The following is a 276,766-nucleotide window of genomic DNA, read 5'->3' as shown; positions in this document are numbered from 1 at the left end:
GTATAAGAAATGATTATTATTATTACTTGTTTGTTATTTAATTATTAAATTTTTATTTTGTGTTTTTAATCTTAAATGATTAAAAGACATGTTTCCTCGTTGAGAAATGATGAGGAACTTTTTAAGGAATCAACTGTAAAGTCCACAGGACCAAAACGGATTTCTGGCTTTTTTTTTCCTCCCCTAAACATCGATGTTCAGGAAGAATCATTTCCTTAAAGCCGCAACCTAAAAGTTCAGGTACTTTTAAGTTGGGGCACTTACAGTTCTCTTATCTCAGCCCGTGCATCTCAGTCATCTACAACGAAAAAATATTGTTGAGAATAAAGTAGTAATTCTGTTTTTAGAAAAACGTAGGCGGAGATTACAGAGGTTTCAAGACAAACTGAAAGTGTAGATGAGATGGTGGAATCGTACTTCAGAATAAGTGTTAGTTACAATGTGAAATATTTCAACAATGTGTTGACAAGTACATTTATGCTCAAAGGATGACGCAGAAAGCCAGATCTGGTCAGAAGGAAAGAAAAACCACACAAACTTGGAAGGGCTGGTCAGACTTTTACAAAATGAAATAATCCAAAATGCTGCACCAAGAGTCCTGACAGAGACTAGAAAGAGAGAGCATATTTCTCCTGTTTTGGCTTCCCTTCATTGGCTTCCTGTTAAATCCAGAATTGAATTCAAAATCCTGCTCCTCACATACAAGGTCTTAAATAATCAGGCCCCATCTTATCTTAATGACCTTGTAGTACCATATCACCCTATTAGAGCACTTCGCTCTCACTCTGCAGGCCTACTTGTTGTTCCTAGAGTATTTAAAAGTAGAATGGGAGGGAGAGCCTTCAGTTTTCAGGCCCCTCTTCTGTGGAACCAGCTTCCAGTTTGGATTCGGGAGACAGACACTATCTCTACTTTTAAGATTAGGCTTCAAACTTTCCTTTTTGCTAAAGCATATAGTTAGGGCTGGACCAGGTGACCCTGAATCCTCCCTTAGTTATGCTGCAATAGACGTAGGCTGCCCGGGATTCCCATGATGCATTGAGTTTTTCCTTTCCAGTCACCTTTCTCACTCACTATGTGTTAATAGACCTCTCTGCATTGAATTATATTTGTTATTAATCTCTGTCTCTCTTCCACAGCATGTCTTTATCCTGTTTTCCTTCTCTCACCCCAACCGGTCACAGCAGATCGCCGCCCCTCCCTGAGCCTGGTTCTGCTGGAGGTTTCTTCCTGTTAAAAGGGAGTTTTTCCTTCCCACTGTCGCAAAAGTGCTTGCTCATAGAGGGTCATATGATTGTTGGGTTTTTCTCTGTATCTACTGTACAATATAAAGCGCCTTGAGGCGACTTTTGTTGTGATTTGGCGCTATATAAATAAAATTGAATTGAATTGAAAATAGCTGGCAGTGGACAGATGTGCAGATATCAGTGCAGTAAAGAGGATGTATGCTGAATCACGAGACACGATAAGACGGCTGATTAATTTGTTTCGTGACTCATCTACACAGGGCATTTTGTAGGGGATATAGCATGGGTATAGTTTCTCTCATATTTTGAGTTTTTTCTCAGAATGATCAGCAATATTTTCTTTCTTAATGTGACCCTAATAATCATATAATCATAATTATCTCATAGTCAATATAAGTCATCTATTTTCTTACTTTAATTCTAAAATTTGGGATGTTTTGAATTTCCTTGGACTGCTGGTGGTCTCTGGTCCAACATCAAAAATAAAAACTGAAATATCATGCTGTGATGTTACGGGGATTTTAAAAACTGTTTGGGAATCCACCCTTTGCTAAAATAAACCCAACCTCTTAATTTTGATGCTTTCTGTAACTTACCTGCTGTGATGAAGGCACCCAGGACAATTGCCGCTTTCCAAAAATTATTCATCATTCACACAGGTCGTCTTAAAATAATTAGGTTAGGTCCGAGTTATGTGTGCGTGTGTCAGGTGAATTTAAAGAAAAGAATGGCAACATTTAAACAATGGCTTGACTTAAAAGGAATATGCAGGAATGTAGTTTATCAGGTTTTTTTGTTCCAACAGCACCTCTCCAGCCAATTATCTAAAACGTCACAAGCATTCACAGGAAATAATTAAAGTCATTTTCTCAATAGGTAATTCGGAGCATAAACAGCTTTTAGTATTTGTTCACCAGATTTCATGGACTTTAAAATGCTAACTGTTAATACTAATTACATCTTTTCTATTGTGTATTCACTCATTTCCTGCGCTACATCATAGGTGCAGTAAAACAGATATTCTACACAGAATACAGAAGTTTAGTCAATGAACAAAGTAAAGAAACAAAACAAAACCCTGCATTAAAAACAAAGAAGAAGTTATGTCTTGATGCATGCTCAATCATCCAGGTAAGTAAATCCCAAAAGGTTGACTGTTCATCTGGACGTAGCCATTCCCCAACTCTCTGTGAATGGTACTCATGGCCATTGATCAGTGGTTGTTGATCAATGGCCATGGGAATTTGCATATGAATGATCAATGAATCGACCTCACAGCACATTGTTCATTCAGTGGTGACAGTTTCAGTCATTGTGCAAAGGTACTGTTTATAAGACTGGGGAAACATGCAGTCAGCTTAGACTGAAGAAGTCACTTGAATGAGTGACGCAAAGTTTCTCCCACTGAAAATGCTACTTCCAGATGAACACAATCAATCTTTTGGGAAAGAAGAAAACAGTTTTTATTTTTGCTGCTTGTTTTTGGCTTCAGAAGGCCCACGGGCTCCAGACGGCTGCCAGGCATGCGCCCAATGCAGCAGCGAGAGGAAGGTGGGCAGATGAAGCTCCATTACATTGGTCGGTGGTGCAGCAGTTCCTAGTGAGGGTGTAGGTGATTCCCAGCAGGGATCCTTTTTCTGTTTGGTTGCAGAGAGACGAAGACACGCAGCCCTGATTTTGTAAAGTCATCCACTTACTGATGTTAAAGTCTAAAAAGAGGAAAAACAAGCATGATTTTTACAGATTATACTCAGATTCTACTTTATTCCACTGAAGTCTAAGTTGTGTAAGGTAAAATTGCAGGCTTGAGTGCAGCTGGAAGCATAAATCCCATATACGGTTGGCTCAGAAAGCCGATCATATCTTAAACTCTGTAGGAAACCTGCTTGGTGACCTCTGACGTGAGAGCAGCTGCGACCTTATTTAATGTTTTCATTGTGAAATATTTAGGCTCAAATAAAAGTAAGAAATTATGAACAATTACCTTGAAATTGTAAGATATTGGAGCTGTATGTAAGAAAAAACAAAGATTTTGAGACAAAATCTCAGTGAATCACCACCTTATCGTGTGAGAGGGCTTTGTGCGTTCCAGTGATTTCAGGAGGTTTGTTGTCAGGGCTAATTTACCCCTGGTAGGGTCTCCTAAGGCAAATTGGTCCTGACAATAAACTATTGAGAAAACACCCATGGGTCCCACTCCAAGTCAATGTCGGGGTAGGGGATAGAGGGCAAGTGTCTGTTGGCCTGGCTTTAGCCTGTGGGCCCCATAACAGCTACATGGGTTCACCTTCTTGTCCGTTCATCACCTGTCGAAGGGACCTTAGGTTCTGATGGGCTTGTCTGATCTATGTTCTGCATAATAGTACTGCAGCTTCAAAGTTATTGGTGCCGGTCATGGAGGTAGTGCCTGAGCCTGTCAAGCTGTCAGGCTTGGTTAACCTGTGGGACTCTGGAGGCAGCTCACGGTTACCGGCAGGCGAAGCAGAGCACAGCTCTGGCAGTTTCAGAAGCAAAAACTCAGGTGTCGGAGGAGTTTGACTAGGACATGGAGCAAGACTTTCAGTTGGCCTCAAATTGATTTTGGCAAACCATCAGGTGACTCAGGAGGAAGCGATACTCTTTCACACTGTGTGCAATGGGGGTGATGTGCTGCTGACTTCAGGTGGTAGAAATAACACTGTCAGGATCTCCTGAATCCCCCTGACATGCTTCCCATACTGAAAGCAAAGTCTCGGGATGATGCATAGGACTTGAAATAAAGCACCAGTTATTCTGCACCGCCAAATTCTTGTTCCATTAAACTGTGAACACTGCAGTATTGGAAGGCTGTAGCTGAAGGTGGAGTTAGTAACAACACAGCCTGGAGCAGACTTTAATCTTTGTGGGACACTCTGCTGTTGTTGGTGTGGCACATTTAAGCGTTGTGTAACTAAATCCAAACTGCTTGTTTCACAACCAGTCAGAACATCTTCTGGAATGACTCAAGGTTTCATGCAAACTGCAATTTCTGATGGGGTTGTCAGACGTACAGGATGAAGTAATTATTCTTTGTGCCAGCCACACCCTGATCTGTGCTTCCAGTACAGGTTTTTCACGCTCCACAGCCTTACACAGGTCTAGGAAACAGTTAACAACTCAGTAGGAGAAAGCTACAGGTAAGTAACACTGTCATTGCAGACGCACAAAAACCCAGTGTCCTCACTCATGTCCCTATTGTTTTTGCCTAAAGAAGTCTAAAGATGGAGGTCAGATTTGTTTCTGAAATCAGATCTCTATGACTGGTTCTCTGTTTTGTTATTCGCTGGTCTGCTAATGTTGTGATATGGTTTATTAGAACCCAAACTTGTGTTGTAGGGTGTTTGTCTTACAATATTCAATGCCCTGAGGTGAGTGTTGTGATTTTCGGCTATATAAATAAAACTGAATTGAACTGAGTTGAATTCAAGCCACATTTTGTGGTAAAGCTTACCAGGTTGTGTTGTCTAAGCCTAATCAAGGGGCAAATAACAATTTTATTTAAAAGCAGTACTTACAGTTGGTTTAACAGAGGACTCAAACATCTACCTCATGTTTTTAATCATTTCTTCAACCAAAACCTCCTGTTTCTGCTTTATACACATCTTCACCTGACTTCTTAAAGCATTTCTGTCACGAAATCCTGAAAGTGAATTTCTCCCACTACCCGTGGATTCTCTTCATAGTTTTACATCATGCAGACGTGGCTATGTGCAGCCTCACAACCACACTCCTAAGTTAACCTTAACTTAACCCGTACCCTGCATATAACCTCTTGACCCGGTTGTTCAAACAGGTGTAATCAGATACAAATGATCCAATAATCCAGCTCACTTTTGTCCTGGTTGTTCAGAAAGAACTGAATAGGAACTTTTTGATTGTGATACAGAGATTGCCAGTGCTTTAACAAGGAGCACCAAAATCCATACAAAATAAAATATCCTTAATTAATTATAGTAATTTCAATAGAAACACCTATTTCATGGAATATTTCATTAGTAATGAATTCATTATTTTATACACACCCAGTTTACCTCACCCACGTTGATACAGATGCACTGTACTGCATGAAATAAACAAATGCAGCCATGAGTAAGACACAAAAACATGGTTACTGCTGTTCCTGTTAGCTAGCAAAGCAGGTATGACCAGCTGTGATGCATGAACATTTCTCCTTTTTCTCTGCAGGAACACACTTTCTTCACTGTTTTCTTCATGCTTTTACTCCACTTAGGCTGAAACTAAAACTTGCTTCACTGAGCGAGAAACTAAAAACTGACCAGCGGATGGCAGCAAACCTTAAGAAAATAGACTGAAAATGAAGTTTCACCTTTAAAAGTCTTAATTCATTACTTTTTATCATCTATTTTTAGATTAATGCTTTGACTTCCACCACACAGCTCACGGTTTATTTGAAATATTTTCTGTCTTTTGATTAGATTAGATTCAATTTATTGTCATTAAATGTCACTCGTCATTATTTATTTATTATTTTTCTATGCTTACAGTTAAGTTCCATCCATCCATCCATCCATCCATCTTCTTTCACTTTATCCGGGCCAGGTCGCGGGGGCAGCAGCCTAAGCAGAGAACCCCAGACCTCCCTCTCCCCAGCTACCTCCTCTAGCTTATCTGGGGGAACACCAAGGTGTTCCCAGGCCAGCCAAGAGATATAATCTCTCCAGCGTGTCCTGGGTCTGCCCCGGGGCCTTCTCCCGGTGGGACATGCCTGGAACACCTCACCCAGGAGGCGCCCAGGAGGCAGGAGGCATCCTTGTCAGATGCCCGAACCACCTCAGCTGGCTCCTTTCGATGTGGAGGAGCAGCAGCTCTACTCTGAGCCCTTCAGAGTACTCAGAGTACCCACAGCTCATGGCCATAGGTGAGGGTAGGGACGTAGATTGACCGGAAAATTGAGAGCTTCACCTTTACACTCAGTTCTCTCTTCACCATGACGGACCGGTGCAGCGTCTGGATCACTGCGGCCACAGCACCAAGGGAACAGGAACCATTTTTGTTTTGCGGTGTATATGACAATAAACTTCTTGAATGTTGAATCTTAAAAAAGAATACAACTCACATTTGGCATCTAATATGTATACAAAATGTACACACATATGTACACAAACCATTTATGATTTTAATAAACAAAAACCCAAGTCCTGCATATATATTGTATGTTTGAAATATAATTTAACCCTTTAAGACCTACCATAGAACCAAGTCCGCCAGAGCTTATATTATATTTTTACATGCTGTAGTGCCAATTTTGGGAGCATTTCAAGTTGATATACATCAATACAACCATTATAGCCCAAATTTTAATAATATGTATGCATTAAGTGCATAGTAATTACATAAATTGCAAAAAAGTGCAATAAACTACAAAAAAATTGAAAATCGTTTTTGTTTTTTTAACATATATTTCTAGTTAGAGAAATTTAAGAGGCTTATCCCTCAAAACTGTAAATACAAAAAAGTTGCACAAAATAGTTTCCCACCACAGGAAATTTATTTTGAGTGTCTTCATAGTTTTATTTTTGAAATACACCAATTTTTATATACTGCAGGAAAAATGAAAATAAATATTATAGTGCAAATTTGCAAAAAAGCAGCATATGCATCAAAATAAACTATTTCCAGCAGTGCAATTTGAGTTCTAAGCATCCCAGAAATGACACAGAAAGTCATAAAGTCAAAGATAACTTTTAAAAACACCAGTATAGGCTCTGAGGCCCTGATAGTAAAAAAACTACATTTCCGCGAAAATGACATCACTTCCGGTTTCGGGCAGGTGATGGCGGACATGCGAAAGTTCGCGCTGACGTCTATTCCAGCGTAGGAAGTGTTATGAACAGCTGATCGGATCGGCAAAGCGTGTTTCTGGAATATTATGTTTTTGTTGCTGCAAGCGCTTTTTATGCAGTTTTTGCAAAGCTATATGTGGAAGGAAACCGTGACCTAGGACAAGCTGGCATAAGATGTAAGTACAACTCCTCCGGTTTCATATGCAAAAAAAATTATTGCTCTAGCTTACGTGGTTGCAGAGCTACCGGGATTTAAAAATAGTTACGCAAAACGGAGCATGCCCGCTCCGACCAGTTTTAAAGGGTTAATAGACTTTTATTGCACTAAATATATAGGACAATATATAAATATACTACTTAAAGCATAAAAACACAGACTATCATTCTTTTAATTCTATTTATCAGTTCTAGTTTTCTTGCACTCTAGAGTTTTTATTTCAGTTTTCATTTGTGATCTGTCTCCAGCCCTTTGCTGTAATCTGGGTAATGGTGATGTTTTGAATCAAAACTTATCAAAACACAATCTGCATGGCTGATCCAGTTAAAAAACTGGATTGGATTACCTGATCTTATCCTGATTTGTCTTTGAAAAACTAGATTTCAGGATTTGATGCTGTCTGATTTGATTATTCCTGGCAGATAACTTTTAAACAACCATGGATCTGAAACGTGGAGTCAGTATGGAACCTTAGATCTGAAATTCTTGCTAATGGCCCTAGTTTGGTGGTAATTTCAAATCATAGTAAATACAGCAGGCAGTTTATAAATTATGATCCCTGTTTGGAAAGAGGATATTGGGTGATTTCCAGGTGGCATTGGCCATCTTTTATATACAGTCTATGTTAACACCAGACATCATGCCTTCACCTTAACTCTGGAATGTATCTGTGGCAATGTGGTTGATGTGCAGACAGAATTCTTCATGTCCTTTTATTCCAGGTCAGAATTCACAAAATCAACCTGCTGATTCCTGTTACTCACCCACTTTTCCCCTGTAGCAGCTGAACTGGGTGTTGTTGCAGGTCTCAGTAGAGCTGAGCAAGCAGTTAGGTCCAAAACCTGCTCTGCATGTGTTACAGGTCAGAGATTCGCCTGTGAACCAAGGAGGAAGAGAAATCCACTGTTATACAATCTGTTTATCTGACTTCCAGTAGTCTTCCAGGAAGCACTTGTCAGCCACCTGTGAAATACACAATTTCTCCAAGCAACCGCTGGTTGCCAGGGGTTACTGACCAGTGTCTGGACATGTGTGACTGTAGTTTGTAGTATTAAAAGCAAAAGTACTTTTCCTTTTTACAGGTTATTTTATCATTATTTTTAAATCATTAGATGCGAGCATTTTATTGTTAAAACTACGTATCAAAGTTTATGTATATGTGTCATAGGTGGGTCATAAGAAAAAGCTGGAGAGTCACGAGATTGTTTTTTTTGTTTTGTTTTGAAATATCCAAATTAAATTAATGAATAAACAAACAAATAAATACATAAAAATAATTAAAAAAAATAGTGAAACATGCAAATATTTAAGTAAAAGCACTTTAAAACTACATTGAGCAATATTTGATATTCCAACACTGCAGATGTAGGGTACACGCTGGACAGGTGGCCAGTCTGTCACAGAGTAAACACAGACAACATTCATACTCATATTTACACCAGTAGCCAAGATAGAATCAGTAACTAACCTAACCCCACAAACTCCTTGTCTCTGGATTGTGGATCACCCAGAGAGAAGCTCCACACAGGAAGAGCAGACGGTGGATTCGAAACCAGAACCGTCTTACTGTTTCATAACACTTATGCTGAAATGTTGCTAATTTTAATTAAAAGTGTGATAAAATTGTTTGTAACCTGAGAAGTTCAAAGTTGTGACCACTTGTGAAAGTAAATTTGTGCTCAAAACAGTTTTTTGTGAAGACATTTTTATTTTCTTAAAAAGACTAAAAATTTACAATTACACCAGCATCTGGTCCATCTTACCTGTAACAACCAGGGCCATCAGTGCTGCACAGATCCACAGAAGATTTTTCATCTTGCTTTTACACAGTTGAGTGTTTTATTGAGAAATTGCAGATAACAAGACCAAAAACAAGTTTCCAGATGAGCGCTGGAGATGGTTTCAGATGAGGTTCTTAACTCTGCTCAGCTGCTTATGTGTGGAAAGGCGTATCATCAGGTCCTGAATACAAACAATAATGTCGGAATATTGTCTGAATGCAGACAATAGATTAATGTTGACACTGATTTCTATTCATCTGCCGATATATTACCTCGCAGCCAACTGAGATCTGTTTGAAAAGGATGAAGCCTATTGAAAAAGGAACACACACAAAAGAGAGAAAAAAGATCACTGGAGTCTCACTGTGTTTGAACCTTTGCAAACTGGAAAATATTTAAAACCCGTATCATCATTTTCCTATAATGCATTTGGTTTTAATAAAGAACAATGCCCAGTGCACTCCTTTCATTCTCATGATATAGAGCTGCCACATAATGACAGTAGTTGCATCATCTCTCGATCTCGTCACGATCAGCGCAGCCCACAGATAGACTTTTATGAGCTGTACTTTCTAGATGATGAGATATTCAAAGTTTTTACAATTTTCACCACAATTGCAGATTTTGCTGACGAACTTCTGCCCCTCTATGATACTCCATTTACCCAATCATGACCCTGAGCTAAAACTATGTTTTAGGATTCTTATTATTATTGTACCTGAAAGCCATGTTTCATTTCCATTAGGTTTTTCCATCATTGTTCACAGGCTTGGTCACCAAGCATGGATTCAAACATGCATCCCTAAGATGCATGCTCTTGAGCTATCTAGGATGATCTCTGCCAAAATGTCACTAAATGTTAACAGAAGGCATCAATTCATTTACTCCTCATACTCTAGACCAGAGGTTGGAAACAGTTAGGATTAGGGTTAACATTTAACCCAATTAAGACATATATTACATGTATCCCCCTCCAGTTACATCCATCCATCTCTACAAATCTAAAATCTAAAATTTAAATCTAAAGAGAAATGGTTTGTGTTAGTTGTGGGATTTGAACCTACAATTTTATTTAGAAAACAAAAGAGACTTTGGTCTGTTTTGATCAAGGGCATTTCTCAATGTCAGCCAAAGGCTCTTGGGAAACAAGGGTCCATTCTTGAGTCAAGTATTGTAGACCACCTCCGACCAGCCAAAAGCAAACCATAAAGTTATTTTAGATCTTACAAATGCATGTGAAGAAGTTTAGATTCATTTGTCATTTGTGGGCGATACCTGCATTGAGATCCAATCCAATTTTGGCAATTCAAGTTGCCTTCAACTCAACTGCTTAAGTATTCTTGGAGCTGCATGAGCTGTCCTACACAGACATTTGTGACATATGCAATTCCATTCTTTGAAATCACTCCTGATCTTACTCAGGTGGTTTGTTGTTAAATTACATGAAACTGTTGAGCTTCTTTTCAAGGGTGATAGGATGGTCGAGTACACAAAGATACCTGGCTCAAGGATGGACTCTTTATTAACTAAAAGGCAGCTGATTTTGAAAAGCTACAGTGGTTTCAAAGCTTACACCTTCCAGGGTTTCATCCTCAAAGGAGTGTAGTTCTTGTGTCTGCTACAATAATTTGGCTGAGACCGTGCTGTCCATTCCAGTTGATCTTTCTTAGTGGTTAGTTTAATTTTTTTTCCCTTTTTTTCTTCATTTTCTTTCTTCACAAGTTTTATTGCCACACGGCTACTGGTCAGTCAGTATTTCCAAAGAAACAAGAAAAATTTCAGGCAATTGTGGACATCTGGTGACAACCAAAATAATCATTAAGAGGCTGTTGGTACAACATTTTTGTTGCAACTGATTTTACTCAGCAAGAGGCAGAAAACTCCAGGAACGACTGCCAACCAGTCAGAAAATACACATTACTCCCATTCAACCAAATTATTTATCACATCCAGTATGGCAGAAAGCTCTTGAGCACTCATGAACAATGTATGGAACATCAAGAAATCACAAGATTCAAAACCACATTCTATTTCAGTGTATCAGCTCAGCTGGAGCACAAGACTCTTAGGGTGTTTTTAGACCTGTAGTTCACTGCTCTGGTTTGAATCAGTTGATGAGTTTGTAAACTTGTAGCTTTTATCTGTAGTTTGGTTTCTTTTCACGTTTCAAGTGAACTCCAAGTCATATATAATCAGAAGTAGTTAAAGCTGGAGTGACTTTGGACCAGCTTGACGAGTTCTTTCCATCAAACTAATTCAAATACACTTTTGTATTCCAGGTGAAGGTATAGGTTCAATTCCCACTCATAATATCATGCTTTTCTTATATGTACTTATATGTACTTCAGTGGCCTTGTTTCACATGTCCAGTAGACTTTATCATATAGGTGCAACAGTGATAATTCAAAACACAAGTAAGTGGAAAACAACATTTTTGCTATTGAGTGCTCAAACCTCTAACTGCTATGCTCTTGAAAATCCTTGGTGGCATCCATATATCAAATCCTTGACATCTCTATGGTTCTTAGTCACATACTCTTTGTAAGCAAATGTACTCTATATGAAAGTCACATATGATGCTAAAGGTGTTCACAAGTGGAGGGACTGGTGCTGTGGCTGCAGTGATGTGAACGCAATCAGGTTGAAAAGAGAGCTGAGCATGAAAGCAAAACTCTCGATTTAACTCTCGCCACTCCCGTACCCTCATCTATGGTCTTGAGCTCTGGGTAGTGACCAAAAGAATGAGACTGACGATACAAGCAGTAGAAATGAGCTTTCTTCAGAGGGTGGGTGGCCTCTTCCTTAAAGAGGCCCTGGGAAGATCGGCCATCTGGGAGTGGCTCACAGTAGAGCTGCTACTCCTCCACATTGAAAGGAGCCAATTGAGGTGGTCCGGGCATCTGACAAGGATGCCTTTTGGGCAGCTCCTGGGTGAGGTGTTCCGGGCATGTCCCACCGAGAGGAAACCCTGGGGCAGACCCAAGACATGCTGGAGAGATTATATCTCTCAGCTGACCTGGGAATGCCTTGATCTTTCCTGGAAAAACTAGAGAATGTGGCTAGGGAGAGTCTTGGCTTCTCTACTTAGGATGAGTGGAAAAAATTGGATGAATATGATGATGTCACTAAGTTTTCACCCAAAACTCAGTGACATCAGGAACCAAAGACAAATCAGACCTTCAATTTTGGGTTTTAGTGCGAACCCAACCCCTACCAAAGATTTTGTCTTCAGATTTCATTCAAGTTGTTTGGTGAAAATTTATGTTCAGAACTGAATTTCCACTCATAAAAATGGTTTCATTTTTCTTGTGCGACATCCACAACTGAAATATTAAGCTAGATCACCCAACGAAACACTAGACACCAGGCTCATTCTTTAGACATGGTTGGAACATCCAAAGTGAATTTATTCTTGGCATTCAGATAGTCAGAAGTGGTCTAAGACAGAGGTCCCAAACCCCCGGGCCACGGATCAGTTCAGGTCCACAAGTCATTTGGTACTGGGCCGCGAGACTTGAGGCCCGGGTGTGAATATTATGGTTGTTATCGTTAACTCGGTTTCTCTGGGTCTTTTCCTTTGTGTTATGAATAAATCTTCTTCTTTTTTTAAATTTGCATTTTTATTGAAAAAAGACTTGTTACAATAAAACGCATTGGTATTATTTAGCCAAAAATGTCTTTTTCCTAGTCCTTTGTTTTTCAGTCAAATAACAAAGTATGAACTCGGTGGCTTAACAATGTGTTCATAATGAGCATATTTAACTTACTTAGATAAGGTACATTCGATACCTGTTGTGAAGTATATCTTCTTTTTTATGGTACCGGTGCTGGTTTTATTTTGTTGTATTTATCCACGACACCTTAAAGGCCAGTTTGTGAAAATATTGTTTGTGAAAATATTGTCAGACATAAACCGGTCCGTGGTGCAAAAAAGGTTGGAGACCACTGGTCTAAGAAACTAGACTGAAGCTGGGACAAGCAAGTGACTTTGGTTCACTTTGATGCGCAGTTTCCGTTAAAGTACTCCAGCGTCACTTTTGCATTCCACATCTGGCTGTAGGTTCAAGACCCACGCCTGACAAATGCTTTTTCTTACATGTAGTACACTTGCATTCATTCATACGTTCAGTAGACTGTATAGCATATGTGTAGCTGTAATAATTCTTTAAGTAAAACAACAAAACACAAGTACAGTCAGGAACAGGGTGCACATGAAAGTCTTTCTAAACAACTGTAATGTTTGAATGAACTTTTATGAGCACTGCACTCCGCTTGCCAGTATGGCTTAGTGGGCTAAAACACTGAAAACAGCAGGTTTTCTGGTATCTGGTCTCCAAGTGGATGTTTCAAACCTAAATCCTAGCAAAGATTTATTCTTAGTTTTCACTCAAGTGGAAAATTTATGTTCAAAACTAAAATGCCACTAATAAAGGTTTTGACTTTCATGTGCCAACTTGGTCCCCAAACTTAGCAAAATCCTTTGGAGTTCATTTGGAATTAGCTCTATCATCCAGCTGTTTGCCTTAGACTGTCAGTACACCTCTTATATATGGGGCTTGAAACTTCATCCTGATATTAAGAGTCTCATCCTCTGGTGGGGCTGTAACTCTATAAACTAGAAGGTTGGTGGTTTGAGTCCTGGCTGCTCTAGCCTACATGCTGAAGTAGCATAGGGCAAAATCCCCAAAGCCACCCTGCTTTTTAACTCCAGCCGATAAGACCATTTCCCACACCCATAAACATAAACTACTCTATAATCTTTTGGGGATAAATAAAGTCTTTCTGATTCTGATTCTGAGCGTCAATGTTAGAGGTGATAGACTTGGAGTTTTATGTTTTTTTCTTTTCTTTCTACTTATGTTGGAAAAGTTCTCGTATAAATGGATGAATGAGACATGTTGTAAAAAGCACTTCGAGTGCTCCAGTAGAGTAAACTGCTATATAGGAACCAGTCAATTAACCACTTACCATGCTTTGCCAACTTAACAAGCTGGGCTGGAAATCAGAGGAAGGCCCAACGTATTGCTGTCTCGTCTTTTGCCAACTGGGCTTGCTGGGCTATAGTAGCAGTAGCAAATGGTCTTATCCCAGTTGTTTGTGAAGTGGTCTAAGATACTAGACTCAAGAATGAACAAAAGCACTTCAAGTAACATTGGGTCACTTTGATGGCCTCCTTCCATCAGAGCGCTCTAATGTTACTTATAGCCTTCAAATTCAGGTGAAGGTTCAAATCTCACTTCTAAAAAAGAGCTTTTCTTACATGTACTATAGCTGCCTTACTTCTTTTGTCCAACAGACTATGCATTATACTCTAATGGTTTAAAACACATATAAGTGTTAAAGCAGATTTCTTTCAATAACAAGTACTCATAGCTTTATTTAAAAACAGCAGTGAAAGATGACTCTAAAACAAATGACACATGCCACCAAGCAATCATCCTGTGTGATTGCTGGAGTGGCCCTCACAGTTCATCCCTGGCTTATGTTCACCATTTCCCAGGGTTACAGACTGCAGTTTGCAGTGAAGCCATGAAGATTCCTTGGGGTAGTTGCTAATATCAACTGCCAAGCCAGTAATTGTTCCCTGCAGCTGCATAGGCTGACAAGGGAAATAACTGTGTGAAGCAGACTGTAAAATTTCATCAAACAGCTTGGATAAAATCTGAAGACAAAAACTTTGGTTGGGGTTGAACCAGTGTCTCCATTTGGATGTGAGATGTCACCTTAATCAGGAAGAAAAACATTGGTGGTGCCTTAAACCACTTAGCTATCTGGACAAGCAGAATGCAAAGCTCATACAACTCCATATGAACCTTAAATTTGTTTAGAAAGCTGCTTACACGTGATCTATTTATGAATATACTTGTGTTTTGTACTTTAACAGAGACATCACAGCTAAACCTGTGCTAAACGGTCTATTGGACATATGAATGAATGAATGCAAGTGTACAACATGTAAGAAAAGCTATTTGTCAGGTGTGGGATTTGAACCTATACTCATAAAATTTAGAACGCAAAAGTGGCTGAGGATAACACTTTGTTAGAAACAGCACATCAAAGTGAACCAAAGCCACTTGGGGAGCCAAACTTCAGTCTAGGTTCTAATACCACTTCTGATTAGCAGAAAACAAAAGACAATGTCACTGTACATGCAACCAAATGTGAAGAACAAGTCTATAAGTGTCTCAGTGAGAGATAGTTCATCAACATGAACTATAGTTACTTGCACTGAAGCGGTTTGGTGTCTTAGACCACTTCTGACTTGCAGCATGTTGTACAGAGCAAAGAGGAAGGTGAAATTACAGCTAGAGAAAGATATTTGGTGGGTGAACGTCTCGTCTGGTTACTATACTGAAGAAGTCCTCACCATCAGAGCTCAATGAACAGTAACCTCATATACATGTGATGAAGTTGCTGAAGACTAGTCTTTACCCTCTTAAGAGCACAAGTGTCAAGACTTTCAATTGTATGCTCTTAGCATACATAATGTGAGGTCTGTGGATAATAGGACGGCCAAGTTCTAACTGCTGATTAAGACCCTCAGGGAACAGATTAAATTTATCAGCGAATGACACAAACACCTCTATGCTACAAAAAGCTTACTCCCATCTAGATAGTAGCAGCTTCACATTTTTGATATATGCCTCCCATTAAAACTAGCCAAAGAAACATATGTGCTCTTGAGGTGTGGTTTTAAATCCTACTCTCCCCAAAAATGTTATCAACAATTGTATCTAACCAGCTCTTATATGGTGTAATTACAATTTTACATTGCCGGTAGCTTGGCTAACCCAGGTGGCATAGCAGGAATTCTTTAAGGCCTGTTTTTGTTGTGGGCTCATCTGGGAGATTTTTGATGAAAGTCTTGGGATCTCTAAATTGGTTTTTAAACTATGATCTTAAAATTAAGTTCTAAATTGGAGTAACTCTGAGATCTGCAACTCTGAGTTTTCTGTTCCCCAACAGCTGATCAGAGTTACTTAAAACAACTTTCAACATACAACAGCATGATCAACATGAGAGAAGCATTTGCATAAGTGGAGAAAGAAAGCTATCATCATAGCTATGAGTAAATATATGCCTTCCATCAAAACTAGCCAAAGTAATAATAAAAAGTAGATCCTCCATTTTAATCTAGTTGACCAAGGAACATGAATATGCATCAATGTGAACCATGACATTTATCTTAAAATGGGGGCTCATCCAGGATATTTCTGCTGAAAGTATTGCAATGTTTTTGTTTGGTGTTTCTGATAGAAAGCCACTATTCCAGGAAAAATGTTCAACAAACTACGAGCTTCAAAATAAATTCTAAGTTAGAGTAACTCTGTGATTTGCAAATCTTTTTGTTCTGTTCCACGCCAGCTGATAAGGATTAGTTCGAGTCTGAGCAACTTTGTATGATTTTCTCAAGTTTCACTACCAACCACTTTGTGGTTTTTGAACAAGTTCTTGGAGACAAGTTGGCATCTTCCATGCAAATTCCATGAAATTCTTGTGAGGGGTCAGATTTGAAGCTACACTGTTTTTATAGTCAGATGTCCTTTAGTTAGTAATGAATCTGCCCTTGAGTCTGGCACCTTTGTGCCACTTGGTAATGATTTTTATAACCTGCTTTCTTTTGACCTTTATGATTTTAACTTTGAAAACCTGTTTTAGAATACAGGATTGCATATGGCACAAATGTTTATGAAAGATCTCACCTATGAAAGACTTAAGCACTTGAGTTGATGTCAACTGGATTGAATCTTGAACCAGGTATCATCCACAGATGAAAAATGGGTCTAAACTTGCCAACAGGCATTTGTAACATCTACAAGGACTTTTGATGTTTTTTTAGATGGGACTTTGTCATGGTTAGCTTTCTGGTAGTCAGATGTGCTCTAAGATACTAGACTATAAAATGTACCTCTGCTTCCCAAGTGACTTTGGTTGTCTTTGGTAAATGCCTGTCATCAGAACACACCACTGTCGCTTTTATATTCTAAGTAAAGGTGTGGGTTCAAATCCCCCTCTTGATAAAGCTTTTGTCTTTAGACTTCATTCAGCAGGTCTTCCTGTGAAGAACCCTGAGGGTCTTAATCAGCAGTTAGAACTTGTCCATCCTATTATCCACAGACCTCACATTATATATGCAAAGAGCATACAATTGAAAGTCTTGAAACTTGTGCTCTTAAGTGGGTAAAGACTAGTCTTCAGCAACTTCATCACATGTATATGAGGTTACTGTTCATTGAGCTCTGATGGTGAGGACTTCTTCAGTATAGTAACCAGACGAGACGTTCACCCACCAAATATCTTTCTCTAGCTGTAGTTTCACCTTCCTCTTTGCTCTGTACAACATGCTGCAAGTCAGAAGTGGTCTAAGACACCAAACTACAGTTCATGTTGATGAACTATGAACTGAGACACTTATAGACTTGTTCTTCACATTTGGTTGCATGTACAGTGACATTGTCTTTTGTTTTCTGCTAATCAGAAGTGGTATTAGAACCTAGACTGAAGCTTGGCTCCCCAAGTGGCTTTGGTTCACTTTGATGTGCTGTTTCTAACAAAGTGTTATCCTCAGCCACTTTTGCGTTCTAAATTTTATAAGTATAGGTTCAAATCCCACACCTGACAAATAGCTTTTCTTACATGTTGTACACTTGCATTCATTCATTCATATGTCCAATAGACTGTTTAGCACAGGTTTAGCACAGGTTTAGCTGTGATGTCTCTTTAAATTAAAGTACAAAACACAAGTATATTCAGAAACACATCACTTGTAAACAGCTTTCTAAGCAAATTTAAGGTTCATATGGAGTTATATGAGCTTTAACGTTGGTTGGTCTGGATAGTAAGTAGTTTAAGGCACCAAGAATCTCTTTTTTTCTGACCAAAGTGACATCTAGCATCCAAATAGAGACACTGGTTCAACCCCAACCCCTGCCAAAGATTTTATCCAAGCTGTTTCATGAAACTTTACCGTCTGCTCAACACAAAACATAATGAGTTACATTTAATTTCGATTACTTTTAATTTCATGGGCTCAAGAGTTCATTGCAACTTTAAATCTGGAGACAAAAGCTTGCCAGGCATGGGAGTTGAACACAGCATTTTATTAGAAGTCTGAAGGACTTTTAACAGGAAGGACTAAAGCCTTGGTTTGGGCTACTTAGAATACTCACGCATCATGCCAATCTGAAAACAATGTTATCTGTCTGGACCTTACAGTCACATAGAAAGCAATGACTCCTTGACGTTGCTAACTGTGGACGAGGTTTATAAGCTCCTGCCGGTCAGCATTATATATTCCTTATCTTTTGCATATTTCAGACAAGGGTGTTTTCTGCCTATATCATTTAGTTAGTTATTGTTAAGTAAGTCCTTGATGTCAGGAGGTTAAGACTTCCACATGGTGGATGACTGAGAAACCTTACACCTATAAAGGTGTAAGATACTGGACTCAAGAACGGGCCTTTGTTTTCCAAGTGGTTTTGGCTGACTTTGATAAATGTCATCCATCAATTCTAGCTAGTGGCACTTACATGTTTGGGTGGAGGTTCAATTCCTCTGGACGAAGTTTCTTTATTGAGATTTCATGTCTAGAGTTCCACACAAGAACAAAAAGAATCAGAACCAAATAATTTCATTTCAAGTGTTTATTGCCACGTGCATTATAAACTCCTTGCACATAAATGATTAGTAAGTATTTGCAGACAAGCTGGCCTCCATGCAATTGCTTATAACCAATTAAAAGAAGATTTTCGGTGCAGCACTCACTCATTCAAAGGCAGTCCACAGATGAAAAAAAGGTGTAAACTTTTTCATCTAAACATCTAAAGTGTATTTGTGGCTTCTGAGCTGTTAGTCAAAGGTAGTCAAAGATACTGGACTGAAAAATGGACCTTTCCTTCCCAAGTGACTTTGGCTAACTTTGAAAAATGCTTTCCTTCAAGTCTAGCCACTGGAACTTATGCCTTTCAAATACAGGAGATGTTTCAAATCTTACTCCGGACAAAGCTGTAGTCTTTAGATTTCATTCAAACTGCTTGATTAAAGTTTGTTTTAAACTCTTGACATGAACTTTGCGCTGAAATCATACTTCTTATAAAGATTTACACGCGCTACATGTAAATCTTTAGACTGCCTAGACCATAGACTAGGCAGCCTACTGTCTAGAATTAGGGTAGTGAACTAATTCAAGGCTTTAAATTGTAGGGATATTTGTATTGTGTGTTGTGAGAAGCATGGCACCTGGCTTGTTCAGCTGGAGGACCATGCACCTCACAGATGTCGGTTCAAGCCCTTTGGTGAGTGAAGGTTTGTTATTTAACGGAAAGATTTAGTGCAGGGGTCTCCAAGTTCACTCCTCGACAGCTACTGTCCTGCAGCTTTTAGGTGCATCCCTACTCCAACACAGAATGGTTGAATTACCTCTTCATTATGCCATCACGTTTGGCAAAGGCCTGGTAACAAGCCACTCATTAGATTCAGATGTGCTGGAACAATGATGCATCTAAAAGCAGCAGGATATTAGCCCTCCAGGATTGGAGTGGAGACCCCTGATTTAGTGGAAAAGAAAACTGGCTTTCAATTGCGATAAGGACTCTTACACTCTTAACACAAATAGTACTAGATCAGTGACATGATTGGGTAATAAGAGCATCTTAGAGAAGCAGAGCTTCTGAGAAGATGACCATGCAGTATTTTAGAGGAATCCAGTGAAACTGCAGAAAGACTGGAATCATTTTTTCTATGGAAGAGATTCTGGCAATGACATGAGCCTCTGCACTGTAAACCAGGTGAAGTACATGGATATGTTGTTCATAAGTCAGAGGTGGACTACGGTACTTCATTACACAATGAACCCCAGGTTTCCAAGTGGCTTTGGTCAGCTTTGGTAAATGCACCAGAACTGACAAAGGTCACTTTTATGTTTTAAAGAAAGGTGTGGGTTCAAATCCCACTTTTGACAAAGATTTTGTCTTTAGATTTCATTAAAGTTTCCTGATGAAAGTTTGAAACTCATAACATGAAGTGCAGTTTGAAATCCTACATTTTAAGGGTTCATCTTGCATGTGCTACTGTCTTATAGCTCCATCATGGCCTAGAATAAAGGGAGTAAAATAATTTTTGTTGAAAGTGTTGCAACTTCCTGTTTGATGGTATGGGTTCAAGCCCCATGTTGGGCTCTTAACGTTTTGAACAATAATGTAAAGTCTTAGTACAGCTGTCAAAAAACTATATACATATATTAATCATACCTAAAATTAATACCAAATTAAGATAATCACTTGAAACAGTATCGATACCAACTGTGTCATTGTTGCCTCTTCAAGCAGATACACAATTGCACATTGCATGGCTGCCGAATGAAAAGCACATAGCTCCTCCACTTGCTAACAGCTGAAGTAGTGGACATTTATAACACCAAACAGCACTTTGGAAGGCATTTCAGAGGTCAGTGAAGCTTGTGCTTCAGCAACACGGGAGTATTAAACATCCTAAATTGAATCTGACTGGTGCACATGTTAGCGTTTAACTGTTAGCAATTACCCAATAGGCACATTAGCCATCCATTTATTAATGTAGCAGCCAGCAAACTAGAGCGTTTTTTTTTTTGTTACTTTTGTTACTAAACTAGAGTATACTATATAAATGAGATTAAAAAGCCCCCTCTGTCTTCATAAGACTGTACCTTACGAGAGTGCTACCCAGAAGCCTAGCCAGCTCAGTCGGCAGAGCGAATCTCAGAGTTTTCATTTGAGCCCCATGTTTAGGGATAGAGCTGACTCGGAACTCTAAAGAAAAGGAGCCACTGCAGAACTGTCATGGTATTTCTGTAGGTTGTATGCCTTAGAGTCTGAGTTGAACAGGAATGGAGACAGCAAAGTCCCTTGACAAATTCCTGTACAGCCCATCACCAACTCAAAGAACTGCCTAATTACATATACTACAGTAGTCAGTATGATTGCCTTGCTCAAAGGCTTTCCCTAAAAAAGAATATGCCTTGATGGCAACATATGTTTCTTTAATACCTTGCAGCGCTCATGGTAACTTTTCGATGGGCAAACTGCCAGATCCACAGGCATAGATGAACCCACTAAACATCAGAGATGGACTTTTCTGAACACTAATTAAAATTCAGAGGGTCCCTCATCTTTAGTCCAGAAATATTTCAAGGCTGAGGTAAATTTTTCCACTCATTTTATTTTTGATGAGCTTTGCACCAAGAAGAAGGGAATATTTCTCGATCACATTCATGTTGTTCTGTACTTTGGATAACGGGATATCATGAGATATCGCCACAACACGTCTTCCAACAGTGCTATAAGGCAGTCGCACATGCAAGATGAAACCTTTGTCAGGAATAGAATTTCAAATCACACTTCATCTCATGGATTTGAATTTGAACTTGAATAAAATCTAAATAAAAAAGCTTTGTGAGCAGTGGGATTTGAACCCACACTTTATTTTACAACACAAAAGTGCCTTTGAGTAGATTTGGTTGCCTGTTCTTACCGAATCCAACCAAAGCCACTTGGAAAAGACTGGTCCACTCTTGAATCCAGTATCTTGGACCATCTGTATAGGGTCCCAGTGACCCAGCACATGAAAGTCTTGACATCTTTGCATCAATGGGTTACTTAATGATAACTAACTCCAAGATATAGGTGGAAAAGACCCTTGTCTGAAATATATATTCACTATAACTGTAAGATCCAGATAGACTTTTATGAGGAGCACTTTCAGATTGTACAACTGGGTGAGTAGTCTAGGATGTCATACTCAGTCTTTCCTCTCTAAATGATCTGCTGGACTCTGGATGGTTGTGTGTGTTGAACTCCTGCCAAAGTTTTGTCTCCAGATTTCATTCAAGTTGTTAGATAAAAATTTATATTTAGATCTTATGTTCATGGCCAAGGGGCCATGTGAGAAACCTTAAATGTTGTGGATTGCCTAACCCTAAACACAGGGCTACTAAAGCCGAACAAGTACACTTTCTCAAAATCACATACTTTAAAATAACTCCTGTCAATGTTGAAACAGGCAAGTAATAAACTTTGTTACATTAAATTGTAACATCCGGATTGACTACCACTTTACCTGACTGTCACAATGGCCAAGTGCGCAATAACGCCTTAAGGATGGGCTTGAAAATGATGGAGAGGCTTCAAATCACTTTTCCTGTTAGAGTTCTGGCTACAGTAGTGGGTAATTTCCTTTTGTAGGACACATTGGATACTTTTAAGACTTTTCTTCCCCCAAATACAATCTGGCTAGCTCAGACAGCATAGCAACCACCTCCTGTAATCACCTCCTCTTGCCTGATGCCAAACATTTAAAGAACTTAATCAAAAACTTTTTTAAATGACAGTGAGAGACTTTTATGTGGAGGACTTTTAGATGGTCCCTGACCAAAGGGACTTCTGCTCTGCTAATGGTCTTCAAATTTTATTCAAGTTCTGTAAATTTATTTTGTAAGTTAATGATATGAGGTCTATGTCCAGATGAACAGAATCAACTTTTTGGAATTTAAAACATGCTTATTTCTTTATTTTGATTGTTTGACTTGGATTTTATCTTGACTTAGATATCGTCCACAAATTACAAATACAGCTAAACTTGTGAACAGGCATTACTTTGTGATTGATGTTCTGCTAGTCAGAGGTGGTCTAAGATACTGGACTCAAGTATGGATTTGCACTTCCCAAGTGACTTTGGCTGGCTTTGGAAAATCACTTAGCTTAGACCTGCTGATGTCACTTATGCTTTTTAAATAGAGTAGTGAGTTCAAATCCCATTCCTGACAACCATTTTATATTTTGATTTAGTTCAAGTTGCTTAATGAAAATTTGTTTGAAATTCATGACATGAAGTGTGGGTTTAATGATAAAGGCTTGATCTTTTACATGCTGCTGTCTTACAGCTCTAAACTGGTCAGCAGTAAGGGAAGTAAAATAATTGGATGCTTTGTTGAAAGTCTTGGAATTTTCCTGTTTTGTGGTTGAGTGTTTACAGAGGTGCAAAGCTCTACTTTGAAACGCTCCCGAGTAATTGATCTCCTCATCCTATACTAAGCAGAGCCCAGTTCTGCAATGACTAAAAAGCTTGAGTGCTTTTCCTGCTTTTTCATTCTATCATCCAACAGGGTGTTATGTGATAGAAACCCACATTCAGAGATTGACTGGCTCATGCTCTGCTGCCTGAGAGGCTACAAGGGAGGATTAGACGCTGTCATATGAAAACAGACACAACCTAGACCTGGATGTCAGAATTGGTACCACATTGCCAAAGTTGCCTATAGTTTTTACCCCTAAGGTTGAGAGGGTGTTGCTGTTACCCTTAGAGACACCCTTGGCAAAGCATCCAATTATTTTACTTCCCTTACTGCTGACCAGTTTAGAGCTGTAAGACAGCAGCATGTAAAAGATCAAGCCTTTATCATTAAACCCACACTTCATGTCATGAATTTCAAACAAATTTTCATTAAGCAACTTGAACTAAATCAAAATATAAAATGGTTGTCAGGAATGGGATTTGAACTCACTACTCTATTTAAAAAGCATAAGTGACGTCAGCAGATCTTAGCTAAGTGATTTTCCGAAGCCAGCCAAAGTCACTTGGGAAGTGCAAATCCATACTTGAGTCCAGTATCTTAGACCACCTCTGACTAGCAGAACATCAATCACAAAGTAATGCCTGTTTACAAGTTTAGCTGTATTTGTAATTTGTGGACGATATCTAAGTCAAGATAAAATCCAAGTCAAACAATCAAAGTAAAGAAATAACAATGTTTTACATCCCAAAAAGTTGATTCTGTTCATCTGGACATAGACCTCATATCATTAACTTACAAAATAAATTTACAGAATTTGAATAAAATTTGAAGACCATTAGCAGAGCAGAAGTCCCTTTGGTCAGGGACCATCTAAAAGTCCTCCACATAAAAGTCTCTCACTGTCATTTAAAAAAGTTTTTGATTAAGTTCTTTAAATGTTTGGCATCAGGCAAGAGGAGGTGATTACAGGAGGTGGTTGCTATGCTGTCTGAGCTAGCCAGATTGTATTTGGGGGAAGAAAAGTCTTAAAAGTATCCAATGTGTCCTACAAAAGGAAATTACCCACTACTGTAGCCAGAACTCTAACAGGAAAAGTGATTTGAAGCCTCTCCATCATTTTCAAGTCCATCCTTAAGTCATTATTGCGCACTTGGCCATTGTGACAGTCAGGTAAAGTGGTAGTCAATTCGGATGTTACAATTTAATATAACAAAGTTTATTACTTGCCTGTTTCAACATTGACAGGAGTTATTTTAAAGTATGTGATTTTGAGAAAACTTGTTCGGCTTTAGTAGCCCTGTGGTTAGGGTTAGGCAATCCACAACATTTCAAGTTTCTCACATGGCCCCCTAGCCATGAACATAAGATCTAAATATAAATTTTTATCTAACAACTTGAATGAAATCTGGAGACAAAACCTATATCTTGGAGTTAGTTATCATTAAGTAACCCATTGATGCAAAGATGTCAAGACTTTCATGTGCTGGGCCACTGAGACCCTATACAGATGGTCCAAGATACTGGATTCAAGAGTGGACCAGTCTTTTCCAAGTGGCTTTGGTTGGATTCGGTAAGAACAGGCAACCAAATCTACTCAAAGGCACTTTTGTGTTGTAAAATAAAGTGTGGGTTCAAATCCCACCCCTAACAAAGCTTTTTTATTTAGATTTTATTCAAGTTCAAATTCAAATCCATGAGATGAAGTGTGATTTGAAATTCTATTCCTGACAAAGGTTTCATCTTACATGTGCAACTGCCTTATAGCACTGTTGGACGATATGTTGTGGCGATATCTCATGATATCCCGTTATCCACAGTACAGAACATGAATGTGATCGAGAAATATTCCCTTCTTCTTGGTGCAAAGCTCATCAAAAATAAAATGAGTGGAAAAATTTACCTCAGCCTTGAAATATTTCTGGACTAAAGATGAGGGACCCTCTGAATTTTAATTAGTGTTCAGAAAAGTCCATCTCTGATGTTTAGTGGGTTCATCTATGCCTGTGGATCTGGCAGTTTGCCCATCGAAAAGTTACCATGAGCGCTGCAAGGTATTAAAGAAACATATGTTGCCATCAAGGCATATTCTTTTTTTAGGGAAAGCCTTTGAGCAAGGCAATCATACTGACTACTGTAGTATATGTAATTGGGCAGTTCTTTGAGTTGGTGATGGGCTGTACAGGAATTTGTCAAGGGACTTTGCTGTCTCCATTCCTGTTCAACTCAGACTCTAAGGCATACAACCTACAGAAATACTATGACAGTTCTGCAGTGGCTCCTTTTCTTTAGAGTTCTGAGTCAGCTGTTCAACAGCTCTATCCCTAAACATGGGGCTCAAATGAAAACTCTCAGATTCGCTCTGCCGACTGAGCTGGCTAGGCTTCTGGGTAGCACTCTCGTAAGGTACAGTCTTATGAAGACAGAGGCGGCTTTTAATTTCATTTATATATATAGTAAGTATATATAAATACATATATATTTATATAGTATACTCTAGTTTAGTAACAAAAGTATAAAAAACGCTCTAGTTTGCTGGCTGCTACATTAATAAATGGATGGCTAATGTGCCTATTGGGTAATTGCTAACAGTTAAACGCTAACATGTGCACCAGTCAGATTCAATTTAGGATGTTTAATACTCCCGTGTTGCTGAAGCACAAGCTTCACTGACCTCTGAAATGCCTTCCAAAGTGCTGTTTGGTGTTATAAATGTCCACTACTTCAGCTGTTAGCAAGTGGAGGAGCTATGTGCTTTTCATTCGGCAGCCATGCAATGTGCAATTGTGTATCTGCTTGAAGAGGCAACAATCACACAGTTGGTATCGATACTGTTTCAAGTGATTATCTTAATTGGTATTAATTTTAGGTATGATTAATATATGTATATAGTTTTTTGACAGCTGTACTAAGACTTTACATTATTGTTCAAAACGTTAAGAGCCCAACATGGGGCTTGAACCTATACCATCAAACAGGAAGTTGCAACGCTTTCAACAAAAACCCTCAATTATTTTACTCCCTTTATTCTAGGCCATGATGGAGCTATAAGACAGTAGCACATGCAAGATGAACCCTTAAAATGTAGGATTTCAAACTGCACTTCATGTTATGAGTTTCAAACTTCCATCAGGAAACTTTAATGAAATCTAAAGACAAAATCATTGTCAAAAGTGGGATTTGAACCCACACCTTTCTTTAAAACACATAAGTGACCTTTGTCAGTTCTGGTGCATTTACCAAAGCTGACCAAAGCCACTTGGAAACCTGGGGTTCATTGTGTAATAAAGTACCGTAGTCCACCTCTGACTTATGAACAACATATCCATGTACCTCATCTGGTTTACAATGCAGAGGCTCATGTCATTGCCAGAATCTCTTCCATAGAACAAATGATTCCAGTCTTTCTGCAGTTTCACTGGATTCCTCTAAAATACTGCATGGTCATCTTCTCAGAAGCTCTGCTTCTCTAAGATGCTCTTATTACCCAATCATGTCACTGATCTAGTACTATTTGTGTTAAGTGTGTGAGAGTCCTTATCGCAATTGAAAGCCAGTTTTCTTTTCCACTAAATCAGGGGTCTCCACTCCAATCCTGGAGGGCTAATATCCTGCTGCTTTTAGATGCATCATTGTTCCAGCACATCTGAATCTAATGAGTGGCTTGTTACCAGGCCTTTGCCAAACATGATGGCATAATGAAGAGGTAATTCAACCATTCTGTGTTGGAGTAGGGATGCACCTAAAAGCTACAGGACAGTAGCTGTCGAGGAATGAATTTGGAGACCCCTGCACTAAATCTTTCCGTTAAATGACAAACCTTCACTCACCAAAGGGGCTTGAACACACATCCATGAGATGCATGGTCGTCCAACTGAACAAGCCAGGTGCCATTCTTCTCACAACACACAATCACAAAGCACCAATATTCCTACAATTTAAAGCCTTGAATTAGTTCACTACCCTAATTCTAGACAGTAGGCTGCCTAGTCTATGGTCTAGGCAGTCTAAAGATTTACATGTAGTGCATGTAAATCTTTATAAGAAGTATGATTTCAGCGCAAAGTTCATGTCAAGAGTTTAAAACAAACTTTAATCAAGCAGTTTGAATGAAATCTAAAGACTACAGCTTTGTCCGGAGTAAGATTTGAAACATCTCCTGTATTTGAAAGGCATAAGTTCCAGTGGCTAGACTTGAAGGAAAGCATTTTTCAAAGTTAGCCAAAGTCACTTGGGAAGGAAAGGTCCATTTTTCAGTCCAGTATCTTTGACTACCTTTGACTAACAGCTCAGAAGCCACAAATACACTTTAGATGTTTAGATGAAAAAGTTTACACCTTTTTTTCATCTGTGGACTGCCTTTGAATGAGTGAGTGCTGCACCGAAAATCTTCTTTTAATTGGTTATAAGCAGATTGCATGGAGGCCAGCTTGTCTGCAAATACTTACTAATCATTTATGTGCAAGGAGTTTATAATGCACGTGGCAATAAACACTTGAAATGAAATTATTTGGTTGTGATTCTTTTTTTTTGTGTGTGGAACTCTAGACATGAAATCTCAATAAAGAAACTTCGTCCAGAGGATTTGAACCTCCACCCAAACATGTAAGTGCCACTAGCTAGAATTGATGGATGACATTTATCAAAGTCAGCCAAAACCACTTGGAAAACAAAGGCCCGTTCTTGAGTCCAGTATCTTACACCTTTATAGGTGTAAGGTCTCTGTAATGCTGTTAACTGGGTTAGTAGGTGTCTTCCCCTTTGTTGTAAACAAAGCTATTCCAAGATAAGATGACCCCATTAAATGTGAAGTCTCCTCAAATCAATTACAAAAGCTTGTGAGAAGTGACTTTTGAATGCCTCCCTTTGGCGACTTGAATCCCCTTAGAGAAGGCAGGGATAGGGAACTAAAAAAAATTACATACAGTTTAAACCTTTCTTGATTCTTGTGATGTTTACTTGTGTTTTTTTGACATCTGAACCCATACTAACAAAAGTAGCAACAAAAAAAACTTTAAGAATTGGGATTTCAGTATATAATGAGGCGCTGGACAAAAATGCCCTACCGCCGACTCTATATCAAGCAAGCATTTCTTTGATCTATAAAAAAGAAAAAGATCCTTTAGACCCGGCTTCATATAGACCGATCAGCTTAATTAATGTAGATAATAAGATACTTGCAAAGATTTTAGCAACACGCCTGGAAACGGTCATGCCAACAATTATATCTCAGGACCAAACAGGATTTATTAAAGACAGGCAGCTGTTTTTTAATATTATAAGACTTTTAAACATTATCTATACGCAAGACAAGCATGATCCTAATCCTGAAATTTTGCTTTCTTTGGACGCGGAGAAGGCCTTCGACAGGGTCGAGTGGGATTATCTCTTCTTGACCCTGTCGAGGTTCGGATTTGGCCCTAAATTTATCTCTCTGGTTAAACTACTATACATCCAACCGAAAGTGTCGGTACAAACAAACAATGTCCACTCCGACTATTTCGACCTGAATCGCTCAACAAGACAAGGCTGTCCTCTTTCACCTCTGCTTTTTGCATTAGCTCTTGAACCTTTAGCTCTTCTACTGTGCTCAACAGACGAATATACAGGGATCAGAAGGGGAAAAGCAGAACATAAAGTCTCGCTTTATGCAGATGATTTACTACTGTATATTTCTAACCCTGCAAAATCAGTCCCGGTCATCATGGAAATTTTGCAGAATTTTGGAGAAGTGTCAGGATACAAATTGAATTTATCTAAAAGTGTGCTGTTCCCAGTCAACTCTAAAGCAATAGGCTACCCAAGTAGTTTCAATGCCTTACCATTTCGGGTTTCTAATCAGTTCCAATATCTTGGAATAAATATCACTCAGGATTATTATGGTTTATTCAAACATAATCTCTCTAAATTATATGATGAAACAAAAAATAACATAGACAAATGGATTAATCTACCAATTTCACTAGCAGGGAGGATAAACATTGTTAGAATGGTAAATGGCCTGTATTTGTATAGCGCCTTACTAGTCCCTAAGGACCCCAAAGCGCTTTACACATCCAGTCATCCACCCATTCACACACACATTCACACACTGAATAGAATGTGTGAATAGAATGAATATTCTTCCCAAATTCTTGTTTTTATTTCAGTGTATCCCTATTGTGATTAATAAAGCCTTTTTTAATAAATTAGACTCTTTAATATCCTATTTCATATGGAACAGAAAGAATCCAAGAATCAAGAAAGGCTACCTGCAGAGACCGACATGTCAGGGAGGGATGGGATTACCATGCTTCCGTCTGTATTATTGGTCATGTAATGTTCGTTCCATGTCGTTTTGGTTGCGCACTGAGGGGGCCGACTGGACAACAATGGAGAATGAAAGCTGTTACCCCTCCTCATTAGAAGCTATGATCTATTCAGCTCTCCCTATCCCTAAACATGACTTTAAAAATCCTGTAGTCTCTCATACAATTAAAATCTGGACACAGATAAGGAAACATTTCGGGTGGAAGGAAGCCTCCATATTAACTCCACTCACGAATAACGCAACATTCACACCATCACTTTCAAACATTTCATTTCTCCAATGGAACCACAAGGGGCTGCACTCAATAAAGGATTTATTCATCAACAAGGTTTTTCCCACATTTCGGCAACTGCAAGAAAAATTTGACTTACACAGTAATGACTTTTTCAAATACTTACAGATCAGAAGTTTTGTAAGGAGGCTTTTTCCATCTTTTCCAGATCGGCCCCCAGACTCTGCCTTAGATAACTTATTTCAGTTTGATCCACTCAAGAAAGGACTGATAACAAAAATTCACAATGCACTGTCACAACTGGATGGAACTGTCACACTTGACTATCTGAGAGAGGCCTGGCAGTGTGACCTTGGTACAAGAATCACAGACAGTCAATGGACAAAAGCCCAAGAAAATGTACACTCTTCCTCTGTCTGTATTCGTCATGGACTCTTACATCTTAAAGTGTTACATAGACTTCATTTATCAAAGTTGAAACTGTCAAAGATGTTCCCCAATGTAAACTCGTCCTGCGAAAGATGTAAACAGCAACCTGCTTCACTGGCGCATATGTTTTGGAATTGTCCCCGTATAGCATAGGTGTCAAACTCTGGCCCGCGGGCCAAATTTGGCCCGCAGCCTAATTACATTTGGCCCGCGAAGCCATACCAAATTACTATTAGAGCTGGCCTACTGGTATTATACAGCTAATATATATATTGTTTAGTATTAAGCTTTGCTTGTTCCAAATTCAGTTTTTCAGCAAAACTTGTTTGAGTCCATAAGAAAAGATTCATTCTTATATCTGGAGGAAGATTTTTTTTTAAAATAAATATTAATGTTAGCCCGCGACTTTGTTCCAGTTTTGAATTTTGGCCCACTGTGTATTTGAGTTTGACACCCCTGCCGTATAGCAACATATTGGAAAAATGTCTTCCATATACTGTCTACAATTCTTAAAAAAACACTTAAGCCAGACCCAATCTGTGCTTTATTTGGAGTGAAGCCGGTTGTTGTAGACCTATCAGCCACCCAACATAATGTGATACGTTTTGTGACACTGCTGGCACGCCATTTAATTCTACTAAATTGGAAACAAAAGATGCCTCCTACCACATCAGCGTTAATACAAGATGTATTGAGACACTTGCAGCTGGAAAGAATTAAACTCCTATTAAGGGGGAGGTTGGAGGAATTCCATTCAACCGGGCAACCTTTTATAGATCTCTTCAATACTGTACAGATACAGTGGCTTGCAAAAGTATTCGGCCCCCTTGAACTTTTCCACATTTTGTCACATTACAGCCACAAACATGAATCAATTTTATTGGGATTCCACGTGAAAGACCAATACAAAGTTGTGTACACGTGAGAAGTGGAACGAAAATCATACATGATTCCAAACATTTTTTTACAAATAAATAACTGCAAAGTGGGGTGTGCATAATTATTCAGCCCCCTTTGGTCTGAGTGCAGTCAGTTGCCCATAGACATTGCCTGATGAGTGCTAATGACTAAATAGAGTGCACCTGTGTGTAATCTAATGTCAGTACAAATACAGCTGCTCTGTGAAGGCCTCAGAGGTTCTCTAAGAGAATATTGGGAGCAACAACACCATGAAGTCCAAAGAACACACCAGACAGGTCAGGGATAAAGTTATTGAGAAATTTAAAGCAGGCTTAGGCTACAAAAAGATTTCCCAAGCCTTGAACATCCCACGGAGCACTGTTCAAGCGATCATTCAGAAATGGAAGGAGTATGGCACAACTGTAAACCTACCAAGACAAGGCCGTCCACCTAAACTCACAGGCCGAACAAGGAGAGCGCTGATCAGAAATGCAGCCAAGAGGCCCATGGTGACTCTGGACGAGCTGCAGAGATCTACAGCTCAGGTGGGGGAAGCTGTCCATAGGGCAACTATTAGTCGTGCACTGCACAAAGTTGGCCTTTATGGAAGAGTGGCAAGAAGTAAGCCATTGTTAACAGAAAACCATAAGAAGTCCCATTTGCAGTTTGCCACAAGCCATGTGGGGGACACAGCAAACATGTGGAAGAAGGTGCTCTGGTCAGATGAGACCAAAATGGAACTTTTTGGCCAAAATGCAAAACGCTATGTGTGGCGGAAAACTAACACTGCACATCACTCTGAACACACCATCCCCATTGTCAAATATGGTGGTGGCAGCATCATGCTCTGGGGGTGCTTCTCTTCAGCAGGGACAGGGAAGCTGGTCAGAGTTGATGGGAAGATGGATGGAGCCAAATACAGGGCAATCTTGGAAGAAAACCTCTTGGAGTCTGCAAAAGACTTGAGACTGGGGCAGAGGTTCACCTTCCAGGAGAACAACGACCCTAAACATAAAGCCAGGGCAACAATGGAATGGTTTAAAACAAAACATATCCATGTGTTAGAATGGCCCAGTCAAAGTCCAGATCTAAATCCAATCGAGAATCTGTGGAAAGATCTGAAAACTGCTGTTCACAAACGCTGTCCATCTAATCTGACTGAGCTGGAGCTGTTTTGCAAAGAAGAATGGGCAAGGATTTCAGTCTCTAGATGTGCAAAGCTGGTAGAGACATACCCTAAAAGACTGGCAGCTGTACTTGCAGCAAAAGGTGGTTCTACGAAGTATTGACTCAGGGGGCTGAATAATTATGCACACCCCACTTTGCAGTTATTTATTTGTAAAAAATGTTTGGAATCATGTATGATTTTCGTTCCACTTCTCACGTGTACACCACTTTGTATTGGTCTTTCACGTGGAATTCCAATAAAATTGATTCATGTTTGTGGCTGTAATGTGACAAAATGTGGAAAAGTTCAAGGGGGCCGAATACTTTTGCAAGCCACTGTATAAATGATCACTGAGCCTCATTGGTAGTTCGATTAATAGCATCCTCTGTCTAACGTTCTTTCGTTGTTTGTTGTTGCTTTTTTTGTTTTGTTTTGTTTTGACTTTGTTTAATTTTTATTGTATATATGTAACCATTTATATTTGAATCTTAGTTGCCTTTATGATAAAGAAAACTGGAAAACCAAATAAAGAGATTTGAAAAAAAAAGAAAAGAATTGGGATTTCAACTCAGGCAACCTTTTGCAGCTTATAAATATAGGAATATAGGAATTACCTAGCTAATTTCATTGATGATTTCAGTGACTGAATTATTGCTGGTCATTCGTACACATTTACTATATTATATACAATATATAAACTAAATCTCTTTGAAACTTAAAGAATCTTTTTTTTAAACACATAACACTTCATCAAACTGTTGTCTGCTACAGATTTACATGTATTATACTAGTAGTAATATAGCATCCACCATCTCCTGCTTGCATATTTCTGAAAACATCTTAGTGGTGTGGCAGCCGTCGACTGAGCCAGCCCTGCAAAACCTGTGCATGGATGATGCAGTGGACAGTGGGAGGAAGCAACCTAAAGCTCTCTTTGCAGACCACCCTGTGTGATTCTCCACTCGCCAACCAGAAAAGACAAACTGCAGGTCTCAGTTGCAGCGCCCCTTCCACGTCTGATCTTGCTTCGGCAGATTCAGCAACATTGCCAGAGACTTCCTGTAATCTATTACAGTTCTTAAAGAAATGGTCAAGGAACAGGTCACTCAGGTTAATCCTGTGTGAACAACTGTAAATATTGTTTTTTCCTTCTTTAAATATTGTTGGTGTACTAGAAATATTCTTGTTGAATTGTTATTGTCATTTACTACATCAAATAAACATCTTTAAAATTCAAAGTAAGCATTATGTTCATACATGTTACAAATACCTGTAAATAAAATGAGTTCAGTGACAATTACTGTTTGTTGTAATCAATTTATTAACAACATAAAACCTAAAAACATAACAATGTAACAATTATATTCAAATACATTTCTTAATGCAGAACTCATTTTGGAACCAATCTTTCAAGAATTGAAAACAGTCTGTCCATCCTTTCCCTGCTCTCCTGCGCTCTCCTCTCCTCAGCCTCAGCCTCTCCATTAGGGCAAAGCAGTGCCAAGAAGCAGCAGTGTGCTTCCCACTGACTCCCTCTCATGACCCTGGATACTTGCAATCCTAAAAGCAGAGGAAATCAAAAATGACAGTAGACAAATAAAAACAACACAACTCCTCTTAGTAATTGCACATTTGTGAACTTGTGTTCTTAAGAATTATCGTCTTGATAACACACATACATACTTTGTATTTTTTTTTAAGTTATCCCATTTCTTCTGGCGTGCACGGGGGTGACCTTCCTCTGCAGGCCCATCTTTTCCAGAATTGTCCTGATGGCACACAACAAATAACAGAAGAGAGAAAACCATGGCAACTATGTTAATCCCTAAATCCAAAAGTTTTCACAGCAGAACACAAGAGGAATATCGTCTGGACTTCACAGGTTCTGTACTGCATGAGGGTTAATAAAACCGTACTTATATGAATATGATGTATAAATTGATTTATTCCTGTACCTCCATGCCACAGTGGCCAAATTCTGCAACCCAGTGAAGAGGTGATTGTTTTCTCCTCATTTTAATAAATTGAGCCGTTTGGTCTTTGTTCCCTAAAACATATAACAAAAAAGTTAACCTTGAAAAATATAAATTGGCTGTATGTAGGCGGCAGTACATGAAAAAAAACCGCGGGACCCACCATACAAGCTAGTTTACGATTATTTTAATAAAAGACAGAAAAAAAAGTCTATGCAGATGTCTAAAGCTTAACAATATAACTACTATAAAAATTTAACTTTTGTACCACCACATTTTCGTATACTTACATTTGAAAGTGTTTTCCTTTCCGGTGTTGTGCCAAAAAGTGATTGTCTGCCAAAAACTGATTGCTCGTATTTAAACTGCTATAAGTAACTTGTTGGGCTATAATATGTGAAACATATGTCAAATGCATCCCTCATGGATGACACAGAGTCATATTGAGCCACAAACAACATTCGGTTTTTAAATCCAGATTGAAAACGCAGTTTTATTCACTGGCTTTTGACTCAGTGGTTGACTGACTTGTATTTACTTATATTTTATTGTTTTCGCTATGTTTATTATTTTATCGTATTTATTATTCTTATGGTATCTATTATGTTTCTTTTGTTCAGCACTTTGGTCAGCCTTGTGTGTTTTTAAAGTGCTATAAATAAACGATGATGATGATGATGATGATTCGTGTAACAAGGTAGAAGGCGCAATCAGTTTTTGGCAGTGACTTTTACATAACCTTTATTTATGCAGTTAAAAAAATCTCATTAACATTAAAAATGTCTTTTGTAAGAGTAAGTTGGCCAAGAGGACAGCAGGAATGGCAGCAAATATTACAATAGTTCTGTAAAAATATTTTAAGTGGGGATAAAGGACCGGATAACACAGAATTGTAAAGATACTTGAAAAAACAGATAATTTTTTAATTCTCTGTATAACCCCTTTGTAAACGCTGTTGTAAACGGAAACATTGGATATCAGTTTTTGGAAGGCAATCACTTTTTGGCACAACACTGCCATCGTTATCAGAAAAAAATCTCCTGTATGGCCCGCAATAAATCCTGGGATATGGTAGGACACAAAGGATACACCCCACCCATCCTTCAAATTCGGGGAAATGAAGGATGCATTTGTCACCATATTTGGAGGACTCTTTGGAACAGCCTTCGTCATGTCACTGTAACGTCATTGCCTACAAATACGCCATTTGAAGCATCCTTCCCCTGAATTTGGACACAGCCTAAATACACACAGGGGGTGAGTAGGAGAAGTAGAAACACATGGGGAAACTGCTAGAAAGTGAAACTAAACACAATGAACATAGAAACACTAGACCTCTTCAAAATAAAACAGGAAACATAACGGGATGCAGACATGGCCACGTGAGCCTGACACATAGAACATGCAGACATGAAAAACATGACAAACTAACACAGAAGAGTTGGCATGAAGTGACGAGGAACATGCACACTATAAGCACACAGAGAATAAAAGGTAACTGAAGATGAGACATCAACATAACCAAAACAGAACATGATGGCTGTGGCAAAACCCACAAACCATTCTTTCTAAGTGTTCAACACTTAAAAAGAAACAAGCCTGGCTGGAGTATTTTGGATAGTATTATTGATGGTGTTAAAATCAGAAGATAACGCATCATATCATCAGTCAGAAACCAGTGATAATGTATACTTTATTAAGCTCCGTAGGGAATTTACTCCTCTGCATTTAACCCATTCACGCAGTTTCTCCTCTAAATGTTCAACAGGTGAGGCTCCTGACTCTCAGCATTCAGAAACAAAAAGAAGTACAAACGTGACCTTGGTCCTGCTGGTTTTGTGTGTTCCTGGCAGCTGTTCTTATTCTTATTTTCTGATGATACAAAACATTTTCTGCTCTGGTGATGATCTGCAGCATTTATTGGATGAGATGACTAATAAAATAATTAAACTGACTTATTGGCTTGATAAAATGATAAAATGTAAATAAAACCCAAATTATGCAATTTTGAAATAGCAGTTTAAGTACAAATGTTAAGATACAAATAAATGTTATTGATATTAAAAGAGTCAGTGAAAGTACATGTTCATTCAAAGTATCAAGAAGTATTGCAATACCAAACAAGGCAAAGCAGGTATTAGATGGGACATCCCTTCATATTCTCTATTGTTTACTGGTTTCACCTTGCTTAAGCTTTTGTGCAGAGGTCTGGGGAAATAACTACTATATAAAAGTAAATTACATTCACTTTTTACCATTAAAAAAAGCAGTTTGCATCATCTACAATGCAGGTTATAGAAACTCATTATTCTTGCAGTCAGGAATATTGAAATTTGCAGATCTAGTGAAATTCCAAGCAGCACAAATTCTGTTCAAAGCAAAAAATAATGAACTACCAGATAATATTCAGAGTATGTTTTTAGAGAGAATGAATTTATAATTTAAGCAGCCTTTCTAAAGCTGTGAATGTACGTACTACCTGAAAACGTTTTTGTTTCTGTGCGTGGAGTGAAGCTGTGGAACAGTTTGAGTATGGAGTTGAAGCAATGTCCAAACACAAAGCAGTTATAAAGAAAGAAAAAAAGAATTATAAAGATATGATCTTCATGCGTTATAGAGGAAGGGAAAAGGATGAAGTTTTATTCATGCTTTTTGGATTGTGCAATTGGCTATTGAGGCCTGGAGGTGTTGGGTTTGTTGTGTGGAGGCAGGGTTATGGAATCACAAAGACATAATGACATGATAATAATTTGTACTTTATGTGATGTATGTATTAGATTAGAAATATGTTCATCATTATTACTTCAGATTATATTATGTATGGCGAAGGGGTGGGATTAAATAAGTGTGTACTTCTTCCCACTCCTTTTCAATATGTAACTGAATCATAACAGGTGAAGCAATGTTGAAATGTATTTTTCTTGCTTTTGTTTAGCATTTTTTCTTTTCTTTGCTAAATGGACTTCTGTGTACATGCATACATATGTATACATGGTCAAAATAAAAGTGCAGCCTATATGTCAACAACTATACATAAACGAGTAAGTTCTGAACTTTGACTTTAAAACATTCACATCCTCTGATGATTAAAAACAAACTGATGGCCTGACTGATGGTAGCTACAGGACAGAAGGAGCCTCCTGTTGTTTCCAAATCCCAGCAATCACAACAGTGATTTTTTTCCCTGTACCTGACTGCAGACTTTGCTGCTATCTCTTCAAAGATAAACGATGTTATACATGTGAAGAAGGCTGGGAGCAACGTGCTATTACGTGCTATTATTTGTCCACCAGTAAATCATCCTGAGAAGAGAGCAGAAGACAATGTAGGATAAAAGGAGGAGACCTGGTGAAAATAGACAGCAGAGAGGAGCAGGTATTTAAAAAAAACTTTTGCAGGTTGTTCTCACATCTTTTGTCAAATCTTTACAATAAGTGTTCTCAAAACAATTTTTTTTTCAGCAACTTTTACTGTTCAGAGTTTCCTGCAGAGAACTGTTCAATCAAAATCGAAAGAAGCTGAAGACCTTTTCTGGATCGGACTTTCAGACTTAGCAGAATGCTTTGACAAGCAGTCAGGGTGCTTTTACCTACCCGCAGAGCCGCTTTCGTGTGAATTGTTGCTTGTCAGATACCCATCGCCCAACATGGGGCTGAAACCCATGACAGTGAGCGCATAAGATGCTTAATCTCACTAAGCATCTTATGCGCTTCCGACTGAGCTAGGTGGACTATGGGACACAAATGGACAAATATAACACTAAAGCTATAGGAAAATATGGAATATGGCATTCTAAATGATGAGAATGACAGGAAGGATTAAGATTTATGTTCACAATAAAAAACAAAATAAAACGCTGGTTTCACATAATCTCTGTCTGTTGTTTGTAATGTATTAGCAACAATCTGCAGAGGATGCCAGTGGCATCAATTTGCAACAACTTATTCACAATTAGCCCCAGTAGTTAGCCGTTTTATAACTCAATATATCTTTTCAACTTACTTAAAGACAGTATCGTGATAAAACTGCAGGCATGACACTGGAGGGCAACAGAGTGCAGTCACCCTCCTTTGTACAGTTCTATAACCTTAGTAAGGTTTGGCAGAGTATGTCACATGCTGAACACTTAAAAAAATAAGCAATATAAAATGCAACAAAAGACGCTCCCAGCCCGACAGTACAAGGTTTGGCTTCATTTGATTGCTTTCACTAAAGAACTTGTTTTGCAGACCTTACGGTTAGTTATGCTTATTAAAAACAATAAATAATGCAGTGGCCTTTCTAAGGCTGACTTTACAAAGCACAAAGGCTTTGTGATGCGACTGTGTCTTAAGATCAGTGACTCAGTTGTTATGGAATGTAGATGCTTATAATACTGGCGGCATCATTCTCGGAACATTTCTGGAACTATCCCCTATCTTCCAGTGCATTTAACTGAACTAAATTTAATTAAGAAAATTAAAATGAGCTAATGAAGACTATTATATATTACAATTTTGAAACAGAAGGAACCAGAGCTAGACAATGGACTTGGGATCAATGTGAGTCCTGTGATATGATACAGCTTTTTCCCACTGGATTATCAGAAACCAGATAAAAAAAAATCCACGTTTGTTTCTGTACATCAATGACATCACAACTGACACGCTGTTCTCACTGAATTTATATACCATGATATCGATGCTTAAAGTTTGTTATAGAAACTAGAACATCAGTAATGTAGTAGCTCTTCATGCTAATATGTGAAGTACAGAAGGAAAATGTCAAACCTGTTACCACTGATGGCTGTACTGTACAAACTAAAGATAATTAAAATCAACTGAGAACTTATGGAGGCTTGTGAACTGTCATATATGGGAAATTAATGTAGCTCACATGTTGAGTTCAGCAGTATTGTAGTTAGTAGTAACCATGGAAATAAAAAGCATGAAAATATGTGGACACACCCCATGTCATAGGATTAACTGGACTACTGACCAGCTGTTTGACACTCCCTCCAGCACTTGTTGATCATGACTAATGATGTCATGATCAACAAGTGATATGCAGCATTTGTGGTAAAGGGATATTTCAAGTTATCACATCATTCAGTGTTTCGTGAAATTCTGTCTTTATCATTTTTTGCATACCAAATTTATCAACATGGAGAATTTTTTGTTAAAGACTTCAGGAGTGAGAAATTGATTTTAATAGCTAAAATCTTTGACTCTGTTTTTCAGCACTTTATTGTACTTAAGAAGTCATGAATTTTTAATCCAAATTAAAAAGAAACTAAATTTGACCCATGTCATGTTCTTTTTCTACAACAAAACTGTTTATTCTAAGAAAGTCAGACCCTGAATTGGACAAGTGGAAGCAAATAGATGGGTAATCAGCATAAGAATTTATTTTCCTTTAAATCAGCTTTAAAAAGTAATTAAAAAGCAATTCAAGTAATATAATGCATCTGGTTGTTATATTTTGGCTTGAAACTATATCAAACTGTAGAATTGCATAGAAAAACCTATAGTTTAGATTATTAAGCACATTACATCATCACACTGACACTTACATGTTAGAGATATTGTTTGACTCATTTTTTTAAATTGAAGGTTTTGAAAGTGAATTATTATGAAATGGAAACTCAAAGCAACACTCTGTTGTGTCTTCTCGTCATCTTTAATAACCCCACTGGCTCCAAACTGCTACCAGGGCAGCACACAGAGCTGCAGTGAAGCCAGGCTGGATGAAGGTGGCCCCATTGCACAGGTCGGTGCTGCAGCAGGTCCTGGTGACGGTGTAGTTCACATACAAGATGGAGCCCGTCTCGTTTCTGCACTCGGCTGGTTCTATACAGCCTCGTTCATAGATGTTCAACAGGCTGATCGTAAACTCTGAGAGAGGAGAGGAGAGTCCATGTTTGACTTGTTTATCTCGTTTTGGCTCGTTTTAGGTTATTCAATGTTTTTAAGATGTATTCTTTTTAATACTTTAACATAAAATATTTTGAAGCTTGTAAAGCAAATTTTTTGGGTCACATGTTAAAATTTGTTTTTTGTAGCACATGTTAAAGAAATGAAATATTCAAAATAAGTAAAAGCCTTAAATAAGCTTACAGTATAAAAAGATTTATGTCCCTACGCTGGAAACTTTGACAAAAAGTCTGAACTCTTCACTCTAAACTGCTTTTTGACACAGTGAACAAATTCAGTGGAAAGTCTTATCGCTGTTGTGAGAAATCAAAATGTAATTTTCTTCATAGTTCCTCTGTAGCTGTGCCACAGAAAGTTCTGGGTGTTTCTCTTACTTGCAACTCCAGTGAAGCAGTTAGTCTGAGATCCTGTGCAATTTACAGGATCAGTATGCATGCAGTAGCCAAGGATCTTAAAATCACACGTCTCACAGGTGAGAGATTCAACTGTGGGAAAGAAAACAATAACCAAAAAAAGCAACTGTAAATAAAAAAGGTGCTGGAAAGTATCAGAAAGTGTTTTAATCAACTGTGTCAAATATCTGACTCCATTTAATTACACTTTTATCAAAATAGGAACCTCCTTTATCACAAAGTACACAAGCAGAAGTTTTTTTTTAACCTGCCAAGGTTAACAGGCTGTTTATGTAAGAAAACAATTCAAGCTATATACCATGTTTTTCGGACCATAAGGCGCACCGGATTATAAGGCGCACTAAGCGAAACAAAACAGTCTGAGAAGTCAAATTTTACTCAACTCATTCCTCTTGCTTCCGTACCATTGATTCATTAATGTTGAATTCTCTCGCAGCTGCTCTATTCCCATGTTGGCTTGTTTATCTTGTTTTGGCTTGTTTTAGGTTACTCGTATTGTGGATAGATTATCCCAGTTGTTCTCATGACTGAAGTTTAACCCTTGATGAGTGAAAAAAGTTAGCTGTGTAACATAGCTGTGTGGCTAGCAATCACGTAGCGCATCATTATACACAGCTAGCTAGTCCAAGCTAGCAGCTAGTCCAACTTAAGTAATCCCACAAATGTCACTGCTGTTTAGTTTTCTGTCTTCATTTATGTTGGAAGTGATGGCAGAGCTGGAGCTGTACATTTTAATTTTTTTCAGAAATCCCATGTTTAGGAGGAAACTTGCAAGCTAACTTCCTGCTAACTTAACCCAGTTTATTTAATAAGTTGTGTTTTCATGGATGCCTGGATGTTAAAGGTAATTGCTACACCTGGAAAAGCAGCAATGCTGATCAATTTATTAAAGATGAAAGAATTTAGACAGTTTTTAACTCTCAGTGATGCCGCAGTGTTTTGGACCTGAAGCGGACGGAGTTTTGGACCCAGATTACTTTGCGAGGCTCCCGACTATGGTAGCCATAATGCTCCGACAAGCCATCAAGCGGTGCGGCTTCGAAGCTTACCAAAGTCGTACTAAAACATTTTTTGACAGATTTTTGAGCGCCGCGTACCACATAAAATCGGTTTGAAGTCAGTAAGCACAATAATACATAAGGCGCACTGTCGATTTTTGAGAAAATTAAAGGATTTTAAGTGCAACTTATAGTGCGGAAAATACGGTGTATATATATATATGTGTGTGTGTGTATATATATGGTTTGTGTGTCTCTCTCTGCATTAGCCCTGCTAACACTTGCGACCTGTGACATCCTCTGACATCCTTTCTGCAGTGGAATTAGGGAGGTCCATTCCAACTCTGTTTCATAAGTAGATTTCTTTGCTTTCACCTTTGTCACAAATTCGTCTAAATCCAGCCTGACAGGGTTTAAGCTTGGCGACTATTCATCATCTGCAATCTACCTCCTAGATCTTTTTTTCCCCAAATGTTTTGCCTTTCATCTTTCTGACAAACTCTTAACAAACCAGTCTTTCTACCTGCATTTTCTCATTATTCAGAATGACTTCGAGCAGCACTAAATACCCTTATTATGATTCTGGGGAAACATTTACATGGTTTTAACAACACTGCAATTGTTGTGAATAGTTTTCATTACAAACAGGTGACAGACATCATGAGAAAACGACAAACCTTATCTTATGGGAGGTGCTGGACCATTACATCATGCTAGAACAGCTTTGGTATTTTGAGGCATTGATTCTTGATTCTAAGAGCTCTATGCATGCTTTGTTATCTTAAAAGAAAGTGGCTGTATTAGAATAGAAATGTTTTATGATAGGATAAAGGTGATCACTTTTAACATGTCTGTATGAATTTTTAGTGGCCCTTTACTTTAAGGGAGCAGTCCCTGACCTATGGTTGAATCAAAGGCATGGAAAAAAGGGCAAATACATAGCATAGAGTTTGCTGATGCTATCGTGCTGACCTTCATTTAACTTTAGCTACAACTCCAGTCAATTCTTTTTAAAAAATTGTTAATAACTGATAAAAAATTGTTGTAGGTTGCGGAAGGGGTGAACTTCTTCAGCTTATAAAATTGGGCATCTCATGAAACATTTGAGAAATACAAGTGGCTCCACACCATAATAGAGCCACTGGATCACCCACTGTAAGATCCAAACCCTTTTTCCATGGCTTCATGGAAGCTGCAGGTTAATCCATTTCTTGACCCATAAAAAAGTTTATTTTCCATCAAACTCATCGGTCGTTTTACTACAATTCACAGATTACTGCCTGTGAATTCTACAATTTCGGTGAAGACCATATCAGATGTAAGTCTGAACAAAGTAGTAGCAGTGATCCTTAGGCATTATGAATGGAGGGTTGTGGCATGAGCTTAATGGTCCTTTAGCCATTTCTGCTCAAGTTTAAAATACACTTTTGTTTATCAGATGGTCAGAAACAACAGGAAACTGCACAGGCTTCTATTAAATAGGAATATGCAGACTCTTTGCCTTACCTATACATGGGTCAGTACTGCTTAGGGGCCTAGACACCCTCCAAAAAGCCCAAGATGAGCCAGATAAAACCCTATTATTGCTTAGCTTGGTTCTTTTAAGGATATTCTAATAACAATTTGGAAAAACAGCAGTGTAAAACTTTTTAACAGTCGAGTAAAAACGTTTTGAGGTTATGAAATCAGACCCATCAGAAACACTGAACAATATCCTCGATTGCTGATTTGAAGCCGTAAAAAAATAAATCACTTGATCAAGGTATTTATATTTATATATATTTTCAGTTTTTCCCAAGACAGGATATACACATTTTAAAGTATCTCTGAAAATAACCAGTAGTCCAGTAGTATTTGAGTCCAAGCAGAAAGAAAAACATGCAAAAAACCTCCTACCTGTAACAAACAGAGTCATTACTGCTGCACAACTCCACAGTAAATTTTTCATCTTGATGTTTCCAGAAGTGCAGGTGAAAATACCAGAAAGATAACTTTTATTTTATTTTTCTATGAATTCACTGTTACAGCAACTGTGGGAAATCTGCTTTGAGGAACAATGCAGTCATATCTTTATTCATTGGGGGAGTTGTATCAGAAATACACGTCAACTGGACTGATAAAGTTTGCAAGGAGTGACATGAGTGTTGCTAGATGAATATGTATAAGAGAAAGTAAGATGAAAGTAAACCTACTATAAACTGTAGGGTTTATGTATCAGCCCATAATAAAAAAAAAGTTATCTGATCCTTATCGGGTCTTGATTTAAATATATTAAATGATTTTCAAATCTGAGATGAAGAACAACACATGACATATTACGCCATGTCATTATTTATAGATTATAAACTAAGGCAAATTTCAGAAGCAGTGCACGAGCATGAGGTGTTCAGTACTGTGGCTGCAAAACAAGCCCAAGTCATCACTCCTCCAATGCCGTGCTTTACAGTTGGCATGAGTTGATTGTACTTATTCACCAAACGTGGAGCTTGCATTGTGTTAGCACAGACCTGAAAGCTCCAGACCAGCAAACTGCCAAAATGTCTACATTTTTATTACACTTCCTGGGGATCAGTTAATCGAGTGCATTTGATTAGCAGCACCTGGCTAGATCTGTTTAATTCAAATGGAAGCAGTGAGGGTGTACTTAATTTCTCACCCACTGCTTCTGCACAACCAGCTAAAGGAGCAAAGGATGATCATTGAGTACATTTTCTCATTATTTTTACACATTTAAGGACCATTTCCAGCTCCATCTTTTTCATCTTTGACTCTCCTAGAGTAGCTTTGCATAATTCACAATTTACAGAAAAATGTGGTTTGGTGTGGCTACTTTGTGACGTGTGATCTGTTCATGTTCACAGAACCATGAATGAACAGTCTGAAATCAGTACTTAGACTAGTGTGGAGGAATTATTTGCATATATTTTTGAAGCTTTGGCAACATTTAATGTGAAAATCTACCAAAAGATATGACAGAAAGCGTGACAGAAATTAGGAGAAAGCAGCGTAGGTTCACCACTTTTGCTGGGTAAATGACCCGCATATACCATTCACGCTCTGGATCTAATTCGTGTATATGCATTTTTTCAAATATTTTCTTTAGTTTTTTGTGTTTGTGGTCAGAACAGGAATACTCTGAGGCTAAAGATTCTTTTTAAAATGTTTCTTTATTTTCATAACATAGTCATTAAAAGGATAAATACAAAAAATCAAAGTAACAACATGGAAAACTTACAAACTCAATGTTTCCCTGAAACATCTCATCGATTAACTTTCATGATGTTTGCACTCGAGGTTTGTGTTTTATGTGAAAAACAGAGCATTGCTGCATGACTATGCATATAAGTTTACTTAATAACTCCCGAGATCCAAAGACTTCATTTTAGATAGAGTGTAAAGAACCCGTTTTTTCTTAGTTTATTGGTACGATTGGATTTAACTAGCACTGTGTGAAGTTTTATCACAACATGCTTCCCCAAGCGGAGGCCAGGACGGCTGCAGCAATGGCGGCAGAAAGGGTGATCTTGGCAGATGGGGCACCGCTTGTGGTGATGGGGTTGCAATTGTCCGTGGAGCAGCACGAGATTGCGAGGGTGTAGCTGACTCCCAGCAGGGTGCTGTTAGTCGACGTGTTGCAAGTTGTATTGACATCTAGGCAGCCCTGGCTGTTGAAGCCTGAGAAGCTGGAGACTGATGGGAAAGCTGGAGAGAGAAAAGTTACGTTAGGCTATTGAGACTTACAGAGGTGAAGAATGACATTAAAAATATACAGTATGAAGTTACTTGTATTTAATCTCTTTTTTTCAGTGCTATTTTAATACTGCACTTTTGTTTGTATAACCATAATCCAGTTTAACTGACTTTTCTTTGAAGCACAGCACCTGTAAACTAGTAATTTTCCACTGTCACCCAGCTACCACCACACCCTACTTTGGCACCCTACTTTGTTTTGGCAGCTGAGGACATCGGGTATAGAATAGAATAGAATAGAATAGAATAGAATAGAATAATCCTTTAATTGTCCCACAAGGGGAAATTTGGTATGTCTTCAGATACATTTGTGAAAGTAGATAGGTGTGATTTATGTGATTCATTCCTGTGCTCACTTGCTGTGATGTTTAAGACAATCAAGAGGTGACTTACTTGCTTTTCCAGTATAGCAAACGCTGCTGTTGGTCGAGCAGGTCTCTTTATTGCCGGTCAAGCAGAACCCAACAATGCCAAAGTTGCACTTGTTGCATGACAGGGAATCCACTGAAACACACAAGGGAAAGCAGAAAGGTCAACATCATTTTGACAGGTGATCAGAAGTGATTAAACACACTTGGCAAGCAAACAGTCACAGGTTACTTTCCCGCCGGAGACACATCCCATGTTGGCACTACCCAATGTAGTGCCAATGGAGTGGCCAAAAGTATTTTTATCAGTGGAAAGGAAATCAAGTTCATTAAGCAGTCAAGCTTTCTTTTGGGTTTTTTTCCCCTGTCCAGTCAGTTTTGCCCTGCGCTAGGTTATTACAGCTCAAGGCTCACACACTGCAATGGAAAAAGTCTGGTCTGCCACACCCTGTACAGAGGTGCGAGGAACAGCTGTCAGTCAATCAGGTGTATATGTTAAAAAGCTATCATCTCAATTTGGTACCGAAACACGCTGTTAACAAAAAATCAACTTGTACTAAATGGGTTCTCAAAGTAGGTTTGATTGATTTGGAAGATTGAAAAAGAGTCAGTCTGATATTGTTAGTCAGCCCTCACCCTAAGCAGCAGCTCAGTCAGTTTGGGTATTAATTATTCAGATTCAAAAAATAGCGCAGGCAAATATCCACATATCATATAACGTATGAATTCTGCTTTCTGCATGGGCCTCCCAGGTGTCGCCGCTTGGCAACACGCACAATTTTTATTATTTTTTTTTAAATCTGCATTTCCAGAATCTTAGAAATAGCATCTTTGGGCAAAGCTGGAGCAGATTCTCCTGACATCGTGTGGTACTCATGTCAGTTGGCCCAAATAACACAAAGTAGACACACTGTATGCCTCTGAGACAGCTAAAGAAGTCTTACTTAGATATTACTGTAAAGAGAATTTGACAAGTTTTTTTTTCCAAAAATCAACAACATCCCATCACTCTGGATAGTCCCTTAACCAGCTGTCTTCAACTGTTTTTTGTGCCCTGTGAAGTGAATGATTAATCTCAGCGCAAAGAAAAACAAGATTAATCTTTTTTCTATGTTGAGATCATGGCAGACGTGATTTCTGAAATTATGGATAAATAAATAAAAACCACCGCATGAAGTTTGCCAGAGTCCTAAATTATTTTTACTTTTTTAAAAAAAAAAAAAAACCCTGTTATCAAAATAATTTACTAAAAACAATGATTTTTATCACCAAAAAGGAACTTAGCAGTGATAATTATCTAAAGCATTTTTTTAAAAGAGAGAGATCATTTTGCACTTTTTTTTTAGCTCTTCTGATTTCCTTGTATTATATAATATATATAATATTTATCTTATTTTTGTAATCATATTTCATTATTAACCAATGCAGAGAACTGATTGGATAACCTTACCCAGCATGAAGGATGCAACAACTGCGATGATTGCAAGCACGATCTTTGCCATCTTGTGTTGATTTGGTCGTTGGCTTCGGGTAAAAGTCCTCAGAAAGTCCTTCCACAGAGAGGCTGCTGGCTCTTGTCACTTTTCGATAAACTGATGAGCTTGTTTTGTGGGGACAGATTTATATGTTTGACAGGTGAAGGGAGTGGACAACAGTTAGCCTTTTGTCTTCTTTGTCACCTCAGGTGGAGGGAGTGCGAATGAGGAAAGGAATGCCATGAATGATGACAGCACTGAGGCTGGAAAATGTAAAAAAAAAAAAAAAAAAAAAAAAAAAAACCCACAAACCCAGAACTACCAACTAAGTAGGGCTTTTTTTCCAAGTAAAATTTACTTTTATTACAGAATATAATTTTCTCTAGAAATGACATCAAAACCCCAGAATAATCAGTTTAATCTCACATCCGACACAAAAGATTTTTTCCTCCAACTTCAAAAACTAAAACCAAGATAACTGAAATTAATTCTGTTCATAAAACCCTTTTTAGTTCCTCTGCTGAAAGATAGAAAAACTGCTTTAAAAAAAATAAATAATAATAATAATAACCTGATTAAGGAAATATTTAAGAGGGGATGTCTACTGCATTCATCTTCGAAATATTTCCTGAACTACAAAGTCTAAAAGGTTAAAAGATACAAATTGAGAAAGTCTCCTTGTGCAATGGGACTGTGAAACCTGGTTAACCAGTAAATCTTGCAGTTTCACAAAAAGAAAGATTTGTTTCATCAGCAGGAAGCAGAAATCACACCCAATGTACACTTCACTCCCGTTTCAATAGTTTTATTTAAAGACTTGGAAGCGTCAAAATATACATTTTTACCCCCCCTACCTACAAAAAAAGCAAAAAAAAAAAAAAAAAAAAGTTTTTGCAAAGGGGAAAATATGTATATGAAGAGAAACTGATCAAGACGTCTTATTTCAGTATGACAAAGCAGTCTATACATCCCCATTAGCCAACATATACAAACAAACAAACACAAAGCTTTTACCTCACAGCTTGTGAGCAGAGTGAATGTGACAAACGGAGAAAAAAACAAAACAAAAAAGAACCAACTGAGATTCTTTAAAGGGGACTGGACAAAAACCGTTAAAAACAAACAAAAAACCAATATACTTAGAAAACTACAAGACTATTTGAGTTTGTTAGCATATGAATATTATGAGTCTAAAATTACAGTACAGTGGGCCAAAAATCAGAGTAAAGGGACAGTGTGGGAAATTTAAAGTTATATTTAGACTTGGCATGGAGGGGGGGTGGACATGCCAAACTGGTGCCAGCGTTAAGCTCCATAACACGTTCATAAACACCCTTTATGCTGTAGTATGTTTCACAGTTAGTAATAAAGGGTATACACAAGCTCTACAGCTAGGCTCTACTTACTTCCCTCTTTTTCTTTTTTCAGTATTACACTCAATTAATATACATTGACTTATTCAACATCTGTTACAGTGAAATGCAGGCTGACACATTTACAAATATAGAATGAACTTTAAAAGATTGAATTAATGAAAAACCATCTGAAACCAAAACTGCAACTACCTCAAGGACAGTAAACACAAGACCCATAAGGAGGGGGGGAAAAGAAAAAAAAAAAAAAAAAAAAAAAAGCTCCATGATTACAAAAAGCTCACGTGTAAGGATATTTTATTGAATGTGTGTGTGTGTGTGTGTGTGTGTGTGTGTGTTTCATTCATGTTTGCATTTTAAACTGGTGGCATCTTCTGTCAAGCCAGGAGGTTTCCCACAAACACAGCAGAGATGGTGGCGAGGGCCAGGGTCAGCGTGGGGGTGCCGGGCACACCAGGTGCTGTGTTGCATAGGTCTGTGTTACAGCATGTCTTGGTCATCTTGTAGACGGTCTTGTTTGTGCCAAAGTCCACATCTTCAGTCTTGTTGCAGTTCGCTACTGCTAGGCAACCCTTCATCTTGACGTCCACAAATCCAACTGTGGAATAACACAAACAGCATCAGCGTTTACCACCCAGGGTGCTCGCAATGAGTTTTAACATGCAAATTCTGGAAAGTGAGCAAAGTTCAGTCTGCAGAATTGGTAGTTCATTTTCCAGGGCAAGACTCCTCACATGAAGAAGCAGCGCATTTTGGCAGAATACATTTAGTGAGTAATGTAGATCGTCCTCAACGTAACCAGCCAATTCCACTCCATTACTTTTCAGGCAACTAATTCAAACATTATCCTTGAACTTCTCAGTTTCGGCTCGTTATCAATGACTCAGCCATGCACATTATAAAAGACCGATCCTGCTACAGTTTATGAAGTCCAGTCATGAAGCATTTTTGCCGTCGCAAAACTAATGCGTGAAAGGTGGACTGGACTGAAACCACATGCTCTTTGTCACCAGTAAATAATCAATGATCTTATCCTGGATAAGCCTCACAAGATAACATGGCTACATGTTACAGGCAGAAATTCCCCAACTGAGAAGGATCAACTTGAATAGAAAAACAAACAAAGTAAATTTGAAATCAGTGACAGGGCAATCAAAAGTTTGTTCCTGCAGCACAAACATCACATTTAGAAAAATCATCAGTTCACATGCAGGAGTATGTCTGAAAACTCTCCCTTTGTGTCCGCATTTTAAGAATGCAGGGGTTTCACCTGAGAGCTGACGACAAGCTTTACAAGAATGCCGTGTGTTCACATTTGTAGCCACTGGTGTGCTTACTTGCTTTCCCAACTCCACTGTAGCACTGTTCGCCGCTTGAACATGTCGTTTGAGACGTCACACACAGGCTTCCAATCCCAATGGTGCATTGGTAGCATACAAGAGCTTGGCCTGATATCAGATTTGGAGAAAAAGGGAGAAGAAAAGAGGAAACAGTTTAGTTTGGTAACAGGCAATAAATAGGAGTTCAAACATTTGCATTGTTCACGTTCGTTTGAAATAGAGGCTGAGAAAAAGAGGCCTTTCAGTGTTTGTCCTCCATTAGGGTATTGACGTCTGGCATTTAACAGATAAGGACAAAGTCTGAGATAAAGAAAAATATGACCTTCAGCCTGAAGCACAGGGGAGGTTCTCTTTAGGCCCTACATGTGTTAAAAGGAACCCTCTGGAGCGGTTCTTCTGAGCAGATTATAAAATAACGTAGTCCCAGTCTTCTCATGAAAGCACTTCCTCTTATTCAATTTTTTAAGACTATAAATGTTAGCTCATGTATGCAGAAACCCTTAGAGACCAATTCAGCTTTTTCAATAGAACCTGTGATACAGCTGTAATCTGCTTTAAGACAAAAACAAGAAGCATGACTGGTCTCTGATAACACCATCCTGGTACAAGCCGTGATTTCACAACCTGTTATTTGTGCTCAGGTTGGGCGAAGGGGTAACTACACTTTCCCTCAGTGCACAGAGTGTGTTGACAAACCTTGCAAAAAACACCTCAGGATAAGTGTCACCCAAGGAATTTCTAAGCTACCTTTGAGTGCGTCACTAGAAAGAACTGGGCACAAACTGTACAACATTGAGCAGTAACCAATGAGACAGGGAAATTAAAGCATTGTAATACTGTGGCTTATTAGAAATCAAACTGCTTATACTGGGACTGCAGCATTAAACAAATAAAAACTGTTTAAAATGTTCAAAGCTTACAACTTTTGGGCTACAGCTAAAGTTGTTCCTCAAGTCTACAACTTTTAATCATTGTCTTAAATGTGACAGTTCAAATTCAAATTACAGACAATTTACAATTACTGCCACTTCTGACAAGCTGAAAAAAACAAAACAAAAACAAAACAAAAAAAAACACATTTAGCTGCAGACAAAATCTTCCAGATTATTAAGAAGCTCATAAAACATCTCATGATGAGTAACCAACCACAATTAGAGTGCCCACCTAAAAAGTAATTGCATAACTAGCGTGATGACTAAGCATCATCTGCCTTGCTGCATTGACTCACGCCCATTTTTCCCCTTCCTCAACTCACTAGTTCCCTCCTTTTCGTTGTCCAATACGTCTCATGCTAAACAGGTATGCATCATCACAGGCTACATAACTGAACTGATAACCACCTTAAAAATGTATCCTCCATTTAGACTGGAGGATTTAATTAGCATGTACAACATGAATAAAATGGATTCTTGTGTGGTGGCGTGAGCACTGTTCTGATGTTTCAGTTTAATTTAAAAGAGGGGAAAAAAAAAAAAAAAAAAAAAAAAAAAAAAAAAAAAAAAACACCCACACCTTTGTACAGAGAAAACAACCCCACACCCTCCCCAGCTGGTTTCGGTTACACCCCTGAGCTCATGTCATGAGGCATTTTGTATTTGTAATGGAGGTAAATATTAGCTTTAAAATGTTATGCAGACCTTAAAAATAATCTGTATTAGGATACAACCAAGATTTGAATTACCGTATCAAAAAGCTTTCATAAAAGGACAACTAATCATAAAAATGTGCATGTAGTCAAACCTGGAGGTCCTGTTAACAGTGGGAGGAAAGAAACGTCAAGTTACCAAATACAGCACCTTCAGTAAAAAGTAGCTATAGCACAACATTTTTATTTTTCTTGCATCAAATTTGGTAGAGCTACATTTGAGAACTTTCTTATGGCAGGTTTGTTTAGTGATGGTGACATTAGGATATAACCAAGAGTGCTGAGAGATGTGTTGCAAGATTTCCTCTCCAATCCAACCAGTTCCTCCACCTTCACGGCGCCAACTCATGCACATACGTCACATGTTTATAGAAAACAAACCTGAGGTAAGGCGTGTTATTTTTAGTGTTTCAGGGTTAAAGGGTGCCCAGTTACAGCAGCACATTTGTTCACTTGAGGTGATGAATCACTTGAGGTGATGAATCACCTCAAGGTGGTCTTCACTGCCAGCTGGAGAACATCACACAGTTTAAAGATCAGCCTCTGGGCACAACAACAGTACACATGCACAAAAGCATTTATGTCACAACTTCTGACAGAAACCTTGAAGAAGAACAAGCTGTAAGCGTGTAGTGCTTTAGATTAGCAGTGTCAAACACAAGGTCGGGGGGGGGGGGGGAGCCAAGAAGTGGAAACCAGTTCTTCCCACTGGACAGCTTTAGAAAATTTGAAGGCGGACATTTGTTATCTTTATGGCCACTGATGCCACAGAGTTATTAAGTAATGTAATAATTAAATAACAAGGAAGTTCCTGGGTTTTTTTGTAACCACTATACAAGTGCTTTGAACACAATGGCTGGATGTTTCAAAGGACATTTACTCTGAATTAACAAAAATTAGCTGCCTGAATTTCAAGCCCAGAAACTATTTAGCATTGAACTGTAATCTCTTTATTCTCAACTATTAAATATATCACATCGAGTCCTCCTTTTTAACATTTTAATGACTTTATAAATCTATATCCGAGCTACAATACTTTTAGGAAACAAGGCACAATTCTGAAATTCCTCTTTGGTCCAGCATAATTCAGCTACTTCCCTGTATGATACCTATGAACAGTATTAATTAATTTAAGAAATGTGAAGAACGTTAGGGAAACAAACACCTATATTTACTTTGAACATTTATTGATAACATGTTAATGTGATCATTTCTGAGGGATTTCCAGACTCAGATGAGCATAAGCACCCTGTACAGGCTGTTCTTTAATAATGAAGGAACACTCTTGAGTAGTAAGACGCGCCACATTACTAATGAAGTTAAGCCTCAGTCCTACACTGCCCTCTATTGCTCACAGACTAAAGCTGCAGACTGTGAACCTGTGATTTTCCACTCCAAGGTCTAAGTACGTACTAGTTCAGGGGTGGGCAATCTCAGTCCACGAGGGCCGGTGTCCCTGCAGGTTTTAGATCTCACCTTGGGTCAACACACCTGAATCACATGATTAGTTCGTTACCAGGCTTCTGGAGAACTTCAGGACATGTTGAGGAGCTAATTTAGCCATTTAAATCAGCTGTGTTGGTTCGAGGACACATCTAAAACCTGCAGGGACACTGGCCCTCGTGGACTGAGATTGCCCACCCCTGTACTAGTTGGACAAAGTGTATTGAAAGGTGTTGTGTCTATGGTAATGAATGCAGAGCTAAATGAGGATGTTTCTTTTGTTGTTGCAAAAGAGGCAGTGGGGTGGGGGTGGGCACCGCTTACAGTGCCAACATGTCAACTGCACAGGACTGGAGGGGCAGGACAATTTGGGGAACAAAAAACAAAAACTCACAAGGCTCAGATTTAGAACTGTGGGAATCTGCTGGAAAAGGACGAAGGGAGGAGGCACTGACTAAATACCAGCAGCCAAACAATGAGTCATGCGCTGCAATATGGAAAGAAATTAAACCAAGTCGGGAAACATGCAAACAAGCTCATGAAATCTGTTATGAGGGCGACTGTGTATTTAAAGGCTTCTTTCAAGGAGGGATGATGGTCCTCACCCTGTAACTGCTCATAAAAACTAAAGATTAATGTGCCTGGGCAGCTCACACGAGTTTGCGTTTGGATTTAAAGCTTAAAACTTGCCATGGGGACACCACGAATAGGAGCAGCTGGTTTGTGGTGAGAAGTGTCAGATATTCACATTTTTAGAAAGGGAATCAAATCCTCTCACCTGAACAGTTATCCCAAAATCAAAAGGCAGCGAGCCAAATAAAACACCTTAGGAATACATAATTCAGAAGTTAAAGCTAAGTTAAGCTTTAAAATGTTTTCTTACCAATAGCTATGATTCATTTCTCCTTCAACTGTTTAAACAAGTAGTTACCATCAACTGATCATGGCAAACAAATACACTTACATTACCTGGGGCAGAACAGGGTTTACTGTGTGCAGGGTGGAGCCAATGGCCCATCTTTACTCGCTTTGTATTCCCATCCTGTTTACTTTAGTCTCCATTTAGTCTAATTGTTATAATTGCTTTTCTTTTTGGGGAGTCTCATTTACCTACCACATTGTTTTTGTGAAGTGGCTACTGTTAAATTTAGTTTCCCCCTCTGGGATTAACAAAGTATGTCATCCATGCCTGCATGTCTGATTTGGGCACAGATTCACTCCAAATTCGCTTCCTGGTGCAACTCTCCCATGTATCCAGGCATGTGCCTTCCCTCCCAGTGTGAGTTTGTGTCTCGAGAAAGGAATCTTTTGCATGCAAGGAAAAAATAAATGTAAACCACTACAGTCACTTCCACAGCACATCTCAAGCATATTGAAAATGTCTCTTTGGCAGTGAACACTGTAGATTACTTAGATTTATTGACTAAAGAATTTAAAGCAGCTGAACAGTAGCTGAACAGAGGTGAAGATTTGTCTATTTTTATGTGAGCTGGTGTTTTGGGAAACATTTCACTGGCCTGTAACAAGTTTCCTTCAGAAATGAACCAGTCCACTGTCTGAATCATTCACTTCAGACACACCCAAACACCTTTATGCAATTATCACCATATGGGGATCACTTTTTGGTCACACAAGTGAAAAGGTCAGCATTATCACCTGAAGGTATAGCAAGCAGCCAGGATGACAATACAGATCCCAGAAAGGTGTGGTTTGAAATGGAATACGAAACACATCAGTTGAAATCTCAACTACTACAATGACAGAAATCTCATGTAATGGCTGGCAATGTTTTACTTGACTTTGTGTTCAACAGCCTGGGGGTGGATTTAAAAAAAAAAAAAAAAAAAAAAAAAAAAAAGCACTTATCCACATATTACAAACAAGCTGCCTCACCCTGGAACCTGCAATAAACTGCATTAAAATAAAGCCCAGGATGTGCACAGACAGCAAACACGCTAAAGCCGAAGTCTTAGTCACTCAGGTGAATCATACAATACACATCATTTAACATGCTAACAAAATAATTTAATCCTCTAAAAATGTTAAGAAATTTGATTTCACCTCTATCTAAAAATTTTCACAATATTCAGTTTACTTTGAAGTACAAAAGAAAACTGTAAACCCAATTGTTAAGGTAAACACAAGAAGACCAATTAAAAATATGAATAATTTTTGCAAGTTAACAAAACACAGACCTGACGATTTCACATAAAACTTCTTTGAGCCACTTAAACTGTTTGAAGACTTAGCAAACTGTTAGCGCTACTACTTCTAGCTAAATCAGGTAATACTGATCATTTCTAGGCATTTGCCTCAATGATTTCTGGAGATTTTAATGATTTGTACATGAACCTCGATACAAGTTTGATTCTTTGAGAAAATAGTCATTTAACCACTCTTTAGCAAACCAATTCCTCAACTTCAATGGCAAACTCCGAAAATCAAAACGACTGTAGCAGTTTATACGTTTTGTTTTGGTATATTTTAGCAAAATGGTTCAATGGTTTACTTTTTCAGTCAAATAAAAGTCAGTTATCTACCCATCACCTTTAGCTAGAGGTTTAATCACTGCTGTTAATACTTTCAAAAAGAATTTGTTAATTTAAGTTAACTATGAAGCTTTAGTTTCACCAGATCATTTAGCCGCCATCTTTAGCTAGTTTTAGCCAACGCCTTTGGTAGCTTAATCTCTTTTCTGATTATTTTAAGCAGTTATTCACACTTTTGGCTAGCTTTAGCCAACCAATTTAAATAAAACTCTCCATACCATTTCACTTACCAGTAATGCATTTAAGTCACAATGCCAGATAATGTATGGAAGCCAAATTTAAATATTTTTAGAACTTTTGCAAATGGGCCTTTGCTCATTCAGCTATAAAGAATTTTTTTAAATAAATTATTAGCCCAATTTCCCATGTGTGACTTGAAATCTGCACTTAAGCTTGTCAATATAAATGTTTCACAGGACAACTTAAGTTATTAGCTACTTTTAGCAATAGGGCACCATCATATATAACACATTGGACCTGATACCACCATTGGTTGCGAGGGGAAAGGGAGGCTATCCCTCAACTAGTTGCTGAAAACCACCTTGCGATTGTTTTGATCACGAGCAGATTGCCACAAAATCTGAAATAAAATTGAGTGAAGCTGACATTTAACACATGTTAGCCATAGTGCTCAGGCAACACCTCTAAATATTTCTGCTTTGTGAGTAGCTGTGAATGCTTACTGAAAATGTCATCTTCCGTGCAAGCCCTGAGCAACCACAAAATCTAATAATGATCAGATGAATTGCATGCAATCATGAAGACACATTTTTCCCCTAGCAACCTCCAACCGGCTGCCTACAAAACCAGCACAAGTTTATTAAGGGTCAAACTAACAAAACTCATTTGAGATAAATGTCAGCTTTGTATGCAGATTGCCTCAAGCATTTATTTTCTGTGCAACTGTCTTTATTTTTTATATTTTTGGAGTGGAGTGTCTCCATTTTATCAAAGCTACACTTAGAAGCAGTCCATTTCCATATACATTTATAGTTTACAGCATAAATAAATCAGAGCTGCATTTCATATGAGTGGTTAAATAGGCATTACTATTCCCAAACTTTGATATGTGGCTGGGGTTTTAAATGTTTCATATCTTATCTGCAACAGTCAAAAGATCTCTACCCAGATTATCAGATAAACTAGAACATACCATTTAAAACCACAGAGAGATAACCAACATTATGGGGAAAAAACAAAACAAACAAACTGATATTTGATTTGGTTTACGCCCAAAAGGGAAGGTTTCCCTCATTTTTACATTCGTCTAGGTGGTGTTTATACCTTCTTTTGCGCACACACCCAGCAAAAACAGCCCTGCACCCTCCAACAAGAACACACCCATCCAAAAAAAGGGACACATTTTCCAAAGAAAGTGGAAAAATAATGGTAAAGCTTCCAGGACAAAAAAAGATACACATATAAAACGGTATTAGAACATATAAAAGCTCAGTTTAGAACGAAAATAAAGATCTTAAACATAATTTAGTCATAAAACTTGTACAAAAAAGTAAGGCGTTAATTAGGAACACACATGATTGTGCAGGTGATAGTTACCGACCACAGCAAAGTTCAACTTAAACATTTATTGCTAAAATTCAAACTTAAGTCTTTAAAGGTAGCAGTTCACTTTAAAAGTATTTTTATTGAATAATTCGAATAACGGGTAACCTGCAATTAAATCGAATATTTACTTGTTTTTTTAACTTACCGATTGCAAAGCACAATCCGACTGCAAAAAGCTGGAGGATAACTCTGTTCATCTTGGGTTAAAAGAAGAGAGGGAGAGAAACAAATGAAGAAAGTGCGTTTTAGAAGGAGCTGGCTGCCTGTGAGCTCTCAGACCGTTATAATCGCGACCAAACGACAAATTTTTCCGCCATCGCTGCATTTATAATCCTCCCCTCCTTACCAAACGTCACCGTTACCCAATCAGAGGAGCTCATTCTGAACATCCACCATGATTACCTGAAAGCAGGAAGTTATAAATACGGGAAAGCTGGGAAATGTTGAGTTTGTTTGGCTCGTAGCTCATTTGTTGGTGACGATATTGACCAGGTTTTCCACTTTCCCAGTCATATAAACACACAAAGTGAGGATTTTTGGATACTTCCCCATTAATACCACAGATGATTATCAGACACAAAATCAATGAAATGACAGTTTTAACAGTTTTTTGTGGTATAAAAGATGCACAAAAGTGTACAAAGACTATCACACGAGAACACTGGAAAACATACACTTCAAGTTTTTATTATCCTTTATTTATCCAGGTAAAACGTCTCATTGAGCTTTAAATCTCATTTCCAAGAGAGATGTGACCAACAAGGTAGAAAAAGTTATAACAAATATAACACATAACAAGTAAAAAAACAAATGCAATATTCCGTACAGACAAGTGTTCACAAGGCAGAGTGATGTACATGATTTCCACAGCCAGTAATAAAACATAGAGCACAATGTTAGATAGTATCCAACATCTTTAGGTACTGGGCACGTGCATTCATAAAAAGCAGATCATGGTAATCCAGTAAAGGTATAAAAAAAAAAACAGTTGCATAAAGCAAATGTTTCCTCACTTGGAAAAAGAAACCAGATGGATTAAAAGTGAGTTTATTTTCAGCTTGGACACAAACCTTTAAATGTGAGTTTCTTGTAAAGATGTTGGAAAATATTATTTGTATAAAATACAGAATAATTGTTCCTCATGTGATCAATGCCAAACCTTTCACTCGAATAACTGTTCTTAAAGTTCTATATCTTATATCATTTCAGACCTCGATATAGTTCCACAGAAACAAACAGTCGGACCCACATGTAGCTTGTTGGGCTCTGGTTACCCTATTTGCTTATATTTTGATATATTACAGTGTTTCTACCTGGGTTTATAATGTTTCTGTGATGCTCATTAGTTGCCAGTTGTGTAGATACAATGTATCAACATAAGTGGTAATAGATCTGCTGATCTGTGGCTACTGAAACCTAGACACACTGTGTCTCCATGTGTTTATAACATCTAAGCTATTTATGTCTACACAGGTGATTTATTGTCGCTACATTTGCAACATTTATGCCATTTTTAGTCCAATAAATTACTAAATGTCACCAAAAACCACCAAAAATACATAAGTGGACACATTATGTATTTTTGGTCATTTTATGAGTTTAAGTGGCCTCATCTTTAGACACTTATTATATGTTACAGTTAACAAAGTTGAGGGAAATCAAAAGATGTTTGCTTTATTATTCCTAAAAATTAAATTTAAAAAGTCACTGGATGAGTGAGACCTGGTAGTAAAATAAAGTTGTGATGTTCATATTCAAAAGGACACTGCCCTGTATTTTGAGGAGTTTACAAAAGTCCCAACACAAAGACTACCATATAGGATCATTAAAATCATACTTTCCCTAATAACTAAGAATAAATAAACTCAGTTCTGCTCAGTATTAATTTTCATCTCTTTATAATCTTATTGGTTCAGTTTCTGTTGGTCCGTCACAACAATCCTAGTTTCTCATGTTGCGTCATGGGAAAATGAATTGCCCGTCCCTGGTTTAGAGGGATCTCAGGTGTTGTGACACAGCAGATTTTTTCGGTTTTTCTTTGTTACTGAAATACAAAATCACTGAATGAGAGTGGATTTCTGCTCTCTCGTGCGGTGTTATAAGATACAGTACTGACGTTCGTAAGGAGGACACGGTATAATGTTACATGTCTGTGTCAGCTTCTCATTGAAATATTACTTTCCTTCTAATGAGCAGACCTGTTATTTCACAATTACTTCATAATCTTACGTGTTCAAATTCCAGAAAATAATTAACATAACAATCTCTGGGAGGGCAAAATCCCTTTGAGCTGGCTGACACCTTAAAAGAACTTAATGAGAGGTCTTCTGGTGAAGGCCCAGTTAAAGCGTCAACATCTCTCTAGTAATATGACACTGTTATTTCCCACAACCGGATGAGGGTTACACTTTAGTGACACACAACAAACTGAGGGATATTTAGCCTCACCTGACAAACAGGTGGGAGCAAAAAGAAAAAGAACTGATACTTGATTTTTTTAAGGGTTTATTTCAGCTTTCCCATGTAATGGAGAAAGGGACACAGAGCTACTTTTCATGCTTTGATTAAGATCTCTCATATCCATTGCTGAAAACATAAGTATACGTCTCTGTTAACAACTTGTTGGGGAGCTTTTAGCTATTTTTCAACAGGTAGGTGATGGCAAGCAGCAACCTCCAGAGCCAATGCAGAAGTGCAAAAAAACTGATGTTCCTTCTTGAAGAGAGCAAACTTCCCCAAGAAGTCCCCACAGACCCTCATGTTAAAATGTTGAAAAAGTTGAAGTAAAACTGTTTTCTAGCTTTCAGCTTCCACTTTTCTGCCAGGCTTTATCAGTAGTCAGTACATAAACATTGGTAAATAGGCTTGCAGAATTTTCTCCTATAATGACCCACGCCATGCAACCATTTTTTTAGGCAAGTCTGATGTGCACTGGATGGCTGCTCTGGCTTGTTTCCAATAAGTGCTAGTCCTCGAAAATCCCTCAGAGCTCAGTTATGATGTGGCACTTCATGGACCTTGGTTTGGGTTTCTGCACTAAACTGGTTTGTGGGGATACCTGGGCAGGTGTAAGCTATTAGCAGTGATTGAATGGTTCTCTAGTGTGGTGGGTTTTGTCTTATGGAGACTCTCTTACTCTCTCTAAGTATAGCAATGTGAACTTTTGTTGTTTGCTAACTGCCAACAAAATTAATAATAATAAAGTTGTATGGCATGTGGTTCGTTTGAGCTTGTGGGTTGTGTGTGTTTATTTATCGTGTTTTTTTTGTTTTGTTTTTTGTGTGTGTGCTGTTTGGTTAGAGCGTTTGACTTGGGGACATTTCCCAGGAGAGAGAGAACCAGCCTAACTGGGTTACATGGGTTATAGCCCACAGCTAATCTGCATGAAGATTGGGGTTTTATGTCTACACACACATAAGATGATGTTCTCAGAGCTAATATCGAAACTACGGAGCCTTTCGTTCATGGGGGCGATCGTGGCTCAAGAGTTGGCAGTTTGTCTTGTAACCGCAAGGTTGCCAGTTCGAGCCCCGGCTCCGACAGTCTCGGTCGTTGTGTCCTTGGGCAAGACACTTCACCCATACTGGTGGTGGTCAGAGGACCCGGTGGCGCCAGTGTCCGGCAGCCTCGCCTCTGTCAGTGCACCCCTGGGCACCTGTGGCTACAATGTAGCTTGCCATCACCAGTGTGTGGATGAGTGAATGTAGTGTAAAGTGCTTTGGGGTCCATAGGGACTAAGTAAAGCGCTATACAAATACAGGCCGTTTACCATCACAGCAGAGATAGTTAGCATAAATATATACTCACTGGGCAACTGATCAGGTACAACTTGCTATTACCAGGTTGGACCCATTTTTGCCTTCAGAGCTGCTTCTGTTCTACATGGCACAGATTCAACGCAGCCCTGGAAATATTAGTCAGAGATTTTAGTCCATTTTCACATGACATCATCACGCAGTTGCTGCAGATTTGCTTTTTGCATATCCATGATGTGAATCTCCTGTTGCTGCACATCCCAAAGGTGCTCTATTGGCTTAAAATTGTGGAAATCATTTGTGTGCAGGGAACTTATTGTCATGTTCAGGAAACCAGTTTAAAAAAAAAAAATCCTGTACAGCATTACACCACCGTCAGTCTGATAGTATGGATGTCAAATTCTGTTCCTTACATTCCGAGTGTTACAATAGAAATCAAGACTCATCAGATCGTGTTGTTCTAATCTTCTGTTGTCCACTTTTATATCGATACATCTTTGTTGTGCTTACGTATAAAGGATACTGTCTATTATTGAGCACCAAGATTTATTACAAACCTTAAAGCTCTTACCCACAATAGCATGCTGCATGCTCGGGTCTGAGTTGACTAAGTCACTGGTTCATTCTGATTTATAAGGCCATTCTTGCTTTGCTCCCATCTTACTTACTGACTTACATGCATAAAAAAGCAAGAGAAGTTATTGTCCTCAGTCTCAAGACTTTCTTTGGTCTGTACTGAAAGTTTGCAGTGAAATTAGAAATAAGGGCAGCTTTGTCTTCCTGAAATTAACAAAATCTTAACTGACCTGTCTCACTGAATCACCTGAAGGAAGTTACTTCAGGCCAGCCTGAATAATAGTACCTCTGTTTTGACACAGAAATAATATATTTGTATTTTACTCCTTATTTCACACACACTGGCATGCTTCTCATGCTGCTGGCATGGACGCGGTGATGAAACAACTTGACTGTAGTTCAAACTTTGAATGGTTGTGTTATTCAAGCAGGTCTCGTCTTGCCCAGAATTTTTCTCCAACATATTTCTGTTTGCTTGTTTGCAAACATGCAGTAAAGTGACAGATGAGCAGTCTTGGGTGGAGGAAGTTCCTAACAGTTTTTTAACATCGCTCACAACATATTTGTTGGGTTTTGTTTTCTTGTTTGGTCTGTGTGGTTGTTTGGGTTTGTTCTGCAGAGGAAATAGAGGAAAATTTGCCTTCTCGCTGCGGGGAGAAAGAGTTATGAAACAGCATCTTTAGAGTCATGGTTTTGAAATGCTTTGGTGTGAGGGAGGTTGTTTGAGCCCGGTGAAATGCCTCTATTGTTTTGCCCACAGTTTCTCAATTCCTGCAATTTGGAAAGCGGGCATGTGGTAGAAACCAGCCAGAGAAATAACAGAGGAAATGGAACGTCCAAGAGTGTGGGATAGAAGCCAACCAGGAACAAAAAGCAGAAGCAGCAAGAGACATTTAGAAGACAAAATATCCAGTTTAAAAAGAACAAAAATAAATAAGTATGTTTCAGATAATCAAAAATGCCTTTAGTACTCCCTTTACATCTAGAATCATGTGTAACTACACAAATGGAAACTACCTGTGTGTAGTCATGGGGCTTCACTTCATTGTATGTATAAATACACCTTTGTCTGGGTGTTTCAGGTGAATGAGCACTGAAGGGAACAAACAAAGAAACACTCCAAGCAGCAGTTCATTGAAGAGCACAGCTAAATAGGGTGTAACATGAGTGTCTCTCAGTTACCCGGAGGATACATGGTACAGCCTTGAATCTGTGACAGATCACTTTTCAAAGCAGAGTATCTAAGCATCTGTGTGAAGAAAGACTTGATGTTTAGAGTACCACATTTTAAGCAAGCTGATTTTCTCAAAATAATGCATCTTTGTGTTTTTACAGGTCTTAGAAAAGGTAGTTACACAGCAGCCGTTTGCCACGCTGGACGGATTTACCATACCTTGATAAGCTCTCCTCACGGTTTGTTTTTTAATATTGCTTATGTGGACGGTTTGTTGAGACACTATAAAATGACTCAACTGAACTGAGCTGAAGCAATGCAGCGGGTGTGCAAGGTTCATGTCATACCTCACTCATAGAGGTTTCTTAGTTGCCACATGTGATTCATTTCATTTTATGTCACTTCTGATGGGAAGCGGTTTTTGGATTTGTATTTTAAGGGTCTGAGTTGTTTTTGTATTCATCAGCTGAGAAATATTAGTAAACTGTGTCCTATTATTTCTAAATATTTTATAGAGATTGTTCTTCATGCTTTTCTCTTATGTCACCTGGGCTATTTTGATTCACTCTTTACCTGCCTCAGTAAAACTTGCATTGGATCATCTATAGATTGTACAGAATGCAGAAGGTTCCTTACCTTCCCCCAAACGTTCTCGTATCACAATTCATTTTAAAGTTCTGGTTTTCACCAATGGGATTCTGCATGGTTAAACACCTACAGTGAACTCTTGCAGGCATGTGCCCCAGTAGGACTATGATGTGGTCTAATCAGGGTTTATTGTCCATCTCCAAATCTAGACTGAAAACTAAAGATGACACCAAAGATGAGACCTATCACACAAAAGCACAAATGAAACTGTTCTTGATACACATTTAGGTGGTTTTAACATCTTTTTGTACATGGTGTTATATAAATAACTATTACATGATGCAATTCCTATTGAGGCTACAGGTAATTCCAAAAGTGTTGGAAAGGCAAGGCCAGTCAGTTTGTTCCTGCTGTGTACTGAAGACATGTTGTTTGTGTATGAGATTACAAGATGATTATGAGGAGAGACATCCAAGTATCAGCTTGAATTCCCTGGTATTTATTTCTTCATACAGTTACTGGAAAAATAAAGCACGCCCTCTGTCAGTTCTCTTGTCTTACATATCAGGACCCGAGGCCAAACAGTTACCAAGGGAAATAAATCTGATCCACAAATTCCAGAATCAGACTATAACAGACAGAGGACTGCTAAATGTGTTCCAACAGTTAGTCTAAACACATTAACTCCACCTTCCACATACCTGCAAAAACACCACCATCTGCAACCAGAATGAGACCCAAAAACCAGGCCTGCAGGTGCCCTTTATAGTCAAGCTTTGACTTTCTTTTTTTTGTACTTCTCTTTTCCTCTCATACTGCTGATTTGTCTACACTAGCAGTCTCTTCCTAACCTCTGTTGCCAGTATGCTTATCCATAACTGTGACTGGCTGCCAATGTCACCCTTTCATGTGAACATGAGGGGGGAAGTCTGTGTTAACAAAGCGAGTTGATAAGATGAGTTAATCCAGGTGAAAGACAACATGGGTATGTTGAACTCATTATCTAGGCCTGTTATTGAAAGGATGTTCAACAAACCCTATTTCAGGAAGCTAACCCTGCTTCCTGAAATAGGGTTCTGGTGTGCTGGAATCATTGTCCCATTACATGATCCAGTTTCATCCAAGCTTTAGCTGTCAGGCAGATGGCCTCACAATTGACTCTAGAATACTTTGCTATACAGAGGACTTCATGGTGACTTATTCTTAGTTTATCTTATTTCTGTATAGTTGTATATGTGTATATTTGAATTTTTTCATTTTTATTTTTACAGTTTGCACGTTTGATCCAGGAGGACGATATTTCGTCCCACTGTATACTTGAGCGTATATTGTTGGCTCTTGGTATATTCACAGCTCTTGGTTTCTCTGAGCATTGCACAGTCTGACTGAACTGACTGGAGCATGGTCCACTCCTGGTAAATCACTGAGGCATTTTGTTAACACACCTGGATGCTACAAACCAGCAAACTGCCAAAACTTCTGCTTTTGTGGTGGTGGTCATACTTGGCTTAAATCCCAATAAGTAATGTGCACTGTCTGGAGAGTTCATGGGGATTATTGCAGTGTTTTGAACAGTGCAGATGACAATGTAACAGCAATTATGCGGAAAATAAAACAAAGAAAAATCTGATGTTTTTTTCAGCTTAACGTGCGTACAGCCATAGAGGAGTGACATATAATGTAAATAAAAACAAATCCCTGCCTGAAGTAGCTTTGAATTTCCCCCAGAAAAGAAAAAAAAAAACATAAATAAAAGGGTACACGGACTGAAAGGTGTCAAGACATTTTTGCAAAGTACAGCAAGCAATGGAGCTCCAGAGTGAATCCTCTAACAAAGGAAGATCATTTTTAATGTGTAACAGATTTAGACTGGGTTTTGTTTGTTTTGTTAAAATGCATGTGTCCTCAGTGTCTGCGGTGAACATTTTTTCTTAACAGCTCGATCTGCTTTAGAGTGACATCAAGAAACAAATTTAAAAAAAAAAAAAAAAAAAAACCTCAGATGAAAATGGTGCAATGTTGACTCTGGGTGTGGCAGCGCAAAGGGCTTGATATTTCACATCACTACAGTATTAGGAGCTAAACTAACCAGATTATTCCTGTGGAGACAGTCTCAGGGCTGCTTTTGGCTCCCGGGGAAACAAACTACTGTTACAGAAAAATCTGTTTTTCCCCCAGGGTCTGTACGTCTCAGCGCATTTCAAAACAAAGTAGGAGATTCCTTTTCACTGGGCTGAGTTGTAAGAGGAGGAGGAGACGAAGGGCAGGTCCCAGGATGTGGTTTGAGGTTATCCTGAGTCATGAAGGAACCTCCTCTGGAAAATCTTACATGCTATGGTCAAATGAAGACAGCTCAGCCCTGCCACTGATTTAGCCAGACGGCTGCTGTGCAGAGGGGAAAAACACTGAGTCACACATAAATACGACCATATCATGGTGGCTCAAGGTGTCCTGGGTGTCTTTTCAACTTACCCCGAGTGTGCATGCTGCATGTTTTATAACTAAAAGATGTGTTTTACTCACTTCTAACTCCAAATACGATTTTTCCGTGTCCCTAAAAGTTAATTTAAGAATAACCACAGAAGCATGACTGAGATCTTATGACTTTTTCCATGAAATAATTGTTTTCTGCTTGTGTTAGACCACTGCCGCTGTTGTTCAGTCATGTGAAATGGCACTGTAACCACACCCAGAAGCAAGACAGCCAGCCCTACCTCCATCACTGAGGGAAAACATCTCATTAGCTCCAATATCAAGCACAATTCAGTTAGTTTACAGTCACTCTGCATAATTGTATAATTTCATCTGGCTGCTTTAAGTGGATGAAAAGATGAAGAAGAGGACTCTCTACTGACTCCGAGTGGCCAGAAAACTTTGGTGCTAAATAATAATAAAAAGGAGGACAGAAGAATATGAAAAGAAAATAGAAGTTTATTGAGAATTCTGAATCCTGCTCACCCGTCCACAGTAGCAGAAAGAATACAACAACACAGACAAACAATTAGTTAAAATCTGGACACATAAATACGTTTCTCTTGTATCATGAAATCCAAAAGCAAAAATCTATCGCAGTCATACGAACATAAGACGGGAGTGGAGGGAGCGCCGCCGAGTGTGTGCCCCCACTGTTTCGGAGACGCCACCTGCCTCCGAGCCCAAACATAAACAAGAAAAGAAAGACGGTGCTGTGGTGGAGTGAGCTGAACTTCTGAGGCCCAGGCAGTTTGAGATGAGAAGACTGATATCTCATGTTCATGTTAAATCTAAAGCTACAGACAGGAGGAGACGACTAGCTAAGCTCTTCCGAGACTACGAATCCCTAGCTTGGCTCTGTTTGGCAGTAACAAATCCACCTATGGGCATCTAGTTTGTTAATGTAAACAGAATTTGGCCTTTTTAAACCTCTCATCAGCACCTTGTGATACACCAGCTCTGCATGAAAAAAAAAAAAAAAAAAACCAAACATCCTTTAGCATTATTACCACTCTCTCTGTGGCAAAATGTGTTCAAAAAGTGCGCCGTTGTTCACTGATTTAGTTGTGTGTAAATCTAATAGATGTACATGAGGCTTATTCAGACTTTATGAAATGAGCGTAACATTATAATTCAATGCCAGTACAGGTGAGCAGTCTGAAGAGGAATTACGTGAAACCTGCAAACTGAAAAATATATACCATCTAAATACTGTTGTGTCTTTTACTTGACCCTTTTGAAAGCCTGAATAAGAGCTCATTTAAAGTAACACACCGGTATCAGCACACTGGAGGTCACACTTCACACTGCTAGTCATTATTCTTCTGGTTTTTGTTCTGATTGAAACAAACTTAAGCTCGCACAGTAACGTCTGTTTATTAAGGTGCAAACTGCTCGTCGTGGTGAAAACCTGGAACTCCATGGACTTTACATGGGTTGAAACTGGCACACAACCGCACACTTAATGAGGATTTATATAATCTGAGCGGACTCAGCTTTGTTGCTGATCTGTAACCACTAGAACAGAGCCAGGATACCTGCTTCCTTATTGAGAGTTTAAGCTAACCGTCTGCCAGTATTTGCTTCATATTTACCATAAAAGCATGAGCGATATCGATCTTCTCATCTAATCGCTGCCAGAAAGCAAATTTCCACACTATCCAGAATATTCGGCTGTTTCTGTATCAGAGATGAAGCTACACAGAAGGGAGGGGTGGGTGACAGTACAAACCTACTTCTGCAGGACGCGATGGGTAGAGGAGGGTGTTGTTGTTTGACACACGCACAGACAGCTGGAGAAAAGACACCGACTTGTTACAATTATCTGATGATTCATAAATTCTCTCATTTGACCTATTTCATCTCCTCTAACCATGGAAAGAAAGAGAAAAATCAGACACTCGAAAGGACAGAAACAGCTCGGGTGTTTCTTTACTTTAAGGCAAATTTAACGACGATGGGCCAAATTTTACAAATCAAAAAAGGGAGGGGGAAATAAAACTGTCTGAGTGCCAGCCTCCATCGGGGTTAGGTGGGACAAATGGAGACGAGGCATCGAATGACGGAAGGTTTCACCACCACCTTTACCAAACTGTGCCAAATACACAAAGACACTGATCGTACTCTGGTGTCACCCACCGACGACATAACTCCCTCCTCTGTGCTCACAATGCGATTGAACAGAGCCCCCGCCCCCCCGCCATGTTCGGCTTCCTCTTAGCTCGCCTTCAGTTTTTGGCACGGAGGAGTTTGGTAAGGAACGTCCGGAAAACCAAATGTGTGTGTTTGTCTTTAAGATCATGGCTGTGCATTTTTTCTCTCGCTCACACTCAAAGGAAAAAAAAAAAAAGGAAAAGATCTTTTCATTTGCCCTAATCTAAACCAAAATAATACAGTCTTCTTCAGGGTGAGGAGGGGGCACATGAAGAGCTTTGAAAAATGCAGGTGACCCCTCTCCATCCTATAATAACTCTTTCCTCTCTGGCTTCTCTCTCTCCCCCCTCAGTCCTGGGCGCTCTAGCGGATAGCCTTGACGGGGCTCTTGAAGCTTGAGGCGGCTTGCAGCTGCAGCTGGTAGGCCATCGGGTGGATCTTGAACCCATAAAGCCTGAAGAGGAAGAAGAAGAAAAAGATGATGACGATGTTTAGACTGATCAGTCATGCATTTGCTTTAAGGGAGATGGCGCTGACATTTGATGACAAACATCACACCACCCTGACTGTGTTCTATGTAATACAAACAGACATCACAGCGTATTGACACAGGATCCAGGAAAGGATGTGCAATCCTTGCCAATATAGTCAGCCTGTGCATGTAAGTACATTTGAAATTAAAAATATATATATATTTATACTTTTCTCCTGTGCAAATATTAACTTTGTGACTAATGACCAACAGCAGGGAGAACAAGAACTAACGTCAGAAGGCGACAGTGGAGGCGCATCATCGGCCACCAGGGTTATAAACACTCCTAATTCAGTTATATATGCATAGACTGCAAAGCTGGCCTGGAAGCAACTCACTGCTTCAGATATCATGACTGCAGCTACACGGAGGGCTGGATTCTTTGTGGGGGGGTTTTGTTTGTTTTGGGGGATTTTTGATAAATCAAATGAAATGTATGTCCAGTTTCGAGCACTAGGGGCTAGCTCAGGAGTGTCAAACTTATTTTACATCGTGGGCCACATACAGCCCACTCTGAACTTAAATGGACATTTAAATATTTAATCCCTGACATTTCTTTAAAATAAGAAAAAAATGCAACTTTAATAATGCCATGTTTAATGCAATGCAATTTTGAAAAACAAAAGTAATTTCTACAGTAAAGTAAAGTAAAATTCTATGCACTTGTTTTAAAGCTGTCCAGTGGGCCGGATTGGAATCTTTGCTAGGCCAATTCTGTCCCACAGGTCTTATTTTTGACACCGCTAGGCTAGCTGGTTAGAGGAACTGATGGATTTAAACAAAACAACTCAATATGAGAGCCCTGAAGTCAGGCTGTGTGACGTTCACAGCAAGTCGGGCGGCAGAGCAGAGGACCGTAACACAAATAGGAAGAGTAAGCAAACATGTCAAAGTCAAAGTTACCGCCTGACTTCATAGCTCAAATAACCAGCTGTGTGTGTGTGTGTGTGTGTGTGTGTATATATACAGTATGTGGTTTAACCAACAGGTTAAACAGTTAACAAATGGGCTTAAATGTCAAAGAGAATGACATCAGAGTAAATATAAATAAATAAATATCACAAAAAGCAGCACGAGAACATAGAAACGGGCTGCAGTCTCCACAGCAGCCGAAGGGACAACATATTCTTCTTAACACTGCACCCTGGTTACGGTAAACAGTACAACATGCAGACAATGGTCTCCAAGGGCAGGCACAGGATTAGTGGACAACCACGCTAATCTGCTGCTAATCTACCAAGAGATGCAGCAGGTATTCACAAACACAGAGAGACTAAAATTTTTCTGCATTAACCACACACACACACACACACACACACACACACACACACACACACACACACACACACATGTCTGGTTTGCTATCCTCGTGGGGACATCCCATTGACATAATGCTTTCCCTAGCCCCTTACCCTAACCCTAACCATTAAAAATGAATGCCTAACCCTAACCCTTACCCTAAACCTAACCATAACCTAATTGTAACCCTGACAGTAAAACCGCATTTTGAGTGTGAAAATTGCTTTCAACCCCAAGGGGACCTGGATTTTGGTCCCCACGGTGCAGAAAGTCCCCACCAGGATAGTAAAAGTCAGATTTTGGTCCCCACCAGGATAGTACGAACCCGTACACACACACACACACACACACACACACACACACACACCTAATTTCTATAGAAACAAACAGGAACATACATTTCCAGTGTTGTCCGTCTGGGACGGCATCCCATACGACCGATAACGAGCTGCTGTGTTTTATGCATGCACAGGCTAGATAATATGTTGTTAGCATGGAAGTGAGTGAAGGCAAAAGCTCAGTAATGTAAACCATGAGGGAAATCAAACCAAAGAAACAGTTGGAACAACAAGCCTAATGAGCCAACGACAGAAAAACAGCTAAAGCTAAAGCTAATGAGAGACACAAGGCAGCAGGCTCAGTACGAGCCTCAGTATGAGCAAAGAATCAAAGCAGTTACTGAAAAAATTATGAAAAAGAAAAAAGGGTGGATGCTGTCTTATCTGGTGAAGTTATAAACATGAAAGAAGTAACAGATATTTGTTTTGTTCAGTAAATCTGGTGCACTGTTATTGTTCTTTGAAAGAAAATCTTAATCAGCTGCTCACACTGAGAAAAATCTGAAGTGAATAATGATAATAATAATAAAGCATGTATTTAAAACACTAAAAACTGAAAGAAGCTAAGCCAATATCACTGTGGAAACTAAGAAAAAGCAGAACTAAAATGAAAACAAAATCAAAATAATCAGTTACAAATTTACAACAAATCTGCCTACAACCATCAGCAGGAGGTGGATTTAGTGCTCAGAGTCTTTACAGCTGAATATCAATGCTAACCTTGGAACAAACTGGTTGGCAGGCCTCTTGGGCCTGTACTCGGGATGAACCATGAACAGCATGTGGGGGAACCCGGTGCCAAAATAAGCTCCATCTGTGTGGTGATGCCTGGAGGACTTGGGTGTGTAGACATCCATACATTTGGGGCAGTACAGCTTCACCATGGCCTCTCCTGGGATGTCTGACAGGCCTGTGAGAAGTGTGGAAGAGGAAGAAACCCATTTAAGTATGAGATCAAGACACCCGAGATAATTGGCAAACAATCCCTTGTGGATCAAAATGATCCTCACCTGCAGGAAAATCTAGATTCAATAAAAACAAACAGCACTTGTTTTGTACTGATTGGCACAGCCAGCCAGATACAGCTGCTGTGCCTTTTAATCACAGATTTAAAAACAAACAAGCAAACAAAAACAAATTTCCCAAAAACTAAATATCACATGCATGAAGAGTTCCTGACTAACTTCACTGCATCGAGGAGAGACATGCAAAGCAGGGAAGAGCAAACTTTTAGTCACTCATGAAAGCTGTCTGCCACCTTGTGGTAATCCTTGGGTAACTGTTTAACGCATGCATGAGGGCATTCACATCAGTTTACTCACCAATAGGAAGCATAGGCTGATTCTCACAATAGACCCGGGGGCAGTAGCCAAAGTCTCCCTGCTGATACTTCTCCAGCTGAGCAAGCAGAAATGAGCCCAATAAAGAGTTAATATATGAACAGAAGGCAGCTCCACATCTCATTTTAAACTGAACTTTTAAAGGCTGCGCTGCAATCCTGGGTTAATTCATATCCTGCTGTGTGGAAAACAACATTTAAAACCTGAGGAAATTTTAACATGACTGAGATTAATGGGTGACTGTGCTAAAGATTAAAAAAAGCAAGCAAACAATATTGAATGGACTCTTGTTTGCCATTTTGGATGCGTTGCATTATAGGATCAGGTGATTCAGGCTTCGTCACAGAAACTAGAGACCGATCGTGAGTGGAAAAATTAGTATTCTCCGACCTTTTGTGGTTAGCTGATTGCAGTTGCTTAAGTCCCAGAGACGCAAATCTGTCACTAAAGAAAAACATCCATTCCCCATCTATTTGGTAAAAACTTTCCACGCTAGCATGCTGCTACAGTTCGAGTTGTACGGAAACAGTGAAAATCGTGACGCAAACTGGAAAAGGAGAAGGGTTGCCTTCAAAGTAAAAGCTGCACTTTATTCTATATGTTTCAAAAAGCAAAAACTTTTACCTTAAAAACGCAAACCTTCTCCATCTCTATTTGGCTTCACACTTTTTCCAGTTTTTCTTACAGTTCAGTAAGTATTTACACACAAACATGGAAAACTACAGGTAATCGTGGCAATCACACCTCCTTTACAATGAATTTCACCCAGCTAGAGTCAGAAACCTCCAGGAACTACTGACAACCATTCAGGCAAAATGTGCACATGATACACTTTAATAAAGCAGTTTTTCCACATGAACATCTTGATGATTTCCAGAGACTCAGGCTGGAACATTTTCCACAGTTGTGCTTTTTCACATGTAGCCCACAGCAGGAAACAGTCTGCTTTAGATGCATCTGCACCACAAGGACCTGTCTGCATGGAGCACAATGGCCTCTACTAGGAAGTTAACACACTGGACTAGCAGTATTGCTGTTCTCACACTGGTGTAGCATGAAAACATGTGAACTTTGCACAGGAGAGCTGTGCAAATTTTGTGTTTTGTTTTCCTATGCACATGTTGTTGTTGTCAGTTTGTCGAACACGGTCGTAAAAGTGTAATACTGTCATTTTGCATTTTGAACACATTTAATCGTGTTTTCCTAAATAAAGTAGACGATAATGACTAATAAACAGGAAAGAATACGCTGTTATGACAGTGTGGAGGAGGAAAGGAATAAAGAAAAGAGGGTCTTTATTTTCCATATTAGCACCATAGGAAGCAGTTGAATGATTTGTTTTCAGCAGTAAAAAGCAATGGCTCTGAAAGATTTTCCATTTTATGCCGTTCCCTCGGACAGACAGCTTTTCATATCCACTTTTATCTTCTTCTCAGGGATGAACCCACCTCTGCTGCCATACTGGACATTATTTCAGTCAGGGCTTTATATATTCATAAAGCACACACACACACAAGATTATAATTTAAATACAACTATCCTGATTACCATGTATGAGACATTCACATCTCCAGTGTTAACACTTTACTCCACTACGAGTGGAGTAAAATCTGACTCAAACAACATGTAGAGACAGAACTGGTGGATTTTTGGCACCTACCATCTGTGCAATGCCTCGGTTAGTGAGGATGTAGCGTGCATGGATGAGGCCGTACAGCATCTCTGCAGCCTGCTCAATCAGGTCGCTCTGGTTGGGATTGTCCTCAAGCTCCTCATCTAAAGAAATCAGAAACAGGGAAACTACTCACGCTTTTGACAGTTGGAAAAAAAGAAATTTATCAGAGAAAACGGAAACACTGGGAATAAAACAGAGAGACTGGGACACATGATGGTTTTCTAAAGGTGCTCCAGCAATAAAAGAGCATAAAACAAAGATGTTCTGAGCAAGTTTGAAAAGAAAGAGGAAACCTGCACAAAGCACCTCAAATCAAAAGAAAGCCGAGATCAAATGTCCCCTCTCATTATTTGTTAATGACAGAAGGAACACATTAAAAGCTCAGGAGATGTCACAGACGTGAAACACTCGCAGCTCTTTTAGTCTTACTTCCTGATGTCTGCTGCAGATGGGAGGTGATAAACAGTAATACTTCTGCATACAGACAACAAACAATAAAGCGACTTTCCACTCGCCACAGCAGGCAGCTCCTCATGTTTTGTTTGGCAGATTTTTATGCCAGATTGGTGATACAACCCCAGAGGGGTTTGTGTCTCCTTCCGGGATCAAACTGGGGATCTTTCGCTTGTTTGGCAAATGTGTCACATAAGCAAACACTGACATACCTTATTTACTTAAAACTGAGAACAATGAGTCAGGAATGCAACATACAGACCTGGTTCAAGGTCCAGGATCATGTCTAGAGCCTGGCGGTAGTGTGGAACCTGCTCATTGAGCCCAGTTAGGTTGAATTTGTCCTGGATGTAGTCTTCATCCACCTGTCGTTGGAGAAACCACAAATCAGACTCATTTTGATCCACTAGGAATCAGGTAGTGAGAACAGAACTCCCTGAAAGTTGATTCTGCTCATCTGATCGTAGCGTTTTCAGCAGGAAAAATATTTCAACAATCCTCAAAATGACTTGTTCAGTTTGAAATAGATCCTCCGATTTCTTCACGAAGCTGGATGTGTGACAAAACATTTCTCCGACTGACAATGCTCCACATGAACAGAAATCACTTTCTGGGATTTCCTTACCTGGGTGATTGAGGATCCATCAAGACAGGAGTAGGAACCGTTTAACCCTTACAATGACTGACCCAGACGTTTTTTGCTAATTTATTAATATTACTGTGTTATTGATATTTTTAACTTTTTCATAGGTTTTTTTTTGTACACATTTTAGCATTTCTGCACAAAATATGCGAATTATTACACATCTACACACAAGATGTGTACTCTAAGTCCAGAAATGCACATGTAGGATGTTGCCTTTCTCCAGTTTAGAAACTGCTGGGAGGAAACCCAACTGTACACCAGGTAGCTTGATAAGCAGGAGTTTTTTTGAAGGTCTTCATCACTTTACTCTAAAGAAAACTGTGAATTTTTTCCTCTTTTGGTAACAGAAATGTTATTTCATTTTCTCATTCTGGCTGCTTTCTTTAGGTGGATCATCAGTCTGCATCTCATCCTATCCCTAACATCTTCCTCAGTCACACCATCCCTCTGCATGTCTTCCTTCAAAACATCCACGAACTTGCTCTGTGGTCTTCCTCTTTTCCTCCTGCCTGCCAGCTACATCTTCAACATCCTTTGTCCAGCATATCCACTATCCCTCCTCCGCGTATGTCTAAACCATCTCAGCATCACCTGTCTCACTTTGTTCCCACACCACTCAATCTGAGCCCTCCCTGATATACTCATACAATACAACTTTATTTATATAGCACATTTAAAACCGAAGGCACACCAATTCCACCTGTATTTATACAGTGGAACATTGGTAGAAGATAAATAACATAAGGGTAAAATATAGGGGATATGTACTAGCTAATTTCTATCCCTGTCCATCCTTGCTCTTTTTCGTGACAATCTTAGAAACTGCTACTCTGCCACTACTCTGTCTCCAAACTATGCATGGCCTTAAATCACAAATAACCCCTGACACTCATGTGTTGTAAAAATATATCCACCTTGGTTCCTCACCTCACAGAAAAACTCATTCCCCCGCAGCCCACAGAACCAGGAGATCCATGAAACCTCTTCTGAACTGCTCATCTCTGAAGACCTGAAAAACGAAACAGTAAATTATGAGTGGGGAAAAAGCCAACATTCAACAGATTCATTTTACAGTAGCTACGTCTGGTTTAACGCGGCACAAAAATAAGCTGTTCATCTGGTGTGAGCACCTGATTAGCATTGATGCTAACCCCTGGAAAAGAATGGGCTAGTTCTTGTTTTATCGATAACGCCATGAATGCAACACTAAGCGTTCACTCACTAAATAACAGATTTAACCGATACTTTCGCCCAACTGGACTGTTTGTTAGTCATTTATTAACCTTTTCTTGTGAAAAGATCATAAAAGTATATCAGTAACAGTCGCTGCTCAAGATCTGTAAAGGCTAAGCCAGCTAGCAGGTATTACCTTCTCCCTGCCGTTAGGGTAGCTTTTAAAGCTTGCTTTATCACATTTAGCGCAGATTTTCTGTCAAAAACACGTCTAATGAATAACAAATCAATGGGCTAAATCCGGCCTTACATGTATGCTGTAGTCCTGCGTGCCGGGTAACGTTAGCATGCTAAGCTAAAACCAGATGAACGTCAATATGGCGCCTGGTAAGACACCAGGCCCCGGAGCGGAGGTCTGCCGTGGCTCTTCTGCCTCTGCGCTCAAACGGCTCAACGGACTGATATGCGTAACAGTGCTAACTTACCCGGCTTTCAGCTTTAACAATCCCGAAGAAATCAACAGATCAACAATTTAGCAATCTCACGGGTGTAAATAAGATGGACACCACCTCCCAGTTCACCCCGTAGGTTACGCTCTTCCTCTTCCTCCGGTCTGCCGTCGGAAGGTTCAAGACTTATCGGTGCTGCCGCTCACTGTTCAGTCCCGATACTGCATGTTCGTGAAAAGGCTCTGTTTGGTAGCCGTCTTTTCCATCCTGTCTCGCTTTTTACAGTAACAATTTATAAAAGTTTATAAAATATGACCCGTTCAATGTTTTTTTCTGATAACCATCTACTAATGAATACATCAACTTCCATATTATTCTCATCCCTATCCTTAGAATTCTCCTTTGACATTATATCCATGAATTGCTGTTGTCTTGCTCCTCCTGCACATGTCCAAACCATCTCAGCCTTTCCTCTCTTTGTCTCCACACCTCTCCAACCTGATCGGTCTCTCTCATGTACGTACTAATTTCTGAACCTATTGTCACTCCCAATTAAGTAATGACTAAAGATTAAAATGTTTGTCATGAAACTTGGACCTAGAAATTTTTAAGAACGCACAATTAAAATTTACAAATAAATGTTTTCTTCTGGATAACCATTGTTTTGTATTATGGCTTAAAAGTGAGATTGAATCACAGTAAATCTAAAGAAAAAGAAAAAAAGCTTGAACTTCAGATGATTGTGCTTTCAAATCATTCATTAACCACCATCAAAAATAATCTAATGTCAAGATAAAAGTACAACTAACCTGCACCTTGTAGATTTATCTCAACAAGAGCCGTTCATTAGACTGAATTAAAGTGGAGCTACTGTCCTGACTTTCAGCTTATTTTATGCTGGGCCTTAGTGTAGCCCGTGAGTTCATCCTGATTGGCTGCCCCTCATAAGCAGAAATTTTAAACAGCATGTAGGTGTGACTTTTGTACTCTGAGCCAGAATTGTGGAGAGCTGTGGCTCTCTCTGACATCATACAGAACCATGAATATAACCCCCCCCCCCCCAAAAAAAACAAACAAACAAACAATTGGACATCTTGTATTTAGAATAGTCTGACTGCAGGAACAAATCGGTCACTTTTGCTCCCTCCACTAAAAGAAAAACAAAAGTTCAGGACAAAGTATCCTCATTTCACTAAAATCCTCCAGGAGGAGCAGAGAATCCTGTGAACTGTGGCCAAATGAGCTAAAAATGGACCCGACGCCACTTTTAGCGATGTGGAGGACGTGCTTCTGAGAGGCTCCGTGGCACATCTTGTGTAATTGAAAGCAGCTCTGTATGCTCCTGTGGTGGAGCCTGAGGTTTTCTCTCAGGGATTGCTTTCACATAAGCAGACCTTACGATCAGAAACCCAACATCTAACACTGTAACAGCACATACATGTCACACACAAGCACCACCACCATCAATACAATCTTTCTTCTACCACACAAGCAGGCAGAGAATAATTTTATCATCAAAGAAACAGACGCACAACTTAAATGTTTCCATTAAATCAAAAGTAGTTTATTTAACTTTGCCTTCTCTGTATAACTTTATTATAATAAGACACTTCTCTGCTTGTACATTGCTCCCTTGAACTAAAAATGGCAACATTTGTTTGTGGGAATGTAAGTTGGGGTAGACAAAAACTTAGATACATACCAATATACATACATGTGTGTATATTACGGTTCCATTAATAAAACCATAAATGCTAAAAAAAAAACCAAACAAACGGTCTGACCCACTCCAGGTACCTCGGTAATGCTGGAAACATAATACAATCTTGAGTAATTTTTTTTCTCTCTTTTATCTGGAATACACTTTTGTTTTTAACGTGGGTACATACAATAATGCGCACATCAACATTAAGAGTTAAGGAGGGATGAAGGACTCTTTGAGCCAGTGTTAAAGAGTACAGCTATCAATGAAGAAACCAGTAACAGGCAAGGCAAGCTGCACCCACGTGTGTTCATGCTCAGAAGTCATAGTGGAAAAATAAAATATGTCCAACTTCGCTTGCCTGCTGATGAACGTATGCTTAAATTACACAAAAGAAAACCAACTGGTGATGTTTCCCACCGCAGATTCTTAATCTGGATGAACATATACACACAGCTGAATGTATATATGTGGATGTATTTAAGAAACAGTAGAATTGTCTTAATAATAATTGGTTAAATCACTCGCGGGCAAACAAGGCAGAAAAGTGCTTGCCATTCATGTTATAACCCTCTGGTCCCCCCCCCGTCCCCACCCCGTCCCCACCCCCCTCCCATTATTACACAGACACCAGAAAAAAAACAAAAACAAAAAAACCAAACACACGTACATACACGCTCACGTACACGCACACATACACAAATCATCAAATGCCCTACTCACAACATCCCAGAGACAACCTTCACACTGTTGTCAGTAAACAAACGAACCCCAACTTACAGCAGTGACAGAATTGATGAAGATGAGAAAACATGTTAGTCCACCTTCGCTGTTGTCTCCAGTCTTTCTGTGTCTCTTAAGCTTGTGTTTGCGAGTGTGTAATCTTACATCGATCCCACATTTCCTCACTCCAGGTCAGCATTAATTGTTGCAAGTAAAATCTTGAAAACCGTGCAGCAAACTGCAGAAGGCGACGCTCGGTCACCCCCCCGGTTCGGCTTTAAGTCCTGAATTTTAATTTGAGCTCCCGCTTGCTGCCGCCCAACCGAAAACAGCCTTCCCGAGTAAACGCGACTGTGAAAAATACTTCATACCTCAGACAAGGAGTCCTTCTTGATGCGAGGAGCCTCCGCTACGACAAGCAGAGGGGTGTACAACACTCGGCCTTAGCTGTGTACTCTGGGCCCAGACAGAGTACCCCGTCCTGCTTTATCATGTGTAACTTGCCCAAGTCATTAACACAAAAGAAGAGGAAAAGAACCAGCAACCGTGGATGTTTGCTATACTACAAGGAGTGCTTATTAGAACATACTCGATCATCTATCGAAGCATAAACAATTTCAGGAAAAGTCAAACATCTGCTTTATTCTATCATGACCTACATTTTCATTTAATTCATTCCCCCCTACTTGAAAGGAGGGAAAAACACATTTCCATTAAAATGGAAGTCACCCAGAGAAAATAATAGATATTAAAATAAAGCCATCACGCCATCGATACAGTCTTCAGGAGGGCAAACGGAACTCAAAGAGAGGGAGCTTTAAACTACTGTCCGTGGGGGGAAACTTTAGATTTTTGCAGTGTGCAGAAATTCTGCAGGTGAAGATGCTACGACGAGGCCAAAAACCTCCTCTTTAAAGAAAAAAAGACAGATAACAAGACAAACTATAATGAAATGTCAGAGCAGATCATCCAAAAAATAAAAACAAAATTCAAACCATCTACCTGAACAAGCAGCAGAAACATTGATATAAAGACCAATCACTGAGCAGTAGTACTTTAACAGGTCTCATCACAGTAATCGGACCAAAAAGTCAGTCAGAGGAGGAATTTGGACATTTTTAGTAAAGATTTAGTTTAATGACTTGCTTTGTTGAAGACTGAAAAAGCACGCGCGCACGCACGCACGCACACACACACACACACCCCTAAAATTCATCACGAGGCTGAAAAAAATCAGAGCTGACACGAGGCCAAACAAAAGACAACAGAAACAAAACGTCTTATGGTACATTGTTCTTATTAAAAGATGTAGCTGCACCCCTTTTCCTTGTGAAGGAAGTGATGCACAACTGCAATACAGAAAACCACACGAGGCCAGAGTGTGACGGAAATATACACAGACACATAAATATAAAAGTTTGGCCGATCCAAATATTCATGCCAATTTAATCCCACATTTTCCTTCTGCGCTCAAGTGACCTCACATGCTCTTTGTGGGGATGTCACATTTGTGCTTGTATGTGTGAGTGTGTGTGGAGCTCAGTGTGACTGTCTTCTGTCAAAATGAGGTGTAACCCCCCCGCCCACCAATTGAACAATCACATGCTTGTCAAATCCAACCGGGGTGAGGAAGAGTTAAAAAAAATGAAAAAAGAAAGAAAAGAAAAAAAAGAGGGTGGGGCACAAATGAACAGAGAGCAAGATGGAACAAACTGAGAAATTTACAAGAACGGACGGCAGATACGAGGATGATGCAAAGGTGAAAGAGGTGAATTGGTGGGGAAGGAGGGGTGAATACCATCTCCATTTACTGTACAAAGCACTAATGCCAACAGATAAAATGTGAAATTACGATCAAAAGGGATTAAAGGTGTAACAAGGTGGGGGTTAATGTGGGTGGGGTTTAACTGAAATGTCGCATATTCCGTCACTTCCTATTTTTCGGTGAGGGCCAGTTGCCACGCTTCTCTCCCCGGTTGCCGCCTCCGCTGCCGGGTCCACCAGGGCCGCCGCCAGGTGGGCCGCGGGGGCCTCTCCCCCCCCCTCCGCCACCTCCAGGTCCTCCGGCGTTGACCCTCCGGTTCTGCCGCTCCATCCCAGGACGCTGACTCGAGAAGCTTCGTTTGTTAGCAGAGGGTTCTTTACCCGTCATCTCTCGCTCCACGATGCTGCCGCCTCCTCCTCCTCCGCCTCTTCCCATGTGGTGGTGATGATGAGAAGCATACGACTTCCCTCCTCCTCCTCCCTCTCTGTCTCTGAACTCTGTGAAGTCGCTGCTCTCAGAAGCTGTCTCCCACTCCTCATTGGCTTGGTCTGAGTTCTGGTTGGTGAAGTCAGGCGACTTTGCACCGTGGGGGTGCTGTGGGTGCGTGGGACCCACACTGCCCTGGTTGTAGTGGTGATGGTGGTGGCTGTTCGCATTACTGAGATGCCCGCCAGTGTTGTTACTGTTGGCCGTTAATGTGGCGTTGTGGGTAGCATTCTGGGCATTTCCTGTCATGGGAGCAGGGACTGGGGCTCCGTTACCATCTTGCACAGAATTCATGGAAGGAGACGAGGGCCTTCCTCCACCAATGACCCCCACACCGCCGTTGATACGAGCAGCATTCTCCCGCTCCTTCAGTTTCCGGAAGCGGGGCGGCTTGTCCTGCTGGTGCTGGGATCGCCCATGACGACGGCGCCTAGGTGGTCGCTCAAAGCCACGATTAGAAGGAAGAGGAAGAGCATTTGGCCCTCCAGAGTTTGACACAGGGTTTGCAGAAGTTTGCTGGGTCGCAACTCCACCATTTTCAGTGGAAACCAGAGTAGCAGAGGTTGTTGTAGCAGACAGAGACGGCTGAGGGGGGTTGGTCCCCTGACTTTGAGTTTGACTTCCATCAGCCACCTTGTCCTTCTTCTCACCAGCATTTCCTCCTCGGCCTAAGTCTTTGGGCCCAGAGCTCTGTGGCGGACCTTGCTGTTTCCGGGCTGAAGCTGAAGACTTGGAGGACCCACCATGGGAGCCTGAGCTGGGCCCAACACGGTGTCCCCCAGCTGTTGCTCCCATATTGCCACTACTCCTGTAGATGTTTCCTCCTCCACCACCGCCACCCCTGCCCCTTCTAGAGGGCACACCCCTAGGGGTGAAGACACGGGCCTGGGAGCCTCTGGGTGGAGCAGATGAAATATTTACACTGCTAGTGGTGTTATCAGAGCCATTCTTTGTGTTCGGTTTCTGGCTGTCTTCTTTGTCCGAGTGGCCGGCATCGCTTGCTCCACTCTCGCTGCCCGTCTCAGAGCCTCTCTCCCTCCTCCTCTTGGGGATTTCTTCATACTCTGAGCCCTCACTGCGGGTTTCACTGCGGTTTCTGGCCCTGGCTGGGTTATGCTGAGACCGATCTTGACCATGCCTTCCACTGGCTCCTTCACCCTTGGATTCCTGATGATGGCCACCACCGGCTGTTGAGCGGTAGTCTCTTCCACTCCTGCCACCCATTCTGCCCCGGCTTCCACCCGTGGGTCCAGCACTGGCCGTGTAGGTGCCCCGGTACCCACGGCCTCGGCCATAGAATTCTCCCCCTCTTCCTCGGCTGGCTCTGCCGCCTTTCTGGGGGACTCCATGGTGGTGAGAGGTGCTGCCTCCCTTTTCAAAGGAACGGTCTCTGTCTCTCCTGGAGGAGGATCCTGAAAAACCTGATGAAGTAGTGTCTACATCTTTTGGACCTCTACCTGACCCTCCTCCACCTGAGGATCGCTCTTTTCCACCATTTCTGGGTTTGGCTGTCTGGGGTGGCTCATCCTTAGATGAAACTGATGTGTTCTGAGAGTTGGAGGAGGCATCCTGCTTCATAGAGACAGGCTGTCCACCATCTTGCTCTTTATCTTTTCCAAATCCTGTGCCTTGTTTTTCTCCTCCATCTGCATCCACTGCCTCTCTCTTGATTTCTTTCAGCACTGGCTTCTTAATGGGCCCAGCCCTCCTGTTGGCATTGCTCCCTCCTGATTGGTTGGAGGGTTTGTGGTCCAATGGAGTGTTGGAAGAGTCCTCTCCTCCACGGGAGTTGTTCCCACCTCCTGCATTGTTACCCCTCCTTCCGTGAGAGGAACCCCCAGTAGTATTGCTGCCAGGCCGTGGACCCCAGTGTGTCTCTGTCTTATGCTCCCGCCCTCCTCTTTGGTTTGATTTAGGATGAGGATGCTGCTGCTGTGGGGGCTGACTGTGGCTGCCAAGTTGAGCCAGAGGTGGGCTAGAAGTGTTGGCTGAATGGGAAGTATATGCCGGACCTGTCTTCTCTTGTTTCACATGGCCACCACCTCCAGCGTTACCACTGCTGCCTCTTTCAGCGTGACTGTGCCCGATACTGGTTTCGCTCTCTCTCTGTGATGGGTGATGGTGCGGTGCTACTTTGACATTCCCATCCTCCCTGGCGGAAGAGGAAGAGGAGGAAGAGGAGCAGGAGGATGAGAGGGAAGGTTGGTGAAGAGGAGGAGAAGAGTCAGTCTTCTTAGCCGGGGCCTCACCACCTCTGTTCTCTGGCTTATGGGGATGGAGGGGGAAGTGAGGCTGTTGAGGGTGGTGGCTGTGAGGGTGGTGGAGGTGAGAGTTGCTTTCAACAGGGGGATGATCTGGGCGCCCGCTACGATCATAGTGAGGATGTGGGGTTCCCCATATCTGGCCCTGCTGAGCTCCTCGGGCAGGCCCTTCATCCTGGTGGGGGAACCCATGTGGCTGGGTTCCCCTTTCACCCGCCCTCTGATGCTGGTGAGGAGGCATCCTTGCGCCCTGATCGGGGAAGTTGCTGTAGTTGCCCTGTCCGCCGATGTAGTGATGAGGGTGATGGCTGCCACCCTGGTTGCCAACAGGGGGTGGGGTTTGATTAGATGTCCCAGATGCGGAGCTGGGCTGCTGAATGGGTCCCAATCCACCCTCTCGCATGCGGTGTGGAGGAGTGTCGCTCCTATGATAAAGACAGACAGAATACAAAATAGCAACTTATTCACTCAATAAATGAAAACACAGATGACGAAAAAAAACAATACAAACTTACATGGACACTTTTATAGTTGCTCTATATAGCAACAGTCTAACAGTAAAAAGAGAGGTTTTATCTTCGATCTCACTCAAATGAAACAAAACGAGTATCCATACCTGGGCCCTTTTGCCACATCATCATCCTCTGATGCCTGCTTCTGTCTCAGGGGAGAAGTTAGCCCACGGTTTTCCCCTCCTCCAGGGAACACCTCAGGCCCCCAGGCCAGCTTAGGATCCATAGGGGGAGTCCCACGGTGAGGATGCCCTGGATGCTGTTGCTGTCTGTCAAAGGGGTCTGAACCAGACCCCCCAGAATCAGACCGCTCACGCCCAATAAGCCCTAAGTAAAATTTTAAGAAAAATATCTAAGTCAACAGCCAACAGTGTGACTTCACAGTAACACAATACCACTGAACATTTTAAGCATGTAATACTGCAATATTTCCTGATTTAATTTTATTACTTGTGATTATGCATCCACTCACCAGAAGGATGCATGCCGGCCTGATAGTATTCCATGGGTGAAGGGCGACTCTGTATCATACGAGGGTCCATGTAGGGCATCATCATCCACCGAGGGTCAAAATTCATTGGTAAGGGTGGAGGTCGAACCATACCACCAGGCTGATACAAGGGTCCGCCCTGTTTAGGTCCAGGTACAGGCTGGGGAGTTGAACCTGGTGAAGGACCTTGTGGAGCCTGGGTCTGTGGGGACAGCTGGCTTTGTGATGCCTGGCTGTGTTGTTGCTGCTGTTGCTGTTGCCACTGCTGCTGTTGCTTTAGGAGTTGCTCCTACAGAGAAGTAAATGGAAAAATGCAATCACTCAGGATGTTTAAAAGCACTTCCCTTTGGGGAAAAAAAAGAAAATTACAGTAGCCCTGCTCATTCAGAATACAACAACAACTTTTAACTGAATTTCTCTCTTACGTTTGGAAAAAAAAACAGAACAAAAACAAACCTGCTGCTGCCTCTGAAATCGAGGTGGAAGAGACTTCTGATACTTTGAGTAGCCCTGGCCAGGAGGGCCACCAGCTTGACGACCGGATCCCCCTCCGATATTTTCGACCTTTACTTGGTCGATTCCTCTTTCGCCTCCACTTCCTGTACGAACGTGAGGAGTGCTCACAGCTTCTTCCTTACTCTCTCCTGGTAAAGGTACATCCAGTGTGGGCTGCTGCGGCTGTGGTGCAGCCAACTGGGGACACTGTTGGGCATCTAAATCAAGAACAAAGTTGCAGGGTTGAATCTGTAGTCATCATGATTATTATGTGGTGTATTTACTTAAAATGCTATATTAAATCAAGAATAGAAATGTTATTTACTTGAATGCTTCTTGATGATTTTTGTCAGGATAGGTCTGTGTTTCAGGCCATTTGCATCTGAGAAACTCACCTGCACCAGAGTCGTAACTGCTGTTGCTGCTGGGTCGGTGGCGGTCATTACCAGCTGGACCTGTCCCTGAAGGGACAGCTAGCACTGGAGGCTCCTCAGAGTCCACGCAGGGGGAAGGAGGCTGGCTGATATTAGGGGAGGAAGCTGAAACTGATGGACTTGGGCTGCCTGCCGTAGCAGCTGTTGAATTTCCATCAAGGCTAGGGGTTTTGCTGCCGCCACCACCACCAGCAGCACCTGTGTTGCTGCTCTGCTGCTGCTGCTTTTCATCCAACCTCTTCAGCTTTTCCGCACAGGCTGCACGTCTCTCCTCCTCCATCCTACGTTCTTCCTCCTCACGCCTGCGACGAGCTCGCTCAACAGCAGCAGAAATCTCAGAGGACGACTGCTTCCTGCGCTGACGCCACGTCTCGTCCTCATCATCCCCCTGGGCTGCATGAACCAGCAGACCAGGCTGTGTAAGAGGGTTAGGGGCTCCTGCTGCTGGTTGATGCTGGGCAGGGGCAGGTTTCCCCTGGCCAAGAGAGGCTCCCTGATTGTGGGTCCGATCCTGAGGAGTTAGAAAACACTGAATGTTTTATCATGAAGTTTTTAACCTTCTAAGTGAAATTACTGTAATCTTTTAAAAAGTAGAAATGTATGTATGAATGATAATCTCCACTGTAATAAAAACCAAAGTGAAGGGGGAAAAAAAGGGAACTTAAAACTAAAAATGACTTGGCTATAAGACCCGTAGGTGGTGGATGAGGCAATGACAGAAATGATTATTCTATGAGGCCCTGTCCTGATGTCTACCTGTCGGTAAAAGGAGTAGGGCCCTGGTCCGAGGAGCGGCCCAGGTGGGGGGGAGGGCTGCTCCTGGGGACCACCCAATCCAGGCCTGCGCCCCTGTATACAGGCAGACACAGTTAGCTAAGGTCCACCACAATAATCTACACTGATGCAAAATACAGACACTCACACATGCCTGCCCACGAAAAGTCTTGCCTTAACAGAATTAACTCTGTAACCTGTTTTCAATTTGAAAACTTCACAAGGCTTCAATGTAAGGTAAAACCTTAGGGCCTTATCCACTGCAGGAACTCAGAGCACACATTTACATCCCCAAATCAGCCCGTTTAAGCCTGCTCCCATTGCGGTGTAGGATTCACCACAAATCTTCCTGTGCCAAAAAACCCCCAAAAAATCGAGAGATTCAAGAGGACAATTCTACTTTGTTTCTCTTCTTCACCTGCAGAGTAGTTACAGGTAAGTTTTTTTTTGGTCTGAAAACACCCCTTTAAGAGGTCCTAAAGGGATGGTTCCTAAAAGAGCCCACAGGTTCCTGCAGTGAAAAATGTCTTGTTGTTACTGCTGTTCAGCACAGTACCTGATAGGTGGATGGCGCTCCCTGGCTCCCCCAACCACTACCTCCCTCCTCGGCCCATCCTGGCTTGCTGGAGGGGGGTTGGTGGCCATTGTCAACATTAGAGGGAGGGGTCCTGCGGGTCTCTCCACCGCTGTCTGAGGCTCGAGAGTTAGAGGTTGCATTGGGGGCATCCTGAGACCTCTGCTGATCACTGAGGACAAGAAGGACAAAAAATGTAAGTGAATAATATCTAGAAAAACAACAACAAAAAACCCCCCAAGAGTACTGTAATTTATCACACATTAAATGTACTTGGTCACTCACCGCGAATCATTCTTGCTCTCGTTTCTATCCTCTTCTCCCTCTTCATCTCCTTCATCATCGCTGAACTTCAGCTTGGCGGAGTAATCTATCTCCTCATGAGCTCCTGTTTCAGCAAAACAACAAAAAACAAAATGGAAGCCATCAGAACCATGTTTGTGCCAAACATCCACAGTGTAATATTATTCAGCAACCATCACTAATCCTTCTCCCTCCCTCCAGCAACTTAAACCATGCTGGACGGATCAGCATGAAATTTGATATGCACCAACAATAGCAATCCTCGAAAGCAGAAAAAGGAAGGCTCGGCAGAACACGCTCTACACAGCTGAACTAAATTAACTTGCATAAGCAAGACACACAAAAACAAGTCTTTACTTAAAACACGGAAGGTTATGATTCTTGTTCTAGGTCTGTAACAACATTAAAAGAAACCAATTATTTCAGATATTGTAAAGCCATTTGTTAAAATTTCAGTTTCTGCATGCTTTAGAGCCCTCCTCCAAACAGAAAATATTCTGTTTTTATTATAGATAGGAACAACTTGAAAAAGAAACTTCATTTAACAAAAACACTGTTTTAGTGTATATTTGGAGGTGGCTTACAAACTTAGAACCAGTTTTATGATTTTTCACCTTAGTGAATGGAATTTTATTTTATTTATTCATTTTTTTACCTGCCCAGCCTTCGTCTCCATCGTGGTCCAGCTCATCTAGCTCCTTCAAATCGTCTTGTTTTAAAATGGAGGGTCGCTTTACCACCTCTCCACCCACATCGCGTGGACCGCCCTGTGACCTGCTCTCAGGACCAACCGGCCCACGAGAGAACCTGAAATAATGGGGGAGGTTCTTTTTTAAGGGATATGATGAAAACAAAAAAAGCATGGCCCAAAAAAAAGCAGCTCTTGATTACTTATGAGTTAAACTATAGGCCATTTGATTGCACTGAAGAACATTTTCCCTCCACAGTGAAATTAAAAGTAGATGAAGTAGCATCTCAGTGAACATACCTTGGAGCTGTCCCTTCACCAGGTGGTGGGTACCTGTAGGGCCCTTGAGGCCCATAGGGGCCCGGGAAGGGCAGATAAGGAGGATACATCTAGGGAGTAAAAACAGATCCAGTTCAGACACCCATTTCTTTTGTTTTTGTTTGTTTATTTATTTGGGTGAGAAGATAAAGATAAATGCAGATAAAAGAAAACTAACACTTACGAAGGGGGGTATGATCCCTCGATATTGGGGGAACCCAGGCCCCACAGGAGGCTGGGGCAAGGGCAGGGCGGGGCTGCCTGCAGGAGGGTTCCTAGGTGGCCCATGGTTCTGTGAGTTTGGAGGGGGGACCCCAGCTGCCCCATCCATCACCAGAGCTCCACCAGTGCCACCCTCGGTTACCCCCTCCCCAGGCAGGGTGGGTGCCAGGGCTCGGCCCCCACCATCCCGCCAACTTGTAACGTCTGAGGACAGTGAACAAAGGAGAGGACGGAGTGGTTAGTATGATTTATGGACTTTTATGTAATCAGAACAAGAATGGAAAGTCATTTTTTTATGATTATGAATCTGAAGAGCAATGAACATCAATAATGTCAATTAGTAAAGTTAAAAAATAAATAAATACAAATGAAAATCCTGCCCGAGGTGTTTCTCTCCAAACTGCCATAATCAAATAAGTGGATGACAAATTATTAGAGACAAAGCTAGCATTACTCACTCTGGGGGCGGAGGCTTGGTCCGGGCCCATACCACTGATCTGCAGTGCCCTGTTCTTTGCCAGCTTTGTCCTGGTCGCCAGCCGCCTGCAGGGTGGGAAATTCCTCGCGAGAGAATGGCGACGGTAGGTTTGATCCCTTTCCACCTGCAAAAACAGATGATGAAAAGAGGGGCTGAGTTGCAAACAAACAAACCCATTGAAGGAGATGCAGCAAAAGAAAGACTCACCATCCCCTTGTGTTCCATGTGTTCCACTGGCCTGTGCCCAGGACCTTGCCCCTACGGCCTGGGTTGAAGCTGGGGCCAGAGCCTGAACACGGTGCACACACAAAGTCAAATACCATATGATACACACCAGCTAGCAGTGCTAGATGTCTTTCAGCAACCATTTAGTCAGGGTATATTCTGTTTTAATGTTATGGAGATGACGTGTACCTCTGAAGCTTGCGGGGTTCTCGGGCGGGTCGGTGCAGGTGTCTGTGAAGCCACAGGCTGCGGCGACTCCGGCTGCGGTGCTGACAATGCATCGGTACTGAGAGAGAAAAAGCAGACATACAAGTCTTCAGACCGAATGCAACAAGCAATCACACAAGAATAAAACTACTTGTTACATTAACACCCAATAACTTGAAGGTGTTGGATTACAGCTTTCTTACCTCTTTGGGTCTGCTGGTTCCTGTTTGCTTGCCCATCCTGTGCCGTCTTTGGGAACGAGCGAGACGTTAGGATCGTTGCCTTTGTTCTCTGCCTTCAGACTGGGCAGGTTGGCAGGGGGTGGCATACGCCGCGCAGAGGCAACTTTACCAAGAGACTGCAGGCCATGGCGTGGGGGAACTGATATGGAAACAAGAAAGAATAGAATAGAAATAATTCTTTAATTGTCCCACAAGGGGAAATTTGGTTGTAACAGCAGGAGGTCGTTAGCACAGATGGACCACTGAAACCCTACACTGGTGAAATCCAGAGGGAGCCTGAAAACAGGGATGGTGTTCTGATTACTTGCTGGATGTAAAATTAGGGTGCTGAATCACTGAGAAGGCTAAAAACGTGGTAGTTTTGGTCTGGTGATTCTAATGAATGTGGATTTATTTTTTTAAACAAACAAACAAAAAACTCTCTTGACGTTATTAAAAACATTCAGCAAACCCACTTCAATTACAATTTTATAGAGAAGCATTAGCACATTGATGCTTACAGAACCATGGAAAAGCCTAAAAGCGAAGCCGTTCTGAATATCAATCCCTCATTTGTTTTCCTAAGGCTCAGAGCAACCACAGCAGCTTCAGGCCTTCACTATGTAAGAGGGGGTAAGTCTGTAGTCGGGGAAAGGGGACAGCTGCTTGAATCTAGAGGGTAGCCTCTGAATAAAACATAAACTGGGGTCTCAGCATAGAAGTCAAACAGCATCCACAAGTAAGCCTCTGTCTCTGGTCAGTCTCAGTGTCTCTGGAGCTCAGCTAATACATCGAGCCTCAAGAGCCATTCACCCTCCAGGACCCCCTTTTCCCTTTGTTATTTCTTTAACACGTGAGTGCAAACACTAGTCAATAACAAACAGTATAACCCAGTTTCATCAAAAAACAGTGCTGATAGATAGATACACTTTTTGTATTAAAAAGCAGCGCCATTAAGGAGACCCTAAGCTAACACTTCAAAGTTGCATTAGTTGGTGGAAACACAGTACAGTGAGAAAATTGTAATCACACTAATGAGCAGATCCGACTGAGATCTGTTTGTTTAAGTTTCAAATGATCAGTGACAGCACAGGTTTTTACTAAACCACACCACCTGGCAGAATTTAATTAGAGCCCTTTGAAATCTGTTACAACTGCTTAGAAAGTGATGTATGTTGAGAATGTAGATAATAACAATGTTATTATCTACATGTTGTGATATGTTGTGATAGCCATAAGCTCTGACTCAGGTTTTACCAAACCAGCTAATTCAAAGAAAGCCTGGCTATGCTGAATCTGATTCATAGTACACCCCCTCTGCATGTATGCTGTGAAAGCTTGTGTGTTCTGAAGATACTCACCAACAGGCTTTTGTGTTTCAAGGCTCTTTCCTTTGTATGTATCAAACAGGTTGAGAGACGCATACTTGGTTTTGCCTTCCTTCCCCTTTGCAGTTTGCCCAGAGCGATCTGACATTGCGCTGTCCGCTCATTGAGTATGGTGAGCCCTGAGACTGTAGAAGAAAGAAGAGACAAGGAGAACAAGAATACACAGAAAGAGAATGAAAGTGCTGAATTTTAACTATATTTAACAAGGGATTACAGTTATGATACAGTTATGTTTCTTCTAGCTGACATTAGGTATAATTGCTTTCAGATTAATAGGTGTAGCAAACCTTTCTTTTAAGACAGCTATATGAAACAGGATATTCTGAAACAATGACACAGCACATAGGGAAAATACACTCAGATTAGGTTTTTTTTTTTTTTTTTTCCTACGCATCAGAACAATTGGCAATTTACAGCATTTTCTCGGGCTTTTCTGGTTTAATTTTATTTCTATGTCTGAAGCAATATTCCTCCATTTTAAATTTTTTGTCAATTCAAATGACAAAAAAGATGTCATTCTGATCGATCCAGTAAAAACCAAATAGCAGTTTACTGAAACTACAAAAATGTATATTTACACCAGGGATGCAACAAAACATTTGGCAAATATCAGCATCATCTGATACCAGACTTACTGATTTTTATACAAATTAATGAGATGCCATGTACCTACATGAGTGGCTCATATTTAACTTTTTTACATTCCTTTTGTACTGGCTAAAGGAAGACAGTCTTTGTTTCTCTGACACAGGTGGGAAATAAAAAAATACATTTAAAAACATTAAAACACAAGAACTCTCGTCTCATTATTAGCTTAAGTGTTATTGTAAACATCAATATTAGCCCACAATTTTTCAGCCTGTCCATCAGTAATTTAAACAAAGGAGTGCAACTTGATATATTTTAACATCTGCTACATTTATGAGCAATACATCTGATTTAAAAACACTTCTTTTTTATATTTTGAGGTATTCATTCAACACTTGGCAATTTAGTAAAGACCGGTGTGACTTTGGCTGACCTCTCTGTAGACTGGGGGCTTATAAAGTTAAACAACTTAACCGTTCCTTATGACAATGTGGACAACGGTCCAGGAAACCAACTTCGTAACATAAAAATTAACTGAAAACTTTTGAGCACATGTATAAGTAAGACCATAAGTTTTCTGTGATATATTGCTGAATGTCATCTAACTTGGATTTGGTGAATCAACAGCATATAAAGACAAGAATCAACACAGTTTTTGGATCAGATAATGGTCCAATCCTGACTCAAAAAGCTGGACTAATATATTGGTGACCTCTGAGTGACCTATGAGACAAATATATTCAGTTCAATTCCACTTTTCTAGCAGGAGAGCTTAACACAACATGGAAGAGGCTAACAATAAAGCAACAGTGGTTTAGAAGCGTTTTACAGCTGTGACACCAACAATTTTTCTTTGTATGTTTGCAACAGTTTTGAATTTAACCAAGAATTGCGGCCACATGACTGGAAAAGTCAGGCGACAGGAATGCCTTTACTGCCCTTTGCTTCGAAGCACTTGCAATTTTTATGTTAACATAATGCATTCTTGACAACTTGGTTAATATTATTTGAATTTCAGGTTTCTAGTCAACTCTACTCCAATATGTGTGTCAAAACGTTAAGTACTTAGCTAGAAAGGAGAGACTAGCGTGCAAAGAGCAGTAACCAGTAAAGAATAAAGTAGAATTCATGGTAGCATGTTCATTTTGGTAGGCATTTGGCTAGTCAACCTACAAAGATGTGCTTGTATGTGCTTGTATGCAGTCCCCCACAGCCAAAAAATTAATTAATAAATAAAAAAAGCATGTAGCGGTGATGATATGCATACATAGGATGCTGACTGATTAAAAAGTTGGGTCGAACATTAAAGGAGGTGATAATGCAGTTCACCACAGAGAGAGAGAAAGAAGTGTTAAAAAATAATATTAATAAAGAAAATAAGTATGAAAAGCACAGAACTGCAGTGTTCATTACTTTTAACACCTGGTTTCACATCACTACAAAGAAACATGAGTTTGTTCTCTGTGGCAATGGTTAAAACTAAAGGACAAATAACAGCGCAAACACATACCTTTTGGTCTACACATTTTTAGCTCTCCCCCCTTCTGACAATACATAGACACAACATGCAGACATTGGTCTGCAAAGCTCTGCATAGGACTAACACATAGCCACGGTCATTCCTTAATTTAATTTGTCTTAATTTGTCATCCCTCACCACGAGGTCCCATCTACAATTCAAGAGATACTATAACGTACTAACTAAGCCAGCACCTTTCATCAAGACTTAAAACTGTCTTTATCAAGAGTGTCTGCAGTTGTCCATATCCACAACTGAGTACAATCCCTAGCCAGCTATCCACTATTCAAATACATTAGATAAACTGTGCATTTCTGATTTTTAATAAAGACCTTTTGGATGCATTTATTTAACAATTTGTTTCAATATGTGTAGACTACTTTTGCCTTATTTTTATATATATATATATATATATATATATATATATAAAAAAGAGAGCGATAAGACTCCAGCTTATTAACTGAACACTGGTACTGGTTCGGTACTGTATCAACAGCAACCTGGAGCCAACATGTCAGTTCTATTTTCTATTTGTATAAAGTCAGATAAGCAGATCTCTATATGCCCATATGGATACAGTTTAATGGGAGCATATGACTGCACCATTTATAATACAGCAATAACACCAGCATAAATTTTTATGTGCTATAAAAATGTCATACTATATATAGCAACATTATACGTTTATGATCTGTAGTGCACACAACAAGACAAGCCTGTCATGTCTGATAGCAAGAGCTGCGTAGTACCTAAGACCCCCCCCCCCCCAACCCAAAGCAGTGCTTTGTAAAATATGCAAGAAAACTGTTCCTGTTGAGTGTAGAAAGAAAAAACTTGTTTCAATGCTTGAAGCAAAAACAGATGATCAAGTACAACCAGCTAATAAAGGAGGACATACTAGCAGCTGATGATGTGCGACTCAAATGTAAACAAATGGCTCCACTGAGCAACTTGCTAACTGCACTCCATGTGACAGGAAGAGCAAAGGGTGGATGGAAATTACTGATGTGGTTACAAGGTGGTGAAGCAGGGCTATGAGCAGCTGGTTAAAATGCACGATCCAAAGCACAACTGTTGTTCTAAAGTGTTAACCAGTTATTTTATACTCCTTAAACATTCCAGGAAAAACAAAACCTAGGCTATTTTTGTGCTACGTTTGACTTATACTGTGTCACTACTATTGCACCACAATGCTGCTGCTGTCATCTTGCTTCAATCGATTCAAACATCAAATCAAGAAGTGTGTCATCAAATACAGCAACTCAATGGAAAAGGATGGATAATGCCAAACTGCTAATTTTCTTAAAATATCATGACATTTTAGGGCTATACTGTTCAACCCTAGTTAGCAGACGTTCAGTGCCTATCAGATGAACATTATTTCAAAAAAAGGTGGGGAAAAAGGAAAAAGCAGAATCATGGTTTCTATGGAAACACATTATAAATGATATTCTTCATGTCTTGCCTTGAGACAGAGGGTTCGGCTCCATGGCAACTGCCAGGCCTTTAGCTTGAACTCATTTTACTGCACATCAATAAAACACAGGGCACTGACATCTGTCCAATTCACAGCGATTTGGCTGCATCCATCAGGTTAAACTGCTGCCACCACCCCCTACTCCCATTAGGCACAATGACTGCGAACACACGGGTCTCTAAGATCGTGAAGACTTTGTCACATCGTCACATCATTTCATTCACTTGGCTTCAATAAAAAGGGAATACTGACGTGAGAAAGCCAATCTAAATGGTCTGCGTTTAGAAAACAGTGATTATAGAGATATAGGTCTGTGCTACAGTGACTCAAGCATTAAATAACTGAAAGGTGGGAAGACGTCTCATTAGATGGCTGCATAACACAAACAGCAACACATTCCCAAGATATGCTTGAAGACTCAAATATGCAGCCTTCTACTGCGCACTGACAATCATCAAAGGAGCAAAATGTACGATGTTTGCTTTTACACACATCACTTTAAAAAAAAGCAAAACAAATAACCCTTCGTTAATTACTTTTTAAAAAAGATTGCACACGCTAACTGCGAAGCTGCGGCAGCCCCGCAGCGAGCCTCAATAACCAGATGAGATTAGAAAATTAGGTCGTGGGATGGCTGGTCAGCTAGATGTTGTATGGGGATTAACGGAGCCCTAAGTGCAGCAACGTATACCACAAAGAGGCCCCGTGAAGCTAAAGGCTAACCGTCAACACCCACTACGACGGGCAAAAATCAGCTACTAGCTCCAGGAATCATTGCCTTGTACATATATATGCAAAGTAGAAACATCCGGAGCGGTGATGTGTGATATTTTATTTTTCCTTCTGTGGTGCTAACCAGCTCGATGCTAACAGAGGCCCTCGGTGATCTCGTTGGGAGGGGGACTGCGTTGATGTTTCGTAATGTATTTTCAACACCTCGCAGCTATCACTTAGCTCACCGCTTGTCAGCTCCCTGCTTTGAATCACACAGTGACATTGCGACTGCTCGTCCTTACCAAACTGTTCTGCTTACTTACAGTTAGTGGGAGGCCCGGGGTAACGCAGGAAAAACAGATTTTTATTAGATGAACAAAACAAAATGGCGGTGGAGATGGGCCCTGTGCATATTAACCCAGGCCGGTTGGGTAGCATTAGAGAGCTGGCTTGTGTAGATACATACTACTTAAAATACACTACACTATACAACTTAACTGTGCTGGAAAAAACAACCACTGACAAATCATCAATACTGAGCAACGGGAGCGTCTTTTAATCGGACACCCTCCGAGCTAAAGCTGAAGCCTCGCTAACGTTTATCCGCTAGCACTAGCCACGAAAAACACATCTAATAGTAAACAGATATTTCATCAGCACACTAACTTCCCAGACACCTTTACTAAAAGGTAAATAAACGTGTGTTTACACACTAAAAAAACAAGTGGCTGAATTCAGAAGCTAGCGAATACTAGTCAACCACTTAGCCAAGCTAGGCTAATGAGCTAGGCAGCCGCCTAACGTTAGCTATGCCTTTGCAAAAATAAAAATACCCTCGATCCTTAACCAAAACACCCTCACAGATGCGCCGAGCCCTTGCCCAGAGGTAAGAGTAACAATGTCTCTTCGGTACAATGTAATTGCCCAATGTCCGCATGGAAATATGCACAATTTTTCCAACCACTGACCTGGTCTTGTCCCGACTTGTCTCGAGGTTGTATCGCAGAGTGAGGTTAGCTTATGCTATCACGTATAGCCTCTTTCCAGCAAGTGACCCAGCTAGCTAAGCAACGTTATCCTCAACGTTATAAACCAACACACTCTAGCTTTGCTCTAACTTTGATACCAGCGGCAACGTATGGATAAAGAAGATATTCGGCTTACTTGTGCTCCTTTTCTTTTTTTTGTAACTCCCAAAAATAAATGAAAAGGGGGAAAAAGAAAATGGTTAATGCTGGACTCGATCCGTCGCCTAAAGAGCCGTCAACGGCTACTGAGCCGTTTGGGACCTCTACAGTAAAATAAATAAGCCACTCTTATTTTTTTAAAGCGCAAGTGAAGCCTCTCCGAAAGAAACGTGAATATTGCAAAGTTAATACCAAAAATATCTAGCAAACTTATCCATGAAAAGTTAAACAATTAATTTTGCAATACAAATCTGAAATTTCAAGTTTTTAATATGTAGATGCTGCATTATCTTTTTTAATATATGTTCATTGTAATACATTTATAAACAGAAATCTGAAAATTTGATTACAAACATTTGACATTTTTTATATGTTACGATTTCTGTATTTATCACTTCATAAATAAATAAATAATAATAATAATAATAATAATAATAATATAAAATAAAAATGCTAAAAGACACAAAATTAAAACTTTTCCACCTCTGTGCAAAGATTTTGAGCCATGTTTCTTTATATTATCTTTGAAGGAGCCAGTCCTTAAAGTGGTCTTGAACTATACTTCTCCAGTCTTTCTGAACATCTTTCCTTTGGCCATTGGCTGCTTTTTCACTCATTTTCAGTCCAGTCTTTGTACCTGACCATTTTCAGAGGAATGTTTGTTTATTTGTTAAACCATTTAACTCTGACCTATGAGTCATTTAAGCAGAAAGGGGCACCTAACTCAAGGGATGAACCAGTGTTATGTCTACAAAAACAATTTGGTAAAGAGCCAGTTTTAAATTGTATCTTGAGGCATTTTGTTACTAGAAGCCTGTTGTAAAAGCACACCATTCATTCACATTTCCTTAACTGAATCTGAGAAATGCTAAAGAAAATGTAGTTAATCAAATTGTATTTTTACATCAAAAAGGCAATTCTCAATGAGCTACTAGTTGGAAACATGGCATATCTTGATATTTACAGTGTGTCTTTAAAAAGGTGAGGAAACTGGACAAGCGGAGGACAAAAGAAGACTTTCCTAAAAGCTATCTACATCGGATGAACAGTATCTGAAATCCATGTCCTTAACAAAAGTTGAAAATTTAGGTTCAAATCATCATCAGTATGTACAGAGGAAGTCAGGAGAGGGTTATAACGACAAGTACGTCAAATTTTGATCCACCATGCAATGCAATTTGGAAAGCCTGTCATTGGCAACAGCTTCTTTTCAGCATGGCAGTGATCCCAAAGACGCTGTCAATGAAGTAAAAGCATGCCTGGATAGAAAAACACACAATGGAGCACTTATCGGTCATGGATTGACCTCAACATTATTGATCATCTTGACAGAGAATACAATAAAAGACAGGCACTGACCTTCGAGAAGACTGGAAAGCCATTCCTGAAGACTACTTAAAGAAATGAGAAGAAATGAGGACTGGCTCCAGACTTTTGGTCGTACTATAGATGGATAGATAATTTGCAGTGTGAAATTCCGGTCATGCCTATGGAGCCACTTATTTTTTTAAAACAAAAACATAAGATTGCCAGTAAAAGTCTACAGTTGATTACTTAGATGAGACTGAGATGTCTTTTTTTGGTAAGTTTTATAAAATGTTATGATTTAATTTTCCAAATATGCACTAATTTGCATGAATATTAACTATAAGTGTATGAAATAAAGACCTATATGTGTATTTGAGCTTACTTTTTCCAAGCATTAACAAAAACATGTAAGAAAAACTGATGTTGGCATGACATTTGCAACATATTTTTTCACCTTATGACTCAATTCTGACTTTCAAAAGGTGATTCATAATTAATCTATTTTTTAACACTACATTCTATTAAAATGCAAAATATGTTAATCTGTTGATATGCCTAACAGCTGATCATTAAATATATTTTCATACTCATATCTCAACTAAATGTTCTTTCTTTTGGAAAACTCAGCACACTGATTTTCATTCTAATGTAAAGTAAGTTTCAAAATAAAAGCAGTAAATATTTTACAACTTAAAAATGAGTTTTTTCCCTTATATTAGAACCATAATTTATGAAGTTGTATCAGAAAGACATATGGAGAAAACATGAAGTGACATTTTTTGCCTTCAACTGTGGTTTAAATCAGTCCCTCCCTTTTATTTTCATTTCAGACATAAAAAGTGTGTTTTCCACAATCAAATCCATAAAAACAAGGACAATGTGACAAGAAGGAAAATCCATTACAGCACAGATTCATTTACCTGCCAAGCATCTACAGACAAAAGACATTTGGTCATAATCTGACATTTAAAATGCACAAATAAAATAACTCAGCTTCCGCTCCATAAATACAAACAAAGACATTTTGGGTTACATTAGGCACCTTTTCATTCACACATTCTTCCACACATGTATATGAAACAATTATTTAAACCTCAAAGAGGCAATTAAAAGTGAAAATATATATCTTTTAAAAAAGGTTTTGCTTTTTTAGGCCATTATTTTACACAATAAGTTTTCTAAAGGTAGAAATGATTTCAATCAGCATGAATTCACAGCAAACTTTATGATAGTAAAAGAAAAAACTGTTGCATCTATAGTGGTTCAAAAGTAATTTTCACTTTCACACACTCAAACATTAGTTTTTTTTCTGTCCCAAAAGAATTAGGTTTACAAAATACTTAACAATCAGCTTTTTGTAAACTATGTACCTCGTCTGTAAAACAATCTTCAGTATTTCCTGCTTTGACGTATTTCTCTGCCTGAATTTTGCAGCTGTGCAGTTACTTGGCAAATCAAATTAAAGGGTTACCAACATGTGATTTAAACCACCTTTGAAAACTGTAAAAGACAGAAGGATTAAATGAGCGAAAAATCATTTTTGATGGCGTAATCACAAAATGTGTGCGTGCAGATTCTTCTTTCTCCATTTTCGTGATATTCTAGCATGAGTCTGTTTATCTTCCTGAGAAAGGTGATGGATTTAAAAAAAAAACTCTTCCGGTTTTCTTTTTTCCCTTAAGTGTTTAAATCTGAGAGACAAAACAGATAAATTATTTATGTCTAGTTTGCACCATAGTTCATGTCTGACTTTGCTCGACCTACGTCCTCGTGTGCTCTTAACGACCACCATACAGGTGGATCTTGGTGAACGAGACGGTCTCGAAATAGTCTTTCTGGCCCTTCTCGTAGATGACAAAGATGTACTTGCGGTCTTCTACAGAGCCGCTGTCCAGTGATGTCATACTGGAGTAGCCGCTCGGTCCCGCCCATATCTGGACAGCTTTGTTCTCCCAAGACGTGCCGTTTGTCAGCGACCATTTCAGGGTTAGATTCACTCCTGAGGGAGATAAAGCACTCAACTTAATCAGGATCATTTCAACCTGGGTTTTTTCTCATCAGTGAGACTCTGTGTTTTGTGCTGGTTAAGCAGTTTCCACCTGTACTGCAAAGATTCAGGGAAACAAGGTCAATCTATCTGATTACAGCGTTGCATCATGGTATCATTTTCTGCCAGAAAGTTTGCCTCAAACTGGCCTGCATGGATCACTACGTAGCATCAGATTTCTGTGTTTATTTTCACTTCAAACTGAAACCGAAATAAGGTGAAAGTCACTTTATGAAGCACTTTATGAAACTTCACTTTATGAAGCTTTACTGAGCTTGTACTTTAGCTCATATGTGAATACAGTTCATAAAAAAGTGGAAAGTTGCCATGATTTATAGAGCTACAGTAAAAACAAACCAGATAATTTAGGGGAGCTGAAATAAACTTAATTATCATTGGATTCCATAAGAATATAAAGTAGTTATTGTGCCGTAAAGGAAAACACTAAACGTGGCCAAAGTAACCAAATATTAAATTAAATTTATTAGTAAATACTAAATTTACTCAGGAACTAACTGGGTGGACAGTTTTCGGGGAACAGGACATGAATATTTAATAATTATAACTAATGCAACTGATATGAGCCAAGAGTAGAAACGAGAGCAGAGATCACCATGTTTCATATTAGCATTTCTCACTAGAACGGCATCCAGAATACATAAAGAGTAACATTCTTAATACACAAAACTAATTTTTTGCTAGTCTTATACAGAGATGAAAAAGCTTAGTGCTCGTGTTTCTTACTCTTTTGCTCATTGGAGGGGTTGGTGAAGTAGATCACGCCCTCTTTTTGCAGAGCTCCGGCTGCCACTACAGGATCCACCAGTGCCTCGTCAAAAATCAGGCCTTCTAAGGGCAGGGTCAGCCCTCCATCATAGCTGTGCACCACAATGCGGCACCGGCAGTGGTAGTTGTTCTGGTTCCGGACATTTATGGCAATGGTCCCATCAGTCAACTCAATTGGCTGCAGAAGGACAGACGGAGAAATAAGTGTATTAAAGGTGACTGATTATAATTATGATTGTAAAACGGATGCCTTCATATAACTGCACTGAATAAAATAAATGGGAGAATCTACACTGAAGTTAAAGACAAAAACAACAACTTTCTGTCCACTAGAGGGCAGAACCACACTTCACAACAGTGCACTCTGAGCATTCACGCTTCTTAATGTCACTAAATAAACTAATGCTAACTCCCCTTTAACTTAATAACCACCAAACTTTCTTTTTGCTGCTACAAGTGTGACTTTTTCCCAAGAACCACTTGCTAATTTTCTGTAGTGCAAGCAAAACAAAGTCATTTTAAAACTCCACATAAACATTTCCAAAGACTAAAAGAAAAACAAGAGAGAAGTTGCTGTTTAACGTAGGTCTATCAGAAGATTCAAATCATTAGTTACACTCAAGAACAAGAAGACCAAATTATACTTTTCCATAAAAACAACTAATAGAGCCTCCACAGGTTTGGAATATATTGGTTTGAAGAAATTAAACCAAGATTAACTGATACCAGAATGATGGGAAGATACAGAATGGAGAAAGAAAGGAACTGTTCATGATCCAAAGCAAACCACATCATGTGTCAAACATGATGGAAACAATGTTATGACATGGAAATTTACCGCTGCCAATGAAACAGAGTCACCAGTGTTTATTGATGATGTGACTGCTGACAGAAGCAAACTGCAAACCACACTCAAGAATTTCACAAGAAACTGGATTTCCCTCATAGGCCAAGCGAGTCACCTGATCCAACCCAACACAGCACGCGTTTCAGTTATTAAATAGAAAAGTGAATGTAGAAAGAGCCTCAAACAAGCTGCAAGGAAGGAAACCATCTGCAGTAAAGGCCTGACAGAGCATATTAAAGGAGGAAATGCAACATTCGGTGATGTCCTTGACTTCAAGGAGTCATTATTAAAAGCATTAAAAACAATCCTTATGTTAATTTTTCCTATCGTGTTTGAGCGTCTGAAATGGGGGACTGTGCATAAAAAGGGCCATAATTTATAAACAGTTAATCGTTTTGTAATCGTGAATTAAGCTAAAAATCTGCACTTTTAAATCCATTGTAGTAGTGTAGTGAAACTCTGGTATTATTTATCCTGTACCACTTTATTTATAAAGCAAGTAAGTGAAGGAGATCACCTGATGTGTGATGATAAATCCTTCCACAATTCTGGAGCTGAGAAAGCTCTATCACCTCAGAGTTTGCATTACGTCTTTGGAACGAGTAAAAGCACGTGGCCTTCTGACCTGACCTGCTGACCTGTACACAAACATGTGCTAGAGCAGGTATGAAAACAGCACTGTGCTAAAGTATGCAGATGACTCTGTTATTGTTAGTCAGCTGCAGGAGGCCAGCCTCATGATTTTGTTAAATAGATGTTAATCATTGAGTGGTCTGATTTTAGGAAATGTGCTCACACACAACAGGTCACAGCTATAAAGGGCCAGGTGGTGTCACGTCTTGAGTCTGATAAACATCTTGGAACCATTATTGATTCAAAACTGAACTTTGAGGCAAACAAACTGTGAAGCTGTGAGCACAGAAGGCACCAACAACTGTCCTGCTTGAGGAAACGTTCTTACTTCCACAAAACCACGATGACTTTATCCCGCTTTCACCAAGTCTGTTTTGTCCTTTTCCTTGGTGGTCTGGATATTTATGTGTAAAAAACAGAAGCTCACTCAGGCACAATGTTAAATTACAGGCTGACTGGTGAGCCACAGCTGAACCCAGCTTCTCTGTATGTCAGACAGTTACAGCGGTTGGCTAGTTAACTTTCACTTGATGACTCACAGCCGTTGCATAGCGAGTTTCAATCTACTAAGGATACAAACAGAGTAATCTACAGCTGAATCATGTTTGATCACCACTGTTATGTTTATATAAATGATATGCAAATACAGGATAGGGAATGTGAAAATGTGAAACATTTGCTGATGTTATGGCTGTTTGTTGGTTTCTTTAATGGGAATTTTAAGTCTGATTATTTTGCTCAGGTATGTAGATTTGAGGATTGGTGTAAATCTTGTTATTTGCTGATTAATACTGACAAAGGGAAACAGCTTGTCTTGAATTACACAGGCTCAAAAAACAGGTTTTTCCACTTTCTGGTCAGTCTGTGGAAGTCAGTAAAAGCTTCAAGCATCTGAGAACACGTTACTGACGACAAGATGACAAGATTTATGGAAAGTATGATTTATGGAAAATATGGAAAAGATGTCATCGACAAGAAAGCTAGTCAGAGATTATTTTTTTTATTAGGCAGTTAAGAAGTTTTGGCGTTAACAAAAACATTTTTATTTTTTGGTGTATGTCAGCATCAATATCTCCATCTGGGATGGTAACCTGAGTGTGGCAGATAGAAACAAACTGGGCAGCATTGTCAGAACTCCTGTTGGTTAACAACCAACCTCATTAGATAATCTGTATCACACTGGCGTCTTAAAAACGCCCATTCTGTTGTTGCTGTCTGAGAACGTCCTCTTTATTCTGATGCCACTAGGTAGAAAAAAGGGCGTTTTTTCTACTGGTAATTATTGTATGAATAATTATAATTATTTTTATTACGGATTGATTATGAATTGATCTGCAGCGTGGTGAACCAAAGACAATTTTCCGCTAATGTCGACAATAAAGTTAATTTAATTGTGGAAATGACAAAAAACTGTGTAACTGTTCAAATACTAATGGCTCTAACTGTAAACTCTAACTGACGGACGGCACCAGCAAACATACCTGGCACTCATCAGGGTTGAAGTCCTGCGCTTTCTTCTTCTGGTTGTAGGGGATGCTTTTCAGCGCCGCACCGTTGTACCAGGTTTGTCCGTGGTCGTCGCTCAGGATGCAGAAAACACCGTCGCCCTCCAGCGTCCCGTGACCGCAAACCACCAACCTCCCCTTTGCGGGATTGAAGCGCTTCTATAGTCCAAAAGACACAAACAAAAAACAGTTCAGGGATGCAGCTGTTGGTTATCATCATTTAGTATTTTTTTTAATGTTTAAACACGGTTGGTGAGCTGAGAAGTCAGAGAGAAAACAAAGAGAAGAGGAATTTAATGAGTGAGCTGTGTGCAAATAATTTTTTTTTTACAGATACTGTTTCCTGTCATGATTAAAAAGGTGTAATATCCATAAACATAACAGCTCTTAAAGACTGATATAGACTGTGGAGAGAAACAAGCAGCTGATCAGAACGATTCTGTAACTGCAGACATTACAGTCTGGATTAAATGCATTCAAAGCGGAAAATAAAGCTCTGCATCTGGTTAATTTCAATTGAATAAAGTCCATATTAGAAAGGCAAGTATAAATATAGCTCACACAAAAACAAAGAGGTTCATTTACTGAATATCAGTGCTGTTACACTTGCAGTGCTTTACATTATGCTCCTACTTTTTCTTTTATAAACCAGCTTTCATATTCCTGTGTGTGAGCACCTCTATGCAAGCAGAGGTTTGGGCAGTTTGCTTGTCTGGAGCATTCACGTGTGTGTTAACACCAGCGATGATCTCAGAGGAGCAACTGCTGCTGCCCATCAGTCTGGGTTTCCAAACAATTTGAAGTTGATTCAAAAGTGGAAAACATTCAGGACAGCTGCTGATCTTCCCAGGACTGGACGTCCCAGCGAATTCACCCCAAGGTCAGATGGTTAAATGCTGGGAGAAGCTGGAAAAAATCCCTGAGAGCTACATCTCAGACTCAGCAGGCCTCAGCTAGCAAATTAAATGTTACAGTTAATGTTCATTTAGAAAAAGACTGAACAAGCACAGCTTGTTTGGAAGGGTTGCAAGGAGAAAGCCTGTCTTCTCTAAAAAGAACATGGCAGCACGGCTTAGGTTTGCGGAGTCGCGCTGCTCAAATCACAAGACTCCTGGAACAATGTCCTTTGGACAGACGAGGCCAAACCGGAGCTGTTTGTTCATCGTGCACAGCACCACCTGACAACCAAACACAGCATATCAGCACAAACACCTCATACCAGCTGTTAGGCACGGCGCTGGAGCACCCAGCCACAGGACCTGAGCACCTTACAGTCATTGAGTCATAAAGTCAAACAGTGGTGCTACGAGCTACTGAATCACAGAGTGTACTTAGTTTTTCACATGACTGTAGCTCATAATAAAAAATAAAAAAAATGAATCTGCATGTTCTAGGGAAGGCAACAACATCATAAGAAGCAGATTTTATAGTTTATAGTTCACCTCGCACTTAACATAATGTTTCAGTGAAGTTTCAAAACATATCAGCAGGTTACGGCATTAATTGGGATTCTATTATCTATTTTTATTTCATAAAAGGTAGACCAGTGTATCCTCTGCTTAACAAAATAATACTTCAGCACTTCCAGCTCGCTTCACTTACACAGTTAGGACCCTTTCATCATCGACAGCCTTACTCTGACCTCTCAGAGGCATGCAAGGGAAAAAAGTGACATTGCAACTGAACATTTTTTTATACTTGTCATTGTTCTGGAAACCCCATTATAGTTTTAGGGAGCATTCATGGTTACGAATTTATGCTACACGTTCGGGTTTCACACTTAGGATCCCAAATGCTCAGCCACTGAGATGATCCGTAGTATATTTAGACATTTAGTAAAGACACAAACATCCCAACATGTACACTTTGTCTGCCACTGATGCCTTTCTTATTTATGTCTGATTTAAGTATTGCTTCCCTGTTTAGAATTAAAGAAAGTATTTAAGGAAGTCATGTCAGTGTGAGGTATTTTGATTACAATTACAGTTAACTGAAAAATACTCAAGTACAATCGTTAGACCACAACTAAGACATACTGTGCATCAAATGCAACAACAGGAAGCTCCGTTTGCATCTGATTCTGAGTCCATTTTAATAAACTAACACTCCATGAGAGGTTTATATACTTTCAGCTGCTACCCCTGACCACTTTTTGTCTGAACTGAAACAAGAACAAAGCCAGGTGTCGTTTCTCTAATCTGGACAGAATAATAAAAGAGACAGCAATCACAAACGAGTGCAATCCACCGTAATCCTTTATCTTCCGAGCTCATGACTTTTTTTTCCTTTTTATTAAAGCTGGCCTGTTTTTATGACAGCTGCACATTGCAAAACTCTGATGTCAAACTCAAACCAGTGCAGCTTTTGTACCCAAGTCACATGAAAGCCTTTTGTCTCCTCTGCAGTGTTCAGACTTTGAGATGATAAAGCTGGTCAAGGCAAATACAGAAAACTGATAGGGAGTCAGATTGATAAAGAATGTAGTCTAAGTAGAATCAATAAAAGGCTTGTGGCTTCTAATGCATGAACACACAATCACTCTTTTTGCTAAGCATCAAAAGAATATTCTTACTGCTAATTTAATGCAAATTAGTTTTTGCACATTACACCTAAACCTCTTCAGAGCATAATTACAGAGGTGGAAAACAGATGCATGAAGCAAGATTTCAGAAAAAAGGAACCAAATTTACATTATAGCCACAGAGAAATCTACCTGGAAAATCTCACTTTAACATCTTGAATCGTGACTCTGTGATGGGAATGACTGAGCACCCTGGAGCTCATGATCACAATAAAAATAAATCCAGCTTAAAGGTCGTTTCACTTACATTTTAGCTCATTTTACAGCTTGAAAAGTTCTCTCACTTCAGTGTCACATCTCTTGTTCTCTCACCTGGAGGCCGAGGCCCGGCCCGGGAGCGAAGTTCTTCACGCCGAGCGTAACCGAGAGGTTTCTGGGCGGGGTCCAGCTGAGGCCGTCATCCCGGCTCTCCACCATCATGATGCTGGCCGGGCTACAGTGGTAGAGGTGGAAGCACACTGAGTAGATCAGAATCACTGAGCCCACTTCCTCGTCCACCACAACAGAGCCCAGGTTTATGCCATCCGGCGCCAGCCCGTCATCGATAATAAAGGTGGTCGGGGACCAGGTGGCTCCTAGAGAGATGACAGAGGAAGAGGAGATGAAGCAGAGAAAACGTGACCTGTTTTTTGTGCTTTCGTGATTTTTACTTTTATTTCAAGGCTCAGTCAGCAGAATTTATATCATCAGTCTGTTCTGAACACTGCGTAGAACTCGTTGATCCAGTTTCAAGGTATGTTAAAAAAAATTTGGTAAATATAAATAAAACCAAACATCTACTCAAAATATCAATTATGGTTGATGCTAACGATGACATACACTCCCAGACATTCATTCAGAATCGATAAAACTCTCCTCATTTGCGCCCATGTGACTGCTGACTGTTTTCTGACACACTGTGTAAGTTTTGTGTGACTGTCTATCTGTTGCGGTGGTCTTGCCTTTGTCTGTGGAGCGCCGCAAAGCAAAGAATTTCGCTCCAATGTCAGAAGAAGAAGATTTCCTGGCTTCTGCAAACGCCAGCAGGCTTCCTTTGGGGGTGAAGGTGAGCAGCGGGATCCTGTAAGTGTTCACCTGGCCCTGGGATCCGCTCACCCACAGCAGCTGCTCCTCAAACACCAGGGGGTCGATCTGAACAGCGGGGAGAAGGGCAGGTAAAAGAGAGGGAAGAGATATCTGTGAATTATCTGTAGGCAGGAGCATCTTCAGCATGCTTCAGGTGTCATGTAACACACAAACATGTGATCACTCAAAATATGCAAGTGCTTTACCTTTATGGCTCTTTAAAATTATTTTCACTTCTAACCAGCCTCTGCCTCTGTTCTGAGGTTTTAGAGAGACTGTTGTCCTTCAGCCACTAGAAACCATTATCAAGGGTTTAAAGTGGCATCCTGGCACCTAAAATAAATGAATAATTCAACCTGATAGGTAATCTGGTACAGAATAGTCTAAATCAGTTCATTTTTCATGTGGTGCAGCCTGACAGTCCTTTCAGCTATGACTATGAAGGCAATTAAAGTCATCACATGGCCCTGTCGTGCACCAACTCCACTGAAGCAAGGAGCTTCCTCCTTCTGTTTTTTAATGTGTCAAGTAAGTTAAATTCAACATTTCAAACATCTCAACTTCTTCAAAAACACAAACTGTTTCTGTGCAGTTTGAATATTAATACATCTGTTAGCTGTTAAGGGTAGAGCTGCGGTATTTTCCAGGAGCACAAAAGTGAATGTGATGATTTCACACTGATAGACAGGTCAGGAGAAGATGAGAGATTATTTTGAAGGGTAAAGACTGTAACAGATAAACTGGAAATTTAAAGCTTACATATCACGTCCTCATGCATGCCAGATTTTTAAATCAGGCAGTGGATCTGTACAGGATGTGCAGCTGAAATTATCTGATTATTTAATATCTGAAGACTATCCTCTGATAGCTATAACATGTTATTAAAAGTGTATACGGTGTTGTATGGTTTACAGCTGCATGTTGCACTAATGCAGGTCAGCAAAGCCATAAGACAGATAGACAGCAGACATTTACGTGGGAATTATGGTTTTAAAACCTCGACTGAAGGCACAATCAGCAAACCTTTAAGTTTTTTCATAGGATTCAACATTCAACAAGTTCTGACCATGCAATAATATACTCAGCTGAAATTAGAGTTAATTTTGATAATGCATTAAAATAAATGTCCATATGCATATGACTAAGTGACACATGTTGCTTCTAGAAGGGTTTTGGTAGGAACAATCAATATGAATGTAAGCCTTTCTTTAGTAACACTTACCAAATTCCACCTTTACCCTAGCTTTAAGGTTTAAAAGCAGCAATGATGGTTCATGTAACATCAGTACTGTAGAAACTTCTTCTTCCAGGGGTCACAGCAGCTCAGCATTTCATATCTGCCTCCATCTCACCCTATCCTTAGCAACTCCCTCTGCCACACCAACCCTTTGCATGTCCTGCTTCACCTCATCTGTGAACCTGCTCTGTGGGCTCCCTCGTCGACGTCCTGGTTTGGCAGGTCTCTAAACCTGAGCTCTCCCTCTGATGTGCTCATTTCTAATCCTGGTCATTTCGAACAAAAATCTTAACATCTTCAGCTGCACCGCCTGTCTTTTTGTCAGCACATATGTCTTCAAACCATACGTCATAGCAGGTCTAGTGACAGTTTAATTCTTCTCTCCAGAGCATGCCTGCACCTCTCCAGAGTCTCTTCCACATGCTTAGTACTCTCACTACAGATCACAATGTCATCTGTAATCATAGTCCACGGAGACTCCTGCAGACTCCCAATGCATGTGAAGGTTATCCTGTCTAACGCTATGCCCATCAGTCAAAGTTACAACTCACCACTAAGACAAAAAGGCTTTTAAATATGATGGAAACTACCATAGAGAAAATGAAGCAACAGTATATTTTGAGCAACAGAGTTACTGTCTTTTTTTTTTGTGTGACTTTAAAGTGTCACACAAGAGGAAATGGTTCAAAGTGATACAGTACGTGTGTGTGTCATAACTGGCTAAAAATGGTCTGTTACCAGAGAGAGCAGCAGCTCAAATAACAGTGAAATAACAGAGAATACAGAAGTATATACAGACTATCTCATGAGGCCACAAGAACAAACTTCTTATGGTGTTTACTTAGCAAGAGAGTTGGGAAAGTTTCATTCAAATGTAATATATCTGTTTTAATCCCAGCATTGTTAACGTGTCCCACTTTGTCCCACACAAACAATCTGTTTATCCCACATTTAGTTTGTTAGTTGCAGTTTGTATTCAGCAGCAGGCTGGATCCGCGAAGAGCAATAAACCTAAGAAATGCGGGGCAATAGGCCACAAAGAAACTAAACTACTGCACAAACACAGAAAACTTCAAGTTCCCCCAACTGCCAAATCCCACTTTAACCCCTGGTTATATCCACTGTTGGGTTGCTTGCCTTTAGATTACTCTCCACCCAGAAAACAACCGCGCTAAAATGGATAAGTGATGCATGATGATTTTACTACAGTCATTGAACATCTTTGCACCGTTTTATCTCTGAAGCAGGAAATATATAATATTATTTTTCTTTTATATATTCTTATTGTTATATGGTTGCGCGTTATATGACCTGAATGAAAGTAAAGTGCGTGTTTGTAGTCCATCTTCTAAAGTTGTAGTTTCAGCACAGACATCCGCTGTCACATTATTGCTCAGAAATTCATGCCGAGCACTTAGCATGCTGTTATAAAGAGATACTAAGCAGATAATTGCGGGCTACTGTACCTGCTGAGGGCTGACGTTACAAACACAGCAAGACACCACAACAAAGAGCTGTAGCCAAAGAGCAGCGAGCCGGCTTCCTGCTGCCATGTTGGCTCTTTCTCGTAACTTCTTCTTCTTCTCCACTCCGGCAGACACAAAGAAGCGAGTGAGGAAAGAAAGTGTCGAAATAAGTCCGCAAAAACAGAAACAAAAAGAGTAGTAGGGATGAAACTCTCTCCTCTACTTCACATACCGAAAGGCCTGCCCCTGTGAGTCATATGACCCAAGGTGGGAGTCACATGACCAACGTCACTCGTTGCCTACTTCGGATTTTATGTAATTTTTAATCGTATTTAACCTGATATATTTTCTGCAGCCCTTTATTAACTATTAGAAATGTATTATTATAATTATTATTTTTTATTTTGACTATTTTGCAAATATTACTTTTCACTTAAATTGCTATATTTTATTGAGTCTACAAGAAAGTCTGTATGCAAGTGGTGTAAATATATGTATAAAATTACAAATACATAATATTACACGTGTTGTGACATTTTTAATTAATTATTAATGTAGCTGATGGATCAGCAGGACTTACATCTATACCGTCTTGGCTCAGTTTTTTCTCGGATATACATCCGGAAATACCGTCCGTACGTAAATATGTGCATCTAATTCTAATTTACTTAAGCACTAAATTATCATGTCTCTATTCACAATACAGCAGAATGGATGCACTTACTACTTTTATCCAAACTGTGGCAGAATATCATGAAAATAGCACAGACATCAGCCAATCTAAAGTGTGCTGTACAGAGATAATCATGAAATCGTGCACATACACACCACAGAACCACAGACCAAAAAATTCAAATCAGCTGCAGAAAACAATCCTTTACATTTAACTAGTGAAGCTGCAAACCTCAGCTCAGTGGGCACTAATGACCCACCTTCCACTCAATATGTGCTTTGCTGATTGTTAGCTGGATGTTTGATGATCCATGTATAGAAACGTGAGAGCTGGGGCTTTTAAAATAAATTGTTATTTAACACAATCAATTATACAAATGTTGACATCATTACACTTTTCACACTTTGTCCATTTGCATTCACACTTTGTTACTTGGCTGGAGGCTTTGTAAATGTGACTTTACTTACAGTTTACTTAGACAGAATACTGCAGTATTTAGGAGATATATGGGCTTCACGCGTGGACAGAAAGCCACATGAAGCAGCAGGTCAAACTGTTCTTTAGATTTTATTCAAAGAGTGTATGCATAAAGATTTAGATACATATAAAACATAAAGTTTATATATTCTGCATAATACAATGTCATATGGATGCATTTCCCTGTGTGGTTGGCCAATAAACAGCATATTTTAAGGGTTAAATTGTACATCTATGACTTTATTTCTGTGCTTGCAACGATCAGGCTCGTTTATTTATTCTATAAATAGTAGCCATCCTTAACCCAACTGGACATTTACAATAGATAACTAAAACAACAACATATTCTCCTTACATACAAAAACTGTTTTATTACGTCATTCACACACAAACGCACACAGGTAAATGTAAACCACTCAGATTAAAAACTCACTTTGCAAAAATGATGCTGAAAAATGTAGAAAGTAAAAAGAAGATTTTCTTTAAAATAATATTTAAAAAAATCCAACTTCACATGCACAACTTCATGAAACAGTTTATTTGTTGATTTGCTGTACAGCTGATTAGTGAAGATCCTCTGCAAAAATCCCCCTGTTTTCACATCCCAACTAAATCCCTGGATAAACAATAAAAACAGAAGTACGTTCCAAAATAAAAGTAATAAACATTTTACAATTTAAAACTGTGAAAAAAGGAAATTCTTTCCTACTTTAGAGCCATATTTATATCAAACAGGCACCCAGAGAAAAACATAAAGTGACATTTTTCCATCATAGAAACAGAAACAAGAACAATTTCATTACAAAGAAGAAAATCAGCTACAGCACATTTAATGTACCCGACTTGTAGTTTAAAGTGCTCTGAGTGGTCAGTAAGATCAGAAAAGTGTTGCATAAATGCAATTACAGTACACAAGGAAACTATTATTATTATTATTATTACAGCAGATCTAATGGACTCAACTGGACATTTAAAACCCACAGGTAAAAAAAAATGCAGCATTTTCTACAGAAATCTAAATATAGTTCCTTTGGTTACATTAAGCACCTTGTTTTTTTTCACACATTCGATCACATAGGTACCTGAATTTATTATTTTACATCAGTTTTCTAAAAGCAGAACTGATTTCAGTCAGCATGAATTTGAGGCATCTTGTATATTTAAGAAGTTCACTTATGTGACTACACCAGGGGTGTCAAACATAAGGCCTGGGGGCTAGAATCAGACTGGCACAGACTCCATCTGGCCCGCTGAGCAGCTTTGGAAAACGTGAAGGTGCGCATAAATTGTGGACTTTTAACTGCATTTTCACAACTTTTACTACTAGTAAAGACCTCCCCGATGGCCAATCAACTTTCTGTTTAAAAATTACATGACAGTCTGGCCAATGAGCAACCAGAACCTTTTCTATTATTTACATACTGTTGAAATTGGTCTTCTTCCTTTTCTTATATTAGGAGATCTCAGGAATTAAATGTGCAGTTAAAATTCTTTACAGCGACAGAAAAGGGGGTTTCACTGGTCAGGCCCACAATTTAAATGAGTTTGACGTCTCTATGCAGCTCTAGATTTTGGCCACACTGTGCACGCGTCGTGGCCTGGTTGAAGCCAGATGTCTATGACGGTGTCAGTTTTACCGTCATTTCAATGATATATCAGTAAGGTAGCTCAGAAAAGAAAGTAGTGGTAGTTTTTTCAGCATCTCTTGCTTCATCATTCCTGTGTGAGGTCAGGAGTCTGTCAGAATATTGTGGCTCTGCAGCTATTTACCAAAACACACATAAGAGTTGTGACATAAATCAGCTTTGGAAAATGTAAAGGATAGAAAAAAATAGAAAAAAGATTTTTAATCAAAAATAGCGTGACATTCATTGTGCAGATCCTTGTCTCTCCATTTTTTTGACATCATAAAATTAGTTTAAAAGTCTCTTTGCGTTCCTGAGAAATTTGATGGATTAAAAAACCCTCTTAGTTTTCTTGCAGTGTTTCAATCTGAGAAAGAAAACAGGTGTAAATATTATTAGACAGTTCACACTGTTCTGCATAAGACAACAAATGAACAGACATAAATCCGGCTTCTCATCCACAACTTTGTCTCTGCGTGTTGGGGTGATACAGTTTAAATGGATGCTTCTTCTTCCACCCGAAGCGTCTTGATTTTGATCATCGCAGCGTGCTGCCATGTATCAAGCGTAATTTTCTTTTCTTACTAATTTTTGCACAGTGCATCTTACATGAAAAGTCGCACGATCCTCCTCAGTTAACAGAAGAGAGCAGCATTTATGTTTATTTCGAGGGTTCTCCTGCAAACGCTGCCTGCTTACCTCTGTTCTTTGATTACATTTAAACACAGTAATTACAACAACAGGTCACAGGACATTTTAACATCAGCTGTTCCTCTTGTTCACACTGAACTTTAAATACTCAAAGTGCGCTCTCTGATTTCACTGGAATATTTTAAAAGGTTATATTTATTTTTGTGCAAATAGCCATGTACGTGCTTTTCTTATCTAAGTGCAAGGACACATTAGATGTACTTCATGAACTTTTGGATGTTTAAGTAAAGCATTTAATAATATTATCTGACCTTTTCTACCTACCTTCTCGTCTGCTTTAATGGCCACTATACAGGTGGATCTTGGCGAACGAGACGGTCTCGAAATACTGATTGTGGCCTTTCTCGTAGATAACAAAGATGTACTTGCGGTCATCTGCAGAACCGCTGTCCAGTGAAGTGATGCAGGAGTAGCCGCTCGGTCCCGACCATATCTGCATGGCTTTCTTCTCCCAAGATTTGCCGTTTGTCAGCGACCATTTCAAGGTTAGGTTCACTCCTGAGGGAGATTATGAGGTTATTTACTCGATCACCCAACTTTATAACATAAATCTTAAAGAGAGTTTTCAGTTTAATTTAAAAAAGCACGAAGGGAATCCTCGATCATCGTATATCAATCTCTCCACTTAGGGAGCATAAACCATCGTGAATCTATTTCGGCTGCTTTGGTGCAAATTAAAGTGACAACATGAGATGCAACGAGGAGACAAACTACCAAAAAAGGGAATACTTTTGCAAAGACCATTGCTCTCGCCTTATCCGTCCTTTCTGATTTTTCTGTAGTGTTGCTCTGTGTTAGTGTCCTTCTCACTATTGGTACTCTGGTTGCACAGATAGTTCAGTGACACATCCATATGTGCCACAAGAAGGTTTGCTGTGCCCCCCAGTACAGTCTCAAGAGTGTGGAGGAGATACCAGGAGACAGGGGAGGTTACATGAGGAGCTAGGCAGGGACGTAGAAGGGCATCACCCCAGCAGCAGAACCAGTCTCTGCTCCTTTGTGCAACTGCCAGAGCACTACAAAATGAGTCTACTGACATTCTTCAAGATTGTGCTCCATTAGTGTTTTTGAACAGTGTATGTTCACTGGAAGGGGACTTATCCTCATTATCCTCATTACAGGCTCCATATTTTGATTATTAAACTCTGGAAGAGATTTACTCATCAAAACAATCGTTCTTTATTTTTTGGGGGCCTTTGTGCAGCCCTTCAATTCATCTACTATTAGAAACAAGACATTTTACCTCCCTTTCTGTCCTTTGAGCTAACTTGAGCTAACTGCTCTCTTTGACATCATACAGAGACAAGAGTATAAAAAACTGTGTGAAAGCTGAACATTTCGTATGAGGAGAGATCAGTGTAACTATATCTTTACTTAAAATAAACAAAAGTACTGCGTACAAAACTAGAAACTGTGCTTCTACAGAATTAAAGTGCTTTGTTTACTAGAGTTTAGCGCTTCTCACTCTTTTCCTCGTTGCAGGGGTTGGTGAAGTAGATCACGCCCTCTTTTTGCAGAGTTCCGGCTGCCACTACAGGATCCACCAGTGCCTCGTCAAAGATCAGGCCCTCCAAAGGCAGGGTCAACCCTCCATCATAGCTGTGCACCACAATGCGACACTGACAGTGGTATTTGTTCTGGTTCCGCACGTTGATGGCAATGGTGCCGTCAGTCAACTCAATCGGCTGGAGAAGAAGAGACGGGAGAGAAAAGACTAAAACTGAAACGAGTAAAAAGAAGCTGTTAATGCTTGTGTGTGTCACTGCACAGACCTAGCTTTAATGATATCATATTTTATGAACTTCTCTTTTACTATGATGCCAGTTCATAGAATCTACAGAAGGAACTGAAACTGGCAAAGCAGGTAACTATGTGGAAGTTTAATCCAGTTTTATAGGAATGTGAAAATACTGCTTTGGTAAATGTGATTTCTCTTAAAGTCACACTGAAATCAATTTAAAACTTTACCTTTTTTATTCTTTATATGTTATTTTACATCATCATAGTGTTTACTTGTTTGTGCTGTGTGGTAGCTGTGTGTCTGTTGGATCATTGTCAAAAAAAGACATTTTTAATCCCAGTGACACATTTTCCTGGATACCTCTTACCTGGCACTCATCAGGGTTAAAGTCTTGTGCTTTCTTCTTCTGGTTGTAGGGGATACTTTTCAGCGCCGCACCGTTGTACCAGGTTTCCCCGTGGTCGTCGCTCAGGATGCAGAAAACACCGTCGCCCTCCAGCGTCCCGTGACCGCAAACCACCAACCTCCCCTTTGCGGGATTGAAGCGTTTCTGTAGTCCAAAGCAGACAAAACAGGAAGAAAGATGGTGATCAGAGTCAGCATCGTGACCTCTGTTATAATTCTTATCAGTGCATAGTATTACATCTGAGTAGATCACTAAACACCTAAAGGTTTTTATTTAAAAAGCAAACCTTTTGGGTTTACCGAGGCTTTAAACTGCAAAGTAATGACTGAATGAATCTGGGTTTTTTTGTTATGCATGTTGTTGTTTTTGTGCTCTCCTGCAACCTCAAGTATTGGTTCCTTGTTTAGGTTCTTGTTTCAGTTTTAAAGTCTTTTTTTATTATGCTTTAACTGTGAAAATTGTTTAAAGTCATCAAAATCTATTCCAAATCTATCTGCTTTAGAGATACAGGTCACTTACATTTTAAGTAGAGCAAAAAAGCAGTAAACCAAGAAGTAGATTTTTTTTATTCCCTCTGAATTGGAGCAATAAAAACACTCGAGTTCAAACTGGGCGCTGGTACAGCAGGTAAACCATATGCCATAAGGTTATTCCTGAGGCCCAGGTTTGAATTTTTCCCATAGCTTTCCTGGTTTCTTTCTTCTGTCCTTTCTAGAATAAAAACTAAAAAGCCACAAAATATATCTTAAAAAGTATAAACACCAAATATAGTTGGTTTTTTTTTACAATAACAGCAGTAACACCTGTTGATCACCTGCGAACTATTAAACCTTTACCAGAAATTTTTTTTTTTTTTAAAGAAAAAGTATCAGTTTGCATATATGAGTTTAAATTTGCATCATTCTTGTCATGGCTAACCGTGTGGGGAAATAAATGAGGTCCCAAGAGCAGGCACTCGCTGAGATACGAAGGAGGTTTATTGTAAAATAAAACACAAGGAGAGAATGGCAAAAAGGAACAAAAGATAATCTAAACTGGGAGGAATAAACTTTACACAGACGTAAAACTGAAAACACTCATATGAGACAGAGACCTTCAGAATAAAACAGGAAACTCACACATGCGAAGACACAAACCAAGAAACATGGACTTTACACAGAGGGAACACACGGGCAGAGAAAACTAAACACAGAACAGAGGGGGCACAGAGAAACATGAGGGGCAAGGGATCAAAACAGCGGAACCATAGAAATAAATCACAAATGAACTCGACATAATACAAAAATCTCAAAGAACTGAAAACGCTGGGTCAAAATGAACCAGAACCGTGACAATTCTTGCAACATCAGGCATTCTTGTGTAACTGATTCTGCATTTTCAGAAAAATCTCTCAATGACAATGTTGAGGTCTCAGAAACTGAGAATAGCTTGTATGGAATATGATACACGTGACATCACGAGTTCAGGCGTGCACATGGTCAGTGAGTTTCAGCTTGTGACGCCGAGGCTGAATACATGTCGGCACTTTTACATGGTGGATCATTTGACCTCAACAAGAAAAGACAAACAACGCGCCTGAGAGAGGCTGTGATATGGCATCAAAAGCAAAACCAGGCAGCTCAGTTTATAACACTAAGTTCATTTTAATGAACTGGTGCTCCATGAGGGATTTAAACCCTGTTGTGCCAAACTGTTGCACTTTCAGGTGCTATACTGACCATTTTCTGTCTGAGCTTGAAGCTATGAGGATCTCTGCTCTCACTTCTTTAATTTGGACAGAATGAAAAAAAGAGACAGGAATCGAGAACCAGCTCCAAACTCTTCTATCACTTAACCTCCAGGCTCATCATTTCCTTTTGTTAAAGCTAGCTGCTAAATTCACAGCAATGCAGCTTTTTGCACACATGAAAGTGTTTCTACACAGAGATAATAAAGCAGTGCAGGACAGCTCTCCTTCCACACAGAAAACTGATCAAGATCAACGATCTGATCCATCAGCAGATTCAATAAGGGCCTCGGTGCTTCTAATGCACAAAAAACACTCTTTTCACTGACAATAAAAGATTCATACTGCCAAACTAGTGCACTAAGTTTGCACACACGTGCAAAATTATGCATAATTACAGAGGTGGAAAGCCACGCAGTAAAATCTTACTTTATGACTTTCATGGGAATACTGACCTGTCAGGATTCACATGATCCAAATAAAAATGAATCCGGCTTAAAGGTCATTGAAATCATTTTACAGCTTGAGAAGTTCACTCACTTCAGTGTCACATGACTCTCTCTCACCTGGAGGCCGAGGCCCGGCCCGGGAATGAAATTCTTCACCCCGAGCGTAACTGAGAGGTTTCTGGGCGGGGTCCAGCTGAGGCCGTCATCCCGGCTCTCCACCATCATGATGCTGGGTGGGCTGCAGTGGTCGAGGTAGAAGCACACGTCGTAGATCAGAATCACTGAGCCCACTTCCTCGTCCACCACAACGGAGCCTAAGTTCAGGCCGTCCGGCTTCATCCCGTCATCGACGATGAAGCTGGTCGGGGACCAGGTGGCTCCTGGAAGACGATAAATTGTTCAATTTGACTTCGGAGTTGATGTTTTATGATTTAACTTTCTACTCACGGAACAGTTGTGTTATAACTCTGGATTTTTTTTTTGTCCATGTTTTCCACTAATTTTGTGCATTTTCTCCTTTTAAAACCAAGATTTCAGTTTTATGTTTGGGGCTCAATCACGAGAATTTATGCAATCAAGCTGTTGTATTGCTGTTTTTTTCTACAAACCAGGGCTAAAACTGTGACATGTGTGACATAATTTTGAAAATATTTGTAAAACCAAATATCTGCTGCAAAAACTGACTGATGCTAATGATAATGGCACATCTCTCTTAACTGAACTGGTCTCCACAGAGAGGGCAAACATCAGAGACAGGTGTGTGAGTCTCTGCATTGCGCTGCACCGTAATTGTTTTAATCGCACATGAGGTTAACACAGGGACAGTTTTCAGAGTTTTCAGGGGGATGGACAAATGGATCATGACTGTGCTGCTCTTCTACAAATCCTTCTTAACGTTTTAAGCTATCGTGTCTACAGACAGAGCAATGACGCTACCAAAAACACAACCTCTTGGGCAGAGGTAAAAAATAAATGCTGTCATGGCTCACGACAGGTATTAGCTGATTGCTTATTTCCAGTGTATTGTATTTGATACCTCTTTTATGTTAGTTTTTGAGACTTCTACATCATCAGCGTGATTTTTTCCCCCAGAAAAAAAACCTAAACAATTTGCACAAAAGTTACAGATGTAGCAAAAATGATGCAAAAGTGTTTTAACACCTTTATCTGTTTATTTATTTATTATTTTTTGCATTTGGCTTTGACATCTGCCTTTTTTTTTGCAGCGCTTCCCAGCGCTTCCACTTCCCAGTCTTGCTTAAAAGTGAAGTTTTGCACGTTTTGACCCTCTGTGTTGCTCTGACTTGTGATCGAATGCACGTATACAGGCTGTTAGTTTGACTCAGCTGAGTCTTGCCTTTGTCTGTGGAGCGCCGCATTGCAATGAACTTCGCTCCACGGTCAGCAGAAGAAGTCTTCCTGGCTTCTGCAAACGCCAGCAGGCTTCCTTTGGGGGTGAAGGTGAGCAGCGGGATCCTGTAGGTATTCACCTGGCCCTGGGATCCACTCACCCACAGGAGCTGCTCCTCAAACACCAGGGGGTCAATCTGAACAGCAGGGAGGAGGGCAGATAAAAGAGAGTCAGGGATGACTGAGAAGTATCTACAGGCAAAACCAGTTTGGCCAAGAGCATCTTCAGCATGCTTTAGGTGTCATGTAACACATGTGATCATGCTTCGAGTTCTGGAAATTATTTTTATTTTATTCAACAGCAACATTTACCTAAAAATAATTTATACCTTAGAAATCCCCAAATCATGGAAGTTCTAGAGAAAAAGAAACAAAAAGCCTAACATTTAACCTTTAATGAATCGGTTTCACTCTAACCAACCTTAGCTAACACGTCACCAGCTCCACCGCACACACTGCAGGGCTTCAGCATGCTGCTATAACCCGGTAATAAGCAGGTAATAACAGGTACTGTACCTGGGAAGGGTTGACGGTGAGGACACACGAAGACGCCAAAGCACAGACTAGTAACCACAGTGCAGAGAGCCGCCATGCTGCCATGTTTGACTTCCTCCTCGGATTTCTTCTTCTTCAGAACAGAAACACACAGCAAAGATCGCGCGAAAGCCTCTCCTCTTTTATCTTGCGTTACATCTTTAACCAACACATCTTCCCAATAAGTCATATGACAAAGACGGTCACATGACTAAAGCAAATCAAAATAAAAGAGGAAACTTTACTTGATTTCATTTTTAATCCTAACGACTGATTATAGAGTATCGTTATTTACATTACATAAGTAAATAATGCAGTTACTTTTATCATGTCTTTTTTTTTTTTAAAGGCAATACGTATTCAAGGTTGTATTGTGCATGTTGTACAGTTTTACACATCCTTGCACATCCTTCCTTAATAATTAAAGGAAAAGTTTCATAATTTATTATTTATTTTTCTGAGTTAAACTAATATTATAGATGTTTCACAGAGAAGCTTCTATACACCAATTATTCGTGTATATTTATATACTATACCTACGGTGGCTGGGAAGTGCAAATCACATGTACAACATCAACAACAAAATAACATTTCCGAAAGCACTTTTACATTAAAAAAAAAACAAATAAAAAAAACTGACAACAAACTAACATTTAGGAAAACACTTTAACAAGTCCGCAACAAATTAGCAAGTCCGCAACACATTAACAAGTGGCTCTTGACGGAAAGGGATTGTCTAAAATACCGGAAGTGACTCGCGATTAGGCTTACTCCATTATTTGTAGTACAGAAAAGTGATTTGTAGTCAGCTAAACGAGGGCTTTTCAGAGAAGTAGTGTTCAGTCAATGTTTGAAGAGATTTTACAAAAGAGTATGGGTGAGATAATGATGTTCAGATTTTTAAATGCCACGGGGATTTTCTTAAGAAAATATCCAGGCCTTAAAACTGTCACGGTCCACACTCCAGCCCAGCAGGTGGCGGTAACGCGCCTTTAAATTAGCGGCAGAAGAAGAAGCAGCTAAACACGGGATTTCAACAAACGGACTTGTTGCGGACTTGCTAATTTGTTAAGTGTTTTCTTAAATGTTATTTTGTTGTCATTTTTTTGTTTTTGTTTTTTTATGTAAAAGTGTTTTCGGAAATTTTATTTTGTTGTTGATGTTGTAAATGTGATTTGCACTTCCCAGCCACCGTTTTATACAGTATTAAACATGTTTTTGTTTGTTTGTTTGTTTGTTTGTTTGTTTGTTTGTTTTTATTTTTGGAATAAATGTCATTGGTGTGTAAATTTTGAGCATGTAATTCTAATTTTCTTAAATTTCAGACGTCCATTCAAAAGATAAGAACATGGAAAAGGTTTCATGCACTTACCACTTTTATCCACATGGGGGCAGAAACAGCACGGGCGCCTGTCATGCACACACACACACACACACACACACACACACACACACACACACACACACACACACACACACACACACGACCAAAAAACAAAACAAAAGCAAAGTTAGAACAGAAAATGGTTTTTGTGCTATTTACTGAAGCTCCCAATCTCAAATCAGTTTCACTGTGACATTTACAGTAAAAAAAGTTTAAACTTTAAACCTTTACAGTGAGGAAGGACTCTTATTGGTGCAATATAACCTTTTCTTGAAAAGATACAAAACATTTTCAAAAACTGTGTGTGCCTAGAGGTGTTTTTCAGTAGGAGGGAAGGAGGGAAATCCGGTGGTTAAGATATAAATCAGTAAACTAGCATACCCACTTAAGTGTCAGTGCACATTATACGTCTCTCTTTATATTCTATCATATTCTGCAGCAGAGCAGCTGCTGATTGCACTTTTAATTATTAAAACTGCCAAAAACATGAATGCCATGACACTTCTGTGTGGATGTGGAAGGTGCTGTTTGTCTTTTAAGGGAGCTGGTGCCACATGTAAAGGTAAAATGTGAAAAAATTACTAATACACAGGGTGCTGTGGCTGTAGATGTCTGATTTATTGTCTAAATTTTTTATTTCTTTTTGGACTGTGTTAAGATCTGACCTTTCTCTGGGGATATTATATTTAGATCTTCACATTCGTGTGAATCCATATTGACCCGCAGTGGCGTCCTTGGACCTTATGAGTTAATGTGTAAAAGTCGTTCTGAAGATGTAGCTTCTTGCAAGAGAAAACTAACCTTAAATAGTCATAAAACTGGATAAAACTTTGTGTTATTCTGTGTCACAAATATATATATATATATATATATATATATATATATATATATATATATATATATATATATATATATATCAAAATGAAGCCAGTTTTTCTCAACAGGTCCCTGCATGAAGGCCATGAGCCTATTTCTAGTGCTGACATGTTGAGCTGAACACCACACAAACCACATTCCTGCAGTCATGAGTTTGTGCTGAGCTTAGTCACGAGAGAGAGAAACAGAGCGAGAGAGAGAAAGCGAGAGAGAGAGAGGCTGAGACACATTCGTGTGTGATAGAGGCATACGCTTCAATTCTGTGTGTGTCTGTAGGACCATCATGTGGTAATTCTCTCGATTAACAAGAGTTATGGTAGGAAGGACAAAGGGAATACAAAGATGACAGCTTTGGTGAACAGATGGAGTTTCATCTGAAGTTCAGGTAGGACATGTTTAGTCTTGATTTGGAGCTCTCACGTGTACAGGTGTCAGGGGAAACAAAACAACTTACAGATGAACTTTTGCGCACAAAGAAATGCGTAGGAGCAAAAATATTCAACCATTGTCATCGTCGAGGCTTCAGTTTAACTTCAGGGATACACAGTTTAGTTTACGAGCAGGCAAAAAGGATGTGCAGTTTGCAACACCGGACATGAAAAAATGATGCATTGTAAAGATAACAGCTGGGTGTTTACTGATAAAGCCCTCTGAGTGGTAAAAATATGCAGTGAGTGCAAAGATACAGCCTGCCTGCACATGTGTAAAGTGTGTAGTTCTTTTTCTTCCCCATCCTCATCTGCAGGTGCAGTGTAAGCAGGCAGTGATAAACTGTCTCCATGCCAGCTAGACCTTATTAACAATCAAGGAAGTGAAAATGAAAGTAAATAAAGTCAGAATGAGAGCAGTGAGGAAGAGGAGGTTAGACACTGACAGTTTAAATGTCACACTTAACTGCAAAACTTTGTTTCCAGTGACAGGCAGAGAGAGCTGGTTAAAAAACATTTACGTTCATTTTTTTTTTTTTATTTGACGCTCAGTTTCGGTGCTGGAGAGGGTTCTGGTTCAGGTGTAGTGTCCACAAGAAACCTGTGTCTCCTCTTCTTTTATGAGGCAGCTTCTCTGCTATGGCATTTTTGCACGTTTGTGTGCAACGACAATACTGGTAAAACTCCAAAATAATCACAAAAATGTAATTTGTCAACAGTTCAGCCCATTTGTTCTGCCTCTGTAAGCAGATATTGTATCAGTATTGCACAGCAGTCACGGCCCACAGCCCCGAAAGCAGAAGTCAAAGTTTCCTGCAAGGTTGCAGACTTCTCACAGTTAACCGTAAATGTGTTTATTAGCGATAAAGGCCTCTTTAAGGGTTTTTTTTGTCCCCGTTATCAGCTGTGGTTTCTTTAACATATTTAGCTTTTAGCTTTAGCTTTTTAAATTACTGGTCTCGACTCTGGGTTTAGTTTCTTTTAGTTTACTTACAGAATACTGCAGTTTAGGGGAAACATGAGCTATACATGTGCACCTAAAGCTCTTATAGAGTTTATTCAAGTGGTGCAAAGATGTAGGGATCCATGGACTGCTGAAATGAACATGAAATGGAATGAGAACCTTACCTTATAGGCTACATAGTCACCCTATAAAGGCCTCAGCCTCCTGTCAGATCAGCAAGTAACACCTTACTAGTGCTTAGCTGGGCTCACTTTTTATCTTCAGCGCTGCCATTCTGAGTTCTGCGAAATGGTCCATTATCCAACCATTAAGTGATGGGTACACTGTGACTGTTAAAAGGATGGACATGGTCAGCAACAATAGTCTGGTAGGCTGTGGTGTTTAAACTGTGCTCACTTAGTACTAAGGGGCAAAGTGTGTAAAAAGAAATGACACATCCACCATGCATCCTTGATGCGAGATTGGATGGAGCCACGCTTTTTATGCCAAATTTAGATCCTACTGTCTGTATGTGGCAGCAAAAATCGAGATTCATCAGACCAGGAAACATTTTCCAGTCTTTTTACATCCAATGCTGGGAAACCTGTGAACAATGTAGCCTCGGTTTCCTGTTCTTAGCTGACAGGACAAGTATTCTGCTGCTGTAGTCCATCTGCTTCAAGGTTTGACGTGTTACATTTTCAAATGCTCTTCTGCTTACCTGTTATACCCACTGGTGATTTGAGTTACTGTTGCCATTCTCGTCTGACCTTTGACATCAACAAGGCATTTTCACCACCAGAAGTACTGCTCACTGGATTTTTTTCTATTTTTCAGGCATATAGAGACTAATATACATGCTTTTCTCTGTGTTGGAGGACTATGTGCTGCATTTGTAACATTTGACTGATGTAACTGATCATCAAGGTGATGTAAGATGGTAAATGGCCTGTATTTGTAAAGTGCTTTACTAGTCCCTATGGACCCCAAAGCGCTTTACACATTCAGTCATCCACCCATTCACACACACATTCACACACTGGTGATGGCAAGCTACATTGTAGTCACAGCCACCCTGGGGCGCACTGACAGAGGCGAGGCTGCTGGACACTGGCGCCACCGGGCCCTCTGACCACCACCAGTGGTGGAGTAAAAAAGTTCAAACATGCATCTAATATACAACATGCATAAAACCATGCATGTTGTATATATATGATATTTATGTAAAACAGTACAGCTACACTTTTTTCAGGTGCTTGTCAAGTTACTTCTAGTATGTAATCAATGCAAAAGTGATTTTAACTTTTCCAGTAATTTCTCTCTAATTTATTGAAAAGCCACAGAGCAGCTTTCATGCCCATGACTCAGCTCTCTGCGCAGTTCAGTACTGATAGTCGCTAAATATTTTACTTCCCTTGGTTTTGTGTGTACCATCTTGAAGTTCCCCTTTGTTGGGAATCATACACTAGAAAAAGAATAAGTGAATGCATTCCTCTTTACTTTATCTCTTATCATGACGTGCTTCCTCACAAATGTGTTCTCCAGGCTTACCAAACAGTTTCCCAATGCTATTCATACTGGCAGTGACAACCTCTTACACACAAATGATTTTCTTTGTGACTGTCTTCTTGTGATTCTTGCAAAATCGTGCATGACTCTGCCATCACATGAGCCAGAGGAACTTTTAAGCTTAACAGTTTAGATTTTTTTTAATTTAATTCTTTTGTTCTTAAGGAAACAATGACCCCCGAGATGATGGAGGACAGCAACGGAGTTTGCCACATAGTGGAGGAGAGGGAGGGGGACGTTCAAATTCAGTACTCCAGACCTCATGCGCGGGACAGCGTCAACAGCATCAACAGCAGACCTGACTGGTCGAACGGTAACTGCATTTTTTATTGTATGTATTTGGTAAACAGCTCTTCATTCATCCTTAGTTCAGTTTTTGTGCATCAAAGATCAGCTGCTGATGGTAGATGAATTTATGGCATATAGCTTTTTATGCTGATTTACTGGCAGTATTGTTTTGCAAGTTGACATTTGTAGCTTGTTAACTAAATGAATTGCCTTTTTACTGCGTCTGTTTGAAGGAACAAGGCTTCTGGTCTCAGTATGAATCAGGATGTTTAGCTGTTAGATGTAAAACAGGAAGTAGGATATATAAATAACAAAATCTTTGTGCCTAACCCTGGCCAAAATGTAGCCTACTAAGGCCCATGGCAGCTGTAGAGAAATAATTGAATCAATTCATTTGGATTACTTTGATGTTTCTGCTTCTTTTTGCTGATACAAAACAGTCATGAGAGCATTCTTAACAGTGTAGGAAACCCTTCATCCTCTGCAGCTTATGTTACCTGTGGTGCAATTTTATTTTCTATTTATTCGCTTCCCGAACCTCTCTTTTCATTCCTACGCCTGGGACAAGCAGATATACCTTCTAATGAGACCTAAAAGCCGAGCTGCTCTTTTAAACCACCTCAGTGAGGTTAAATGTTGGCCGTCACAGCAGTTTCTGAAACAAAGTACCACAAATGCTATTGTTCAATCCCACAAACTGAGAGCTTCTCTTGGTCATTTGAAAGCTGCCAGAAACATGAGTGTTCACTTCAATTCAGGCCTTATGTTTGAGTCTCACGTTAAAAAAAGTTCTCCTGGTTAGAACCATCTATAGAATTAAAGCTACACTTTCACACTCAGATCTGCAGAAAGTTGTCTATGTACTTTTTAAACCTGGATTATTGCACTTTCCTGCTGACTGGCAGGTGCTTGGCATCTTACTGGATACTTCAGACAGCATCACATCACCCCCATCCTGGCTTCTCTCTGTCGACAAACTGATTTAAGAGTTTACTGATCAATTCTTAAAGCTTGTTTGGGTCTGCCTCCGAGCGAGGCAGCAGAATAATTGACCTCGTATGAGCCTGCTCAAGGCTTCAGGTGGGGCTTTTTTGGTGGTTCAAAAGGTGAAACTGAAATCTAGAGACAACCCTCAGCTGTGACATGACCTCTCTGAGGAGACCAGCCTTCAGAATTGACAGCTTTTTTTAAATAGCTTCTAAAAATTCATTTCTATAGATTTGCTTAGATGTGATGCCTTTTATCATCCTTTAGCTGTCTCCCTAACTGCCTGCCTCCAGTCTCTTTGAAATATGTTAATATTTTTTATTCTTTTTGTGTGTGTTTGTGTGACCTTAATCTTTGGAATTCATTTTAGTAGATTAGATTTCCAGTTCTGTCAAAGCACTGGATTATTATCAAAGCTGTGTGTTTTCTACCAACTGATCTGTTGAATTGGTTGTAAATAACATGAACAAGCTGATAAAGCATATTTAATAAAAGCCAAATTGGGTAATTCATCTCGCATACTATATGGAGAAAAGTATTGGGTTTGAATTCAGGTGTTTTCAGTCCCGTTGCCACAGGTGAATAAGCACCAAACATGCAGTCTGCCTTTAAAAGCATTTGAGAAAGAATGGGTCATTGACTAAATCAGAGCGTGGTGCTGTAATAGGACGCCACCCCTGCAACAACTCAGTTACTGAAATTTCCTCCCTCTTAGATATTCCACATTCATCTGTAATTTGTGATATGTGATGTGATAAGAAGTGGAAGCTTTTAGAGATCACAGCAACTCAGGCATAAAAAGTTACAGAGCTCGGTCGCTGCTGAAGTGGACAGTGTGGAAAAGCAGCCAACTCTGTGTTGGCTCAATGACTGCAGAGCTACAAGCCTCTGCTAGCATTAGCATCAGCACAAAGACCGGGTGCTGGGAGCTTCATAGCACAGGTTTCCATGGTCCAGAAGCACCTGTAGATGTAATGTGTAGGCAGTTTTACCCACATAGTGCTTCAGTCAGACCTACACTACCTTCCACTATGATTACAGTGCCTGTTTCAGTTCAGAGAAAATATTAATGCAACAGTTGTGTAAAGGTTGAAAAAGCGAGTTAAAATCTCGTTCTTACTCAAAGACTGCTTGTGTCAATCTAAACAATAATTCAAGAACTCTCTGGATGGATTGTTTGCAAGTTGTTTCTGACTCCGGCCTGTTTCAGTCTGTGTTCCACACGCGTGTGTTTGGATGTCTTAATACATTTTTAAGCTTTTTAGCACTAAAACATAAATCACGGTACCACACTGAGTGCCCTTGTGCAGGCTTTTTAAATACAGAGTGAAGGATTTTGGGTATGCAACCCATGCTTACATGCAGTCCAAGAATTCAACAGCCCAATAGCAATAACATTATTTGTAGGTGCAGTGCTGATTGGTTATAAAGTGGGCTTGAAAAGGAAAAAAACTGCATCGGAGATTTTAAAAAGCAGCACAGATCTGACTGCAGTGGGCAGTTTTCATTGTTTTTAGCACTGAGTTTCACTTCACTAGAAGTTCTTTTGACTGCACGACTTCTGTAGACTCCTCAGAAGCTAAAGATCCAAAAACAGCACAAACCAGAGTAGCCCACAGGCAAACTGACACTGCCCCCATGTGACAGTACACAGCGACACACACAACCATGCAGGTTCTTTCAGTGCAATAGCAGTGATCATCATCCTTCAACCTAACGTCATTCCTTATTTTTCCCCTCACTGTCCACGCCCCATCTGGAGTGGCTCCACACCCAAAGAGACTTTTGAAGCAGTATGTGGTAGGCATTATGATCCCAAAATAGTTTTCACACAGACACCTTGATGACATGTCATTATTTTATTTTCTTCTATTCTTGGTTTCCTGTGACAAGTGATTGAGTCACACATGCCACATTTTAAACCAACACAATCAGCCAGCGCATTCTTACAGCTAACAGAGACGTTCTTTGAAAAGAGGACAAAAAAACCCCCAAAAACCTGGATTATGCTCTCGTAGAACTGCTTCCGCAGTCGCCTATTCAAACCTGAAGTGTGAAATTCCTCCTGCGCCTTATAATGAACCACATACCAGTGCTGGGACTGTTGTGCCAGGAATGCTTCAGGCCTGCACGCTTTACCAGAAACACATAAAGGCAATTTTCACCTCTGAGCACAGTTTCCTCATCTCATTTCCTTGTAAGTTACACAGTGTTAGATTTTATTTATGTTTTGTAAAGGCCTCGGATTAAAAAGTCTGCTCTAAATCTGTGGTGCATATTTTAACCCCACAGCTCATCCTGCGGCTACTTTTCTTAAAGTTGTTTGTGATGACTAACATACCAGAGGTGGAGTGAGGTTTTAATGACCTACATTAAAAAAGGTCCACTATTGAAATCAGTTGATCTTTACGATTACTTTTTAGTCTTCCTTATTCTCATTGCACGCACACTGTCAAGGTGTTGGTCTGTAATGTTTTTTGGTTTATGTATTGGAATCAAATAAAATGAATCAATCAATCGATTCAAAGGTTTTGTTTCCATACTCTGTCTCTCTCTCAGGTCAGTGTGTAGCGTCAGTGCCGAGCTGCTCGATGCTGTACCCCAGCTTTGATCTGCCTCGGTGCCGTGCCAAACTGGAGAAGGAAGGCTTCCAGGTTAACACGCGCACACACCGAACAGCAGCACGTTAGAGATCTTTACCAAATTAATTTGTTTGTTTCACGATTTTAGATTCCATGTGAAGACATGGAGACTCCACTGAAAACAGCTCTGGACGTCCCCTCGGTCAGGAGATACATGGTTTTCAACTCGGCTCAGTTTCATTTTATAATGGCGCCGGTATGATGATCTTTCTGTTCTCCATTATCACTTCCTGTGTTTATTTTGTTTGTTTTCAATATTTTTCTTTCGGTTTTCATTCTTTCTTTGAAATGTTTTTCTTGTGTTGTGAAATGTTTTTCTTGTGCGGGCTGTTTCTGACAGTCAGAGTGAAAAGAGAAGAGAGAGCGAAAGAGACAAAGATCTCCATCAATCAGTTTGAGTAACTTACAGAAATTCTGCACTTTCATCAAACCTCCTAGATAGGAAGTTTTCACAGGCTCATTGTTCAGAGGAATTCCCCTTAAAGGCTGCTACAACATCTTACAAAGAAATGTGGAAAAGTTACACAGATTTCAGGTTTTATAGACAGTGTAAGTACTCTCAAACAATCCTGAAAAAAACAAAACAACAATATTTATATATTTTTTCAGGTGAAACTTAAATTGTTTAACTAAATGATTTACTGATTTTATTGTATTTATCTATGCACTGTGACTATAATATCCATTAAAAGTATCATTTAAACTTTACCACGCTTACTTTAGTTCTAGCATACAAGTCAATTGACTTTACACTAGTTCAGTATTAAAAAGCATTGTTCTTTATTAAATATTCAATACAAATAAATCTTTTTGTTTAGATCCAACTTTGCAAACCAAAGCTGTGCTTAGAAGAGGCCGTCTCCCAGCTACCCTTCCAACCAAACTATACTTGTTCAGTCTTTTTCTGTAACATTTAGACTTTTAGATGATTTCTTTTTTTTTTTTTTTTTTTTGCAATTTCTCTGGCCATTGCATGTTTGAATTTGCTGGGTCATTAGTTTTTCACAGGACTGCACGGAGTTGTGTGAAACTGTTAATGTGTAGTTTAGGTGACATATGGCAGAGAAAACAGGAAGTCCTTTCATTTGAGAGTCATGAATGGAGTAATTGCCATGATTTTCAGTGTTTTTGCTCTGGCTGTAAGTATTTAGTGAAAAACTGTAGTTACAAATTCTTTTATGTTTATCTAGTAATTAATAAACAGACTAATAAGTTTGGAATTCCAATCAAAACAAGCATAATTAACACATCTCTGTGGGTTCTGGGTAAATTTGAGGTTTTTCATAAGAAAACCTTTATTAATAACTCTGAACAAACATCAACAACAGCAGTAAAAATCACCCTTTTAATGTTCCATTAGCAATCACACAGAGGCAGAGTGAAATCCAGCTAGACTTTAATCCGAGCAGAGCTCATGCTCAGCGAAGATGCAAAAGCATCAACGTTCTTATTCGCTTAGTTTCACTCAGTATTTTCACAAGTGGGTCCGCCCTACAGTTTTGAGGACCAGAATATTTAATGGTTTAGCTTCACAGCTGACACTCCTAAAGCCTCCTCCCCTCTGCTTCCACCAGGTGCTGTATGTGGTGTTGTGGTGTGCCGTGTTTTCCACCCTCCACCTCTACATCACCGTTAGCGACTACTGGGTCCTCTGTCTCTCTGTCAGCCTGATCTCCATCGTCCTCACCACTGCCGTCATCCTCATCCTTCACTGCAGTAACAAGCAGGTAAGTCAGCTGTCACGACGTGCCAGTGAAGCCAGTTTTGACACAAGTCGGACCCTGAACTGATTCTCAAACCATTTCTGTGTCAGATCAACGTGAATTTAGATATTCGGTTGGTCCAGGTCAACGAGATGCTGGTGAGACACAAGCTGCTGGTGGGCGTGGCTGACTGGGTGCGAAACTGCACCGGAAACATGAAGGTTAGTTTGATAACATCAGTTCAAACTGGCAGAGTATGAAGCTGAGTATGGGCTGTTTCATACAGTTCAGACTACCAACTTCCACTTCATTCATTTTCCCCTTTTTTTTTACAACCTGCCAAAGATAAATACACAAATATAGAGATGACTGACGATTCAGCACCAATGACAGCGAACAGTCAGACAGAAGGGAAACGGCCAATGAGAGGAAGTAAAACCTTTAATTGACCTCAGTGGAAAACATCGTGATGTGGAGGAAAAGTGTGCAGAATAACGATAAAGGTTTAGGAAAAGAGAAGCACACAGACTAGTCTCCTTAACAACATCATGCTGTCCAAGAATAAAAAAGACAAAAACAGTTTTCATATCTTTATTTCCTGACTGCCAAAACTAGAAAAAAACAATTTAAGGACTTATCACCTATTGAATCATATTTAATAAATGAGTTTTTGATCGCCCACACCTGAAAAGCCTAAGAAAATGTCAGATGTCGCATGTCGGATATAGCAAATATGATACAAATTAAAACTCAAGAGTATGAGTCATTCAAAACTCCAACACCAACTAATCCAACAGCAAAGGCAGTGATGCAAGATTGCTTTTAAGGTAAATATAAAATAAATCCTGAAGTGCTCACAGGAGTAATAATATAGCATGTTGTGGTGCAGGGCATCTTCCATGCTTTAAACAGATCTATTAAAATGAAATAATTTGGTGATTAATAGGCATCAGTGGTCCACTGAAGCTCAAGTCTGCTGTCCCCTCTCTGTGTCTCTCTGTAGCTGTACTTCGTGTATTGGGACATGTCCCCCTGTTTGAGGGCGCTGACTGAAACTTTAGAGGAGCTCAGCTTTGCGACGACTGACACTCAGGTGAGAGAGTCGAGTACATCTGTCACCCGGTTTGTTCTGCTGCTGCTGCTGCATCGATTTTTCTGGAGCTCCGCTGTTTGCCCTCCTTCCAGATCGATAGAAATATAACTCCAGGTTGCCGCAGGGAACAAACGCAGACATTTGGTCTTTAAAATGATAAAATCAATGTCTAACTCCCATCAGAAAAAACTGAAGAGCAAGATGTCTCACTTCGTCCTGGTGACCAAAGTGTCGGCCGGAGACTCAGATGCGGAGGAGCAGGACTCCGATGAGCAGACGCCTCTGCTGGGGAATGGCAGCGCAGCCAGCGGCCGATCATCCAACCAGCAGAAGGACGCCACAGCCACCAAAAACTACAGCCTCGTCCCCAATGCAGCTTTACCTTCTCAGGTGAGAGACATGATGGTCTGGGCCATAGTAGACCCACGCTAGCCATATCAGCAACAGATCTATCACATCTGGCTGATCACAGATGTGTGCAGCTTCACGGGGCACTAAAATCAGAGCTGTTACCAAACCTCACAAGCTCATTTTATATCGTGGGTCACATTCAGCTCACTTTGATCTTAAGTGGGCCGGACCAGTGAAAAAGCTCTTTCTCTCAGTGCAAAGAAGTTTAACTACACATGTAATCCCTCAGATATCAAAGAAGTGTGGTTTCTACAGGACGTGTCAGTTTTTCTCTTTGACAAAGACATGCTGCTTTTGAAATCTGTCAGCACGACTACTTGGGCTTAAATTCTAAGAAATGAATGCGTAAAACAGCTCAGTAGTGGCTCATTACCCAAACTGTGTTTTTCCCCCCTCTGGTTCTTTCTTGGTTCTTGCCAGATTCTAAAAATAGGTAGAGCCTCAGCTGAACAATACACAATATACTGTATTACACCATGTCATTATTTATTCAGCGGAAACTAAGGCAAAAGCAGTGAGTGAAAAACTGAGTATGTGCCATGATTCAGTAGCTTGTACAGCCATCTCCACCACAAGTGCAGCTAGCCAATTGGATGTGGGTTGAGCACCTCCTTCTTATATCAAATAGTCACTGAAAAATGTGCCACCCAAAAGAAGAGGAGGGCAAAAACGTTTATTTAGATTTGTTTTTAAAGTTGTTTTTTTCATGTAAAGGTTTAGGAAATATTAGTGTTTGTGCCTTACATTCTTTGCCCCACTTACCCACCACCTCAAAGATTTTTACCGCCAGCCACCACAGGTGCTCAGACTCGCTGATGATCAGTCAGTCGAGTGCATTTGAGCAGCAGTGCCCGTCTGCTGATTACTGTTGCACTAGAGATTGCACTAGTATTTTCAGTTAATGAGTATCTGATCGTTTTTATGGCTATGTTTATATGACTGAGACCTTAATAAGCCCCTTGTTTCAAAGTGTAGCCTGCAGAAAAGGCTTAACTAATCATTTCAAAGCACATTTAAGATTGCATTTTGATAGTTTCAATCCCACCTCACATTTTCTCTCAAACACATCTGATATCTGCTTATGTCCTTGTTTTTATCCTTGCAGGCTAAAGCCTACCAGCTCCTCATGACCTACAGTGCGGCTTATGTGAAGCTCCTCGTGTCTGAGAGGCTCTCAGGATCGTCACACCACAGAGGTCAGAGGAGCCACTGCACCACGGCCCCCATCTGCCTCTGTCAGTACATCAAAACGAAGATCCTTCAATAACAACCAAAAGCAAACCAGAAACACAGAGAGCTGCTGGAAACTACACAAACTGACATATGGGAGCATTTTTCTCAGGAGGCATTATGGATTAAGAACATTTTGATTCCCAGAAGGATTCGTTTGGAGCCTCAAATTCTTCATTTCCTTAGTTTTAAGGTTATCGCTCTCTTGCTGTATGTCAGCTGCTGTTTTCTTGCCCGCTCTGTTTGCACCAGCTGGATGTTTACTCATTTGCACGTTGCCAAACGCTGTCACTGCAGAGCACAGGTCCGTCCAGCTGCTGTAAAACAATGTTTGTCCTCCCGTGTGCATGGCAGTCAGCCGTGGCCACTGCTTACTACTGTTTAAATTATTTGTACATATATTAAATACAGGTTATTATGACTTGACACACAGTATATGTATATATGGGTTTTTCTCAAGTAGAGTTTTGAGGCACTTGTGCTATTTCCATATTATGTTACTGCTCTGTCTCACTACATTACTCCAACCCTAGGCAATCACACTTTGTAATTTTAGTAATTGTTAAATTGTTCTTGCAAGTCCAGGCAATCACATATTCCACACGTATTAAAACCTATCCATACTTTTATCAAAAAGGCTCATTTTGCCGTTTTTTATTATTTTATTTTTTTAAGAGTTTTGCGGGATTGAGTTTTGCATCTTTGATAGCTTAGACCTTAGAGGGTTAATATTTATATTGTGATACAAAAAACCCAGTTTTGAATAAAAACACAGAAACAATCACTGGTATGTTGCATGTTTTTTTTTTTTGGTTTTTTTAGGTGTTTTCTGGTAATTCACTGCAGAAAAACTTGAAAAAGTGCATTTGGGGTAAATTTAAGGGTCATAAAACAAGCGGGATCGATGGCTGCCTGTGACAGGTGTCCTTCTGACTGATGAGCAGTAAATGAAAATGATCAAGCAATATGTACATATGTTTGCCTTTAAAATGCATTCAAGCGCAGTATTCGATTGAATAAACTTATTGTGTCGTTGTAGACAAGGAGACTAAGCCTGTCGAGTGATTTGCAGACAAAGACACAATGTGTGAAGGGAAAGTGATGTCAGTGTGTAATGAGCTTTGTTTTTTTCATCCTGGCAAAAAATGTTGTTTTGTGCTTCTATACCTGCGGTTTCACTTCCCAGAATCCATCCTGAAATATTTCCAGACGTCGCCCATCAGTCCTGATGTTGGGGCCGAGATGACAGCCCAGCGAGGGAGCAGCAAGATGTAACAAACACAAACAGCAAGACAGCCAGCGTGGCCGACACGGGGGGGAAGCTGGGACCGTGTGATAGAGGAGAGAGGCGTGCAGCGTGAGGCCAAGTTAAACGATCTCAGAGACACCGGCTCTCCTCAGGAGGCTAAACGACCATCTGTGATCCTGCACACACGGGCTGGCTCGACTCCCACCTTTTCCCTCCAACCTCTTTTCTGTTGGACAGAGACCTCGCACCATTTAAAGAGGCAATACCACAGATTTTAATGATTACTATATGCAAAAAAGCATTATAGAAGAGGTTTCTCTGTACAGTTAAACTCAGCATTGTTTCGCTGTGCACACCAAAAGTTATAATAGGGAGACTTTCAGAGTTTTACATCAGCTGTGAACAAAGAGAAGAATTTAGGAGTAAACAAGCCACTTATTTCTCTCAGGAGAGGTGAAGTAAAACTAGAACTGAAAAAGGATGATTGTCTCAAAAGTTTCATATGTATGAAAAAAGAAAAACATTTAAGGAAACTTCAACAAATGCAAAGTGACAAACCTGTAATAAAAGATCACTAAAAGAAATAAAGTATACCAAACTTTGGGTAATAAATTGCACAAAAATGCTAGCTCTAACAAAAATGATACTAATTAAAACTCATATATGAAAACTGATATTTAATTCCTTATTTTAAATTCATGAGAGACTTTAATAAACCCTCCAAGGCTTTCAGGCTTTACATGAATAATTTTCATAAAATGTGAAATCAGTGCAAGATTCTCAGAATAGATTAATCGCATGGAGGGAAGATGTAAGGTCTGGAATTAGAATAGCCTGTGCTGAGGTCAATAAACAAACAATAAATACACATTTTTAAACTGGTGCAATATCAATACCTATGCACACAATTAATTATAGTAGTGTTATTAAAGAAAACAAACGGACCAGTGAACAAATAAAAAGGCATGAAAACTACCACCGGAAAAAAATTACCTGTTTTCTAAAATGTAGGTAAGAAATCTTCAAATGGGGACTATTTATGGACTTTATGTGAGGGGGGCCTGACAGACATATGTACATAAAAGCAGTTCATGAACACAGAAACTGACGGGAAAGAAAGCACAAGTCTGGGAAGGAAGGTTTTTTATTTTCTTTGTTTCTTTTTTTATGTTGCTCATTGTTTATTGGCCTCATTATCACTATGGGATATTAGTAATTGTTAAACTGTATTCCAGTTGCATGTTCTTGTATTGAAATGGGAAAAATCCAATAAAATTTTTAGTAAAATTAACAAAAAAAAAAAAAGACAGTGAATATCACACTTTTATTACCTCTCTAGCCACAACTCCAATCTAGTGGATTGATGGGACTTTTCAGGCACAGCATGGAACCCAAAAATTCATATTCAAAAAAGTGTGCAGCAATATAAACAGAGAAAATCATAATCAAACAAGGAGAGAAGCAGCCCAACAAAAGGGGGGGTGATAAAATATTTGGGTGACTTACGTCACTTTCTGGTCTCAAGAGAAAGGAACTAATTGAATAAGTCACCACTAGATAATGAGGGCATGCAATGTACTGATTTTCTTGGGTAAATTGTTCATTCTATTCAGTTCATTTTAAATGTTAGCTTACTTCAGATCCATTCACTAACTCATCTAAGTCTTTATTTTATACCAGCAGATGGTGCGTTTCAGTCACAGCCCTCCTTTTCACCCACTCATTCACCAAGTCTGTAACTCTTTTGGTTCTTGCTGTCAGGTTAGTGAAATGAAGGAGCTGAAATGTGCTTTGAGATCTGCACTATTCAGGTTGAAAGTAAAGTCGGGGGAAACCCAGAAGCATACTGGTTCAGACAGCGACTAAGGGGTACCACAGGACTGTATATACACTGAGAGCTCATGGGTCCCCAAAACTCACATACAGACACCGCTTTCACTTTTTTCGTGCTTTTACTTTTATTTACAACAACAGTTGTTGCTTGTTTGGAACCTAAAGTGACCATAATTGTCTTTAGCTTACAATATAAAGCACCTTGAGGCAACCATTATTGTGATTTGGTGCTATATAAATAAAACTGAATTGAATTGAGAGGGTGGATCACCTAATGCTAACAAGCTTGGTCAGTAATGCTTTAATGCTAAATATTTTTATTTGTAAGTCACTTGAACTCAGGTCTCGCCTGGCCTCTAAACTGTTTGTCAGTCATTTGTCCATTTACTTTTGAACATATGAAAATAGCTCAGTTAAACCCTTTGACCTAAAGCTGAAAGTCTGCACTTCAATCACATCTTGATTCTAGGATTTAACGTCCACTGTGGTGGCAAAACGACAAAATACTGTCCAAAGACTTAATGGTGTGGAAAGGGAGTGAAATCAACCTTGTGGTGGTTCCAGGGGGGAAAAGATCCATTTATAATTATTAATCATGTTTTCGATAACTGTGGGTTTGATAATGAGTCTTTTTTCATCCATTCCGGACCAAAGAGGCAAAAAAAAAAGATGGTCAGGAAACAACATGAAAGTGACCGATGTGATATGATTTTACATGTTTATACAGTAAAACAGTTAAGGAAGGTTTATTAATTTTAATGTGCAGAGCCCAAAACCTGCAGCACATCCTGCGATTAAACAGAAGATAGCAAAAGACACTGTAGTCCATGTTCTGACAGAGGAAGGAAAAAAGAGACAGAGAGAGGCAGAAAACCGGGGCAACTATAAATAGCATCCTAGTGATGAGGGAGAGAGGAGATGCCATAGAGACCGAGAGGATGGAGAGGTGAAAAACAGACCCAAAGAATGAGACGCTGTCTTCGTCGATTTCTTGTTCACAGCTCAAAATTATTGTTTTATTCATTACTCAAACAACTGAAGTCAGAAACAACCAATGCATGTGCAGCACAGCCATGAACATAATTAGAATAATAAACCCCAAGAGAACCACATGTACACAGTAATTTTTGGCTCTTTGAACAAGCAACCCGCTGCATTTACAAGCCGAAAAACAAAACAGAGAAATGAAAAGGAAATGAGGAACACACCTCCCAGCTGTAGCGCCAACAGCTGCAGTTCATCCCATCAGAAAGGATTGCATACGAAGATGCAGCCGAGCACCAGACAAACTAGGAGTGACTCCATTCAGTCAGCACACTCACTGCCAGAGCCTTCTGTGCAATTATAATACTAAACAGCCCTGTGTTTCATTTAACACTGATTTTAATTCAGTGTCACCATACTGACTGGCCTTGTATTTGCACTGGGAAAAGGAAAATGTGGGTCTTAAGAGGAAAATTTTATTTTTATTCCTGCTTTGACATTTTGGGAGACACATTTATTTAGCTCTCCTGCAGAGAATGAGACAAGATGAGATGAGAATACTAACGCTCATATTTTAGCACTGAGGGGGAGCTAATTTAGCTAAGTCCAAAATATAATAAAAAATACACTTATAAGCATCTCTAAAGCTTAATACTTAGAACATTACATCTATTTACTATATATAATACAAGAAGAAAGTGTAAAAATAAATTTAGAGATGCTTAAAGGCAGATTTTGAAACATTTGGACATAGCCAGGCTAGCAGTTTCCCGCTCTTTTCCAGGTTTTGTGCTAAGCTAGCTAAGCTAATATCTCAAGGCCACAGGTAGTGAAACTCTCTGCAGGAAAGATATTTCATTCTCTAAAATGCTGATCCATTTTTAAATGCTGAAACACAACTCCTCTAACATGTTTGGGAGTCACATATCATTTTTAATCTTAACTTGTTAAAGCAGTTTCAAAACAATGACAGAGTTAGCGATTAGCAGCCTGTTTAGGTTTAGTGTTCTTTTTTGTTCCAGCTTCAAATTGTTATTGTTTCATTCCTGTTACTTACATTTTACATGCAACAGAATAAATAAAATGTACCTAAAAGGATTGAATAACATGGGATTTGTAAAATAAGTAATTATTGTGGGTTAAATCCCTGTCTCAGATTAAAAATATCAGTATAGATGTTTTTCAATGTATTAAACAATATATAAATAATAATATTAAAACTGTTAGGTAATTATCAAATTATAAGCCTTCCCTATTTGTGTTAATATCTTTATAAAACTTTTTTTTTTTTTTGGAATATTGTCATCCTAGGGATCAACAGAGATATGTTAATAGGTCCAATAACTCCTAAGAGGAGAAAGAGAGTATGAGAGAGTCATCTAAGGTAATATGATAGAGCTGAAAGTGCTACAATAGAACACAGGCATTCATTTTTCCTCTCTCTCACACTAGAAACATTCATTTTACCACCCCGGAAACCTGACTTTATAGTTTACACAGTAACGGTGGAGCCACAGAATTGCATGAAAACAAACTCTGTAGATAAAATTAAAGGAGCCACACTTCTAGCCTTAGTATTTAAGACAAATGGAAGCAAACTGAGGATGACATGCAGGATTATGTTGCCTCATTCTTCTAATTTTGCACTAAGTCTCATAAAAAGTGTTTTAAAGATTAAATAGCAAGAGATGTGCAACACAAAAAAGGCTAACACACTTCTAAAATGCTATATTCGCAAACCTAATATTTAAAGACTTATTATCTAAGTTGTCTCCTTTTCTTGTTTTGACAGTAGCTTCTTTGACATCTTGAAAAATACTGCAGCACACATTTATTTCAGGGAAATGTTCCCAAGAGCAGCAGCATTTTTTTTTTGCACTAAAAGCCCATTAGCTTAGATTTATATTCATGCACTGTAAAAACTATAAATGTAAGCAGCTGCATCATCTCGTCTGGTTACTACAAAGTGCAATATCATAGTGGTAAGATATCAAATTCAGGCCAATTCAATCAGTCTGACAAATTCAATAAAACAGCGATATACTGCAAATTATAGCAGACAAAGTCGATGCATGGGTAAATACTGGATAAATGAATAAATTTCAGATTATAAATAAATAACACATAGTTCATATAGTATCGTTTTAAACAGATAAGTGTCAATATAATACATAAACAGAAATATATACTCTGATTGGTCAGTCCAGTCTGCATTTGGCATGTTATAAATGTACATCGACTATCCCCTCTGACACTTCTACATTGCAAATCAACACTGCTTCCACATGGCACGCATAAAGAAGAGAACACATGTATATCTGCACCAGCGAGACTTAAATATGCTAAATAAACCTTTTTTTTTTTTTTTTTTTTAAATGCGGTGTCTGAAATTTCATCAACCGCGGGGGTCGCCACTTGGTCAATTTTGCTGCTAAAATATGTAACACACACACAGCGGCCTATCCTCTCATCCAAACACATCAGTGAAGGACGTATGAATTAATCAGCGTCACATGAATTGTTAATGCAAGGAGCTTTGTTTCCCTCCTGCAGCTCATATCTGGGTGTAAATATTAAGCGGCTGCTGTGATAACAGCAAAGCTGGGCCTCGTTTGACAGCTGCTTGCATTTGGACGACAGCTGTGGTTGGTTGTGAGTGTGTGATGGCGGCAGGTTAGGTCAGAGCTGTGTGTGTGTGTGTGTGTGTGTGTGTGTGTGTGTGTGTGTGGCTGTATGCAGAGGGCCAGCAGCAGTTTTGAGTGCAGTGCATTTTTTTAATGCTTCTACATCCTCATAATGATTGAGAGTTAGCTAGCTAATACAGGCCATGATTTCCCAGCAGGACTTAATAGTGGAGTTACGGCTCCCAGTCGTCATCGTGGTGCTGCGATGCTATGATGACTACCACGGTGAGGATGGTGCACAACACAATGGAGGCAATGCCAACCGCCAGGCTGATGAAGGAGAAGTTGCGCGCCTCGCGGGAGGCTATTTCCGCCGTCACCATGTCCCCTCTGGCTATCGCCGTACGCACCTAAGTGAGAAGGAGGGAGGAGAAATTCGAAAATGTGTTATGCAACAAGCAGATACACGAGTGGGAGCAGGAGAGAGTCTGAAACAGCATGAATGGATCGATTTCACTGCAGCACAGGCTGAATGTGCAGTAACACCCTATAACATCATATAGAGCTCAGACCGGTGGGTCCATGCCTTGTCAGATCAGCTCAGCGCACAGCCAGCTGAGCAGGCCCAGAGGAAAAAATCCATTCTGTCCCGTTGCACTGACAATGGCGCAGTTACGTAATGATGTGGTCTGTTGAGTGCGTGTTGGTCAGCACAGTCTGCCATTAGATAAACAACAGAGCAACATAAAAGTATGAAAGTCACCAGACGGAGCTCTAACTTTACATCACCTGCACGGAAAAACAGCATTTAAAAGAAAAATAAACTGCGCCTGCTGATGCAGATGATGTAGAGGTGACATCAGTGAATCCACGCAGTAACATTTTCCATCTGCTTTTTTTGTTGTTGTTGTATGATTATGAATCACAAAATACTGGCTCCTGTTTTCCAGTTGGTAAATTCATAGCCACAACATTTTCTGCATTTCAGATCCTATCTTGGCAGGAAGAAAGCGCCACAGCCTGTTTTGACACAAACAGTCAAGGGATGAATGATCTTTCCTGACACTCACATGCAGCTGGAAGGCTTTTTTTTTTTTTTTTTAAATTCACAACCCATTAAAAAGATAAAGATAAAATAATTTTGCCTGAAAACTTTTATATATGTGCCATTTTACAAGAGTTGCTTTCCACATGCCTAATATGTACTTATTAAAATTATATTAAAATATACATCAAAGCTTGAGATAATCTAGTTTTCTCATTTGTAGTGTCACAAAGTGTGAAGTATCTCATTCTTCTGCGACTAAGGGCTCCAGTGTTGCCCCAAAAACTACTGAAAATACACAAGAGAGCAACAAGTGACACACCCCCTACAGACTGTAGATAAAAGATGGAAGTAGGCACCCTTTTGCTTAATTGCCTTTGGAAACCTGCAGTGACATATTTCAGTAGTAGCGAGTCGGTAAAAGTGAAATCCAGGTTTTTTTTGGTTGTCCTTAAAATTAATCGCATAAAGGTACAAGTCAATTTTTAAAACTACCGTAAACACAGTTGAGAGGTCCAATTCAGTGACGTGAATAAGGTGAAGCGAAGCTCAACAAACAGCTAGCGTCATAATCGACACCTACTTGACAATTACTTTCCACAGGACCACCGCAGTAGATGTACCACAGATTTTTCACACAATGATGTAGTTCTGCTGTAAATTTGGACATTTTGACATGGAGGTCTGAGGAAAACTGTAGTTTCTGTCATATTCACTAACCTACACATGTCAAAGCCATAGATACGCAGTTCTACTGTTGCCGTTACTGAGCTGTTCGCTCATCAACAAATGTGTATTCTTTCAGAGCTTAAAATAGTTACACAAAATGCAATATTTACAGTGCAGTGAAAAAGTATTTGGCTCCTTCCTAAATACCTAGTTTTTTGCATATTTGTCCCACTTACATGTGTCAGACCATCAAACAACTTTGAAAATTAGACAAAGATACCTTGAGTAAATATAAAATTAAATTTCTGATTTCATTTATTAAGGGAAAAGGTTAGCTAAACCTACCTGGCCCTGTGTGAGAAAATAACTGTACCCTATACCTAATAACTGGTTTTGGTAGCAGGAACTTTAATCAAGTGTGTGTGATGCTTGGTGTGAGACTTTCAGATCACTGTGGAGGAATCTTGTCCCGCTTTTCTTCACAAAATTGCTTTTATTTAGCCAGATCGAAGCGTTTTCCACCACAAACAGCCCGTTTAAGGCATGTCAATCGTTTTAAATCCAGACTTTGACTCAGCCACTCCAAAACCTTCATTTTGTTTATTTCTGAGCTATTCAGAGGTGAACTTTCTGGGTTGTTTTGGCTCATGCTGCATAACCGAAGTAAACTTGAGCTTCAGGGTGTAAACTGATGATTTTCAAGATTTTCTGGTAGACAGCAGTTCCATCAATTACAGCAAGCCCAGAGTCCAGAAGAGGCAACCCAGCCCCAGACCATCACCCTACCACCAACATGTTGTTGTGATTTTTCTTTTAATTAAATTCTTTTTGGTCAGCAATGGTTTTCTCCTTGTAACTCTCCCATGGGTCCCATTTTTGTCCAGTCTCTTTCTTACTGTTGAACTCTGACCTTAACTGAGAAAAGTGAGGCCTGCAGCTCTTTAGATGTTGTTCTGGTTCTTTTGTGACCTCCTGGATGATTCGTCGATTCGCTTTTGGAGTAATTTAGGTAGGCTGGACACTACTGTTACTCCATTTGTATACAATGGCTCTCACCGTGATTCACTGGAGTCCCAAAGCATTTGAAATGGCTTTGTAACCCATTCCAGACTGATAGATGTCAGTGACTTTGTTTCTCAGGTGTTTCTTCAGATTGTGGCATGATGTGTTACTTTTTGAGATCTTTTATCCTTCTTCAGGAAGGCTAGTTAAAATTTAACTCAACTTTCAAAAAATGTAGAGCATGTAAATACATTTGGATAGCTTTTTATCCCTCAATCAATAAAATCATAATTTAAAAACGTCATTTTGTATTTGCTCCGCTTATCAAATATTAAAATTTGTATGATGATATGAAACATTTAAATGTAAGAAAGATACCTGTTCTGTTTACTGAGAACCACACTGCTCGGCTGTTTCTAGAAATTAATGAGCAATTACTGGAAGTAAAATATTCTCTTAAATATTGATTTTATAGAGTCTTGTTCTAACGTGCAAAGAAAGAGCTTTAAGTCACTGAAAGCTTTTGTCTTATTTTACAGGACAACAAGAAAAACTGCAGGATTTCTATCATTTATCATTTTAAATGGGAGCATCTGCGTCTGCAAATAAAATGGCTTTAAAGTGAAAATTCATTGCAAAGTCATCTGTAAAGGTGATATTATATCGATATGAAAGCCACAGATGAAAAGGAGACTATGAAGCAGCATTAACCTGCACTGCTTTGATGATCGCAATGATGCCTGTTGGCCAGAAGCAGCAGACGGTGGTGAGCACGGCGATGGGCAGGTAGTCGTGCGGCGGTCGGCGGTCCATTAGGGTGATGCTCGGTGGCATTTGCATGGGGTGAATCTGGCCCGGTGGGATCCCTGGGTGAGTTCCTCCAGCCGGCATGTAGGGCTGACCCTGAACAGAGAGAGAAAGAGGAGGAGAAGATGGAGAGCGATGCTTTTAAAACAGTCCAGCAGCTTGCAAAGCTCTTTCCACACCAAAACACAGAGGAACACGCTAATGTGAGTGAAGAAGGGCACAGCAGCCGGGCAGCAGGAAGCAGAGCCTGCAGGGATCGCTGGTGTCAGAGGGGGTATTCGGATTTTTGATTGTCTCATTTTTAATTTAAATGAATTTCTCACAGTTAGACGAGACGTTGGAGGCGACCTAATCGTGGTGCGGAGGCACTGAACATCAGCTCTCTATGCCAAGTGGACAATTTTAGCTTTATTTTAAACCACCTGCAGAGCTGAGACGTGACTGCCTCCTGCACCGTACAGTCATATCTGTAATTACCATTAGCTGTGAGACGAGATATCAGAGTGCAGTGCCGCTTTCAGCCTGTCGGGATTAAAAATTATGTTCAGCACTTGGGTTTTTTTCAATTAGCTGCACGAAACGCATCACAATTCGCTCTGCTTGAGCTGTGCATGTTTATCAGCTCAGCAGCCCAGACAGAAATACATTTTTAAAAAAAGGAAAAAAAGAAAAAAGGATTTTGTGATTTTGAGCTGCAGTGCAGATTTTGCTCTTGATATTATTCTCCTCGCATTCAAACCCACGCTGCTTTTAAGAAATTACCGACGGGAAGCTGGACAGCTGCACTTTCAGATGTTTGATGATTCACAGTCTCTTTCCGAGGCCTCGTTTTACGACTTTGATGTTAGTTCAGGGTAAAATATAAATTGTTTGATCTATTAACGTGGACGAACATGTGGCTGTAGTTCAAAAATCCACTGTGTTCTTCAGCAACAATGAATGGGCAAAGAGTACAGATTGGTCCTTATAATACATGATGTTGAAGCTTAATAGTTCAACCAAGGACTTATGTCATATCTGCTCAAATGGTCTCATTCCTGTCATTATTGTTATTAATATATTAGAGTACTCCGAAGCTCCCAGGACAGTGAGATGAGACCTGGAGAGGTAAAACTCTGCTGCAGAATTAGAAAATAAGGAAAAGATTTCATATTTATCATCCTCTGACCCCCTCAAATATCCCCATCTGTCAGAGATGCTAAATTTATCAAACCACGGCGCTTGTTTTATTTTAAAAAACTGAGCCTCAGAAAAACAGTAGAAACTGAACAATACAGAGAGAAGCAGCTCTACTTGTCCTTCACCCCTCCTCCACCTGCAAGTACTGGCCTTTAACTTCAGTTTAAACTTATTTAGTGCTGCACATGTTTTAGTTCCTCCCTGCAGCCATCAACTATATTGTTAGTTTACGGTTTTACTGCACTTCCTTTGTTTAACATACAAATTCCTCTTCGATCTGCAGAGCCCCTGATGTCCCATGAATTTTTAATTTCATGCACGCAAATTATTGTGTTGGTAATTTGGAATAATACTCCTCTAATGATTTCGCAGTATTTTGCAACCCAGATCCGAGCTTGGGTGTCATAAGATGCTCTTACGCATCGGCATCGTCTGCTGTGAAGGACATCTCCTGTGCAGCCAGTTATTCCTGTTGATAATCGCGTGTCTGTGCAAAAGCAGCAGCAAAGCCCAAAGAAAAAATATGGATTTCTTTATACAAAATTAGCTTCTCTTAAAATCTAATTGTCTTGTTTATAAAGGATTTGTGCACAAATTTGAAAAAGAAAAAAAGCTTTACAATGACGTTCAGGAACAAAAGATTTGCTTTCTTTTTTGTTGTTGTTGTTTTGTATATGAGCTGAATTAAAATCTGCCAAATCAGTTAATTTTAGTGGTTTGAACTGCTGCTCTGTGACTCATTTTTCAAACTTATGGCTCCTCTAATGTACAAATATTGTATTGGCATTTATATTCCCCCTCAGTGACGCACTCACTTATGTATCAGAGTGTAAAAAAAAGCAGTATAATTTATGTAATGTGGGTTAACTGATTACATTGATATTAATTAACTGAAAAGTCAGCTTTCATGTATTATAATTTATGTTTGGCTTCCAGACGATCTTTCACTTTAAGCACACTTTACCACGAAGTACCGATTTCACCCGTCAGGCTCAAAGCTCAGAGAAATATCTCGATTGTTATGAGAATCAAACAAACACAGTCAGCCTGTTTTTGCTGGAAAGCTGCACACAAAAATGAAACCACATGTCCTCTAGCCTGAAAAAAGTCCTACGCTTTTATATAAGTACAAGGACAATCAATGCAAATTACTTCAGCCTATTAATGCAACACCGTGCAGAATTAGCCTGCATGTTTACGTCCCTGTCTGACCCTGCAAAATTAATGAAATAAAAGCAGCACCAAAGAGCTTATTTGAAACACTGCTGTGTGCATCATTAATCATTAAAAATGATCATTCATCATCATTAAAAATATTTAAAATCATACGAGAGGCTCTTTGTGCTGCTGGTGGGACACGAGCCTGATAAATAAAGACATGCTCACTGGAACAAATCAGAAGGTTTGTAATTTTCCTTTTTCTGACTGAGCTTTCTGGACATTTATTGCTGATTATGTGGGAAAAAAAGAGACATCGTTTGATTAATAAATGTCCAGCTAATTGACAGAACAGCAGGTGCCACAAATGAAGCAGAAAATGAGCAAATTACTTCACAAAATGCGCATTTTCTCTGAAGATAGAGACAAGCCCCTGAGATAACAGAAGAATGTTTGATTCCCTGCATAATAAGCATCAAATGACATTTAGTGGATCTTACTGAGGAGTGAATTATGGACAATTTTAAACGAGCCGCAAAGAAGTGTGGAGGTTTAATTCTGCTGCAGCCTGATGTCAGAGCTGTGAAATCTTTCAAGGCTGTGTCTCACTCACCGATGCCATGGGGTAGACGGGAACGTAAGCTGTGCACGGCTGCAGCTGAAGCGGGTAGCCCGGGTGAAGGTATCCCACAGGAGGGTGCGCCATGGTGCCTCCCGGAGCCTGGGTCTGGACAGTGTAGCCCTGCGGGGCTCCCGGAGGCCCCATCGGGGCACACTGGAACTGAGTTTCTTGGAGGTATCCCTCTGAACCCGGAGGAGGAGGCGGAGGAGGGTAGTTGGGCTGGGTGCCTGGCGCGGGAGGCATGTTGGGGTGCTGGGGCATGTTGGGGTCCTGTGGGCCGGGCAGGTACGGAGGAGGCTGCATAGTCTGACGGCCAGAGTCATCCAGCCCTGAGAGTGGAAGAGGGAGGAAAGATGAGGAAAGGTAGGTGAGCAGTCAGAAATAGACAAGGCAGAGGAAGAACAATAAAAGAAACAGATGTAAGAGCAAGAGCGTGTTATCTAACTCGAGCACGGCTACACGTGTGTTTGCATGTTGGCTCTAATATGTCTTATTTCACTGCCGAGGAGGAGAAAAAACAATTACACGGAGCACAGCTCTTCAGCAAGACTTAAAAAAGCAGCTACAAAGCCTGACATTTCCAACCTGCGCAGGCTAATGATGACAGTGATTGGCATTTTCACTGCCGGCAAAGGAAAAGAAGAAAGGCCTTTTTCTCTGCTTATCCTTCACAAAGAAGTTTATTAGCAGCAGAAATGTGGCATTTCAGGTGTCGAGAAACACGTCCCGAAGCATCCGTCTGCTTCTGGACGTCTGAACACTTTAATGCTCACACCTCTGCTCCCTTTGTGTTTGCTTAACACTGAAAACAACTGAGAGGGTGTTGCGTTGTCGAAGCGGGGAGGTGGCTGAGATAATCCAAGTTGACAGGGACATGAGGAGGAAGAAAAGGAGAAAAAAAAGAATGGAGATGGATGGAGGAATAGAAGAGGGAGGATTTGATGAGACATGAAGAAGGAGAGCAGGAGGCAGTGTCAGCGAGCGGGAGAGAAGCTGGGTGATGAGGGATGACGACTTGTGCGCTCGGGGGACCGGTTTTACGTAAGAGGCCCCAACCCTGTCACAAGCAGGAAGTGGACCAGAAAGAAACAGAGGGGAAAGGAGCGAGCGCGAGGAGAAAGACACCTTTGAAAGGTCATCATGTGACGAGCAGAAAATATATCTGTGTGCGTGTGTGTGTGCGCAGCATCTTTGGCAATTATAACTTGAATTCCATATAAAGTAACATGAGACGTCACATTATTTTCTTCTTTATGATAAAGACCTTAATAGCGCTGAGTAGCTAATTTAGTCATTACTCAGCAAAATGCAATCACACGCAGTGTTTTGTCATCACTTCAACAACAGATTTCAGCTAAAATACACATTTTCTTCAGTTATTTCACTGAATAAATAATGATAATGTTTCTTTTGAATCAAATCTCTTCCATTTTCTGCCTTAATGTTTGAATTCTGTGCAGGAATAGATCACTGTCTTAAGCAAGTTGTCTGCTACTGATCCAATTCTAGCCATCATTATAGATGATATATTGTTATAGATCAATAGTTTTTTATTCAAATATATATTGATTTTTTTCCCGTTTCCATTAAACTGTAATGCTTAAATATTAAAGGGACAGCTCACCTCAAAATCAAATGTAAATCTAATTTATCCATCTGGGTTGTTTTGGCACGTGCTGCCCAGTTTTTTGAGGGATGAGGTGCAGAAATGCTCCTCTTCTCTTGGATATAATGGAAGTAAAGTACTGCCTTGTGGTGCTCAACATGCTAGAAAATAGCCTAGATTGGGAAAAACCCAGCAGCAGCACCTCTTCTCAGAAATAATGACCAGGTTACTCAAAAAGAAAATCTTGATGTGAGCAGTTTCATGCAGAAACTCCCAAACTACCCCAGCCAGCTGCATGAAAGTGTCAGCCTGTCCAGGCGAGGCTCGTGACAGAGTGACGGCATTTAAACATTCATGCCTTCCTCTCTCAGATCAGCTGTAATGTCTCACAGCTCAGCAGCCATCTTGAAACATCCCTAGACTCTTGTTTGGCCAGTAAAGTTTAAATTTGCCTTAATCTCAGTGATCACTGGGACATAAAACTGCAAAGTTGAATCTGTAGCATCCATCTATCTTCCATTTGGTTGCATTTTATTCCAAGTAAAGTGAGCATTTCTGAGCTGGTTTGGTGCCGATATCATAAAAAGTCACACTAAAAACAGCTGAGATCAATAAACAGCAGGTTAAGGCCCGAGGTAGGATATGTCTGATTTGGGGTAAAGTGTCCCTTTAAGGTTGCAGTCGTTTTAAGTTGATCTGCAGTGCCCACAGCTGCAGATTTTACTGACCAGAAGCCGTCAAACACACCTAATCAGAAATATTGATTTTCTCTGTTGAGTAACAACTACAACCTGAGACATTTTGAGCTGTGGGAAAAGCTCAGGTGTGACTGGCCACGTTAATGTTTGATGATTCACCCAGAAGCATGCACAGAGCTGTGGCAGTGGCACACCTGAATGTGATGCTGCCCTCGAGTTAGAACTAAAACCGAGTCTGTCTGTCATCAGCAAAATGCCTGTAATACTCTCTTCTTGATGCATTTGCTACTTAGAAGCTTGGAACAGTTAACCAATACCTGTACACCCATTTAGCTGAACACATTAACATCCCTGCTGTGTTTTAATGGTTTTGCATTCCCATGTGTGTCTTCTGAGCATCAGCAGATGTCCATCCATTGTTTAATTATAGCCTCTCAGATCTGATTAAAGCACAAGACAGCGGTCACGTTTACAGCCTGCTCCACATTATGCTCTTCACACCTCCTGAGCCAAGATCAGGTGTCATCATCTGCTTTGTTTTACTGTTTATTTGAATATTTTTAAGAGGAAAGATGCAGTTCACCAGCAACATCAGTAACTGGTGCTTCAAATTCTAAAATATTAGAAAGTGGAAGGATTAAAGTGTGTGTGTGTCTGTGGAAGAGAGGCTCAGGTTCACGAGCAATAAATGGTTGTTAAAGGCGTGCACGCGCAAAGGACACCCACATCCTGTCTATAGTCAGGAGAGATGTACGTAGGCCCGTGCGTAATGATGTGAGACATATATAACAGAGGAGAGGAAAAAAAGGGAACAGGGAGTCCAGGAAGGATGTGAAAGCTCACTTCAGTGAAGAAAATCTGAACATGATAATAAACTAAATGTAAAAGAAATAAATTCAGCAGATACACACAGAAAGTCTGATGATATTAGTTTAAAGTCTCCACGGCCCTGCGGTTATTTTTTCCAACCCCCACCAAAGCTGCACCCACACAGCGGTGCATCATCTTGTAGACACAGCAGAAGCAAAAGCGGATGGAGAGGTTGACAAGGGGGCAGCTGGGAAAAGCGCAGATGACAGCACACTAGAAAAAACCAAAACACACACACACATATATAGGCCGATGCCCTGGATCTTCAGACAATTAAAACGCCTCACCGTGCTTTTCTGACGACATGCTTTCAGATCTTCTGTCCGCCTCCTTTGATCGGATCTATTTTTTTCCTTTACTCCAGTTGGTGGTGAAAATCCTCCAAGTGCGCGATGATGCAGACTTTTAATCCAAACGTGTGCAGCCCATCCTCAGGATGTTTTCATCTTTATTCCTTTAGCGGCAGTAACAACTTGAGGTGTTTTTTCTTCTTCCTTTGTTGCTTTAAACCCGGCTCTGTCACCGCGCACAGCTCCGTTCAGCTCCCCCTCCTCTCCTCTCTGTGCGCGCAGGGCAGTCTAATAATGTTTCTCCGCTAACGCGTCGCTGTACATTGAATTAATGAGACACAAAGCTATCGCTGTCTTAAAGCGACAGCTCGGACTCGGGCAGCGCGCACAGGCAGCAGGCTGGAACATCCCATTACAGCTCAACAAACGAGGCAGTCTCTGAATTGGATGGCTCTCTCTCACCGCCCTCCCTCACACATCTTGTCCTCAGATGATGACAGATTTGTAGTTAAGAAACCCAGAAGAATAGACCCATGCAAACAAACAAACAAAGGCAGGCTTTGAATAGAGATTTTTTTTTTTATTACTGTACAATAAATTACAATGCAGCCCCCCAACCCCCACCTCACAGTCTGCACTTTGGTCTGTTTGATTAAAACAAGTCCCTCCATCGTGCTAAGAATTTATATGTAAACATCAACATGTTTTGTAGGCACATTCAGCTCCAAACATGTGAAGACACTCTTGCCTCAGTTATCTCCTCCCTGTACATCTCCATTGCCCTCACCCCTCCAGCTCAAAGAAAGCACTTGGCTTCAGGCACTCCTCCTGCCACCTTTCAGTGGGTGTACAGGGAGGCAGTGAAGACAATGTCCCTGCGGATGGCCAAGGAGGCCTTCTCCATCTTGCTCCCCAGGACGGAGTCTCCCACGATGCGGGCGGCCTGCCTCACCTCCTTCAGCACCTCATCCAGGCGCTGGATGCAGCGGACCACCGTGCCCTCCTGGACGTCCGTGAGCTGGGCGATCTCGGCGAAGGGCTGGGACGGGACAGAGGAGGTGGTGAGTGATGAAGAGGAAACTTTAACAGCATGAATCACATCTTAAGTTTATCCATTCATAAAGTAAAGAAAGGAGACAGTTTCTATGGTAACATTCTGGTACTCCAGGACACTCTGAGGTGACATAAAGTGATAAACTCATTATATTCTGTAACATTAAATTGCACATGATGAATAAAAAAGTGATTAGATTTGCAGGCAGTTTTTTAAAAAAAGAGCTTTTTAAGAACCACAAATCCTGATACCTGAAGCCAAAACTGAGAAGTTAGTGTTTAAATTCTGATGATTGTTCACAACATGCAGTTTGAGTAATCACACCATTTGTCTTCTAATCTTTGTCTTTGTTTGCAACTGAATGATCAGGCTTGTTTTTGAGCTTTACTTTTCCTTTGGCGAGTACAAAGACCTGCAAAAATGTAAGAATATTTCTGAGGTTGCGTACGTGGAGAAGACAACAGTTAATTCCATAGGATTTGATAACACTTATTGTCAACACCCAGAATTAAGAGTAAGTCTGAATCTGCAAACAGCCATGTTGGAGTAAATGTAAATGTCTTTTGGCTCTAACCTGGAATTGCACATTTCAGAGAGTGTATTAATTTGGTAACTGTCAAATAACTGGGTCATGTATTGTTGCTATATTTACATAATATGGAAGGAAATATTGTATCAAGACAAAATGGATATTTGTTTAAAATGTTGTTAGTAGTCTGTAAGAAATCCATCACAAAGAAATGACAAAATGTGGATCCACCAACGCAAGATGAATGGCAGTTATGAAACTGGGTCACATGATAAGGACTTCAGGAGGAACAGTGTTGAGAAAAATGGAAGAAATAGACCAAATCCAGGTGTCAATGACAGGGTGAAGACTGAAATGTTGATGTAATAGGAACAAATGACAGTATTTTTTTCTCTTTTTTACTTTAAAGTATTAAAAATAAATAAATAATCTCATAAATTTCACCAGTCCCAGTAACAGCAGGGATTAAAGTGTAATCTCCTTCATCTGGCATTGAGTGTTGTCTTAATCTGGATTCTTCCCTCCTTGTTTGGGGCTAAATATGCACATCAGGTAGGCAGAGCTGGTGGATTAGTATTAATATGCGTTACACTTTCTCGTCTCAGCAGAGGAACGGCACATCTGCGTCTGGTGACCCGATGACTTGTTAGGTGGATTTAAGAGGATCACGCTCACCTCTGCTCCGAGAGCCCCAGCAGACTGAAAACTGCTTTTACTTCCTCTGTTCTCAGTGAAATCATTCACACACATTCTCAGACACACTTCCTCTCACCAAAAGGTGTGACTGGGGTCAAAATAAAGCCAACAAAGTGTTAAACCTCACCATTCCCCTGGCCCAGCAGTAAACCACCTCTGTGAGGCCAAACTTGAACTGGCCTACAAACTCCTCGGCCGTCTGCGGTATCCCACACTCCCGCTGCAGCTCTCCGATGCGCTGAGCCACCGACTTCACCTGCTCGATGCCCTGGTAGAGAAAAAGGACAAGATCGGGATGCTGAGTTTAGCGGGTGGCCGGATTTGATCATGTAGGTACAAGTGACTCGCTCTCCCGCCTGTCAGTGTGGACATTATGAACCTGCTTTACAAATCGCGCCGCTGAATTTCTGCTCTTCCAGTGTCTGCACTGCTACTTAAGTCATCACTAATTCAGGCTGCCATAAAGCTCCTTCGTGTTTGAGCAAAAGACTCGGCGAGTGATTTAAAAGTGAGGGAGTGACTGGGGTGAGTCAGGTGACGTGCCCTCGCCGTCCTTCCTGTGGGACGTTGTTCATCAAATGTGCACAGTGTCACGTGATGTGAGTGTTTGTGTGTGCATGAGTCACAAGGAAAAAAAACTCCTCTGCCTCCTCACCTCCTGCAGCGTGTTGGTGATGTGCGGCTCCACCTGGGTGTTCTGAGTGAAGACCAGACAGGACAGCAGGGCGGCGCTCTCCTCGGGCGCCAGCGGGCTCAGGACGTTCTCGAACAGAAGCTCTGTCAGCAGCAGCTCGTGGCTGCTGATCTGACAGGCTACGCGGCCTTTCAGCTGCACTGCCCCGCCGCTGTCGATGTACTGGAGGGACTGAAGGACCTGAGGGAGGCCGGCGAAGAAAATAAACCTCTGAGTTTGTTTATTTTTGTGGAGTTTTGAAGGAAAAAGTGCTCCTCAAACCTGGGAAACTATGCTAGCAGATAGAAAATGTCAAGCATTCAACAACTTCAGTTCAGACTGAAAAAATCTCAGTGAAATTGAGAGTAGTATGAAATTTGAGGAGTAAGAAGAAATGTGGAGGGATTGCACTAGCTGTGACTGAAAGGTGGTGCAATCCCAGACATTCTACTGCAAAAGAAGCCTGAGGGAGTTCCTCATTGGTTCAATGTCCTGATGAGGATGATTGGATCCTTCATCAGCTGACAAAGAGCTCATGCAAATGGCCGAGTGTGATAATGAATGACCACCTTCTGCACCATTACTAAATGTGCAGCTGAACACTTTGAGCATGTTTACTGCCTCATACCAGCTCTTTATTATATAATATTTAGGGCTGTCCCACATTTCTTTGGCAAGCAAAAGGTTGCTGGTTCAATTCCAGCTGTGGAGCCAAAAGTAGCATTGTATAACATTTGTACTTTGATTTACTGATTCAACTTTTGGGATAAATAAAGAATGAAGTATTTCTCCTTCTTCCTCTTCTGTGATGAGGCGGTGAATCTTTGTCACTTTTAAAGAATTTTTTTCCTCAAGCGCCACCTGGAGGATGAATTTTGCTTCTCTTGTGAAATGTAAACAGCACAGCGGGTAGAGTCTGCTTTAAGTGCTGAATAGCAAACATATGCATGTTAATACTAAATTCTATAATGGCAAAAATAAACAGCTTGTTAGCATCACTGTTAGCATAACAGACAGAATTCGATCAGTTGATTAAGGTCATTTCTTAATATTAGCTCCTTTCTTTGTCTCTAAATTAAATATTTTTAGATTTTTTTCACCTATTTTGATGCTTTTATTAGAGACATAATCAGCAGAGAAAGACAAATGCAGCACAGATCCCATCTGGACTCAAATCGAGGACAATGTAGCAAACTTCTGATGTCTTGGGAATTATTGAGATTATCAAAAACCTCATTTAAGCAAACTCTAACTTTTGGGAAGTTGTGACGGGAACTTTTTATGTCTAAAGGTATTATAAATTCAAGAATTCATAGACCTACGATCACACAGGAAGAAGACGAAGAGGAAAATATTCCAATCTGAGAAGCAACCGAGAGGTCTTTACACTTTTTTTCTTACTCAGTAAATGACTGACTTATAAAAATAGCCGGTGATTCATTTTTCTGCCAACGGACAGAAACACGTCAGGATAAAGACTCTCATCCAAACCTTGATCCTCTGGTGGTATTCTGGCAGCAGAGTCAGAGACTGGTCCGACACAAGGAAGAGGAGCTGGTCCAGCTCTTCCTGCAGGCTCATCCTCTCCTTAATCCGAGCAAACTGACACACACAGACACACAGGATACTCAATTTGAGAAATGAAACAGCAAAACTTGGCCTAAATCCAGTGAATTCAGCAGAGAAGAAGAAAATAAAAAACTTCTGTACTCTCATTAACGCATCTTTAGCTAACACAGCTTTAAACCACTGAGGACGATCACCGCACCGCCAATTTTTATTACCCACAAGGTTGAATAAAGACATAAGGAAGTGTGAATGTGCAGTGATAACAGGAGACACTGATACTGCAAGTAAGAGCTTGTTATCTTGCAGAGTAACGAGAGAGTGTGTGTGTGTGTGTGTGTGTGTGTGTGTGTGTGTGTGTGTGTGTACTGGTGGCTCAAATGACACGCTGTGCCTGTGAGACAGTGATGAGCTGCAGCTATGAGCCTATATGGGTAATTATAGAAGCAGTCAGCTCAGATTCTTGCATCTTATCTCCCCAATGAAGCTGCCAGGAAGACAGGAGAGACGGCACAGAAGCAGAGATCTGGTTTTTGAGTTTGATGTTATTATTGTGAAATTAGAAGAGGGGGGAAAAAATTGGAAGGATAAAAAGAAACTGGCGGTGATGTGAGAAGGGAGAAACGAGAGACGCTATCAAAGAGGGGGGTCGGTCTTATGTAAGGATGCGATGCTAATTAGCTGCATAAATGTGTAACTGCTGCACAAAATAAATGTGATTTTCTTTCTTTCTGAGCAAACACTCGGGCTGAGACACTTTTCTCATTGCAGCATATTTTAAAAACTGTCGCGCGCACACGCATACACACAGACACACACCTGCTCTGCGAACATGGGTGAGTGGATGCAGTTGAAATCTCTGAGGCTGTCTTGCAGCACACGGAGCCTCATGTTGGCCTCCACCACATCAACGCTCTTCAGCTGGAGGTCATTGACGGGGTCAAGGGTTGCTATGCCGCTGGGGTTAGCCTCTGCCAATCGAAGCAGCTCCTGTGTCGCCGTGGAGATGGCTTGACCAGGAGGGTCAAGCCTAAAGGACAAAGGAAGTGATGAAGATTTTTAGCTTGACAGTGTAGGCTGATCTGAGAAATGCAAGAAAATGACAACAACAACAACAACAAAAAAGGCCAGATATTTTTAAACTATAGCAGTGACAAAAAAGAAACGGTGGTAATCCGTCTGGTAAAGTGATGAGGCCCTTTTCATTTCTCCCTGTAAACCCTGTCAATATCTGTACTGTCACTTTCATAAGAGAACAAAAAACACAGTAAAATCCAGCTAAAAATAAAAAAATACAAAAGAAAATCAATAAAGATATGTAATTATGAAGCACAACCAGCAACAGAATCAGACAAATGTATATATTTTCACCTGCTACTTCATTAGGTACACCTATTCAGCTAGATATTACATGCCAACATCTGATCAGCCAATCACATGGCAGACATTCAGTGGAATTAGGTATGTAGACATGGTCAAGACAACCTGCTGAAGTTCAAACTAAGCATCAGAATGAGGAAGAAATGTGATTAAAGTGATTTTGAATGTGACATGGTTGTTGGTTGAAGTATTTCAGAACTGTTGGTCTCCCAGGATTTTCCCACACAACCATCTGTAGGCGGATAGAAAGGCAACAGTAACTAAAATAACCACTAATTACAACCAAAGTATGCAGAAGAGCACCTATGAATTGGCAACTTATTAAAACCTTGGAGCAGGTGCCAAACTGAGGTTACAATTCAACCAGGAAAAATGTTGCCTGGTATAATGTGTCTTGATTTCTCCTGCAACATTCACATAGTAGGGTCATAATTTGGGGTATATAACATGAAAGCATGTGAGAGATATTTTCTTGGCACATTTTTGGCTTCTTAGCACCAACTAAACATTGTTGCTGATCATGGTGATCCCCTTATGACCCATCTTCTGATGGCAGTATAACACGCTGTTTCACAAAGCTCAGATCATCTCAAACTAGTTTCTACAACATGAGCATGAGTCCGCTGTACTCAAATGGCCTCCACAGTCACCAGATCTCAATCTAACAGAGCACCTTTGGGATGTGGTGGAACGGGAGACGCACATTATGGATGTGCACCAAATAAATCTGCAACAGCTGTGTGATGCTGTCATCTATTGGTCAGCGAGTTCCTGAGAGGTCACAAGGGTGCCCTGCTATAATATGCAAACCCTGCTTTACCATCTATTTTACTCTAAATAGGATCCTCATTAGAATTATAAATAAAGTTCTTAAATCACGGCAAAGACAACAAATGCATACTTGAATCGTGGCTGTTGCCTCTTGTTGTAATTATCGATGATCCTTTCTGGAATCACTTTGAGGGTTTTCACCGTGATGGCTGAGATGTCCTGAAGCTTCAACTTCTGCACCGTGTGGCTGCAGGGGCCTGATGAACGTTAAAGGCAAAACAGGAAATTAATTACATCAAATAATTGAAAAGTGGTTCGTGAAAGCGATCACACAGAGCTGGCTAGCATCTGCAGCTAACCCCACCGCCCCACCTTCAGGTATGAAGAGAGACGTGTTGTGGAGGTGAGGCAGAGCGGCGTTGTCGTTGCCTTTTCCTTCCTCATTGCCCTTCTCGCAGATGATGAGGGCTGTGAAGGTGCGGTTCACAGAGTCACTGGACACCTGACGCACAGAGAAAAGTCAGAGAACGATACGGGAGCAAGGACACTGTACACTGTTCACACATGAGGGAGATCAGTGGCAATCCGAACACATGCAGGTTGGATGACGTAGAAACTCTACACCACCCTCTGCTGTGAATGAGCGTCTGGATGTATTTCCTCTTTTACTGGTGACCCGTTCAGCTTATATGTCACCTGTCTCTCCAGTGAGACCAGAGACCGGGCACAGAGCTGAGATGGAGACTTGTTAAACAGCTCATCATCGCTGACATTATTATTTAAGAAAGAATTCTTCTTTGTGACTCTGTATCACTTTCTGATTGTCTCACTGTCCGTAACATTTTCCCATTTTCCTTTTGCCACGATGTTCATCAACTATTTCCTCCACTTTAGCCCAGAGTTGATATAATAGGCAGTAGCCACTGTCAACAGAGAGCAAACTCAGCACATAGGATAAGGTCTGCACAAAAACACGGGTATTTCAAAGAACAGACCCTCAGCCTTAATTTGAGCAGATAAAACAAAAGTAATGTACTGACTTTGAACATCTGAGCACCAAAACAACCTATAAATAACACAAACTTCATTAGAAAAAAAAAACAACAGAGCTGAAGAGCCTGATTAATTTTTTTTAGGCAAAAAACGTCTTTGGTACCAATTTTTTTTATTTTATTTGTGTGAGCAAAGAATTTGAAACAGGGTGATTTTAGGTTATTGTTTACTTTCTGTGTATTCATCTCAGTGGAGGAATTAACGATACTGAAACATGCATCAAACTAGCAACTTTCACTTTTCGCTCAATAATCAGCCATTTTTTAATCCTAGTTTGCATTTTTATACAAAATCTGATTATTTATTTCACTTGTTAGTTGCCACTGTTACATAATTCTACACAAATAAGCTATTCTTTTCTTTATGAAATAAGTCCTATGTAAGATTTAGCCCCTCTTTAGGTTTTTATCTTTTGCACAGCACAATCAGGTAAGTGTCTGATTGCTCATGCATCCACAGTCACACAAAACCGTCTTCATCCACAAGTAGTATCTGCTCTGAAACAGGTAATATGACCCCAAATAGTTCTGATCTCACAGAATAGCTGTGGTTGGGTGTCACACTGAATATACACCTACCTGTAGGATAACTCCTAAGGCGTTGAGATGCTGTTTGTTGTTAACCACAATGACTCGACCCACTGAGAGAGCCTTGAGTCCATTCACAGACTCCAGAATAGCGTGCTGAGATTGAGACAGGGAGGAAATGATAAAGGTAAACAAGCAGCTGATTAAAGCTGTATGAATGTAATCATGATTCTGAATATGTGCGAGTTTACCTGGACTGCTTCTGTGGTTTTCTTCAGCTCGGTGACCGTGTGGTAGTAAGGCAACAGGTCAGAGAGCTGGCCCTCTGTGTCCACGGAGGGCATAGCGGACAACATCTGCTTCAGCTGGCTGATCCTCTTCTCATGGGTCTGCAGCAGCAGCAAGAAAAGATGAAAAAGAGACATTTCTCAGCTGCTCTTAGACAGGAAAAATGTTACAGAGCAACAATTCAATGAAGCTGTAAATGTTACCTGAGTATCTCTGTGGCTTTCAGAGAAGCTCCTCCTCATCATGTCGGTCACACGGAGGGCTTCGACTCGCAGCAGGTTGAGGATCATGGTGTAAGTCAGTCTGAACTGGGACTGGAGAAGGGTGGGCTTACCCTGAGGGAGACACACAGGAAGAAGAGTCAGCACAGAAATGGGATGCAAACCATTTTCTAAAGCTAGAAAACCAAAACTGCTCTGATTCCAATTCATCTACTGACGCCACTGATTTCTTTTTTAAAGCGTACCACTTTGTAACTGCTTACAGCCACACCACCCAGCGTATACCTGATCTCACCCCAGCAGATTTTGTATTTACTTGGGTTATCTTTGCCTAATATTAGGATTTGTTTGATAATATGAAACATATGCAAAAAAGAAACTAACAAACCAAGAAATATAGGAAGGGGGAAAATACTTTTTCACAGCACTGTACATCTCAAAAATTAATATCAGCCTCGAAAGTCCAGAAATATTGTGGAAAAAGACCACAGCATATTTAATTTTGCACCATCTGTAGAAGAGGAGGCTCTGGCTTTCTACATTTACAAAAGAAAGTAAAGCGTCCATGAAAGAAAAAAGGATAAAAAATATAATTTGTGTTTGAGTTCCACACTGAACCCAAAGCAGTGCTTTTCAAACTGGCACAGAGGGAGACTGTGTTAAAATAGCCCACTCAACTGTGTAATTAAATGTTAAATGAATAACGGAGCGTGCAACACCTTCCTTGAATCAGAGCCAAAATAAACAAGTGGTGCAGCTTTGCTTTAGATGTGGAGAGATGGGTACCGGGAGACTTGAGTGGAACGATGTATAAACCCACGCGGCAGGTAGATGTTATGAAATGAAACCCTGCTGCGGCCCTCACCAGCATCATGGCGTGCAGATCCGCCATCTCGTGAACGCCGGCTTTACACAGAATGATCACAGTGCCCGTGGCGTCCAAACCTCTCCGGCCCGCTCTGCCCGCCATCTGAATATATTCACCTAAAAATATGGTTCATGGCATGAACACAGGTGTCAAAATACTTGTTTTTCCTCAGCTACAATTTGTCCTCAAGGACTAGCGAGCATTAGTGATGGCGGTCGAGATGGAAAGTATCAAACCTGGCAGCAGATTTCTGAAGCCGGTTCCATCATGTTTCCTGATGCTGTCAAACACCACGGTCCTGGCGGGCATGTTCACTCCCATCGCAAAGGTCTCGGTGGCAAACAGCACCTGGGAGAGGAAGGGAAGACGCAGACAGCTGGTAGAGCTATTTTTATTTGCAAATGAAGGTGAGTGTAGCAAATAGGTGGGTTTGCAGCACAAAATTGTCTCTTTTTCCTCTGATCTCATTCTTCCAGAGCAAACAAGCCCTGTAGCTACATCTCATCCAAGATTCAGCCTGCAGGCTCACTCACCATCATCCACTTTTCTGACCACAGCTATTATAGAGAAATTCCAAGTCATTTCCATCAAATACTTCCCCACCTGATCATCACAGATTTGCTTGAGAAAACAAATTCCAAGAAAAAGATGCACTTGATATTAAGATACGGAAAGATATTTTTCTACCACCATATTTGTTTTCACAGAATTCTCTGATTCGCTAATTGTGCATAACTTTAGTTTTTTCCTCACTGCAGCAGTTACTGACGATATTAGTGCAGGTGGTTACACCACAGATTAACATCTGCACCCCCATGAGACTATTAATACTTATGTATTAAGTGTGGTGCATTGCTCCCTCTGGCACAATAATCTCAATAACATCCTGTAGTGTGTGTTGCACCAATATTTTCAAAAGTCGTTGAGCATGCAAGTTTAAAATTAGAGTTTGTCCTCATGCTCCTAATGCAAGCATGATTTCAAACACAGCTGTGGTCCAAGCCACAATAGCATCATAGCTTTGCTTCAACTTCCAGTCACGCTCACCTTTACGAGACCTCTGGAAAAAAGCATCTCAATGACCTCCTTCAGGATTGGCAGGATCCCGCTGTGATGGACTGCGATTCCTCTCTTCAACAGGTCTCTCATGACCAAGATCTAAAAGAAGACCCCAATGACAAGTTTAATGTTACATTAACATGTTCTATTGTGGGCAAAACACCATAAATCTTTGACTGGAAGTCAGTTTAAGTGTGCTGCAAATTAAGCCGCTGTTTAAGAAAAGTCTAAAATCCTAAAATGCACAAAGATTCAGTCATTTTCAAATTAAAATTTCTTGTATTTACGGAAATAAATTAATTGTGCATATTCTTTCACATCCATGTTGAGTGTATGTAAACTAACCACGTCTGTGCATATGCTGCAGTGAAACTTCACACCAAAATAGCAAATCTTTCTATATGCCTTCATTATTATGATGAATATATTGTACCTAGGGGAGCTTTTTGTTCCAGATGATTATTAAATACTCATATAAAAGAAGAAATTATCATTCATCACAATTCAGAAAGCAGCCTGTATTAATAGTCTTGGGGAGAGGAAAAGCAGGGCCCCTGCTGACTGCTCGTTACCTGAGGCAGCTGCCGGTCTCCTCCTCGGAGGCGAGTGAGACTTTTCTGGAAGAAAGAGTGAATTTCCGCCTTCTCTATGGAGGTGGTTAGGTCCATGGAGTCTAGCGAGCGGGCGTTCTCGTCACAGCGCGTTCGAGAGAAGGTGAACGCAACCACCGGGGTCTGCTGCCGCTGGGACAGGAAGTGCAGGAGGGTGAGCCACACTGATCGGTCCTGTGGGGTGAACCAAATAATAAAAAAATAGGGAGATGGATGAAAACAGGAAATAAGAGGATGACCTGGAGAGAACTCAAAAGGCAAAATAGTGACAAAAGAGAATTACCTGACTAGCGGTGGTGTTTTGAGAGGTGTTTTTTGTGCCAAATGACTGAGCATGTTTGCTGGTGCGCTCCTTCTTAGCATCGACGGCTGTGTAGTATCTGAACAAGAAACACAACTTCCTCTTTGAGAAACAACTTCAAGAAATGATTAACTAGTGAAGCACCACACGGCGAAGCTGTACCCTTTAGTGAGGAAGTTTCCTGTAGCATCCACCAGCAGGAACATCTCTTTCTGAGTCTTGGTGCTGTTCCCAGTGTACAGATAATGCTCCAAGGGCACGGGTCTCTTTAGTGTGCTGATCACGTAAATGTGCCTCTTCTTAATACGACTGGAGTAAAAAAAACAAAACAATAATAATAAGGGCGAGACAGAGAAATGCAATTAATGGCAGAAGCTGAAGTCTTGCTTTGAATAGTTTTGTGCGAGAGCAGATTTCTAAAGGAGAATTACCGACTGCAGCCACTGTCACCACTCCACAATTAGCTCTCTAATGCTCAGTGGCTGCTGTCAGCGTGGTGCACCTACCCGATCCACTCACTGAACTCCAGAGCGTTTGGCACTGTGGCGCTGAGGAGAATGATACTGACGTGATCGGGAAGCATAATCAGAACCTCCTCCCACACAACCCCTCTCTGAGGAAAGCAAACACGAGAGGAAAGTCAATTAACCTCGAAAATCAGCTGGAAAAAATGAATCTGTGGGAGCGCTCCCTGACCTCAGCGTCGTTGATGTAGTGAACCTCATCGAAGATCACCCACTCCAAGTCCCTGATGACCTCTGAACCGTTGTAAAGCATAGACCTGAGAGAGGAGAGGACGGAGCAATCTAGAAACTTTACTCTACTGAAAAACGTTGCTTCTAATATTTACAACAAACAGTCCGAGCACCTGAGGATCTCAGTGGTCATGATGAGGCAGGACGACTCAGGACTGAGCTGGACGTCACCCGTAAGAAGTCCAACGTCCCCAAATGTGTTTTTAAAGTCTCTGAACTTCTGATTGGACAGAGCCTTGATAGGAGATGTGTAGATGGTCCTTTAAAAACACAAGAAAGAGAGAGAGAGGAAAATAAACCTCTGCAAAGAAAAAACACTTTAATCTGGAAGTTATACGTCTAATTATGTATTAAATATATATATTACAAGACTACAGACTCTGAAGTGAGAATAATGCCAAACAAGAACAATGACATTAAAAACTTTATGTTCAACCACAACACCAAACAGCTGTTTACCTGTTATACAACACCTGTTACTTGCTGCACTGTCAGGTAACAGATGACGGCACCAAGCAGTAACAGCTTCGGTCTTAAAGGGTTACATATGTTAAATGTATTGATTCCTGCATACACTTTAAGTATAGAAAAATTATAAAACAAACACACCAGCTGATAAATATAAGTCACCAAGTATCATCCATCCATTGTTTTATCATTTATCATTCATTCAGATCTTTTAGGAAGGAAAACAGTGTAAATGTTTGGAAACACAAAGTATTTGACTTTTGTGCCACCCAGTGGTTGTGTCAGAATTACAAAGACTGTGAAAATGCCAACAAAAGCTGCTTTTATTCTGGGGTGTAATATTTATTTATTTGAATCTAAGTTGTGTTATCCATCTGCCACAGAACAGTTTGAAGTAAACCTTAAATAAGAAACTTAGCCATAATATAACATAACACATAACATAATATAACCACTCTGTCATTACCTAATTGTGAGACTCCTGCTATTAAAATATTAAAAGTAACTTTTTACTATTTATTTTATGATTTAGTTATCTCACTTTAATCTGTCTGTGTTTGTTTACTCCTCTGTCCTCAAAGCTACATGATCAGGAGTCAAAGGTCAGCAGTGGCTCAGGTGACAGAGTGAATCGTCGGGATTTATGTACTTTCATTTTAAGTACATTAATTAAGTTCATCTTGTCTTCTTTCTTCCTGGTGTAGCGATATCAGTGGTTTTGTAACGTATTCATTTGTATTCGTATTTAAAAAATATTTATATAGAGCTTTTTTATTCCTACGAACCACATGTTTTACACATGTAGAACTTTCATCAGGAGTAATTTGGGGTTCAGTATCTGGCCCAATGATAATGTGACATGTGGAGCTGGGGATCAAACCACCTTCAGCAGACAACTATGTGAGCTGTGAGTCACAGCTGTCTCGTTTCATTAGTGTTTCTTGCTTCTTTTCCAGCCTTGAAGACAAGAACAACCTCTGTCTTACAGCTTGTACTGAAAAGGGGCTTAACTCGTTGCCAAATACACACCTCGTCATGTGTTTCTGTGAGAGAGCGATGGCGTACTCGGCCACCACTGTTTTTCCAGCAGACGTGTGCGCGGCCACAAACACGGAGTCGTGAGCTTCCAGCCTCAGCACGGCCTGCTTCTGGAAAACATCGAGCTCAAAAGGCCACTGCAGCAGAGAAACAGGAAAAAACAGAAAAAGGTTTTCACTTAACAGCTCACCACATGCCGTGTTCAGAGAAGCAACAGAGAGAGGTGAAAATATCAAAATGGATTTTATATTTTGTTATGTTGAACCCAAACCTTGAAAGCTGGGTTTGGGATCCGTTTGTAAAAGTCATCGCAGGGTGATGTTATATTCACAGGAATGGCCCATTTCTTGTTTTCCTCTGTGTTCTCTTTTAGCTTTGATTTCTCTTCTTTTCCTTTCTCTGGAGGAGACGAGGATGACGCAGCATCCTGCAGGCAGAGGAGAAGGAAACAAAGCTTCAGAGCAGTTCATATTTAGCCACAGTCGACAGTTAACCCACATCAATTTCCTTTGATTTGGGTGTCTGTCTGTTTCCTGCTACGTGAATACCAGCATTTATTCTGCAAATTCTGCACTGGAAAAAAGACTGAATTAAAATCAGAACTAAATACTGAAAACAGCTTGTAGAAATTTATCAACATCACAATTAAAGGATGAATGCAGGAGAGAAGGATGAGAAGTAATTTCCCTAAACTTGTTCTCAGTGGTTTTACAGATTTTACCTCTCGTCTTTTCTTTCTGCATCTATGACAACAAAGAACCGCAACTCACTGAGCACCACATGCTCATGTACATTAGCCTCTGGGCTAAATCTAGTTGGACAGTCATGGTCTTTAAAATTAATTTCTAGGGAGAGAAATGTGGTGGTGGGCAGTAGTGTTAGGTAAATCTAATGTTGGAATATTATACTGTACTAAACAACCTTGCGCCTGACTATCTCACCGACCTCCTCAGTCTCTATACTCCCAGCCGTTCTTTACGATCATCTGGTCAGTTACTTCTGGCCCAGCCCAGGCACCGTGTGAAGACTAGGAGTGATCGTGCCTTTGCCTCAGTAGCACCAAACCTCTGGAATACTCTTTCTGCTATCATTCGTGCCTCTGACTCCATTCAATCCTTTAAAGCACGCTTGAAAACCTGGCTTTTCCGACATGCTGATTCTCATCGCTCATTAATTGCTGTATCGTTACTCATTTCTCTGGATTACCATGAATTCTCCCTATCCCTACTTACTAATGCCTTTGTTTGTTTTTGCTATTTTACCTTGTTTTAATGACTTACTGTTCAGTGTAATCATTTTACTGTTTATTCCTTACTGTGAAGCACTTTGGTGTACCCCCTGGTTTTAAATGTGCTATATAAATAAAATTGTATTGTATTGTACTCGGAACAATTCAAAGAAAGAATAAAAGAACGCATTCATGCCTGATACCAAACTTGCTTCCCATATTTCAAATTTTTAATTCATTTTCAAATGGTCTGTGTTTGAATTAATCTTCAGGGTTTCTCCTTGTTTAAAACAGGCTTTTGAGGGTTGGTGCTACACATGTAAGAGTATGTTACTCAACAGATCTCCATGTGTTTGAATCCATTTCAAGTTAATTGAGTAAATGGCACCTCTGTTACAGTTTAGGTGAATCTCCTTTGGTGGAGAACTAAATTATGCTCAATGCATAAAAAACCCGACCTGTACATCAAAACCTTGTTTAAAGGTTGTCAGACGTCCATGTGACACCAGGCAGTATGTTTTTAAAAAAAACGCAAATATGACATTCGTTTGATTGTGTAATGACTGTGGTCAAGAAACATATTTGCCCTTTACATGCATCTACATGTAAATGACATCTCTAAAAGTGTTACTGTGGTAGAAGTTATGTTTGGTAGTACTGCTGCCTTGAGGAAGAAGGTTCTGGGTTCAGGTCTACTGGTTGGCTAAGAGGCAACCACATTTTTTTTTTCAATGTTTGTTCAAGATCTGAGTTTTCACTTTCGAACCAAACCTGAGCATTAAGACGCCGGGCAAAACTCCCTTTTCACTGAGTGTTTGCTGGGTGGGAATCATCTCAATACACAACACAGGCGAATTCGACCACATGTAAAACTTCTCCCATCATATTAACCCTCACATTTTTAATCGAGCTGTTTTTTCTATATTTACTTAAAGATATTGCGCTAATATTTATCATTCACAGTCATTCATTTCAGGGAGTATAATCTGAAGAAAAGCATTTTACCAGATATCTGAAATAAAAGATGTACCTTGATGCCCAGGTCTTCAAGACTGTTTGTTCTTGGTAGTTTGGGGGCATCTTCACTTTCTTTGTCTTTCTCCTTCTCCTCCGCCTCAAGCTGCAAACCACTAATGCCTTCCACGGTAGACAGGAGCGACATGAGGTTGACCTCTGGCTTCGCTATTTTGGCATCTTCAGGATACAATTTTAAAAAGACAAAATCATTAATTCATCTACTTTTAGACCATGTAGTATTTTTTTTTTTTTTTTTTGGTGGGACAGTCTGAGTTCTAACCTTTGTCAGTAAAGTCCATCCCAGCTTTCAGTCCAGGGGCCACCTTCAGTAAATCTACAAAAGAATAATGACAAACTCAAACTCTAAGAGGTGAAATAATAAAATATGTTTGACTTTATTTTACGTTGATCCTGCTTAAAAGAGGGAAAAAAATCACCACTCTCAAAGTCGATTTCCTCCTCCAGCTCAGATTTCTTCTTGATTTGTTCAAGCGTCAGTTCCTCCATTCCTCCTGTGACAATAACAACAAGAATATTAATAGATAACAAAACTCCTCAGTTTCGACATCTGAACTAAAGAAAGAATACAGAAAATCACTAAGAAAAAATGCTTTGAATGAATGAAAGAATCTCACCGGGGAGGAATGGGTAGTTGGTGTTGCTTCCTCGAAGGCTTTCAGAAGGAGGCCCAGGCTGGCGCTGCAATGACAGCGAGTTCTTTGCAGACAGACCGGTGTTCTCCAGTAACACCTACAGGTGAAAAAAAAAAAGAATATAGACCCAAAATGAAATGAATCAAGCCAACCTTTGATTACAGTGATAATGCGCAGGACCATAATGATAACCTGCTGCTAGACTCTGACTCTTCAATATGAACAAACAGATCTGAAGATAAAAGCAAAAGTGAAAAATAGTGACAACTTGACTGTGAAAATTTTGTTTTTGTTTTTTAAATTAAATCTAGGTGGCCCTAAAATCTAAAAGATCCATTTTTTCCAAAATGGATAAAAGCAGTCTTGAAAAATATGTATAAAAATATGCATGTAAAGTTTTGGACAATGACACAGTTGCTGTACACAACCACAGTGAATTTCAAATCAAACAATCAAGATTTGATTGAAAAGCAAACTTGGCTTAATTCAAGGGGTTTAACAAAAGTTTTAACTGTTAAGGAATTACAGCCATTTAATACACAGTCCTCTAATTTCATAGGCTCAAAAGAAACTGGATAATTGATTGACAAGCAGTTTTATGACTAGGTGAGGCCTGTTCCTTCATTCTTCCATGACACATTAAACAAGAGAAAAGCTCTGGGGTTGATTCTAAGCGCTGGGCTTGCATTTGGTAGCTGTTCACTGGATCACTAAAAAGCCTAAAGAGATGCTGAAGAATGTGAAGGAGGCCATTTTTAGGCTGAAAAAGCCAAATTAAACTTCTCAGAGAGTAAGGCCCGCCAGGGCATCTCCAGGCAGTCACTGACTGCAAAAAAAGAAGTTGATCCAAGTATTAAAATGAACCATATATTTAAAATGACCACACATATTTAAAGCTGAAACAGCAAAACACTTTTTATAAACAATAAGATACTCTTTGTCAGGTTCAATAATGATTTGACAATAATGATTTTATTTTAATAAGGAAAACGTTGCCACGTTACCTCAGTGAAGTCCAGCAGCATTCCTGTGGTTGGATCTCTGACAACAGACAGTCCCGAGTGAAGCGGAGATGGACAACAGTTGAGCAGAGAGTCAACGTCAACCTTCCTCTGGGTCACCCTGATGAGAACAGCAACACACACACACACACACACAAAAATCACATCTTTAAACATACGTTGATTTTAACCCAATAATAATTACAATATCAGATTTGACTTTCCCCCCGTAGACACGTTAGATTTCAGGAAGCAGTGATTTTAAGAAACTCTCTTAATTATTTAGTGAAATCAGTAAATATGCCTATTAGTGTTTTTTTTTTTTTAAATTAGCAATGTAACAAATATAAATACTTGAGAAACTTCTGGAAGGCAAAGTCTTTGTCGTGTATAGGAAGCCATGCAGGGTCTCTTAAAAACTGTTTCTCTACTTCTGTCTCCAGGTTCAGGTTTGTGGGAGGAAGCCCGTGAGGGAGCTGTGGATGGAAAAAAAAAGAGATCAGAGAGACATCCTGAAGAGCCACATAAACAAAACAAGTCAAATAATTCCCCTATATTTACACAAGTTATAAATGAACACCGTCAACTATCCCCCAAAGATAAAACACAATCAAATCTTATTTAATATAAGCAATCAGCTCAGGTGAAACTAAACCATAATGTTAAGTCACTTAGATAATATGAAATTTTAATAAGCATCACTTTGAATAAGTTCTGAAGAAGCTAAATGTGCTAGATTAGGTGACTTGAAAACAAAAACGTATGGGTAAAGCAATTGTACAAGGATTGGTTTTATTTGTTTTTGTTTTTATTTTGTTTCTTGTATCTAAAGTAATTCTCATTAGGAAACAAATCAATTAAATATTTTAAAGTCTTTGAGTCAACCCCTTGCAAATTCATGCCATGAAAGAACTGAGGCAGCTCTCAAGGTAAAAGGGGGTCCAATCCAGTACTAATAATGTGTACCTAATGTAGTGCACAGTTTTGACACTGTGACTATGCATGTATAGATAATCGATTCTGTATCTACTCCCTTGTTTATTTCAGAGTGGGGGAAAAGTAGGTCTACATAGGTTTTCACTCACAGTGCATAATCATACTACAAGGGAACAGGGCTTTAGTCTTGAAAAGCTCCACTGCAATGGCATCAGTGATTTCCAATCACAAGCCCGGAAGCATGCCATTATCCTTGAGTTGAAGAATTCTTAATCCTTTACATTAGGTTGTAACACAGACCAAATCATTTTATTGGACTACAACTTAGCTAAAATAGTATGAGTAAACAGTATCTTACTCCTTACTGACCGTGCTATGTGGAGGTAAAGGCTGGCCGGGCACGGGGTGTGTGATAAGCTCAAACCTGCCAGAGCATCCCATCTCCAGCAGGGACATGGGCAGATCCATGGGGCCCGGAGGGGGCACATCTGCAGAGAGACAACATAAAGAGTCTGAATGGATGAGCAAGCACACATTCACGCAGGCTGTATTAAAAAGAGGAAGAAAAAGACTGTCAGGTTAAATTAACCATTTATCTGGTCGTATTTATTCCGTAAATGCTTAACGGATATTACCACACTCACTTACTGATTAGCTCAATATTAAATCTGTGCTTTATGAGGGTGCAGAAAGAAGCTACTTTGTTAGCCATAGCACCATAAGCTACATCAATGGAGCTAGTTAATAAAAAATAAACAGAATACAGTTAGATATTTATAATTATTTAAGGAGCGGGCTTGACAAATTACAACCCACAACGTACTTAGTCTATCCATGCCCCCACAGTCGTTAACGAAAGCTAAAAGTTGCCACAAAGTAGTTGCTGCAGTGGCCACGGAAGTTGCCAAAATTGACAAGCGGAAGTGGCTAGCAAAAAACTGCTCGACTGAAACGCAAAGACATAAAAACCTTTTTAAAAAATTCTTACAAAAACTTTTATAAGATAAAATGTTTTGTAAGTTAGAAATATCGTTTTCTGTGCTTTTAAAAATAATATTATAAACTTTTTTGCAAAAACAAAACAAAACAAAACATAAAGAGAACAACGTCACATTTACGCGTCGGCATTATTCTTCCTATTAGCCGTTGCAACTGTTTGAAGCTGGTAAGCGATTAAAACAGATTCAAATAATGGGCATTTGTTTTTTTTATAGCTCCTGTAGGACTTCACTGGTATCTTGATATCGAGGTAGACGTCGGATTTACACACTGTCTGGATTGAGTGAACAGTTTTTGTATTTGATCTGAAAGAAGTCGTGTTGTGGTTTCTGGCTAATTAGCTTGTGGCCAGCTGGTCGTGGTAAATCAATAGGGGAATCCGTTATTTTTTGTTTACCTCTCTTAAAATAGTATTTTTTTTTCTTTCATTAAAACATGTTTTCTGCATTTTAGTGATTGTCATCATGGTGGTGTTTCCGAGCTCGCTGACGGAGGAAGAGGAGGCTTTACAAAAGAAATATGCTAAACTCAAGAAAAAGGTATGTAAGGTGAAACTCAATGCTCTTTTTGGTCTGTACTAAATTGTGGAACATTCCAAACAGGAAAACATCACTTTTTCATAATATAAGCTTCCTCTTTGCTACACTGTACAGAGATTTAACATTTCATCCCGCTTCCAACCTCGAAGACACACGTGAATATGTAAAATAGCTACACTGAAGACTAAAATAAAGCTTTGTATGTTCACTTTTTACCTCTCTGTTCAGAAAAAGGCACTGGTTGCCTTGAAAAAGCAGAGTTCAACCAACCAGACAAACCAGAGTGGCTTGAAACGGAGTAAGTGCATGTAATTTACATCAACATTATAATCTGAAGCACCAGCAACTAACTGGAAAAATCTGACTTGTCATATATGGGACTCATAGGTTTATACTGTAAAATTTAAACATAACACCAGTAGAATATTTGATCTAATCTAAGATGTGTATTTTTTATTATTGTTCATTGGAGTGGCTTGTTTTAAACACTGGTTGTACTGTTATTTACTTTTTTTGTGTGTTTCTTTTCTTTGTCAAAGCACTGTCAGACCAGCCCGTTGTTGACACTGCAACAGCAACAGAACAAGCAAAGATGCTCATCAAGTCAGGGGCCATCAGTGCTATTAAATCTGAGAATAAAAACTCTGGATTTAAAAGGTCTCGAATGCTGGAAATTAAGCTCAAGGTGGGATGTCAGTAAATATATTGCATGACCTGTAATTCTTATTTCTGGCATTTACGAGCAGTTGTGAAATTGTTATTAAACTCTCCTCCTCACATGTGGTTGATTTTTGCTCTTCATGTCTCACAGGACCCCGAAAAAGGCCCAGTTCCTGCTTTCTTACCATTCCAAAGGAGTGTCTCGACAGATGAAGACCAGCCTGAGGTAAAATACACGACATTAAGCATTGCTTTACCACTTTGTTTCTGTTAAATTTAATATTATCATATTTTTTTGGTTTCTTCTAGTCTGGAAAAAGAGCCCACAGGAAGTCTCTATATGAGAGGTAATTTCCAAATCCATAATGAACAGCATGTTTAATATGCCAAAATTCTGTATCTGTGGGTCTAACTTGGTTTCTTTGTTTTCTGCTGCAGCTTTGTTAGTTCAAGCGACCGATACCGGGATGAGGACGAAGGAGGCAGCATGTCATCCAGCCGGGACATGGAGAGAGACAGAGAGCGCGAGCGGGACCGTGACCGAGATCTGGATAGAGAGCGGGAAAGGGAGAGAGACAGAGAACGGGACAGAGATCGAGACCGAGGCAGGGAAAGAGACAGGGAACGGGAACGGGAACGAGACAGAGACCGAAGCCGAGACAGGGATCGAGACCGGGAAAGGGACAGAGACAGAGATGGACCCTTCAGACGTAAGTAACCATTTTCTGTTATGTGAACTTTAGACCTAATGTTTGTCTCTTTGCATTTTTATTTCCCCATCTTCAGAAAAAAATCAGATGGGGAAATAAAAAGATGGGGCAACTGTGGTTCAAGGGGTTGGGAAGCTCATCTTGTAACCGGAAGGTTGCCGATTTGATCCCCAGCTCTGTCTGTCTTGGTCGTTGTGTCCTTGGGCAAGACACTTCATCTACCGCCTACTGGTGATGGACAGAGGGGCCGATGGCGCGATATGGCAGCCTCGCTTCTGTCAGTTTGCCCCAGGGCAGCTGTGGCTACAACTGTAGCTTGCCTCCACCAGTGTGTGAATGTGAGGGTGAATGAATAGTGGAATTGTAAAGCACTTTGAGGGTCTCGAAAAGTGCTGTATAAATGCAATCCATTATTATTTAGATGTGGTTGGCCAAGGCTTGCTTATCTTTTGTAATGTACAATGTCAAGAGTTTACAAATTCATCCTTGACCTAGTCTACTTATTTCTAATCTTATTGATAGGTGTCAAAATCAAATTAGGGGTTAAGAAATTTTAAGGCTGATTGCCTTACGGACGAAACACTAACCAGTTCTAACCAAAGATTATGAACATGCTGTCAGAGAAACCTGTTGGAAGATACAAGAAGAGAAAAGATGTGTTAATATAATAGTTAAGGAGAGGGTAGGTGCTCAGTTCATCGTGGGAGGTCCCCAAGTAGCCTTGGGCTTTAAAGACTGAGGGATTGTTCAAAATACCTGATCCAGACCTGAGCACAAACTAATCTAGTCTGCATTTTCTCGAGCCAGTGAAGAGAAGCTAACTGGAGAGTAATATGATCTCTCTCGGATTCTTGTCACTGCTCTTGCTGCAGTGTTTTGGATCATCATTCTTTTCAAAGTGGTTATTTGATGCTCTTAAAGAGGTTTCCACTGTGATACTCTTAAAAGATCCAAAAATAGCCCTGGTTTGTGTACTTCTAGAAAGCTTTGTGGGAACAGCTTTGCTACAAATCCAATTATTGGCAGTTATAAAGTGGAATTAGTTTGTGGAAACGTGTTGACCAAAAAGTACATGTTAATACAATGAAGTCACTTATTCTGTACACAGTGCTGCTTCCATACTTCTCCAGTAATTTTTATCTTATTTTTTTAGTTAATTTTTTTGTAATACTTATGGAAGAATAAAATTGTGACAAAACAAGCTACATTAAAACATTGCTGGTTTATGATTTGTCCCTGTCTGCTTTTTTCACTCTCAGGGTCAGACTCGTACCCAGAGCGCAGAGGAGTGCGAAAGGGGAATACCGTTTACGTTTATGGCTCTGGGCTCGGCGAGGACAGCCTGCGCTCGGCTTTCTCTCAACACGGAAACATCATCGATCTCTCGATGGACAACCCACGCAAGTAAGGAGGCTTTAAACAAAACTGTGTGCTCATAAGTGTAATTTCTGCCTGCATTTTCATGCAGTAATATAAGTAGTGTGACGATGATTTATTCTTCCTTTTCGGTTTTGTTCTTCTGTCCAGTTGTGCATTTATCACTTTTGAGAAGATGGAGTCTGCAGACCAGGCTGTTGCTGAGGTTGGTGCAATCTTTCTTTCTGCCACCCAGCTGTTATGTCTATTGTGTTTGTTTTGTTTTTTTCAGGTATTGATTTGGTGAATGTCTAAATTGCAATACAGGCAAAGCTGTACCACAATAAGACTTTACATCTTCTTTGATTAGGTGCATGGTCAGCATGGTCCCTCGAGTTGGCATAACGTTATCATCCTATGGCCCAGACAGTGGTTAAAACGATTAAAGAATTTGGAAACTCCTTCAAAGGACAGTTATCTTATTCAGTTAAATACAAGCAGCTCAGGGAGGACAGTATATCTTCCAGCTAACTGGGTGGTCTCAATACTGATTACTGCTTGGCTTCAAAAATGAGCAACTTCAGTCTAAGAAATCATCCAAAAAATCCAATTATTAATTTAAAGGGGGAAAAAAAGTAAATATGACTCTTTGGTATGTCCACAAACACGCAGGCGCTTTGCCCTTGTGGCCTTCATCAGAGCACAATAATGACTTAATGATAAAGACTTGCTGTAGTTTTACAGGCGCCTGGTTTATTTCTACACAGCAGACCAAAGGGCTGAACTGGCTTTGCTGTTTTTTGTTTCACAGTTGAATGGAACCACGGTGGGAGACGTTCACATCAAAGTCAGCATCGCCAGGAAGCAGCCGATGCTGGACGCTGCCACTGGCAAATCTGTGTGGGCTTCACTGGGTAAATACAGCACTCGTATTGTGCGTTTAGACACTGATCAAACAGCTTGTGTGTCTGCACAGCGTGGATTAACCGTCACCCCTATCTTTCTTTTACAGCCGTGCAGAACAGCACTAAAGGCTCCTACCGGGACAAAAGGAACCAAGTGGTGTACAGTGAAGATCTTTTCCTGGGATGAAAAGTCCATGTTTTTGTTGCTCTGTTTCTGAGCTGCTAACCTGCTGCATGTGCTTTGTAGAAGACATAAAAGATTATCAGTAGCCTTTTTGATCAGAGCATTGTAGTTACTCTAGGCTGGATGTAATGCTACATATGCAGCTTTGCATGTGAAACTACACATCTCAGCTCAAAATGTAAAAGAATTGTATTTGTGAATGTTTTCTTTTGTGTAGGTCACTCATTCATATTAAAAAACATATGACTTCTGATTTATATATTAAATGACTCAGTTTTGACTCTAAAAATACCTTCTAGAAAGAAACATCTTGTCTTCTGAGATGTGCCCTGCTATCTGTTGTCATGGAAAAAAGTAGACTCATTATCCTCATTGTCAGCTGCATGTTTTTTATTCTTGGACTCTTCTGGAGTAGAATTGTATGAATCTAACCCTTACTTATCAACCATTCAGCTCATGCTCTACAATAAGCCAGTTTAGCTCCTGTCCTTCAAATCGACCTTCTTCTGATTGGCTACTCCTTGCAAAAAGAAGGTGTTGGTGGGGCTTTAGTGGAGTAACAGTTACTCGAAACAGAGAGGTTTCTCTCTAGCTGTTTTATTTACACTCATTCACAGAGTCTTTGACTTGCAGTCAGTCACTGCGCTGACTCCACGTACAACATATTCAAGTTGAAGACTGCAGCTCTGAGTCAAAAACAATGTTAAAACGAACACTTTACACAGTAGGAAAAGCACAAGTGTGAATAATAAAAAATATGGACGGTTAAAATTTCCTCTGCTTTGGCTTCGGGGTCCTGGTATTGTTCATGCAGACTCACTGTCACAAACTAAACAGAGCCATCAGATATTTTTATACCAGTGTTTTACTATAATGTCAAGTAACATTTTTCTTCCTTTTTACTAAAAAAAAAAAGCTATATGTGAAAGGTCTTTTATTTGGCAGCCAGAATGTAAAGGCATTTATTTTTTTAGCACACACTTAATTTCCACATTGTGTTGACACTGATCACATGAAGTTCAAATGTAACTGCAACAAGCCGTCAAGCCTGAAGTCTGTAACAAGACTTATTACTCAGTAACCAGACATTCTTGCTCCTCCTCTCGTATTCTCCCAGCTGCTCCTCTTGCTCTCTCCCTCTCCTCCTGCTCGTGTAGGGAGTTCTGCCCCGTGGTTTTGCCGTGCTGCTCCTTCAGGTGCCGACGTAAGGCGGGCTTGTGGGCAAAGTGGGCGTGGCAGTAAGCGCAGCGATGAGGCCGCTCGCCACTGTGGAGGTTCATGTGGTCTATCAGAGTGGATTTTTGGGTGAACGTCTTGTAGCACAGGGGGCACTGGTGCGTTTTGCCGGCCCCTCTGTGCACGGCCATGTGCCGGGTGAGGTTCGTAGAGTGGTGGAAGTGCTTCCCGCAGCAGGGGCAGGCATAGAGCAGGTGAGTGGAGCGGGAGTGGATTGCGAGGGAATGGGCTGAAGGGAAAGTCATGTTGCAGTGCTCGCAGATTACAGGGCCAGCCACGCTGGAAGTAGACCCCACCACGGCAACCGACTCATCGCTGCCTTCGTTTGTTCCAACAGTCGTCAACCCTGAACTCCCTTCACCAGCACCACAAGCAGACTCTTCCAGGGAGAACTGGTTAAGACTGTTAGCGGGTATCGGTGAAACCTTTTCCCCCTGTGTGCTGCCCATGCTGAAGTCCAACTCTGGGATCTCAACTGTGACAATATTTCTTGATGCCCTGAGTCCTTCTTGGCTGTAGTCCAGGCCGAAGCCCCCTCCGGCAGATGTAAGATACCAGAGATCCTGGTGTTGGGTGATGCCTGAAGGTCTTTTCTCCTGAGATGACACCCACCTTTTTCTTTTTAAACCCCTCCCCCTTCCCCTTCCTCTGCTGTGGCCAAAATTAGTCTCGGAGATTCTTCGACTTAGAGCGCGGAGACTTTCTACTGAAAACTCTCCAGAACTGAGACCTGCTGGATTCAAGTCATACTCGCCGCTTTCTCCAATCACAACTTCTTCTGTCTCTGAGAAGTTGGCGCCTTGAGGTACCTCAGAGGGAGCTCCTTTTTCCTCCTCCCTGTCTCTGTCAGTGTGCTCATTTTCAGAAATATACACTCTTAACATATTGTAGTTCACCTGTCTGGCCTCTTCATCCTCATCTGATGCATTGACCTGTAAGAGAAGTGCAGACTTAGTGAGGTGTCTAAGGCTACAACTAAAGATGCCTGGAAACTACCAGAAAACAGGAAAAAAAGAATACCCATCAAAATACCCATGTGTGCTTCAAACTGCTTACTCCAACCAAGAGCCAGTATATGAAGATTTTTCCTCTTTCCTGTTAACACTATTCCCATAAAGGTGACATCTGATGACCTGCCCAGTACGCTTAATGATGAGTTTTTTCAGGATTTTTCTTGTTATTTCAAAAGCGTATTCTTTGCTTGAATAAATTAAATACCACTTTAGAAAAATAGGACACATGAGCAAAGGCTTCGGTAAATTATGAGGATTTTTTTTTTATCATTATCCTTGAGGTCTTTTCCAGCTCTATTCATTAGGATGGACACCTCTGCAACCTTCATCTCCTTAATTGGACCACATGGCTCCAAGTAGCTTTAAGAGAAGCTGTTAAGACTGAAGTTCACTGACTGTTTCCAGGCTGCACCATGAGTGATTAATCAGGGGGTTAACAGTGTAGCAGATACCAGAGGTCAAAACAGCTCCATCTCACAGGCTAACATTCCCCATGCTTGGCCTAAACCCGACCTCTGACCCTAAACCATAAAAGTGACAAACTAAACATTAAACATGTGCAAGAAGAACCTTTTCGTCTCCTTACAGAGCGATCTGTCGGGGTGATTTATGGCAGATTTTGGCAGGACTGTGCAGAACCAACAGGATAAGAAAGTTCAACCAAAGGATCATTTGTACAATTGAAAAATCAGAAACTACAACATGTTCTTTAGGATACAGAAATGACCACAAATATCATTTTTATTCTATTTTGAGTAAAAAAAAATGGACTGCCATCCTATTCCAATCTAATTTCCTATACCCCCTCCTCACGGAGACATTTCTTCTGAGACTGCATCCCCTCTGAGGAGACATCTCCCCATGTCTCCACCATAAATCAGTATGCACACCAGAAGCAGAGCAAAACTGTATTGTCCTAACTGAAAAAGAACAGCGTTCAAATATATATAGTGTTTCTAACCCAAATTATTTTTCAGAAAATGCTACAGTCAGGATAATTGACAGTATGATCTTTAATCTGTTAACCAACACTAGAATAAGAACTACATTTTTTGAATTACAAATAAACTACACTTTATTTTACTTTGTACAAAAATGAACTAAAATAAAAAAAATACAGGAAATGTGTAAACCAGCCCAGAGGCTTTGGTACATGACAGCAACATCCCGAGTGCAAGTCTTTGTTGTCATGTCTCCCATGCAGTCTGTCGCCGACAGCATTCAGAAGCAGAGCTCTTCTTAGCCGGCAAGGCGTCTTATTTTGAAAATTGGCTGTGTTCTCTATGCAGTTTCTCTGTCTGACTTCCTGTCCACAAAAGGCCCCTGTATGACAATTCAAATTCCCTAAAAGAAACACTGAAAGCAATAAAAACTAAACTGAAATGCACAAACCTAACCAGGAAGTGAACTGAAACCAAACTCAACTGAAAAATAAATAAATTAAAAAGAATGATAAATGTAAAACTAATGGGCTGCATATATCCTCTTCATTGAGTAATAATGTTAGAAATTGTGTTATGATCAACTTTAAATTATCCTTAAAATTAATCTTGTTCCTTACTCACAGAAAAGTCAGTTAGTCTAAATTATTTTCCCAGACGTCAAAACAACATCCTATGCACAAGTGCAAATGATCTAAAATGTTATTAGAAAAAGAAATACCTTAATGAAGCCCTCATCCAGTGCAGCATTGTCATCATGCAGCTGACTGCTTCCCTGAGCAGACAATTCGCCGTTGCTCTCCTCCACCGAGCGCACTACGGGGCTGTGGGAGTGTACAGGGGAAGGCTGCCTAGGTGGAGGTGATGCGACTGAATGGACACTGCCACTGACGATCACCGGCCTGGTCTCAGTTTCCTCTGTGGGCGTCTAGAAAAAGGATAAGATTTGGATGTTTTACGCTGATGTCAGCATTGTTAATATGGAAATCTCCTGTAGCATATTTTATATCCTACAGTAGGTTATATATATACTATAGGACATTTACATTTTTTGTGTCATTGTCAAATTGGTTTCTTGATGTAAAATTCACTGTTGCAAACAGGGGCAGCACTAATGGGATCCCCTTAAACTGATTTTTAGTTTTAGTGTCCTTATTTTCCTCTAAGTTAACGATTCTGTCACTAGTAAGCTAACAAACTAATGTAAGTCTATTAGCCCCATCCAACCAACCAACCACATGACGTCATGTTTCGTACTGACAGAAGATGGCGCTAAACGTGTTTTTAAAATTTTTACATCTATGTCGCATTTTGAGACCAGCGCCTGTAAATTAGCCTTTATATGTGTAACATTTCATGTCCCCTTTAAAATAAGCAGTGTGTGATTTGGCGAAAATGTATGGCATCACTGTGCTGACATAGGGCGTTGTGTTGAAAAAATAAAAAGTGTGTTGTACAGCTCTCTCTGTGCCCTTTCACGTGATATACTACTCAATATAGTTGCTTGGAATTTAACCTTAGGTGCTTACAATGACACTCAAGGTTAAATGTTAACCCAATCTAGGTACTCAAAATTGTGGGTAATATAAAGTTTTTACTGATTTTCACATTTGGTGTGACCTTGACCTTGATATTGGTAGGCAGCTATAACAGCTGAACTTGATTTTCACCTAAATTAACCGCTCGAGCTGTTATTGGTATCTACCATCTCACAAAATTTGAAAATTATATCTTGAAAACTGTGGATGCTAGACTGCCAAAAAACAGAGATAAATAAACTGAACCGAGTACATACTCTCTCCCTTCAGGTGCACAAAAAAGGAAAACAGGATTACAGAAAATCTAGTAAAACTTTATCAAAATAAGTTTTGCAAGTGCTGAGAATGTGCACACAGCTTAGGGTGAAAAATGTGCAAGATTTCCAGTTGAAAAACCTGTAATCAGAAAATAAAAAAATTATAGTTGGACTGCTTTATGTGCTAAATTACTAAATAAATGTTAATAATTAAACTCCAGGTAAGAAAGCAGGAAGAAATATAATTTAATGTAAGTAAGTAAGTAAAATTATATTTGTATAGCACCTTTCAAGACAAAAATCACAAAGTGCTTCACAGAAAAACTAGAACATAAAAACAGAAATCAACCAAAAGCAAGTTTAAAAAGATGGGTTTTTAGCTGTTTTTTAAATAAAACCACTGAGTCCACAGATCTCAGGCTTAAAGGAAGGGAGTTCCAGAGTCTGGGGGCCACAGATACAAACGCTCTATTGCCTTTTGTTTTCAGCCTTGTATGTTGGACGACCAGCAAGCCCTGATCACATGACTGATCACATGAATGTCTACTGACTGACCTTCGATTGACTGGGGTTCTTCAGCTGCACATATTTCTCCAGAGCTCCTCTGCAGCGCTCTACGATGTGCTCCATCTGAAGGTAGCTGGCAGCCGTCAGGTAGTTTACGATCTCCTCTGGGTTGAACTGCAGGATACCAGTGTAGCAAGACTGAAGCAGATCACACACCACTGTGGAGCTGTACAGCATCGACACCTGGAGAAAAATCAGGAACACAGAAGAGTTTAATTTACTCTGAATAGGAGCCATAATGGCACGGTGTGCTGACGGCGGCCTACCTGAAGCCTGGACGATGGGTTGAGGAGGAACTGATCTCTCAGGAAGGGTGAGCAGGCAGCCAGCACCACCTTATGTCCCCTGAACGTCTGGTTGTTACTGGCCACGATAGTGATGTCGCAGAAATGCTGGCGGGATCTCAGTGAATTCATGTGCTTCAGGGTCATGTTCCCATGTCCCGGGAGCCGGAAAAACACCAACTCCATCTTCTGAGGAGAAACAAGAATCTGTAGGTGATTTCACTTCGTTAAATACGTACAGGTGAGCCTTTCATAAAAGATTAACAACACAAATCACTTATTAGACTCCCACAGTGTAATGTGATGAGGGTTTAAGAAAGGATATCATATCACAGGTTTGTATTATGTTTATACTCAAGTGTCCACACGACAAGGTCAATGCTGGGAGCAAAGATTTGGAAACCGAAATCCCAGCAGAGGATTGGAAATCAGCTTGTGCTGGAGTTCTCACTCTGCCAGCAAACACATGCCTCAGATTACTCCTATTATTTGTTAATGTGAGCATGTGCGATCGATCGATCGATAGATAGATACTAAATGCACAGAGGTTAAAAGGATGATGTTTCAATGGATATCACAGAAAGATTAAAACTTTTTTACTTATCTAATCTGCCAATCACATAGCAGAAACTCAACAGATTTAGACATGTAGAAATGGTCAACACACTTTAGTAAAGTTCAAATTGAGCATCAGAATGGGAAGAAAGGTGATTTAAGTGACTTTGAATGTGGCATGGCTGTGGGTGCCAGACAGGCTGGTTTTGGGAAAATCCCAGTAGATCAGCAACAAGCTCACAGGAAGGCAACAGTAAATCAAATAATGTTACAACCAAGGTATGCAGAAGAGCACCTGTGAACAAACATGCCAAACCTCGAAGCAGCAGACCACACTGAGTGCCAAAAATGGAAAACAGAAGATTTGAAAAATGCTGGTCCGAACAGGTCTCACCTGAGAGACATGAAAAACATTATTAGATCGCATGTTACGAGGCAGGCTCAACCGAACTGTCACAGGGTTCAACACAGCTTGGATGGAAAAAGGCCCAATGAACCAGGGAGCAAGCTTCTTTGATTCAGTTCTGAGTGGAATGTGTTTGGTCGAGAGCCATACCTGCTGGCCCACCTGGTAGTCCGGATTCGGGGTGCGGCTACGATCGGCCAGTCTCTTGTTTTGGTCCGCCGTTCTCAGGAGGGCCGCTATGGAGGCACGCCACACCCTCCGGCAGCGCCGCATGTGGAGCTGGACAGATGGAACAGCCAATTCTCCCTCAGTGATGGAAAGTAGTGGGGGTTGATAGCCCAAGGAGGCCTCGAACGGGGATACTCCGGTGGCTGCTGACGTGCTGGAATTGTAGGCATATTCCACCCATGCAAGCTGCTCGCTCCAAATCGACTGATTGGATGAGACGACACAACGCAGCATAGCCTCCAACGGCTGATTAGCCCGTTCAGTCTGACCGTTGGTTTGAGGATGGAAGCCTGATGACAAACTAACCTGGGCCCCTAGCTCAGCACAGAACTCCCTCCACACCTGGGAAGTGAACTGGGGACCCCGATCAGAAATGATGTCCCGAGGGATGCCGTGGAGCCGGAACACGTGCTGCGTGAGCAGTCGGGCCGTCTCCAGGGCAGAAGGAAGCCGTGGTAGGGCTATAAAGTGGGCAGCCTTGGAAAACCGGTCAACGATCGTGAGTATAACAGTGTTACCTGAGGACGGAGGCAGTCCCATGACAAAGTCCAGAGCAATATGTGACCAGGGACGCTTGGGCACAGGCAATGGGCGTAGGAGGCCAGCGGGCGGAGAGTTCGGCATCTTATTTTTAGCACACACAGGACAAGCCGCCACGTACTCTCCCGCATCCTGCAACAGAGTGGGCCACCAAAACAACCGTCGTAGGAAAAAAATAGTGCGGTTCTTACCCGGATGGCAGGCAAAACGTGCGGTGTGGGCCCACTGGAGCACCTTACTGTGGACCGACACAGGAACAAACAGCCTGCCCTCCGGGCCCGTACCGGGGTTGGCCTCCTGCCGCTGAGCGTCTCGCACGATCCTCTCAATCTCCCAGGTCAAAGCACCAACACAACACGAGGGAGGCAGGATGGGCATGTCCTTCTCATCCGCCTTGGCATTGCGAGATCCAAGTCTGTATGTGATGGTGAGGTTAAAGCGTGTGAAGAACAGGGCCCACCTGGCTTGTCGAGCGTTGCGGCGCTTCACAGCCTGGAGGTACGCCAAGTTCTTATGGTCAGTCCACACCACCACCGGGTACTCCCTTCCAGCCAATGTCACCACTCCTCCAGGGCCACTTTCACCGCGAGTAGCTCCTGGTCTCCAACGTCATAATTCTGTTCTGCGGATGACAACCGGTGAGAGAAAAAGGCGCATGGGTGCATTTTACCTTCCACCTGCTGCGAGAGGACGGCCCCCACCCCGGAATCCGAAGCGTCAACTTCCACGAAGAACAGACGGTCGAGGTCAGCCTGCACCAACACCGGTGCTGATGAAAATAGGTCTTTAAGTCGTGTGAAGGCCTGCTGGGCGTCTGGAGACCACTGAAACTGCAACTTGGGAGATGTGAGGTTAGTCAGTGGTAAGGCTATCTTGCTGAAGTTGCGAATGAAACACCTGTAAAAGTTAGCAAACCGCTGGAACTTTTGTAACTCTCTGCGGCTCTTAGGTTCTGGCCACTCAACCACCGCCTTGACCTTAGCTGGATCCGCGCGCAGCCGCCCCTGCTCCACAATAAAGCCAAGGAACGACACAGTCGGAACATGGAACTCACATTTCTCAGCCTTCACAAACAGACAATTCTCCAACAGGCGCTGCAGCACGAGCCTCACATGCTCCACATGTTCTGCCTGTTTCCGGGAAAACACGAGAATGTCGTCTAGGTAGACAAAAACACAGTGGTTAATGAGATCCCACAACACATCATTAATCATGGCCTGGAAGACGGCAGGGGCATTGGTGAGCCCAAAAGGCATCACCAGGTATTCAAAGTGCCCAAGGTGAGTGTTAAATGCCGTCTTCCATTCATCCCCCTCACGAATCGGCACCAGGTGATAAGCATTGCGGAGGTCCAGTTTGGAAAAGACCGTGGCGCCTTGAAGGAGCTCAAAGGCGGACGCAAGCAGAGGCAAGGGGTACTTGTTCTTAATGGTGATCTTATTCAATCCCTGGAAGTCAATGCATGGCTGGAGCATCTTGTCTTTTTTCTCCACAAAAAAAAAATCCCGCACCTAAGGGTGACGTGGAGGGTCGAATTATACCGGCCGCCAAGGAATCATTAATGTACCGTTCCATTGACTCCCGCTCGGGCTTGGAGATGTTATAAAGCCGACTGGTGGGTAAGGGAGCGCCGGGAATCAAATCAATTCCACAATCGTACGGCTGGTGGGGCGGAAGCGAGGAGGCTTTGTCCTTACTGAAAACCTGGGCCAAGTCGTGGTACTCAGGCGGGACTCCTGACAAATCAAGAGAGTCAACGGGCTCCGCAGAGTTAGCAACTGCCGCACCCAGCAGCTGGTGAAGAATCGATTGCAGGTGAGGCAGCTCAGGGCGACAGCACTTCCGGGTCAGAGGTCCCTTGTTGCTAGGCGACCTCTGTAAACACCGCAGCGGAGCGGGAGGGAAAACAGAGCGAGAGAGGAAAACACACACATGCATATACACACAGGCAGGTCGACTGGTCGGGCACTGTCCGACCCTGACAGCCTGGCCTTTTGAGTCTTGATCTCTGGATTTGGATGGTAGGTCACAATTTTGTATAAACATGAAGGCATGGATCTATACTGCTTGTATCAATGGATCAGACTAGTTGTGATGGTGTAAGGGTATGAGAGATATTTTCTGGGCACATTATAGGCCCCTTAGTACCAACTCACCAACCTATCTTTTATACTTCTCATTGTTTTTAACGCTGCAGCTCTCTGTGTGTGATAACTTCACTCTGTTAACAAAGCTGTTGTGAATGACGGACCCACAACAGGGCAACAAGAACAGGTTGCACCACATACTTTGTACACTGTGCCTGTCTGACAAGATACTTTCAGCAGGTAGACTGGTGACCCCCCGCTGAAGCTTCATTTCATCTTAATGAAGTGGCAAGGGAGTGTATAGATAAATAGAAGATGCATGGATGTCCTTTTCCTGTCCATTATTCTTTTTGATTTTCTCTGTTTTATTCGGGGGGGTTATATATTAATAAAGATATTGTTACAAAAATTTAACAATATGTATGAGTCTCGACAAACTCAAGAAAACTTCAGATCCATGAGAAACAACCCAAAGAGTACAAAGAGCTACTGAGATCTGCTCAACACCTGATATATGAGGTGTGATCAAAATGTCCAGAAACCTGCCCGTAATAACCCTAAACCTGGCTGATCTGCCCTTCGGGGTTATCGTCTCCTGCACCTCTGGATCTGGCCTCAGCCCAGCTGCTTTTTATGATAACTTCCTGACAGACACATTGCTCGCTCTTTCAACCTAACTGGATATCCCTAACTGGATATCCTTCAATACTTTTAAGTAATCAGGTAAAGTCTATGATTTTTTAAAATGTGCCTGTTCCCGGAAACTTTTCTCTGACTTCAAAGACACACTCATTAAAGAAACTCTTTTATATTGCTGGCTTTATTATTGGATAGCTGAAATGTGGTCCAATTATAGGAGTATTTTATGTATCATTTTTTTCTAAATAAAATATAGACTGGCTTTTTCTGCAAATATTTTGTTTATAGAGAACTGACAGTGACAAAAAGCACTTCCTTCAGCTGCACATTTCATAAAAATCACACACACCTTCTGGTCTCAAAGTGTGTAACAAATGTGGAATGTGTTACAGATAATGAGATCAAACAAGGACAATGCAATACTGCCTATTGCCTAATAAAGGACGCTTCCTAAAAAGAACAAAGCGCTGCAGAACAGGAATCAGCTGATGGTTTGTTTGAATAACAAATCTTTAAAGGGGAAATGAAACGAAGAGGTCAAAGTGATGATTGTTAATCATCTGCTCCACTGACACTAGGATTAATTATTAATCTGTTATCAAAATAATTTGTTTCATTGATTGTTTTTTGCCTAACAAAAGGCCAAACATTCTCCAATACTGATCAGCCAGTATTTTTTCTATACATCTTAGGGTTTTAGATATTTAAGGTGGAAAAAAAAAGTTCTGATACTTACTGGCCAATATTCTTTCTATTGTTGTGTAACTTTTTCATGTTTAGATCTGTGATTATTGGTGTGAGAGACAAAAATTAAAATGCCACATGACCATTAAAACCATTAATTTGGCAAATAATTGTCTGATTAATACCTTCTTATCTTCACAAAATCTAACTAAAGTGAGTAAACTCCTTTTCTGTAAGACAGAGCTAACAGTTGTCAAAATGATTTATAAAATATAGTATTGTACGAAAGTCTTGAGTCTCCCCTGATTTCTTTATATTTTGCTAGGAAAATGGGAAATGGGTGCAGCGATTTATTAAAATGTATGCAAACTTCCATGGCAATGCAATAAAAAAGGGAAAAACAGAGCTTGTACATTCTAACAAGCTTGAAAGTCAACATTTGGTAAGATCAGGCTGAACTCTCTTAAGCAGGTTTTCTTGTACTTTATTTAAGTAGTCTTCAGGAATACTTCATGCTTACTAATGGCTCTTTGACAGCCACCTTTCCACTGATATAATTTCTGAACAGTAGATGAATCAACTGGGGGGTCAAATGCATCTCTCGGGTCCACTGTCGGGTCTTTGTCGGACTTTCAGATACTGTCCAACAGCTGCAGATTGTTGTTGTTGTTTTTTTCTTTGGACCTCTGTGTCTAACTTAATCAATTTTTAAGGACATACTGCACACCAAGCCAAGCTATGCCAAGTGTTCAGCTAGTAACTCTTTAGGAATCACCTAGTTCATGCAAAAATACTATTTTATATCTTTGAAAGTGTTATTTTTGGTACTTTTCATAGAGTCAGCTAAAAAGAAATGGGAATAAATTATGTGTTAAAGCAACAGGCACTGGTAACAAACTGCCTCAAGATGAAATTTTAAATTGGTTCTTTGTTAAGTTGTCTGTTATGTGTAGACACAACAATGGTTCATCCCTTAAGTTAGGAGCCTTTTTTAAATGCTCGAATGAGTCATAGGTCAGTCTTGAGTGGCTTAACAAACACCCGCAAAAAAGTCTGTCGGCAGACAGAGAGTAGCAGATAACAACAGACTCAATAAACTGAAGTCAGTAATGTTGTGGGTGTAGAGTCTCTGACAGAGGTTTCAGAAAGGAGGATACTGTCCCAGTTATGGTCAGTATTGGCAAATCATTCACACCCTCTCCATCTTGTGCTGGACAGCCACAGGAGCTTTTTCACTCCACCATGATGGACCTCATAAACATTCCTACCTAGAGCCAACAAATATCTCTTCTTTATCACACCTCACCTATTTTCACTTGTAATACCTTGTCTATACTGTACATAATGGGGATAAAAAAATATTGAAATGTAATATTGCACTTTGGGTGCCTTTTTTAATATACAGTTTACATTTTCTATGTTTCATGTTCATATTGTAAGTTAGCGATTCAGATTCTTCCGAAAATTTAGCCTGTCTGTCTCTCAAAATGTTCAGATACAAGGACTGGACTGAAAGTGAGTGAAAAAACAGAAGACAACATCCAAAGAAATATTTTAAAGAGCATTTCAGAAAGCCTGGAGTACTATTGCTAAAGGACGAGAAAGCTTGGTTCCTAAAAAGAAATAACGGGTGGCTCAAGACTTTTGCATAGTACTGTCTCTCAAGATAATGACGACAAAATAAAGGATGAAAACTGGTCAATTAGCACAATAAATATGCAGATTAAACATGCTTCTAGTGGCCAACAAAAAATAAGATCCATGGTAGGCGCAAATCAAACTGACAAAGACAATTTAAAAAATCAGTGTTTTTCAATAGTGGTATAACACCAACTAAGGTTAAGAGGACCTATGGGAGGAAATTATATAATGCTAGCTCACTTTAGCGACATGTTATATTAACGTAATCCACTAACTGATGTGACATAAACAGACTAATTATATCCATGCTTATCCATGTCATGTTTAGGACTTACAGACGCTGAAAAGTTAGACTGGCTAACATTTGAGCTTGAAAAGCGGATATTAAAAAAGCTTACCGTTTCGTGTGTTTCAACAGTAGTCAACAGTATAATAAACTAGTAAAGGTGATTATAAGCTGACTATAACACACGTTTTTCTCCTCTTTTCATTCCACTCCAGCTAGCTAACGTTAGCCACTAACAGCTCGCTTTTCGTGTCGTCCCTTCTTCTATCCAGCAGCAGCCAAACGAACAAAACCCCCTCAGTTATTGTCAAACTTTGTCGCCTGCTCACCTTCGCCTCTCCTCTCCTTGAATGCCTTGCGGGCTCTCCAGAAAGCAAATCGGAGTTTCTTTAAATGAAGCGACCGTTAAATGAGGAGATGCTAGCCGAACGGGAGCGCTGTCTGTTCATTCCTCCAGACGACACCAGCTTCTGCCTCGGTTTCTGTTTACTTTTCGGCCCCTTTATTTTTTTCGGAGGGGGGTGTAGGAAGCATACCTCGTGACAACAAACACAAACCGCCCCGTATTTCGCCGCTAAGCTGACTTTGAGTCTGTTTTCGCAAGCGACTTCGCCTCGCGGTCAGCCGTAACACCACAGCACGTACGCTGATTTCTGATCAGCGAGTTTTAAAAAAATTAATGGGCACCACCCCCCTCCCACCACCCATCGAGGGGGCGGGGCTCCGGCCGTGACGCAGCACGCTCACATACGTTGACGGTCACTGGGAAACATGTCGGCATCTGAGACAACGACAAAGGTAGCTAACGTACTGCAGCTGAAAACTGCATGCGAAAGGAATTTACGTCTATTCGTCTACCTTTAAACTCCCCAGCTTACCGATACTGCATACTGCCAAGCTCCTCTTGACTTTACATGTCGATTAAAATAGCTTTTTTTTATTGAAACCTAGGCTGCACTGCTAGCAGTGTTAGCCTGTAACAGTTTTGTGTTACCTGCAGGGTTACTCTCATCCAGATGATGTTTTGCTGCTGTTTTATATTTATTGACCAGTAACCTTTGTAGCAATCCTCTGTATAGCAAGTATCGCACATCGTTCTGTTTTTAGGATATGTTTTTATTCGTAGTTGCTAGTTAGGAGCTTTTTTAAGTAAATGTTGCACCAACGAGACATGCACAGAAAGAAAGAAATTAGGATTTTAAGCAGTCGCAGTTTAAAATCCCGTTTTAAATTCACTTTTCTATTTGGTGTACTGTTGGAGTAAGGGGTTTTTCTCGGGTCGTGTAAAAAGCATGAATGGAATTACTGACTCATGGCGGCAGTTGATGTAACATAACAGAAAATTTCACCTATTGGCCGACAGGTTTACTTTTGGAGAAGTGAAGGCCGAAAGTAGTGGGTTTTATTTTTTTTTACCTAAAATAACTTTAGAATTACATTTGTGACAGTTTTGATTGTACTGTCAAATGAACAGACACAACACTTTTGAGATGAGTGATGCTGTGATGCTCACAGTATCCTCATATCCTTGTCCTGCTGCCCCTGGTTGAGGTCCTGTGTTGTTCGTCAGTAGGAAGCGTTTCTATCAAGAGAACTTGCTGGGCCCAAAAATATTACCAGGTCAGAGATAGAATGAGTGTAGTGGATACACATTTATACCTCTAGAGTGCATGCTTTTACATGTACACTGTGTGAAAAAGGTTGTCAAAGTCTTGTAGCTGAATCCAATTGAGATGCTGTGTCAAGACATTAAAAAGGGGGTTCGTTGTGGCTGAATTTCAACAAAGCCACAAAGATGAGTGGGCTAAAATTCCTTCAGAGCACTACAAGGAGTTATTAGGTTTAGGGGCCAATACCTTTTTCACACAGGGCCATTTGGGTTTTGATTTTTTTCCTCTTAATAATAAACAGTTTCATTTAGAAACTGCATTTTGTGTTTGCTCGTGTTATCTTTGTCTTATTATTAAATTTGTTTGATCTGAAACATTTAAGTGTGACAGACATACAAAAATAATGGAAGGGGGCCAATACGTTTTTCAAGCAACTGTATATTTTGCATGCATGCAAATATACAATATAATTTCTTTGTGTATTTATTTTACCATCTTCGAGGTGGTTGAACTGCAATAATTTCATTAAATCATTGAAATAAGAGCCTGTTCTATTATCAGTTTTACTCGTTTCACTTGTTTCTTGTTTTGTCCACCAGGAGCACCATGAAAATGACGAGTCAAAAACATCAGAGGAGTCATTAGCTGGGTCAAGTCAAACAAAGGAAGGTAATTCACCAGCTGGTTTATGCAGATTATGTTAATATTTGAAATATATTGAAAGACATTGTATTGGTTTGCAATTAAATGGCCTGTGAATGCCATTTGATCTCATATGAGTACAGTGAATTGTCATATTAAAGAAATTAGACTGAGATGTTTTGAGATTTATGATATGCTGCACATCATTACACTACCATCAAGCGGCAGATTGTAGCATTATGCCCAAGAAATTATTTCTCCTTGATAAACTTTAAAATTCTTGCACTCCGGATATTCCTCAGATAATGCAGCCTCCACCTCATCTGCTGCTGCCACCAAGACGGAGCCCATGGGTGTTATGTCATCACTGTTGTCGTCCCAGCAGCCCGGGATGGATGCTTCCACAGTCAGAGAGGAAGGAGAACAATGGTCCCCTGCCGCCTCCCCCCAGAACAAACCTGCTGCTACAGGTGAGCTCAGATTGCGTTATTCTTTGCAAATTCTCTGAGTTGATTTCGTTGATTTAATTGGACTTAGTTTACAAACTGAGGAGATAATCCCTTTTGCTTTAATTTGTCAGGTCACACATCTAATTCCCTTCTTTCGACGACCTTGTTGTCATTGTCGTCGTCTCCTTCCACGTCCTCGACTTTGTCTCCTGGCCGAGCAAAGATGAGCGTTTCAGGGCCTGGTAGCAGTAAATCTGTCCTTCCACCTGGTCCTCCATCCTCCTCCTCTTCTTCCTCTACAACAGCTGCTTCTTCTCCATCTGTCTCCCCTGCACCACCCAAGATCCATCGGGCACGAAAGACCATGAACAGGCCTCCACCAGGGCAGGTGAGAGAGGAGCTACTCCTGTTTGGTATGAATCATATTTAGTAAATTTCTTTTGATTCTTGAGTTTTCGTGATTTATTATCTGGATTTCTACCAGTTGTTAAAGGTGCTTATTGTAAATTATTGTGTTTTTAAAATGGCTTTAAACCTTTCAAAATGACCTAAAGCTGTCAAGAATTTAAATGCCTGTGGAGAAATCCCTGCTGTGTGTCGAACGGGGTTTAAAACTTGAGGAAATTGGATATCATTTAGGAAAACAATGATATTTTTGTTCCTTTCCAGATTGATAAGCATATCTGGACAGTGTTCCTAAACTCGGAAAGGATCAAAAGGATATTTGTATTTTCAGTTTCTGCTTCCATCACAAGTTTGGTCTTAAATTGCATTTAAAATGATATTAATATACCTGCAAACACTCTGACTAATTTTTCTCCTCAGATCAGTCAAATTGAAGGACATGTTGCATCTGTGACTCCTTCAGGATCCTCAGCCAGCCTTTCTTCTCACTCTGAACCTGGTCAGTAGGTCTAAACTCACGGTAAAAGAGTTAAATGAGCATTAACTACTGCTTTACTTTAAAACTAAGCCTTGTCATGGTTTGCATCACATTGTTTTGCTTCTAAAGTTGCAAAGAGGAGGAGGCTGGATCCTTTATCAGACGGCACACCTGAGAGATCTGAAAATGTTTCAGATAACGCTCATACTGAGGTGAGACACTTGTTTTGTTTTTTTGCAGATGTTTAAATAACAGTTGTTTGTGGTCCATTTTATATCTGTCTCTCATCTTGCTTTCAGGAAGGAAGGTCATTCCATAAAAAAGCAGAGTCTGAAACTGCACCCGGAAAGAGCATCAGCTCTGTGGGAAACTCCGAGGAGGAAGTAGGCGAGAGAATTCAGATTTCTAGTCCGTCTAGGCGAGATTCTGAAAAGGTTTGAAACCATCAAATGTAAACCCACATTACACTGCTACAGTGTGTTTATGAGCCGAACTTTAAATTAAAGTAAACTAAGCTTTTTTCTTTTTGCTTTACAGTTTGAAGATGGTGAAGGAGAAACAAGACAGCAAGCTGAAGACACAGAGAGACCAGTAAACACCTCGGATTACGTGAGTAGCTTCTTGGCTTGATATTTGCTTTCTTGTTAGATACTTCTTTCCTCATTTTTCTATTAACTTCCTGTTTTATTACTCTGTTTACACCTGTACATGTGACTCCAGCCAGCATGGCCATGCATGTACTCTAGATATGCAGGGTTATCTACGTGTCGTGACAAATGTCTTTAGCTCAAATAAGCCATCAGTAAGTTGCAGCGGGATCATTATTAAGGAGTTGGACCATGAAGATGCTGACACACTCATTATGTGTCATTAGACTAAGACACAACTTCATATTTAAAGTTGCTGTCTTGTCAGTAAACTGAGGAATTTGTACTTTTAAGGTAGACGTATTGTGCTTATTTTCAATCCCGTATACAGTGGCTTGCAAAAGTATTCAGCCCCCTTGAACTTTTCCACATTTTGTCACATTACAGCCACAAACATGAATCAATTTGATTGGAATTCCACATGAAAGACCAATACAAAGTGGTGTACACGTGAGAAGTGGAACGAAAATCATACATGATTCCAAACATTTTTTACAAATAAATAACTGAAAAGTGGGGTGTGCGTAATTATTCAGCCCCCTTTGGTCTGAGTGCAGTCAGTTGATGAAGTCCAAAGAACACACCAGACAGGTCAGGGATAAAGTTATTGAGAAATTTAAAGCAGGCTTAGGCTACAAAAAGATTTCCCAAGCCTTGAACATCCCACGGAGCACTGTTCAAGCTATCATTCAGAAATGGAAGGAGTATGGCACAACTGTAAACTTACCAAGACAAGGCCGTCCACCTAAACTCACAGGCCGAACAAGGAGAGCGCTGATCAGAAATGCAGCCAAGAGGCCCATGGTGACTCTGGACGAGCTGCAGAGACCTACAGCTCAGGTGGGGGAATCTGTCCATAGGACAAGTATTAGTCGTGCACTGCAAAAAGTTGGCCTTTATGGAAGAGTGGCAAGAAGAAAGCCATTGTTAACAGAAAACCATAAGAAGTCCCGTTTGCAGTTTGCCACAAGCCATGTGGGGGACACAGCAAACATGTGGAAGAAGGTGCTCTGGTCAGATGAGACCAAAATGGAACTTTTTGGCCAAAATGCAAAACGCTATGTGTGGCGGAAAACTAACACTGCACATCACTCTGAACACACCATCCCCACTGTCAAATATGGTGGTGGCAGCATCATGCTCTGGGGGTGCTTCTCTTCAGCAGGGACAGGGAAGCTGGTCAGAGTTGATGGGAAGATGGATGGAGCCAAATACAGGGCAATCTTGGAAGAAAACCTCTTGGAGTCTGCATAAGACTTGAGACTGGGGCAGAGGTTCACCTTCCAGCAGGACAACGACCCTAAACATAAAGCCACAATGGAATGGGTTAAAACAAAACATATCCATGTGTTAGAATGGCCCAGTCAAATTCCAGATCTAAATCCAATCGAGAATCTGTGGCAAGATCTGAAAACTGCTGTTCACAAACGCTGTCCATCTAATCTGACTGAGCTGGAGCTGTTTTGCAAAGAAGAATGGGCAAGGATTTCAGTCTGTAGATGTGCAAAGCTGGTAGAGACATACCCTAAAAGACTGGCAGCTGTAATTGCAGCAAAAGGTGGTTCTACAAAGTATTGACTCAGGGGGCTGAATAATTACGCACACCCCACTTTTCAGTTATTTATTTGTAAAAAATGTTTGGACTCATGTATGATTTTCGTTCCACTTCTCACGTGTACACCACTTTGTGTTGGTCTTTCACGTGGAATTCCAATCAAATTGATTCATGTTTGTGGCTGTAATGTGACAAAATGTGGAAAAGTTCAAGGGGGTCGAATACTTTTGCAAGCCACTGTATTTGTTCTTGGACTCTATAAAAGTCATTTTGCACACTATAAGAGAATCCATGGATGCAGCTCTTCATTTTATCCACCAGCAAGGTGTTTTAGCTCCTATTAAGTCAGCTTTCTTCTGATTAGCTGCTTTTCGTTTAAACTGGAGTCTTTTAGCTTGAAACTTTAACAACCTCAAAAATGCAAACTTTGGTTGGAGTTTTAAAATAATCACCCACTACTTAAAAACCACATTATTTTACAAATGTTATATTTTTATATTTAGACATTTATTTTTTATTTATTTTTTACTTGCAGAGTTCAGAGTCTAAAACACAGAGAGTGGTCAGAGAGAGCGAGGAGTCTTCGTGGCCACTGTCCGATCAGGACAAAGGGAGAAACGCGGCTGACGTCGTGGAGACAGAGGGAGGTGAGTGATGTCATCTACTTCCTACTTTCTGAACCACACTTATCTGTCAAAGAGATTGGTAACCGGAAACATTTGCAATAAGAATTTTTTTAACAGTAAATTTTGAAAAATCCAAGCTCTTAAAAAAAGCAAATTATTCACAATTAAAAACAATGTGCTGCACACATTCATACATCACTTTTGTATGCATAAAGGGCTTTACTCCTTTATAATACACATTGATGCATGTATGTGGATGGATTTAGAGTCAGTATCTTGCCCAAGGACATTTGCATACTGGAAAAGTTGTGACGCAAACCAAACCACCAACCTGTCGATTAGTGGAAATGAACGTGAAGCAAGAAGCCAGAGAAACATTTTGTGTTGCATATTTGTTACACATGGGCATTAAGGGAAAAGTTAAACAGATCATAGAAATGATCTAAGGCAGCTGTCAGATAATGCATAGAGTAGGCCGTCATCACAAACAGGACATGTATGCAAAGAAAAGCTCTAAAGGACACCACTGCCACCTCAACCAGAACCTAAACACTCATGTGAAGAGGAATCCTGTGTCCAGACTTGCAAAGATGCCACCCACAGACTCAGAGCTGTAACTAGAACCAAAGGTGTCTCTGAACATATTTGTTTTCTGCTGATCTATGAGAAAAGGCCTAAATGGCTTTTTAAAATTTCAGTGTTGTAAAGCATTAAAAGCTGTGTAGTATGAATGAAGAGGATCATGTTTCAGTTCCCTTCAGTGCTTAGTTTTTTTTGTTTGGTTTGACCTCGGCAGGAAGGTCTGCAGAGTACACAGAGGTTCCCTTGGGTGCTCTGGACATTGCTGCTGCTGACAGTCTGACACTTTCTCCTCATCCGGGTAGGTGTAAGATGGATGTGTCGCTCTAAAGTAGATTATACAGGGGCAATAAAGTGGTGTTTACCTTTAATGATGCAATCTGCTGCTTTGGTTGTACTGAGCAGTTCAATTAGAGCAGTAGAACAGTTAGTTAACAGAGTGGAATTCATTTACTTTAAAAAAGATTTATATTGGATAACACCAGAATCACCCAATTATATTTTTCAAACCTAAGTATTGTCTTCTGTAACAGTTGAGGTTTAGATGACTTTAATGTTAACTGTTAAATCACAAGTCAAACCCTGCCCCTCCACTTTTGCAGATGGAAGCGATGCAGGAGACACGGAGCGGCTGGAAGAGCTCCCCCTGTGCAGCTGCAGGATGGAGGCTCCTCGGGTGGACAGCACCAGCCACCGTGTCAGCAGACAGTGCATGGCCACTGAGAGCATCGATGGAGAGGTTTGTCCCTGTGTTTGCTCTCTGTGTTTACCCTGCAGGTGGTTACTTTTCGTTTTATAACATACAGTATTAATTGATTTCTTTAGCTCTGTGTGAGGTAAAGTATTCAACATTGGAAGACTTTTTATTTTTTTTAATTCTCAGTTTACTACATGTACAGATGCATTCAGGAGAATCAAAAGTCTTTTTCTCTCTCACCTTAGTATAAAGAAGAATTTAGAAAAAATCTGAGCATTTCAGGGAATGTATAAAACTCAAACCTATGTACACTATGATAGCAGTGCGAGATATATATCAATAGAGCTGTGTACAAGGACAGTACTGAAAATGCACGCGTAATGTGTGTAGGGGTAAAAGAAAAGCTGATGAAATCTGGATTTAAGATCAAGGGTAACTTTGATGTGGGAAAAAATTTGGAGGATCAAATATATGCCTTTCATCTGGATCCAGCTCAGACATTACTTTCTCTTTAGCAGTTATTATTATACAGCTGGGAAGTGCAAACAAAAGTATGACCTAATAATTGTTCATAGAGTTTTTTTCTCTCTCATTCTCTGCCTGTAAAACTGTGTAAAATGCAGTAGATGTCATTTTTTTATGGCAATAACATCTTAAAAATATTTAATCTAACTCAGTAAAGGTTTCAGAAATCCTGGAGTTCGTTTAAGTTCATTTTTTCTCTCCTGTTGTGTTTGTCAGCTGCGAGCTTGCACCAATCGGACTATTAAGGGGGAGACCATGAGGCCGTCCAGTCGGGTTCCCCTGATGGTGCTTTGTGACGTCCATCGCTCACACATGGTCAAACACCACTGCTGTCCTGGCTGTGGATATTTCTGTATAGCGGTAAGTGTTAAAACCACCTGCTTTCATATTTGAAGACTCTAGAGTGTCTATCGAATGTGGTTTTGGCATCTTCTTACACAACAACCTGCGAGAATGTGGCTCAAGTTTGTTCCTGTAGAGTTTTACACGTGAACTGAAACCAAAGGAAGTTGTTTACAGAACTTTAGGCTTTAGATATTTCCTTAGTTCTTATTTCTCCTTCTCAGTTCTCCTGTATATCGTCTCTGATAATGGTCTTTGTCCTCTTTTTCTCCCTTCTCTCTTCTTGTTTATGCTTTTCTTCATCTGCCTCAGTATATTCTGTGCAGTAGACTTGTTTTTCCTCTTTGATATCTTTTTTTTTTATCCATTAAATCTTTTTTTTTTTTTTTTTTTTTACATATCTGGTTTTATTCTTCTGCTTTATGCTCCTCTTTCAGGGCACATTTCTTGAGTGCTGCCCGGACCAGCGCATAGCTCACCGTTTCCACCGGGGGTGTGTGACGGTGCTGGGCGGCGGGCGCAGCAGAGCAAATGGCGGAGGCATGCTTTTCTGTCCCCATTGTGGCGAAGATGCCTCCGAGGCGCAGGAGGTCACTATCCCGTCGTTCAGCACGGCCTCCGCAACTACGGTCGTCACCATGTCTGCTTCCTCCACCACCACACCGTCTCTCCCACCATCTGTCCCCACGGGACCCTCTCTCACAGCCTCCACAGGTGGGATGAAGGATGGGAAGATGCCCGAAAGACCTGTCAGGTAAGGCTAAATGACATGGGAAATGTCAGAATTTAAAATGTGGGGTTTTTTTTTTCTTTTTTTGCTTCCATCCTTTCCTGTCTTTTCAGTGCTCGTATGCGTAGTCACGGCTTGGTAACACCTGCAGTAGAGCAGCAGCAGCCTCCTCAACCTGTAGCCTCAGCTGCAACTGCAACCACCGTCCCCCCAGCAGAGGAGGGCGTGGACAGCGTAGGACCTTCGCTCTGCATGCCAAATGGGAAGCCAGTCAGCCCAAGTGCACTTCCACCTGGGCCCAGTAGGGCGGCGCTGCAGAAAGCCATTCTCACACAGGACACAGAGAGGTTGGAGACTTGATTTAAGTTGAATTATTTTCAGCTCCATCTGGTTAAAGAGCTGAATACCAGGCTGAAGCAGGTTTAGTTTCAGCTTTTGAGCTTCATTTGTTTCCTTAAAATATACACACAGCTCTCTTTTTATATTTTTTCCCCAAGCAGAGCATTCCTGTCATCTTCTGAAATCTCTTAATCTGTTTTCACAAGTGAACTTGGGGTTGGGCTTTATTCCACAGAGGTGCAAACTCAAATGTAGTATTCGCTAACGATAAATGCACCACTCTGTTATCTGCTCTGTTCACACATTGGTGTTCAGGGCTGTAGTGTGTGTAAAACTGCTTTAAACTTGCACAGAAAGATGACACATTGCTGTAAATGCAGGCATAAACATCTTCCATCGCTGTTTGCTCAAAATCTTTCATGAAGGTGGCTAATTACAAATGGCTTTCTCTGAAAAACTAAATCGCTGGTTGTTTTGAGGCCAAATTGGTAAATTACTGCTTTTCATTCGCCAGGAGGAAGAAACTGAGGTTCCACCCTCGTCAGCTCTACCCTGCCGCCAAGCAAGGAGAGGTGCAGAGAGTCCTGCTCATGCTCAGTGAGTGGCGAAAACTGCAGTGCTTCCACTGTGCTCCTTTATATTTTGACTTGTATACTTTGACAAAAATGGTTGTTGCCTGTTCTTTTAATAGGTATTCATCATGATGGAGTTCATTATGTATTCAGCTTACAATCAGTTTAAATTCCACAATCAAAGAAAATGTTACATATGAACACACTAAAGAAAATAAACAGGCACGGAAGGGCTGTTACTCCATCACATCACATGTAAACTATTGCCCTGAAATCTTCAGAGTGAAAAGAAAGCAAACACATGACCACTAGTTATCTATTAAGAGTGTGTGTGTGTGTGTGTGTGTGTGTGTGTGTGTGTGTGTGTGCATGTGCGTGTGTGCGCGTGTGTGTGTGTGTCCCAGTGGAGGGTATCGATCCAACGTACCAGCCGGACTCTCAGAACAGGCGCTCCGCTCTTCACGCTGCAGCTCAGAGAGGTCTGCTGGAAGTCTGCTACATGCTGATACAGGTGAGAAATGAATCGCCTGGTTACACTTGTCTTTGCTTCTTTCATCTGTGGATGTGAGTTTACTCGTTTTCTATGAGGCTGCAAATAGAGCTTACTTTTGAAATTTCAAAATTAGTTTGCAATTTTTTTGGCTTTATCTTTATTCAATTTAATCTTTGTATAGTTTAGCAATGGAAAGAAAAATCTGGCATGCTTTTTAAGAATCCCAGATGAGTCATAGAGATGGTTGCTTTTTCTGATTAATGGCCCAAAACATAAAGATAACTCTTGCACTGAACAGCCTTTTTTATTTTATGATGCTGTTTGCATCTGATCCTTTCAGCTCTGCATTTTCACAAACAATTAACCATTTAAAAATGGGCACACATCATTGCTTTTAGGATGTGCCGAAATTAAAGTATTTCATTTAAATATTACACTTGATTCCACACTGACAGGCTGGTGCTCAAGTTGAAGCCCAGGACAAGGACCTGAGGACTCCTCTGTTGGAGGCTATCATCAACAATCACGTTGAGGTGGCTCGCTACCTGGTCCAGAATGGCGCCTGCGTCTATCACGTTGTAAGTGTCTCCAAAAAAATAACTGTGAACCATAAGAGGTTTGCTGGATATGAATTTTTAAAAATAAACGAATATTTTTATTTATTTATTTTTTTTATCATTGTTCATCAGGAGGAGGATGGATATACTGGCCTCCACCATGCTGCCAAGCTGGGAAACCTTGAGATTGTCAACATGCTTCTGGAGACGGGGCAGGTTGATGTGAATGCACAGGTAAAGCAAGATCCTGGATGTCTATTTTAAAGGAGCAAGATAGCATTTTTGTCTGCCATCACTTACTTTCTCCCTATTCAATGAAAATTTCAGCCTTTTCCTGACAAGGAAATGATTTGATTAGACTTTGTAAAATAGCCACAGATTGAACCACCAACCTTCTACATGGCATATGATTCGCTCTGTTGTCCACTCCCGACTCTTCCTGTGGGCTTGTTTCAGGACAGCGGGGGCTGGACGCCGATCATCTGGGCCGCAGAGCACAAACACGTCAATGTGATCAAAGCACTGCTGAACAGAGGAGCTGACGTCACCATCAATGATAAGGTAGATTTCTACCATAAACTCTGCAAAAGTACACGATACAACTTCTTTGTGCAAGCAGGTGGAGTCGCTCCCTGCTTGGCTTTAGCAAGAATGCAAATTTTAGACATTAGCCTCACTTTTAAGCCATATTAAATGTTATTGGATTTTCCTAAATTCAGATTAGGACTTTGGAGGGAGGAGTGCATCCACAGTTTAGATAATGGAAACATGTTTAAGCATTATGAAGTGGTTAAACAATTTCCTAGCTCATTGGTGTGAGAGACCACATGGATGCAGTTGTATGAACATATTTCAGGTTTTTACTTTAAACAGTCACGTCTTTCCCATCAGGAGCTGAATGTGTGTCTCCACTGGGCGGCGTATGCAGGAAATGTGGATATAGCAGAGCTGGTGTTGAATGCCGGCTGCTCCCTCTCCTCTGTTAACGTACACGGAGACACACCACTCCACATCGCTGCCAGAGAGGGTTACTTGGAATGTGTTACGTGAGTTTATATACATCTGCTTTTATCCATCAACACATTTAAGGAAGTTGGAGACATTTTTCTACAGTTGGCTGGACATGAACTTGTTTTCTCTGGGTTTTTGTTTTGTGCAGGTTGTTCCTGTCCAGAGGTGCAGACATAGACATCATGAACAGGGAGGGAGACACACCTCTTACATTGGCGCGGGCTGACACGCCAGTGTGGGTGTCACTCCAAATCAACAGGAAACTGCGAAGGGGAATAACCAATCGCATGCTTCGGACAGAAAGAATCATCTGCAGGTAGGTGTTTTGGCACGATAATGTGTTGTTTACATGAAAATAACCAGCAGTGCAAATTCAAGGATACAATTTCTTGCCAAGATGGATGTAAGAGCTAGTACTTGGTACTACAAAGAAGTGGAACCCCAAATACAGCGATGAAAGGTCCACTTGTATTTGGTTTTCTAAAATTTTAAACAGAATCATGAAAAAAAATCCCTCCTTAAGTCTGCCCCAAAATAAAAATACATGACTCAGATTGCATAATGAGGTATGTTGTCACATTGGTTCTGTATGTTGCAATATATTTTTAATAGATGCAACTTTGAGAATTGGACTCTATTTAACCCTTTCATGCATGAATTATGATAACATCAATCCAGATTTTTTTCTTAAGTATTTTTATTCCTCTTTAGTGTGGCCTCTGAGGAATCAAAAGAACTCGGTGAAGTGTTGATATTTACATTAGGCATGTAAAAAATATACATGTACTTTTCAAGTAGTTTTTTACACGTCCACTTACACATGTCCACTGGCTGACCAGTGGGTAGCAGGGTATCGACTGACATATCAGTGTCCAATGTAGTGGTTTATGTGCAAATATACCATCAACTAGGGCTGTGCGATATGACCAGAATCTCATATCCCGATATAAGACATTTATCGTCCTGACAACGATATAAATCACAAAAATGTAATATTTTCTGTAAATTCTGTGAATCTCGGGCAACTTGACTTGCGTGAAGTTTTTCCAGCTGGGCGTCCTTTACCTGGAGTTGAGTGTTTTAACCGATACATGAAACTATACATTTTTAGACATAAGTTGTAACGGCCGACATTTTCTTTCAAAGTTTGAGTCTAAGGTTTATTTTTTAGCGCCTGACGGCTCTTTTTTGCTTCTCATCCGTAAACTCTCTGCATACTCTTTCACGTGATTCAGTTTATTTTGAAAAGTCTCAACAGGATCTTGAGCTTTATTGTGAAAGGTTTACGTGGAAAACAAACAAGCGGACAGCGGAGCCACGCGATGGTTTTACCGTCGTTGTTGCTAACGACAACACGTAAAAGCAGGCGCTTGTCCGTCCGTAGTGTGGTTATATTAAATATGAGAGAACTTTAAGAAATTAATATAGCCACTACAGTGACCATCAAAACGATGAAAAAAAATATTGCTGTAAACAGTTTATTTTACGGCACCACGAAACAAACGATAGACGTTTTTATATCGTCATCCGATTTATATATCGTTATATCGAACAGCCCTACCATCAACACTGACACAAATACAAGAAAACAGCCGTTGAATAGCTGTCCACTGTAGTGACCACTATGCGTGAAAGGGTTAATACCTTAAGCTGCTAAGTTGAAACCTATCACAGTGTGTACTTAAGTCTCTGCTAGACACACCCACCATTTATCTGGCAGCTCAATTCCAGGCTCACGCCCCAAAACCATTTTATTTTTGGTATCAAGAGCCATGAGTGCATCGTGTATGCTAGATGATGTGATTTATGATTAGGTCCAGGGTACTTCCCATGGTCGATCAGTGGGGAAACATGCAGATTAAGCTTTGTGCTTTGTGTGTCAGTGACATCGCACAGGGCTACGAGAACGTACCAATCCCCTGCGTGAATTCGGTGGATGATGAAGGATGTCCATCGGATTACAAATACGTTTCAGAAAACTGTGAAACTTCAGCAATGAACATAGACCGTAATATCACACACTTACAGGTAACTTCATTGTGTCTCCACACAACAGAACTTTTATTTTGAAAAATGTATTTTTCATTTTTCCTTGGGTTTTTTTCTGCGCCTTCAGCACTGTAGTTGCACTGATGACTGCTCATCTAGCAACTGCCTCTGTGGACAGCTCAGCATCCGCTGCTGGTATGACAAGGTAACAAACTGTCTGGGGGAAAAAATACTGACATAATCATTAGCAGCAGATTTCATATCAAGTTAAACTGGCCGAGTTATTCTTATTCTATCATTTTTTTCACCTCTTTTGCTTTACAAGGATCAGCGGCTGCTTCAGGAGTTCAACAAAATCGAACCTCCACTAATTTTTGAATGCAACATGGCTTGCTCTTGTTATCGAACGTGCAAGAACAGGGTGGTCCAGGCAGGGATCAAGTGAGTATCAGCAACTAAAGAAATGCATAAATCTCTGCCAGATTACACGTCAGACTGCAAACCGACACCGAATAATCTTAACCTCATATCATCTGGAAAGATTTCTAACAAATAAACTCAACTGCTAAAGTTTTGATTGGGGGGGAAAAATGATTCTTCTCTTGTGCAGTAATCAACAACCTGCTGTCCATCTTTCTACATCTTGCTGAGGGCAGCAATGGTAAAGCAATAATTATTAATCACTCCGCAGCTGAGTCAGTCACAGATGATTAACAGTGCAGAGGCAGCCATGTGTTGCAAATAGCCGTCACTGACTTTTTTTTTCCCCCCCCGGTTGATGAGTGTCTGCTTGATACTTCACTCTTAACCCTATTTTTTTTTTTCCTTTTTCCTCCTCAGAGTTCGTTTGCAGCTGTACAGGACAGAGAAAATGGGCTGGGGAGTTCGAGCTCTGCAGGACATTCCACAGGGAAGCTTCATCTGCGAGTAAGAGAAAAAAACCCTCTGCTGGCACACACTAGTCTGCTTTTCTGTGAAAAGCTAGAGGTTAAAAAATGAAGCTTGCCTTCCTCTTTCTGCACAGATATGTTGGAGAGCTGATCTCGGATGCAGAAGCAGATGTTAGAGAGGACGACTCCTACCTGTTTGACCTGGACAACAAGGTGAACCTTCTTAAATTGTGGATTTCAAGACATGGACATCATGTGTAATGTATAATTATTAATCAAAAACTATGAAGTAAATAATTGACCAAGTCTTAATCTTGTGTTTCGAGGGTTAGGGTTTAACCCCCTTTCTTGTGTTGACAGTGATTCTAAAAACATGAAGATACTTTTATCGTGGTACTTTAAACTGATGATTGTGTTGTTTCTGCAGTATTTTAAATTGTATTTATTAATTTAATATGAATAAATATGCCTATAGCAGAAATAAATGTCTGCTATGATTTCCTCAACTGTCTTAACGGTCTTTTTTTCTGTATAGGATGGGGAGGTGTATTGCATCGATGCCCGGTATTACGGCAACATCAGCCGCTTCATCAACCACCTGTGTGACCCAAACCTCATCCCAGTACGGGTGTTCATGCTCCATCAGGACCTGCGATTCCCTCGCATCGCCTTCTTTAGCTCCAGAGACATCCTCAGTGGGCAGGAGCTGGGGTAAGAAGTCATAAGTGCCTGGTTGGACCTTAAAGTTGTGGTCAGGAGTTTACATGCACTCATCATGGGCATGAATGTGATGGTAATTTGGGGCTTTTGCTGACTGATTGTGCAGCATACACATTTAATAACTTTGAAAAACAAGAATTTGGTGCAAAGGTTTATTTTTTTCTAATCCACAGAGTATCAGAAGTATATTCATACACACACATAAATCTTTTAATAAGTGGTGCTGAAAGTTCTACTGTCTTTCAAATTTGACACGCCAAGGCTTATTAACTTCTCGTAAGTGATCATGAGTGATTTTAGGTGGTAGTTTCTCTTTGGCAGCCTAAAGATTTATTGGATTGACCAATGCTCAGAGCGCTGGGAAAGTCAAAGGAACTCAGTGATAATCTGAGAAGAAGAATTGTAGATTTACATGAGCTGGGAATGGCTGTCATAGCCATTTCTAAACAATTGCAGGTTACAAGATCATCTTTTCAAACAACTGTGCTGTACGTAAGTACAGTGGATCTCTCTCTCTCAACCTCACGTAAGAAAAAATTCTTAGGATGTTTGGAATAACCCAGGAATCACCGAGGCTCAAGCCTGCCATGAACTAGATACTGCTGGAATCCGGTCTTTAGTTCACATCACATCACATATGAGCTTCCGGGTCCAAACTACTCTGTTTATTAAAGCTGTTGTGTTTTTAATATGTTTTAATGCTTTGTATCTTGTTCTCTTTAATCTCAACAAGCCCCTGAAAACAGTCAGTGATCACTGTCGGCCTCTCTCGGTTTTTATTACACTAATCATTTTAAAGCTCAGTTTTTAAAGCTTTATGATGTAACTAAAGCCCAGCCCATGCAGCAGTATTTTAATACCTAACCTCGTATTGTGGATGGATGATCTCAGTTGTTTTCCTGACTGAAGTTTTGTCGGTTTACAGCATCCTGCCATGCTGTTGCATTTGTCCCTAACCATCGGAAACCCCTCGCATTAACTTTTATCGAATGGAAAAAAGTTAGCGTTCATCCTATAGCTTCACTGTTTTTCCATTATGAAAAGAAAACCTTAAATTACCATAACCATACACTTGCCCATGAAAAGTGTATGTGAACTAAATTGAACACAACTGTGTGTAATTTATTTCCTGCTTAGTTGAGCCCTCTTTTCTTTCTGTTATCTGGAAATCTATTCTAATGTCTTCTGATTGGTCCTTAGGTTTGACTACGGAGATCGGTTTTGGGACATTAAGAGCAAATATTTCACCTGTCAGTGCGGCTCAGAGAAATGCAAACATTCAGCCGAAGCCATCGCCCTGGAGCAGAGCCGGCTAGCTCGGCTGGAGGCCGGCCCAGAATCAGGAGCTGACTGTGGGCTGACCATGCTAGGGAACTCTTAAACAAAAACAAAAAAAGACACTTACCCATGGGGCCTTTGGATTAACCCCTTCTGTTGCGCACACTAGTAATGGAAATACATCATAGCGGGGGTATATCTTCATTCATCATTCGGTTTTATATCTAAGGTGCTGTGTGTTTTTCTACTTGAACTGCAATTTCATTTCCTGAAGCTGTCAGCAGCCACTTTATCTTGTCGAGGATTTGGGCCGGAAGATTTTTTACCATGTAGGAGTTTGGAGAAAGAAATGACAGAGGTCTTGTAATTCTTTACGCACAGTATTTTAACTGTAAATCATAATGTACTCATGCCTTGACACTTTGCGTGTTAGCAGTCTGCCATCATGTACCAGTCATGTATACAAACATGTATTTTATACTTTTTTTTTCTTTCTTTTTTTCTTTTTCTTTTTTTTGTTTCTCTTGTGCCAACAAGTCATGCGTTTTGATACAGAGCAGTAATGGTTCAGGTGTTTACCCATGCTGGACCGAGTAAGGTTGTTTTTGATTACCATGTTAGCTTTGTTTTCTTTATTTTTTTTATACCTGCTGTTTACTGTCACATGTAGTGTAATAAAATAACTCGTGAGTTGACTTTTGCGCTGTGGCTTTATTAAAATTAAGAATCATGGCCTACACATGTTTAAAGTCACTTGTTAAGCTGATTAATTTGTTTTATTCGTGCTCAGCCTTGAGCTTGTCGGGTTTTGTGGTTTCCTAGCTTCTGTTTTAACAACAGACGCCCTTTAGACAATAATGCAAAGCAAGAGGAGTGGGAAGCAGGACTGGGTATCATCAGATATGAAGATTAAAGGTGGAAGTCTCACTCCGATCAAATTCAAGTGTCAACACAGAAGAGACTCCACACTAATGTCTACAAGTCCAATTTTAAATCACCAGTTAATCTAAGAGGCAAGACACACAGACACATAAACACAATGGCTGCAGACCTTTGCTGCCCACTAACAAAAATGTAGGATAATAGGTCACACACACACACACACATAAGTGATTAGTTTGTCATTTATTTATTTATTAGGCAAAGCACAGCTCTGGCTTAGTGAAGGAAACACTTTTACGCATTTTAATAACCCAACAAATGTAAACATTTTTACTAGGACTATGCACGCAAGGACAAGGCTAAAAAAATGAAGATTTTTTGAAAAACTTCATATCGCCTGAATTATTTCTCTTTATATTGTGATTTTAGTATTACCATAGACCTCTACAATTACACAAGTTCCTATTAATAGTAACCAACAAACAGATTTTATGACGGTTCTTCTTCAACCTTGCCTATATGGAATATTACCATTTAGAAAAACAGCATTATTATACACTAAAGTATTACTTAGATCCATAATTCATACTGACCAAGAGAAAGCAGAGTTAAAGTTATTTATTTTAACAACAAAAATCCAAGAACCTATTTAATGTGGACATTCGAGTCTCAGCAATGATCTCCTGAGGCTCGTTGGGCTGGCAAATTTGACCCCACTGACCAAGATTTACTTTGTTTGGTAGCCCCATCATATATAAGGTAGACTTTTGAAAAAGCAGGAACTATTTTTAATAAATTTTTGTATTTTATGTTTAAATTTATTTCTGTTACTTACGATTTTCACACGTATTTTTAAAGTATCAAGCACAGGCATATATTTTAATTTCTTCCTAAGCTACTCTCTTTCCGTCTCTGTTACTATGAGCTATGCAGAGCGAGTCCTCTTGTTAATAAACAATCTTTGGTCCACCGCGCAGGTGCGCATCCCTCAGCAGGTGCGCGTGCCGCGTCATTCCCTGGTTACAGCTGCCAGGAAGAAAAAGATTTCTTCAGTCATTAGTTGCAATGTCCGCGCTAACGCGGCGAGGCTCACTCGGAAAAAGTCGGTTTTAGCTTCTTGTTTGTTTAGTTTTAAGCTCGCAGTGTGTAGAAGAAGTTGCGTTTTATGAGTAAAGGAGGAACAGGTGGCGGTCCAGGCGGAACATGGCTAAAAAAACACAAGAAGAGGAAAATCCGAACTCCGAATATGGTGAGCTGACGTCGGCCGTTGGTGTTCTCAGAGGATCTGCTTTCAGCGTTAAAGTAAAAATTTCCAAAGGCAGCTGAGAAAACTCTGAAATGAACGAGTTTAGAGTTAAATGCTTTGTGAGAGCTGTGTTCATTTTTTGTGTCACGCCATTTTTTTTTAGAGTTTTAAGTTAAAGTTTCTTACTTTTTTTTTAAATGAAGTGATTATTAGCATAAACCCACTGTTTCTAACGTGGATTTTTTTTAATGACTGTTAGGTCGTTAAAGTTCAGTGATATCTTAATTATCTTCCTGTTTAACAGTAGGCCGTGTGTTTTTACCCGTGTGCCAATATTAGTCTAATCAAACTGTTTTATTGTTTTACAGATAACCTAGTTTTAAAATGTTGTGACAGTTTTATTACTGACAAATCAGGACACCTCAGAAACCTGACTGTAAGAAAAAAGACAAAATATCCAATGGGAGAAAAAAGAAGGCTAAAATAGTTTTAAATAATTGCATCCTGTCCTTTAAATTTTCTTCCATTATTAATGTCATGCTTAGATTTAATCACAGTGTCAGCTGAGCATGGCCTTATGGTCAAATGTGTTAACTATGTAGTGTTGGGGATAGAAGGATTAGATACTAACTAACTAAATACTTAATTATCTCTCATATAAATACCAGTTTGTTCTCCCTGATGAGAATCCTCAGTTATTTAGGCTTGAAAGTTACCTAAATCAATGTTTTATCATGAAAATATGTGCAGATTATTTCTATAATGATCAGTTAACATTGTTTCATATTAGGGTGAATGTACATGTAAGCACTATTGGTCTGCATAGTGTAAAAGCAGGGAGTCTGTGTTGCATTAGTTAACAGATTGTGGCCTTTTGATAAATAAAAATATGATTTAAACCTACTTATGATAAAAAATGGTTAATATTTTTATCAGAGCTGATGAGTTTCCTTTGGTGGAAAGTGAAAGCTTCCTTTGTGGGTGCCGTTAATATGCAGGGAAAACTCTGGAAGACAACACTGCTATTTTCATGAGGTCTGAACCAACCAGGCGCTCCAACTGTGAAAGAAAACATTATGGTGAACTTATTAGTGTGGGTATTGCACACAAACTCTAAAACTGGAGAAGCTTCAATTCTTAAAAGACAAATTCTGTTGCTGCTGATGAAAACGTTTTGGCCAGTTCACCTTGTGCATCGGAGTCTGCTATGTTGGAGTAAGTCATGAGTCTGTTGACACTCTGGCAGGTTTGATAAGGCTACAATAAACAAACCCTCCCTGGAGGTAAACATACATGGATGGATGGATTTCATGTCTTTCCATATAACTTGTAAAAACCAGGCGACCACAGCATCACTGACAGCTGAACCTCTGTTTTTTAAAAATTCGTGTGTGTGTGTGAGAGAGAGAGAGTGTGTGAGAGTGTCAATTCAGATGAGTGGTCTAATTATGATTCAGCTTTAAAGCTACTCTTTGTTGCTCTGATTGGCTTCATAAGGAAGTAGAAATCATTTTCAGGGCTGGGGACACTTCCTGATTCATTAGTGAGAGATTTGTTTGCGCCCTTTTTGGAGCTGTTGCACTTTTGTCTCGGTTAAGAAAGTTTAGACAGTGTTGAGAAAGATGTGCCTTATTGCAAATCATTGACCACAAAACTTGTTAAGCCTGCCTGGTTCAACAGGGGAACTAATGTTAGAACATAACTCCGTTAATAAAGCTAATGTAGGAGACAGGAGAATTGCACATAGGCTTTATTTTACATTCTTAACACATTTATAAAATGACTGAGTTAAATAAAATGATTTTGCTCTCAGCTGTCTGATAGTGAGTGGATTTACTAGATAACTTTTTGTAGTGCAATGACCCTGTTAAAGTCCTTCCATTTTTAGACATTCTGTTGTAGATTTGTTGCTGTTCTTGGGATCATTGTCCTGTTGCATGACACAGCAACACACAGCCAAGCTTTACCTGTCAGACAGGTTTGGCATTTCACTCTACGACATTTGACAATTTTCCCAGTACCCTTAATAATGGGTTTTGACACCTCTAGTATATATCAATAAAAACATGGTTTGATGGTCATTAGAATAGGTTCCTATTTTTTTCAAGGGTAGCTACACAGGCAAAGACAACTCTTATTACCTTTGGATGCAAACACATTTTGTTCTATAAGATCTGAAATGTGACAGAAAACACTAAGTTCAGAAAAGAGCTTCAAGGGTTACTGGTAGTAGGTTTTTAAGGGGGTAAAAAGCTAGAGCTGCGTATATTGCATTTTTATTTATTTTTGGCTTTATTAGACAGTTACAGTGAAGAGTGACAGGAAAACAGAGTGAGAGGGGAACACATGTGGCAAAGGGCCACAAGTTGGATTTGAACCAAACCATACAGTACAGTATATGGTCGCCTGCTCATCCCAGTGAGCTAAACTGGCTCCTGTTCATGGTTGACTTAACACAGTTGGTATGGGGTGTTTGTGCTGACATGGTTGTCTGTCCAAAGGACACTGTCCTAGAACTCTCGTGATTTGTTTACATACAACTTTGCAAACTTAAATCCTGCAGCCATGTTCTTTCGGGGGAGAATAAGCTTGTTTTTTCTTTTTCATTATTTTGCAAATTGATGTTCTAATAAGAAAACCTTTCTCCGGTTATTGTAGCCATTGGAATATTTGATCACAAGATATCCAGCAGTCGCATAACATTTGAATATTAAAAAAACAAAAACGTTGTAAATCAGTCTCTGCCGGTTGCAATTAACCGAGCCATAATTTCTTTTTACAGACAAACCAAAGAATTTATGCAACATCTTCGTTTTTCTTTGTGTCAGAGTCTCTGTGTGCCACTTCCCGAAAATGTTCAGTCATTGCTTTAACTGGTTGCATTGCTGTGGGTTTAAAGGTCTGGGTCTGTTCTGTCATCTGCCTCATTCATCTTAAGACAGGGTCATGTGATAACTTTCGTATTCATGGTCATTTGTAATTTTGCAAATTCAAGCTGTAAAATACCAGCCTGTACGAGGTTCAAAGTTTAAAGGTTTAAGGCTTTGCATCAGTTTTTTACGAGGGAAGAACTGAAAAGTTGTGTGTGTGTGTGTGTGTGTGTGTGTGTCTTTGTCATCTAAAGTTACAATGTGCTATAATCCAGACTGTCATTTACTCTAAACACACAACAGCATCCTAGCAGATGAAATCTGACACTCACGGAAAAAACAAACCAGTGAAAAGCCGTCTGTGTTGTCAGCATTTTGTATCTCTGACGTTTTTTCTAATTATTTCTCGAGTGGAGATTTGGAGGACGTGAATGTAGTCTTTTCAATGAATTATTTTTGTTTGACACACCTGATATTTTAGTGACTGAACAATACTGAGATGAAAAACCTTCTGATCTTATGTGTTGCAGTAATTAAAATTTTATTAACCCTTCCTGTTTTGAAGGATTACACTATAATGTACAATTAGCTTTTTGTTATGGCCACTTATTGCCAGCTTTGAATCACATGATTGGCCATGAAGTTCATACATCCTGTTGTAATATTTGCATCCTTCTCGGAAAGCCTGAGTGACTATGTGCAATGTTGACACAGTGTCCTTTCAGCCCTATTCAAATTACTCAGTGGAGACAACTTTTAAATGTTGTAACTTTTGAGCTTCCTTATGCTATTAGTTTGTATAAAGTGAGGAGTGCAGCTTCTTCTTATTATCAAATAGGAAGTACACGTGGATTACAAAGCCATAAATCGTTTAGTCATTGTATTTAATGCCGTATGAGGGTGGCTTGTCCTATCGGGTTATTCCTGCTCGACAGGATAATGCAGATCTGACTTTGGTGGATGGAATTTTTTTTTTTTTTCAGCTGAAAGTCTCTCAAAGAAGTTTCCTGAGTTTCATTGTTTGCAATTAAACTAGTACACTTTGCTTTGTAGAGGCAGGTCAGTCTCATTGTTTCAATTCAAATTCCATTAAGAAAAAACAACTATGTCGACAAATAATTATCCTGAGAGCTGCTGCTGTCAGTGCTGTGCCTCACTCAGTAATTTTTTTTTTACTCCCTATGGTATGATTAAACATATTTTCTAACATAAAATATGCATTTTATTTTATATTCAGAGCCGCTTTATTTGTGAGTCCACTGGATTCATTGTTTGTTCCTGCTAACTGTCCTTCTCTCTGTTCCAGGAAACAACAATGACATATTTCTTCCTAGTAATTCAATTCCTGTCATAGTGATTATACAGCAACACATCTATGAACAATCAGTCCATAAAATATGAATGCAAGTCTCTGAAAGTTTTCTTTATTCACTTAGAAGTAATTCATTAACTTTAAAAAGAGGGCACCTGTTAAACAAATCGAACTATAAGAATATTTCAGGAACTGGCTAAAAAAAAAGTATAACCAGGTTGAAAGACAGTAATGGTAAAAATGTCTTTATCCAAAAAGGCCTGTTTTAATAACTGCACCTTGTCCATTGTTGCATAGTTATACATTAAATCAGCAGTTCAAAAATGTGTAAGAAACTGCTAATGTGTCCTTGGTCATCTGTTCACAAATAAGGAAGTTGTTGATTAATGGCGAATGTTTGCCTTTCCCAGGACAACCAGCGCAGTTTGACCATAATTTCAAAGGACCTGTAAAGAATAGGTAAGTCTGACTCAACGCTCACTGGATAGTTGGTGAAATTCTTACATTTTAACCCCCCCGTCCTCTGTCCAGCTGTGTGGTTCCTGGTGTAGTGTGTGTGTGTGTGTGTGTGTGTGTGTGTGTGTGTGTGTGTGTGTATTTTCTGTTGGCCTGGGAAGACGCATTTATCACCACAAAATCAAAAACCCATGCAAAGCTTACCCTGTCCACTTTACTTAATGCTATCTCACTTTCTTTTTCTTTTCTTTTTTTACACAGAGGGTGTACAGATATAATCTGCTGTATTCTCTTCCTGCTGGTCATCATCGGCTACATAGTAGTTGGAGTTTTAGGTAAGAGAAACCCAACCCTGCCAGCACAGGCATTATGTGCCCCATTGTGTTTTCATATGTCCTTATGTTTTTCACTTCATACTCACTGCTGCACTTCAGCAAACATACCTATTTTTTTAATAAGCAAAGTGTGATAGAAAGATCGACATTAGTCATGTGTCCGTCTTTTCAGTATGAAGCTATTATGTAGTTGATATAAAGAACTAGGTAGGGTGGAAGAGCAAGCCTGCCTCTATCCAGCAGGCTATAACAATATGTAACCCATCAAGTCACTAGTTAACTTTCTGACTTCACAGAAACTACTGGTTTTTAGAATCATTCATCGTTCATGAATTTTGTTGCATTTTGACCAATTCGTGTTAACTGTTTCTCCCTCTTGTCAAACCAGAAGGTTCATTTAATGGGAGAGATTTACAGCTCTTGATTTATATATGCCAAGTGAATTACACAATGTAAAGGATTACACTTGTTGTTTCTTTCAGTTGTTTAGTTTCTATTGTTACTATAAACAGCTATGTTCTTCATATAGTTCCAGTCAGCAGCTTTTTATTGCTCTGCCATTAAACTCATTCCAACACTCAGGGCCATCTGTTATCTAGAGCAAACACAGCGGCCTGATGGGTCATGAAGTGACCTTATTTGTGTGTTTCAATGGCTAGTATTTCCCAAATCTATTTCCTCCATTGAGATGATTAAAAGCACCACACACAAGGGTGGATTTATAGTGGGAGAAATCTGCTCTACAGGTTTAGCAAAATGTTCCACTGCTTAACATGAAAATCAATGATAACTGAAAATTTGCCAGATGTAGCATGGGTCCTAGTTTATGGCTACATACATTATATTAAAAAAAACAAAAAAAAAACAACAACAACATTGATTTAGGTGTGTTTTGTATGCAGCAGCTTAAATATGTGTATTAAAAGAAGCCCCACAGGGGAAAACAAACTCAAAAACTGCATCCTGTTGTCCCTTTTTGATGCTTGTTTTGATTTAAAAATAAATAAATAAATAAAAAAGTAATACACCAAGTTCTGTGAATTGAAACCAAAATTTTGTCATAATATTGCTTCTCATAAAAGTACACAATATAAAAGTTATTATTGGACTGCTTTTGTCACAATATTAATGTGTTACTGAATTCACACCACAATCTCTTTCCCACCTCAATAAATATTTTAGCAACAATTTTCACATCTCTCCGACTAAAGACCACACTGGTATAGGCAGTAAATGCTGAGTGTTTGAAGTAAAAACACACCCATGTGTAGTCTGTTCATATGAAATGCAAGCAACACATTGAACAAGATGGATTATGTCAAACATTTACATGATTGGCTTTTAGTTTCTTTCTGAGTATTAATGTGTCTTTGTTTTTGTTTTTTTCCTCTGTCAGCTTGGATCTATGGAGATCCAAGAGATGTTCTTTACGCAAGAAACTCAACTGGCTGGTTCTGTGGAGTTGGGCCAAATAAGTAATTTAACCATTGTTTAGAGTCATTTTATTTAAATATAGAAAATATATACACACTTAATAATATAATATGAAATAAAATCTTTATTCATGTCTTTCAGAGACCTACCCAACTTGCTTTACTTTGACATTCTCAAATGTGCAGTGTCTGTCAATGTGATGGCAAGTGTTCTCAATGGTTTCCAGTGTCCAACCACACAGGTACACACAGCTGCTGCAGTTTGCTGTTCCTGTTCACACTCTTTACTTTCCTCTCTGTGCTGCATAAATATTCCTATTTTTTTCATCACCCATAGGTGTGTGTGAAAGAATGTCCCTCTGACTTCTGGGTTGTGCAAATAAAGTCGTACACTGAAAAACCTGCAGCTGTTTTTAATTCAAGTCTTTGCGTGCCATCTCTGAACCTGGACACTACTTCACTGGTAAGCTACAAATGGTGTTTAAAAGAAAGTATTCTTGTCACACTACTGGGCTGTCGGCGTGGACAGCCAACTTTGTGAACATCATAACTCGAGAACAGGGAAACTTGAGACTTTACTGAGATTTGAAAATCAATTTGAAAGTCTGAATATTAGTGACCTTGATGCTTAAAGTCAAGGTCAGAGGTCATGTTTTTTGTAAAATATCCTAGGAAATCATATCTATTAAAAATCTTGGACGAGTTCAAATCTTGGTGACCTTGACCTCAAAGTCAGTGTCAGAAAATTTTAAAATAACTTGCATTAACTCATAAAAGATGTTGCGTAGAGGTTTCAGATTTATACCATAGCTGCAGTCTAGGAGGTAGGGCTAGCACTGGTGGCTGTCTCTATTTTTATTTATTTTATGTATGTAGTATTTTTTTTTTTTCCAAAACTTGATTGTTAAACATGTTTTTCAGAGTGTTAGTCAGATTGTACAGCAGGAGCTGTGTCCTTTCATGCGCATACCTACAACCCCTGGTCAGTAACAAATTCACATTACTGCTTTCATTTAAATTTCCTTGTATATTCAATACACAGTACAGTACCACTTATGTATAGAGATCTAAAAAACATTCTAACTCCATATTTATGGCTAATTTTCCTTTTTTGTTCTGTCTGGTTAGTGCTGGGGAGATGTTTTCCTGATATCGCAGCCTTGGGGAACATACCTTCAGACTTTGCGAATGTTCCAGGCTTGCCCGCCTCAGTGAATGACACTGTTGCCCTCATCAAAAATGGCACTGGGTAAGAGACATTATCACATTTATTTATGAAGATGACTATGAATCTAAATGAACCCACAGACTTTAATAATCTTGTGTCTTTTTCCTCCTCATCAACAGCACAGGGTTGGTGGTTTTGTGAGTCTCTGTTGAGCCGTAGCGTAGCAGCTAGTTCTAGTTGCTCTTGTTACTGCGTTTAACTCACTTATACACAGCGGCCTTAGATTTCATGTGACACACTGTCTTGGGATTTGCAGCCTTAAAGCATTAATGAGTAGTTGTCTTACACTCTCTGTCTGCCTATGCTGAATATCTTGGGTTATTTCTGGTTTCTATGACTTCCCAGCTTTATTAGTGTCACATTAGACATGTAGAACATAATTATATAAAAATGGTCACTGTTGGCTGCATGATGATCTTTTCACTCACCTTTTAATTACACCCATACCAATTTTAGAAATGGGTTTTAAATGCTGTTGTTCTTTGGTTTGTTTGTTTTGTTTTTTGTTTTTTTTCATTTATAGTATTTGTTTTATCTGATGATGACTTTTTACTATTTAAAAGCAAACGTGCCACCACCACATCTTGTCCTGTTTTGTCTTCGTTAGGGGCATTATCAACAGCTTTAACGCTAAGGACATCGCCACCCGAATCTTTGCAGATTTTGCGTCGTCATGGCCGTGGATCATCCTGTGAGTTTCCCTGCTGAACCAGCATTGCACACTGCCACCTGCTGATGTACAGATAGAAGTCAGATTTTGAAATGAAGTTTTGATGATATCGAATAAGCCATAACACAAAGTAGTAGTGTCAACTTAAGATCTGAAATGCTGTATCAGGTGCTCTGTCTTAATAAGAAAACTAACAGAATACAATTACTGGCAATCATTCTTTTAACATAAAAATATGAGTACTGTATATTAATATACTTGTCGGTGAGTTCAGATGATCTGTTTGCTATCAAAAAGGTACCAAGTTATTGTTTAAAGCATGTGGTTATCAGGATACACTTACATCCTCTTCACGAGGAACACCTGCACAGTGTAATTCAATTCAATAAGAAACGTGACATGAATTCTGCTTTCACATAATCTATGCATTTTCTTTTTGTCATGTAGGTTAATGATTTCAGTGTATTGCAAATACACTACTGCCCTCACAATTGCTTCAGGAACAAATATAAAATATTACCTTATTGACAGTGTCAGCAAAACAGTAAATGGTACCAGTAGAAGTTGTGGCAGAGGCTTTGTACGAGATTACATTAAGTTGGATATGTGTTCTTAATATAGTTTCCATCTTTCTCACGGCTTTCATTTTACCTTAAAATTGATGCTTTAATGTCTTATAAATGTCCTAACTGTCCCTCCATCATGTACACTTGTCCTGTCTCAGTGGTTTGGTGATAGCCATGCTTGTCAGTCTGTTGTTCCTGTTGCTGTTGAGGTTTACCGCTCCAGTCATGGTGTGGGTCCTCATCTTTGGAGTGTTGGCCGCTGGAGCTTATGGTAAATACTCACCTGGAATAGTTTTTAAATCAGGCACACAGAGGTGCAGTGATGTCTGGATATAAAGAGGACCTAGTTATTTTATCTCTTGAAATACAAAGTGAAGTTAAAAAAACAAAACGATTTTCTTCTTTTTGTTCTTTTTCTTTTTTCAGGAATATGGCACTGCGCCTGGGAATATAAAAACTACAAACAAAACTCTGCTACCATCACTACAATTGGATTCACCACAAATTTTCAGAGTTATCTGGAAGTCCAAGAGACTTGGCTGGCATTCTGTGAGTGTCATTAAAATGCTATTTAGTTCTAACCTTTGCTGTGCTGTTCAAATGTCACCAAATATTTCTCAGTCTCGTCTTTGTAATGTACTCAGAGGTTGAGAGCGAGCTGTGTGTGCATTAATAAGCTAATTGGGTCAAGTGTTGGATATAAAAGTAATTCAATTAATCTAGAACTGAAAATTATGTATCTACACTAGAAAGAAAGTGCTCTTCTTTATATGGCCATTTTGACAGAGTTTAGAATAAATAAAGTACATTACAAGTATAGTAAAGTGTTGCTAAAACAGGGAGAACACATGTGGGTTAATATATCTGTGTGTATGATTGTGGTGTGTAGCAGTTGGGTGTGAGCTTGTGTTCCTTTTTGTGACTCATTATTCTGCTCCTCAGTGATAATTTTATGCATAGTTGAGGGGATCCTTCTGCTGACCCTCATCTTCTTACGCACAAGAATCCTCATTGCCATCGCCCTCATCCAGGAGTCCAGCAAGTAGGTTAAACAAAACAAAAAATCATCCACAGGACTGACTCGCTTTTAACAAACTTGATGTGAATAATTCAATTCTTAATCTTAAAAGGGACTCTATTAGTTTTACTTACCACAATAAAAGTAACAGTCCGTTTTTATCTTATTGTGAAAATGTCACAAAACCTTGGCATGACCTCATGATGTGTGTTGATATTCTGCAGAGCTATCAGCTACATGATGTCCACTCTGCTGTACCCTGTGGTCACCTTTGTTCTCCTGGTGGTGTGTGTGGCTTACTGGGGGGCTACTGCTTTGTATCCATTATTGTTATGTTTGCATGTATGTACATGTTATTCTCAGGCTACACTATGGTCTGTAATATATAGATGATATTTGATAAATGCTTTCAGTTCTTTTCTTAAACAAATGGATGCAGATATTTGGCTACTTCAGGAAGTCCCACCTACAAAGTGGTGGCTCTGAACTCCACCACGAGCGGCTGTAGTAGTATCAATGGCACCAAGAACTGTGACCCTCTGGTGAGCCTACTGGGGATATATTTTCAAAACATTTTTTTTTTCCTTGACTTGTCTAGGAGATAATTAACTGTAATTCAATTCAGGGTCACCTGATCCAGCCCCAACTATAATCTTCATAATAAAAAAATCAAAACTTTCAGCCTTATCTTAAAAATAGAGAGGTATGTTTTGTGAATTCAAACTGGGACCTGACTCCATAGCAAAGGGACCTGATAGCTGAAGTTCTACCTCACAGTCTTGGAGCAAAGTGTTGTGATATGATGATTGTTGGAGTCTTGTCATTCAGGATTAAAGAGGATTTAAAATGATTGTTTATTGTTTAATTGGTTAATAATTAGTTTACTGGTTTTGTTTTGGGTTTTTTTTTTTTTTGGGGGGGGGTTGTAGCCTTTTGGCAAATACATGCACAACCATTTCATACGCCATCACTGCTACTTTCTTGTTCTCCTCGCAGAACTTCACCTCATCGGATTACCCGAACTGCCCCTCAGCCAGCTGTATCTTCATCAACTACGATAGCACGGACCCCTTCCGGAAGAACCTCCAGTACCTGCACATCTACAACGTGGTGGCTTTTCTCTGGTGTGTCAACTTTGTCATTGCTCTTGGACAGTGCACGCTGGCTGGAGCTTTCGCCTCCTACTACTGGGCTTTCGAAAAACCGTCTGACATCCCCATGTTCCCTCTCTTTGGAGGTTTTATACGCTCACTCAGGTAGGTTAATGAGCAACTACCACATCCTGCAACAATGAATGAGTAAAGAGTAAATGACCCAGAGGTGCCATTTTCAGACCCAATTCTTTTTATATGATTACAGTATGTTTCAGAGGATAACACACAAAGCCTAATATTTTCATAATTTATAATTGGGGGGCTGAAGAAATATTTGAAACATGGATTATTTTTCCACTAAGCTGCCGCGGATGACTGTGAACGTAACTTTGTTTTATGTTCTGTACCTTGTCAAACGTTTTTACCTAGAAGTCAAAGTCTTCAAGTAGAGGGTGATTCTTAGTACAGGCCGACCGCAGCAATTAAACCAGCCACATCTCTATTTTTTATTTTAACTTTGATTTGTAAATTATCTGCTGTACACAGCTAATCTAATATTTTCTGACATGATGTCCCACATAAGTTTTGTTCTTCTTAAAAAAAGAACTGCATTATCAATGCTGCTATTTCATCATTCGTTGCATTCAGTAGACAGTAGACACATGTCAGTATAAAAGATGGACATGCCAACATAATGCCAGCCACTGATTTTTCATGTCCTGTTTTGAAGCCTTGACTTGAGCGCTGTAATCTTAGTGTTTTGAAACCAGATGTCATGAGGCTGATCAGACTGAGAAACTGAGAGACACCCCATTCATTGCTAACCATTGGCCATATCCAAAGTAATACTCCTTCCTGACTCTAAAAATGATCCCAATTTACAAAATGGACTTAATGTTGTATTTACGAAACTAACAACTGGACCTAAAATCTTACCACAGAGCGAAGGAGCTAAAGAAGATTTTCACATATGTCTTTGTAAAAATCAGAAGTGTCTGTTTAATTGTCGTTGCCAGTTTTAGGCAGTTCAGTGTTAGTTTAGGTTTTAAACCTGGAATCTACATATATCAATGTAGCTAAGAATACAACATGTAATGATTTTTCAAGGTACCATTTGGGCTCCTTGGCATTTGGTGCTTTGATCCTGACCCTGGTTCAGATCATGAGGTTGATCCTGGAGTACATCGACCAGAAAACAAGAGGTAAGACTGATAATATTCTCAGATGTCACTGCCACAGGAATAACTGAGGATACGAGTAAAAGTATATTTTGAAATAACTGGGTGGTCAAAGATGTTTATATACTAAGACACTAAGAATTTTCCCTGACTTGTCGTCTCCAGGGTCGCAGAACGGTTGTGCACGTTTTATAATATGCTGCCTGAAGTGCTGCTTGTGGTGTCTGGAGAAGTTCATCAAGTTCATCAACAGGAACGCTTACATCATGGTGAGAGGACATCATGTGGAAAACAGCCTTTGATATTAACTATAAGAGTTTCTTTTTCTACTCTAAACATGATAAAAATTTGTTTTACTATCTTTACATAATTTATCCAGTATTTCACTGGAGTCTGAAAGTCACTCTGTTTTTTTGTCAGATTGCCATTTATGGGAAAAACTTCTGTGTCTCAGCCAAAAATGCTTTTCAGCTGCTCATGAGAAATGTGATAAGGTTTGTGTTGTAGTTATTTCCACAGTGATTAGTACTGCATGCTTATAGTTCCTGTAATGCTTGTACAGAACATGAATGTATTTGCACGTGTTTGAGAGACTGAGTGATTTAGTGTCGTGTTTCTCCGTCCTGCCCTGCATGTCCTCTCAGAGTCGTGGTGCTCGATAAAGTCACAGACCTGCTGCTGTTCTTTGGGAAGCTGATGGTGGTTGGAGGTGTAGGTAAGGACGACATCGATTCATCTAGCAAATCTGTCACTGCGGGGTTTTTTGTAAAAATACTCTGTAGCAGGTTTTATGTTATTGTAGAATATTTTCAATTAAATTTGTAGATTGATTTTTAATCTGTTGGGGAGATGTGTTCCAATTTATATTTATAAAGGAACTAGACGAGTCTGGCCTGGTCCAAACTCGTCTGCCTTTTAAGCTGTTAAATTGTCAACAAGTTGATAAATGGTCTTTGTGCTGTGTGGTGGTGAGTGTAGTGGAAGCATCAGAGAAAACTGCTCAAAATAGCTGCAAGCTACATCCGCAAACATGGTGGAGAGGCAAATTTATGAGATTAAAAAACAAATCAGCCATGCTGTGCATAGAGCAGGTAAAGAGTGCACAAGGCAGAAACACTGCCAGTGTGTTTGGAAGCTCTGCCAGGGACGAAATGTCACAGACACGCACACGATGTGCACCCAGGGTGAGACGAGAACGCCCTGTGGGTTGATCACTGTGACTGACTCTGAGACACTCTTATTTAAATCACCAGTAATCTGTCATTGGAGTAAGATAATTGAACTTTGAAGTTAAATAAGTGGAAACTGGAAAAGTTCAGTTTCTAGTTGAGTTCCTGCCAAACAGAATCTGTTTCAGTTGTTTGTAACTGCATGCTAAAACAATTAGTGCTTTAAGGGGAGCGCTAAAACACAAGAACAAGTTCAAACAATCAATTTAAAGAAAAAAAAAAGTACAACTAAAATATATACAAAGCTGCAATAGTTTACATTCAATCATTAAAAAAAGTGATAAATTTTAAATTAAAAAGTACAAAAGAAACACTGAAAATGATGAAAGCATCTCAGCAGCATTTGGTCACTGCTGATTAAACTCTAATATCTCAGTTTATCTGAAAGAATAGGTTCTGAAGTCTGAATCTCCTTTCCAGGTGTTTTGTCCTTCTTTTTCTTCTCTGGACGAATTAAGCTGCCGGGCTCCAGCTTCCGTTCCGAAAACCTCAACTACTACTGGATGCCAATAATTGTGAGCTAATCTCTTTTTTAGGATAGTTGTCCTTGTTTCCATTTTTTCAGGGATTCGTCGTTGATTTATTTTTTTTCCTTTGTTCCTGTAGACGGTGGCGTTGGGTAGCTACCTCATAGCACACGGATTTTTCAGCGTGTATAACATGTGTGTGGACACACTCTTCCTCTGCTTCTGTGAGTAAATACAGTTTACTGAATAATGTTTGTACACATTATTTCCACATAAGAGAGCAGCGCATTGCTCACACTCGTCTTCCTGTCTCACCCACAGTGGAAGACCTGGAGCGTAATGATGGATCTGCAGAGAAGCCTTACTTCATGTCTAAAGGCCTCATGAAAATCCTCAATAAATCCAACAAGATTCAAAAAAAGCAGAAAGCTAAAGACTGAAGATATTTGTTGGGGTTTTCTGCATATGTATATGAAACCACACAAAACTGTCACACACATTCAGGATGTCTTTCTTTGTATCTCTTCACTTTTAGATATCATTAGCTAGGTTTAACAAAATTACTCTGCAATTTAGCACTTTTTAATAGCTTGCTTTTTGTTTTAACATTTATATTTAGTATTAATGACTGTACATATAAAAGGACCGAGAGATTCCAAGTAATGCAAATCTATTCATCTCTTCATTTGTTTCTCATAAGCACTTTTCTGTAAGGTGATCTTTCTGTTGTTTTAGCAGCATTTAATCCTCCTGCTGGTTGATTGGTTGTTACAGTTTTGAATGTCAGTTGAAAGTTAAGACTTAATATACAACTTGAATTCTAGAGAAACATTTAAGCTAATTTCTAAAAATGCTCTTATGTATTTTGAGATTTGTAAAGTTTTTATACATTTTTATGTTCACAATCTTGTTAATTAATTGTAAAAGAATAAAGTTGTAAATATGAACATCTGCCTCCAGCAGCTTCTGTGTGGATTCTCATCCTTTTAGAGCCATTTTTTCCTACCTCTGAGTTCAGTTTCATGTTTACTACCAGAATCACCTTTTTTACTTTCACAAGTAAAATATTACGGTATTTGCTATATGGTCCACATGATAGTCCTATTTTATTAGAATTTCATTAGGATTTTTGGGTAAAACCCATCTTACATTGGCCTTGTATAGTGCACTCTGCAGGATTGTACTGCATGAATTGTAGATTAGGGTTTCTAGTCATTTTAAAGCTTTTTCAACATATCTGAGACGAGACCAGTTTAAAGCTGACTGATAAATCTGCCCCATTTCACAATAGGAAGAGATATTGATTTATTCACTGATCTGATTTTGGAGAGTGCCTTGTATATTTTAGTCAGTAATTTGGGGGTTTTGAGATTATGGATAGCACCACACTTGATAGTGTTTATAATTTGACCTGATTAGGCTTAAATTTCTTTTTCTTTTATTACTGTTACTTATTACTATTAATTTGATGATGGTCTAAAAATCTCTTCACATTAATCCCTTATTGTAATTCTAATCTGTCAGATGGAATGAAGTCTATTCCTTTAAATATATGTTCTAAGCATTTAATTCCTTCAACTGCAACTGCAATCTAGGAAGTTTATCATGTTATTGTTTTGTCAGACGTCAGGGTTATTCCAGATGGGTGTATGCATGGGATTAATGAAGACTGAAGATTTTTAAAAACTCCCACCATGGTGTCATAGATGAGCCAATATTAATGCTTTTAAAGCATACGTGTCATTTGATGTTTGAGCTACTGAATGGTAGCACTGAAATCTCTCTATTTTTAGTCTTACCTAGAATTATTATTTTTTTCCTCAATTATTTTCATTAAATATATTTTATGAATATTTAATATTTCGAGTCTGAATAAAAGTCCCTGAAAGTTTTGTTTATTCTTTGAGGCTCCAGTACTGTGTTCCCATACACCCTCCGTAGGTGCAAGCACGTCAGATGTTGCTCTAGTATCTCTGTTGTAAAATCTGAGGACTCTTGACATTATTCAACAGTGACATTGTTGCCTGGAAAATCGTTCTGCATGTCGACGTGTCCCAGTGCTGGATCTGTACACTCCAGCAAGAAGAACACCAATAGAAGCATCCAGGTATTCCTCATCACTGTCATTCCAAATGTTGCCATGGACTATTTTCCATTCAAGGTCTATGATTGCCATGATAACTTTCTTTAATGACAACGGCATAAACAGATCAAAACAGTTTCAGTGAAGCAGTCAGGATAAATGAGGCTGTTTGTTCAGGCAAGGAAGCAAACCGGTAAAGAGACGAGCCCCTCTTATTCTCAGTGTGTTTTGGCACTAATTATTGTTTTATAGTCTTATGCAAAGGTCATCATTTTCAGCAAAGCAATAATTTAGTGAAATTTAATTTTGTTTAGAGATTCCCTAAAGTCAATAAGCCTTAATGTAGTAAATTTAAAAGGCACTTTTATCCCAACCCTAACACAAGAGGAAGGTTAAGTGCTTGATGATCAGTTGAACTCTTAAGAGACTAAAATAATGTTGTGCATGTTTCTTATCTCATCCAACTAAAAGCTCCACCCTAAAATGGGTGGATTAGATTGAAATCTCTGATTATTTACTTCAAATTACTCTTAGAAACTACAAGCACCATTCCCTGGTTAATACAACCAGGGAATGGTGCTGGGGTTGCTGTAGAGCTATCAGTCCACATAGAGCCAGTATTGTGCCAAAAAGTGATTTTCTGTATTTATACTGCTTTAAATAACTTGTTGGCCTATAATATGTGAAACATGTCAAATGAATCCATCGTGAATGATATTAAGCCACAAACAGCAGAATACAATACAACAGAAAAATAATGAAAAATCACAACAGGTCAGCTTTTAATGTAGCAAATGATCACATCTGAGAACCTTTCAATGAATAACGTGATCATTTTCTGTAAGTTAAATCAGTTGTTTAATTGCCCACTTCAATAAGATAAAAAAAAAAAAATTACAACACAGAACGAGACCATGTTTTAATCTTAGTTCATTTTTGGTTTTGCACTACGTCTCCACGTTTCTCCAAAGACTTCCATCACTTGTTTTAGTGTCACATAAGCCTCACAACATCAAGTGTTGAGAGAGGATGAGCCCTGGGCAACTATAGAGGACCCCCATTCATCTCTGACCCCGATATGAATGTTGAAGTGCTAAAGACCTGGATGCAGATCAGCGGAGCTCGGCTTGAGTCATTCTGGATTCCCAGGCAGAGCTCACTGCGTGCTATAAAGTTACAAGAAGCCTTTCAGTGCGAGGTGGGTTGGAAGAGGGGAAAAAAATATAAGAGGAAGAAGTGCTTATCAGACTCCTAGTAACTCACACTTGAGTGCAGTTGATTTCTGCATAACTGTGGGAGATTCTGATGTGGGAAAACATGAAGCATAAAGCGCTATGACTTTGATTCGTTTATTTTGGCCCATGTTTGACTAGAATATTCAAGAAAAAGAAAAAGAAAAATCAGGGGTCATTTAACACTTTGCACTTCACATTTTTAAACACATTAAAATGAATTTGTGTCAGTTACTCTGCTGTACAGTCAAAAGAACTACAAGCCTCGTCAAATCATCACATTAGCGGGGCAACAGAAGTCTGCTTTCTCAGGAGGGGGATTATTAACCTTTTAAATCAAACGAGCTCCGAAAAGCAAGAAGCATCTCAAGACCCACATCTTGCTCTCCACGGCTGGTCCTCCAGTCAGAAATACATAAAAACAGCATTTACAATATCCATATGTACAAATACAGAATGTATACACACACACACACACACACACACACACACACACACACACACACTCAGACACATACAGTCAGGAAAAATCAAAGGACGTAATTTAGATTTGTTTTTTAAATCACGTGTGAGGGGAGGAGAACGGTTCACCAAACTGCTGCTCTTCAATCCTGCATGTTGATTTACTCTGCCCCCTTTTGTTAACCGTGCACCTCACACTCTTTAAAGTAGCTGATGTGAGCATGAAAAACAACCTAACCGGCCCATTTTTCCCCAAACACGCAGGGAACTACAAGGAACAAGTGGTCCGACAACGGCACGTGCGCCGAGGTGTAGGGCAGCTCCGACTACAGACAGCTTCACAGTGCGAAGGCAGTTTTTGTTAAGACAAATGTTTAGAAGAAGAAGAAAAAAAACCAACAAAAAACAAAAGCATCCCACAGGGCCGCTTCTGTCTGTCGCCAATTCTACGAGAACGTCTCCTCCCTGTATTCTAACCCCTCTCACACCCTTCCTCTCTGTGCTTCAGGAAAACCCACTTTCCTAAAAACTGCTCCACCCAGCTTTCTTCTTCTGCAACACCAGACACCAAAAGACGAACAAAATCTCGCGACGTAGCTCACCCTGATCACGTAATACTGCCTCTTTATGCTCTCTGTGCATCCATCTACAGCTGTGTGCACACTGGGAGGACTAACTCGCGTTGGGGGACAGGCGCTGCACTACTTTCCAGTGAATTTCTTGCATAAATAAAGGGCAGGTGGAGGAGAGGGGTGGGGCCGAGTGTCCTGAAGTGATCTGATATAGTGAGGAAGAGAAAAATCAAACTGCTGTATTCATGGTCTCAAACACAAACCTCCCTCTACCCCCTCTGGTTAGAAAATGGAACGCGAGTGTGTGTCTGTGGCTCGGGTTAAGTGTGCGAGTTGTGTTTGCCGTTTAGTTTTTTTGTTTAATGCCCCCCTCCCTCCCAGACATCAATAATCACTCGTGTGTCCGCCACCAGGTCTGCGTCACACGCTTAGCAGCCAGAAGAAGAAGAAGATGGCGACGAACAGGAATAGAGAGTCTTGCCAGTTGTTATTGCCGTTGTTGCCATTGCCGTTGCCCTGGTGGTCACCGACGTACTGATCTACAGGTAGAGAAGAAGGATTGTGAAGTTTAGTATAGATGTGAGTGTGTATAGTTTGTTCCTTGGGGAGGTTTCCTTGTGCACCTCTGGACTGCATCCAGTTCTCAAGCCATTTTCAGGTTGCTCCTGCTCTGATCGTTTCCTGTGCCAAACTGACTCCGAGCCCACATGTCTTTAGTCTTCAGTGGAAGAATTCACTGAAGTTATTTTCTTCTCCTTTCTAGATCTATTTTAGCAGCCTGAGGCATCCGAGTTTTTTTTTACAGTTTTTCCCATTGATAAAATGCAATGTGTACTGGAACATTTTGACCTCTAGAGGGCAGTGTTACTGCATGCTCACACCGCAAATCTCGCATTCATGGTACAAACTCCTCTGTGGAAAATTTTGCCACTAAAAATAAATAAATGTATAGCTTTCCAACTCCAACTTCTGAAAAAAAAAAAAGTGTTCATTTGTATTTTTTTTGATCCTGTGGTAGAAACAACCTTCCATACATCAGCACAAGAGAGACTGTGCTGACCCCCAGCAAAGAGAGACTGATGGGAAACAGTTTTCACTATAATGCTGGTCAATTTAAATTTAAAATACAATTTATTACAAGTGTCTGGAGATGAGTGATGGAGAAAGCATGTGCTTTAAAATGAAACTATACTAAATCTAAGATGGAAAATTAAAGACCAATTAAACAGTTCCAGCAGTGAAACGTGGAGAAATAACAAGGAAGAAACTTTTAGGGTTTTAATCGTGGTTTAGGGGATTAATGCTGCTTAAAAGCAATCATTTAGCACACTGATAACCTGAGGGCTTCAGACTCGCAGTCTTGTAATTATTCACACTGATGAGTCAATTTATTCAGGCCTGACTACGGATTTGCTAATGCTTCCATGTCCTACAATTATCATACGCATGCATGTGTAAATCCAAGGAAGAAAATCCAAACATAATTTTTGGATTTGCTGAAATTCTTTTGAGCTGTACTTTTACTAAACACACAGGCTCCTACAGGCACACAGAAAGCCTTGTTATACACTCAGTTTGAATGAATACAAAAGCATAATCATTATCTATTAACGATACGCTGATATTTTCTGGGGTTCCGCTGTAATAGCAGAAGGCTTTATTTCCTTTGTTTACCTGCTCTGTGGAAGGGGTCGTTGGCGTTGAAGACTGTCGTGAAGAAGCCGAAGGGGAACGCGCCGATGCCGAAAGACATGTGGAAGCCGGTGTCCCCGAAACCGCGGAACATCTGAGCGAAGAGAGAAACCCGGCAAAGAAGCTTTAATATAATATTAACTCAGCTTTTTATTTAAAAACCAGTCTGAAAATATAAACCAACTCACCCCGCCTCTGCTCTCAGGCTCTGTTCTCTGCCCCTGAGGCCGGGGTGGAGTTTTCAACCTGAAACAGCAGAAACAGTCAGAAAGAAGCTAACAACCAAAAAAGACACACACACAGCGAAGACTCTGCGTACCTGGGGTCCTCCTGGCTGGAGCTCCCTCTGCCGTACAGCGGGATTACTTTCTCTCTGCTGATGCCCGCCTTGCACACGGGACACTGCTGTCGGCTGGGCCGCGTCTCCAACCACTGATGAGGAGGAGCAGAGCAAGGAGAAGGATGTCAGAATGATTGCAATACACGTCACACAAACCCATCTTTATTTACCGATTTAAGACTGGAAGCTCAGCGATGCTAACCACTGCATTTTCTAAAACTTTATTTACAGCAAGAGATGTGAAGCACAACATGTTTACAGTGGTGAGCGGTGAAGGAAGTGGCAGTAAGAGGAGGCATTAAGTACATTAGCATCTTTAAGCTGCATTAAATCAACCGACAGGTGCAGCTTCCACACTGAGCTTACATCATCACCCTGAACTGATTGTGCTGATTACAGGCCTCCTCTCAGGACTGTGTGGACATGCTCAGACCTTCACTGAGGTCTTCCTCGCTGTGCTGTTAGTTTGACCCCTTAAAATGAAGCCAATAATAATCCTGAGCTAAATGCTAGGAGCCCTTACAGACTGCTTCAGCACAAGAAGCGCCACCCACCTGCTAGCCGAACCTTGTGGGGGGCAGCCAATCAGAAAAAAGTTTACTTAAATGGAAATCAGCTTGTTTAAGAAAGCTGAGGAGCCTCGTCAAGTTCCAGTATAATATAAATAATCATAATTTTGAGCTGTGAATCAGGTCCACTTTAAAAACAAATATCACAATTTTCAATATTGAAATTGAATGACCTTGAACTGCTTAATCAAGTCTCTAAAAGCCCTGTAAAAAACACACTACAGGAAGTATGAAACACTCACCTGATGAAGACAGGGCCAGCTGTAAAGAGCGAGAAACAAAAAGATTAATTTACATTCTCACAACAGCATCTTTCAGTTAAAACATCAACAGTAACTCCCACACTCCTGCAGACATTTATCTTTACCTGAATATATAATGGATGAGTTCCAGAGGAGAGCAGAAATTTTAAATAACAGACAAACCTGCTCCTCAAAGGTGGCTGATTAAAATGCTCCCTATTGTTTGCATTAATTGGCTTCATCTGTTTTCAAGACTGTGGGCCAGGCCAACCTGCTGCTGCATTGTGGGAGGCCAGGATGCAGGTTTGGGGAGACGCCCCAACACTGCAGTATTTTCAAGACAAACAGTACTCAAGTGCTGAATATTTCTTCATATAAGAGCTTATAGCTACTTCAAGGCCACGACAAACAACAGAAATAGTTTTTGTCACTTTGTGTCATCCACACAAAATGACCAACCTTGAATAAGAAAAAACATATTTGGTGGCTGCTGACAGAGGCGGATGTGCAAATACAGTAACTTTTGGCTTATGCATCCATCTTTTATATATGATCTGCACCACTGACATTCTGTCTCATTGGATACCAACCCCCCCCCCCCCCCCCCCCCCCAAAAAAAAACAAACAAACAAAAAAAACAACAACTTTAAATAGACCAAACTACCCACAGCAGACCTCAGCAAAGATAAGAGCCCTGGTGCACTCACATTAAAACACAGTCAATATATTTAGGTTAATAGCATGAGTTCTTGCTTGAAACTTATTCAGCTGATAAATTAAAAAGTTGTTTAAAATATTGACCAGCTGTTTATGACCTGATCAACATATTATACCATTAAAGATTTAAAAACAAAAACAAATTACTAAAAGTCTGATTTTCAACTTTCAATGCACCAAACTGCAGTTATCAAAACTACACACAGCTTAATCATCACAAAGGGCATAACTGTGTTTTTTGGGTTTGTTTCTGGCCTAATTCATGTGAGCACACAGCAGACAAATATTAAACCTGTTGTTCATTTTCTTATTTACTGTCACCCAGAAACTGTCACAGTGGTGGATGTTCATATTAAACATGGGCAAAGGTTAAAATAACGAGGTAGGTGGTGTGCTGTGACTTTTACTGAAACGCAAGCTGAGAAAATGAACGGCAGATTGTCTAGCATGACGGTTTCCCATTACTTTTACAGACCACACAGGTTTATCCACAAAGGACACAAAGTATAGAACGAAACGTGAGCATAACTAGTTCACTTAAAATTTCTCCTTGAAGTGAGCAGAACATTTTTTCCACTGGCAATATTTATAAAGAAAACACAGTCAGCAGATTTAACGGTACCTTAAGTGTGCAGGAAAGGTGAAAACAAATTTCTGTGGTTAAAGTTTCCTCTAAGTGCCTCAACTGTTTTCTGTTTGTAAATCCTTTCTACACGCCAGAGATTCTTTGTCAGATAAACTGATAACGTTAAGTAACTAGTGCAGTATTACTTATATAATTCTTTTCTACTCTAACCACAGTCATGCAGGGGAACAGGCAGGGCTTGTTTTTGACACCATAACGATTACATAACATTCACCGCATCAGGTGAGTCCAAGTCAACACCTTAATGTGAACAAACTAACAACCAGCAGAGCCAATCCATAACAAAACCCTGTGTTAATCTGCAAATCTTTACACACATGCTCAGACTTTCACAGCACGTCTCAGTGTGTAGATTGCTTTAATACCAGCTATCAGATTGCTGCTGAGAATGACTTTCTCGTGGATACCAACAGCTGAACAAAGTGCAAAGCCACAGTTAATAAAACAAACCTATCAGCTCTGACTAAGCATGTGGGCACACGTTTAGACAACCTGAAACTAGCTGCTTAATATCCAATAAGTGGCAGTGAAGCCAGAATGCAGACTATATGCCTCCTTACGGTACCACAGACTCAAGTGACCTCACTTGAGTCTCATTTCATAACATTAAAACAAGAATGCAGCAATTAACAAAACAAAAAACCTACTTTGTGGCAGCAGGAAGGAAAAACTTCCTTTTAACAGGAAGAAACCTCTGTCAGAACCAGGCTGACCAGAACCAGGCTGAGGGGAGGGGGACAGGACAAAAGACGCACTGTGGAAAAGAGCCAGAGATTAATAATAATCCAATAATCCGTACGGCTCATTCCATGTAAAATTAACTTAATTTGGAAGACGTTCCCATCTTATGTCAATAGAAAACTGCGTCAGGCTGAACAGCAAGTAAACCGACTGATCCTGAGGCACTGATTTTTCATAGCAGCGTTGTTTTTGTAAAGACTCTTGCGAAACCTTCTCCACACCTCACCAGATAAAGCCAGAAATTTCTGCTCTCTTGTTAAGAACGTGTTCAAATCTGATCTATGCTTGTCATTAACCACTTTTAAGTTAACTATAAGCGTCAATAAAAAAAAGCATAGGACAGTTATGTTATCCACATGAGTCGCATCACATTAGTGAGCCTGAATAATCAAACACAGCAGAAACATCAAATAGAGAACTGTTTCCATATCTGTCAGGCTGATCAGGCTCCAACCTAACCAACATCTTTTATCAATCTTGCCATATTATACTGCACACCCGATTTGCATGCAAGCTTTTGTTTTTATGCTTCATTTCTACAGTGTTTACACTGAACAATGTGACCTATAAGCAGAATCAATAATTGCACTGGTGTTGATAAAAGATAATCAATCACTCTCTAAGCACCACAAGAATTATTTAGTGCTACACTGGAATCATTTTATTGAAAATCTGTTGATTATTATGAAAATATGAACAACAGTATAAACCTGCCTTTACACTGCTCAAAGGTTTGGATTGACGAAAAACATTATTTAAAAAAAAAAAAAAAAATAAATAAATAAATAAATAAATAAATATATTATATATATATATATATATATATATATATATATATATATTATAATTGAACAAAAACAGTAACTGTAAAATATCAATATCTACAATATATAACTATTTTGAAAAGATCCAGCACTGCTTTACAGCACATTCGCCTATTCCCGGAAAACATTTCAAAGTCACGCTTACTGCTGGGAATGTGCAACAAACCACAAAGGTCACCGATTTAAAAACAGCCTCATTTCAGCCCCCAGAGATGGATGATGCACTGGTTTTCATCACAGAGAATAAGACTGTCCGCAAACATCTCGAGATACAGGCGACTAAAAAAAAAAATTATCTTAAGAACCACTTGTTGCGTGACGTGATCGAGGAAGTGAAAATAATGCCTGATGCAGAAGAGAATCTCCGAATACACGCAGGTCAAATCTTGAGTCTGACAAGTGTTCGTTTCAATATTTGGATGATAGTCAGAGTTAGGTGTAGCATGAAAGCAAGGATCCATCCTGCTTTGCATCAACAGTTTAAGCTCCTGGTGGTTTGATGGAGTGGAGGATATTTTATTGGTACGCTTGGTACCAACTGAGCATCATTTAAACACCCCTGTCTACCTGAGTGTAGTTACTGACCATGTCCATCCCTTTATGACTACAGTGTACCATTTTCTGATGGCTGCTTCCAGCAGTTTAACACACCATGTCACAAAGCTCAGATCATCTTAAACTGATTTCTTGAACATGACAATTAGCTCACTGCACTCAAATGGACTCCACAGTCATCAGATCTCAGAGCACCTTTGAGATGTGATGCTATCATATCAATATGGAGCAGCACATTGAACAATCTATGCCACGAAGAATTAAGATAGATCTGAAGGCAAAAAGGGGGTCCAACTCCTAAAAGTAACCAATGAGTGTAGATTTATGTAGTGATTAAAAGTCAGTGGTTCCCAAAAGAGGTTTTGGGACGTCTCCAGTCAGATTAAGGAAAACCTAAATGTAACTATTTTATAATCATACCTTTATGTCAAACTCTTTAAGGTTTTAAATATCTTGACTGAAATGTGGGATTCTTTTCAGAGGCTTATTGGACAATATTAATGAACATATTTATTTTTTGATACATTTCTAATTCTAACTTGATGAGCTCTCATCCTGGAGGAGCAAATTCATTTGCTCTGCAGCCTGTGTGGACGACAAGTATGCTCCAGTGTGCGCTCACTCTGGGACTGTAAAGATGTCACACGCTCATTAACCTTGAAGTGTTAAAAGGAAATTAACATCTCTCACACATAAATCTGGAAGCTGCACAGTGTACACAGCATAAACTAGCAGGAGTCTACTGATGGAGAATCGGCCACACACAGTCAGAATGAATGCTCAGCTGATCAGGTGAAAGGCTGGGAGTTTCGTGTGGTTAAAAAAGATTAGATGTAGGCTTGCAGCGCTGATGCAACTTTAATCTAAAGGTGTTCTTCTATCCTTGCTGACGGTTTCATCATCGCCGTTTCATCAGGACTTCAGAGAGCAGAGGGAGACACGAGTAACACGGCAACTAAATTACATCAGCACGTAACAAGGGAGCCTAAACAAAACGCTGTAAGGCAACTGTGCCTCTAACTGTAGGGTTGTTTCTACTGATTAACAGTAAGCCTAAAACAATATTTCCTAATAACAATGCATTTCAGACCTCAAACACTGTGATAAAAAGAAGTTTTTAAGATCGGGACTCAAACCCTCTAAGCTGTGTGAATCATTCAACATTTTCCTTTCACAAGTTGCGTAATGAAATAAAAACTTCCTTCAACAGGAAAAAAAGTTCAACCAAACTAAATTAAGCCGGACAAAGCCGGGCGAAGAGTGAGTTTGGTCATTTTGGAAGGACCAAAATAGACGAAATATCAATCCCAGATTGAAAAATACCAAAATAGGCAAACCCGCACCAGAATTGCGTAATGATTAGTGCGTGTCTTGTGTTTCACGTCATGCAATTTGTACCAAAACACTGTCACCTCACAGCTAGAAGGTTCTAGGTTTGAATCCACTGGCTGGCCGGAGCCTTCCTGTGTTGAGTCTGCACGTTATTCCTGTGTTTGGGTAGGTTCGGCTTCCTCCCACAGTCCAAAAAACATGCATGTGGCCATGGAGGACTCGTAGATAAAGTGCTTGAAGTCTTTACAATATGTATGCATGTAAGTATGTACGCTTAGCTGCGGTTTGTAGTCTAAATGGCCTTTTTAAAACTACAAGCCACATTTACCCTCCTCCCTACACAAGCAGTGTTTCATTCTATGCCTTTAGGTTTATCAGGGTTTCTTGTTCAGTCACCTGCAGACTGGAGAAGCCAGTGGTAGCTGGTCTGCTCTAGTTCTTGCGTGCTTAGATTTTGCATCCCTATCAGAATTTTCATTTCAAATAAAAGACAAAATAAAAAGTTAAATTACAGGTTGCTCCTATCATGTTATCTCCTGGGGGTGAGATGATATGATGGATCTTGGGCAGTTAAAAAACACATCTGTTTTTATTTCCATGTTTGCTGCTGAGCTTTTCTCCACCCAGAAAACGCCTCACCTGTGAAACCGAGAGAACAAACATCGCAAACATGTCACTGTGTAAGCCCACACAGGTCTCTGTTGCCAAAACACACTCATCCAGCCTTCGTCACTTAAAACTACAAACAGGTGCCCACTACGCTTTGACATCAGCTACAGTTCTGCTGGAAACGATTAGGATGACCTTAGGGTTGGCCCTAATCCCACATTAACCTCAGCCAAGAGTCACAACTCATGAATGAAGCCACCACATCACTGAGCGTGTGTAAATATTCAACACAAAGTGGACTGAAGGTTTAGCCTTGTGCAATGCCAGAGCCAACAGTGATGGAACAAACTAGAATTACAGCTGTTACCCAACACCTATTTTCAGTCTTTGATAAAACTTGTCAGCTATGCTGTTTTCTAATCTCAGGATTCTGTCTAACCGAGGCCACAGCTACAAGGCGTTTTCACTGCTCATTATGTGCATTCAGCATATTGTGAACCTGACCTGAAAGCTGCCAATGATCAGCAGGGAGGTGGAACACAGAAGTTAATGTGTCACCGATCAAACCAGGCGCCAATTGCAGCTGTCCTCTGACTAGGGCTGGGTGGTCTGACCAAAAACTTGCATCACAGACTTTTTAACGACTCGTGTGGTTTCACAGTACGCACTTATCTTGGTCTGTTAAATCAGACATGAAACACTGAGAACTGATAATAATCCAGCTATGAAACTGCTCATCAGCTGAGAGTCTGCGCTTCAATCCCAGACTGATTTATTTGAAATCCACTGTGGTGGTGTACATCTGCTGATTCCAGAAACTTTATTCCCTTAAAAGACATGTGATCACTCTTTAAGGCATTAAAAAGGCGGCTTAGTTCACGGGTTAAAGTTCAGCTACATGCTGAAGACAAACACCCTTCACAGAGTTATCTAATAATCTCTTATCCCGTTCACAACCGACTGATTACCGGAGCGTCGAGGGGCGTGATTCCGCCGTTAGAAACAACCCAAAAGGAGGCCTAACAGGCGGCCAAACAAACCACACTAAGTCCGTGTTTGCGAAACAAATGAAACCAGCACGTACCAGAACAGGTGTCCGCACAGACTGATGACGGCGTCCCTGGCAGTGTCCAAGCAAATGTTGCACTCGAAGGTGGCTCGATCCCGCTCCCGTTCGCTCTCCCCGCTGCCGCCACCCGAACCGTCGCGGTCGTTGCTGCTCTCCCCGGCCGGGAACCCTCCTCTGCTGGCCGGCCCGCCGTCACTCGAGAACCGGTGATCCGCGGCCGCCATAGTGTTTATTTTCCAAACGAAGAAAGAAACGAAGCGAGCCAACCCGCGGCGGCCAGACCCGAGCTAACGTTAGCTGTCAGCGGTAACGGTTGCTGCTGTCACCGACCGAGCCGAGGCTGCTTTCTCTGCCCGAGAGACGACTTCCGTTTCCGGGAGAAACAGGACGCATGGGCGGGCCTAATTTAAACACCACCGCCACCACAATAATAATAATAATAATAATAATAATAATAATAATAATAATAATAATAATAGTAAAAATAGTAAGAAGAAGATGAATTACTGACACCCACACCTTCGTCTCTAGCCAATCCTCATTTCGTTTGTGGTAGGAAAATAGAAGCGATTTATTGAAACATGACAAAAACAAACAAACAAAAAAATCGTCTAATAGCTCTTTGGGAAACACAACATTCGGGCAAAAATGCCATTTTATTTCCGTCAAACTCTTGTTTTTGGCATTTTTCATAGCTGTGAATAGCAACGCGCCTAAAAGTATCGTTTTCTGTTATATGTAGACACAACACTGGTTCATCCTCTCTTTTTTTTTTTATCCTTGAATGATTCATAGCTCAGTGTTAAGTGGCTTAACTCACAGAAAACGTTCCTCTGAAAATAGTCAGGTAAGGATCCTTACCTGACTATTTTCAGAGGAACGTTTTCTGTGAGTGAAATTGAAAAAATAAAAAAATAAACAGCTGCTTACACCACTTTAAAAATCACAAGAAAGTCTGGCTCCATAGAAGTAAAATATAAAGATATGAGTAGTGACTCGAGACTGTTGCACAGCATAAAAAATTTAAACTCTAACGCCACAACAACAAAAACATTATTTATTCACTTTTACTGTTTAATGAACTTCATGAAAATAGGAAGAATATTTGCTGCACAGAGAAAATAATTAATAGCGACAGGCTGGAGGACTTCTATAATTTAACCCAAATGTTTTACACTCACAACATACAAGAAAGAAAGAAAGAAAGAAAGAAAGAAAGAAAGAAAGAAAGAAAGAAAGAAAGAAAGCGGGAACTTTAGTCCTACATGTTGTTTCCACTCGGACAGTTGAGGAGCACGGACCGTAAGCGTGTTGTGTATAGCGCCCATGCTGTGTGTGATAATTCTAACGTTGTAACGTTAACAGTATTTTCACGGTTAACGCGCGTCACTGACGGCTGTTTGTGTTTTAATACGCGCTCTTTCGTCACTGGCCCGCCGCCATGAAGATTAAGCGGCAGAAACAAGCCAAGAAGACGATCAGTTTCTACAAATACAACTTCGGCTTCAGGGAACCCTTCCAAATCCTCATCGATGGCACTTTCTGTCAAGCGGCCTTGAAGAACAAGATTCAGATCAAAGAGCAGATGCCCAAATACCTAATGGGAGAGGTGCAGTTGTGCACCACCAGGTGAGTGCATTCACCTCTGAGCACCCCCCCCCCCCCTCCTCCCCACCCACTACCCCCAATCACTTTTTGGCACAACACCATCATCATACACCTTTTAGTAATATGTCCACGTGTTCACGTTCAGCTGTGCGCTGAAGGAGCTCGAGACGCTTGGAAAACAGCTGTACGGGGCCAAGATCATCTTGCAGAGGTTTCAGGTCAGGAAGTGTCCGCATTTCAAGGAGCCGGTCTCAGCGTCAGAGTGTCTGCTGTCCATGCTGGAAGAGACCAACCCGCACCACTACTTCGTTGCCACCCAGGTAAATAATGAGATGAAAGTGGGAAAATATTTTTGAAAGCCAGTTTTGGGTGCTCTGACAAACCCCTGATTCCCAAAAAGCTCTAACGATATGGAAAATGTAAATGAAAACCATAATGCAGCGATTTGCATTTTCTACCCACAGTTGAACATAGAAAACGTAGAAAATGCTTAAATTGATTCCTTTTACTCTTTTGTGAAAACATACTGGCTTATTTCGAATTTGATGGCAGCAACAAGTCTCAAAAATTGTTACAGGGACATGTTTGTGTGTATCGTGCCCTGTTCTTTTGACAACAGCCTGTAAACATCTGGGAACCGAGGAGATAAGCTGCTGAAAACTTGTTTCCATTCTTGTCTGATTTGGGATTATAACTGCTCAGTGGAGCAGATGACAGATAAGTTACAGATATCTCCTTGGTCTCATTGTGTCTTCAGGACCACACAGTCACCATGGGGCTGAAGAAGATTCCAGGAGTTCCTCTGCTTTACATCATCCTCAACACCATTGTGTTGGACAAGCCCAGCCAGGTGTCCCTCGACCACGTCCAGGCTGTCCAGCTTGGAGAGCTGGTCAGCCCGGCCCAGCAACAGAGCATCCGGACCCTGAAGGAGGAGCAGGGAATCGGCCAGAAGGACGGAGAAAGGCGTGGGAAGAAGAGGAAGAGGAAACAGTCCAACCCCAACCCGCTGAGCTGCCTAAAGAAAAAGAAGAAAGGAGTCCCGACACCTCCGCTGAAGAAGACAGAGCAGGAGGGGAAGAGGAAGAGAAGCCGACACAAGAAACGAAAAGTGGAGGCAGGAGATGGCACAGCTGCCCCAGCTGCTGCTAATACATAAAACAGCAGGAAGACAGAGACTTCAACCTTCTCCATTCACCTGATTTATAGGTTTACTTTTTGATATGACTGCAGAGGAAAAAAAAACATTTATTACATAAATGATATTTAAAAAATGCCATTTTGTAGTGGTATTTGTTTTATTTTGAAAAACCTTACAGGCAAGGGAATGAAACTGTTCTCAGACAACATCTTTATTTCTTTTATACAAAATCAAAAAAGCAGGTTTCGTTACAGGCACATAGTTTAAAATATAAGATGCACTCAGACATTAAACAGTATACCTTTTTTTTTCTTTTTTCTTTTTTTTTTTTTTTAGATGGAAGAGAATATCAAAAACAATGCATTCAGCTGTCTCTGGACACACTAACTTGTTTCCACTGTTGATATTTCGTGCAGATTAAATTTAAGCTGCAGTATTTTCTCGTACCATGATGACTTACAGCAACAAAAGTCCATCCAGTTTCCATCTGATCCTGTCATCCAGCCATTCTAGAGATTAATAATGAAATCTGCTTTTAAATAAAAAAAACAATTCATTCTCTTTAGCTGCTATACAGCAATACAACAATAAATTAATACTATCAAAAGTGACACAGAGCACAACAACTTAATTGTCTTAATAAACAAGACAGTGCATCACTGTATCCATATACAATAAGGACACTGAGTAAAGTGAATCTGACCTCAAGTTATTTTAAGGATTTGAAAAAAATGTAACATGGCAATGAAAAGAAATTTCACACAAATTGCACTCGATTCAAATATTTCAGGATAGCATGCAAGTATAGCAGACCACTCATGTTTTTATCTATAGGCTGAGGTCCCGAAGCTAGGTTTTATTAAACTGTGTCCCAAATCCACAGCACATAGTAACAAGATCCAAGACAACGTGACGAAAAGTCTCAATAGTTCATATTTTATACTGACAGGCAATGATGGAGAAAACTTAATTCCTTATAAGTTTAGAGAGGAAGCAGCAGGAGTTGTTAAAGGTGTTCCCAGGCCTGTTTTATCAGAATTTTAAATCTGAATCAGGAAAAGTGTGCATAATCACGGTGCGCTGAAAAAACTGGTGATTTTTACCCCTCAACCTGAAGGTTGATGGGGTATTGTTATCCCCTGGTCAGGCAGGCGGGCCTCAGACAGCGTGAACATGAGAAAAAGACGATATAGGATTTTCAAATTGAAAATCCTTTTTGAAAATCCTTTCCTTTTAACTTTTGATTTTCAAATTGAAAATCAAAAGTTAGAATTTTGGTGAAATTTACTGAAAATTAATACAATTTAAATAGTTTAAATAGACCTTTGACAATAAGCAATGAAGTTTAATCACTGTTTTGTCATTTTTACTGTCTTTCCCAATGCCGGTAAGAACACACCTTGAGTAAGAGAGCAGCCATAAATTAACGGTGGATAAATTATGCTCACTTTTAATGTTTCCGTCATGACCCTCCTGACACAAATCCTTCCAGAGGATTTGTGTCAGGAGGCTGGTAGCCATCACTATTTTTAAGTTTGCACAATCCTCAAATCCTGCTTAGAAATTAGTATGTTGTGTGGATTTGGGTCATGTCTATTTTTTTTTTTTTTACTGACAGCAACAGCAACAACAACTTAGAGTCTGTAATACTTAAAGTGCTACTCTACAGCTGTATAATGATTAGCTGCTGGTTGAGTCTGTAGAGAACTACTATAATAACTGTTTAAATGTACTCTTGGAAACAGTGCATGCTCCTTCTTCCTAATATGATGGTGAGAGACTTCAGAAGTAAACCTTCACCTGCAGTAGTGAGAAAAATGGAAGTAACATGTTTGACTGACTGTAAACAAATCATTACATTGGACTCCTTCACTTTGGTGAGACGCCAGCAAACAATGAGATGCAGGTGATCCATTATAGTGATTGGGATATAAAGTGAGTAAATAATAAATATGTTCATTGTTTGAGTTCCAACTACGTTAGTCAGACCCACTTCCACTGAACCACCACTGCTTCACATTTAAATGATGCAAAAATGAAACCATTTCACAAACAAAACAATCTCAGCATACTTAAATAAGACTTGTGTTAAACTAACAGATAGTGCTGCTGACTAAAAGTACTAACCTCCGAGCAGTTTTTTTTTTTAAAGATTAAAATGAATGGGTTTTTTAGACGATGTGGAAGCGAGGCCCCGGCGTAGCGATGATATCACTGTAAGGCTCCTCCTGGACGAGCTCCACTGCCTGCTGCTTCTTCAAGACCAGAAAGCTGTAGAACTTGGCGGCTGCCTGCTTCCTGTTGTTGTTCCTGCACAGATCCAGCAGGCTGACCGACTGGGCACCGGTTTTAGCCATCACCCTCTGTGATGCAGTGACAAAGAGTGTGAGCAAGAGGAAGCCTGTCATTTTGCATACTTTGATATGGAAATGGATTTTAAGCTCATGCAAGGTACATCTACTTATACGATGCCAGTCGGTAGTGTTAATATTACCTGATGCTGTGGAAATCTGCAAATATATTGAGTATGGAGCTTGCCTCTGGCATAAAAATGCCATCCACAAGCGAAACTGTCGGGCTATTACCTAAAAGTTTTATAATATAAGATAACAACCCAAAATCTCAACTGAGCTCTGCCTGAGGTCAGACTCACAGGCCTGACCTCACACACTCACGCTCACTACTCACCACTAGGGGGCATATTACTCAAATCTTCAAATATACTCCAAATATACTTTCGTATAAGTATACATGTATTGTCAGCAAAGTTTCCAAAAAGTAAACCTAATCAGCTCTTTAGCAGCCTTGTAAAAAAGCAACAGTGAGTATTAAATATGAATTAAAAATTTGACCCTTTTTATTGTAAGTATTGGCTTAAGCATTGATTATCTGTTCCACATTTTTAGAAGGAAAAAAAAGGTTTGCAAACCCCCAGTGTGTGTGTGTGTGTGTGTGTGTGTGTGTGTGTGTGTATGAGGCTATTGCGAGGTTTTTAATAGATGATGGCTTGCAGTCTGGCACAGGCCCTCCAGCAAATTTGTACTTCAGTTCTGTATGAAAAACTTTATTATTGTATTAGTGTGTCTGTATTTATAACCAAACCAATTAACCAGCATCCCATCCTCTCATCCAAATATGGGAAAAAAAACCTAAAGTTAAAGTTTTACAATGTAGATTTCAAAAATCCAACGGGATAGCATCCTGATTGTGTCTATGGCCACAATCCTAAATTCTCTAAGTCATCTGTAAAATCTGTAAGTCATCTGTAAAATCACAGCTGTGGCCGATTTAAACAAAATAAGTCATAAAAACTTATATTGGTGGTCTTTTGACATAATAATCAAACTGAATCTGTGAAATGAATTTTTATTTTATGTTATGCACTTTAAGATGTTTCATGTTAACTCCTTGTGAGTTTAGTTGGAGTGTGTCATGTTTTACATCTTAATTTTAAATCTAAAAAAACAAAAAACAAACTTGACACCATTAGACTAGAAACAATTCCACTTCAGAGAGGATTTATATGGTTTTCTACTGCACATGAGTATATTTTGAAAAAAAAAAAAAGGTAAAATACAAGCACAAAAGTTTGTTGTTTCTTCATACAACGAGATGTCAGTCTCCCTTCTTAAAGCACGCAGAAACATCCAGGGTTTCCCAGTGTGTGGATCTGAGTTCAGATATTTCTATAAGTTGTACCAACAACTTATCACTCTGCTGTTTTCTTATCTGGTAAGATAAGATCACATACATACCTGGAGACCATGAAGCATTTGCTGGGTTCTTTTGTTCCACCTCCTCTCCTCCTGGTCCTGATCTCCTCCCTGCGCCTCCTCCTCCTGACATAAATACACATAAATCCTTATACCAACTTATAGATAAATAAACTACATAAAAATGAGTTTGCTTATTTACTCTGAATAAATGAAAAAGGTGTGCGAAAAGTGAAGAAGCAAGGTTTGGGAATCTTTATCTCACCTCTTCATCAGAGTCATCATCATTCTTCTTCTTGTCCTTGTCAGTGAGCAGGTCCAGTTCTATCAGCTGGCTGATGTTGGTGGCGGTTGTTTCCTCCGGGGGTACCTCCACAGTGGATGCCTCGAGCTGTTGGGGTGCATTAGATGGTCTGGACCCCTGCTGTTGCTGTTGCTGTTGCTGCTGCTGCTGTTGGTCCAAGGCCCCCATCTGGAGTGAGGAGGGGTCAGAGGACACATCAGAGAGACAGAGAAAGCACAATGTGACAAACTCTGAAAAACGTGTACTCACAGGGAGGGCTGGCTCTGTGTCCTGGGCCTTGCGTTTCAGGCCTCGTTGGGAGGATGGAGGTGGCATGACCGACTCATCCAGGGTTGTCCTGCTCCCCTCTACAGCTGAAGTCTGCAGCACGCTGGCCTCTTCCATGATGGTCTGGTCTGGAAGAAAAATCAAGAACATATTTTGTGCTACCTCAAATGAACACTGGTGGGAAAACCATGGACAGCAACTTATAGACAATGAAAATTTAAGACCAAGGCACATAAAGAAATGGAAAAATGTAATGACTTACAATTTCAACTTTGCTGAAGTTTTCACAAATGTAATCATCCTTAATAATCACAAAAAAATATTTTCATAGACTGTATGTAAAAGATGAATGTAGCAAAGTCCAAATATAAGATGTAATGAATGATGGGGCAGATCTTACTGTGGAACATGTTTCAGTTTAACTTATTTTGTCGCGATCGTGGCTCAAGAGTTGGGAGTTCGCCTTGTAATCGGAAGGTACAAGGCGAACTTGAGCCCCGGCTTGGACAGTCTCGGTCGTTGTGTCCTTGGGCAAGACACTTCACCCGTTGCCTACTGGTGGTGGTCAGAGGGCCCGGTGGCGCCAGTGTTCGGCAGCCTCGCCTCTGTCAGTGCGCCCCAGGGTGGCTGTGGCTACAATGTAGCTTGCCATCACCAGTATGTGAATGGGTGGATGACTGGGTGTGTAAAGTGCTTTGGGGTCCTTAGGGACTAGTAAAGCGCTATACAAATACAGGCCATTTATTTCTATAGAGCTCTTATCTTTGTTCTAGATGCCTTGTATTTGTATAAATTTTGTTATTAAACGCTTGCATTTCACGTTAAATGTCTTTACCGCCTGTCTTATTTTACATTTGTTTTCTTAAAACACTTTGCAATGTATGTCTGTGAGAAATAATATTTAAATAAAACTGCAAATAGAGACCATAATTTACTAAATTAATTCCAGTTTGAGGCACTTTATGTTTACTTCATTTTTCAGACTTTTGAAGCTATTCTATCTTAGGCTATGTTCACACTGCAGGCGAAAGCGCATCAAATCCGATTTTTTTGACCCTATGCGACCCATATCCGATCATGGTATGACAGTGTGAACGGCACAAATCCGATATTTTCAAATCCAATCTGGGTCACTTTCGTATGTGGTACTGAATCCGATACATATCCGATGTTTTAGAAAGCGACTGCTGTTTGAGCGGTCATGTCGCATTAAATCCGTCTTTTACGTCACTGACACAAGTCAGACGCCAATTATCAGTGCCGGAGAAGCGCCCGAGAAGACATCGCGAACGCTTCCTGGCCATCCAGTGTAGATGTTAGTGAAACTGTTGGGAAGACAACGTTTGAGAAACGTGAACATTTTATTTGTACTGTATAATCTGCAGATTCTGACAGAAATCTGCAACTATCCTTTGAAGCACCGCTCCTCTAAAACAGCAATAAGGATAATTATTAGGTTATCTACATTATTATGTAAATAACAAAATAACTTAAAGCAAAAATTGGGAAACGTAAAGTCCGAAGTCTTTATATTAAGGGCCATCAGTCAGACAATATTGTTTGCTCTGGGTCTAAACAGAGTGCGTTGTGTGTGACATCTTCTTTTGCGCATGCGGGCCGCTTTGAGCGTTCACACTAGAGAGCGTTTGCTGTCGCATTTTATTTGTAGTGTGAACAAGCAGACAAAAAAATCGGATTTGATCAAAAAATCGGAATTGAGCATTAAGACCTGCAGTGTGAACGTAGCCTTAGAGTTTCTTACCCATGATGTCTCTCTGTTGGTGGCCTGTTGTTTCCTCTCTTGGCACTTCGGGGTTCTCCAGATCTTTGAGAAACTCATCCAGACTGTCGGCTTCTCCACCTTTCCTCCTCTTCCTCAGTTCGTCTGGGACCAATGGTGTCAGGCATCTTGTAAACATCTAGTGAGGGTAAACATCGAGTCAGTGTTTGTAAGGTGTGTGGCTGTGACCACTACAACACTGTGCACAAATGTCCCTGAATGACATCCGTTACCTTGAGCAGTCTGGCGTTCCATAGAGGTTGAGCTGGAAGGGAGAAAAGCTTCTCGACTCCTCCCGTCTCCTTCCACATCATCAGTTTCTTTGTGGGCGGAGCCAGATCCAGGGTTGTGACAATGTCGGAGTAATCAGAAAGCTGTGCACGAATAGTTTTACTATCCAACTCCTTCACGCTGTCTACAATCAGCTTCCTCTTACGCTTTGCCTTGGTCTCCTTCACTGTAGATCAGGAAGACAAGGGCTCATTTTAGTGCTCAATGATATTTACCTCAGGTAGAGCAAGTCATCTGCTAATTAGAAGGTTGGTGGTTCGATCCTTAGCTGCTCCAGTCTGCATGCCAAATATCCTTGTGCAAGATACTAACTAACTGCTCACAGATGCATCCATTGGAGTTATGAACGTGTGTGAATGTGAATGAGGCAAGTTGTGCAAAGTGCTCAGATAGAGAAAGGTGCTATATAAGAACCAGTCCATTTACCATTTCATTGTAGAAACAGGAGTTTTATTATCTTGCTGATCTGGTGTATTTCAGAGCATTTGAGTTTTTGTTTTAAAATCAGTTTTAAGTTAGTTTCCAAAATGGATAAGCGTATTTCAGTTTGGTTTTCATTCGTTTGAGTGTTAGCTTTACTCTTCTTTATTATTATAATATGGAGGCTATTTATCAGAAGTAAAATTTAAGATACTGTCCAAAACAACATGAACCATTTGAAATCAAATCACATTTTTAATGTTGCCGACATGTGAGGCACTTTGCACCGTGCCTAACATCACGCACGTCATGTCAGATTAGTCTGCTGAGTGTGAATAACTGGAATGTGGTTACGCTTTGCTCCGGTCAACTGGTTAAATGCCGGCTGACTCTGACACATATAACCGCTCATTTTCTAGATCACAGCACAACAGAATCATGCTCATTAGCACGGCTGTCATCTTTCTTACGTTCCACCTTCATTAGTTATTTTTTCTGTTACAGAGAGCGAGAGAGCTGCTGAGCAACTAGAAAAAAACCCCCCAAAAATTAGCCGGATTACCTGTGATGTCGATGGGCTCCAGGGCGAAGGTTTCTTCCTCGTTGTGGACCAGAGTAGTTTGCTCTGCCTGGTCAGTCATAGCTGGTAGGGGCTCTGTTGGGCCTGAGTCCGGACTATCTGGGGCTCCCGCTAACACCACACACATACACATCATATTAGATCTGCATTTCATGATAATGACACAACTACATTGTAATTTTTACTCTCTGTAACATACCACACTCTAGCTAAAGACTAAAAAATATTATATTTTGGCCCTGGGGAGTTTGTGAAACTGACCAGAGAGAGCATCAAAGTCATCGTCATCGTCTCCATGGTCCTGAGGCATCATCACACTCTCTGTGATGGCAGGAGGGTCATCAAAGATGCCGCCTCCATCCTCGTTACTTAGCAGCTTGTCCACTACACAGAAATACAAGAACATGACACTTTTTCATCAACTAGCCAGACGAAAACAGAGTCATCAACAAATGTCATTGAGTAAATAAAATAATCTGTTTTTAAATTTAGTGTTAGCTCTTACCCAGCATTCCTCCCTCATTGCTCTCCATGGGGTTGTCTCCAAAGTCATCCTTGTACTGGTCATCATATTCCAAATGGTTGGACTTATCAGCCATCTGGTTAGCACCACCCTCAGCCTCCAGTAGCAAGTTCGAAGCTGATGCTCCCATAATGTCTACCTCAAACGCGCTCTCCTCTCGCATCATTTCCCGGTCATCCATCCCAAAGTCGGCTGCATGAAAAAACAGTGAGGAAGACAAGGAATCAGCCTTGAAACAAAGTGTCACTAAAGTACTGAAATGTAGTGTTATATGGGTGTTTGGATGTTGGTGTTTAATTGATCAAATCCTACATAAAGATTAAAAAACCCCAAAAAACAAAGTACCGAAATCATTGTCCTGCAGCAGGTTGAGGTTGCCCACCTCCTCTCTCATGGTGATCTCCTCCACTCTGCTCTGGTTCAAGTTGAACTGCTGAGCCACATCAATGTCACTGTGCAAAACACAACACACTGTCATTTAAATGCTGTTGTTAACATATTTTGGGAGTCTGAGTGGGTGGCTAAGCATGTGGGCCGTGTACAATACAAACAACAAGTTTACGCTACCTTACCCGACACCATCTGCACAGTTTATTTTGTACAACAACTTTGTTCTTTGTAGTCTTATTCTGCATTGTGCTCTCTCAGGAAGACTGTAGGACTCACTCTAAGTCTGGCAGTGGCTGGTCAAAATCATGAAACTCCTCGGGCAGAGTGATAGCGTTGTATGCTGCTTCTCTGTTCTCCTCTGGAAGATCCACCACACCTGAAACAACACGAGGTAGAAAAGCAGCTTTAGTGTATGTGACACATGCGTAGTTGGCATGTGCATCTAAAGTAACAGAGATAAAACAGAGTCAGGGTGAATAAGATGCTAAAAAACTGAAATGTTTATATACTTGAGGTAACAAAACAACAGCAAACAATTTAAATAAGTTTGAACTAGCATTACATACATAAAGTTAGAAAATAAAGAAATGATTACTCATCTCTATTTCTTCATGTAAAAGTAAAAAATCTGTACTGCTGCAAATACTGTACTGTATAATCACTGTATAATCTCTCCAGTGAGCTCTAAGTCTACCCCAGGGTCCCCTTCCAGTTGTGCACACCTGAAAAAGTCCAGAGGCTCATTCAGGGCCCTAACTGCTGCTGTATGAGTATGTATTTAATATGGTTTTTGGAAAGCCTAGTTTTGATTTATCTGCTGTTCCCAACCTGGTCTAAATGCCATCTTGATCTTGATGAAAGCCTCATTACAGTCTGCCAGCAGGTATTTGGCCTTCCTGTGGTAGATTCGCACCACCCCCAGCAGCAGATGCCCTGAAGTCCGTAAAGCCATTTTTACCTGTAAAAAAACAAAGTCATACATTTAGTAATACAGTAACTTTTATCAGTAATACAGTAACTTTTGTCTTTTACATAAACTGTGTCACTTCTTCCACATGTGGGAAACAAAAAAGCAGTCTGTCTCACAACCGATAAGTTCTGCTATATAAATGAAATGAACAATTCTGTACTATAAAGAAATCCTGAGAGAAAGTTAAGCCAGACTAATATATAAAAAAATAAAAAAAAACCAATAAGGGCCTACAATGTAATAATAGGATGACTGCATGAAGGTAGACACTGCAACCTAATAAGAAACAGCCACATTTTACAGCAGGGATTGACCAATGTGGCTTTTTCAGGGCTAATACCAACTATTAGCAATCAAGGAGACCGATAACCAATTTGTGGAACTAATAAAGAGTGTTACAGGTTCTATTTACATGCAGTAATGGGGTAATCACTTTATCACATGGGAGCAGTTAGCTTTGGATAAGTGTGAGAAATATGCAAAGAATGAAAAAATTAAGAAGAAGGCAAATATTTTTTCACAACGCTGTACACTATATGGATTTATTTAATGTCTTCATCTTTGAATTCAGATGGTTTCAGTCCATTACCACAGGTATATAAAGTCAAGCACCTAGCCATGGAGTCTGCCTTTCACACTCTGCTTTCTCTAAAACTGTGAAGCTCCAAGCCTCCTTTGACTTTAACATCAGCACAAAAACTGTGTGCCAGGAGCTTCATGACATGGGTTTCCATGGCAGAGCAGCTACTGTAAGGTTAATTGATAGGCGCCCCAGTGCCAAATAGTAATATCAAATACTATATATAGAAATTAATTGCATGTCACTGCAACAAAGTTTATTATTTAGGATTTTTAGAGTAATAAGGAAACTTGTCACTAAGGAAAGAGCACAATCGCAGTGCGCCAACTTCAGCAATTTCTGCTGCCTGAACTCTGTTTCTCTAATTCACTGTAGCTGCTTCAGACTGGCAGATTTTAGTGGAAACTGTGTTAAAAAATAGAAAATCCCTAGTGTACAGTAATCAAAGTCTGTTGGAGTTAGCTGTGGTAGCCTGAGAAATAACCTTGGGTGAGATGATGCTCTCCACGCTGCTCTCCAAATTGCACTCAAAAACATGTGCCTTGGTCAGCTTCTTGTCCCAGTGGGCCGCCAGCCAGATTTTAGCCAGCGGCCCACGTTTGCTGAGGACAAAGTGGGCGTAAAACATCGTCTCGATGCCTTCTCACCACAAGGGAAAGGGGAAGTGGGGGATGCGTCAGGCCTAGAGAGAGAAAAAAAAAAACACAAAGAGAGAAACAGTATAGTTCACATGACTGAATCACCACTATGAATGGGTAAACTATGTAGGGATGTTGAAAAGAAAAAAACTGATTGGGTTCTCTTGTTAAGCATATAGCAAGGTGCAAACTGATTAACTGAGACTTTTTGAAACCACCGCCTGTGATTGGAGCAGTCCCAGTGTAACACAGACTGCAAATGCATATCATCTAACCTGCATGCATAAAATCCAGAGAAGGCTGAGATGAGCTGCTCATTTTATCGCTCTCATTTACCTCCATCAGCACCTGCATTACTCTTCAGTTGTGTTTGCAGTTTTGTTTGTACAGCATGGACATTTGTTGTTGTTGGGTGTATATCAGAAGGGGACAACCTGGAATACAGGGAGGTTATTACCAACTTCACTGAATGGTGTGCAAAGAACTGTTTTTGAATAAACTCTAGCAAGACAATGGTGACTGACTTCCTCTAAAAGGTGACCCAGTGAAGATTCAAGGCCTGGAGCTTAAGACTGCGTGAGCCAACAAATACCTGCATGTTCATCTTAATAGCCAAGTAGATTGGTCACATAATATAGACGTCCTGTATAAGAAAGGCTAAAATCGTCTGGGGTCCTTTGTTGTGTTCAGGATGTTGTTAAGGACTTTCTGGGGCACTCTTTAATCTTCTATGCTGTGGTCTACTGGGGATGCAGGAACTCAGAGAGAAGAAACAAAAAAAACTTGTAAGGAGCCCTGGCATTTTTGAGGGCTGCTCCTTGGATTCCACTAAAGAGCTCAGCGAGAGAGTAAATTCACAACATAAGACTTTACAGTACAGTCAAATTAAAGAAATACATTCTTCTGTGCAACATTCTAACATTGTATAATAATAAAAACAATAATATTAATACTTAAACACTGGTTTCTCCTAAATATTTTCAATTTTATATATATTTACTTATGTATATGAATTTTTTTTGTTTGTTTTTGTATATTTTAAGAAATAATTAATACTTGGACACAAAGAACAGTAGCGCCTTATTTTACATGTTTAAAATTTAAGATATTTATCAAATCATTTCCATGAATTTAGTGAATTACTTTAGCAAAAACCCTCATTTGGGTCAACTCAATTAGCAAACATATTTGTCACTGCTAAGGGAAAACTGTAAACTTTATTTAATGTCTTTTATTTAATTACTAATTTGTAATAATAAACAAACAAACAAAACAGTAATAGCCACTTGAGCCATTAGGACTATAATTATGAAGACTGTAATACAAAGTATGTCAATCTCATTTTACATAGTAGGCCAAAATTGGGACACATTATAGGCTAACAAGTCATTTACAACAGTTTAAATACAGGCAAATATTTTTGGACAAATATCAGAAATCACTTTGTCACCTTTGGCTTTATGTTTGACACCTCTGCTCTGGGCAATTTATCATCACACATAACTTTACAATAAACGCAATATTTTAACAAAGGAGCAGCAGTGTTACTCATCCTAATTGGCCCCTTTTATTTATGGCTAATTACAGTATATAGCCTGTTAGGTGTATACCCGCACTTCACCGTGGATAGTGTAGAAATGACCTGCAGCTACACCGTTAGCCAGGACAGTAATGATACTGAAGGATGTAATGATTTAATAATAGAAACAACGTGCAGCACATGCAGGATGACTCCAATCAAAGTGCTGGTCCAAATGCAGATGTTACACTGTTATTACCGGGAAACACAGCGACCCTGTAACCGCAGACAGAAGAAGACCGGGCAGGTTTTATTTGACCGTTTTAAATGAGATGTCCGTTACATCGTTGACGCTCCCTGCATCCCAACAGGTGATGCTGCAGATAAGCTAGTGTTAGCAGCTGTCTTTCAAAAGCACCGCGACGCTAGCCCCGTTTTCTCTCTTTTATTTATTTATTTTTTAATTATCCACACAAATCTAATCTTCTGTTTACACTAGACATAAAATACTCACCGGTTAGCCGTCTGGCGCGTTTCTGTTTTTGCCGGCCGTGCCGTCGCTGCCGTTGGTTGGGGGTTATTTTTTTCCCCGGTACCCCTCCGCCTCCTCTTCCACTAAAACAAACAAGATGGCGTCCCGTCCCCGTCGGAGAGGCAGGACGCTCTGAGAGCTCAGCAGGATGCAGACGGTGGTGCTGATGAGGGCAAAGGGAGGGAGGGAGGGAGATGCTCCGTTACCTATGTGCCGCATTCAGATCCTTTAGATCCTATGTGATGTTTATTATAACGTCATCAAACTTGTAATGATTCTTTTTCATCAATAACAACACAAGAACATTAAACTTTTTTGTCTTTACTAAGACATTTCCATCATTAATAAGAAGCTCACTCTCCATATTTACTTGGGGTTGGGTTTTGTGTTTAATCATTTTTGTTTTCTCTGTTCTTTTAAAAATAACAAGTGAAAAAAAAGTTTATTTTGTTTTCATATATATATCTGTAACTGTAACATACTTGAAAAACATCCCATGTGAACATTTTATTATCATTTTAAATTGGTCTATGTAGCATTATTATCAATAGGACCATCAGTGCAATCTATTGATCTTGAAGGCGAGGTTAAAGGTCAAATGTGACATTGTATGTTAAATCTTCATAAGCTATGCTCTATATGTTAATAATTATGCACATCACACTTGTAAGAATAATATTTTCTCATTAATAAGATGTTTTGTCAATTTTTGACCAATAAATCGTTAAGTTGGCCTTGAAGTCCTCAGTGAAATTTACCTGCCTAATTTTAACTAATTATTAACATGATCTCACTCTCTAACCCTACAATGTTTTATTAGAATTCATTCAAAACTTTCTGAGCTATCATGTTTACAGACAGAATGACACACATATAGCTAACAAAAACACTGATAACTGTCAGACCCTTCCAGATAAATGCCCCCTACCACACACACACACACACACACACACACACACACACACACACACACACACACACACACACACACACACACACAAGCATGTGTTTTATCTAGAATATGTTGCACTAAACACACTTCACAACATAATTTGATCTACACTGACAACATGTTGAAAAAGAGTCTGATTTCTTTCTTTCATTGTGTTTTAAAGCACTTTGTTACATTAAGAGCTGCTTTGGTCCACACTCATACAGTGGTCCCGTTAGGGCTGCAGTAATTTTGCTCTTGTGACACTTGGACAGCTCAGCTGACAGCAGACGTGAGCTCTGCACTCCCTCGGGCTGCTGCAGCATGCTCGATCACACATATCGGGGAAAGGGAAAATGAGTTAGTCACATGTTGTCTCAGGTCAGGCACATGAATCAGAGTTAGTTTAAGATCAGTTTACAAATACAGGGATTTAGCTTCTCTGTGTGTCCTTTTTTCTTTCACGTTTCTCATGTGACTTTCTGCAAATAGCTGAAGGTACCAGCAGGAGGCAGTAGCTGAAAGATTAAGACAGATTTTTACTTGTAAATGTTGCAGTTTTTCAGAAGCAGAAAAGATCACCTGACTGTGCAGAATACAGCTAATGAAGTAACAATAAAGCAGTGTGTTTGCTTTAATAATTTCAGTAATAATAATGCCATATCTTTTAAAAGAAATGGTCCAAATCCAACTCCTTTGAGCTGTCTGAAAAATTCAGATTTTAATTTTATGGAAGATTGTCTAGATATCTTAGTGTTTAAATGACACTTAAATCATACTTATTTTCTATCTGTGAAATCACAGTTAATCAGTCTGCACAGGAGGACTTAAGTTTTTCAATTCATTACAACGATTTATTTTTTTTTGATGGATATCCTTAAAATTTAATGTTCTGCCTAGTCAAGTGGAAATAAAGACGTTTTTGTGTTTTGAATCCATGGTGGGGGAATTTGTGCTTCAAGCTAAATCTGAAATTAGAACGCTCACAAGATCAGTGGGGAAAAGAATTTGCCTAGCATGGCTGAGCTGACATAAATTGACTTTATGCGAACAAACTGATCATGATAAATAATGCTCACAAAAAAATATAACCCTAGTCTTTGCACTTGTACTAGACAATTTCTGCTTTACCTTTTTGTTAACTAATGAATGAAATGATATTTAATAGTCCACCTCTTTATTTTCTTGATAAATGTTTATATTAATTACTCCACAAATAAAAGTTTTAGCCCATGGATTAAAGGGAAACATGATGGCAATAAAAGCCAATGTACTGCATGTGGATAGTAAAAAGTATGCTGCAGTTAAAAGTTGCACAACATAATGTATTTGTATTTTTAAAATTGTTTTATTTTATTTGATTATGCACCAGGAATGATACATATTAACTTGCTGTATTTAAACAGAATACAATCAATGTAGTGCTGGTTAGCCCTTTAAAAAAAAGAATATATCAATACAAATATAAGATGAAAAGAAAGTACAAAGGGGAAACTTGACTGGGAGCATCATCTTGAAATACTTACTTAGCACATTTTTACACACACAAAAAATACATTTTTGGTGCTTTGTAGCTTGCACAGGAAGTGTGTAATAGTCCAGTCTTTTAAGAAGAAAGGTGTGGACTTATTCTTTTAACCAAAAGGTTTATTGGCAGATCTCAACCCAAGTCAGGTCTCTCAGCAACTTCAGTGTTGCATTTTTACTCCAAACTACTGGAAGCAGCCCATCCAGTCTTAAGGAACAATTGGCTGACATGTTCTTCCCTGGGCCTTCCAGGCTGTAAATCCTGCCCCAACTGCTTTCTTCCCATAAAAATAATCTTATTTCCCTATGAATGATTTAGTTTTTTGTAACAATAAACAATAAGTAAATAATAAATAATCAATTTTTTAAATGGTAATCATACATTTTTTCATATGTGGACTTCCTAATCTTGTGGAGCCACCTGGTTCAGAACGAGGAACTCTTGTATCTTTATTTTGAATTAATATACAAGATACAGTCAGCGGAAATTCTCTCACATTGTTTCCTTTAATGTAACCTTTTTAATAAATATAAAAGTTTTATTTTTACAAATTTGTTTTGTGTTTTATGTTGCCATCTCCTGAGGCACGGTTGTAACAATTGGGGGCTCGTCCGGGATATTCAAAGCTAAAGCTTGGCTTATAATATGCTTGATGCTAGGCTGAATTAAATTGCTGAATTAAATTGCTTTTCTTGACTACTGGCTTTTGTTGGCACTGTGGAGTAATTTTTAGAAATAACTAAAAATTTGTTATTAGCTCAGGTACTGTTAAAAGAGAGCAGGATTAGGCATTTTCTTTAATTTGCAGACCTATTTCTTTAAGATTATATACTTTCATGGTCATATATAGCTGTTTATGTTTGTATGACCTTACTTTTGTCAACCAAAGTGTCTCATCTCAATCTGAGAACAGTGTGGTTGTTTTTCATTATCATGTGGAAGTGAGAATGCGGTAAAGACAATGTTTTGGGAGCATTTTTCTGATTCCCCACGAACTGCCATTGTGCTGGCCAACACTTTGTATAAGCAAACTCAATGAGGTAAGGCTCAATTAGAGACAGAGATCAGTGCCGCTCCTTCCTTCACCACCTGAGGCTCAGTCTGTGTGTTTGGCAGCTTGTTTTTCCTTGTCATTTCTGTCATGAATGCGCCCTGCTTCCTTGACCTTCAAGACTGATGACTCAATCTTTCCAACCCCTTCATTCGCTCCACAGACCTCTGCACAAATGGAGTCATAGCTCACACCTTACGAGCCTTGACAAGTGATCTGCTCCATCCTGTTCTTCAAGACACTCTCCCATCCATCTTTGCAGATCATTTTATGAGTGAATTACAAATCAAAGCCATTTATTTAATGGTGATTGCGTGCAGGAGAACTTGGCCGAGTGGCTGACATCACAAGGTCTCATTCGGTTTCACGCACATAAACACTTTTGTCAGAGTAAAGAATTACTTTGAGAAAAAGCTGTGCACTTTGAAAGCACTGACTGATAGTGATGTCGCCTCCAAATGTGGCCTCTCACTTTTCACAGCCAGGCTCATAAGTTAGGCCAGAAAATACACCCGACCCCTGTCTCATCTCTATATAGAAGTCAGGAGAAAAAACTGCTTACTCTTGCCAAAAACCATCCCACAAACCCCACTGGGAATGGACTTAACTTGGGCACAAAGGCCCTGGTTATATTTCACCGTAGGATGGCCTTTGTGCCTCTGAATCAGGCAACACTGAGGCTGTGTCTGCTCCTCGCACAACCTGTCTGTCTCCTAAGCTGACAAGCAAGTCTTATTTAGGGAGAAGCACTGAAAAAGTCCACCGGGGTTTCATGGATTTTGTGTGTGGCGTACACGGGGGCGCACACACACAGGTTTACACATTGGCACTTTGTCCAAATGAGAGCTCACTCACAGCACATTTCTCACACTGGAATTGTATGGGGGCAGGATTTCCAGAGAAAAAGAAGTAGAGAAAGGGGGGAGGGTGTGGTGGCACTGGTTGGAGGGGTCTTTTCAGTTCTTTTTGGAGGCAACAATAGTCTTTGTCCAAGATCTTCCACTATTCTTATAAGGGTTACCGAAAGAAGGAGGAGAAGCAGGAGGAGGGAGGTGGCCACGCAGGCGGAGGGTGTTTCTCCATAGTAACAATGACAAAACAGGCCAGTTCAACACCAAGCAGGCAAAAAGGTTATTGGAGCTGCTGAGGAGGCACACACAAACCTGTGGAGTATAGCCCTGTCCACAGAAGGAAAGGAGGAAGACCAGTTTGGTGAGGATCTGTAAAAGGGGGGGGGGGGCAGTGTTGTGTAAAGAAGACAACGAGGCAGGCAGCATTTCCGAAAGCTTTATGACAAAGTGTTTATCAGTCAGTCAAAGAAAGCGCTGGGAGGAACATTATCACAGCAGCCAGCACATCTGTATCCTCCGAGCATGGACCGAGACAGTCACAGTGAGGACACTTTGTCAACTATGGTTCTGGAGAACATAAAGAACAAATTAATTGATGCCTTCAGAGTGACAGGAGAGTCCCGAGAAGATCTCCAGGACTCTGGTTCCACAGTCAGACCGGTCAGCGTGGGCAGGAGTTATCAAGCAAATGAAGAGCTGCGGCGGGCACAGATAGATGGAGCGATAACCTGGCTGAGGTCTGAACTGGTAGGTCATCTTAAAAATTTGACTTTGTTTGCTATTTATCTTTAGTCTTCAACAGGTGGTATTAACAGTCATGGGTATTTTATTCATCTATTATTTTTAACCAAGTTCATTCATGCATATGAAAAATCAAAGGAAAGGACTAGTAATTTTATGTGTAGCTTGGTTATGCTAATTATTTTTCTTTCATTGTTGTCATGCAGTTGGAAATGCGCTCCCAGGACCTCCAGCTGGCTCAGACACTGCTGGGGCTCAACACAGAGATCCAGAGACTAAGGAGGGAGAGTTTTAGATGTGTGGAGGTAGAAGGGGGTAACCACCAGTAACTGGCTCCAGCAAAAGTCTATTTTTTTACTGGAATGAATAGTGGAGAAAGTAAGGACTGTGATGCAAAGATTCAAATGCACTTGCTTATGAGAATAACTCTGTTGTATCACTGTAAAGGAAGTTAGTTACCAGTTGCATGTAAAATACCTTTAGTGGAAAAAAGAAGGTTGCAATATGTTGAATTTTCTTTGACCCTGCTCTTTTCATTTTTGAAGAAATTTTGCACTTACACAAAGTTGTGCTAAACAAAGTGGAAAGAAAGACATAAATGTGTGAATGTAAAAGAAGTAAAGAGTACAATGTCACCGTCTTTGTGTCTTTATTTAGCTGGCATACTGTAACCACTGCAGTACCTGTTTTAAAAAGTGCTATAAAATTCAGGAATGGTTAATAAATACATTCATGTGTCACTCCCAAACAAAAAAAAAAAGCCCATCTTTATCTACATGTAAGAGCATTTTAAAAACTCATTTGTCAAATCAGAATAGTTATCTGCAGTTACAATGAACACATGGAGATATAAAAAAACAACCTTCAGGCTAACCTACTGAATTACATTTCTGGGCAGATACAGAATAAATATCAGTGACTTTTCAGGCTTTCAGTTACCGACATGTTCACATGTTTGTACAGTACATGTTAATATTTGTCTAGACAGAGAAAACTCTTACTATCTTTAACACAGTGCTTCAAAAGACTGCCTTTAGGTCATTGTTTAATACAGATACTAAAATATAAAGTAACAATATATACATACTGGAAATGTATGATGCTACAGCCAGTGATGGATTAGTTTGGCTAATAAAATACTCCAGACAGCATTTCATGAATCCTACTTTTCCTGCTACATCATACTCTTTTAAAAAAAACAACCTTTTTTTAATTTAATCTGTAGTAGTCTGTAAGAAAACCACTCACATAACTATGACTTCAGTAAACCTGGGTGTACTCTTTTCTCACATGTCACACTGTTAATTTAGTTCCATCAACTTCAGACTCCACTTTAAGATTCTTGTTTTAACTTTTAGAGCTCTGCATGGACACTCACCAGAGTATACCAGTAAACTTTTACATGCATACAACCCAACAGGTGCCTGGGGTCATGTGATCAGGACCTGCTGGCTGTGCATCATAAAAGGCTGAGAATTAAAGGAGACAGTGGACGCCAGACTCTGATATGTGCGGACTTAAAATACAGCTAAAAACTCATCTTTTTAAACTCCATTTGCTTTCTTTTGTTTTGTTTTTTGTTTTGATGTTCTATCCTTTTTGTTGTCAAGCACTTTGTGATGTTTATTTTGAAAAGTAATATGCAAATAAAATGATAATTTATTCATGGCTGAAAAATATAGGCAAAACAGAACTGTCAAAAACAGCAGTTCCTCTAATGGCCACTTGAGGGTGACTCCAAAAGTAGTTCATCCTGTTAGACTCCAATGTTAAAACTCCCAGCTTACGTCTTGGTACAGAAAAATCAAACAAACACGTGTTTATTATGAATATTAATCGAGCTGGAAGGTAGATGACTTGTGTTATAACTCACCAGCATGGATTTTTATGGATATACTCAATGTTTTGACACTAAAAACAAACAAGTAAACAAAAAAACAACATGGCTGTTGTGCCCCACAACTACTAATTAGCCTGTTTTGCAAAAAAACAAAAAAAAAACATTTGTTTTTGTCTAAGGTGCCTTTTTTCATTTACAATGTCATATTCGTGTTATGAAAATAAAAATAAAGTATAAGCCATGACATTGTTGGCTAATTTGTATGCAGCCGTAAGTTAAAATGACTTTAAGCTTTGTTTTTTCTTAAGTGAAGCGGTGGAAAATAGGGTCACTGTACTCCACCTTGTCTATGTTAACTGCCTTAAAAGGCACATTTTTGAAAAATTTGTCTGACTTTTTAAGGCACAGAGCTTCTCCTGCAGAACATCCTCCTCGATAAAGTTCCCGAATAAAGCTGCTGAGGCATCTTTAGGCAGGAAATGGAAAAGCCCCCCTCCCCTGAGCTGGAGTAGAGACTGCCGCTTCCTTGTTCACTCTCAGAGTCCCAGTAGCTCCCCTCCTCTTCCTCCTCATACGTCTCCTCCTCTTGCTCCTCCTCATACAGCTCCTGCTTGAGCTCCTGGATGCCTGAGTGAAGCTCCATCAGCTGTCGAATCAGGGCTTGATCCTGAGAACGCATCTCCATCTACACACGGAGGACACATCTGTTTAGATTTCACAGAAGCACAGAGTAAACAGACAAATAGGACCAAATACCAAACTGTGAATGAAAGAATTGTGAAGCGAACTTCAGAGAGTTTCTTTCCATCTCGATGAAGCTGAGCAGGTTGTGCTCGCTTTGAAACCGTAAGCCATTTCATTTGAGTGTTGCCCTCTTTCAAATGCAAATGGATCTTTCTGTCATTCTCTTTCTTTTCCTTTTTTATGAGAGGCTGTCCAACTACTGGCATTGTAAAATAAGATATTCAGAATTCCATCGAGTGTCCAAGTCTGTCCAAAGCACTCAGGAATGTGGGCTGATCTACATTTCTTTTCTCGGTTAATTACAGCACCAGGCTCAAACTGAGGCTGAGGCTGTGCATAAAAGATTCTGGTTGTATTTCCTTTGTCAACACTTAATTAAGAGAAAACCGTGATTTTCTTTTTTTCTTCTTTGAGATCGAGCCATCTTGGGCTTCACCTCATTATGACAAACACTAGTCCTTTTCAAATAATGTAGAGGCTTCTCAAATCAGCTTCTGTCTGTAGATTCCAGGGAGTATGCTAACCACAGACAAAAACAACCTCAGCACAGAGCTTTGGGACTTTTTGGTGATATTTTATCACATTTTGCTTATGAATTATAAGTGATACTTAATGCATCTTCTGTCTTTGGTGTGTCTGTTTCATTTTCCTTCTTTTTTCTATCCTTAATTATCTTCGTTTAAGTGTGGGAGAATAATACAATAGAGGCATCTGTGTCATTAAATTCATCTCATGAACACAAAAAGTGGAACAGCTATGGGGGGAAATGATCATATTGTAAATTCAAATGTCTTTAAATATAAGGTTATGATAAAGATTACTTTGAATGAGGCTAAAAGAAAGTTAAGAAATCGTTATAAAATATTGATGAGAAGGATAAAAATTATCCTTAGGCTATTTAAATAAGATATTAAGTTTAGAAACTAATGAAGTAAATAACATAGAAAACAATAGATTTATTAGTCTTGTTTGTCTTTAGTTTAGTTGTTTTCTCCTCCTAATGTATTTTGAGCAAAAGCTCTAGAAAAGCCACAAATCAACCTTAAGATGAGTAGAAGCAAAAGTTTTTCCAGAGTGAATAAAGAACTTTGGATTGTTGTATGCATTAAATAACCACATCTACAGATGTGCTCTGTTCAAAATTGCAATGTGATTATATTTGCCTACAATACTTAAAGGTAAGTACACTAAAAAGAGGGTAAAAAGCCAGGTTTTACAATAATTATACTGTAAACAAATTCAAGTACTCTGTAAGTAATTTTAAGTAATGCGCAAGTAATTTCAAGTATTGCATAACTTCATGTATTTTACAAGAAAGGAAACACAAATGATTCTGTAGGTAAATTTAAGTGTTGTGTAATTTCTTAGTAATTTTGTGGAAAAACAAACAATATTTCCAAATCTTACATTGTAAGTACAGTGTACTTTTCATGGCCACGGATTGCACTATAGAGTGGTTTGACCTTGGCTTCCACGTATTTTAAAGGAAAGGAGGCACTCCTTTTGAAAGTCTTCTTTGAATAGTGATTGTAAAAGAAAAGAACATTAAGTTGACTTGACCCCATCACGATAAGGTCACATAGGCCTGCAATTTTTGATGGTACTTATTTTTTCTAAATTGATAAAAGGGCAGCTGAGTAATGGAACAAAACAAAACAAAACAAAACAAAACAAAAAAAGTAAACAGGCAAGATGAATCCACTCCATAATATGGCCTGGCCATGGTGTACGATGTGAGACGAGGAAATTGTTTGCTTTTCTGTAAAATTACCATAAATTCTAATGGTATTATAAAATTATAAAATGATTTATTCACTACTTTTATTTATTTATAATTAATGTGTAATTTATTTACATTATAGCTTTTTCTTCATTTCCTGTAAAAACCTGATTTGTTGCCCCTTTATTGTATTGGTTATCTTTAAGTATTTGCAGGTAAATATAATTACTTTGTCATTTTAAATAAAACACATTGAAATTCTATTTGATTACAGGAGAATTACACACTTTGTCATTGACTGTATTATGAAGTGTTACCATATGTATAAATAAACAGAAAATCTGAACTCTGAAAATCTGAATTTATTTTATTTAAGGAGGCCAAAGTGCGACAAAAAAAATGGAGACTCTGTCTAATTTTGTATTTTTACATGCAAAGCTCGTCCTTCTCATAAAAAAAAAAAAAGATGTACTGTGAGCCAAAAGCTTGACATCATCTAATAAATAGACTTGAGGATTATTTCTGGAATTTAAAGGTTAAAAGTTTTAGCCTGAGCACCTCCCTTAAACTATCTGAAGGAAGGTGAAACAGACAATTTAAGGATCTCATTCACTGCTGCTCCTCTGAGGCCTGTTTCCAGGAAGCCTCTGTTTCTACTTGTTGCTCTTCTGTCCGGCTCCCGCTCAGACTGTTTTCTTCTCTGTGTGCTCAGGACACTCGGTTACCATGACGAGCAGTCGCAATAAATGCCAAGCGATAAATCAAGCCGTGACAATGAGCCTTGCACTCGCAGACACACAAGCACATGCACACACAGCCTCTTTGCATGGTGACGGTGGTTTAAAAGGGAGTGACGCTGTAAGAACATGACTTACATGGAACCGGAGGAACAAAGAGGGCAATAACTTGGGCCTCACACACAAAAACATCAGGGCTGACCATAGAAGTCGTTCTGATGGTGGGACAAATGACTTGATCTTTATCACAACAGACAATAAAAATGTTTTTAGACTTCCCACAGACGTGACAAAAGGGCCACACAGAAGAATTTACAGGTCATAGAATTTGTTGCTATTTAGTAAATGAGCAAAATTGATATTTTATATTCACCTCAGTTTGAATTTGGTTGAATAGAAAAATAAAATGCTTTCAAACAATAATTCATGCTTTGTTTATCTCGTAAATTCAACTCATCTCACAATTCACTTTGGAAATAAAAGGGTCATTTTAAGTCTACTCTCACCTGTGCAGAGCACAAAATAACACACATCAGTGGTGAAGGAAGTATTCAGACTGTTTCCTGAAGCAATATAGCCAATGTGGCCCTATCTATGAAATATTTGCTGAACAGTGACCACTCTGACTGTCTGAAAAAGAAAAATGCAAAACTGTGGGACAAGATTTCTAATCTTAGTGAACTAACCCAGTAATGTTTGTCATATTCCATCATTTGGCTAAAACTACTAAATAAATTCATGAATTTGGTCAGCAGATTAAGCAAGTCCAACAAAATCAATTTGTTTAACTAGAACATTTACTACAACAACATTGTACTATTGTACTGCAACATTTTACTAGATTTAAGGAAATTATATACGAAATAGTTATTTCTTCATCAAAAATGATTGAATCTGACTTACACAGAACTTTGAATCGCACTGACCCAAAGTTCATTTTACATACACAAGATTATATTTTTTTTGCATGCAGCTTTTAGTACAGACAAATAATATTTTTTAAATCTTTACTGTGTAAATAAACATCCCCTATTCCCAGAACGCATAGTTTTGTACAACTCTAACATGAGCTGCCACAATAAAACTAAACAGGGCTTTAATATAGTTGTAACAGGAAACAGGAATCTGCAGGTGTTATATACATATAGCAAGACAAAAATGATTAAGGATACACCGTTTCCCTTACAGACTCGATCAGAGTCCCAGTCTTACCAGTTCCCTTCGCAGCCAGGCCAGTGCACTCTCTATGTCCAGTTTGCTTGCTTCTCCACCAGATGTGCACCCTTCCTTGACATGGTTGGTTCTGGCCTCAGGGTCCCTGCTCGTGCTCTCTTGTGCTCCCTTGCAGTCATCAAAGGTGGAGGTCTTGCAGGAGAAGTCCCGCAGTCTTGTTAGGACCACCTCCATCATGTTAGGTCAGTGATAGTTCTTCTAACCGGAGTCTCTTCTACACCCTCTGCTGTGTCTTGCCTGTTTTCGGCCGTAATGCAGCTGCAAACAGCCTCGTCTTCTGTTATGAGGTCCCTGCCAGCTCGGAGGACTTATGAGGAGCTCTCCCTCTCTCCCGTTCTCATCTTTCAAACATGCTCCTTCCTCCCTCCCTCTGCTCTCCTCCTTTTTCTTGCCGTCTGTCTTGCAAACATTAGCCCCCAACTGCTTGGCAGAGTGAACTGGTAGCACTGGTCTGGTGAATGCCACCGAGCTGGTATGACGTCAGTGAATTGTCCGGATGCCTGATGTGGAGCTGTTTGGGTTTTTTTTTTTGTTTTGTTTTATTTTTTTTAAATCAGACACACAAACACAGAGATCATTAGGAAGGAGATGAGGGAATTAGGCCGGTGGTTGTCTTGAAGATGACACAAGTGTCCTGTTGTGTAAACTCACACAGCTTCAGTGAGCTTTGGTCTGTTAAAAGATGATGGAAGGAGGGTTGATGCTGACAGAGACATAAACATTAAGTCCTATGGTGTAAGTAGAGCTCACTGCCCTGAGTGGCCTACGTCAGGGTCAGGATCTAAAGAACAGTGTGAACAGCCATGTGTAACTAACCCTTCTCATGCCATTTTCCCTTCACTCTGTAGCCCCTGGCAACCCACCCCTCATCTATTCACACACTTTGGTAAACCAAACACAGGCCGGCTGTACGGAGCCTGCATCGACCAAAATAGCCCCAACACACTATTTTTAGAGTTAAACTGACTCCACTTTTAGACTTGTTTAAGAAAGCAAACGTCACCCCTCTCAAAAGGAGCTAAAAAAAAGTCTTCAAGTCTCATTGTGCAAGTGTGCCATGTTCCCACTGCTGCTTTCAAAAGGAATGAAAAGAGCTGATGTAAGTGTTTTAACGTCACACACTGCATTGGGTGAAACTCTCAATTATATTTCTGCAAAAGGCACTTTGTCTCAGCCTTGTCAGCGGTTGAATGTAAGATCGATTTCAAACTGGAGTAAGCGTCATGGTTTTGGTATCCCTGGACAAAAAAACATGGCACAAGAAATCTATGGGACAATCATTTATAACAGCAGAGATGGCGTGAACCAATCATGTTGCTGTACTCTTGCACATAGAAGTGCTGTTAAAAAGTATTGCCCCCCCTTCAAACCTCCTTTGTTTTTTATTTTTTGCCATATTTGTCACAGTGAAATGTTTCAGATTGTAAAACAACTTTTAGATAAATCTGAGGAAACACAAAATGCAGTTTTTAAATGATGATTTCATTTATCAAGGGAAAATGGGATTGAGAATCTACCTGGGTGTGTGTGAAAAAGCAATTGCACCCTGAACCTAATGACTGGTTGTGTCACTCTTGGCAGCAAGAACTACAATCAAGCACTTGCTGAGTTAGTCATTGCTGTGGAGAAATTTTGTCCCACCCTTTTTTTAACATATTTGTTTCACTTCAGCCATATTGGAGGGTTTTTCAGCATTAATGGTCTGTTTATGGTTGTGAAAAAACCCCATCTCAATCAAATGTAAGTCCAGACTTTGACTAGACCACTCTAAACCCTTCAAACCCTCCATTGTTTTTAACCACTGATGTGATGTGTTGTGGAAAATCCTGCTGCATAGCCCAAGTGTGCTTGATCTTTGGGGAACAAATGGCTGCACATTCTCCTTTGGGATTTTCTGGTAGAGTTTTTATGCTTCAAGTAGTAATTTTAGGTCCACTTAAAAACAAAAAATCAATCAGGGGTTCCTCAGGGGTCTGTCCTTGGACCATTATTGTTTAACCTTTACATGCTCCCATTTGGTACTTTCATAAAGAATCATATTATAGCTATAATATCTCATTCTTTTGCAGATGACATTCGGTTGTACCTATCATTTTCCTCATATTATCTATCTCCTGTTCACAAACTAGTAAGTTGCACTGAGGAAATGAACTGCTGGATATCTAGAAACTTCTTGTAACTGAACAGAAACAATAAAAATATTTATTCTTGACTCAAAAAGTCAGAGAATTTGTTCATATTTATCATGCCCTTCTCTGAAACACACAGCGAACAAATCAAGAGCCTTGGCATTATTTTGGACAGTCACCTCAGTTTGATAATCACATCAATAGGATTACCAAAACTGACGTCTACGACTTAAAAAGTATATATAAAAAGTCAACAAGTCATTATATTAAAGTGACTAAGAAATTGATGCAGTAAATGGATTAATCCATGCAGGATTATCCAAATCATCATTAAAATGACTTCAACTCATTGAGAATGCAGTAGTAGCCAGTAGTGCATGGAAATGTCAACATATTACCCCAGTATTCAAGTCTCTCCACTGGCCCCCAGCTCAACACAGGCTAACCTTTAAAATCCTTCTGTTAGTTCATAAAGCTCTTAATAGTTTGGCCTCCCAGTGGATCTCTGACTTGCTCAGCGTCAATAACCAAATTAGACCTCTCAGGTCGTCAGGTGCAGATCCTTTAACTGTTCCTAGAATTAGATTTAAGTGTGCTGAGGTTGCTTTCAGTTTTTGTGGTTCTGCTCTTTGGAACAAGCCGAACGCTGATCTGAGGTCAACTGGAACAAACTCAAAACCTTTTTATTCTCACAGGCTTACTGTTAAAAACTTTATATATGTGTGTGTTAACGTCTATTTTATGTTTTCGTAAAGTTTGTTTTGTTTGTGTTTTTATTGCCTTAACACTTCGCAGACCTACACTGGTTTACCTTAAAGGAATGTGCTGTATAAATAAAATTATCATTGCTCTTGATCACCACCTTGTAGGAAGCTTAATTTTGAATGAAGTAAAGGTTTAATTCAATCAAAAGAAAGAAAAAAAATACTAGTGTTTGCCCTGTGATTGCTCCAATCTGTACTCATCCCACCACCTCCTCAAAGGGAAGCCAACTTCTCCATCTTCTTCAATTTCCTTCAATTGACCTCGCCTCCTCCACTCTTTACCACCGTTCTCTTCATCTATTATCACCTTCTCATCCTAGCAGATCAGCTTTTCAAAATCATTTAAAAAATCAATCTCTATGATCGATCAGATTAAAAACACTGTTACTGCCTACTGGTAATGTATCAGCATTTACTCAGCAGGGCTAACGCTTTTAATGCCAGTTATTCTTTCAAACATTTCATCATGCGGTGTCCGAGTTTTGCTTTTAACATCATTTTGATAACTAAAGCGAATAAAGACACACTTTAAAAATAAAAACAGATCTAAAATAATGAAGTATATAGAAGTGACTGACATGTAGGTCTGTTTAAGTGGATCCTTGTCGCCATCTTCTGGTATATATATATTTTTTTAAATCAGTCGCCAAAACAAAAGCGAGACTAAGTTGTTTTTTAAAGAAAGACTTGCTACCCATCCACTATCTTGAAACTCCCCCGGGGCTGTTATTGGCTCATTATCGATCCAAATAAGGAATAAACAAAAACAAAAACCTCACCGACATAGCTGCTATTTAATCCACCCACAGATTGAAAATTAGTGTAGTTTTTCTGTTCTTTACATGTCAGCTCCACGCGAATATTTCTTCCTCGTTTTCTGTTTCTGCAACTCAGTGCAAAGCTGTTCAGATTAAACTAACAATATGCTCCACACTGCCAATAAAGACTCAGTGTGAGTGGCTGTTCCCATTCAAAGTGAAAAATAAAGTATCTCATTGATAAGTTAATTCCACTGTACGTGCAGGTGCTTGGGAATCTTTCGGGGGTTAAAATCGGGGATGTTAAGTAAGACTGCTTTCATCGGAGAAGAGTTTTGCTGAATTTGGAAATAATGGCTAAGTGATAACGCAAGAGGAAAGGGCGCACGGCCCGTCTGGTTTGATTATGTAATCAGTGAGTGCCGGCTGATCAGAGGAGGTGGGCGGACCCCGAAGAACTCGAGTGGTAGTTTGGGATGTGCGAAACAGTGAAATCCTCCCCCGAGTAATTAGCGAATTAATCAAAGCTGAATTTGGGTTTTGAACACAAAATATTCATTATCTTTAGGAAATCCAGGAAAGCTTCGCCCCAAATTATTTCGCTTTAATATGTTACATTTATTACAGAAGTGTGTCTGTTTTGGACCCCATGTGTGCCATCACCTCCCCCGCCGTCCTTCAGGCCGGTCGGCTCTGCGTTTGCACACGGTGCAAAGCGTTAGTCACAAGATTGCATCAAAATCTTTGCTCCTTGCACCCCAATTCGTTAGAGAGGACATCCAGCGGCCGCTGAAAGACGTCTCAAGAAGGCACAACTAAAGATCAGAGAAGAAAAAGATTTTAAGTGAGATAACTGAACATTAATTTATTTCTAAGTATTGTTTTTACTTTTTTTGTTTGTTTAAATACGTTTTTGTTTTTAGTCTGAGTATTTTTCCGACTGTCTGAGAAGACAGCAGTCATGTTTAAAAGCAAGGATCCAGAGAAATTTCACCTGGTGTCAGAAGAGAAGAAGAGATACAGCACACCGGGAAGGTAAACGATTAAAGTTTGTCTTAATAGTGTTTCAGATTGGGGTAGAAGAACATGTGATTCCCTGTTTCCAACAATAAACAGGTGAATAAAAACAAGCTTAAAAATATTCATTGTGCTTGAAGGTTTGGTGTTAAATCGTATTTTAAATCAAAAGAAACAAGAAAAAAGTAGTTTCAAAGTTTCACGAAGTCTTTGGGGAGTGTCTGCTCACGTTCCTCTGTGACCTACTGGTTTTCCACACGGGACTGGACTGGTCTGGGGGGTCTGATGAGATTAGCTGTGTGCAAATGTGTGTCTGACTCGGCTCATTTAGCTGGCTCTACTTCTGCTTAATAGGGAAGTGTGCACAGAGTGCAGCAGCAGCGCATAGACCCACTTTTAAACACTTGTTAATCAGCGATTGTTTGTTTGGTGTCCCCTGATGTTAATATTGTTATTAGGCCTATTATTTATTAGGTTACAAGACCAAGTCAGTTTTAGTCGGGGGTTACAATGAGATGTAACAATCGTCGTGCCAAAAAGTGATTTCCGGTGTTCCAGGTTAACTGTTTTTATGCTAATTGGTTAGATTTGTTTACAGATTGCTCATTTTCATCGAGTGGTCTTCTCTGTCTGCCAGTGTGTCATGCGGATTAACCAGTTAACCTGGAACACCGGTATTTGCCAAAAAAAAGAAAAAAAAAAAGATTAGCGGTATTTAAACCGCTGCCAATGACTTGGTGATCTATAATCTGTCAAGCACACCTGTCATGGATGATATCAAGTCAGATCTGAGCCAGAAAGAAATACTGTTATGAAGTAGAAGGTGCAAAGTGACTTTTACATATCGTTTATTTAATCCGGGTAAAAACGCTCACTGACATATAACAATATAACATAACAGCTCTGTAAAGATAGTTTATGCACATTGTTGTCGAATTTGTTATTTTTTTGTGGACTGCAGCTTGGTGTGCAGGTACTTGCTCAGTAATAAGAAAATAATGACTTCCCACGCGTTTTTTCTCCTTCTCATCCCTGTGATGCATTCACGTTGCGGATGTAAAAAAGAAAGTTGATCGCGGTACTTCAACATCTAATTAGCAGAAAAGCGAGCATAAACCCATTAAAGCTTTCTTGTAACAGGTCATTTTAAATTGTGTCCAGATATTGAAAACTGTTTTATTTTCCAGGAAGAGAGTGAGAAAAAAACTTTAATATGTGACGCTTTCATTAATTTTAGAGTCTTTTAAATCGCATATCGGATCTATACAAAATGTTTTTGCTGAATTTATTATTGCTATTTTGAGTAACGTCTTAGAAAAATAAATATAATTATATCAACTTTGTGTTTTTCGGTAGTTGTGTGAAAGTACCAGGCAGTTTAGTGCCGGCTACGCTGGTTAGACTGGTGAAGTTATCGCTGATTCTCTGTGGCTGGACTGATGCAGAGCTGACTGTTCATGGCCAGTTTTGGATTACATCAATGTTAGCAGAAATCACTTATTAGTAATATAATGATTAATAATACTTGATGAATTATTATATTTGAGGTGATGGTTTTGATTACAACCCCAAAATCTGCAGGGTATAATGTAGCATTTCTTTGCTAAAATATCCAAGGCCTTCCATAGATGGGAGCTCATGTTCCTCTAACAGCTGTATATACCTTTCAGCATTGATGGTGCCTTTCCAGATTACAAATTTCAGCTCGTCTGACCACAAAACAGTTTTTCACTTAACCTCAGTCCATTTTTAATGAGCTTTGGTCCAGAGAAAACAACACTGTTACCGGATCGTGTTGTCGCTGCTTCTTTGCAAAACAAGTGTTCCTGAGCCCATGCAATGATTTCCACGTTAAAGCCCCGTTTTGAAGCAACACTGCTTGAGGGCCTAAGAAATCACATATATTTTCACTGATTTTCGGCCTTATCCCTTACACACACAGTTTTCTCCAGATTCTCTGATATTTTTTAAATGCTACTTACTGTAGATGAGGAGACATTCAAAGTCTTCATAGTTTTCTCAGTTAAATCACTTAAAATGTTTTCTGTTATACTATGAACAGTGTTGGGGAGTAACGGAATACATGTACCGCCGTTACGTATTTAGAATACAAAATATGAGTAACTGTATTCCGTTACAGTTACCGTTTAAAAAGGTGGTATTCAGAATACAGTTACTTTGTTGAAATAAATGGATTACACAGCGGTACTTTCCTGTTTCATATTGTCGCGGGTCAGGACTGTTTGGGTTTGTTTGACAGCTACGTTCTGTTGTTCCAGGCGGCAGCGTTACGGTTGCCATGGTTACTGGGTGACGCTCTCTCTCTCTCTCTGCGTGTTTCCTGGGTGAGAGAGCGCTTTTTTGTTGTTGTTGTTGTGCTAAGCTAAAAGGCAGAATGCTACAGGCATGGCCCTAAAGAATGTAGCCTCATGGGCAGTGTAGTCCGTGCTGCAGCGAGAATGGACTACCATACACGTTATGTGTCTGTGAGCGCGAGGAGGGAGAGAAAGGAAAAGTCCGAGCTGTCACGGAGCAAAAACGGGAGCTGGAAGCATGTAAATATAATAATAACCACTGCAGCCAAGAACAGTGCCTGACGAGCCCATTTGTAAGTAAGCTATTAAGACTCAACTGTACACTGTGTTCGTGTTTTCCTCCGGAAAAAATAAGTTCCGTTGGAGCAGCCTTTCAACGCCTCTCTCTGTCTCTGGCAGGCAAAGTTGACCCAGACAACAAAGTAAAGCTAGTTTTCAGCTACGAGCCCGACACGGAACCCACCGTATTAGTCAGAGGTCCCTTTACTACGGTTCGGAGCCGCGGACCTTCAGTAACAGTAATAAATCACACAGCAATAGTACATTCACGTAGTTGTAAACAGCATGATAATATATTAAGTAATCCAAAGTATTCAGAATACGTTACTCTCATTGAGTAACGTAACGGAATACGTTACAGAATACATTTTGGGGCATGTATTCAGTATTCTGTAATGGAATACATTTTAAAAGTAACCTTCCCAACACTGACTATGAATAAACTATGAATTATGAGATTTTTAAATCACTTTTTATTTACATTTTCCGCAACTTCCCAACTTTCCCTGTCCTCAGCTTTCTGACCTAATTCTACTTTTTATACGAGAAATGTACTAGTACATTACCATATGGCTTGTCAAAGATTTGCTTAATCTCCAATCCTAAATAGACAAAAAGCAGTGAACATTAATGTAGCAGCACAGGTCAGCTGGTCACAGTCTGTACACAAAGAGGTTCACAGTTCACAAATGAAATTATTATGCTTGTGGGTTTTTTTAGTACCTCTTTTCCTCCTATTGCACTGCTTCACCCAATCTTAGGGTTTCTCCACCTGCCAAATCCCAAACTTGGTTCCAATGCTAGCACGTCAAGCATGTGTAGGAGAAAACGGTCATCTTTGTATAGGTTATTGGTGCGACCTTCCACAACAGTCCCAATTTGCCATGATTTTCCCACCTGTTTGTCTTAGTCAATGACATCAGTAGTCATGAAATGTTAACATAGACTTGAATTACTGCACATCAAAGGCTGCCTCCCTCTTAACTTTGATCCACATCAGTTTGCTTATTGAGCAAACAAATGTACACAGGATACCAAAGCCACAGCCCTCCTCACCACACTGAACCACCCAGGAAGTCTGTCTTTAACACAATCACCCCCACTGCTCCTCTAACCTCATACTTAACGCTGGCTTTCGTCAGGGCTGTGTGCTAAGTCCTGTCCTTTATGCTTTGCTTTTTGTTTTGTACAAACGTGACTGAAATCCAATCCACCCCACCAACACCCTTATTACATTTGTAGATGACACTTGTGTTGCTGGATACTTAACTTGACATATAGATGAGGTTCAGAAACTGTCTGTGTGGTCCTCTGCAAACAACCTCAAACTCAACACCAGTAAAACCAAAGAGATGATAAAAAGTAAGGCCCGACCCTCCACTAAAGCAACAAATTATGGCTTTAAGTTCCTGAAAACTCATATTGCAGAGGCACTTAGAGGTCTGCCAAGACAGCAGAAATGGTAAAAGAAACCAAAAAAAAATCCACATAGAGAATACATTTCCTCATAGTTTCTGCAGAGCAGTCACATAGAGGAAAAGCTGTTGGTGGCCTTCTACCCCTCAGTCATTGTAAGGGTACTGCATCAGTGTGGTACTCTGGAGAATAAATCTTTGCAGAGGGTCATCAACACTGCCCAGGAATCAAGTGACTTCCCACTGCTCTGCTTGGAGGACATCTCCAGTTCTGTGTATCAGGAAGGCAAGGAAAATAATGAAAGACTTTTTCCACCTTGGGTGGCACTTGTTCTACCTCCTACCCTCAGTCAGGCACTCTAGGCATAAAAGAGCTGGACAAACATTCTCGAAACAAAGTTTTTGTTCCCCCAGTTCAACCAGAACTCTCACCTCTTTTAATAGCTATTCTTTAGTGAAAGGCATCCCTTTAAGTGATTCCCTGACTATACAAGTGTGAATGTCTTCCTTTAAACCAGACTTTGGGTACATCTAGTCCTTTGGTTGTACCTGACTGACCTGCATGCAGTCAACGGGAAAATAGGATTAAAATGTTCATCGAGGTAACTGCATATGTGGATAGGCTAATAGAAATGGATAAAACTGTCAGGTATTACAACCCATGGCTGTCTAAATCTGACAGGAAAAAATGACTTTTGAAATGGATACAAGATAGTTACTGAAATGAACACAGAAACCTTGCACTGTATTATACATCAGAAAGTGTGTAAGTCAGTGCTAAAAATAACCATGTTGTTGATGTTTTAATTAAAATCATTTCATTAGGGTAAGAGCACTGAATCGCAGGGCTTGGAGGATCACGAGACTGAACATGGTGACATAGGCTACCACACAGCTGTCAAGTGGCTCAATCAGGGCAAAGTGCTAAAAAGAGTATAGGACCTAAGAGCAAAAATTTGATAGTTATGTTAGAGGAAACTCAACGACATTTCAGAGCTCTCAGATGCAACATGAAAGGCAGATCTTGCATTTGCTGTTAATGTGATTAAACTTCGCATTTCCACCTCAGATACTGAACTTGACTTTAATATTCAAACATAAAGCAGGCTAGATTTATTTCATTGAACAAGAGAAAATAACTCAAAAGCTGCCAACGACATAATTAAAACACAAGCAGAATAGCAATGTGCCATTGCTATTAGCACATAAAGTTAAAAGTCTTGAAAATTTTCAAAAACATCCACATTTTTCCTCACAATTGGAGATAATTTATCTACATTTCAGGAGCAGGACCACACCTCCATACACTCCCTTTCCAGTTCTTTATCTATATATGAATCCCGCTGCACTATAAGCTGTTCTTTCTTGTTTTCATACCCCACCCTCCCTTTTTCTATCCATTTACTACTCATTAGAACGTGGGGATCTGCTCGGCCCAGGAGCCGCCATCAGTCCCCTCTGAGGCCTTCCCCAAACCACAGCCTCAATTCATATTCAAGCCATCTGCCATTATCTACAGGAGATGCTGTCAAACCTAAATGAGGATGTGCTAATTAATTGTTTTGGGAAATGTTGGCATTTTCCCTATAACTATTTTACATTTTTATTGCCTAATTGTAACTAATCTACCTCTAGAAGTTTTTGTTAATCTTAAGGGTTAAAAATTTTGTCCGCAACTCATTGCATTCATTCTGTTTTTGTGTCTCCAGTGTGCCAAACCACGAGATCTTACAGAAAGATGGCACGGGTAACATTAAGCACTGCCATGATAACAGCCGTGCTCAGGAGGATCGAGAGACGGAGAGGAAAGTTGCCAGGAAGAGGCTCTACCTGGTTTCTGTCATCTGCCTGATTTTCATGATTGGTGAAATCCTCGGTGAGTCACGGTCGTTTTCTGCTTTTATTTTGTGATTATTTTTTTGTTCTCATTTTCTCAGTGCGTATCCCATGACGGCAGCTGATATTTGCGTATTGTTTGTAAGTCAACAGTACACGCTGCCATTTCTGTTATTTTCTGAAACCTCTGACCGTCTCTCTGTCTTCCTTCACTCCTCGTACTTCTCTTTCCTCTCACTTGTCTGTCCTCAGCCAGCTCTCTCACACCTACTTGTGGCCACCTTACTTATTTTTCTTAAATTATATATACATTCTGTATCCCTACAAGTGTAAATCTAACATTGCTGCACTAATATACCAAGTAGTTAATCCATTTCAGTAACTGTCCTGGTTCTCTCCTTCTGCAGGTGGGTATTTCGCAGGCAGCCTTGCGGTGATGACAGACGCTGCCCACCTGCTGGTGGACTTAACCAGCTTCATCATCAGCCTGTTATCCCTTTGGCTCTCCTCCAGACCAGCTACACACAAACTCAGCTACGGCTGGCACCGTGCAGGTACATCATTACAGGATGCGTCTTCCAGTTAGTATGTAATTTATTTGAGCTTTTCTTTATTTTATTCATTCCTTTGCAACTTAATTTTCACTAACATGGCATGCAAAATAAGTGGATTTCACTGCAAAGTAGCAGAGCTTTCAGTGCCATATGCTAGGAGTTACATCCTGCATCCACACATCAGATATATTTATAAAAGATCACATCATAGTCTCAAACTAAAAGATTTTTTTTAACTTGATAGATTATACTTTGATACATTTATATTGTTTGTTTACATTTTGTGTTTTTATGTTTATGTAATGTCGTAAACATAAAATCATTAAAAGCCACAAAAAATTCAGTTTCTGTTAAATTCGTCAGTTCCTGACCAGTTTCAGGAACACAGTTTACCCCCAAAACGTTCTTTTGGGTAAGCTGTGCCTGTAGCAGCTTGTGATTTGGCTGTTTAGTACCATTGATTCCTCCTGCACATTTTTGGCTACGTTTTCTCTGCAGTTTTTCAATATATCAGTGAGAGAATAACCATCATCATCTCAATATAAAGACTAATAATCATAGCATCGATGTAAGCTACATAAGATGCTTTTAATTGTGACTGTTGCAGAAACAATGAAAAATGGTTTAGCAGCATAAACCCAAAATAAATAACCATATAAAAATGTGGAAAAAAATATATGAACAATATAGTGCAAAACTGAGTCAGTGGAGTGTATTAAGATCTGCTCTAGTACACTTAAAAGTGGAGCTGGACCAGTTCCTCAATCAAGAACTCACAAATGCCACCAAATTCCTGGAGGGAGATTGCTGAAGCTATCGGAATGTGGAAGTGAGGGAATATAGAAAGAAGTGGAATAACTTGAGGCACAAATATCTTTACCTCTGGGGAAAAAAACAAACTGACTACAACAAAAAGCGGGGACCCGTGAGGGAAAAGAGTATCGGTATTTTATTTGTTTCTATTTTCCCGTCTAAATCAGGTCTTACTGTGTGTATTTTTATCAAGTCATCTTCTCTAACTGCATATTGAAGTTTGAGCAATTTGCAGTTTCTTGTTGTTTCCAGCAGTGTGCATGACTGCAGATCCTGTCTCTCTCCTTGTTTCTTATTAATGCAGAGATCCTGGGTGCACTGCTGTCTGTTTTCACCATCTGGCTGGTAACAGGAGTGTTGGTTTACCTGGCCGTGGAGCGCCTCATCAGTGATGACTACACCATCGAGGGAGATATCATGCTCATTACCTCCGGTTGTGCTGTGGTGGCCAATATCATGTGAGTAAAGTGAAGGCTTGTTCGTTTTGGAGTTTGTGATTTAATTAAAGCCATTACAGAAAGGAAGGCAGCACTTTTCTTGAACTCTTGAATGGTCCTTCTCTCAACAGCATGGCGGTCGCCCTTAATCAGTCCGGCCACGGCCACAGTCATGGTGGGCTCAGCTTTCATGGGCATGGTCACAGTCACAAGAAGGGAAGAGACAAGAATCAGATCTCAAACAGCACACACTCGAATGATGACTGTACGGATGTAGAGCAAAATCATGGTGATCACGGTAAGCATACCATTTTTTTATGCCATTTTAATATTATAGATCATTATCCTCATAGTAAAATATTTCTGTAATTGATTTTATTGTTATTTCTTCTTCTGCCAGGACGGAGAGCTCAGCAGGCCAATGCAAGTGTGCGAGCAGCTTTTGTACACGTGTTGGGAGATCTTCTCCAGAGCATCAGCGTGCTCGTCAGCGCCATCATCATCTTCTTCAAGGTAAGGCCTCTCCCTCTGTTTGCACACACAGTGTGACCCAACAGTTCGAAACAATTTAAAAGTTACTCCTAAAGTTGTGGATGTTATTTTGATAATTATTAAATTTTCATAAACCCAGTAGCTAGTCTCGTGCAGCGTACAGTGGCTTTGATTTAATAATTCCTGCATTATTTTTAGCTTCGAACGCTCAATATTCTCAGCGCTAAAAACACATTCCCCCCCGAGAAATGTTGAGCAGCACAAAGCCGGGGCTGTTTCCAACAGGAAAGATGGTACCATGTTCACTGTTCACGTGCTGTTCAGTCATTTTGTGCCTGTCTGCAGAGTCCTCAGTGACTCCAGGGTGTTGTAGATCTTTTCCCCAGACTGTCATTACTGCCAAATTAAGGCCTCCTCTTATATAAGATGTAATTAATTGCCACTGTCCTGTGTTCTTTAATGAGAAGCAGTTGGGGCCTTTTTCCCTCTGTAACTGGTGCAGATTTTTACACTCAGAAACTGAGCTCTAATAAACAACTTTTTCATAAATAGCAGTTGTATAGCAGACGGTGTTTTTCAGCTTGGAAAACTGACAGCACCATTAATGGTGTTACTGTCTGCCTCAATTGGAAAGCACTTTGGGTCAACTCCTGCTGGTTTTAAATGAGCTATGTGAACAGAAGTGAATTCACTAATATAAATTAATTTGTTTAATTAAATATTTCTGCTATAACTCATTTTCTCTGTGCTTCTCTTTCAGCCAGAATATAAAATAGCTGACCCCATCTGCACCTTCGTGTTCTCCATCCTGGTATTATGTACCACCTTCACCATCCTGAGAGACATCCTTCTTGTCCTGATGGAAGGTGAGGCTGAAATTACTAAATCAGCACTGCAGTGCAGTGTTAATGTTTTCAGTGGAATCACAGTCTGATTTGTCTTTTCTATCCATGCCTCAGGTACTCCGTCGGGGGTGAAATACAGTGAGGTGCGAGACGGCTTGTTAGCGGTGAAAGGTGTTACAGCGGTCCACAACCTTCACATCTGGGCCCTCACCGTGAACCAGGCTGTGTTATCGGCACATGTAGCCATAGGTAAGAAAGAATAGGGAGGAAAAAATGCTACTTGATGGGTTCTTTTGAAAGACGATAAACACGTCAGTAAAGTGTACTGATGATGCCATAGAACAAGGCAAGCGTTGTTTTCCATTAAATTTCTGTACGAACTGACTTTGTTTTGCATCCAATGTATTGAACGCCTGTTGGCCATTAGAAATGCAGCTTTAAGGCACGTCCTTATTAATCACATCCATCGTCTATGATGTAGTCTACGGGGAAGACAATGGATGGTATAAGAGGACATACACTATGCTGCCAAGATGGCAACCACTTAGGGTGAGACATATGCACTATTCCACGCTCAGCTTTTTAAGTAATATGGATACACCATCTGGGTACTTGTAGAGGACTTTAAATAGCTGTACGTGATGGTATGAATGCACTTGTGCACTCAAAATAGTAAGTGCAAGACTGGAACAACATAGTCTGGAATAAAAACAAATTTTAGTTAGTTAGATAGGTTGCTACTATGTCTCAGCCTTTTTTTCTTCCTGGTCATCCTTGACCAAAAAATAAAGCTCATAGATGCAATATAAATACAAAAGGTGACTAACATTGGTTTATCGCCAATCCCTTTGTTTTCCTCTCTCCTCCACAGATGAGTCAGTGGATGCTCAGACTGTCCTCAGGGAAATGACACAGGCTTGTTTTGCCTCCTACAAATTCCACTCCGTTACGATTCAGATGGAGAGGCAGGCCGACCTGAAGCCTGGGTGCACACTGTGTGAGGACCCTAAGAAGTAGGAACCCGCCGTAAATCTTCATCTGATCCCAGCGAAACAAAGCCAAGATTTGTCTGCTGTGGCGCATGTGTCGATGACAGTCGGCGCTGCTGCTGGGGACCTCGAGGGCTTAGTGACAAACTTGCATGACTGTGTCTAGAGTGCCTTTGTATTGACAGACCCAAAGAAATGTTTAAAAGAGCAATGAGGGTGGCTTTTGAATGCAAACGATTTTACGGGAAACACTAATGTCCCCCATCCTCCTTTGGGAAGTTTTATCCATTCGTAGGTATAGTTTTCATGATCAATTTCTGCTTTTAAGTGTTCATTGTAAAACTGAAATCACTGAGGGGTTTATGCAAAACTGCAGTTCAAAAGTCTCGTGTCAGTGATACAGGGTGTTGTGGTTTTGTGTGTTTAAGCATTAATTCACTTTATTGACCTCAGACATCCGATACAAACCATCATTTGCACATTCTATCATAGTATGTTTTTCTATACACTGACTGTTATACTAGACTCCTGAGTGTAGTTTCATACATGATGTCAACACTTCTTCAAACTTTGCATAAGTAAGGTGCAAGCTGCAATGAAAAACTCAATAAAATATTCATGTTTTTCAAATACTCTGTATTCTGAGTTTTGCTCTGTGTCAGTGGAATAAGAAATGAATCTTGGGGGGAGGGGTTGATTTCCCCCTTAACTAACCCCCACCTTTTTGACCTTGAGCCAATTTGCAGTTTTCAGTAAACCTCGCGGGCTGTTTCGGTGTACCGCCGGCCTCTGACATGCTGCAGACAATCAGATATTAATGGCTTGTGTGAGTTTGACCTTCGTCTATCCACCTGTATCCTGCAGTGTGAGCTGCAGGTGTCCTGAGCTTCAGTGGCGTGGACAAGGTAATCATTAATAACAACTGACGTGTGGCTGGCTGGTGCCAGCTAAATCATTCATTTTATATTTTTAATGGACATATTATTAATTGTATTAAATAAAGCATTAATAAACATGCTAATAAGATAAAACTCCTTTTTTTTTTTTTTTTTTTTTTTTTTTTGGTTGACTAGCTACTTGCTCACCTCTTGATTCAAGTTTTGTAAATCTGTTTTTACGTTTTCCACAACCAAAGACACATGAACGAGCACATGTCAAGTCCAATCATGCTTAAGCAAAAACTACAGCCCCCACTCGGACACTGATGACACCACCTGTCCATTATTTTTTGAAGGACAGCTCAGTAGGCCTCTGAGGTGTTCTCATCAAGGTTGTTACTTTCTTTTTAGATAAAACTAAATGATCATTATACATTTGAAGAGAAAAAAATGCAGCTCACAGTCCAGACTTTTAGATTGTTTTTTGTTTTTTTTACTTTATTGTGCTTTTTAAACTCTTCAGTCTTAAATGGTGTCACGTGACTAAACATGCAAAACAGAAAAATAATAACACAGCCTGAAATAGAACCTGAACAAATAAAAATCTCTGAATGGGAACACTGATGTAAAGGTTTAATCAGAGGCTTTCTTTCAACACTGAGAAAAAGCACAGAATGAAGCTACTACATACAAAACAGTTAGGGGACTGCATTCTCATGTTTGTAACGAGTGGTTATTTGAGTTACTGTTACCTTCCTATCAGCCTGAAGCAGTCTGGCCATTTTCCTCTGACCTCTGACATCAAGAACTGCTGCTCACTGGATATTTTTTCCCTAGAGATGGTTATATGGAAAAATCCCATCAGATCAGCAGTTTCAGACCAACCCATCTGCCGCCAACAACCATGCCACATTCAAAATCACTTAAATCACCTCACCTTTAATTTCTGATGCTCAGTTTGAACTTCAGGAGATCATCTTCATTGTGTCTGCATGTCTAAGTATTGATATATTGAGATGTATTGAGTTGCTGCCATGCGACTGGCCGATTAGACATTTGCATTAACAAGGAGTTGAGCAAATGTACCTCATAAGGTGGCTCGTAAGTGTATATACCCTCCCTTTTGTTTTTATCTGCTTGCAGCATGTGAAACAGAGCAGGAAATTCATCCAGGACTGCAGGACTCACAGACACACAAACTAGGAGGAGTGCCAAGACTGAATCCCAAGACACAAAACACACTCAATTGCAGATAAAGACAAAAGTAGGTTAAAAGACACTGAAAAGAGAAGGGAGACCTGGGGTGTATACACACAGATACTATGTGGACAAATCGGAATAGTGGAAACGTGTGACAAATGAAGAGCTGATCTACCCGAAAAAACATCATTCAAAACTCAAAACGTAATGAACACAGGAGTCTACACTTGCCTAGAAAGGAAGCACAACTAAGAAGAATGAAAACCATCCCAGGACCTACATATTAATAGAAAACCCTTAGACAACAGCCACAAAACCCCATGTCCATGATAGTTTGTATTTCTATCTTCCCCTAGTTAAACTCATGCTCCAAGGCTCCTGGGTCTTTTTAGTCTTTTTAGGACGTTTGCAGCTCAATAAAGTGCTCATTTTTTCTAATGTCTTACGCCTCAGTGTCCTGCATTTGGGTCCTCTCTTCTCCTTATGTAGCTTTTTTTATTTTCTGGTCTTGGCTCTGTATGATGCCACTGAGATGAGATACTCCAGATCAGCTCATTTCAGGCACATAGCTCTGGCAGTAAACCCTGCTTACTGTTACCACTATCACTGTTTAAATATTTTGCTTCCAAGAGGCAGCCAATCAAATGAAAACAACCTTAAAGGGAGGGTGGCCTAACAAGGATTGATTAAAGGATTATTTTTTTGAACTCTAAATCATCAAAACTATTATGGCAGAATCCAAAAAATATATATTTAGATGGAAAAGAGAGTACCCCTTTAGATTGTGTTTACTCAAAGCTCTTTATGATGTGTCTCAATCAGCCTCATGGTAGCAGGATACTGTACAATGTACTGGCAGTTTGGGATTCAGTGTGTTTCTGAAAGACACTCCAGTCACCAACCCTGTCATTAACA

At 40.0% G+C, this 276,766-nt stretch overlaps 19 protein-coding genes across 23 annotated transcripts; 7 read left to right on the top strand and 12 right to left on the bottom strand.

The window, feature by feature from the left end:
* Nucleotides 1-44,906: 44,906 nt before the first annotated feature.
* Nucleotides 44,907-47,066, bottom strand: lye (lymphocyte antigen-6, epidermis). The gene is made up of 3 exons (XM_065471886.1): nt 47,015-47,066; nt 45,590-45,700; nt 44,907-45,148 (listed from the first exon to the last, which is right to left on the bottom strand). Exons 1-3 carry the CDS (start codon nt 47,064-47,066, stop codon nt 44,907-44,909), a joined length of 405 nt encoding a protein of 134 aa, XP_065327958.1.
* A 771-nt stretch (nt 47,067-47,837) lies between these two features.
* spaca4l (sperm acrosome associated 4 like) lies at nt 47,838-57,241 on the bottom strand. The gene is made up of 3 exons (XM_065471879.1): nt 57,101-57,241; nt 49,750-49,860; nt 47,838-49,010 (listed from the first exon to the last, which is right to left on the bottom strand). The coding sequence occupies exons 1-3, from the start codon at nt 57,150-57,152 to the stop codon at nt 48,790-48,792; spliced, it is 384 nt and encodes a 127-aa protein (XP_065327951.1). The 5' UTR covers nt 57,153-57,241; the 3' UTR covers nt 47,838-48,789.
* Nucleotides 57,242-65,961: 8,720 nt separating this feature from the next.
* csnk2b (casein kinase 2, beta polypeptide) lies at nt 65,962-75,745 on the bottom strand. The gene is made up of 7 exons (XM_065470588.1): nt 75,616-75,745; nt 74,885-74,966; nt 73,574-73,676; nt 72,844-72,959; nt 71,166-71,241; nt 70,564-70,753; nt 65,962-68,128 (listed from the first exon to the last, which is right to left on the bottom strand). The coding sequence occupies exons 2-7, from the start codon at nt 74,954-74,956 to the stop codon at nt 68,038-68,040; spliced, it is 648 nt and encodes a 215-aa protein (XP_065326660.1). The 5' UTR covers nt 74,957-74,966; nt 75,616-75,745; the 3' UTR covers nt 65,962-68,037.
* Nucleotides 75,746-79,282: 3,537 nt separating this feature from the next.
* Nucleotides 79,283-95,420, bottom strand: prrc2a (proline-rich coiled-coil 2A). 3 transcript variants are annotated; one of them, XM_065470585.1, is made up of 17 exons: nt 95,308-95,420; nt 89,819-89,970; nt 88,440-88,617; nt 88,219-88,315; nt 88,012-88,093; nt 87,785-87,928; nt 87,289-87,530; nt 87,087-87,175; nt 86,754-86,905; nt 86,081-86,183; nt 85,778-85,967; nt 85,204-85,296; nt 84,409-84,958; nt 83,975-84,231; nt 83,501-83,807; nt 83,133-83,355; nt 79,283-82,941 (listed from the first exon to the last, which is right to left on the bottom strand). In XM_065470585.1, exons 2-17 carry the CDS (start codon nt 89,931-89,933, stop codon nt 79,932-79,934), a joined length of 5,832 nt encoding a protein of 1,943 aa, XP_065326657.1. In that variant the 5' UTR covers nt 89,934-89,970; nt 95,308-95,420; the 3' UTR covers nt 79,283-79,931. The 3 variants fall into 3 exon arrangements, with proteins under 3 accessions (XP_065326657.1, XP_065326658.1, XP_065326659.1); XM_065470586.1 differs by lacking the exon at nt 95,308-95,420 and adding an exon at nt 95,112-95,273; XM_065470587.1 differs by lacking the exon at nt 85,204-85,296.
* A 1,965-nt stretch (nt 95,421-97,385) lies between these two features.
* Nucleotides 97,386-109,052, bottom strand: LOC135933735 (sialidase-1-like). The gene is made up of 6 exons (XM_065471876.1): nt 108,806-109,052; nt 105,979-106,168; nt 105,350-105,612; nt 102,433-102,615; nt 99,430-99,649; nt 97,386-98,637 (listed from the first exon to the last, which is right to left on the bottom strand). The coding sequence occupies exons 1-6, from the start codon at nt 108,890-108,892 to the stop codon at nt 98,417-98,419; spliced, it is 1,164 nt and encodes a 387-aa protein (XP_065327948.1). The 5' UTR covers nt 108,893-109,052; the 3' UTR covers nt 97,386-98,416.
* A 974-nt stretch (nt 109,053-110,026) lies between these two features.
* Nucleotides 110,027-118,722, bottom strand: LOC135933734 (sialidase-1-like). Its single transcript, XM_065471875.1, has 7 exons — nt 118,540-118,722; nt 117,971-118,160; nt 116,731-116,993; nt 114,400-114,582; nt 113,757-113,976; nt 112,556-112,789; nt 110,027-111,947 (listed from the first exon to the last, which is right to left on the bottom strand). Exons 1-6 carry the CDS (start codon nt 118,621-118,623, stop codon nt 112,569-112,571), a joined length of 1,161 nt encoding a protein of 386 aa, XP_065327947.1. The 5' UTR covers nt 118,624-118,722; the 3' UTR covers nt 110,027-111,947; nt 112,556-112,568.
* A 2,328-nt stretch (nt 118,723-121,050) lies between these two features.
* On the top strand, nt 121,051-132,895 carry tmem268 (transmembrane protein 268). The gene is made up of 9 exons (XM_065471873.1): nt 121,051-121,202; nt 123,923-124,070; nt 127,592-127,686; nt 127,763-127,870; nt 129,249-129,401; nt 129,488-129,598; nt 130,381-130,470; nt 130,654-130,860; nt 131,987-132,895. Exons 2-9 carry the CDS (start codon nt 123,929-123,931, stop codon nt 132,146-132,148), a joined length of 1,068 nt encoding a protein of 355 aa, XP_065327945.1. The 5' UTR covers nt 121,051-121,202; nt 123,923-123,928; the 3' UTR covers nt 132,149-132,895.
* A 5,606-nt stretch (nt 132,896-138,501) lies between these two features.
* Nucleotides 138,502-149,164, bottom strand: prrt1 (proline-rich transmembrane protein 1). Its single transcript, XM_065470584.1, has 4 exons — nt 148,745-149,164; nt 145,275-145,612; nt 142,229-142,420; nt 138,502-139,211 (listed from the first exon to the last, which is right to left on the bottom strand). The coding sequence occupies exons 1-4, from the start codon at nt 148,761-148,763 to the stop codon at nt 139,035-139,037; spliced, it is 726 nt and encodes a 241-aa protein (XP_065326656.1). The 5' UTR covers nt 148,764-149,164; the 3' UTR covers nt 138,502-139,034.
* Nucleotides 149,165-149,327: 163 nt separating this feature from the next.
* skic2 (SKI2 subunit of superkiller complex) lies at nt 149,328-168,358 on the bottom strand. The gene is made up of 29 exons (XM_065470583.1): nt 168,264-168,358; nt 167,810-167,928; nt 166,859-166,980; nt 166,508-166,625; nt 165,486-165,600; nt 165,288-165,362; nt 165,131-165,184; nt 164,864-165,027; nt 162,877-163,032; nt 162,597-162,742; nt 161,213-161,359; nt 161,041-161,125; nt 160,851-160,957; nt 160,507-160,653; nt 160,327-160,423; nt 160,005-160,217; nt 159,421-159,531; nt 158,610-158,721; nt 158,371-158,489; nt 157,488-157,619; nt 157,248-157,385; nt 157,048-157,152; nt 155,789-155,918; nt 155,547-155,673; nt 154,085-154,295; nt 153,191-153,301; nt 151,682-151,900; nt 151,154-151,294; nt 149,328-149,786 (listed from the first exon to the last, which is right to left on the bottom strand). Exons 1-29 carry the CDS (start codon nt 168,274-168,276, stop codon nt 149,586-149,588), a joined length of 3,735 nt encoding a protein of 1,244 aa, XP_065326655.1. The 5' UTR covers nt 168,277-168,358; the 3' UTR covers nt 149,328-149,585.
* A 159-nt stretch (nt 168,359-168,517) lies between these two features.
* nelfe (negative elongation factor complex member E) lies at nt 168,518-173,050 on the top strand. The gene is made up of 11 exons (XM_065470582.1): nt 168,518-168,605; nt 168,893-168,978; nt 169,207-169,276; nt 169,518-169,663; nt 169,790-169,864; nt 169,948-169,985; nt 170,077-170,348; nt 171,608-171,752; nt 171,876-171,930; nt 172,516-172,618; nt 172,717-173,050. The coding sequence occupies exons 2-11, from the start codon at nt 168,904-168,906 to the stop codon at nt 172,794-172,796; spliced, it is 1,059 nt and encodes a 352-aa protein (XP_065326654.1). The 5' UTR covers nt 168,518-168,605; nt 168,893-168,903; the 3' UTR covers nt 172,797-173,050.
* A 60-nt stretch (nt 173,051-173,110) lies between these two features.
* Nucleotides 173,111-186,346, bottom strand: LOC135932869 (zinc finger and BTB domain-containing protein 12-like). Of its 2 annotated transcripts, none has more exons than XM_065470581.1 (5): nt 186,025-186,346; nt 178,612-178,815; nt 178,334-178,528; nt 176,705-176,911; nt 173,111-174,961 (listed from the first exon to the last, which is right to left on the bottom strand). In XM_065470581.1, the coding sequence occupies exons 2-5, from the start codon at nt 178,813-178,815 to the stop codon at nt 173,864-173,866; spliced, it is 1,704 nt and encodes a 567-aa protein (XP_065326653.1). In that variant the 5' UTR covers nt 186,025-186,346; the 3' UTR covers nt 173,111-173,863. The 2 variants fall into 2 exon arrangements, with proteins under 2 accessions (XP_065326653.1, XP_065326650.1); XM_065470578.1 differs by having other exon boundaries at nt 173,113-174,961; nt 178,612-178,818.
* Nucleotides 186,347-186,455: 109 nt separating this feature from the next.
* Nucleotides 186,456-203,525, top strand: ehmt2 (euchromatic histone-lysine N-methyltransferase 2). 2 transcript variants are annotated; one of them, XM_065470577.1, is made up of 28 exons: nt 186,456-186,493; nt 187,905-187,974; nt 188,250-188,417; nt 188,528-188,784; nt 189,222-189,300; nt 189,409-189,491; nt 189,579-189,713; nt 189,817-189,888; nt 192,017-192,128; nt 192,904-192,987; nt 193,289-193,425; nt 194,125-194,268; nt 194,688-195,004; nt 195,094-195,327; nt 195,834-195,916; nt 196,296-196,402; nt 196,840-196,962; nt 197,074-197,175; nt 197,398-197,502; nt 197,833-197,987; nt 198,101-198,268; nt 199,836-199,980; nt 200,069-200,146; nt 200,267-200,382; nt 200,782-200,868; nt 200,966-201,044; nt 201,367-201,542; nt 202,752-203,525. In XM_065470577.1, the coding sequence occupies exons 1-28, from the start codon at nt 186,467-186,469 to the stop codon at nt 202,930-202,932; spliced, it is 3,624 nt and encodes a 1,207-aa protein (XP_065326649.1). In that variant the 5' UTR covers nt 186,456-186,466; the 3' UTR covers nt 202,933-203,525. The 2 variants fall into 2 exon arrangements, with proteins under 2 accessions (XP_065326649.1, XP_065326648.1); XM_065470576.1 differs by having other exon boundaries at nt 197,815-197,987.
* Nucleotides 203,526-204,914: 1,389 nt separating this feature from the next.
* Nucleotides 204,915-219,353, top strand: slc44a4 (solute carrier family 44 member 4). The gene is made up of 22 exons (XM_065470574.1): nt 204,915-204,960; nt 209,550-209,598; nt 209,857-209,930; nt 211,327-211,405; nt 211,506-211,605; nt 211,701-211,826; nt 212,285-212,345; nt 212,492-212,612; nt 213,199-213,282; nt 213,986-214,098; nt 214,254-214,376; nt 214,770-214,869; nt 215,070-215,162; nt 215,285-215,387; nt 215,842-216,101; nt 217,047-217,141; nt 217,283-217,386; nt 217,538-217,611; nt 217,762-217,832; nt 218,767-218,861; nt 218,953-219,037; nt 219,135-219,353. The coding sequence occupies exons 1-22, from the start codon at nt 204,915-204,917 to the stop codon at nt 219,251-219,253; spliced, it is 2,175 nt and encodes a 724-aa protein (XP_065326646.1). The 3' UTR covers nt 219,254-219,353.
* Nucleotides 219,354-220,995: 1,642 nt separating this feature from the next.
* On the bottom strand, nt 220,996-232,855 carry rnf5 (ring finger protein 5). Its single transcript, XM_065470575.1, has 6 exons — nt 232,514-232,855; nt 226,006-226,024; nt 225,174-225,286; nt 225,043-225,100; nt 224,837-224,948; nt 220,996-223,701 (listed from the first exon to the last, which is right to left on the bottom strand). Exons 1-6 carry the CDS (start codon nt 232,720-232,722, stop codon nt 223,583-223,585), a joined length of 630 nt encoding a protein of 209 aa, XP_065326647.1. The 5' UTR covers nt 232,723-232,855; the 3' UTR covers nt 220,996-223,582.
* Nucleotides 232,856-233,801: 946 nt separating this feature from the next.
* On the top strand, nt 233,802-235,376 carry utp23 (UTP23 small subunit processome component). Its single transcript, XM_065470573.1, has 3 exons — nt 233,802-234,127; nt 234,252-234,426; nt 234,864-235,376. Exons 1-3 carry the CDS (start codon nt 233,940-233,942, stop codon nt 235,263-235,265), a joined length of 765 nt encoding a protein of 254 aa, XP_065326645.1. The 5' UTR covers nt 233,802-233,939; the 3' UTR covers nt 235,266-235,376.
* Nucleotides 235,377-235,464: 88 nt separating this feature from the next.
* LOC135932863 (double-strand-break repair protein rad21 homolog A-like) lies at nt 235,465-247,897 on the bottom strand. Its single transcript, XM_065470572.1, has 14 exons — nt 247,737-247,897; nt 245,550-245,747; nt 244,344-244,473; nt 243,792-243,891; nt 243,471-243,577; nt 243,108-243,317; nt 242,864-242,986; nt 242,585-242,713; nt 241,545-241,768; nt 241,294-241,450; nt 239,514-239,659; nt 239,226-239,432; nt 239,003-239,086; nt 235,465-237,610 (listed from the first exon to the last, which is right to left on the bottom strand). Exons 2-14 carry the CDS (start codon nt 245,691-245,693, stop codon nt 237,419-237,421), a joined length of 1,953 nt encoding a protein of 650 aa, XP_065326644.1. The 5' UTR covers nt 245,694-245,747; nt 247,737-247,897; the 3' UTR covers nt 235,465-237,418.
* A 4,564-nt stretch (nt 247,898-252,461) lies between these two features.
* On the top strand, nt 252,462-253,416 carry si:ch211-153f2.3 (uncharacterized). Its single transcript, XM_065471872.1, has 2 exons — nt 252,462-252,862; nt 253,063-253,416. The coding sequence occupies exons 1-2, from the start codon at nt 252,638-252,640 to the stop codon at nt 253,183-253,185; spliced, it is 348 nt and encodes a 115-aa protein (XP_065327944.1). The 5' UTR covers nt 252,462-252,637; the 3' UTR covers nt 253,186-253,416.
* Nucleotides 253,417-255,017: 1,601 nt separating this feature from the next.
* Nucleotides 255,018-259,445, bottom strand: LOC135933728 (protein FAM167A-like). The gene is made up of 2 exons (XM_065471870.1): nt 259,110-259,445; nt 255,018-255,381 (listed from the first exon to the last, which is right to left on the bottom strand). Exons 1-2 carry the CDS (start codon nt 259,305-259,307, stop codon nt 255,094-255,096), a joined length of 486 nt encoding a protein of 161 aa, XP_065327942.1. The 5' UTR covers nt 259,308-259,445; the 3' UTR covers nt 255,018-255,093.
* A 4,082-nt stretch (nt 259,446-263,527) lies between these two features.
* Nucleotides 263,528-274,405, top strand: slc30a8 (solute carrier family 30 member 8). Its single transcript, XM_065471868.1, has 9 exons — nt 263,528-263,816; nt 269,517-269,683; nt 270,051-270,197; nt 271,315-271,468; nt 271,579-271,745; nt 271,848-271,960; nt 272,700-272,805; nt 272,899-273,033; nt 273,656-274,405. The coding sequence occupies exons 1-9, from the start codon at nt 263,743-263,745 to the stop codon at nt 273,799-273,801; spliced, it is 1,209 nt and encodes a 402-aa protein (XP_065327940.1). The 5' UTR covers nt 263,528-263,742; the 3' UTR covers nt 273,802-274,405.
* Nucleotides 274,406-276,766: the final 2,361 nt, after the last annotated feature.

Source organism: Pelmatolapia mariae, linkage group LG22, assembly GCF_036321145.2.
Source record: "Pelmatolapia mariae isolate MD_Pm_ZW linkage group LG22, Pm_UMD_F_2, whole genome shotgun sequence".
NCBI classification, from domain to species: Eukaryota; Metazoa; Chordata; class Actinopteri; order Cichliformes; family Cichlidae; genus Pelmatolapia; species Pelmatolapia mariae.
The sequence above is the reverse complement of the archived record's forward strand: the minus strand, read 5'-3'. Positions and strand labels throughout refer to the sequence as shown.

Excerpts from the sequence above, each read along its gene's own strand:
- tmem268 (XM_065471873.1), top strand. The coding sequence starts at position 123,929 with ATGACCCCCGAGATGATGGAGGACAGCAACGGAGTTTGCCACATAGTG. Across the intron at positions 127,871-129,248 it reads TTCATTTTATAATGGCGCCG|GTGCTGTATGTGGTGTTGTG; the intron begins GTATGATGATCT and ends TGCTTCCACCAG. Across the intron at positions 129,402-129,487 it reads TTCACTGCAGTAACAAGCAG|ATCAACGTGAATTTAGATAT; the intron begins GTAAGTCAGCTG and ends TTTCTGTGTCAG.
- nelfe (XM_065470582.1), top strand. The coding sequence starts at position 168,904 with ATGGTGGTGTTTCCGAGCTCGCTGACGGAGGAAGAGGAGGCTTTACAA. Across the intron at positions 171,931-172,515 it reads CAGACCAGGCTGTTGCTGAG|TTGAATGGAACCACGGTGGG; the intron begins GTTGGTGCAATC and ends TTTGTTTCACAG. Across the intron at positions 172,619-172,716 it reads ATCTGTGTGGGCTTCACTGG|CCGTGCAGAACAGCACTAAA; the intron begins GTAAATACAGCA and ends TTTCTTTTACAG.
- csnk2b (XM_065470588.1), bottom strand. The coding sequence starts at position 74,956 with ATGAGCAGTTCAGAAGAGGTTTCATGGATCTCCTGGTTCTGTGGGCTG. Across the intron at positions 72,960-73,573 it reads GATCCTGGACCTTGAACCAG|ATGAGGAGCTTGAGGACAAT; the intron begins GTCTGTATGTTG and ends TGATTTCTTTAG. Across the intron at positions 68,129-70,563 it reads GCCAACCAGTTTGTTCCAAG|GCTTTATGGGTTCAAGATCC; the intron begins GTTAGCATTGAT and ends CTTCCTCTTCAG.
- utp23 (XM_065470573.1), top strand. The coding sequence starts at position 233,940 with ATGAAGATTAAGCGGCAGAAACAAGCCAAGAAGACGATCAGTTTCTAC. Across the intron at positions 234,128-234,251 it reads GTGCAGTTGTGCACCACCAG|CTGTGCGCTGAAGGAGCTCG; the intron begins GTGAGTGCATTC and ends GTTCACGTTCAG. Across the intron at positions 234,427-234,863 it reads ACTACTTCGTTGCCACCCAG|GACCACACAGTCACCATGGG; the intron begins GTAAATAATGAG and ends TTGTGTCTTCAG.
- LOC135932869 (XM_065470581.1), bottom strand. The coding sequence starts at position 178,815 with ATGGAGTTGGTGTTTTTCCGGCTCCCGGGACATGGGAACATGACCCTG. Across the intron at positions 176,912-178,333 it reads AGAACCCCAGTCAATCGAAG|ACGCCCACAGAGGAAACTGA; the intron begins GTCAGTCAGTAG and ends TCCTTTTTCTAG. Across the intron at positions 174,962-176,704 it reads TGGATGAGGGCTTCATTAAG|GTCAATGCATCAGATGAGGA; the intron begins GTATTTCTTTTT and ends CTTCTCTTACAG.
- skic2 (XM_065470583.1), bottom strand. Across the intron at positions 154,296-155,546 it reads AGGCAACAGCCACGATTCAA|GCTTGACCCTCCTGGTCAAG; the intron begins GTATGCATTTGT and ends TTTGTCCTTTAG. Across the intron at positions 149,787-151,153 it reads ACTGCTGGGCCAGGGGAATG|CCCTTCGCCGAGATCGCCCA; the intron begins GTGAGGTTTAAC and ends GTCCCGTCCCAG.
- LOC135933734 (XM_065471875.1), bottom strand. The coding sequence starts at position 118,623 with ATGGCAGCATGGCGGCTCTCTGCACTGTGGTTACTAGTCTGTGCTTTG. Across the intron at positions 114,583-116,730 it reads GGCCGGGCCTCGGCCTCCAG|AAACGCTTCAATCCCGCAAA; the intron begins GTGAGAGAGAGT and ends TTTGGACTACAG. Across the intron at positions 112,790-113,756 it reads CCCCTGCAACGAGGAAAAGA|GAGTGAACCTAACCTTGAAA; the intron begins GTGAGAAGCGCT and ends AATCTCCCTCAG.
- ehmt2 (XM_065470576.1), top strand. The coding sequence starts at position 186,467 with ATGTCGGCATCTGAGACAACGACAAAG. Across the intron at positions 198,269-199,835 it reads ACAGAAAGAATCATCTGCAG|TGACATCGCACAGGGCTACG; the intron begins GTAGGTGTTTTG and ends TTTGTGTGTCAG. Across the intron at positions 200,869-200,965 it reads CAGGGAAGCTTCATCTGCGA|ATATGTTGGAGAGCTGATCT; the intron begins GTAAGAGAAAAA and ends CTTTCTGCACAG.
- spaca4l (XM_065471879.1), bottom strand. The coding sequence starts at position 57,152 with ATGAACAGAGTTATCCTCCAGCTTTTTGCAGTCGGATTGTGCTTTGCA. Across the intron at positions 49,861-57,100 it reads CGGATTGTGCTTTGCAATCG|GCCAAGCTCTTGTATGCTAC; the intron begins GTAAGTTAAAAA and ends ATCTGATATCAG. Across the intron at positions 49,011-49,749 it reads CAGTGGAGTTGGGAAAGCAA|TTGGATTTGTGGACGTCAAG; the intron begins GTAAGCACACCA and ends GTTATTCCACAG.
- rnf5 (XM_065470575.1), bottom strand. The coding sequence starts at position 232,722 with ATGGCGGCCGCGGATCACCGGTTCTCGAGTGACGGCGGGCCGGCCAGC. Across the intron at positions 225,101-225,173 it reads TCCAGCCAGGAGGACCCCAG|GTTGAAAACTCCACCCCGGC; the intron begins GTACGCAGAGTC and ends CTGCTGTTTCAG. Across the intron at positions 224,949-225,042 it reads AGCCTGAGAGCAGAGGCGGG|ATGTTCCGCGGTTTCGGGGA; the intron begins GTGAGTTGGTTT and ends CTCTTCGCTCAG.
- LOC135933728 (XM_065471870.1), bottom strand. The coding sequence starts at position 259,307 with ATGATGGAGGTGGTCCTAACAAGACTGCGGGACTTCTCCTGCAAGACC. Across the intron at positions 255,382-259,109 it reads CCTGGCTGCGAAGGGAACTG|ATGGAGATGCGTTCTCAGGA; the intron begins GTAAGACTGGGA and ends CTCCGTGTGTAG.
- prrc2a (XM_065470585.1), bottom strand. The coding sequence starts at position 89,933 with ATGTCAGATCGCTCTGGGCAAACTGCAAAGGGGAAGGAAGGCAAAACC. Across the intron at positions 88,316-88,439 it reads GAACCAGCAGACCCAAAGAG|TACCGATGCATTGTCAGCAC; the intron begins GTAAGAAAGCTG and ends TTTCTCTCTCAG. Across the intron at positions 86,906-87,086 it reads GGTGAAGGGACAGCTCCAAG|GTTCTCTCGTGGGCCGGTTG; the intron begins GTATGTTCACTG and ends CCATTATTTCAG.
- LOC135933735 (XM_065471876.1), bottom strand. The coding sequence starts at position 108,892 with ATGGCAGCAGGAAGCCGGCTCGCTGCTCTTTGGCTACAGCTCTTTGTT. Across the intron at positions 105,613-105,978 it reads GCGGCGCTCCACAGACAAAG|GAGCCACCTGGTCCCCGACC; the intron begins GCAAGACCACCG and ends TCATCTCTCTAG. Across the intron at positions 99,650-102,432 it reads TCAACCCTGATGAGTGCCAG|CCAATTGAGTTGACTGATGG; the intron begins GTATGTTTGCTG and ends GTCCTTCTGCAG.
- prrt1 (XM_065470584.1), bottom strand. Across the intron at positions 142,421-145,274 it reads CCGTCTACCCCATGGCATCG|GGTCAGCCCTACATGCCGGC; the intron begins GTGAGTGAGACA and ends CTCTCTGTTCAG. Across the intron at positions 139,212-142,228 it reads CGATCATCAAAGCAGTGCAG|GTGCGTACGGCGATAGCCAG; the intron begins GTTAATGCTGCT and ends CTTCTCACTTAG.
- si:ch211-153f2.3 (XM_065471872.1), top strand. The coding sequence starts at position 252,638 with ATGGACCGAGACAGTCACAGTGAGGACACTTTGTCAACTATGGTTCTG. Across the intron at positions 252,863-253,062 it reads CCTGGCTGAGGTCTGAACTG|TTGGAAATGCGCTCCCAGGA; the intron begins GTAGGTCATCTT and ends GTTGTCATGCAG.
- LOC135932863 (XM_065470572.1), bottom strand. The coding sequence starts at position 245,693 with ATGTTTTACGCCCACTTTGTCCTCAGCAAACGTGGGCCGCTGGCTAAA. Across the intron at positions 242,714-242,863 it reads TGACTTTGATGCTCTCTCTG|CGGGAGCCCCAGATAGTCCG; the intron begins GTCAGTTTCACA and ends GTGTGGTGTTAG. Across the intron at positions 239,087-239,225 it reads ATGATGACTCTGATGAAGAG|GAGGAGGAGGCGCAGGGAGG; the intron begins GTGAGATAAAGA and ends TATTTATGTCAG.
- lye (XM_065471886.1), bottom strand. The coding sequence starts at position 47,066 with ATGGCAAAGATCGTGCTTGCAATCATCGCAGTTGTTGCATCCTTCATG. Across the intron at positions 45,701-47,014 it reads TGTTGCATCCTTCATGCTGG|TGGATTCCCTGTCATGCAAC; the intron begins GTAAGGTTATCC and ends TGTGTGTTTCAG. Across the intron at positions 45,149-45,589 it reads TTGCTATACTGGAAAAGCAA|CTTTCCCATCAGTCTCCAGC; the intron begins GTAAGTCACCTC and ends TTCTCTCTCCAG.
- slc44a4 (XM_065470574.1), top strand. The coding sequence starts at position 204,915 with ATGGCTAAAAAAACACAAGAAGAGGAAAATCCGAACTCCGAATATG. Across the intron at positions 214,099-214,253 it reads GTTGGCCGCTGGAGCTTATG|GAATATGGCACTGCGCCTGG; the intron begins GTAAATACTCAC and ends TTCTTTTTTCAG. Across the intron at positions 218,862-218,952 it reads ACTACTGGATGCCAATAATT|ACGGTGGCGTTGGGTAGCTA; the intron begins GTGAGCTAATCT and ends TTGTTCCTGTAG.
- slc30a8 (XM_065471868.1), top strand. The coding sequence starts at position 263,743 with ATGTTTAAAAGCAAGGATCCAGAGAAATTTCACCTGGTGTCAGAAGAG. Across the intron at positions 263,817-269,516 it reads AGATACAGCACACCGGGAAG|TGTGCCAAACCACGAGATCT; the intron begins GTAAACGATTAA and ends TTGTGTCTCCAG. Across the intron at positions 271,746-271,847 it reads GCAAAATCATGGTGATCACG|GACGGAGAGCTCAGCAGGCC; the intron begins GTAAGCATACCA and ends TTCTTCTGCCAG.